This window comes from Dermacentor variabilis, unplaced genomic scaffold (assembly GCF_050947875.1).
Source record: "Dermacentor variabilis isolate Ectoservices unplaced genomic scaffold, ASM5094787v1 scaffold_13, whole genome shotgun sequence".
In the NCBI taxonomy this organism is placed as follows: Eukaryota; Metazoa; Arthropoda; class Arachnida; order Ixodida; family Ixodidae; genus Dermacentor; species Dermacentor variabilis.
The window spans coordinates 24,727,050-24,975,382 of NW_027460291.1; the positions used below are offsets into that span (position 1 = coordinate 24,727,050).

Consider the following 248,333-nt stretch of genomic DNA (forward strand, 5'->3'; position numbering starts at 1 on the left):
CCACGCCACAGGGATTCCTCAACCTCAGAAAACTGGCGCATTAGCAGGCTGTGCCACATATGCATGTGGAATGGGCCGGTCCTCAATGAACCTCTTTGATGCCAACACTTTAGCGAGCTACGCCATAAATGCATTGGGTATCCGATACTCTGTCGGTGCTGGTCTTCAATAAAGCACTTTGAGCCTTCTTAGGTCACTGGGTGTGTGCCAGTAGGTGAGTGCCTCTCTTCCATGTACGTCTTTCACGTCATCTTGGGTAACTAGGTATGTGCCACTGGGAGTCTCCCGATCCACGATGACTAAAAACGATACCTTAAACTTAACTTACGTTGGCTGGAATCGATCCCAAGCCACAAGGATTCCTCAACCTCAGAAAACTGGCGCATTAGTAGGCTGCGCCACATATGCTTGTGGAGTGTGCCGGTCCTCAATGAACCTCTTTGAGGCGAACACTTTAGCGAGTTTCGCCATAAATGCATTGGGTATCCGATACTCTGTCGGTGCTGGTCTTCAATAAAGCACTTTGAGCCTTCTTAGGTCACTGGGTATGTGCCAGTAGGTGAGTGCCTCTCTTCCATGTATGTCTTTCACGTCATCTTGGGTAACTAGGTATGTGCCATTGGGAGTCTCCCGATCCACGATGACTAAAACGATCCCTTGAACTTAACTTGTGTTGGCTGGAATCGATCCTAGGCCACAAGGATTCCTCAACCTCAGAAAACTGGCGCATGAGCAGGCTGTGCCACATATGCATGTGGAATGTGCCGGTCCTCAATGAACCTCTTTGATGCCAACACTTTAGCGAGCTACGCCATAAATGCATTGGGTATCCGACACTCTGTCGGTGCTGGTCTTAAATAAAGCACTTTGAGCCTACTTAGGTCACTGGGTGTGTGCCAGTAGGTGACTGCCTCTCTTCCATGTACGTCTTTCACGTCATCTTGGGTAACTAGGTATGTGCCACTGGGAGTCTCCCGATCCACGATGACTAAAACGATCCCTTAAACTTAACTTATGTTGGCTGGAATCGATCCTAGGCCACAAGGATTCCTCAACCTCAGAAAACTGGCGCATGAGCAGGCTGCGCCACATATGCATGTGGAATGTGCCGGTCCTCAATGAACCTCTTTGATGCCAACACTTTAGCGAGCTACGCCATAAATGCATTGGGTATCCGACACTCTGTCGGTGCTGGTGTTCAATAAAGCACTTTGAGCCTACTTAGGTCACTGGGTGTGTGCCAGTAGGTGACTGCCTCTCTTCCATGTACGTCTTTCACATCATCTTGGGTAACTAGGTATGTGCCACTGGGAGTGTGCCTATCCAAGATTACTAAAACGATCCCTTAAACTTAACTTATGCTGGCTGGAATCGATCCCACGCCACAAGGATTCCTCAACCTCAGAAAACTGGCGCATTAGCAGGCTGCGCCACATATGCATGTGGAATGTGCCGGTCCTCAATGAACCTCTTTGATGCCAACACTTTAGCGAGCTACGCCATAAATGCATTGGGTATCCGACACTCTGTCGGTGCTGGTCTTAAATAAAGCACTTTGAGCCTACTTAGGTCACTGGGTGTGTGCCAGTAGGTGACTGCCTCTCTTCCATGTACGTCTTTCACGTCATCTTGGGTAACTAGGTATGTGCCACTGGGAGTGTGCCGTTCCACAATGACTAAAACAATCCCTTAAACTTAACTTACACCGGCTGGAACCGATCCCACGCCACAAGGATTCCTCAACCTCAGAAAACTGGCGCATTAGCAGGCTGCGCCACATATGCATGTGGAATGTGCCGGTCCTCAATGAACCTCTTTGATGCCAACACTTTAGCAAGCTGCGCCATAAATGCATTGCGTATGTCATACTCTGTCGGTCTGGTCTTCAATAAAGCACTTTGACCCTACTTAGGTCACTTGGTTTGTGCCAGTAGGTGACTGCCTCTCTTCCATGTACTTCTTTCACGTCATCTTGGGTAACTAGGTATGTGCCACTGGGAGTGTGCCGATCCACGATCTAGAACGATCCCTTAAACTTAACTTATGCCGGCTGCAATCGATCCCACGCCACAAGGATTCCTCAACCTCAGAAAACTGGCGCATGAGCAGGCTGCGCCACTTATGCATGTGGAATGCGCCGGTCCTCAATGAACCTCTTTGATGTCAACACTTTAGCGAGCAACGCCATAAATGCATTGGGTATCCGATACTCTGTCGGTGCTGGTCTTCAATAAAGCACTTTGAGCCTTCTGAGGTCACTGGGTACGTGCCAGTAGGTGACTGCCTCTCTTCCATGTACGTCTTTCACGTCATCTTGGGTAACTAGGTATGTGCCACTGGGAGTGTGCCGATCCACGATTACTAAAACGATCCCTTAAACTTAACTTATGCCGGCTGGAATCGATCCCACGCCACAGGGATTCCTCAACCTCAGAAAACTGGCGCATTAGCAGGCTGCGCCACATATGCATGTGGAATGTGCCGGTCCTCAATGAACCTCTTTGATGCCAACACTTTAGCGAGCTACGCCATAAACGCATTGGGTATCCGACACTCTGTCGGTGCTGGTCTTCAATAAAGCACTTTGAGCCTACTTAGGTCACTGGGTGTGTGCCAGTAGGTGACTGCCTCTCTTCCATGTACGTCTTTCACGTCATCTTGGGTAACTAGGTATGTGCCACTGGGAGTGTGCCGATCCACGATGACTAAAACGATCCCTTAATTAAACTTAACTTATGCCGGCTGGAATCGATCCCACGCCACAAGGATTCTTCAACCTCAGAAGACTGGCGCATTAGAAGGCTGCGCCACATATGCTTGTGGCGTGTGCCGGTCCTGAATCAACCTCTTTGATGCGAACATATTAGCGAGCTACGCCATAAATGCATTGGGTATCCGATACTCTGTCGGTGCTGGTCTTCAATAAAGCGCTTTCAGCCTTCTTAGGTCACTGGGTATGTGCCAGTAGGTGACTGCCTCTCTTCCATGTACGTCTTTCACATCATCTTGGGTAACTAGGTATGTGCCACTGGGAGTGTGCCTATCCAAGATTACTAAAACGATCCCTTAAACTTAACTTATGCTGGCTGGAATCGATCCCACGCCACAACGATTCCTCAACCTCAGAAAACTGGCGCATGAGCAGGCTGCGCCACATATGCATGTGGAATGTGCCGGTCCTCAATGAACCTCTTTGATGCCAACACTTTAGCGAGCTACGACATAAATGCATTGGGTATCCGACACTCTGTCGGTACTGGTCTTCAAAAAAGCAATTTGAGCCTTCTTAGGTCACTGGGTATGTGCCAGTAGGTGACTGCCTCTCTTCCATGTACGTTTTTCACGTCATCTTGGGTAACTAGGTATGTGCCACTGGGAGTGTGCCGATCCACGATTACTAAAACGATCCCTTAAACTCAACTTATGCCGGCTGGAATCGATCCCACGCCACAGGGATTCCTCAACCTCAGAAAACTGGCGCATTAGCAGGCTGTGCCACATATGCATGTGGAATGGGCCGGTCCTCAATGAACCTCTTTGATGCCAACACTTTAGCGAGCTACGCCATAAATGCATTGGGTATCCGATACTCTGTCGGTGCTGGTCTTCAATAAAGCACTTTGAGCCTTCTTAGGTCACTGGGTGTGTGCCAGTAGGTGAGTGCCTCTCTTCCATGTACGTCTTTCACGTCATCTTGGGTAACTAGGTATGTGCCACTGGGAGTCTCCCGATCCACGATGACTAAAAACGATACCTTAAACTTAACTTACGTTGGCTGGAATCGATCCCAAGCCACAAGGATTCCTCAACCTCAGAAAACTGGCGCATTAGTAGGCTGCGCCACATATGCTTGTGGAGTGTGCCGGTCCTCAATGAACCTCTTTGAGGCGAACACTTTAGCGAGTTTCGCCATAAATGCATTGGGTATCCGATACTCTGTCGGTGCTGGTCTTCAATAAAGCACTTTGAGCCTTCTTAGGTCACTGGGTATGTGCCAGTAGGTGAGTGCCTCTCTTCCATGTATGTCTTTCACGTCATCTTGGGTAACTAGGTATGTGCCATTGGGAGTCTCCCGATCCACGATGACTAAAACGATCCCTTGAACTTAACTTGTGTTGGCTGGAATCGATCCTAGGCCACAAGGATTCCTCAACCTCAGAAAACTGGCGCATGAGCAGGCTGTGCCACATATGCATGTGGAATGTGCCGGTCCTCAATGAACCTCTTTGATGCCAACACTTTAGCGAGCTACGCCATAAATGCATTGGGTATCCGACACTCTGTCGGTGCTGGTCTTAAATAAAGCACTTTGAGCCTACTTAGGTCACTGGGTGTGTGCCAGTAGGTGACTGCCTCTCTTCCATGTACGTCTTTCACGTCATCTTGGGTAACTAGGTATGTGCCACTGGGAGTCTCCCGATCCACGATGACTAAAACGATCCCTTAAACTTAACTTATGTTGGCTGGAATCGATCCTAGGCCACAAGGATTCCTCAACCTCAGAAAACTGGCGCATGAGCAGGCTGCGCCACATATGCATGTGGAATGTGCCGGTCCTCAATGAACCTCTTTGATGCCAACACTTTAGCGAGCTACGCCATAAATGCATTGGGTATCCGACACTCTGTCGGTGCTGGTGTTCAATAAAGCACTTTGAGCCTACTTAGGTCACTGGGTGTGTGCCAGTAGGTGACTGCCTCTCTTCCATGTACGTCTTTCACATCATCTTGGGTAACTAGGTATGTGCCACTGGGAGTGTGCCTATCCAAGATTACTAAAACGATCCCTTAAACTTAACTTATGCTGGCTGGAATCGATCCCACGCCACAAGGATTCCTCAACCTCAGAAAACTGGCGCATTAGCAGGCTGCGCCACATATGCATGTGGAATGTGCCGGTCCTCAATGAACCTCTTTGATGCCAACATTTTAGCAAGCTACGCCGTAAATGCATTGGGTATGTGATACTCTGTCGGTGCTGCTCTTCAATAAAGCACTTTGAGCCTACTTAGGTCACTGGGTGTGTGCCAGTAGGTGACTGCCTCTCTTCCATGTACGTCTTTCACGTAATCTTGGGTAACTAGGTATGTGCCACTGGGAGTGTGCCGCTCCACGGTGACTAAAACGATCCCTTGAACTTAACTTATGCCGGCTGGAATCGATCCCACGCCACAAGGATTCCTCAACCTCAGAAAACTGGCGCATTAGCAGGCTGCGCCACATATGCATGTGGAATGTGCCGGTCCTCAATGAACCTCTTTGATGCCAACACTTTAGCGAGCTACGCCATAAATGCATTGGGTATCCGACACTCTGTCGGTGCTGGTGTTCAATAAAGCACTTTGAGCCTACTTAGGTCACTGGGTGTGTGCCAGTAGGTGACTGCCTCTCTTCCATGTACGTCTTTCACATCATCTTGGGTAACTAGGTATGTGCCACTGGGAGTGTGCCTATCCAAGATTACTAAAACGATCCCTTAAACTTAACTTATGCTGGCTGGAATCGATCCCACGCCACAAGGATTCCTCAACCTCAGAAAACTGGCGCATTAGCAGGCTGCGCCACATATGCATGTGGAATGTGCCGGTCCTCAATGAACCTCTTTGATGCCAACATTTTAGCAAGCTACGCCGTAAATGCATTGGGTATGTGATACTCTGTCGGTGCTGCTCTTCAATAAAGCACTTTGAGCCTACTTAGGTCACTGGGTGTGTGCCAGTAGGTGACTGCCTCTCTTCCATGTACGTCTTTCACGTCATCTTGGGTAACTAGGTATGTGCCACTGGGAGTGTGCCGATCCACGATGACTAAAACGATCCCTTAATTAAACTTAACTTATGCCGGCTGGAATCGATCCCACGCCACAAGGATTCTTCAACCTCAGAAGACTGGCGCATTAGAAGGCTGCGCCACATATGCTTGTGGCGTGTGCCGGTCCTGAATCAACCTCTTTGATGCGAACATATTAGCGAGCTACGCCATAAATGCATTGGGTATCCGATACTCTGTCGGTGCTGGTCTTCAATAAAGCGCTTTCAGCCTTCTTAGGTCACTGGGTATGTGCCAGTAGGTGACTGCCTCTCTTCCATGTACGTCTTTCACATCATCTTGGGTAACTAGGTATGTGCCACTGGGAGTGTGCCTATCCAAGATTACTAAAACGATCCCTTAAACTTAACTTATGCTGGCTGGAATCGATCCCACGCCACAACGATTCCTCAACCTCAGAAAACTGGCGCATGAGCAGGCTGCGCCACATATGCATGTGGAATGTGCCGGTCCTCAATGAACCTCTTTGATGCCAACACTTTAGCGAGCTACGACATAAATGCATTGGGTATCCGACACTCTGTCGGTACTGGTCTTCAAAAAAGCAATTTGAGCCTTCTTAGGTCACTGGGTATGTGCCAGTAGGTGACTGCCTCTCTTCCATGTACGTTTTTCACGTCATCTTGGGTAACTAGGTATGTGCCACTGGGAGTGTGCCGATCCACGATTACTAAAACGATCCCTTAAACTCAACTTATGCCGGCTGGAATCGATCCCACGCCACAGGGATTCCTCAACCTCAGAAAACTGGCGCATTAGCAGGCTGTGCCACATATGCATGTGGAATGGGCCGGTCCTCAATGAACCTCTTTGATGCCAACACTTTAGCGAGCTACGCCATAAATGCATTGGGTATCCGATACTCTGTCGGTGCTGGTCTTCAATAAAGCACTTTGAGCCTTCTTAGGTCACTGGGTGTGTGCCAGTAGGTGAGTGCCTCTCTTCCATGTACGTCTTTCACGTCATCTTGGGTAACTAGGTATGTGCCACTGGGAGTCTCCCGATCCACGATGACTAAAAACGATACCTTAAACTTAACTTACGTTGGCTGGAATCGATCCCAAGCCACAAGGATTCCTCAACCTCAGAAAACTGGCGCATTAGTAGGCTGCGCCACATATGCTTGTGGAGTGTGCCGGTCCTCAATGAACCTCTTTGAGGCGAACACTTTAGCGAGTTTCGCCATAAATGCATTGGGTATCCGATACTCTGTCGGTGCTGGTCTTCAATAAAGCACTTTGAGCCTTCTTAGGTCACTGGGTATGTGCCAGTAGGTGAGTGCCTCTCTTCCATGTATGTCTTTCACGTCATCTTGGGTAACTAGGTATGTGCCATTGGGAGTCTCCCGATCCACGATGACTAAAACGATCCCTTGAACTTAACTTGTGTTGGCTGGAATCGATCCTAGGCCACAAGGATTCCTCAACCTCAGAAAACTGGCGCATGAGCAGGCTGTGCCACATATGCATGTGGAATGTGCCGGTCCTCAATGAACCTCTTTGATGCCAACACTTTAGCGAGCTACGCCATAAATGCATTGGGTATCCGACACTCTGTCGGTGCTGGTCTTAAATAAAGCACTTTGAGCCTACTTAGGTCACTGGGTGTGTGCCAGTAGGTGACTGCCTCTCTTCCATGTACGTCTTTCACGTCATCTTGGGTAACTAGGTATGTGCCACTGGGAGTCTCCCGATCCACGATGACTAAAACGATCCCTTAAACTTAACTTATGTTGGCTGGAATCGATCCTAGGCCACAAGGATTCCTCAACCTCAGAAAACTGGCGCATGAGCAGGCTGCGCCACATATGCATGTGGAATGTGCCGGTCCTCAATGAACCTCTTTGATGCCAACACTTTAGCGAGCTACGCCATAAATGCATTGGGTATCCGACACTCTGTCGGTGCTGGTGTTCAATAAAGCACTTTGAGCCTACTTAGGTCACTGGGTGTGTGCCAGTAGGTGACTGCCTCTCTTCCATGTACGTCTTTCACATCATCTTGGGTAACTAGGTATGTGCCACTGGGAGTGTGCCTATCCAAGATTACTAAAACGATCCCTTAAACTTAACTTATGCTGGCTGGAATCGATCCCACGCCACAAGGATTCCTCAACCTCAGAAAACTGGCGCATTAGCAGGCTGCGCCACATATGCATGTGGAATGTGCCGGTCCTCAATGAACCTCTTTGATGCCAACATTTTAGCAAGCTACGCCGTAAATGCATTGGGTATGTGATACTCTGTCGGTGCTGCTCTTCAATAAAGCACTTTGAGCCTACTTAGGTCACTGGGTGTGTGCCAGTAGGTGACTGCCTCTCTTCCATGTACGTCTTTCACGTAATCTTGGGTAACTAGGTATGTGCCACTGGGAGTGTGCCGCTCCACGGTGACTAAAACGATCCCTTGAACTTAACTTATGCCGGCTGGAATCGATCCCACGCCACAAGGATTCCTCAACCTCAGAAAACTGGCGCATTAGCAGGCTGCGCCACATATGCATGTGGAATGTGCCGGTCCTCAATGAACCTCTTTGATGCCAACACTTTAGCAAGCTACGCCATAAATGCATTGGGTATCCGATACTCTGTCGGTGCTGGTCTTCAATAAAGCACTTTGAGCCTTCTTAGGTCACTGGGTATGTGCCAGTAGGTGAGTGCCTCTCTTCCATGTACGTCTTTCACGTCATCTTGGGTAACTAGGTATGTGCCACTGGGAGTCTCCCGATCCACGATGACTAAAACGATCCCTTAAACTTAACTTAAGTTGGCTGGAATCGATCCCAGGCCACAAGGATTCCTCAACCTCAGAAAACTGGCGCATGAGCAGGCTGCGCCAGATATGCATGTGGAATGTGCCGGTCCTCAATGAACCTCTTTGATGCCAACACTTTAGCGAGCTACGCCATAATTGCATTGGGTATCCGACACTCTGTCGGTGCTGGTCTTCAATAAAGCAGTTTGAGCCTGCTTAGGTCACTGGGTGTGTGCCAGTAGGTGACTGCCTCCCTTCCATGTACGTCTTTCACGTCATCTTGGGCAACTAGGTATGTGCCACTGGGAGTGTGCCGATCCACGATTACTAAAACGATCCCTTAAACTTAACTTATGCCGGCTGGAATCGATCCCACGCCACAGGGATTCCTCAACCTCAGAAAACTGGCGCATTACCAGGCTGTGCCACATATGCATGTGGAATGTGCCGGTCCTCAATGAACCTCTTTGATGCCAACACTTTAGCGAGCTACGCCATAAATGCATTGGATATCCGATACTATGTCGGTGCTGGTCTTCAATAAAGCACTTTGAGCCTACTTAGGTCACTGGGTGTGTGCCAGTAGGTGAGTGCCTCTCTTCCATGTACGTCTTTCACGTCATCTTGTGTAACTAGGTATATGCCACTGGGATTGTGCCGATCCACGATACTAAAACGATCCCTTAATTAAACTTAACTTATGCCGGCTGGAATCGATCCCACGCCACAGGGATTCCTCAACCTCAGAAAACTGGCGCATTAGCAGGCTGTGCCACATATGCATGTGGAATGGGCCGGTCCTCAATGAACCTCTTTGATGCCAACACTTTAGCGAGCTACGCCATAAATGCATTGGGTATCCGACACTCTGTCGGTGCTGGTCTTAAATAAAGCACTTTGAGCCTACTTAGGTCACTGGGTGTGTGCCAGTAGGTGACTGCCTCTCTTCCATGTACGTCTTTCACGTCATCTTGGGTAACTAGCTATGTGCCACTGGGAGTGTGCCGATCCACGATGACTAGAACGATCCCTTAAACTTAACTTATGCCGGCTGGAATCGATCCCACGCCACAAGGATTCCTCAACCTCAGAAAACTGGCGCATGAGCAGGCTGCGCCACTTATGCATGTGGAATGCGCCGGTCCTCAATGAACCTCTTTGATGTCAACACTTTAGCGAGCAACGCCATAAATGCATTGGGTATCCGATACTCTGTCGGTGCTGGTCTTCAGTAAAGCACTTTGAGCCTTCTTAGGTCACTGGGTATGTGCCAGTAGGTGACTGCCTCTCTTCCATGTACGTCTTTCACGTCATCTTGGGTAACTAGGTATGTGCCACTGGGAGTGTGCCGATCCACGATGACTAAAACGACCCCTTAATTAAACTTAACTTATGCCGGCTGGAATCGATCCCAAGCCACAAGGATTCCTCAACCTCAGAAAACTGGCGCATTAGTAGGCTGCGCCACATATGCTTGTGGAGTGTGCCGGTCCTCAATGAACCTCTTTGAGGCGAACACTTTAGAGAGTTTCGCCATAAATGCATTGGGTATCCGATACTCTGTCGGTGCTGGTCTTCAATAAAGCACTTTGAGCCTTCTTAGGTCACTGGGTATGTGCCAGTAGGTGAGTGCCTCTCTTCCATGTATGTCTTTCACGTCATCTTGGGTAACTAGGTATGTGCCACTGGGAGTGTGCCGATCCACGATTACTAAAACGATCCCTTAAACTTAACTTATGCCGGCTGGAATCGATCCCACGCCACAGGGATTCCTGAACCTCAGAAAACTGGCGCATTAGCAGGCTGCGCCACATATGCATGTGGAATGTGCCGGTCCTCAATTAAGCTCTTTGATGTCAACACTTTAGCGAGCTACGCCATCAATGCATTGGGTATCCGATACTCTGTCGGTGCTGGTCTTCAATAAAGCACTTTGAGCCTACTTAGGTCACTGGGTGTGTGCCAGTAGGTGAGTGTCTCTCTTCCATGTACGTCTTTCACGTCATCTTGGGTAACTAGGTATGTGCCACTGGGAGTGTGCCGATCCACGATGACTAAAACGATCCCTTAAACTTAACTTATGTTGGCTGGAATCGATCCTAGGCCACAAGGATTCCTCAACCTCAGAAAACTGGCGCATGAGCAGGCTGCGCCACATATGCATGTGGAATGTGCCGGTCCTCAATGAACCTCTTTGATGCCAACACTTTAGCGAGCTACACCATAAATGCATTGGGTATCCGACACTCTGTCGGTGCTGGTCTTCAATAAAGCACTTTGAGCCTACTTAGGTCACTGGGTGTGTGCCAGTAGGTGACTGCCTCTCTTCCATGTACGTCTTTCACATCATCTTGGGTAACTAGGTATGTGCCACTGGGAGTGTGCCTATCCAAGATTACTAAAACGATCCCTTAAACTTAACTTATGCTGGCTGGAATCGATCCCACGCCACAAGGATTCCTCAACCTCAGAAAACTGGCGCATTAGCAGGCTGTGCCACATATGCATGTGGAATGTGCCGGTCCTCAATGAACCTCTTTGATGCCAACACTTTAGCGAGCTACGCCATAAGTGCGTTGGATATCCGATACTATGTCGGTGCTGGTCTTCAATAAAGCACTTTGAGCCTACTTAGGTCACTGGGTGTGTGCCAGTAGGTGAGTGCCTCTCTTCCATGTACGTCTTTCACATCATCTTGGGTAACTAGGTATATGCCACTGGGATTGTGCCGATCCACGATACTAAAACGATCCCTTAATTAAACTTAACTTATGCCGGCTGGAATCGATCCCACGCCACAAGGATTCTTCAACCTCAGAAAACTGGCGCATTAGTAGGCTGCGCCACATATGCTTGTGGAGTGTGCCGGTCCTCAATGAACCTCTTTGATGCGAACACTTTAGCGAGTTTCGCCATAAATGCATTGGGTATCCGATACTCTGTCGGTGCTGGTCTTCAATAAAGCACTTTGAGCCTTCTTAGGTCACTGGGTATGTGCCAGTAGGTGAGTGCCTCTCTTCCATGTATGTCTTTCACGTCATCTTGGGTAACTAGGTATGTGCCACTGGGAGTCTCCCGATCCACGATGACTAAAACGATCCCTTAAACTTAACTTATGTTGGCTGGAATCGATCCTAGGCCACAAGGATTCCTCAACCTCAGAAAACTGGCGCATGAGCAGGCTGTGCCACATATGCATGTGGAATGTGCCGGTCCTCAATGAACCTCTTTGATGCCAACACTTTAGCGAGCTACGCCATAAATGCATTGGGTATCCGACACTCTGTCGGTGCTGGTCTTAAATAAAGCACTTTGAGCCTACTTAGGTCACTGGGTATGTGCCAGTAGGTGACTGCCTCTCTTCCATGTACGTCTTTCACGTCATCTTGGGTAACTAGGTATGTGCCACTGGGAGTGTGCCGATCCACGATGACTAGAACGATCCCTTAAACTTAACTTATGCCGGCTGGAATCGATCCCACGCCACAAGGATTCCTCAACCTCAGAAAGCTGGCGCATGAGCAGGCTGCGCCACTTATGCATGTGGAATGCGCCGGTCCTCAATGAACCTCTTTGATGCCAACACTTTAGCGAGCAACGCCATAAATGCATTGGGTATCCGATACTCTGTCGGTGCTGGTCTTCAATAAAGCACTTTGAGCCTTCTTAGGTCACTGGGTATGTGCCAGTAGGTGAGTGCCTCTCCTCCATGTACGTCTTTCACGTCATCTTGGGTAACTAGGTATGTGCCACATGGAGTCTGCCGATCCAGGATGACTAAAACGATCCCTTAAACTTAACCTATGCCGGCTGGAATCAATCCCACGCCACAAGGATTTCTCAACCTCAGAAAACTGGCGCATTAGCAGGCTGCGCCACATATGCATGTGGAATGTGCCGGTCCTCAATGAACCTCTTTGATGCCAACACTTTAGCAAGCTACGCCATAAATGCATTGGGTATCCGATACTCTGTCGGTGCTGGTCTTCAATAAAGCACTTTGAGCCTTCTTAGGTCACTGGGTATGTGCCAGTAGGTGAGTGCCTCTCTTCCATGTACGTCTTTCACGTCATCTTGGGTAACTAGGTATGTGCCACTGGGAGTCTCCCGATCCACGATGACTAAAACGATCCCTTAAACTTAACTTAAGTTGGCTGGAATCGATCCCAGGCCACAAGGATTCCTCAACCTCAGAAAACTGGCGCATGAGCAGGCTGCGCCAGATATGCATGTGGAATGTGCCGGTCCTCAATGAACCTCTTTGATGCCAACACTTTAGCGAGCTACGCCATAATTGCATTGGGTATCCGACACTCTGTCGGTGCTGGTCTTCAATAAAGCAGTTTGAGCCTGCTTAGGTCACTGGGTGTGTGCCAGTAGGTGACTGCCTCCCTTCCATGTACGTCTTTCACGTCATCTTGGGCAACTAGGTATGTGCCACTGGGAGTGTGCCGAACCACGATTACTAAAACGATCCCTTAAACTTAACTTATGCCGGCTGGAATCGATCCCACGCCACAGGGATTCCTCAACCTCAGAAAACTGGCGCATTACCAGGCTGTGCCACATATGCATGTGGAATGTGCCGGTCCTCAATGAACCTCTTTGATGCCAACACTTTAGCGAGCTACGCCATAAATGCATTGGATATCCGATACTATGTCGGTGCTGGTCTTCAATAAAGCACTTTGAGCCTACTTAGGTCACTGGGTGTGTGCCAGTAGGTGAGTGCCTCTCTTCCATGTACGTCTTTCACGTCATCTTGTGTAACTAGGTATATGCCACTGGGATTGTGCCGATCCACGATACTAAAACGATCCCTTAATTAAACTTAACTTATGCCGGCTGGAATCGATCCCACGCCACAGGGATTCCTCAACCTCAGAAAACTGGCGCATTAGCAGGCTGTGCCACATATGCATGTGGAATGGGCCGGTCCTCAATGAACCTCTTTGATGCCAACACTTTAGCGAGCTACGCCATAAATGCATTGGGTATCCGACACTCTGTCGGTGCTGGTCTTAAATAAAGCACTTTGAGCCTACTTAGGTCACTGGGTGTGTGCCAGTAGGTGACTGCCTCTCTTCCATGTACGTCTTTCACGTCATCTTGGGTAACTAGCTATGTGCCACTGGGAGTGTGCCGATCCACGATGACTAGAACGATCCCTTAAACTTAACTTATGCCGGCTGGAATCGATCCCACGCCACAAGGATTCCTCAACCTCAGAAAACTGGCGCATGAGCAGGCTGCGCCACTTATGCATGTGGAATGCGCCGGTCCTCAATGAACCTCTTTGATGTCAACACTTTAGCGAGCAACGCCATAAATGCATTGGGTATCCGATACTCTGTCGGTGCTGGTCTTCAATAAAGCACTTTGAGCCTTCTTAGGTCACTGGGTATGTGCCAGTAGGTGACTGCGTCTCTTCCATGTACGTCTTTCACGTCATCTTGGGTAACTAGGTATGTGCCACTGGGAGTGTGCCGATCCACGATGACTAAAACGACCCCTTAATTAAACTTAACTTATGCCGGCTGGAATCGATCCCAAGCCACAAGGATTCCTCAACCTCAGAAAACTGGCGCATTAGTAGGCTGCGCCACATATGCTTGTGGAGTGTGCCGGTCCTCAATGAACCTCTTTGATGCCAACATTTTAGCAAGCTACGCCGTAAATGCATTGGGTATGTGATACTCTGTCGGTGCTGCTCTTCAATAAAGCACTTTGAGCCTACTTAGGTCACTGGGTGTGTGCCAGTAGGTGACTGCCTCTCTTCCATGTACGTCTTTCACGTAATCTTGGGTAACTAGGTATGTGCCACTGGGAGTGTGCCGCTCCACGGTGACTAAAACGACCCCTTGAACTTAACTTATGCCGGCTGGAATCGATCCCACGCCACAAGGATTCCTCAACCTCAGAAAACTGGCGCATTAGCAGGCTGCGCCACATATGCATGTGGAATGTGCCGGTCCTCAATGAACCTCTTTGATGCCAACACTTTAGCAAGCTACGCCATAAATGCATTGGGTATCCGATACTCTGTCGGTGCTGGTCTTCAATAAAGCACTTTGAGCCTTCATAGGTCACTGGGTATGTGCCAGTAGGTGAGTGCCTCTCTTCCATGTACGTCTTTCACGTCATCTTGGGTAACTAGGTATGTGCCACTGGGAGTCTCCCGATCCACGATGACTAAAACGATCCCTTAAACTTAACTTAAGTTGGCTGGAATCGATCCCAGGCCACAAGGATTCTTCAACCTCAGAAAACTGGCGCATGAGCAGGCTGCGCCAGATATGCATGCGGAGTGTGCCGGTCCTCAATGAACCTCTTTGATGCGAACACTTTAGCGAGTTTCGCCATAAATGCATTGGGTATCCGATACTCTGTCGGTGCTGGTCTTCAATAAAGCACTTTGAGCCTTCTTAGGTCACTGGGTATGTGCCAGTAGGTGAGTGCCTCTCTTCCATGTATGTCTTTCACGTCATCTTGGGTAACTAGGTATGTGCCACTGGGAGTCTCCCGATCCACGATGACTAAAACGATCCCTTAAACTTAACTTATGTTGGCTGGAATCGATCCTAGGCCACAAGGATTCCTCAACCTCAGAAAACTGGCGCATGAGCAGGCTGTGCCACATATGCATGTGGAATGTGCCGGTCCTCAATGAACCTCTTTGATGCCAACACTTTAGCGAGCTACGCCATAAATGCATTGGGTATCCGACACTCTGTCGGTGCTGGTCTTAAATAAAGCACTTTGAGCCTACTTAGGTCACTGGGTATGTGCCAGTAGGTGACTGCCTCTCTTCCATGTACGTCTTTCACGTCATCTTGGGTAACTAGGTATGTGCCACTGGGAGTGTGCCGATCCACGATGACTAGAACGATCCCTTAAACTTAACTTATGCCGGCTGGAATCGATCCCACGCCACAAGGATTCCTCAACCTCAGAAAGCTGGCGCATGAGCAGGCTGCGCCACTTATGCATGTGGAATGCGCCGGTCCTCAATGAACCTCTTTGATGCCAACACTTTAGCGAGCAACGCCATAAATGCATTGGGTATCCGATACTCTGTCGGTGCTGGTCTTCAATAAAGCACTTTGAGCCTTCTTAGGTCACTGGGTATGTGCCAGTAGGTGAGTGCCTCTCCTCCATGTACGTCTTTCACGTCATCTTGGGTAACTAGGTATGTGCCACATGGAGTCTGCCGATCCAGGATGACTAAAACGATCCCTTAAACTTAACCTATGCCGGCTGGAATCAATCCCACGCCACAAGGATTTCTCAACCTCAGAAAACTGGCGCATTAGCAGGCTGCGCCACATATGCATGTGGAATGTGCCGGTCCTCAATGAACCTCTTTGATGCCAACACTTTAGCAAGCTACGCCATAAATGCATTGGGTATCCGATACTCTGTCGGTGCTGGTCTTCAATAAAGCACTTTGAGCCTTCTTAGGTCACTGGGTATGTGCCAGTAGGTGAGTGCCTCTCTTCCATGTACGTCTTTCACGTCATCTTGGGTAACTAGGTATGTGCCACTGGGAGTCTCCCGATCCACGATGACTAAAACGATCCCTTAAACTTAACTTAAGTTGGCTGGAATCGATCCCAGGCCACAAGGATTCCTCAACCTCAGAAAACTGGCGCATGAGCAGGCTGCGCCAGATATGCATGTGGAATGTGCCGGTCCTCAATGAACCTCTTTGATGCCAACACTTTAGCGAGCTACGCCATAATTGCATTGGGTATCCGACACTCTGTCGGTGCTGGTCTTCAATAAAGCAGTTTGAGCCTGCTTAGGTCACTGGGTGTGTGCCAGTAGGTGACTGCCTCCCTTCCATGTACGTCTTTCACGTCATCTTGGGCAACTAGGTATGTGCCACTGGGAGTGTGCCGATCCACGATTACTAAAACGATCCCTTAAACTTAACTTATGCCGGCTGGAATCGATCCCACGCCACAGGGATTCCTCAACCTCAGAAAACTGGCGCATTACCAGGCTGTGCCACATATGCATGTGGAATGTGCCGGTCCTCAATGAACCTCTTTGATGCCAACACTTTAGCGAGCTACGCCATAAATGCATTGGATATCCGATACTATGTCGGTGCTGGTCTTCAATAAAGCACTTTGAGCCTACTTAGGTCACTGGGTGTGTGCCAGTAGGTGAGTGCCTCTCTTCCATGTACGTCTTTCACGTCATCTTGTGTAACTAGGTATATGCCACTGGGATTGTGCCGATCCACGATACTAAAACGATCCCTTAATTAAACTTAACTTATGCCGGCTGGAATCGATCCCACGCCACAGGGATTCCTCAACCTCAGAAAACTGGCGCATTAGCAGGCTGTGCCACATATGCATGTGGAATGGGCCGGTCCTCAATGAACCTCTTTGATGCCAACACTTTAGCGAGCTACGCCATAAATGCATTGGGTATCCGACACTCTGTCGGTGCTGGTCTTAAATAAAGCACTTTGAGCCTACTTAGGTCACTGGGTGTGTGCCAGTAGGTGACTGCCTCTCTTCCATGTACGTCTTTCACGTCATCTTGGGTAACTAGCTATGTGCCACTGGGAGTGTGCCGATCCACGATGACTAGAACGATCCCTTAAACTTAACTTATGCCGGCTGGAATCGATCCCACGCCACAAGGATTCCTCAACCTCAGAAAACTGGCGCATGAGCAGGCTGCGCCACTTATGCATGTGGAATGCGCCGGTCCTCAATGAACCTCTTTGATGTCAACACTTTAGCGAGCAACGCCATAAATGCATTGGGTATCCGATACTCTGTCGGTGCTGGTCTTCAATAAAGCACTTTGAGCCTTCTTAGGTCACTGGGTATGTGCCAGTAGGTGACTGCGTCTCTTCCATGTACGTCTTTCACGTCATCTTGGGTAACTAGGTATGTGCCACTGGGAGTGTGCCGATCCACGATGACTAAAACGACCCCTTAATTAAACTTAACTTATGCCGGCTGGAATCGATCCCAAGCCACAAGGATTCCTCAACCTCAGAAAACTGGCGCATTAGTAGGCTGCGCCACATATGCTTGTGGAGTGTGCCGGTCCTCAATGAACCTCTTTGATGCCAACATTTTAGCAAGCTACGCCGTAAATGCATTGGGTATGTGATACTCTGTCGGTGCTGCTCTTCAATAAAGCACTTTGAGCCTACTTAGGTCACTGGGTGTGTGCCAGTAGGTGACTGCCTCTCTTCCATGTACGTCTTTCACGTAATCTTGGGTAACTAGGTATGTGCCACTGGGAGTGTGCCGCTCCACGGTGACTAAAACGACCCCTTGAACTTAACTTATGCCGGCTGGAATCGATCCCACGCCACAAGGATTCCTCAACCTCAGAAAACTGGCGCATTAGCAGGCTGCGCCACATATGCATGTGGAATGTGCCGGTCCTCAATGAACCTCTTTGATGCCAACACTTTAGCAAGCTACGCCATAAATGCATTGGGTATCCGATACTCTGTCGGTGCTGGTCTTCAATAAAGCACTTTGAGCCTTCATAGGTCACTGGGTATGTGCCAGTAGGTGAGTGCCTCTCTTCCATGTACGTCTTTCACGTCATCTTGGGTAACTAGGTATGTGCCACTGGGAGTCTCCCGATCCACGATGACTAAAACGATCCCTTAAACTTAACTTAAGTTGGCTGGAATCGATCCCAGGCCACAAGGATTCTTCAACCTCAGAAAACTGGCGCATGAGCAGGCTGCGCCAGATATGCATGCGGAATGTGCCGGTCCTCAATGAACCTCTTTGATGCCAACACTTTAGCGAGCTACGCCATAATTGCATTGGGTATCCGACACTCTGTCGGTGCTGGTCTTCAATAAAGCAGTTTGAGCCTGCTTAGGTCACTGGGTGTGTGCCAGTAGGTGACTGCCTCCCTTCCATGTACGTCTTTCACGTCATCTTGGGCAACTAGGTATGTGCCACTGGGAGTGTGCCGATCCACGATTACTAAAACGATCCCTTAAACTTAACTTATGCCGGCTGGAATCGATCCCACGCCACAGGGATTCCTCAACCTCAGAAAACTGGCGCATTACCAGGCTGTGCCACATATGCATGTGGAATGTGCCGGTCCTCAATGAACCTCTTTGATGCCAACACTTTAGCGAGCTACGCCATAAATGCATTGGATATCCGATACTATGTCGGTGCTGGTCTTCAATAAAGCACTTTGAGCCTACTTAGGTCACTGGGTGTGTGCCAGTAGGTGAGTGCCTCTCTTCCATGTACGTCTTTCACGTCATCTTGGGTAACTAGGTATATGCCACTGGGATTGTGCCGATCCACGATACTAAAACGATCCCTTAATTAAACTTAACTTATGCCGGCTGAAATCGATCCCACGCCACAGGGATTCCTCAACCTCAGAAAACTGGCGCATTAGCAGGCTGTGCCACATATGCATGTGGAATGGGCCGGTCCTCAATGAACCTCTTTGATGCCAACACTTTAGCGAGCTACGCCATAAATGCATTGGGTATCCGACACTCTGTCGGTGCTGGTCTTAAATAAAGCACTTTGAGCCTACTTAGGTCACTGGGTGTGTGCCAGTAGGTGACTGCCTCTCTTCCATGTACGTCTTTCACGTCATCTTGGGTAACTAGGTATGTGCCACTGGGAGTGTGCCGATCCACGATGACTAGAACGATCCCTTAAACTTAACTTATGCCGGCTGGAATCGATCCCAAGCCACAAGGATTCCTCAACCTCAGAAAACTGGCGCATGAGCAGGCTGCGCCACTTATGCATGTGGAATGCGCCGGTCCTCAATGAACCTCTTTGATGTCAACACTTTAGCGAGCAACGCCATAAATGCATTGGGTATCCGATACTCTGTCGGTGCTGGTCTTCAGTAAAGCACTTTGAGCCTTCTTAGGTCACTGGGTATGTGCCAGTAGGTGACTGCCTCTCTTCCATGTACGTCTTTCACGTCATCTTGGGTAACTAGGTATGTGCCACTGGGAGTGTGCCGATCCACGATGACTAAAACGACCCCTTAATTAAACTTAACTTATGCCGGCTGGAATCGATCCCAAGCCACAAGGATTCCTCAACCTCAGAAAACTGGCGCATTAGTAGGCTGCGCCACATATGCTTGTGGAGTGTGCCGGTCCTCAATGAACCTCTTTGAGGCGAACACTTTAGAGAGTTTCGCCATAAATGCATTGGGTATCCGATACTCTGTCGGTGCTGGTCTTCAATAAAGCACTTTGAGCCTTCTTAGGTCACTGGGTATGTGCCAGTAGGTGAGTGCCTCTCTTCCATGTATGTCTTTCACGTCATCTTGGGTAACTAGGTATGTGCCACTGGGAGTGTGCCGATCCACGATTACTAAAACGATCCCTTAAACTTAACTTATGCCGGCTGGAATCGATCCCACGCCACAGGGATTCCTGAACTTCAGAAAACTGGCGCATTAGCAGGCTGCGCCACATATGCATGTGGAATGTGCCGGTCCTCAATTAAGCTCTTTGATGTCAACACTTTAGCGAGCTACGCCATCAATGCATTGGGTATCCGATACTCTGTCGGTGCTGGTCTTCAATAAAGCACTTTGAGCCTACTTAGGTCACTGGGTGTGTGCCAGTAGGTGAGTGTCTCTCTTCCATGTACGTCTTTCACGTCATCTTGGGTAACTAGGTATGTGCCACTGGGAGTGTGCCGATCCACGATGACTAAAACGATCCCTTAAACTTAACTTATGTTGGCTGGAATCGATCCTAGGCCACAAGGATTCCTCAACCTCAGAAAACTGGCGCATGAGCAGGCTGCGCCACATATGCATGTGGAATGTGCCGGTCCTCAATGAACCTCTTTGATGCCAACACTTTAGCGAGCTACACCATAAATGCATTGGGTATCCGACACTCTGTCGGTGCTGGTCTTCAATAAAGCACTTTGAGCCTACTTAGGTCACTGGGTGTGTGCCAGTAGGTGACTGCCTCTCTTCCATGTACGTCTTTCACGTCATCTTGGGTAACTAGGTATGTGCCACTGGGAGTGTGCCGATCCACGATGACTAGAACGATCCCTTAAACTTAACTTATGCCGGCTGGAATCGATCCCACGCCACAAGGATTCCTCAACCTCAGAAAGCTGGCGCATGAGCAGGCTGCGCCACTTATGCATGTGGAATGCGCCGGTCCTCAATGAACCTCTTTGATGCCAACACTTTAGCGAGCAACGCCATAAATGCATTGGGTATCCGATACTCTGTCGGTGCTGGTCTTCAATAAAGCACTTTGAGCCTTCTTAGGTCACTGGGTATGTGCCAGTAGGTGAGTGCCTCTCCTCCATGTACGTCTTTCACGTCATCTTGGGTAACTAGGTATGTGCCACATGGAGTCTGCCGATCCAGGATGACTAAAACGATCCCTTAAACTTAACCTATGCCGGCTGGAATCAATCCCACGCCACAAGGATTTCTCAACCTCAGAAAACTGGCGCATTAGCAGGCTGCGCCACATATGCATGTGGAATGTGCCGGTCCTCAATGAACCTCTTTGATGCCAACACTTTAGCGAGCTACGCCATAAATGCATTGGGTATCCGATACTCTGTCGGTGCTGGTCTTCAATAAAGCACTTTGAGCCTTCTTAGGTCACTGGGTACGTGCCAGTAGGTGACTGCCTCTCTTCCATGTAGGTTTTTCACGTCATCTTGGGTAACTAGGTATGTGCCACTGGGAGTCTCCCGATCCACGATGACTAAAACGATCCCTTAAACTTAACGTAAGTTGGCTGGAATCGATCCCAGGCCACAAGGATTCCTCAACCTCAGTAAACTGGCGCATGAGCAGGCTGCGCCATATATGCATGTGGAATGTGCCGGTCCTCAATGAACCTCTTTGATGCCAACACTTTAGCGAGCTACGCCATAAATGCATTGGGTATCCGACACTCTGTCGGTGCTGGTCTTCAATAAAGCACTTTGAGCCTACTTAGGTCACTGGGTATGTGCCAGTAGGTGAGTGCCTCTCTTCCATGTATGTCTTTCACGTCATCTTGGGTAACTAGGTATGTGCCACTGGGAGTCTCCCGATCCACGATGACTAAAACGATCCCTTAAACTTAACTTATGTTGGCTGGAATCGATCCTAGGCCACAAGGATTCCTCAACCTCAGAAAACTGGCGCATGAGCAGGCTGTGCCACATATGCATGTGGAATGTGCCGGTCCTCAATGAACATCTTTGATGCCAACACTTTAGCGAGCTACGCCATAAATGCATTGGGTATCCGACACTCTGTCGGTGCTGGTCTTCAATAAAGCACTTTGAGCCTACTTAGGTCACTGGGTGTGTGCCAGTAGGTGACTGCCTCTCTTCCATGTACGTCTTTCACGTCATCTTGGGTAACTAGGTATGTGCCACTGGGAGTGTGCCGATCCACGATGACTAAAACGATCCCTTAATTAAACTTAACTTATGCCGGCTGGAATCGATCCCACGCCACAAGGATTCTTCAACCTCAGAAAACTGGCGCATTAGAAGGCTGCGCCACATATGCTTGTGGAGTGTGCCGGTCCTCAATGAACCTCTTTGATGCGAACATATTAGCGAGCTACGCCATAAATGCATTGGGTATCCGATACTCTGTCGGTGCTGGTCTTCAATAAAGCACTTTCAGCCTTCTTAGGTCACTGGGTATGTGCCAGTAGGTGACTGCCTCTCTTCCATGTACGTCTTTCACATCATCTTGGGTAACTAGGTATGTGCCACTGGGAGTGTGCCTATCCAAGATTACTAAAACGATCCCTTAAACTTAACTTATGCTGGCTGGAATCGATCCCACGCCACAACGATTCCTCAACCTCAGAAAACTGGCGCATGAGCAGGCTGCGCCACATATGCATGTGGAATGTGCCGGTCCTCAATGAACCTCTTTGATGCCAACACTTTAGCGAGCTACGCCATAAATGCATTGGGTATCCGACACTCTGTCGGTACTGGTCTTCAAAAAAGCAATTTGAGCCTTCTTAGGTCACTGGGTATGTGCCAGTAGGTGACTGCCTCTCTTCCATGTACGTTTTTCACGTCATCTTGGGTAACTAGGTATGTGCCACTGGGAGTGTGCCGTCCACGATTACTAAAACGATCCCTTAAACTCAACTTATGCCGGCTGGAATCGATCCCACGCCACAGGGATTCCTCAACCTCAGAAAACTGGCGCATTAGCAGGCTGTGCCACATATGCATGTGGAATGGGCCGGTCCTCAATGAACCTCTTTGATGCCAACACTTTAGCGAGCTACGCCATAAATGCATTGGGTATCCGATACTCTGTCGGTGCTGGTCTTCAATAAAGCACTTTGAGCCTTCTTAGGTCACTGGGTGTGTGCCAGTAGGTGAGTGCCTCTCTTCCATGTACGTCTTTCACGTCATCTTGGGTAACTAGGTATGTGCCACTGGGAGTCTCCCGATCCACGATGACTAAAAACGATACCTTAAACTTAACTTACGTTGGCTGGAATCGATCCCAAGCCACAAGGATTCCTCAACCTCAGAAAACTGGCGCATGAGCAGGCTGCGCCACATATGCATGTGGAATGTGCCGGTCGTCAATGAACCTCTTTGATGCCAACACTTTAGCGAGCTACGCCATAAATGAATTGGGTATCCGACACTCTGTCGGTGCTGGTCTTCAATAAAGCACTTTGAGCCTACTTAGGTCACTGGGTGTGTGCCAGTAGGTGACTGCCTCTCTTCCTTGTACGTCTTTCACGTCATCTTTGGTAACTAGGTATGTGCCACTGGGAGTGTGCCGCTCCACGATTACTAAAACGATCCCTTAAACTTAACTTATGCCGGCTGGAATCGATCCCACGCCACAGGGAATCCTCGACCTCAGAAAACTGGCGCATTAGCAGGCTGCGCCACATATGCATGTGGAATGTGCCGGTCTTCAATGAACCTCTTTGATGCCAACACTTTAGCGAGCTATGCCATAAATGCATTGGGTATGTGATACTCTGTCGGTGCTGGTCTTCAATAAAGCACTTTGAGCATTTTTAGGTTACTGGTTGTGTGCCAGTACGTGCTTTTTTTTCTGTGTACTTTTTTGACGTCATCTTGGGTAAAAAGATGTGTGCAAGTGAAAATATGCCGCTCTAAGATGACAAGAAAGATCCCTTAAATTTATTTTATGCTGGTTGGAAGCGAGCCCACATCACAATATGGCAATAAACTGGCGCTTTAGCAGGCTGCGCCACAAATGCACTTGGCTGGTGAGGCTTTCCAATGACCCTATTCACGCCAACACTTTGGCGTGAATATGGCACTGTGGCCTTTGGGAGGCCACAACAAAAAGGCAGTGAGTGCGATGAGAAGGGACGGAGCTTGAATAATTGGGAACTCGGCATCTGCAGCCTTTAGAGCAGCAGAATCGTTCACTGCTAAAAGGATAATTGTGGCCTCATAATCACATCAACCCCGGTATCCTGCACAACATATACGTTTACAGCAATTTTACACTAAGTGATAAGAAACAGGTGTCACGGCCTATAACCCCAGCTATAAATACTGGCAAGGTTGCTGAATGAGTAAGTAACCTTTTCTGTGAATATGTATTTGCCTCCACATTTCCAAAGGAAAAGAACAAACAAAATGCCATTTGAAAGAAATGGTCACTGATGAAAGGAAAGCAACTTTTTATTTGAAGGACAAAAATGTGTTCAGGAAGAAAAATAAAACAAGTTGAAAAAGTGGTAAAAAAACAAAAGTTGAAAATGCCTACAGCCATGCATACACTGTACATTACTGAAGAAACTACAATGATATGGCAGTATGACAAAGTATCACCCTGGCTCATGAGCAATCGACATGCCAGTGCTCCTTAGCCACATCCTTTTGACACTAAATAACATTCTGATGTTTAAACGAAAATCTTACTATGCACCTCCTAACACAGACGTTGCATACCATTTTAAGCTGTGCTTTCCATTTCTATTTAGAATAAGTAAAAATTGACTATTATAATGTAATTGAAGAGGGAGCCAACATTAGTTTATATCTATTACACTGCTGTAAACATTGCTCCCCCCCCTCCCACGGTCGCCCTGGGGAGAGTGTTGCTATGATTTACTTGTACTGGCAGAACCAATGAAAAACTTGCAGTGCACCGCTGAAGGTTTGGTTTCTGCAATTGGTTTCTGCTTTGTCTTTGGCGACCCAGACTACTGCTGTTTCTAATGTCGTCATCAACACTAATGCATATTCACAGCCGGTTTGCTGGATGCCAGGTAACCGGCAGCTTACAGGATTTTGTTTTGAACTGCTGCACCAGAGAAATTGCTAGCAGCATCACGTGCCACCACATTTCGGCCTAGTCGATGCGAAATAATCAGTAAATCTTCACTACGAACTAAACAAATGTTTGTTACCTCCATTTATGGGATATGTTTGCTTCAGTAAAATGACATTTTATTCTGTGGGTTTCTATTGAACTTTGTAAGGGAATTACAATTAGTTTGTTCTAACCCATTTCATTAGGATGAGGTTTGACTTGTGCATTATATAATTCATGCCTAACAGCATGTTTACTTGCTTGTTTGTGCACTAGAGCTGAGACAGGGGAGCTATTGTCAAATTATAATGGGCAAGCATTGCATGTAATGACACAGCATTGTTTCATGACTGACAGCTTCAGTAATACTTGCTGTGTCATGCACACTTGTGTTTGTCATAGGCACTGTTTCTCATTCTATTATGTAGAGGAGTGGCTGGCCAGAGCACCTCTTTTATTTTTTGCCGCAATTTCTTATCATGCCAGATTACGAAAGGCACCAGTACGAAAGCATGTGTGGCCATCACACCGTTCTATGCAGACAACCAGCTAAGTAGGAAAATAGAAATTGTGAAAGCAATAATGTAACCAGGCATGCTATCCTGGGCTCAATGACAACAGTGGCCAGTGTCACTACTGCTTTATGTGGACTGCTCATCAGAAAGCACATTTGCGCAACCTTGAGAAGCTAGACACCACACATATTCCACCTGTATCATCAAATTTTCTTCGACTGCATTGCTGGTTTACGAGTGCTTTACGCACCATGGCATTGGAATGGAGAGACAGTGGATGATGTTGGCCCTGAGTGGAGCAGACTTTTTGTACAAAAACCGGCAGAAAAAAAGGGGAAAAAAGATCTAATTTTGTGCCAGCTGGTGACTGACTGTGCACCGAGGTGAGGACGCAATGAGAAGCACAAATAAAGCCATGCACGGTGCAGTGATATGCTTGCTTTATTTTTGTCCTTTGCTCCACTCTTTTCTCTTGGCACAGTTAGCCACTTGAAACTAGCCAACAGACTGCCGTCATTCAACAGACTATCAGTTGCAGCAATGTCGTAGCAAGCAGTAGAAGCACAATACTTCAAGTCAGGACAGCACAGAAACCAGATTCCAAATACCCAGTGAAATAAAGATCATGAAATGAGAGCACTAATAATGAAGCAACACAAACAATGAGGGCATTTGTGGGTTTGGTTCCCACTAGCTTGACACAGCATTTTCCTGGCATGTGATAGCTGCATGATGTATATAAAAAATGCCTCTCACCTTTAGGCAAGGGACTCGAAATAAATGTGAAAAAATATGCCACTTAATGAGTCAATGGTGGCTTCACCCGAAATTTCACATCACAGGCTTATGAGGAAAAAAAAAAGATCATTTCAACTAAAAGCATAAGTACATATCATTTGTCAAACAGACAAAAGTGCACAGAATGACCACTGGTATGTTTTAAAGTAGCAAAAACACAAGCACTGGATAAGGGTTACACCTGTGACCACAATGGGTATTTTAACAACCTCGTAGGCAAGACAGGCTCTCTTTTTTTTTTTTTCGAGCATTGGTCCTGGGAATGCAGCGAATTAACGAAAATAAAGGACCACTTACTAACTTCTGTGATGTGTGCAAACTGCTATAGAGGCCACGTTTAGCAGCTGCTGCATAGTAAAGTACAATGCATCTTACACTCTTGTACAAGTGAAAGCCTGTCATTGTCATTAGCCTATTTACTAGGTCCACTACGAGACAAAGGCCTCTCCCGGTGATCGCCTGTTTGCATCATCAACTAAAACCTGTGGCTGCTAATCTCATCTCACTCGACTGTGTTTGCCTTTTGTTGACAGCCTGCACAGTTTTCACAACAAAGAACAGTCCACGAAAGGCAGCAAATGTCATTAGGCTTCCTTGGATTCCGCAGTCCCTGGACAGAATTGACGTGAACAGTGGTGACTTGTGAACGATGTGTCCTGCAAGAGCACAAAAAAATAAATGGATTGTACTTAGTATTCTCGACAAAGTTTCATTCTACCACTTCCCAAGACCGCTGTGCTATAGACCGTTTCACTGGGCAAGGAGGAAAGGACGTGCCACGAGCCTTTCCTCCTCTCTGGGTTGTGCGAGTCAGCATGGAACAGCTTGAATGTGCTGGCGTTGCTTGCCGTGGAACGATGGAGTTATTTTAGCTCGTTCTCAAGAAATTCACAAGATGTTAGTTCATACACTGTCCTCGAGGAACCACTGTGTATCCTTTTGATGCAGTAGTAACTACAGTATGCGGGAATATCTGTTCGCTGCATAAACAAGCAATGTGCATCATCAGCCGCGGTGTGTGTATGTGTTGTGAAATACTTTGGCTATACCGGTTTCCACTTGACAAACGGCAGCGGTGTCTGTGAATTGCCAGCGAGAATTGGAAAATCTTCTCACTATGTGATCGCTTGGCGTGGGAACTAAGACATAAGAGTACCCATGTACAGCCAACCCAACGCAACCCCGAAACATCAAAGCACCCCTCAGTATAAAATACTTGCGTCAGCCACTGGCATCGCTCTCAAGCATAAGCTATGTCTACATTAGTCTCCCGTATGAGGCCGATGGCATTGCTCAACACAGCAATCACTGCAGCTGGTAAACCAATACAATACATATAAGCTCTGTGCTTTGGCACTGCCTTTCTGCCCTGCAAAACAAAGGGGATTGCATAAAAAGAATCCAATAGTTATTTTTTGTGAAGACGCAATTTCCATAACATGGGTGAGTGCGTCTTAAAGGACAGAACAAACAAAACTGGAAAAAAAAAGCGGTTTTCATCCTCTTATGGTTTGTAGTCAGAGTAATGTACTCTTGTCTAAATTGACCAACTGGTCAATTTTGTAGCCTTCTCTAGCGAAAAAAAAAGCATAAACTCCACAATAGGGCTTCGTATAGTCATGCTGCATGCTCAGGCCATGCGCTAAACAGAACAAACAGATCAGTGGCCCAGCATCTACCCCTGCTTTGAACGCTAGCAGTTCCCAAACTGGCTGCATGACCACTCGACAAGTATGATTCACACTGAACGGTATGCTACATTTCTAACCAAAACTACTTTATTGGTGGGTGACAACCGCATCCACAAACGAGGTAGTCACACAATTAATGTATCTACAGATAATAATTTGAACACCTGAGGAAGCAAACAGTAGAACTTTATTCTGCAGCAGAATGGTACCCATGCTGTTACAATCGTCACATGTTTCTTAACTACTCATTGCTGCTAAGCCAGAGCTTTAATTAAAGTTACAATGAGAATGTAGCAGTGAGCTCATAACACTTCTGAAACTAATTTTTTTAGAAATGTACGCAACTGATCTTTGAGGCTACTTGTAGGCTTAAATATGCACACACACATTGTGCTGAGTGATCCATCCACCTGAACGCCAGCAGAAACTCCAGCCCTGCAGACCTCATTTTAGTACATCTCACCTGAATGCTTGTCATGTAGAAGGTGCCATGTCAATAGACTGTGCGAGTGCAAAAGCAATTACCAAAAACTGCCACTGACTGCCATTGAGTGTATGCCTCCTGGCTACACACAGCACTCGTCAAAGCCAGCAAGCCGACAGCTCTAAGATGGTGCCACTGCCTATGTAATACGGCAGCACCCATTGAAAATAGGGCTATAGAAACTAGCCTTGCCTACTGGCTACATGCAGTCTCCCCCCCCACTCAAGATGATTGATGCAAGGCCAAATGAACAAACAAATGCTGCACAAAACGGTGACCAGGAGGTACAAGTGGTATTCCTGTGTGAGCTTGCATGAGAGCACTGACGACCTTAAACTCCAGATGTCCTCAACTAGGGAATGTGCCTAATGGTTTCCAGATATATTGGCAGCCAAGATCGGGAAATGCCCAAGCAAAAGTGCCACATGTGAGCACAGCTGTTTTGGATCAGATATTAAAACAAGCAACAAGCCAATTCTAAGTGTAGCCAACAGCCACATTTCTGCCATCTTTGCTAGCAAAGCACTCCTTGAATGGCAGAAGGAAAGCCAAAAACTACATGGGAGAGCACAGAATTAAGAAAACAAGAAATTCACATGTAGGGAAAGATGCAAACATCAAAAGCAAGGAATTTGTTCAAAGATAAATGATGAGTGGAAATGTGCAAAAACAGTAGATTTGTTTTCTCACTGCTAGCAGGTTACAAAGCTAGCTAGCAAATGTGGTATATCAGCTCAAGCTTCTTACGACAAATGTGGACATAACAAAATACAGTCGACTCTCATTACAATGGACCCTGATAATTCAACAAAAAACATCCGTTTTATCCGAAGTCCTTAATACCTGAAACGCCTCACTTCTGAAACTTTCGTCACCACATCTAACAACATTATTTTGAAGAGTGAGTGAAGAACGTCCAAAGTAAAAAACAAACAAAAAAGCCGCAGTTTCGCCCCAAAGGCGAAGCATCGATTGCGATAGCAAATTAAGCAAATTAAGCGTGGTAGCAGCAGCGAGCATATTGACTTTTGTGCTGTCTCTCGCTTCAATGCGAACTAAACGTTGAAAGCACTGCGCATACAAAGCTACCAGCACTGGGCGCACTTTGTCCACATCACAGATCGCTAGATACGGTGACCGCACTGTAAGCAGCAGCCGCTGAAGTGAAACCCAGCTCTCTCTCGCCTCCCCCGTGCCTCGTATGCGAAAGAAGATGGCGCATTTCTGCCCCAACCTCGCGCGCGCGATATTGAGCCGCAATAGTCAGCTGACCCTCGCAAGTCAGTTGTCAGCCCGTGTCGACACGGCAAAAGTATGACATGGCAAAAATTGCCGCTAATTTCGTCCGCTGTAGCTGGTAGTCCGTTGTAGCGCAGTCCGTTAAAAGCGAACTTCTTTGCATTAATAAAATAGGTGGAACAAACTAATGCTTAAATATGGTACTTCTAATTTCAATGCTTTAACACAGTGGTTCTCAAATTGGGGCCCGCGATACCCATGCCCGCAAAATAGGGGCATGCAACTATTAGAAAAATAGGGAGAACAGGGGGAAGTCGGGAGATGGTAATCCAAAACGATGAGCAAAACAAGAACAAGGTGAAAGTGGGAGCCAACATTTTGACATGTGGACTTGTCTCCTTCAAGGCGACATATGCTTTCCTTGCCACAGTATATATAGGTGGGGTTCTTATAAAGGGGAGAGGGCGTAAGGTGGGTGGGTGTGGAAACAAACGAAGGTGTGTTAGCGGCGAGGGTGTAGAATTGAGAATAAAGGAGTGCTGTGCACAAGGCCAGTGACACGGCCATCTGTCAATCACGTGCCAACGGCCGTGTGTCAGCCGGCGTGTCAACAGTGTGCACAGCAGCCCTCTATTACCTGTTTCGCTGGTGGTCGTATGCTATCATGTCTCTGAAAGAAATAATAAAAGGAGCAGCAGAAACCGGTGCTCGTGAAAAAAAAATTTGAAGGGCCCCTGAAACGGTTCGGACAAATTTTGTAGACGTGTAGGGTACAGCTAAAGTTAATCATTCACACCACAATTTGTGTGAAACGTTTCATATTAAGAGAGCTATCGACGATTACAAGTTACCCTCCTCCACAGTCATGCATTTTCCCCTCAACTCGTTCGCCGAGTGATCGGGGCTGAGCTCCACCTTCACTGGCTCTGCGTCATGATGGCACGCCATGTCGTCGACTTCTGGTTCTCTAGGAGCGAGAGCGCAAAGCCTCTCCAAACTCTCCGCCAGCTTGCTTGGCAGTCGACCCCAAGCGAGAGCTATCAAAGCAGCATGTGTTGCAAGCATTCGGACGAAGCGCCAAACACGTCTGGTATTCCGGTAACCACAGGCAAGCTGGGCATTTCGGCAGATGGCTGGATGCATAAACTCAAACTGATGAAGGAACTTTAGCGTAGACATAACGTGAGCGGCCTGATAGGTCTGCACGGTCCAGCCACTTGTTGTCGCAGAGCTTAACCAGTCAAACAAAGCGCTAATATTGCTCTAACCAAGTGTAAAACATTTTAAACATTTACAAAAACAACGTTTTGATGATTACACTCCTGCAAAAAGTTTACAACAGCGGCAAAGAAGAATACATTTCGTTACTGCTTTAGTCCAGCTCTGTGCCACCAGGTGGGTGCACCGTGCAGACCATTCACATTTGCGCTTCTGCTAAATGGCAGTCAAGTGGCCAGGCCCTGTCCTCTTACACTTGTGTTTGCCCTAACACCGGACTCGCGAAACGCTATTGCATTAGTAATCTTCCGCAGTAAAGTGACGGCCGCAAACGCACAAATCCTAGTGCCGATCGGATAGCGGCATTCCGATGTACTGCAGCCAATTCGCTCGTCTGCTGCCTTGCAGAGGGACAAGATGTCACAGCTTGACATTTTGCCAGTCGCTACGGTTGCAGTTCACAACACAACAAAGTCGAATCATGGTGCTCGCGAAAAGACTGAGACCGACACTGATGGCGGAGCTCTCGTCAAAGACAGAGCACATTGTAATACAAGCAGACGACACTTGCTGTGTGCCGGAAGTGCTTAAGTTCACTGAAAAATTGTTCTTGTGCATTCTCTTTATGTCACTTTCTTTTTATAAAAACAAATTAACTAACATTCCAACTATTACGAGCATCATTTGTTTGCCATAAAGTTGGAAAAATTATCGATCATGCGCCCTGGCCAGCCAATTAGATAGGTCGTCCCACCGACAGCGTACGGGTGATTTATGTCATATGGGTAGGGGCGGCTTAAAATTCCGCTGACCAGTGTACTGTGATCTGGAACGATGTGCATTTTTAAAACCTTATAATAAATTACACGCTTTGGGCAGAGCACTCAGATGCATCAATTAATGATCAGAAGGACCTACTCTAACGACTCAGTACGTTTTAAGAAAATTGTCAAAATCATTTCAGGGTCCCTTTAAGAGAATACTGAAATGGAATAAATAAATAAGTAAGAAAAAAAATCTAAGCTACCAAACTAAGTGTTGCTGCGTATAGCTTAAAATTTAGCATGGCGAATAGATTCTAAAGCTATCTTTGAAACATTTATGCCTATTGGTTGCAATGTCTTGAACTTATGGATAAGGTATGATTCTCTGTATTTTCTTTCTCGTATAGAACACAAATTTGACTAAGATATAGAGTTTAAGTTCACCACAGTTATGACCTGTTTGGTTGAAATGCTCGGTGATGGCTTTGGGAAGCTGTTTAGTTGTGTCCACGCAGTGTCCATTTAATCTGACGTTCACTGATTGTCTCATTTTACCGATATATTGTTTCTTACAGAAGGAACATTCAAGCATATAAATCACATCCAAACTTGTACAAGTGAAGCTAGATTTAACTTTGTGTAGGTCATAACATTGATGAACTTACAGCATTACAGCATTCCCAACACCATTCTACTAAACCCTGTCACATGTCATGAAATAGAAGAAATTAACAAAATCAAGAACAACTGTGCTGCTGGATATGATAGAGTAAAACCTGCACCGATAAATTACATAGCCAACGTAATATCAGCTCCTCTTGCCCATATTATTAACCTATCCTTTACTACGGCCAGATAATTTGAAAATTGCTCGAGTATGTCCTATCTTTAGAGGAGGCAACCCAAAACAAATGTCGAATTATCATCCAATATCAGTTCTGCCTGTTTTGTTAAAAGTATATCAGAACGCAATAAATGTCTGGCTGCAGAATTTTTTTGATAAGCATAATGTTATAAATGATGTCTAATTTGGCTTTCAAAAAAACAAATCTGCCGAGCTCGCATTACTTAAAGTAAAGGAGCTGTAAGGGGGGTTTATTCGGCTTGTAGAGCAGCAGCGACAAACTCAGCACCAGCAAGTAGGGCGCAGCCAGAGAGCAAACTGGATACGAGCCACGCAATGGCAATGGGGCTTTTCAGCCTGCCGATCCTCTTCGTCACAATCACCCCCGGAATTGAAAAGTAGCCATCTTGGCGACCTAGAAAGAGGTGAGGCGATCGTAATACTGCTTCAGCCGGTCAATGTAAACAGTCTCTCGCCCCCAATAACGCAGATCGGGAGATGGCGATACGGGTTCGACCACATAATTAACCGGTGATGTTTGCACAACCACGCGGCACGGCCTGCGGTACTTCGGGAGGAGCTTGGACGAAAGGCCAGGAGCAGCAACAGGCGGGACCCAAAGCTACACGAGTGAGTCGATGGGGAAGAGGTGAGGGGGAGGGCTGAGGTCATGATGCTCTTTTTGGCGGCACTGTTGAGCAGACATCAACGAACAGGCCAGTTGTCGGCATTTCTTGGTTGTCTTTCTCGTCTGCTACGAACGGGTGGATGTACTTCTGTCCACTTTGCGAGTTTCTGCAGAACTATTACATCAAATGTTTGCAGATGCACTGATAGCAGAGAATCGGCAACAGAGTAGTGCGTGTTTTATGAAAAGTCTCTTGAAACAAACTTGTTTTATCTGACAGAACAACTTAAAGGGAAACTGAAAGGTATTCCAGAAAAAATGAGTGAAGAGCTGTACGCATGGTTTACAACCATCCGAATTCGAATATCGCATCGAAATTGAGCTAAAGAAAGCGCAAACAGCTTTTATTTCGACAAAAAGTGCAGAAGCACACTTGGGGCAGCTCGCACGTCTCGTTTCCGCCTGTGATTGGTCAGTTGCCTCATGACGTCAACAATGGTGTTCGTCAGGACCGGCCACTGCCGGTACACATGAAGCACGGTGCAAGGTAGTTTGGTGCTGTTTTGTATAGACGGTGATGGAAAATTTCGAGAGCTTGCATTTCTTTGAGGAGTTCAGCGTTAAGTCCAAACCCCATGAGAGCTATTTTGTGCGCGACAGCAACGAACGACGGCTTCGAGCGACGGATCAGGCAGTCGCTGGAACAGATCGCTCGGTCGTGTTGCTCGATCACTCGGTTCTGCAAATCTAGAATTTATCGCTCGTCGCCCAGAAGTGCTATGAGCGACTAACCAATAGCGCGAAGCCGGAACTGGATGTACTACATCACTCAAGTACTTCCGATTGTCACACGGAACAAGCAAACGCTTGAATTTTTATACGCGCAAGGATAAGAACCTACTGCAAGACCTTCAAAGATATTTTATGCTGCTTTTTACAGTAAAACACATCAAAACTTAAATTAATAAAGCAAGTGTCACACCAGTTGCGATGTGTATTAGCTGCCCTCATACTGGCAACACTGAGGAGACGTCGCTGTCGCTCGAAGTCGTCGCTCGCATGGGGTACAACTTGTAGGCGACGAGCAAACGCGACCGCAATCTCCATCATATCGCTTGTCGCTGTCGCGTGCCAGATTGCTTGCATGGGGTTTATACTTTATACTTTACTCCCTACATCTACGAGACAACTGCAAAAAGCTGGCCCCCCCAAGAAGCAAAAAACGCTGGTGCAAGCAATTCTTTCAACGCGAACGAAGGCGAAATGTTAGGACCTCTTTGTGTTGGAAATGTTCTTTGGTGAGTATGTTTTTATCTAAGCTGCAATCAGCGATCCAGTGAGTTCGTTTCTGGGTGAACAACTGTAGTGTTATGTTCCTGCATGCCTCCTCGTAGAACGTAAGCGGCAAGACAACATCGAACGTAAGACAACATCGTCGCGGACGTTGGTTTTCGTGCAACCGTAGGCTGCACAGAACGCTGGCATTGTCAGCCCACCACTTCAATTGATGGTGCGCATGTTAACTACCACTCTACATAGACACAAAGGAATGCAAGGTCGAGCGAAGCAGCTTATGACGGCATGCATGCAGAAACAAGCACGGCCAGGCACGGTCGCAGACACTGCAAAGGAATGGTACGCCAGTGTTGATGTCACTACACCGCGGTTTCCAGTCTCTGCTCACATCATCAGCATCAGCAGCAGCGCGTGGCGTTAGACGGAGGGCAGAGCGACAGCGCAATTTTAACCGACGATTACGTCGCTCCTAAGTGAAAAATTGCCCAAGAAGTTTTACCTGGATAGTTTATAAGGTTTCCGCATACGTATATGAGCGTCTTATAGAATTCGACAGACTCTTCAGCTTCCCTTTAACTCTTACCCTACCATGGGGAAAATGACTGTTTATTTGTAGGTTACACACATTTTCTTTTTCTGAAGAAAATATCGCACTAAAAATTTTATGCAATACATGAAGGTAAAGCAAAATGAATCTGTTTTTCAGGGATATGACATTTATTATAGACATATATGTCATAAAAAATATAAATTGTCAAAAACAAGATTGTAGAATAAAATGAACAAAAATTGTGAAGATATGCCTGCATCTAAAAGGAAAAAATCCTAAAAACTTCTGAAATACAGATGAGTCCACTTATAACTATCCCAGTTACAACAAATGCTCAGTTATTACAAACGAAGATAACGTGACGGCTATCATTTTCGTGCAGCCTATGGCAACCCGTCTCTGATAGAACAAACACTGTAACAGGAAGAAGAGTAGGCATAATTAAATAGCTTTTTAATGGTTTAACCAACGTGCGCCGAAGATTGTTGTTCGAAAATTTGACAAGAATGCAAGGCGTCTTATTCCAACATTACACACTGTTATATTACGCCCGGCGGAAGAAGTGCCTTATTGGTTGTGTGGCTCACTTGTTCCAGAAAGGTATGGTTTGATGCGGCTGACGTGGATGACGTCAGAAGAAGGTGAAAAGCACGGTTGTGTCGAGTGGCGTTACTTCATATGCAACAGGGGTCACCTGGTGAAGTATGCGGTAAGGGCCGGAGTATCGCAAGAGAAGGTTTTCCAAAAGAGGAACATGCTTAGATGGAGAGCACACTAAAACAAGGGCATCTTGTTAGTAGTTCATGTCGTGATGACATTGGTCGTAAAATAACTTCTGGCATGTCTGTGATGTGGAGAGATGAAAACAGGCAATCTGGCATGCCACTGTGGGCCACTGTAGCTATGGCGTCATGCGCATACCGTATTTACATGATTGTAAGTCGACTCGAATGTAAGTCAACTCCCCCATATCGCATGACAGAAAAAAAAAAGGAGAGCATACCCGAGGGAGCATTCGGTAACAAAAATTTATTACATAGTAGCTGACATGGTCACTGGACTACTTGTCTTCACTAGTGCTGCCACTGTCCCACAGCGCGTCGTCGCGAAATTCCACATTTGGCAAACGACCGCACCACAACATCTTGTGGAACAGCAGCTCATGCCGAATGTACCCAACCACACGCAGCCGTCAGGGAGGCTGTTTTGACAGGTACGGTTGGTGTAAGTTCGCGGTCTTCTGCCGCCAGCCACTCGTTGTGCTCACAGCGGAGCAGGTCCTCAAAAGGCGAAGATCCGGGCTTGTTTCATGACCATGTCGCACTTCAGTGGCAGAGACCAATCACGCATGTCAGTGACGTACGCCGAAAGCTTGGCCTACAGCTCCGGAAAGCCTCCAGACTTCAGCACATGGGAAATTCCTCACTTGCCGTCACAGGTGAAAATTTCGCTTCGCTGCAGTCGCCACTCTTGCACCACCCATTCAGAAACATCGAACCTATGGCCTGCTGCGCAATGATTTGTTTCTTCGGCATTAAAGGATGGCAGCCCACTTGAACGCTGCTGTGAACGAGTGCTGAATGATTAGTGGGAGCACTCATGATGACTGAGGAAGCATGGAAGTAGCACATAGCCGGCAGTCAAGTGAAATGCGTCAAGCCTATGTCTTTGGTCAAACTAAGCTAAGAGCTACAAGGAAAGAGAAACCCGCGAGCAGTGTCTACTCTTCCATGAACTGCCAATACTACCCGCAAGTGCCGCCGTTCTGATGGTGCCACTGCGAATGGAACAGCGGCGCTTCCATCAACTATCAACACCTTCCCCCCCCCCCCCCCCCCCATGAATGTTGTGTGCACTGTCAAACTCTCAAAAATGCTGAAAAACCCTTCTGAAAAGCGAACAAACACGCGGGATAGTGAAAAGCTACGGGTAGGGCCATAGAGCAAACATAAAATTTTAACTATGCTGTAGCTCCAATTGGTCTCGCTTTTTTGATGGTGCCATGTTTTGGTTTCCATTGTAAGTCGACTCCCCCTACTTCGGATTTTCAAATTTAGATAAAGTGGTTGACTTACAATCGTGTAAATATGGTACTCTGCCAATGAGTTGAGTGTGGTGGAAAGCAAAGTCCCAAAAGGTAAAGTTGCCTTGCCGCCAAATACAGTAATCTGTTGTTATAATGAAATCAATTTACTTGAAATTTCTTCTGGTCCCGACTCAAACGCACGTGTTTTAAGATGCATTACTCGAAGTGCACGAAGAGCTTGACCCACTTAGAGTGAAGTGCCTCCGCTAGGCGGAGACCCTCTTGTGCATGCAGTGTCAAATTAATACCGCCAACAAATTACTACTAGTCTCATGCAAGCACAAAACAGGGCACAAAAGAACCAAACCCACGACCGATGACCGCCTAGTAACGAGTATCAAGTGAGTGCCGAGTGCTCCCAGATGTTTACTGTGGAGATGTCAAATTTCATGATGCAGCACGCCTGAACTATTAATCTCAGTCTTAATTGCATAGCTGGTGTCCCCCGTGATAGAACCCACACAATAAATCTTTCCTGGTCATTTGCGATGCCAGCAAACCGCGGTCTCTCGGATGCCGAAAAGTGGCCAAAAGACTGTGGGCAGACTTGCGCCATAGCATTCCATGGGGTATGCTCGATGAACAATGTTTTACCACTCTAAAGAGCACTTCTGGCGCTGACATGTGACGAAAGGCACAAAGGAAGTGTCCCTCCGATTAGAAGTGCCATGTTTGATGCGAGAAGCAACATTAACAAATTGGGAAGACGACTTTGGGGAAACCAGTCTAGAAGTTTGCTCGCCGCTTGCCATAATTAGCCTGCATTGCAATAAAACACCGCCCCTTGCTTCGTTGCACTTTTTACAGTACAAATCTATCGATAACTTGCTGAAAACACGAAAAATTCAAACGTCGCCAGCGGCAAGTCAGGCTGTCAACATGGTGGGTCAACGCAAGCTGGTGTTTCCCCGGTGATTTTCTCAAGCCGGTCATGCTCGATTCATGCCATACGACTTTAGACAAAGTCTAAATGCGGGATAGGGTCACTGAATTTTGATCCTAGACATTTGTCAATGGCACGGACGTGACGGTGCGCAAACACCGACACTCGAACCCTAGAACTAGCACAGTGTCATTGACAATGGCGTGCCGAAAAACTCCTTTTTTGCAAACTTTACGGCTGTACACCTCAGGGAAAAATCGCCCAGTGATCATGCAAAGCCCCTACTGCAAAACTGTTCAGTTTTCATGATTTCATTGTGTACCCGCAATGAGCAGCTAATCGTTTTTTGTGCACAACAAACACAACCTCAGACTCGAGCCACAGCATCTGCGGTGCTTTCTAGCACGATACTCTCATAGCTTTCCATGACCTCCCCCCCCCCCTATAAAAGCAGCCCCCACTGCCTTCCCCTCCTCATTCGCTCTCCAGTCTGGAAACAGTTTGGACGTCAGCCACTCCTCTCACTCGCCTTCATGTCAACCCCTCGCCTCCTCGCTGCCAGTTTCGACGTCGCTGCTCCTCCAAAGCTGCCCTCTTGCGGCCTGCCCTCCCAAGCACAATCTTCCACCAACAGGTGCCCTTCCACGGTTCCTGCTTCTTGGTCTCCACAACTCCAATCACCTTTCTTCCGCTACACGTGAAGCCTATGCCAAGCCTGCTATTGCAACCGTCGCTATCACCAGCGCACACTGATGAGGAAAGCGAGATAACCTGACGACATTTTGAAGCTTCTGTCTTCTGCGTTGCACGCCACATTCAGTCACTTTGGCACTGACGGCGCGTGCATTTGGATCTGTGCTGCAGGCCATATGATTGTGTGTTATTCGGAGTGCTTCAATTGACTTGCCTAGCACATGCATTTGTGGTCTACAGTGATAAATGGCTCCGTCAGTCTTCGGGAGAAAGTGTCGGACTTTGGAGCAGAAAGTTCTGCAGATAAACAAAGTGTAAAAAGGCGGCGGGCAGAAAACTGACATCGCGAAGGAATTGGCATACAGTCGAACCCACTTATGACGATCCCAGTTTGAACCATATATTGGTTATAACAATGAGAACAATGCGAAGCTGCTGCACCATTGACTTTTGTATGTTTTCTATGGTGAAATAAACCGCTTACTACAATGCCCCAACGCCGCATTACCAGTTATAACGATAAAGTCTGGCTGCTGGGTGTCCAAGTCGAACAGTAGTGAAATGCAAAATCCTTGAAAAGAAAAAAAGAAAACGAGAAATTCTAGCTGCTGCACGATGGGCCACTGCTCCTACAGCCGCCGCACGCTCATTTTCCAGCCATCTCCGCACGGCTCTCTCCCGTCGCCCTTCCACCCCTCCGAACACGAATGGGCTGCGCCCATAGCTCCACGACGCCCTACCCTCCGAAACACAAATGCACCGCGCCAACTGCACCGCAAGCAGATTGCGCTGAGCCGTGCTCCCGTGCGAGACATTCATTTGGGGGATCGCCAGCTGTTTGTGCGCAGGCGCGAGTATGTGCGGGCGTGAGTGAGAAAATCTCGGGGCTTTTGCTCCGTGAATATATGAGTGTGCCTAGACACTACAGAGGAGGTTTCTTAGCGCATGTTGTATGCGTTTGTCCCCTAGACATGCCGGCATTGCGGAGTGCGGATGAGTTTACGCTCCGCCGCTGGCTGCCTGCGCGGTGAGCCAGTGGGCACGGACACCCCATTTGGTGATCGCTGTGTCTGAAGGGGCAAGGTTGTGACTGGTGTTGCATAAGTCACGAGTCGCCTTTTTCGTGGCAACAATAGATTGCATTTTTTACAAGCACTGCACCAGGAGGGCACATGTAACCGGCAAAAGGAGGCCTCAGGAGAGCACCTGAGGTCATAATAAAGCAGGCAGCGCAGGATCTCCAGGGCACCCAAGGGGTAGCAGGGGGATCAAAGCTGGAAGCAGGGCGGCCCGAGGTTTGGGGCTGCGGATAAGCGTGCCAGGCGGTGTTCGCATAAAAAATTGGCTGTCCACGATAGTGGGCAGCTGATTTTATACACCCGAGGCACGCTTCGGCCTTTGCATCCGGCACCTTTAACCAGCAAAGGCATAGCATTTAAGACCCGAAATTTAAGTATAGAGGGCTTCACTTGTGTAATTGGAGATTTCAAGGAGAGGCCTTCGTCCTGCAGTGGACACAAAAATAGGCTGATAATAATAATCTCACGACGAGTCGATTTCGTGGTGCTCATTTCATCTAAAAAAAAAATGGCTGTCCGCGATAGAGAATAGCCTATCTTATACATCCCTTGCATGCTTCATCCTCACCGAGCCCCAAACCGCGGACCAGTCCGGGTTCTAGCTTTGGTGTCGCCATTGCCGCTTTGGTGTCCTGGAGGCGCCGCCAATAATGCGAAATAATGACATGTTGCTACAGCTAGTAAAAAACACGATTGAATAAATATATTTACATTCAGCCACCAACCTGTGAGGCTAAGTTCAGCACTGCCGCACCCCGTGACTTCTGCAACACCAGTAAGAACTTTACATCTGAAGGTACGTCGGATAGACTTGCTAAGGCGCTCTGCCTTCTATATTTTCAATATATGCGGCACGAGCTCTACTACGATCGCGAACTATGATCTGCCACGACTGACTTAGAATGAGCGCCGCAGGTGCGAAACATTCTGTCTGACACAGTGGTTGCTAAATCGGGCGTCAGTGCCCGCTGCTTCACCTATTTTACCGCACCGGCAGCCAGCGTCCGAGCATAAACAAACTCAATCCCACTCCGCAATGCCGGAGCGCCTAGGCACAAATGCCCACAACCAACTCTAAAGAAACCTCCTCCGTAGTGCCCAGGCAGAATCATATGATGTGTGGGGGTTCCACTTTGCGTGCGGCTAGGGCTGAAGGCGAGCTCCGGATCTAGCCCCACGCAGTCGCTTCGTGGTACTCCCCAACCCGTTGCGTGGGAATCACGGCTACGTCGAGTTTAGAACGAATAAGGCAACCAGCGGCGTCAACTGTAAGAATGTTTATTGCTACCGGCAATGAAGAACACTGGCAGAGGGACATCCTCTCTGTAATAGTAATAAATAGGCTGGACCCGTTGCCCAGGATAGTCAGGCAAACGAGGTCACTCACGGGTTGCAGCAGGTACTCCAGTCCGGCAGGTTAGGAGTCCAGCGTCAGAGAGGGAAAGTGTCCCCCGGTCGTGCTTTTTGTACCTTTTTACCTAGGCGAGGGGAATGTCCTCCTCGCTCATCAGCTACCTGCCCGCTAGTCAGGGAGGAAGGGTGCAGGTGTGTTGCGAGAGCGAGGAAGAATCGGGAGAGGGCGTAGTGTGCCTCTCCCGTGTCTATGCCAGCTCGACCGGCTGTCAACGCGACGACGCAGGGGAAGATGGGCGTGAGTGCTCCCCACAGATGATAGTGATCTAAAGAAAGGAAAGATGCTTGATTTTGCAGAATCATATATCCAAGGAGCAAAAGCCCCAAGATATTTCTCTCTCACACCCGCCTTTACTCGCACCCGCCTTTACTCGCACCCGCCTTTACTCGCACCCGCCTTTACTCGCACCTGCGCAGAAACAGCTGGCAATCCCTCAAATGAACGTCTCGCGTGCTCCCGCAAGGGCTGCAGAAGATAGTGCAAGCCTTTCCTCCTGCCCCCCCCCCCCCCCGCGCAAGAACCACTTCTCTCGCATATTGTTCTCCCTCACGAGTTGCAGAATTAAGTCTTTCCTTTCTTTAGATCATCATCATCATCATCATCATCATGTTGCTCGCTGGCTCCTCATTCAGTGCAGTTCTGCGAACAGCTTAATCACTTGCATACGTTTTTGTTGGCTGTGCGGAAGTCGTTCCCAGCAACGCGGCTTCTCAACTTCTCTTGACTCGCCGCCGGAATGGAAGATGGCTGATCTGCCCACTGATCATTGGCAATGCACGCCATTGCTGGTGAAAAGAAAGTGCACAGCTATAGAGTTGGAAACTATGTGCTTCTAAGCGATGAGACGATCGTAGCGAACGTGCTTGCATCGGATAGCAACGGCGCCTACGACAGTGACGATGCGGTAGGGCAGGCTGCCTCAACCTTGTCCTCACAGGAGGCCCGGCATGATTCAGTCCCTCTGGGGCTTCGTTTTTGCGAGGAACCTTCCGCTGCCCTACGTCGAGCGCTTGGATGCCGCGGAGAAGGATGTCGGCAAGCTTCGCGTAAAGCATGCATGGCTGACGGGCATAGGCTTTTCTCATGCAAGCCAGTGAGAAGTACATGCTGAGATGCTTGTGGCGATCTCTCCTGAGCGTTTCTTCTGGATTTCTCAAGCTGACAGGCTGCTGTGGCAACCTTCTCGCAATTTCTAAAAGGCCCCTCTTGGGGCCACCAAAGTGATGCCTCGGCAGTGCTCGCATATCGCTTGCTGCCCATGACACCTCCTTGCAGTTGTTATAGCAGTGCCATTCTTTAACGCCGACAGCCGCGGCTTGTTACACGCGATCAGAGCGCCAGGAAGCACTTAAACGAGTGAACACAATCAGCAGCCGGGCGGAGGAAGGTGGTGGGGAGGGGCACTGGCCTCCCTGCCTACATAGTTTTCTGATATCACCTTCCATCCCCTATTTTGATTTTTTTCATGCAACCAGGTTATAACAATTATCGGTTATAACAATGGAATTTTCGGGGCACTTGAAGATTGTTATAAGTGGGTTCGACTGTACTGCTGTCTACTTGATCAACTATATTGAAAAACAAGGAAGCTGTGCTGGATGGCTTTGAACAGAGCTTCTCGGCGAAGAGAAATTGGAATTGCGATTCGAAATACCCCGAAGTGGAAGGTGCACTTCTACAGTGGCTGAAGAACGCCAGGAGTGCAAATCTCCCGGTACATGGACCTGCACTTTGCGCAAGAGCCGAAGCTCTCGCCCGCCAAATGGGTAACAAAGATTTCAAGTGCAGGAATGGCTGGCTTGAGTGGTTCAAGAAAAGACATGGCGTGACCTCAAAGTCGATCGTTGGCGAAAGCACAGCCGTGACTCAAGACACTGTAGATGTATGGTGCCAACATCGGCTCCAAGCTCTACTTGAAAAGTATGAAGACATCTACAACCTAGATGAGGCTGCATTTTTCTACAAGATACTACCAAATCACAGGTTCACTACCGCTGACGGATCCTCATCTGGAGGGAAACAGAGCAAGGAGCATGTCATGGTGCTGTTTGGTGCCAATGCAACAGCTTCCCTCGTTGATACTGGGCAAGGCGGAGAAGCTGCGGTGCTTCCGACATGCAGCTATTCCCCAAGGAATGCATCTACAGAAGTAACAAGCGAGCATGGATGACTGCTACTATTTTTGAAGACTATGTGCACATTCCGGATAAATGGTTTGACGTAAAGAACCAGCAAGTGTTTTTCATAATTGACAATTGTCTGAGCCATGGGAAGATTGAGAACCTCAAGGCGATCACTGTGGAATTTTTGCCTGCAAACACAACCGCAGTACTACAGCCAATATATCAGGGCATCATTGAGACCACCCAAAAGCTGTACCACAAGGCTCTTTTGCAATGCATGATCACAGCGTATGACACCAGCAAGAGGAACAACATTGATTTGCTTGGTGCGATCCATTTCCTGAACTTTTCATGGAAAGAACTCGCACCTTTGAAGGTCACCAAAATGCTTTGTGCATGCCAGCTTTTCCCACACCGTCGTCAGTGACCCTCACGATGACCGTACTTGCAGCGATCTGTATGAGGCTGTTCATAAAATTGCTGGCCAAAAGATAGAAGGCGATTTCGAGACATTCACGTTGGCTGACACTGCTGCTCCTGTGGTCGTCCCAATGACAGATGTGGGGGTACTAATTGACACTTGGTAGCCCCGACAAGGATGAACAGCCGACGGATGAAGAGCCACGTGAAGTGCCAACTATGGTGCCAATGCGGGAGTACCTACACCTGCTCCGAAATAAGGTTGAACGCAAGGGCGGCGACCAAGGCCTCATGCAATGCTTGGTTTAATTAAAGCAGGAGTTGCTCGCACCTGATAAGAACTTGAAACAGCCAAAGCTCACTGCCTTTTTTGCACCTGAATAAAGTTTTGCTTCATCGAACATGTAGTTTGATTTACAGTTGTGGGGCAATTAAAGCTCAACTGGTTTAACTTTTCTTGAGTGCTCGCTTATATCGAATTATTGCTTCTAACAAATTTTTTCACCATCCCGTTGACTTCGTTATTGTGAGGGATTACTGTATAAGGTAGTAGGGTGAGTAGCCAGCTGTGTAGTGGCGCAAGGAATTATAAGCAAATGTGACAAATGGTAGAGCAGTGTCGCAGTCGCGATGATCAGAGGAAACATGCATGGCGAGCATGTCAGTTATTGCCTGGTTCAGGCCTTTGGTAAGATTGTTAGGTTGAGGGTGGTAGGCTCTAGCAAGCTCGTGTTTAGCTGCACACAATCGAAGTAAGTCATCGATGACTTTGGCTAGGAAGTATTGTCCTCGATTGGTGAGAAGTTGACGAGGTGTGTCATGTTGTAATATAATGTCGTAAAGCAAGAAGCCAGTGACGTCTATAGCGCAGCTGGTGAGTAGGGCTCTTGTAATGGCATAGCATGTTGGATCTTCTGTAGCAATGGAAATCCACTTATTTCTGGCATTTGATATAGAAAATGGCCCCAGAAGATCAATGCCAACGTGAAAAAAAAAGGGATGGTAGCAGACTAGCAGGAGGCATAGCTAGTCTTTTTCTGGCGTTGACATGACTCACACGCGACATAGCAGCGGACGGAGTGGTTGAGACCAGGGGAGGTATTCTGTAGGAGTCCACTTGATGGACTGTCTATTTCGGCCACTGCTGATTGTCTGGGGCCGCTCATCTCCTCTTTGCTCGTACAGCTACATCCAATCAGCAGTGGCCAAAATGGACAGTCCACTAGGTGGACTCTTACAAAATAACCCCCCAGGACAGCAAAAACGTCGCCAAGTTGGTCATACGTCCGAGAGACACCAAGGTGCCCAGCGGTGTGAATGTCGTGCAGTTGCTGGAGCACAGTCTGTCAAAGATGAGACTGAATGACAGTTAGCAGCTCGGGCCCGTCAAGGTGCAAGTTGCGGCGATAGAGGGTGTCATTCTGGAGCACAAACATGCGAAGGGATGGGTTGGATGGATCATAAAGCAGGTATTGGATCAGCTGCCATAACGATTCATACACCTACATCGCGTTGTTGAGCGCCATAGTCTTTCAAGGCGGAGAGCGCGAGAATGCTGATCGAGGTGGCATCCACTAAAGCATCCAGTGCATAAATGGGATGTCGAGACAGGCAGTTGGAGTCCTGATATAAACAACCCGACTTGTGGACCACAGTGTATGCATATTCCTGGAGGTGTAAGGCCCAGCGAATGAGACAACCGGTGGGATCATTGAGTGAAGAAAGCCAACAGGGGGCATGGTGATAGGTGGTAACTGTAAATGATTGACCATATAAGCAAGGTCGGAACTTGCCCACTGCCAGAAGGAGCACGAGACACTCACGCTCAGTAGTTGAGTAACTGCACTCGGCCAGAGAGAGGTTGTGGCTGGCGTAGGCAGTAACATGGTCATGTCCACATTGGTGCTGGGCTAAAATTGTGCTGATTCCGTAACCACTGGCATAAGTGCGAATTTCTGGGGGAGCAGAGGTGTCAAAATCTGCGAGAACTTGAGCCGTTGCGAGTAGTGTGATGAGATCCAAGAAAGCAGTAGCTCGTTCAGAGTCTGAGCAGAAAGCAACATCTTTCTTGAGGAGGTCAGTCAGAGGACAGGAAACGTGCGCAAAATTTCTCACAAACCAGCAGAAGTAAGAGCATAGGCCAATAAACCTTAGAAAAACTTTGATACAGGTCAGCAAGGGGAAATTCCGCACTGTACTAACTTTAGCTAGGTCGGGATGAATGCCTGACGAATCGATGAGATGTCCAAGCGTGGTTATTTGGTGATGACCGAACTGGCAGTTGGGCAAGTTGAGCTGCAGGTGAGAGGTGCGGAAAACAGAAAGAATAGATCCCGTATTTACTTGCATAATGATCGCACTCACGTAATGATCACACCCTTGAAATTTGTTGTCAAAATTCGATTTTTTTGCTTTCCCGCACAATGATCACACCCCGAACTTGCCGCAACGACATGTGTGCAAAGTCTAGCTAATGCTGATTGCGCTTACCATCTGTCGAATGCTGTCGAATGCTACGTGAATGACTCTTCAAGACATACCATACAGTCTGCACACACCAAACAAATTCTTAAGCAAATGTCCCATTTCATTCCTTTCATCACTTTCCCCACTTCCATGAACAAAAAAAAAGATCTACAACCAAACTTGCCCTGGCTTTATTATTAGTAGGCTTTATAATGGTTGTGGTCAACAACAACAACAAAAAAGGCGCCTTTCGATTTCTCTCGTCTGCACTCGTGGGCATGCAACAAATCACGAGCGGCAACAATAGTAGCCACATTTACATTGATACGTTAGAAGTGTACCCTATTCATACGCTGACACTTGTAACACAGCTAAGATATCGACCCACCCTTAGCGGAAACGTGCTGTATTAGGATAGTAGTGAAGACAAATGCCGCAGTTTTCGCAGCATGCCTGCCATGTGTTTCTATGTCACTGGCAGGTAAGTGTGCTCATTTCTGTTTCTGTCCACTCAAAGTGGACATGGCTATGTTATTGCCCCACGCTTGCCGATATTAACTACATTATTTATTACTGATATGGAACAAACTTTCAATGCACGTAATGTACTCAGAAGAAAAAAAATTGGGTTCGACGCGTTCGGCTTGCTCTGCAGTTTGCTGGGGTGGGAGGTCCAGCACAAAATCATCCTTGCATATTCGTTGGGCAAAGCAGATGCAGAAGGCACAGAATGAGCACTGGGTGAAGACAGTTCATTACAAAATATGGCACTCGCAGGACGGTGACAATGTGGCAAGAGACATGCCTCGAGGAAGTACTCGAGGGCACAGTCCAAAATTGATGATGAGAAGACATGTCTCAATGGCCGCTATGGAAACGACAATGTGTGGGAAGGAGACATTGTGGAAAAGCAGGACTGAAGTTGCACGACTAAGCACATAGTCTCTGTCACGTACAGGTGGGCAAGCTAAAACAGTGACGCATGTTGCTGCTTGAGGTGGGAGATGAATAAAATCTGTAGCAAAGCTGAGTTGGGGCTTGAACAGGAGGGTCAATGAAAAGAGGTAGGTCAAGCTGTAAAACATGAGCAGAACAGTCTATCTAAGCTGAATGGGCAGCCAAAAAGCCAAGTCCCAGGATCACATCGTGAGGGCCGCGTTCGAGTACACTAAACAAAACGGCCGGACACAATGGGTAGCACACATTACAAGCACAGCCAGAGTTCTACCATCCACGACCTGTAGCACACGAGTCGGAGCTGGAGTAAGCACTTTCTGCAGGTGGGTTCGAAGCTCCACACGCGATAGAAATTTGTGCACCAGTGTCAAAGCGCCTCGTCCTGTCTACTCTCTTCGTTCTCATCTGTGTGCTTCTGCAATTTCAAGATGTCAATTAGTGCTTTAACTGGCAACCCATTCAAGTCCAGAAGGCTCCGATCAGTAGGCAGGGTCAACAGAAATTTCAGGCAGGGATGCTAAAGCAGCGTCACCTTCAGGAGGTGCCCCAGTTAGTTTCCCGTTGTAGAGTGGCGACGGTAAGCTCGGGACGGGGAGCAACGGAGCTGGAGTGAACGGGAGCAGCGACTGTATGACGACAGTGAACGGCTAATTTCAGTGGCTCAAGCATTGTAAGGTGCATCTTCGAAATCTGTATAGGGTGCATGCGGGCAAGGATTCAGTGGGGAGTGACGGTAGGTGGAAAAGGTTGGTCGAGAGTGCTCAGGCCACAAACTTTGACAGTGGCAAGAGATGTGGCCCACATGTCCACAATAGAAGCAGATGAGTTTATCATCGTGTGTTCGACATTCAGCCGGGTTGCCTCAGTTCGGGTAGGCACGGTACTGGCTTTGGTGAGTGGGGACACAGGCAGCACACGAAGCAGTCAGAATGGTTGGTGGAGCAGATGGACGGCAGACCCACAATGACTAACTCTTGGCGAATGACCCGTTGGATGAGACATGAGTGGTTGGGAGTCGTCAAAACACAGTGTTGCTGGAGCAACAGGAGATGATGCTTCCATTTCTCACCGGAATATACATACAACATTCCTGGAGGAGGAGGGCTCACACAGAACATGAAGGTCTTCGCACGTCAATGAAGCAACGGTATTCAGTAGACACGGAAACTGCTGTACCATGCGGCGGCGCTTTGCGTCTTCAAAGCCGTGACATTCAGTTATGATCTCACTGACCATCATTAAGTTCTTGGAAACCAGAAGGTTAAATGCGTCATCCACGAAGCCATTTTAGGACGTCGCTGACTTTGTCTGCCTTTGCCATGTTATCTACCTTGCAGAAAAGAGCAAGAACGTCCTGGTACAAGCCGTGTATGAATCAGTGTAAATCTTTGCACGGGTCACAAGGTCCTTCTTAGCAGCATGTTGGCAGCTGACGAGCTTGCCTAACAAATCTGCAAGCTTCTTCTTGCACTGGTCCCAACTCGTTATCTCTTCTTCATGAGTCTCAAACCCGACCCGTGCACTTTTCTTTAGATAGAATATTATGTTTGCGAGCATAAGCATGTTATCCCAGGTGACCCGTTCGTAATTCTGCAACCAGTCTTCAACGTCAATGTTGTCGATCCCACAAAACATCCCAGGGTCGTGGGGCTGGGACAGGATGACTGTCGGTGGCACTGACAGGTTCTCCTTTGGATGACATAGCGGCCAGGTTACCTTTACTGCGGAGCTCCGTCTTACACAGGTGACTACCCCACACTTCAACCAAAAATGTTGCAGGAAGAAGCACAGGTATATTTAAATAGATCTTTAATGGCTGAGCCAACACGCGCTGAAGAGCATTAATTTAAAATATTCTCTGTTCTTTCAAAGCAGAATCCAAATCCTCTTCTTCCACCATTACACAATGTTACAATATCGCAGCTCAGAGTTCATTTAGAGTGAATGTGGAAGACGCCACCCTCCTTGCATCCCCGCTGTGAAATATGCTTCTAAGCAGTAATGTTCAAGCCTACATCCCGTGCATTCCGTTGCACAAGAAGGCTGATGCTCCCATTGAAAACTGTGCTGAGCAAAAATGTTGATAATGACAAGCATTATCCCCACCCCTCTTTAAAGACACTGGCTATCAGCTTTCCAGTGCAACATCATATCATGTGACATGCAGGCATTAACCCAGACATGAACAGTTGGGAAGTGACAGTTCGGAAGGCAGTTTGGAAGTGAAGAGCATCAGATTCCTGGTTTTTCTCGTCGCTCTTTAAGGACCACATTAAGCCCACGCTCTCTTCAGTGTCAATGCTATTCACAAAATGCCACATCTAAAATGCAGCTGTTTAATATGGCAATCATTCCAGTGTTCAAAGTACAAAATCAGGTGAAATGGTAGCATCATCTGACTTGCTTCTGCCTAGAGCCGTCGATAAAACCAGCCACAGATGCAGCGAAATAGTGATATTTGCAATGTTTCGGAGCGCGCAAGCCACTTCGAACTCTGACAAATGCACATGTCTTTGGAGATCATTCCAAAACCTCCGCCAAGCCGGAAAAAAATTAACTCCATAAAACACAAAAGTTTAGTTCTCCTACTATGAGTCAGCTGGCGCAGTGTGTCCAGGAGCGGTGCGGAAGGTCTCGAAAACTGCATTTAAAACTATCGTTAGACAGCTAATGAAGCCTAATGGGCGCGGTAGGAAAAGAGTTAAAGGGATAAAGGGCACTTTGGGCTAACTGTGGCATGTCTTATACGAGCACAAAAATAATGGTGACAAGATTACACAATGTCGGAAACCATGACAAAACAGGCACTTCTTTAATGACCAGATTGATCAAAATGACAACAAAGATCACAGTGATAACGTGTCTGCACCAATGGCAATGTCAGAGGCCTCACGTTGTAAACAGAGCACTCATAAGGACCTGAAAACATTCATCGGTTTTCCTTCCTTGCTATTTTGACGAGTGCTCATTTTAAGTGACAATGTTTGCCTCTCTTCAAGTAATTTTTCTTTGAACGTCGGAATAAACATAATATCGTTTTTCTAATTTACGTGCAACTCTGGGTCAACTGTATTACATATATGCAGCAATTTCCAATCAGTAACTAGGGAATATTCAAAATGTCAAGTGCCATCCATCAACTTGCTGCAAAGTGCTATGCAACGTCTTGGTTAAGGCAAAGCAAGACGGAACTGCTCATTTGATAGCATAGCTACACACATAGCTGCTGCTTTCACCCTTGCTTTGGGGTGCCTTCCACTGTTAGATCCACAGCAACAACCTAGACCTGCTTTTTCCAGCAGCGGGCACAACACAACAAGAGAACAAAATCAATGTGCATGCTAAACACTGGCCAACACAGACAATGTTACGGACCGCGTGCTGTTGTTAACACCTTAACTGTAGCATTTAACTGACATCTCCTTCCCTCGCGTCTTAACTACGACTAGTTTGATGCCCCCCCCTCTCTCTCTCTCCTCCCCCAACACATGCAAAACAAAGTCTTTCTGCATAACGATATTGCTTCATTGGAAATATTTCATTCCCCAAAGATTATCATGGTACCGAACTCAGTGCATGCATTTTAGACCAGATTATTCGAAGTGAAGTGGCACTCGACTCCACTTAGTATGAAACGAAAAGCCGGAAGTTCACGTGACGGTGCAACATACCCGATAACCCTTTATGTTTATTCGCATTAACTTTGATAAGGAAAATAGCAGTACGAAGGCCACTCCAATGTGGTGGCAGCTTCTTGGGACTAACTGTGTTGCATGGTTGCATGTAACTGTGTTGCATGGTGACAACTGACAGACACGGCAGCTGCTCATGGGCGTTAGTAAAATTTCGGCACTGCTGCGTCACCGTTGTCATGCGCAGCTTTGTTTCAATATAGATTTCAAGAAGCGGTGTGTGAATATCAACATTTTCAAATACGAATTGATTACAAATACCTGGCTTCGAATACCTCATAATCAAAGACAGTTGCCTTTTTCACTAATGAACATTTGTTTTACCACATATTTATGTTGAAAACAATTCACTAGTAATCTATTAACACAAAATGTGTGACTGTATAAAAAATATCCCTATTGAGAACACAGTTATTGTCAAGATGACAGACTAGTCAGATCAGAAATTTATTGATGCACACAAGATGTCACAGCTTAAAACAAGTGGTAACAAGCATTAAAAGTTGTTGTGGTGAAACGCGAGTTACTTTATGTAGTCAGGCAGCAGGCGTTCCCTTCTGTTAGATGCAACACCACCCCACCCCCCACTTGCCCGCCCCCATGGAATATGGTTGTTCACTCGGGACCGAAGTAGCTGGCATTGCAAGGTATTTGGGGCAAAGCTTGACCAGACTGGGCTATCTGAAGGAGCCCACAATCTCCCACCAGCCACATTGATGACTGCCTTTTTTTAGCAATGCCTCCTAGGAATATGAAGCAATTTTCCATTCTGAAGAAGAAAATGCTCTAGCTCCTGCTAGGCTTTTTGTCAGATTGTCAAAAGCATTACAGACATCACAGGAGGGCTGTGCGCACTGTTTTGGGTCCTTTCTAGCTTCCAGGTTAGTCGCTTCCCTAGTAAGACATAAGGCCGGCTCCTGGAGCACGAGATCCTTTATTTGTTTGTTTGTTGGCTTTGAATATTGTGGACTTGAAATGTAGGTCCAAAAACATGGCCAAGCATGCTTCCTTATCCTCTGCATACAAAGAGAATCTTACTTTGATGGAGCAGGCCTGTTCGCTAGGGAATTTAGTTATTCCAATAAAATTGCTGAGACAATTAAGCACTCCAAAAATAATTGGTATTTGAACAGAATGTGACGGATATCTTTCTTCACTAGCAATAACAGTAGCATCATAGAATGGTTTCAGCGCTTCGACGTATTCAGACGCCTCCTTCCATTCTAGTGAGCCATGGCCATTAATGCTGCTGTCTGATATGGCTAGCTCAACAGTGACTGCCTCCTTTAAGTCTGTAGCAGTGCGACTATCGCCTCCAGAGTAGGTGAAGAAGAAGATGGCTTACGTGCATGTGGCACGAGGATAGAACACGCTAGCACGCTCGACCTGAGCGGCTCGCCTAAATAAACCGTTGCTACAGCGGCTACCTCTTTGCACTGCCTCCCGCAAATTGGTAACCCGGACGACAGAGCCCAGCCATGCCATCGCACCGACTCTACCAAGACATGAGTGATGTGGCATTTCGCGGTCCGGCAGACGTCCTGCGGTTGTAGGATGTCCAGGAATTCTACATCAACATGCTGGACATCTGGTTCATCCAGAGGGACAGCCACTTTCGTATCAACAAAGTTCCAGGCTCCCACTGTGTTCCAGGCTCCGCCTGCCACCCCCGGCCCCCTCTTCTACGAGGACTTGCAGGCAGCCGTCCTTGCTCACTACACCACCTCGAGCGCCCAATCACAACAGCTCTCGCCATTTCAACCATCAAATAATTCAGCATCTTGTTGTCCCACATCGCCTGCATCCACCCGTGCCTATCGTCAGCACACGCTGGCCCCACCATCAAACCCCTACTAGATCCGTGAGCCTCCTCCCGATTTCAAAGGCAGCTGTGCAACGACTCTTTCCAAGGAATTCACTGGGTAAACGTAAGTGCTTTCAGCTACTCTACAGCCTACCGCTCTCCTTCCTTGGACGTTCCCACAAGCTGTCCGCTTTCTGTTCGACGGCACATGACTTATCGCCGATTCAGAGCCTCTCCCACTGGCTCCACCAAGTGCAAATTTCACTATCGCAAGCACGGCGATGCCACAAGCACAACCTTCGCGATGCCTTCAGCGACCACCGCAATTCTGATGCTGTTAGCATTCGAGAGAGCAGCATTCCGGACAAGTTGGTAATCCATTGCTTAAATGATATTGCGCGACATAAAAAACGACACGGACGTGAAAGAAGACGACACACCAAGCGCAAACTTTCAACTAAGTTTATTGTGCCACTGCGTCATTTTATACATGGCAGGCAACGTAGATCGCGCATGCGCTTACACGGAAATGAAGTGCGAAGTCATGTAACATGGTTACGTGTCATGTGACACCGCGTTCAAGTAACGCGGAGTCACGCGGTAACGCGGCGCGGTAACGCGGCATCAGTAACGCGGCGTTTTTTTTTTTTATCCTGTTTAGACCGTGACATTTCTTTACAAGTGCAAGGCACTGCAGTTTTTAAAACATTTAGATACGTTGATGACTTTTTAATTTTCATTGAGTGCTCTTCTGATGCCTTCATTCTGGAAAGTAAGAAAGCATTAGAAACGTTTCAGAAGTGCTTAGTCCCCCTTCAAACTACTCATGAGATGCCGGTAGATAGGTCTCTTCGTTTTCTTGATCTTCGCCTGAACTTTCAGGACAGCCACACGTGTTGGTCGTATGAGCCGCGAGCCAACAAACCACTTCTGCCGTATACGTCCGCACATTCTAAGCTTGTTAAGCGGGCCATTATCAGCTTGTGCTTCAAGAATGCCCTTAGCAAGTCTTGCTGTCATGTTGTGGACGCAAGCTTAGCAGCGCAAACTTTACGGTTGTCCCTGGCTGGATACCCTAGGGTGGTGCTAGTGTCTGTCGCGGAACGCATCTTAAGAGAAACGCGATCCAGCACGCAGAAGTCAGTCGCCCATGCCCCTCCTGGCATACGCCCTAAAGTAAGTGTCATACCATACATGCACGGGATATCCCACAACTTGAAAAAGATTGCCCAAAGGGCGAACGTAAGAGTTGTTTTTTCTGCTCCCGACAAGCTCGGCAAGCTTTGCAGGCTGACTGATCCAAATGCCGTCCCTTCCGATAAGTGCAGAAAGCATCACCAAAGAAGTTTGTCGAGTGTGTACACCAGGTGGTGTACAACCTCCCGCTTTCATGTGGGAAGAAATATATCGGACAAACTGGGCGTTGCCTCAATGATCGGCTCCGCGAACACAGCAACAATGTAAAAAACGGCTCAGGTGGTTTCTTGGCAATCCACTGTCGCGATCATGGGTGCAAGCCTCTTGAGGATCAATGCACGATTGTTTCCCGTGGCAGAACGCAGCTCATCCGTGAGATATCTGAAGCGCAGATGATCGCGAAATTGGGTGATGCGTGTGTTAGCTTCCCGTCTCTGGCTCTCACAGAAAAAGAATTACGTTACTCGAATGCGGCGTCACATGACACGTAACCATGTTACATGACTTCGCACTTCATTTCCGTGTAAGCGCATGCGCGATCTACGTTGCCTGCCATGTATAAAATGACGCAGTGGCACAATAAACTTAGTTGAAAGTTTGCGCTTGGTGTGTCGTCTTCTTTCACGTCCGTGTCGTTTTTTATGTCGCGCAATATCATTTAAGCAAAGCATTCGAGAATTCACTGCATGCAGCAGCAGGCTCGCCTTCCAATGTTCTGTGCTCGCACCTTCCACGGATGCATGGCTTACTGAAGTTTTGCAGGAGCAGCTTTGCCATCTGGTTTTTTCAGCTCGAGAATCCCTTCTATGTCAACAATCTGAGCGACCAACACTTGCGCTATCTCCACGATAGTTGCAGGCTGCCAGATGATCTTCTTTCGAAGCTCCGACTTCTACAGGCCCGCGTAGCATCTACGAGAAGCTGCGGCAGGTCACAATTTCACATTATGGCATCACTGTGGCTGTGCCTTCCTCATAACCCACACTGCTGGTGCTGCCTGGTACATCGCTCTCGGATTGCGAAACCCAACGCTACCAACGACACTGCCAACACCACTACCATCGTTGCATGCCGTTCGACGACACCGTCCTCAGCGTTGTACCCCTCAATGATGATGTATGGGGTTTCATGGCGCAAGGGCCAGGAATGGCCAAAGAGCGCCATGTCTGTGGTAGTGGGTGTGCAGTGTAACTATGATTACTATGAATTGGTGTGTCGTGGCTGTAAAGGGGCCTTAAAATATACGCTCTAAAATGCGTAAAATCTGTGTAATAAAATTATGGCGATGACGTATGACTTGTACTATGAACATTTAGATGCATATAAAAAAAATGATATGATAGGTAAAATATATCAGATTATGAGAAATGCCAGAGCACTACTGCCTCCTTAGAGCCCTTGAAACACAAGGGTCTGGAGGCATGTGCTATACCGTACAACTATCCCAGCGGCATCCTCTAAAGAGAGGAAGCGCTAGGAATGCATGGGGCTAATAACATGTAGGACCACATCTCTCAGAAAACCTAGGACTGTGTCTGTGTTAAAAAGCGGTTCTGGGCCGAGGAACATTACTGGATGAAGAGGGATGTGCTGTCTGTAAGCTAAGGAAAAATGTTTCATTCTTTCAGATTCGGCTTCCCGACACTCCAGGAGGACGTGGAGTACGGTCAGCCTCTCCCCGCATCTACCACAAGTAGGAGGCTCACTTCCGGTGAGTAGAAAATTATGGGTGCCAAACGTGTGTCCTATTCTGAGACGACAGAATAGGACATCTGTTCGGCGCGATTTTATAGTAGAGGGCCAGAATCCTAACTGCGGTTTTATCAGGTGCAGCTTATTATTTGTTTCCGCGTCCCATATGTGTTGCCAGTGGGCTCGCAGCTTCCTTCGCAAGAAAGGCCTCAGATCTGTGACAGGCACCTCAGCGGTAGGATTAGCGGCTCGCGATGCGATGGACGTGGCCATCTCGTCCTCCAGAACGTTACCCTCAATGCTCCTGTGGCCAGGCACCCAGCATATAATGATACGCTGGTTAGATATGTACGCTGTACATATCTGTACGCTGTACGGTGTACGCTGTACGGTGTAGAGTTCACTAAGTACAGGATTTTTGTGTGTATAGACTGACATCAAGGCCTTCACGACGCTTAGAGAGTCTGTATAGATCGCTGCTTTTGGAAGTTTTGATTTTCTTATATGCTTCACAGCAGAAAGTAATGCGTAGGCCTCAGCCGTAAATATGCTTGTTTCCGGATGCAGTACGTCGGATTCCGAGAAGGATGGGCCGACGGCTGCATAGGATACCCAGGCATTTGACTTCGAAGCGTCTGTGTAGAACTCTGCACAGGAATGCTTGTGCTGGAGTTCTAGGAAATGCATTCTGATTTCGGCCTCAGGAGCGTGCTTTGTAACTTGAATGAAAGATGTGTCGCATTGTATCAGCTGCCACTCCCAAGGAGGTAGCAGCTTGGCTGGATGCATTAGGTGAAGCTCGGGGAGTGGGACATGTATCTCATCACTAAGCTCCCTCACTCGAAGCGAGAAAGGCTTTCTTACAGAAGGACGATTATGGAATAGTGTAGTGCAGGTCATATCGTTAACAGTGTTAAAACATGGATGTTGATGATTGCAGTGTATTTTTAGGAAATATGTAAGGCTGATGTAAGTTCTCTGTAGATGGAGCGACCATTCATTTGACTCCGCGTATAAGCTTTCAATCGGGCTTGTTCTGAAAGCACCAGTGGCTAAGCGGATACCTAGATGGTGGATAGGATCTAGGATCTTTAGTGCGCTCGGAGCGGCAGAGTTATATACGACGGCACCATAGTCCAATCGTGATCGAATTAGGCTCTTATAAACATTCATCAGACACTTCCTGTCGCTACCCCATGTTGAGTGGGATAGAACTTTAAGCAAGTTCATTGTCCTTAGGCATTTTTCTTTAAGATATTTAATGTGCTGTATAAAAGTGAGCTTGGAGTCAAGTATAATACCTAAAAATTTGTGTTCTTTGTTGATAGGTATTTGATGTCCACTCAGTTGAACACAAGGATCTGGAACCAGGCCTCTCTTTCTAGTAAAAAGAACACAAGAGCTTTTGTGGGGGTTGATCTTAAATCCGTTTTCGTCAGCCCACTTGCAAACCTTGTTCAGGCCCTGCTGTACCTGTCTCTCGCATACTGCGAGGTTGCAGGATTTAAAGCCTATTTGTATATCATCGACGTATACGGAATAAAAAATGGCCGGTGGCAGTGAAGCACGTAGTGTGTTCATCTTAACAATGAAAAGAGTGCAGCTGAGCACACCTCCCTGGGGTACACCAGTTTCCTGCGTAAAAGGACGTGACAGTGCATTACCGACTTTTACTCGGAAGGTACGGTTGGACAAATAGCTTTCTATTAGGGCGAGCATATTGCCACGGATGCCCATTCCCGACAAGTCTCTCAAGATTCCGTAGCGCCACGCTGTGTCGTACGCCTTCTCCATATCGAGGAATATGGATAGGAAATATTGCTTATGTAGAAAGGCGTCGCGAATGTTTCCCTCAATGCGCACAAGGTGATCAATTGTAGCCCGCCCTTCCCTGAAGCCACACTGAAAGGGATCAAGCATTTGGTTTAATTCCAGGAAATATATGAGTCACCGATTAACCATTTTCTCAAACAGCTTACAAATGCAACTTGTGAAGGCTATCGGGCGGTAACTTGACGCCAACGAAGGATCTTTACCTTGCTTCAGAATGGGAATCACAATCGCTTCTCTCCATGCAAGTGGAAGATATCCAGCAGCCCAAATAGTGTTAAAAAGTGCAAGTAAAGTCAATTGTGTATCAGTGTGTACGTTCTTAATTATGTCGTACATAATTCTGTCAGGTCCTGGTGCAGAGCTCTTGCATGTCATCAAGGCAGCTCTTAGCTCGGCAATGCTAAAGGGACGGTTGTAAGGCTCATTCTCTCGACCTTTTCTTGGTAATGGCTTACGTTCTTCTGTTTCTTTGTGTTTGAGAAAGGATTGTGTGTAATTTGTTGGACTTGACACGCTCTCAAAATATTCCCCAAGTGAGTCGGCCTGGTCTTGCAGTGTATCTCCCTGTGTGTTTACCAGGGGGAGTGAATGTGTTTGCCGCCCTCTAATCCTATTTACTCTGTTCCAGGCTTTGGCCTCATCTCTAAACGAGTTAATACTTGATAAAAACTTGTGCCAGCTTTCTCTTCTGGCCTGTCGGCGGGTTCGCCTGCCTTGGGACTTTATTTTTTTAAAGTTCATAAGATTCTCTGCAGTGGGAGAAGCGCGTAGCAACCCCCACGCCTTGTTCTGATTCTTACGGGCGATCCTACATTCGCTGTTCCACCACGGCACACGTCGTTTGCATGCCAGACCACTCACTTCGGATATGCATTTAGATGTGACATCTATTATGAATGCTGTAAAGAACTCGACTGCAGCATCAATTCCTAACGGAGACAAGTCAGCCCATGAGATACTAGACAGAGATCGAAATTTCTCCCAATCAGCTGTCTCAACCTTCCATCTAGGAGCGTGTGGTGGATATTCATTTTCTTTCGGTGATCTTAGCAGTATAGGGAAGTGGTCGCTGCCGTAAGGGTTGTCGGTAACTTCCCATTCAAGTTCAGGCAGTACAGACGGGGAGACTATGCTTAGGTCTATGGAAGAATAGGTTCTATTTGCAAGAGAGTAATATGTGTGTTCCTTTTTATTCAACAGACAAGCACCAGAAGAAAAGAGGAACTGTTCGAGAAGACGTCCTCGCGCATCTATACGAGGGTCGCCCCACAGGTAGTTATGTGCATTGAAATCGCCAAGAACAACGTAGGGTTCTGGCAATTCATCAATAAAGGACTGAAATTCATGTTTGCTTAGTTTATAATGTGGGGGTATATAAAGTGAGCAAATAGTGATAAGCTTGTTTAGCAGAATGACTCGAACCGCCACTGCCTCAAGGGCCGTTCGTAGCTGCAAACGTTGACAGGCTATGCTTTTTTGAATTATAATTGCAACACCGCCCGATGATGCGAGAGCATCATCGCGATCTTTGCGAATAGTAACGTGTTGTCGAAGAAAATTTGTGTGTTTTGGTTTTAAGTGTGTTTCCTGTAAACACAGCACTTTCGGATTGTGTTTATGGATAAGTTCTTGCACGTCATCGAGATTCCTAAGAAGACCTCTGACATTCCATTGAATGATTTGTGTATCCATATTTAAAGAAAAATTTGTGCTGTGTTTACGGAAATCGAGGTGATGCCGCTTAGGTTACAGAGCTCTTTCGAGGCCCTGTAACGGGGGTTCTGCCCTTTCTGGAGCGTTCGAGGGAGCCTCGCCGCTCCTTAGGCGCTTGGTGCGCCTTGAGAATAGGTGTAGTGTCCATTGCCTCTTGTGAGGCGCCGGACACCTGCTCTTGCAAGCGAGAAGTTTCCTGAGAGGGTCCCGCCTTGGAGGGCAAGACCCCTGCGCCCACCAGCCCGGAGGTCGATGGGGCACCCTGCGGGATTTGGCTGCGCCAGCTGTTGCCAGCGCTGGGAGGGGCCGGGGAGATTGGGGCACCCTCTGCTGCGCCCACCTTCGGGGTCGATGGTCCCCCCTGCTCTGTTGACGGAGCAGCGCTAGCTGCGACCGCCGCGGGGGCAGATGGCGTAACTGCCGACTCACTGCTTGTGGGTCGGACAGCCGCCGGAGGCCGTTGTGACGCTGCCCCCTTACGCGCCACATCGGCAAAGCTGCTCTTAGACAGGTATGACACCCGCCTCCGTGCCTCTTTGAAAGTGATATTTTCTTTTACTTTTATGGTCACAATTTCTTTTTCTTTTTTCCAGGACGGGCAGGCGCGCGAGTATGCGGCATGCTCGCCATCACAGTTGACACAGTGTGGGGTGTTCTGGCACGTTTCGGAGGAATGTTCATTGTCACTGCAATTGGCACAAGTCAGCCGGCCTCGACAGTTCTGTGAACTGTGGCCGAAACGTTGGCACTTAAAGCATCTGAGAGGATTGGGAACGTATGGTCGAACACGAAGTTTGATATAACCAGCCTCGATGGACTCGGGAAGGACACTAGAGCCAAAAGTGAGTATCAGGTGTTTCGTCTTGATCTCTTTTCCATCTCGCCTCATCTTAATTCGTTTAACATTTATAACATTCTGGTCACTGAAGCCCTCCAAGAGTTCAGCCTCAGTGAGCTCCATCAAGTCATCGTCAGAGACAACACCACGGGTGGTGTTCATCGTGCGGTGCGGGGTTATAATTATCTGGGTTTCCCCAAATGACACTAGTGTTGACAATTTTTCATATTGTTTTTGATCGCGGAGCTCCAAGAGGAGATCCCCGCTTGACATCCTCGACGCCTTATATCCAGGACCAAAGGCTTCAGTCAATGACTTCGAAACAAGGAAGGGTGAGATAGTTCTTACTGGTTTATCTGGTTTTGCAGAATGGATAACATGGAAACGCGGGAACGATTCTTTTTGGCGGCCAAAAAATTCAAAGACTTCATCGGTGCGCCCTCTTTTCTGAGGGTGATCAGGTAGTGAAGGGAAGGAAGTAGCCATGTGTGGACGTGTAGTTTTCGGCAGCAACGCCAGCCACCCACCATGGAGTCCAACAAGGGGACGCTGTAGGGCCTGAAAAACAGGGCCTGCAAACGCCAGCTGTACGTTGCCACTATAACCCAATATGACATAACCAAGGTTGGCTACTCACACAAGGTTAACCCTTGCTGCCAGGAAGGTCGGAAGTAATAAAGAAATGAGAAGGAGACAGGAAAGGCGGAAAGTAAGGGAAAGACGAAGGTAATAGGGAGAGAGAGACAGGAAAAGGCAACTACCGATTTCCCCCGGGTGGGTCAGTCCGGGGGTGCCGTCTACGTGAAGCAGAGGCCAAAGAGGTGTGTTGCCTCCGCCGGCGGCCTTAAAGGTCCAAACACCCGGCATCGGCTCAACCCCCAGGATCCCCCTTTCCCCGGACACGGCTAAGCCGCGCACGGCTACACGCGGGAGGGTCCAACCCTCGTGTGCTCGGGTACGTGGTGTCGCAACACACCAAACGCCTGCTTACGCAGACGCCCCTGCGGGGGTTGTACCCCTCAATGTCCTGAACTCAATGCCTTTTGCACATATTTCAATCGTGCTTCACACTAGGAGGGGGGCCCTGTAGTGGCACGACTATCGCCTCCAGAGTTGGTGAACAAGAAAAAGAAGATCGCTCACATGCATGTGGTGCGAGAATAGAACACGCTAGCGTGCTCGATCTGAGTGGCAGCCATCCTGCCGGTCAGACACCCCCCTGCCCAGCTGCCCACCTGTCTACACAGCATCCACCCTGCTTGGACATCCAGCCAGGTCGCTGCCCTCTGCAAAGAGCCACTTGCCCTGCACGAGCTCCAGGCAGCTCTGAGGTGAGGGAAATGCCGCAGCGCACCAGGAGCAGACGGTGTAACACCAGAGATGCTCCGCAACCTGGCCGCCAGCGAGCAACAGCGCCTGCTCGAGTGCTTCAATGAGATCTGGCAGTCAGGGCAGGTGCCAGAGGCATGGCGCACAGCCATTGTGGCACCCATCCTCAAGGCCAGAAAACTGGCTAGGGAACTGTCATCCTATCGACCGGTCTCCCTCCCCTCCGCTGCCTGCAAGGTGATGGAGGCCATGGCTCCAGCACGACTGGATTGGGTGGCCCGTGCTCGCGGATTCCTGGCAGACGAACAGACGGGCTTCCGGCGGCAGTGGTACTGCAGACTCCATCGCTGACATGGTGTCCACCCTGGAGGACGCCAAGGCCAGCGGGGACCTTGTGATGCTCTTGCTGATCAACGTACAGGGTGCCTTCGACAGCCTACCTCACACAGTTGTCCAGCAGGGCCTGGACCTCCTCGGCATCTGTGGCAACCTGCGGGGGTTCCTCTCATCGTTCCTGCACAATCGCACCCTCAGGGTTCGTGTGAGTCAATCGAAGAGCACACCCCATCCAGTCGCTGCAGGTCTACCACAGGGGTCAGTGGTGAGCCCCTTCCTTTTCAACCTGGCCATGGCACGGTTGCCTGCTGCCCTGCCTATCAACCCTCACTTCCCCATGCAGTCCTCAATCAACGCGGACGACATCGTTCCATGGGTGCGGGGACCACCGCAACCCATCCGCAAAGCACGTGCGACCCTACAGAGAGCCCTGGACACTGCGGCTGCCTACTTGTGCAGCATCGGCCTCACCATCTCGGCCAGGAAGACCGAGGCCTTGTTACAGCATCCCAGAGAATCAGCCCACCGCTCAGCTGCCCGGCTGCACTTGGAGGGCGGTCCAGATCCCATGGAGCAAGGCAGTCACCTACCTGGGGCTGCGAATTGACCATCGGCTGACCTGGCTGCCGGCTACCAAACCCCTGTGCACCCAGACGCTTCGGGTCCACAAGGCGATCTCACAGCTCCTTGCCCGTGGACAGGGCTGTACCACCAGGTGGGCGCTGCATCTGAAGCTGCAGCCACTTCACGGCTACTGTATGCCCTCCCTCTTGTGGCGCTGCCCCCACCCCGCCTGCGGAAACTGGAGCTGCAGCACCGGTCAGTAGTACGGCTCTGTCTTGGCATTCCCCAAACCTCACAAGTGGTCGCCACTTTGGCTCAGGCAGGTGCCTGGCCCCTGTCATTACTCTTCCTGCAACAGGGGCTACGACACATTGATTGCCTACACCATGGCGCAGATGGTCAAGCACTCCTGACCCGCCTACGCTCCCGGCCAGCGTCACACATGGGACGGCTGTGTGCCCTCTATAAGGAAGTCACAGGGGACATGCCTGCAAATGCTGTACAGCACTGCCCACCACATCGGCCACCAATCCCTATCTCGACAGAGCTGCCAGGTGTCTCGAAGAACCGTTCCCCAGCATGTGCCCTACAGCAGACGGCAGCCTCTCCTCCAAGAGGGACTTGGGGACCACCTTCACATCTTCGTCGATGGATCAGTGATACCGGATACGGGCTCATCTACAGCAGCCTGCGTTGCACCGGCCCTACAAAAGAGCAAGCTGTGCCGTCTACCGGGACATGCAAGCTCTACCGCAGCAGAGCTAGCAGGACTCCACCTTGCTGTGGACCTACTTGCAGAGGAACAGGCACGTACGCAGGATTTTTTTTCGGTGGGGGCCCAACCCGAGGTAACTTTTCTATGCAAATGAGTTGGAGGGTACTTTTACTAGTACAAATGTGAATAATTCCCACCATTTGCCATAAAGACGCGTAAAGCCGCAAAAGAGAATTGAAATAATGTGTACCTTACAGGTATGCCTGTGACATACACCTCTTCTTTACTTGGCAAACAAAGAACCACATCAAATGAACTCGCGCATGAAAGATGCGCAGGAAGAACCTCGCCGAGAACATGTTAAAGGGACACTAAAGGTTAATATTAAGCCAACGTGGGCTGTTGAAATACCATCCCAGAAACTTCGAAACGCCTGTTTCGTGTGAAGAAGAGACTTATTTTAGGAGAAAATGCGTTCTGAAGTGTCCGCGTACCTTTAGCGCAGTTCAAATCACCCGCCCTTCGATCGAGGAGTATTGATGTCAAGGTGTAATAGTGACGTTGCACCATTGGTGAGCAAAACGGCTCCCGCAGACGGCGCTACAGCTTTTCTGCACAAAACGCAAACGCACGGCCAGAAACAGAGCCAAGACAGAGCCGACAGCAGTGCGAAAGCGGAACTATGGTGGCTAGCGGAAGGGAAAGCGCACGACGATAAGCTGGTTCTTTATTTTATGATGCCAACTTCGACGCTCGTTGCAATGGATGACCCTGACAACAACACATTAACTCGCGATGCTGGGCTCGAGTTCAGCGATTTAAGCACTGATGAACGTGACCTGCTGTTGAGGGCTCGCGCTGCCGGCGTCGTTGCATACTACTACGACGACGGCCTGCTTTGAAAGGCACTTCAAGCGACTTCAGTAAGTCGGCATTAAACTCATAATCCTCTAGACGAAAGTGCAGCGAGCACACTATGCGATTTTTCGGCTCTTTGCTAACGCGCTGTGGCAGAGGTACGGCAATTAACCACTTCGAACGGACAGTTTCACTCGTTAGCACACAGTGATAACTAGCATTGGATTCACCGCTGCAACTGCCCTTGGCCAAGTTCCACGGACCGTTCGCACATCCCACGACATCACATGGACGTGACATCCTCGCTGCTTGTTCCAAATGCAAGTTTCACGAGCCAGCAGGACCACCGCAGCACGACGTGATAAAGAAACAACTGAAACTCCAAAGCGCGCGCGGCGCTAAGTCGAGCGTGCAGAGTCGAGCGAAAACGAAACCTTTCTATCACGCATGCTACTCAAGGGCAACGTCAAAATGTTATTTTTTCTTAGAATCGAATAGAAGTAGACAAGTAGCATTTTCTTCCGTCTTATAATCTAATGAAATTATCTTTTTAATATGAGTAGTTGAGTAGTAGTGACATAAATTATGATGAGGAGTGCTTTCGTCATCGGGCTAGTACCGGAATGTCGCTGGGGGTTCTCAAACTGTGTCGCGCATTTACCTCAATTTCTCGGTTACTAAAGCTCTGTTCATGATTATATTGACGCCTTAGACGTTCTAGAGCATTGCTTTATCAATTTAACTTGACTTTCTGGTAACCTTTACTGTCCCTTTAACAAACGAAAGTGCAAAATAAAGATTTCTAGTAACGGTTTTTTTACTTAGCTCTGGAAGAATTTCAGAGAAATGTATATTTGGGGAACAGTCACAGTTCTTTTGCATCCCTCATTTACTGCTCTGCCAAGTAGCAAAACCGACTCGTGTTGTTATATGTGAAGTTGCATAACGATGCGCGGTCACCAGTCCAGTACAACAGTGTAGAGCGCAGGACGCTGCAGTTCTAGACGTACAGCACACACCGCGGAAAGTTAGACCTCCCCCTCCCCCATTAGCACAGCAGGGAATTGGCTACGTCAGGCGGCTCAACTGATAACTGTAGAAGCGTCATTCAAAACACACGGAATTATTCTCCAGTTCTGGCGGCGTTTTCTCTACTTCTTTTTTATATAAAAAGATGTTGATCCATAAATATTTTCACAAACAATTTTCGCTTTTCCTCCCTGTTTGGCTGTTGCCTTGGCTTTCTCGCTTAGTAGGTCGCTTAATTTCTCATCTCCTTGCGACTCTTGTTTCCAGTTGCCAATTTTGCACGAAAAGTGCTGTACTTAAAACAATTAAAACAACAAACTACACCCTGCCTGCTGCAATAGATGGTGACAACTGAATTCATCTTGAGTTAATCGCGCGGGCACCAAATGGAAATCTGCGAGAGAATACACACTATGAATAGTAAGACAGCTACTTGCGTCAAGGTACACTGGATTCAAGGCCATTCAGCGAACCCTCACAACATTGCTGCTGACCAGCAGGCACGCTGCCCTCCTAATCCTGATCCTCCACCTATTCCCCTCCCACCCCAAACCCGTAACTCGCTGCGAGCCCGTAAAAATGTTCTCCGGCACGACACACGTGCTCTTATCCCACCGTGTGTCTGCTCCCTCCCCCTTCACCTTACTAGGGTGGAGGAAGTTGTGCTTAGGAGGCTTCGGGCCGGGGTGGCCCTTACACCGGCTGTTGTCTCAAGGTGGAACTGGTCGCATTTACCACTGGTGCTACGTGTCCATACTGCTCCGTTCCTGTGGTGGAATCAGATGCATACCACCTAATATGGACATGTACGGGTTTACAATCGGAACGCTCGCGTCTCCTACTGCAAGCTGGCCTCCGCTACAGTGTGACAACCAGCTATGACCGCTGGATACATGAAAATAGATTCCACAAAACACTGCTTCAATTCATACACAACACAGGCCTCACAGCACACATATAATACAGATATACGCTCCACGAATTATGCCTTAAGGGCAAGCCTTCATCGCAATAAAAAAAAAAATAAGCGAAAAACCAGACAAGGTAACAGGTGACAGTCATATTGCTTATGGGTTTAAGGGTTATTGCAGGGTCCGATGATTGACGCTGTTTCGCAATATTTTATTTTCCACCTTATCTAACCGATATCGCGGATCTGCCAGCGTCGCGGCGAGCTGTCACTCGAGGAAGTAATGAAACAAAAGGAAAAGTTAAACGCAACTGGCATTTTCTCCGGCCGCAACTCGTTCCACGAGCATACAGACCAGCTGACCACGAACCGAATCCCTTTCCGGGTCCCTGGATCAGTCTAAACAAAGAAGGTTGAATTAACGAAACAACAGTGATGCGCATGATCATTGAATAGATGGTGACATCAAAATTGTGTTGGGCATTATAAATAAAATAAAATATTATAATTAAAACAACAAACTACACCCTGCCTGCTGCAATAGATGGTGACAACTGAATTCATCTTGAGTTAATCGCGTGGGCACCGAATCGATGACAAAACTGGCCTCCACACCCCAAGAGATGCCAATAACTACCACCATCCAAAAGGAGTGAAAATATTGACAACTATTTTACTCCGTGAAGATGGAATGGAAGCGAAAGCTGATGACAGTCGAAGCTCTCAAACAAAAAGCAAAGAGTTTCACATCCGCTGCGGGTCGGTCTGAAGATAGTGCAATATCGGGCCAACCCACGACGGAGGTGAAGCAGGCGTTAAGCACCCCGCATACGTGGGCCAATCCCGAAAGTAGTGCAATGCCGGGCTGACCCGCGGTGGAGATGAAGCCGGCATTAACTCATCATACGTCGGCCGATCTCGAAGATATTGCAATGCCGGGCCCACCCGCGGCGGGGGTGGAGCAGGCAATAAGTGCTCCCCTCACGTGGGTCCATACCGAAGGTAGTGCAATGCCGGGCCGACCCGCAGTGGAGGTGAAGCAGGCATTAAGAACTCCCCATACGTAGGCCATACGTAGGATTCCAAGGGAAGTGAAGCGTAGCAGGGGGCGGCAGAAAGTTAGGTGGGCGGATGAGATTAAGAAGTTTGCAGGGACGACATGGCCACAATTAGTACATGACCGGGGTTGTTGGAGAAATATGGGAGAGGCCTTTGCCCTGCAGTGGGCATAACCAAGCTGCTGATGATGATGATGATGAGGATGATACGTATGCCGATCCCGAAGATATTCCAATACCGGGCCCACCCGCGGTGGGGGTGAAGCAGGCGTCAAGCACTCCCCATATCTGGGCCCATCCCGAAGATTCTGATAGGCACGTTATAGGTTCCAGAGTCCACAGGGGCATGTGCCATTGATCTGGTGCCCTTTTTGCACTATTACCAGGATAGGCCCATATGATGATTTTATCTGTTAACGGAAGATGAAAAAAACTACGGAAGTTAGTCATACACTGCTTTCGCTCTAAAAGACAGCAAAATGTTGGCCACCGAGTAGATTGATTTGTCGACGCTTTAGGAATGTGTGTGAGGAGTGATGCCTTGGTGCCCGCCCGGTCCCCCCCTTGGGTACGTGCCGGCAGAGGAGCTACCAGCGACCCCGGCAGCCATCTTCTGTGACTCCAAGGCGGCGCTGCTCTGCCTGCAGAACCCTGACAGGGCTAGCCTTGGGGTTGCGCTGCTCTCTTCAAGACTGACGACCCTTCAGGACGCAGGATGCTCACTATCCCTGCATTGGCTACCGGCACACGCGGGGATCCCGGGCAATGAAGAGGCGGACACTCTTGCAAAGAGTGCCCACCACTCAAGCGTCCCTCTCAGCCCTGCTGTAACGGCCGCAGACTTCTCGAGACACAGGCTGCGCCGGCACATCATCGCCTGCCACCCGGACAAACGGGTATCCCTGGGCCGGCCTCCACAGCCTCTACCACAGCACGGCCACCTACGAAGGAATGCCTCATTGCTGCTCTGACTGCGAATTAGCTACTACTGGACGGCAGCTCGCCGGCACTACCTTGGGAAAGCCACCTCGCCAGCCTGTGCCTCTTGTGGTGAACCAGAGACTCTGGAGCACCTCCTGCGGGCCTGCCCTGCTCACCTGCAGCACCGTGGCTGACTTCTGCAAGAGTTCCACCGCCTGGGGCTCCCATGTTCATGACAGGAAGGTATCCTCTTCCCCTGTCGTAATCAGCTACCAGCCTAAGTGTCGTCGAGTACCTCGACTCGTCGGGGCTCTCGGCGAGACTATAGGAAATTTCTACAAAGACGGATGGCGTAACGGCCATCCCACCACCTCGAGCTTCCTGATCCGCCACTACTTCACTTCTATTGGGCCACCTCCGATACGGTCTACCTCCAGCCTACTCCTCCGGTCGAACCGACTGGGCCCTCTCGGCCGGGCTGCTCTGATGCTGCTGAAACGACCCTCTACCTTTCTCCCTCCTACCCTCTTTTCCCTTTAAACCCATCTCCCCCACCCTGCTGGCGCTGAGCCGTGCTCCCGCATGGGTTGCAGAAGATAGTGCCAGCCTTTCCTCCTTTCCCACAAGAACCACTTCTCTCTGAGTGGTCATGGTAGCTGCCGCTCCATAGATCACGCAGCCCCATGGCTGGCCAACCTAAATAAACCATGGCTACGGCAGCTACCTCTACACGCCCCTACCACAAGTCCTAGACATGGGGCAGGATTACGTATTGGCTTTTCCACCTCGCTTCCACATCTTGCACCAGATGAAAGGGATCCTCGCCTGTTTTTTAAGACAAAATCCTTAAGCGCCTTGTTGCAATGGCTCATACCCCCTTATAGCTGTGTCTAGTCAAGTGCTACAAAAGTTATCAACAATGGCTCATACCCCCGTACACAAGCAAAAATGCAATGGCTCTTACATTCATTGAAATCATCCATACAACACACAGAACAGCATACGTTTCAATAAAGAACAAGTTCAAAACAAGCATCGGAACCATCAAAACAGCACTGCATACCTGCCTCGGAAGTACGCTACGACCGAGGATGCTCGCCAAGCAAGAAACGAGGTGCGACGTGCGAAGCAGCGGGAGCAAGGCATTTGACCGCGAGTGCTGCTTTCCCTTGCCGAGTGGTTGCAACATAAAGTCGAAGATAAACGTCGTTGGTGCGAGTCTGACCTTGCTATACGAGCACGCAAAACTGCAGCTAAGCGTCAAAAACGAGCCGAAGAAGCCAAAATGCAAAGGCAGTGATGCGATGATATAAGATGGCAACATAGAGAGGAGGCCAAAGGTTGCAGACAATGGCTTGCCACACGTGCACTACACACTGCATCTCGTTATGTCTTGCAAGACGTATGATCCCTCCAATCGTGTAACTTAATGCATTACCAAATGTGCAGCAGGCTTTCGCCTTCACGTGTTACAGGAGTGTAACAGGCTGCCTAACTTTTTTTTATATTCCTCTAGCCTTCTTTGTGCTGATGAATTGTGCTTATAATGACCAACAATGTGCCTAGCTTTCTTGCACAGACAATCGATGGACAGTGTACAGGGTATTGAATAATTTATAGCAAGCTGCAGGGTGTGGGCGAAGCACAAACGCTCAGTCCATGGGAGCATCCTGATAGTGGCACAGGTGTTACGTCTGTTATCTGTTATAATGCACTTTTGACAGTCAATGGGTATCTCCCATTCTGTGCACATCTCATCAAGCATTTCTGTTATGTTCTCAGCACAGTGGCTGACAGCCATGTGAGGAGTGTTAAGCGTGGACCATTTCATTTAAAAATTGAGAGTAAGAAGATGGCAAGTGCAGCTCACATAGCTTTTATTGGTGCGTGATTTCCATATGTCACTGGTAAAGGCAGTACATAGCTGTTCTTCCCCCTTTAAAAGCACTGCCACCCGCCGTGGTTGCTCAGTGGCTATGGTGTTGGGCTGCTCTGCACGAGGTCGCGGGATCGAATCCCGGCCACGGCGGCCGCATTTCGATGGGGGCGAAATGCGAAAACACCCGTGTGCTTAGATTTAGGTGCACGTTAAAGAACCCCAGGTGGTCAAAATTTCCGGAGTCCTCCACTACGGCGTGCCTCATAATCAGAAAGTGGTTTTGGCACGTAAAACCCCAAATATTATTATTATTATTAAAAGCACTGCTGAGTTCTGCCTTCACTTTCTTTCGTGTATCGATATACAAGCGCTGAACAAGTGCACGCAAAAGTATAGTGAATGTTGGTACATGATAAGTTGGAATAGCTTCTGCCATAAGTTCAATAAACCCGCGGTCTTCAACAACACTGTAGGGCTGCTAAGTGCTACCATGGCAGCCACCTTAATATTTAGTACTTGAGTATTCTTTGTAGACAATGACTCGGTACGGCATACAAAATCAATTATCGTCAACTGATCTTCTTCTGGCACACCTACAGCAATTTATTGGTACTCCTTGATCATGGCTGAATGCTGTTTCAGGTGGCTAGCAAGTAGCAAGTAGAGTTGTCAAGGCTGTTGGCGTATAAGTTGACGTCTTGCGATGCCAGCGTATTAGTCGATGACATCTTCCCAAAGTACTGCACAATACAGTCACCGACCGATTTTCCAGACCTCGCAGGGTCTGAAAAATAGTCCTAGGAATCAAACAGTCCGAAAAACTCATCAGCCAAAAAAAAAAATTAAATTTATTAGGATTGCTGATTGCCAAGTGTTTAGACAGGTGGCACCCCCACAGTGTGCAACAAAGGATTAATTCACTAGGTGATGTTTCGGCACATGCAATGGTAAATTTCTATTAATTACGAAGAAGTTGAACAAATGGCATATCTCAGACGTGTTTAGTTCATAATAAAGTGGTTCTTGAGCGTCCCAGATAAAATGGGTAGATTGCGCGGTGTTGACCACTGTCACTGTGTTCCGACGAGCTTGGCTCCTACGAATATGGAGTGTGGCTTCCCCTCACAACCTTGGTTCACAACCCCTCACAACCTCACAACCTCTGCATGCAAGATTGCAGACTTGCACGCAACTCTGCTTTCTGGAGTAACATATATACAGTAGCTCTGTACCTTACAATCAGTTCAGTATAATGCAACACACTGATGAAAGCAAGTAGGTAATTACACACAGAAACCTGGTGAAATAAGCACATTGCAGCAAAAGCACTGAATCAGCGTACTCTTTCTGGAGCACATGTGTGTCTGGACTGGTCAGCAAGTTTCACCTACTTTAAGCCAGCATAAACCTAATGGTGCCCACGCTCAGACAACAAGATTTGTTCGGCCACTGTGGTGACCACCAGCTTGGTAAATGTGCATCAGTTCTCTTTTGTGAGATTCCCTGTATAACAATGGCTATTGTGAAACAAATCACTGGCACCAAATCCAGAAAAGACAGCACAATTCATGCCTCATTCACATGTGTGAAGGATGCTAGTTCAGCATTTGTCCTATAAGTATCTTCTGGTGTCCTGTCTGAATTTGGTACCAGTAAATCCCATTTCGCAACACTCGTAACTCATAACTACCACAGCTTTGTTTTAGAACAGCAGCTCACAATCGGACGAACCTTTCTGCAGAGCTGCAACTCCCACCAAACGTGCTAGCATCGATCACAATTCCTGGTGAATGCGCTCACTGGCACTCATGCCTCCATCACCGGCCAACGGCTGGAAGGCCCAGAAGGAAGAGGGCAGGCCATTCACGTCACGGTGGCGCTTGACAAAGGCACTGAATGACGACACACAGTTACCCACGAAGTGGTTGGACAGGCCCAGAATGGCGAGGTCCACATGCGGATCACTGGGCTCGCGCTGTACGGCCACTGCCTGCAAACAACAGGTCATCCATCAAGCCCTCGAGCAGAAATCAGAGGGTTTGGCTATCAGAGGGTCTGACAGAGGGTCTGACAGGTCTTACAAGCCATTTGCAGGCCTCATCATCTCTCCAATCAGAATCGCAGTACTGCCTAAGCACACACATCATCACTCGCAATGGCTTCAGGGGAAGTGCTTTACCACCCTGCAGCAAGGGTTGTGTTCTATAACAAAGCGTCAGCATTCTTTTCACCCTTTGTCACTGGCTCGGATACTGCCATGCATTCATAATTGCCAGGATTGGCATTCAGCATGATGAGAAAAGAAGGACTCAAATCAATCATTACAAAATACAGCCCTGAGTATCAATTGCACTCACTGCCAGCGCAAACGGTCACAGCTACTGTCAATACAAACACTCCCATGATAACACGCTGCCCCCACGTCGGCCCGTCTGCTCTTTCTTTTTCGCAGGGCCCAAAAGTGTTTTCTGGTTTGAAATTGAGCAATCGCTAAACCAGCTGTTCCCAAAATTTGGCCTAGGAATGCTCAACAACAAACTTTAAAACAGGGTGCAATAATAACAGCTAAGCTACAGGTACTGGAAGCAAGTACCCATTTGCCATTGAGCCCTACGCTTGAAGCAAAGCTTGTTTGTTATTTTGAAGCAATGGGTGGTACCTATGGATGCGAACCTTTTAGTATGCTATACTGAGGATTTACAGTCTCTTCTGAGAAGCATTTAACATTATTTTTCTGTTTTAGAGCACAGCTCTTAGGCGCCCATTCCTGTAGCAAGCGTTGGCATCGGTGTAACAAAGCGAACAAGCACAGTGAAAGATGAAAGTGAATGTGGAGCACAGTGGGAGATAAAAGATGCGAGGAGGAAAGTGAAGAGGAGGGTGCAGTGGAACCACGAGGCCTGAGGAGCGTATGGTGAAAGTGCGAGAAGAAAAGCGTAGTGCGGCGATGATGGCTACGAGATGGTACCAGGGTAGTGCGCGTCGTCTCTGATGTTCAGCAGCGGCGGCTGCTGTGAATCGCGCCCACGTGTCACCCACAGGTTAGCGATTAGCGAGACAGTCATACCATACTTCCCTCCGTTTCCAATGTGCCGCACGAGACAGATTGTCCATGCCAGCCAATATATTCCGAAATAAAAACACGTATACAGCTGTGCTCAAATTTCACATTAGGGAGTATTGTAATCGGCGGTAAATTTTTTTGTCCCTTACAATCGCTTTCGGCTTTTAAGGCTCATGCAATGTCAACAGAGTTGGACCCAGAGGTTGTGAACACAAGTCACGAGTGAGCATGGGAAAATGCATAGCTAGTGAAGGCACCGAGTGACCTATTAGCACACTACGTAACACTGGACTTAGCTATTGACTGGCGATAATGCTATGATGTGGCGGTGGTGATGTGGCATGATGCTGCACCCCCTCCAGACAATGCTTGATCCTAGAGTTACTGTATAAGTTGTCATAGGGAGCCCGATTTGTACGTCTGTTTGCTATGTGCTGCTCGCGCAGCCATTTGTCAAGTGCAGTTACACAGAACTCCAAAGTTCAGCAAAGAAGCCAACTCTACAATCGCACTGCCCATGCTTTGGTGGCCTCAGCACCGATGAAAGCACCAACACTTGTAATACTGTTTGTTGTATTCCCTTATGCCATAAAATAATCTTGCCTTAGACCCAGCGTGGTGGCGCGGTGGCTTTGGCATTGTACTGCTAAGCTGGAGGGCGCAGGAACAGCTGTGGCGGCCGCATTTCAATGAGGGCGAAATGCAAAAAAAAAAAAACACTTGTGTACCGTGCACTGGGTGCATGCCAAAGAACCCAGAGTGCCCCACTATGGTGTGCCTTGTAATCATATCATAAACACATAAACCACAAATGTTTTAAAATCTTGCCTTAGAGTTCGCACTATTGTATACACATAAAATCATTGTCGGTGCTGTGCAATGCACCAGTTCATTGCGTCACTATCGGGAACATATATACAAATGTTCCTCGGTTGTACTCTGCCTCATTTCCAGTGTGATTTAGCATAGAGATGACAATCACAGGCATGCTTCCTCTAAATTATTTTACATTTAAAGGACCCTTCACCACCTTATGGCATTGAAAACCGACAAATGCAGCGCGTACATCATGCAGTGGCGATCACGTCTGCAAAGTATCAAGCAGCTGCATAACATGGAAACAGTTGAAATTCAAACAAAAGCCTGCACACCCTTCCTCTTGGAGAGTCAAGGTCACACGCACACATGCCTCGATCACACTACCTACAACGTCGCTGAATATGGCACGCAACTTCAGTGACTCTTCCAAAGCACAATGCGCAATACCGCCCCTGGAAATTCGCGGAACAGCGAAAGAGAAGAAAGAAGAGGCAGACTCGTGATGTAAATGTGATGTGTTCCTTTGGCTACGGTACAGGCTAAGGCAGGGAAGAAATGCGACTTGCAGACACTAGTGTCTCCACTAGCAGTGAAGCTTGCCCCTCCTGGCAGCACGTCAATGCAACGTTTCAATTCCTTGTATCTCCTCTAGTACTAAACAACTTTGAAAAAAAATTCTTGTGGTAAAACATTCCCTAGATGACACCTTATGACTAACATAGTCTAGCCAAAATTTGCAATGGGGCCTGGTGAGGGGCCCTTTAATTATGAAGTTTACTTGTTCTGTTCAACATAAACAAAAGTACAACCGCAAGAAAGTAGAACTCATGAAAACACCAGTGCAAAGTGTAGCCGCACCATCTATTGGCAAGGAAAGACACCACTGATACAGAGACATTTATTTGTATAGCATATATCATGCAGTTCGATATCATCAAACACGTTTTTTAAGGAAGTGAATTTTATGTGTGCAATCAGTAATTTTAATCTTATCTTCACTATAACAGTAGCGATAAAGCACCAAAGGCTGTTACGACACCCACTAGCCTGGCTCCTGCAAGCACTGAAGCGGCTTTCTCAAATAAACGAGTATTGCATGATGGCAAACTTTCGCACAACCCTGCTCCCTGTGGGAATGCTCATAGAGTGATAATTTTTAAGCTTTACAGAACTTTTTTAAGTCGCCTGCTGCAGATAACATAATTCTAGTCCTTGTGCTGAGTTACACAGAGAGGTGGACATTACTTGCATGATAAGCTGAAACACATATTCAACCAATTAAAACAAATTCACTAATTAACTTCTTAATTACTTAACGGCATGTATTGCAATTTACGAATTGTAGCCTGTCAGATAGCAAGGTGAACACATTTGGAATGAATTTCCAGAATGACACCACTTTGGAGATATGCGCCATCAAACTCTCCGTAAGAATGCACTGTTGTTCCACTTACTCTTCTGACAAACTGCTCTTTTACGCATTGAAGCACAAAAGTAACTGGAACATCCATGTATTTCGTGCCACATTTTTGGGAAATAATATCACGAAAATGGTGTAATCCTGGAAATTCATTTCAAGTGGATACGTCTTGCAAGCTCACAGGCTACAATTTGAAAATTGCAATATGTACCATTACATAATTAATTAAGCCAATGATTCACTTTTCATTAATTAGTTAAATATTTGTTTCAATTTCTCATGCTAGTGATGTCCACCTATTCAAATAATACAGTTCAAGGGCAAGAATTATGCTATCTGCTACAGGCAATTTTTAAAATTTTTATAAAACTTAAAAATGATCACCCCATATATACATTAACTCTACATGGTTCTATACTGACACACCTGATCTTAGTAGGCAATGTGTTCTTCTGGAAAGGTGAAATTTTCCAAATGTACGAGAGTGTATAGTGACTTTTTCCCTATGTGCCTGTTGCACAGCCAGACTTTGCACCATACATCATGTGAAGGGTTGTTACGCCTTCACTCCACCAGTACCACCCTTCATGCTACAAGACCATCTGTGCTGTGCATTTGTTGCCCGTTCTACACACTTGCAAAGGTATCCAATCTGTTCCCTTAAATTGGTCTGACCTACAAACTATTCCACATATTTCTTGTCTTTGAAAGGGGCTCAAAATAAAACCTGCCAATTTGTTGCTGTGAGTGGGCTTGTTTCCCTGTGCTCAAAGATACCAATGTATTAATGAAGTAGAGGAAGGAGATCACGAGGCAAGTTTCCGTGGCGTTTCACGTATAGTGCATATCGGTTATGCATGCATCAGCACTCTGTCAGTCCAATAAAATTCTGTCAATTCGACCCTGATGGGTACCACTGAAAGTGATCACATTATCTGGCCGGTCGAATTAAACAAGATGCATAAAAAATGACAAAACACATTGCCAATTCATTTGGCAGTATTTGCCAGAGTCATTCCCTACCCCCCAAATCATGGTTAGTGTTGAGCAGCGACGTCGAGCGTAATCCTGGTTCTGACCTGCAGGAATTGGTATTAATGATGAAGGAAGTGAACGAATGCTCCATTAAAATCGAATCAAGCCAACAACAAATGGCCAACGATATCAGTGTGTTAAAGAATTAGTGCTAGGCTTTGACATACCACATTGCTGACATTAAAAAATCGCCACGAAAGTGTGGAAACTAAAACATCGCAGAGAGACACATGGCAGCAGGATCTTGGTTCTGCTCGTGAGGTAATTGAACAATTGCAAAAAGAAACCGTTGTATTTTGCGCACATCTAGATGATGCCAAGGATCGATCTCAAAGAGATAATTTCGTTTTCTTTGGGATACTGTACCAGAAAATGCCTCTGAATAAAGGCCCGCAATCAGAACAACAAATTCTAAAGTTGCTGAATTCTTTACTCGAGATGTCGTTATCCACTGAAAGCATTGCTCATGCACACAGAATCGGAAGGTTTTTAGCAAACAAGACTCAGCCTATCGTAGTCAAGTTTGTTGCCTACAAGACTAGGGATTTATTTCTTTCCAAACAAAAAATGCTGAAAGATAGCCGGATCGTAATGCAGGGAGACTTCTCCGCAGGAATGCATCGATCCCAACAATGCTTAACAGAGGTCACCAGGGCCCTGATTTTGGCTTCAATTTACACCACAAGAGACTTGTTTGCTAATGGAAAATCCTACAGCTACGATGGCACTAATGACACTGTCTATGAAGTTGAAGTAGCAGCATCCACGGTTGCAAAAAAATTCACCAATGATTACGATACCCCCAATGCAAAATTTGGGCGCAGCTCTACATGTGTTCTTATTTTGCGATATACTGCCTAGTGCAGACAATCTGTCTTGTGCAGCACATTGCAAATAGAGCAAAGTGCGGCGCGAGTAACAACTAATTGGGAGATCGCGAGAGGCAACACGCGAGTGATGCATGGGCGCAATTCACAGCAGCCGCCATAGACAGACCTCCGTTCATGCAGCGCTTTGTTTCCATATATGGCATCAGTCAACGTGTTCACTGCATGCCATTGGTGAACAGACGATGGCACACTACTCTGGCACCATACTATAGTGGTCGTCACTGTAGAGCCCAACTTGCGTGGCACTACGCTTTTCTTCTTACGCTCTCGCCGTGCCTCCCTTTTACACTTTCTGTCTCATGGTTCCGCTGCGCCCTCTTCCTCTGCTTTCCTCCTCGCGCTCTCTTCGCTATCGCCATTTTTCATCCCCCTCTACACTCCGCGTTCGCTTTTATCCTTTGTTGTAGGAAGGACGCCGAGGGCCGGCGCCGACACGAAGCACAGGAACGGCTGCCTAAAAGCTGTGCTCTAACAAAATGTTGTAGGTTGTACCTAACGGAAACAGTCTGTCACCATGCCACTTTGATTCTGGTGCGAAAGAACCTAGAGAAGTGCGAGGGGTGGTGGCCTCCCCCATGTGCTCTCTAACCCAGTCGTATTATTTACTAACATTCACATCACGATGTCAAAAAGAGATTACTTATGTGCACTCATGAATGACTGCAATTCACATATTATTATATTAACCAAACATGGCTGTGTAGTACTGCTGATAACAATGAACTCTTCAACTGTGTAAAGAAATACAATATATTTTGTCATGACAAACCTGACCAAATTGGCGGTGTTCTGACAGCAGCCAATGATCAAATTTAGTGTTCTGCTGTCATCATTAGAACAGCGTTAGAAATATTGCTGTGCAGCATAAATGTGAACTTCAAGAAAATATTATTGGGAGTACACTATCAATCACCATCTAACTGCAGTAGATTCTGTCACGAATTTCATGACTGCCTCAACGAAATCACTGTCCTCTTCCCTAGCATGCCTGTTCTGCTATTTAGCAATTTTAACTTTCGAAATATTGTGTGGTAAAATTCGTTTCCAGTTCCTAACTCCTGTTCTGCTGAATCTGACCATTTCATTCGCATCTGTAACAACTTTGGACTGACACAAATTGTCAATTTTCCAGAACATGTGACGGCCCCCATATCATCACTTCTTGACCTTATCTTTAATACGTCCCCCAATACAATTTCTTCGATTATTCCCCTTCCATGCCTTAATGATCACACGGTAGTTCTTGCTATATTGTCGCTGCCAGTTTCCAGGGTGTGTAAATACTTAAAACAATCAAAAATCCAGAGCAATCCAATCAAGCTGGCAAGGCCAACCTTGATGCCATTAAAATAAACCCGTCATTTTTTAGATTAATTTTAGCATGAATATTCTAACCGAACAGCCAAAGAGAACTGTGTCCTGTTCAAAAAGGAGGCGTTAGAATTAACACAAATATATTCCCGCTAGACAAGTATACTCGAGCAAAAAATGCCCCATGATATAACATGCATTTCAACTGCATGCACATATGGGTCAGCTGAACGTTGCCTTAATTACAAAACTGCTAATGCCACTCATCATGCTGAATTAAAGCTGACTAACTTGAAATTTTTTAACCACATGCTACTGGACATGCTCAAAAATAACCAAAAGCAGTTTTGGAACACTATACGGGGCGACAAACATCAAGCAATGTCAGTTTTAGCTTGTGACGGAAATTCAGTTCCTGATCAGGAGTATGCTACAATATTAACCGAAACATTTATCAAAGTTTTCTCTGATCCATCAAGTAATAATGGATAACTTTCATTCATATCATTTACCATTGTGCCAATGGACTACATAGTCGTTACATCAGAGGGAGTTCGTGCTATTATTAAGGGACACTAAAACATATCGCCTAGTGGTACTGACAGAATAAAAAGTAAAATGTTCAAAATATGCTTGAATACTTCTCTCTCACTGAAAGTTGTGTTTTTTTTTTTCAATCACTAGAATCTGCAGTTCCGAGTGATTAGTTAAATGCTAAAATAACACCAGTGCTTAAATCCAGATTAACTCTCGATCCTGCTAGTTATATTCCGATTTCCCTCACATCTGTCCCATGCAAAATTCTAGAGCATATTATATTTTCACACTTAGCAAATTTTCTAGAAGATAATCAGTTTTTCACACCAGCCCAACATGGTTTCTGTGAGAACTTTTCCTAAAACTAAGCCACTAATTTTCACTAATGATTTGCATCAGGCACTAGATTCTGGAATTATAACAGGCTGTATTTTCCCTTAATTTCTCAAAGGCATTCAAAAATGTTAGTCATGCCTTACTACTTCTTTAACTTGACCATCTTATTCTCAACCCTAACATCTTTAAGTGGATTAAAGGTTTGCTTGCCAACTATACCCAGTTCGTCTCTGCTAACGATTTTGACTCGTCAATTGAACCTTTCTCAGCAGTTCTGCAGGGTTTGGTACTAGGACCGTTATTATTTCTGAACTTCATTATTAAGTTACCAACTAATATTTCCTCAAAAAGTTTGCTTATTTGCTGATGACTGCATACAAAAACTGCATATGCTACGTTTTTAAATTGCACTGCTTCTCTGGTCACCCTTATACTTGTTCCGTGTTTTGCCTGTTTATGAAACTAAGATATTCTCTCTATTTCTTTTTTTGCTGTATGTTGCATGTTATTGCAATTGCCGCTACTGACTGTTTTGTACAAAGGTAGCTGCAGGCCTTTGTCAAGCTGCCTCTATGAAGAGAAGCTTTAACCTATGGCTTCCTTCATCAGTGTGATGATGAAAAATTATTATTATTATTATTATTATTATTATTATTATTATTATTATTATTATTATTATTATTATATCAGAAAATAATTAATGATGATTTTGCTGCTCATCAGTGCAACTTGAATACAGTTCTGACTTCTTGTCATTCTTCGAAGATGGAATTAAATGTGACTAAATGTAAATCTATGTGCATTTCACACTGCTCATTAACCAGCCCCGAATACTTGTTGAATGACGCCCCACTAGAATCTGCTTCATCTTGCCAGTACCTCAGAGTTCACATTTCAAATAACCTTTCTTGGAGACAACATGTTCGAACAATCATGCCGAAAGCTAGTACAACACTTGGTTAATTTAGAACAAATTTTTTTATGGCTACAGTTCTTTAAAAAGGTTACTTCATATAACTTACATTCGGCCACAACTACAGTATGCAACAACAATATGGAATCCTGGAGAAGATACATTAATGAATGAACTTGAGGTAGTGCAGCACTGGGCATCAATTTTATCTCATCGAATTATCACTGCACTGCAAGTGTTACAAAACTAAAATCAAATGTTGATCTTGCCTTACTTCCTACCCATCGTGAAATAGCTCGAATTTGTCTTTTCCCCAAAATTTGTAATCTTAACCCTTTGAGGGTCAATGACATAAATATACGGCACCACGAACAAGTCCCAAAATGGTCGACGCGTATATTTACGGCGCCGTCTGTACGTCTAAAAAGCGCGTCAATTTCTTAACGTTTTCTGTTATGTGCTGCCACTATGTGGGAATACAGGGAATTTTTTTTCGCGCCTCCCTCTCTTTGTTTTCGTTGCATGGTTTGTTTTAGAGCTAGTTTGCTCCCGCGCCTCTATATACTACCGCTGGCGCATTAGTGCGCGAGCGGACGGGCGGGTGGCGGTTCGGGTTTTGTTCCGCAGGCGGTGTCGGTTTCTTTCGCTTGGAAAACTGATGGCTAACTCATTACTAAATGCTCAAAGGGTGGCCACCTCTTTCTCGCTCGTTTAGTGCTCACAGGGGTGCGCATAGGAAGGGTGCCGCCGTGCATGTGTTTAAGTTGCTTATTTTTTTTACATCCGTGAAAACTAATTGCCTCTGGTTGGCAATAAGATTAAGATTAGCGGAAGTTTGTCACACGTGCTTTTTGACGGGCACAGAACCACACAGATTTCTTGAGTGCACGCACCTATGCAGTTCGATTACGCTATTGATGTACATACTATTAGTGTAAGAGCAGGAACATTTGAGCCTTGCAAAATATTCTCGTGTGTGCATTTTTAAGGCCTTGAACTATGTGTATAAAAATGCATCAAATTTATAACCCTTATAAGTTTATTTCCTATTTTGTTGTTATTATTCATGAATGAAGAGTACATATATACCAATGCAAAATATTTTTTTTCTCACTTTACGGTCACCCTAGACAAACTGCAGTAAATTTTTTTCAAAATAAGTCCCTAAGAAGAATTGGAATCTGCAATAAAAGAAATCGACCCTGGGCGGTCACATAAGGCGAAAAAAATCGACCCTGAAAGGGTTAATAACCACCTTCGTCAGCATTTCATTCACCCATTACCATTTATCTCAAGTAGAATTGACCACAGACAAAAGGTTGATGTCCTTTGCTAGAATACAGTAATATACTCATGCGCTTTCTACCTGAGAACTTGCATAGGAAGGAATAACCTCCCACAGTCAGTCCCTTCTATCACAGATACACCCCCTTTCAAATCTGTTTTATGGAATATGTATGACAGTGCTTGACTCTTTGGTAATCTTGTATTGCTTTGACATGTGTTGCCTTATTAACTTTATGCTTTTGTATATTGTATATGTTGCATACCTTTTTGATGCATACTTTTGTGCTGGTTACCCCTCCCCTCTGTAATGGGTATACTCTAAGGGCACACATTACATACAGTGCTGTGTCTTGTCTCTTCTTGTGCCTTTGCTTTTGTCTTAGTAGTTCACGCTCTGAATTAGCCATGCCTGCAGGTACAATAAATAAATAAATAAATATGTGGACCCTCTTTCTATGTGTCCAAAGTAAAAAAAATAACGTAGAAATTACATTAAAGTCCCCATGCAAAGTAGAAATCTAATGCGCACCCAATTTTTAAGCAAGAAAAATATACGTTTCGCACAACGCCGATTTTCTAGTCAGCTTTGCCGCCAAATATTTTAAAGTTCACTACACCGCAGTACATTTTTTGTTATGCGGTAAAGCATACGAACGCTGCAAAGGCGATTATTTTCGTATCCGATTGCACCGCGCATGCAATTTTCGGCCCAATTTTCTCGAAAAAAAAAAGGCACGCAGCAGAATAGGATAAATACCGTATTTAGACATTGTGAGGTACAGTTATTGCTTGAAAATCTTCCTAGGACTGGCCGAAAATAGCCGTTTTGTTGGGGGTGATGTGTGTTAAGGCGTTCACCTCCCCTATGCTCTGCCGAGACAGATGCTGTCGGAGAGATCAGGTGCATGTGTGCTGACTGGTCAAGTTCTAATTATGCGGTGAAGGCCAACTTTAGGATCGAAGTAATCAAAGTTTGGGCCCATAGCGTGAGCTCCGGCTGATATCGCCAGCCTGGATCGAATTAACTGAAAAATCCAATAAACCGGAGTCGAATTATTGGAAGCAGTGATGGAAGCGGGATTTGTAGCAAAGTGGATGCCCAAGTGATGGATAGGATCTAACATATTCAAAGCAATACGCATAGCAGAATCATAAACTATGGCTCCGTAGTCAAAGCGTGATTGCATTAGAATTTTATACAAGCTTATGAAGCATCTCCCATCACTTCCCCAGGATGTGCTGGATAACAGTTTCAACCGGTTCATAATCTTGAGGCACTATTCGGGTATTTCAGGTGGGAGATAAAGGTTAGTTTACTGTCTAATATAATACCTAAGAATTGATGTTCGGCGCTCAAAGATAGTCATTCACCATGAAGGTCTGTAACGGGGTCTGGTAGTATACCTCTCTTGTTGGAGGAGGGGACGCACATAGTATAGTTTTTCGGGGGGTTTAGTTTCAAACGCTCGTCTGCACACTTGGACAACTTATTTAAGCAAATCTGTACTTGCTGCTCGCAGATATTAGCATAATACATGACTTCAAACCCATTTGGATATGCGAAATGCTCAACTGCAAGTCTGAGGAGTCCGTGCACAATGTGCTCGACCACACAGTCCGAGAGGTCGATGTATGAAATGCTGAGCCGTGGGTCTGAGAAGTCGGCGCGCACCGTGCGTGGCTGTAGAGTCCGAGAGGCCAATGTGTGAAATGCTTACTTTAGGTCTAAGGAGTCCGCATGTAATGTGTTCAATTGCTGAGTCCTAGAGGCGGATGTGCGAAATGCCGATCCGCATGTCTGAGGTACCCGCGCACAATGTGCCCTACCACCAAGTCCAAAGAACGACGTTCGAAATGCAGAGCCGCGGGTCTGAGGAGTGCGCGCACAATGTGCTCGATTGCCAAGTCTAATGTGTGAAATGCTGAGCCACAGGTATGAGGAGCCCGTGCAGAATATGCTCGACCACCGAGTCCGAACACCGACGTTCGAAATGCAGAGCCGCGGGTCTGAGGAGTGCGCGCACAATGTGCTCGATTGCCAAGTCTAATGTGTGAAATGCTGAGCCACAGGTATGAGGAGCCCGTGCAGAATATGCTCGACCACCGAGTCCGAACACCGACGTTCGAAATGCAGAGCCGCGGGTCTGAGGAGTGCGCGCACAATGTGCTCGATTGCCAAGTCTAATGTGTGAAATGCTGAGCCACAGGTATGAGGAGCCCGTGCAGAATATGCTCGACCACAGAGTCCGAACACCGACGTTCGAAATGCAGAGCCGCGGGTCTGAGGAGTGCGCGCACAATGTGCTCGATTGCCAAGTCTAATGTGTGAAATGCTGAGCCACAGGTATGAGGAGCCCGTGCAGAATATGCTCGACCACCGAGTCCGAACACCGACGTTCGAAATGCAGAGCCGCGGGTCTGAGGAGTGCGCGCACAATGTGCTCGATTGCCAAGTCTAATGTGTGAAATGCTGAGCCACAGGGATGAGGAGCCCGTGCAGAATATGCTCGACCACAGAGTCCGAACACCGACGTTCGAAATGCAGAGCCGCGGGTCTGAGGAGTGCGCGCACAATGTGCTCGATTGCCAAGTCTAATGTGTGAAATGCTGAGCCACAGGTATGAGGAGCCCCTGCAGAATATGCTCGACCACCGAGTCCGAACACCGACGTTCGAAATGCAGAGCCGCGGGTCTGAGGAGTGCGCGCACAATGTGCTCGATTGCCAAGTCTAATGTGTGAAATGCTGAGCCACAGGTATGAGGAGCCCGTGCAGAATATGCTCGACCACAGAGTCCGAACACCGACGTTCGAAATGCAGAGCCGCGGGTCTGAGGAGTGCGCGCACAATGTGCTCGATTGCCAAGTCTAATGTGTGAAATGCTGAGCCACAGGTATGAGGAGCCCGTGCAGAATATGCTCGACCACCGAGTCCGAACACCGACGTTCGAAATGCAGAGCCGCGGGTCTGAGGAGTGCGCGCACAATGTGCTCGATTGCCAAGTCTAATGTGTGAAATGCTGAGCCACAGGTATGAGGAGCCCGTGCAGAATATGCTCGACCACAGAGTCCGAACACCGACGTTCGAAATGCAGAGCCATGGGTCTGAGGAGTGCGCGCACAATGTGCTCGATTGCCAAGTCTAATGTGTGAAATGCTAAGCCTCAGGTATGAGGAGCCCGTGCAGAATATGCTCGACCACCGAGTCCGAACACCGACGTTCGAAATGCAGAGCCGCGGGTCTGAGGAGTGCGCGCACAATGTGCTCGATTGCCAAGTCTAATGTGTGAAATGCTGAGCCACAGGTATGAGGAGCCCGTGCAGAATATGCTCGACCACCGAGTCCGAACACTGACGTTCGAAATGCAGAGCCGCGGGTCTGAGGAGTGCGCGCACAATGTGCTCGATTGCCAAGTCTAATGTGTGAAATGCTGAGCCACAGGTATGAGGAGCCCGTGCAGAATATGCTCGACCACAGAGTCCGAACACCGACGTTCGAAATGCAGAGCCGTGGGTCTGAGGAGTGCGCGCACAATGTGCTCGATTGCCAAGTCTAATGTGTGAAATGCTAAGCCCCAGGTATGAGGAGCCCGTGCAGAATATGCTCGACCACCGAGTCCGAACACCGACGTTCGAAATGCAGAGCCGCGGGTCTGAGGAGTGCGCGCACAATGTGCTCGATTTCCAAGTCTAATGTGTGAAATGCTGAGCCACAGGTATGAGGAGCCCGTGCAGAATATGCTCGACCACAGAGTCCGAACACCGACGTTCGAAATGCAGAGCCGTGGGTCTGAGGAGTGCGCGCACAATGTGCTCGATTGCCAAGTCTAATGTGTGAAATGCTAAGCCTCAGGTATGAGGAGCCCGTGCAGAATATGCTCGACCACCGAGTCCGAACACCGACGTTCGAAATGCAGAGCCGCGGGTCTGAGGAGTGCGCGCACAATGTGCTCGATTGCCAAGTCTAATGTGTGAAATGCTGAGCCACAGGTATGAGGAGCCCGTGCAGAATATGCTCGACCACCGAGTCCGAACACCGACGTTCGAAATGCAGAGCCGCGGGTCTGAGGAGTGCGCGCACAATGTGCTCGATTGCCAAGTTTAATGTGTGAAATGCTGAGCCACAGGTATGAGGAGCCCGTGCAGAATATGCTCGACCACAGAGTCCGAACACCGACGTTCGAAATGCAGAGCCGTGGGTCTGAGGAGTGCGCGCACAATGTGCTCGATTGCCAAGTCTAATGTGTGAAATGCTAAGCCCCAGGTATGAGGAGCCCGTGCAGAATATGCTCGACCACAGAGTCCGAACACCGACGTTCGAAATGCAGAGCCGCGGGTCTGAGGAGTGCGCGCACAATGTGCTCGATTTCCAAGTCTAATGTGTGAAATGCTGAGCCACAGGTATGAGGAGCCCGTGCAGAATATGCTCGACCACAGAGTCCGAACACCGACGTTCGAAATGCAGAGCCGTGGGTCTGAGGAGTGCGCGCACAATGTGCTCGATTGCCAAGTCTAATGTGTGAAATGCTGAGCCACAGGTACGAGGAGCCCATGCACAATGTGCTCGACCACCGAGTCCGAACACCGACGTTCGAAATGCAGAGCCGCGAGTCTGAGGAGTGCGCGCACAATGTGCTCGATTGCCAAGTCTAATGTGTGAAATGCTGAGCCACAGGTATGAGGAGCCCGTGCAGAATATGCTCGACCACAGAGTCCGAACACCGACGTTCGAAATGCAGAGCTGTGGGTCTGAGGAGTGCACGCACAATGTGCTCGATTGCCAAGTCTAATGTGTGAAATGCTGAGCCACAGGTATGAGGAGCCCGTGCAGAATATGCTCGACCACCGAGTCCGAACACCGACGTTCGAAATGCAGAGCCGCGGGTCTGAGGAATGCGCGCACAATGTGCTCGATTGCCAAGTCTAATGTGTGAAATGCTGAGCCACAGGTATGAGGAGCCCGTGCAGAATATGCTCGACCACAGAGTCCGAACACCGACGTTCGAAATGCAGAGCCGTGGGTCTGAGGAGTGCGCGCACAATGTGCTCGATTGCCAAGTCTAATGTGTGAAATGCTGAGCCACAGGTATGAGGAGCCCGTGCAGAATATGCTCGACCACCGAGTCCGAACACCGACGTTCGAAATGCAGAGCCGCGAGTCTGAGGAGTGCGCGCACAATGTGCTCGATTGCCAAGTCTAATGTGTGAAATGCTGAGCCACAGGTACGAGGAGCCTGTGCACAATGTGCTCGACCACCGAGTCCGAACACCGACGTTCGAAATGCAAAACCGCGGGTCTGAGGAGTGCGCACACAATGTGCTCGATTGCCAAGTCTAATGTGTGAAATGCTGAGCCACAGGTATGAGGAGCCCGTGCAGAATATGCTCGACCACAGAGTCCGAACACCGACGTTCGAAATGCAGAGCCGTGGGTCTGAGGAGTGCGCGCACAATGTGCTCGATTGCCAAGTCTAATGTGTGAAATGCTGAGCCACAGGTATGAGGAGCCCGTGCAGAATATGCTCGACCACCGAGTCCGAACACCGACGTTCGAAATGCAGAGCCGCGAGTCTGAGGAGTGCGCGCACAATGTGCTCGATTGCCAAGTCTAATGTGTGAAATGCTGAGCCACAGGTACGAGGAGCCTGTGCACAATGTGCTCGACCACCGAGTCCGAACACCGACGTTCGAAATGCAAAACCGCGGGTCTGAGGAGTGCGCACACAATGTGCTCGATTGCCAAGTCTAATGTGTGAAATGCTGAGCCACAGGTATGAGGAGCCCGTGCAGAATATGCTCGACCACAGAGTCCGAACACCGACGTTCGAAATGCAGAGCCGTGGGTCTGAGGAGTGCGCGCACAATGTGCTCGATTGCCAAGTCTAATGTGTGAAATGCTGAGCCACAGGTATGAGGAGCCCGTGCAGAATATGCTCGACCACCGAGTCCGAACACCGACGTTCGAAATGCAGAGCCGCGAGTCTGAGGAGTGCGCGCACAATGTGCTCGATTGCCAAGTCTAATGTGTGAAATGCTGAGCCACAGGTATGAGGAGCCCGTGCAGAATATGCTCGACCACAGAGTCCGAACACCGACGTTCGAAATGCAGAGCCGTGGGTCTGAGGAGTGCGCGCACAATGTGCTCGATTGCCAAGTCTAATGTGTGAAATGCTGAGCCACAGGTATGAGGAGCCCATGCACAATGTGCTCGACCACCGAGTCCGAACACCGACGTTCGAAATGCAGAGCCGCGAGTCTGAGGAGTGCGCGCACAATGTGCTCGATTGCCAAGTCCAATGTGTGAAATGCTGAGCCACAGGTACGAGGAGCCTGTGCACAATGTGCTCGACCACCGAGTCCGAACACCGACGTTCGAAATGCAAAACCGCGGGTCTGAGGAGTGCGCACACAATGTGCTCTACCACTGAGTCCTAGAGGCCGTTGTGCGAAACGCTAAGCCGCGGGCTGAGGAGTCTGTGCACAATGTGCTCGATTGCCATGTCTGATGTGCGAAATGCTGAGACGCGGGTGTGAGGATCGAGCCTGCGCACAATGTGCTTGATTGCAGTGGCCGATGTCCGAAATTCTGAGCCGCGGGTGTGAGGAGTTCGCGCAAAATGTGCTCAACCACCGAGTCAGATGTGCAAAATGCTAAGCAACGGGTGTGAGGAGTCTGTGCACAATGTGTAGATTGCCGAGGCTTATGTTCAATATGCTGAGCAGGGGGTCTGGGGAGTGCGCACACAATGTGCTCAATTGCCAAGTCCAATGTGCGAAATGCTGACGCACAGGTCTGAGGAGCCTGCGCACAATGTGCTCTACCACCAAGTATTAGAGGCCGATGTGCGAAATGCTTACATTAGGTCTGAGGAATCCACATGTAATGTGCTCAATTACCGAGTCCTAGAGGCCGATGTGTGAAATGCTGAGTCACGGATCTGACGAGTGCACGCACAATGTGCTCAATTGAAGAGTCCTAGAGGCTGATGTGCGAAACGCTGAGCCACAGGTATGAGTCTGCGCACTATGTGCTCGACCACCAAGTCCGAAGGCCGGTGTGCAAATTGCTGAGCCATGGGTCTGAGGAGTGCGCACACAATACCTGTGCTCGATCGCCGTAGCCGATGTGTAAAATAGCAAGTAACAGGTGTGAGGAGTCCGCGCACAATGTGCTCTATCGCCAAGTCCGATGTGCGAAATGCTGCGCCACAGGTGTGAGAAGTCTGCACACAATGTGCTCGATCCTGCGGATCCGAGAGGTTGATGTGCGAAATTCTGAGCCGCAAGTCTCAGCAGTCCGCATGCAACGTGCTTCACCACCGAGTCCGAGAGGCCGATGTGCGAGGCCGCATTAACGTGCTCGATTGCCGAGTCCTAGAGGCCGATGTGCGAAATGCTGAGCCACCGGTCTGAGGAGTCTGCGCACAATGTGCTCACCCAGCGAGTCGGAGAGGCCGAGTGCGAAATGCTGAGCCGCATGCAACAAGCTTGACCACTGAGTCCTAGAGGTCAATGTGCGAAATGCTGAGTGCCACCAGAGTGAGGAGTCTGTGCACAATTTACTCGACCGCCCCACCTTGGTGACTGCGACCAACCGGTTGGTCACACATTGCACAGATCACTGCTATTTTTTGTTGAAGTTGTGCCAAGAGAGCTATTTCGTTGTTTGTTTTTGGAAATGGTGTGTGTCATTCAACAAGCACTGAACAGTGCAACTAATTTAGTGGAGCCGTGGATTGCACAAGTGGTATGTACCATCAGCACTGACACACGAAAAAGGCAGATAAAAACATGTAGGTCAGCTTCGGTTCTATGATTTCTATCCGTTTGTTGACATACTACGTTGCTAATCAAGCGACGTTTTTTGCCCATTGGCTTTGGGTTGTGATAATACAAGCTTTTGTGCACCTGTTGGGGATTTACATGCACTGCTAATTGTAAAAAACTACGAGCTGTCACTCATGAGAAGACAGGGCCTTTGGATGTCATCCTAACCATTTGGCACTGGCAAAGTGGAGGAACCCTTAAACGAAATTAGGGCACAAGTAACAACCAGAATGGTGATAATCTTCATTTGTGGCTGCCATCTTTTTTACATTGCTCATGCGTATCAGTCTGAAAAAGTTAGCAAGACCATTACTGTGTCTCAAATTTTGGTCGGCATTTTTTTTTTTTTCCAGATTCATGCGATGACCAACAGTACTCGGCTTTTAACCTTCGAATGCTCATAAACTTAAACAGAGTCAAACATCCCAGTGGCACATTTCGATTGACAGATACGCGTGGCTGCTTGGTCCATTTGTTTTTGAAAAATATTTCAGCCGTAGCACGATACTGTTTGCAATACGAAAATTGGCAACTCTGGCGACTTATAAGTAGGGGTCCGCGAATGCTGAATAGTTTATTTCTAATGGAATATCAAATCAAATCACCCGCCCGACCCCTCCCTTCCAGTCACACGTCTGGTGGTAAAATTGTTCCGGAAATTCGAAAATAATTTTAAACAAGCAGAAATGCGCAAAAACGAAACCTAAACCTGACCGAGCAGCCGAGCTACTATCTTTGTGTGACGTCACGAAAGGCACAACAGCGGGGAAAGCGCACAAGGCATGCCATCCCACAAGTGTGGAGAACAAAAGCAGTCAAGAGCAGACGCTCAGTTGATTAGTCACCGCGCCGGACCATTGGCTGTCTTAAGGTGACAATGTCAGCTGCACCAGCTCTTTGTAGCTGTCAAGCAGCAGCAGCTATGATTACGATGAATTCAATAGCCACGAATCGCCGTTCGCATACCACCCACCACCACGAGAGCCAGCACTCAGCCCAACACATCGCGCCGCAACATGAAGACCAAGGGTAGCCCTAACCATTGATACGATACATTCTATCTGAAGTGTTTTACCACTTTTCCGGGAAACGTTTCGCATGCTCTCTATAAGATGTTGTGGAGCACTGCTTTCCGCATCTGTTTGCCGATTGGCAGAGTGCATAAATTCCCGGAAGAACGCCGCTGAGCGTCCAAAGCACTGACCGGTGCATTTACATCGGCATGGTACAGCGACCGCTCATTATTCGCTTGAAACACATGCAAGCCATACATAAGTGACATCACATAATGTTAGAACATAGCAAAACATGCAGATTTTGCATAGGTAAGCTCTGTTGCATCACTCTGAGTCGTACTACCGTAGTGTGAACGACTGGACACCTTCAAAAAAAGCAAGCAGGAGACCGTTGTATAATAAGTTACGCTGCCTACGTATCATTCTTCATATTCCTTTTGTGCACACAATTCATGTGTTCCATAAAGTAGACAGACGATAAAGATTTTATGTGCATGATCATTCATTTAGAGACTACATAGCTTTCTTGCGGAAACACCGATGCCAGTACTGACTTCGTTGGCAGCTGAACGAGGCAGTTGTCTACGCTGCTGTATCGAAGGGACCTCCGCTTGCTGCCCATTTGGGATAAGAGGCAAACAGTGCATGACATAAGTTAAATAATGAGTTAACATAACAATATATAAAAATACATCAATGTGCGATAATCATTTAATTTAGGGAAATGCCGGTGAGTGTGACTGGCATGCTTTGAGAACGGCAACATACCAATGCTTACAGTGTGCACATCGCTTTCTGTGTGCACTGTACAAAATGAAGACTAGTTTATTTGAAATTTGTATCGTCAAAACTTAACTACACAAACAGCTTTTTTCATCCAAACGGCTTAATTAGCTTGAGGTCAGGTCAGTCGATCAGGGCCATCCCCACAAACTCTGCGACTGTAATAGGCCTAACCCCGGCTAAGCGCAATCGACATCAGCTCAAACTGTAAGTGTGGGTGGCGAGAGTGAAGTTCGTGCAACGAATAATGCAATACCAGTTGCCTGTCCACATAGAACACAACTTCTTGCAACTGCAACTTCTTGAGCCAAACACTAGCATGATCGCCAGTTCCTCTACACTCTCGTTTGCCATTTGTTCCAAGTATGCTCTGCAATGCTGCCCTTCACGTCTTAACACAATATGGCCAGTAGCTGAGGAGCGGGTAAGTGAGATGGTTTGAAGGAAATAACAAAATTTATTCGTAAGAAATTTTCACAACTATCAAACCTAATTTTTTTCAGCACATGACAGAAATGTGCAGAAGAATGTAGCCAAGGAATTTTATTGACATCTGTTGACATCTGTTGACATCAAAAAATTGCAGGAACACCAAATTAGTATGCCAGCACTGATAACAACTTCGTTTGTACACGAAGTTGTGGAAAAATTTTTGTGTGATAAGATGTCTGTCAAATAGAAGTAAGTCCTTTCTTTTTCCTCTGAAGCTGAATAAATAGTGAAGTTTTCCTAAATACCAATGGGACTTTCAGTTTAATAGTGGGCCATACTGTACATGCTTAATGGCAATTAAGTATTGCTTTCCAGTTTCCTTCCAGGAAAGGAGGGGTTTCCCATCTTTATGGCAGGTAGTTTCTGAAAGTTATCGCCTACTCGTTAAAGGGGCCCTGAACCACCCCTCGGGCTTGGTGAAAGAACAGTCCACGTATAGCATACGCTGCTGTGAACATCTCAGCCAAATTGGCAGTCATGTGCGGTGCGTGGATCTCTCAAGCAGAGTGCGAAGTCACCTTCTTTCATACCCGAGAAGGCATTGCTAAGAGGGACGAACAAGGATATTATAAAAAAATGTTAAATATACAGGTCAAAAAAGGGAAAGGAAAAGTATTGCACAGGGCTAGGACTAAAAAACAGCAACACACGTAAGTGCAAAGTACACAAAATTATCATTGAAGTATATAAATGCAACACAAATGTCACATACAGGACTATTATTTCGTAGTATAGCAGATTCCTATATGTGGCTGCTATTGGCCAATACCTTAAATCAATCAAGAAGGATGTTTACAGCGCTTCTTCCTACTGTTACTGTGTGTATTTATTGACGCAGTTTAATAAACGGGCTGAAGTAAGCAAAAACCTGCTTTTGAATTGATAATAATTACGTACTTACTGAAGAATCCAACTATCATCTGCTCACGCTCGGCCGTGACTGCCTGAGTAAGAATTCTTTGGCCACCCTGCTTATCGGTGTCGTAGCTGTCAAATCTCTCTGATTTTGATTAGTTTTGAGCACTCAAGTAACGTCAAACGATGCGAAACTTATGGACAGACCACACGCACACGGCACAACGAGCTATGGAAAGAAGAATGATAGGTGTAACGTTAAGGGATAAGAAAAGAGCAGATTGGGTGAGGGAACAAACGCGAGTTAATGACATCTTAGTTGAAATCAAGAAAAAGAAATGGGCATGGGCAGGACATGTAATGAGGAGGGAAGATAACCGATGGTCATTAAGGGTTACAGACTGGATCCCAAGCGAAGGGAAGCGTAGCAGGGGGCGGCAGAAAGTTAGGTGGGCGGATGAGATTAAGAAGTTTGCAGGCATGGCATGGCCACAATTAGTACATGACCGGGGTTGTTGGAGAAGTATGGGAGAGGCCTTTGCCCTGCAGTGGGCGTAACCAGGCTGATGATGATGATTATGATGATGATGATGACACGCACGCTTGTCAGCGCGCACTCAATCCTGGTCACTTCTGGTTAGACGTCATGGCAGGCTTCGCTTCGTAACGAGCGTTTCAAAATGTGCAATTTGGATGTGGCTACTATCCGTTGGTCAAGCAGGTGCAGGACAAAGCCAGTCTGTACCACATAGGACAGCCAGACAGGAGCATAAGAATGCAAACGCGCACTCTAGCCCTGTTTGCACAAAGCAAACGCTACAGTTGCATGTAGCTGTGGTCTCCTATGTAGCGTAGACAACGCGACTGCCGTGAGGTGCTGCGGAGAGTCCACAGGCTAAGCGCATGGAGCATGGCACTGAGGCTCACTGAGGACAACCACGTTTGGCGTGTCGTAGGCATCAAAATCGGAAATATTGGCGTCTACGTGAACATCCAAAATCGAATTTGAACTGCGTACCACGGTGACGTTCAGTAGGCGGAGCATTGTGGGCACACCCCGCTCCGCCATAGCCTTCACAGAGCAAATCACTGAAGAAGGAGCAGGAGCACCGCGAACATCATGTTTTATTTCAAACAACTCCGATTCTGCTGAATGCATTGAAGAACTTTTTGCGGCAAAGTATTTCTTAAATAGTCTAATTTAATTTCAAACGCATTTCTCGAATTTGATAAAAAGTGGTTCAGGGCCCTTTTAAGGATGATCTGCACGACAGACAAAAGCTGGGAATGCACATCACGTCCCTCAGCACCGCTCCACATGATCATCAGCGCCTATGATAAAGAGTTATATCAAATCAGGAGGCCCAGGGCAAGTTTGTGCGATATTACCCCCCTCCCCCCTTTTCTTTCTTGAGCTCGGCAAATAAATCCAAAGGTAGCCTTGCGACGGGTCACTCAAAGCTAAGCAAAGAGACTATTGTGCGCCTACGAACGGCGTTTGGAATGAGCTAGGGGCCACCGTACTGTATTTTGCAAAGATGGCAGTCGTGAACATGCAACAATCATTCCATGCACTCGCTTTCATTGGCGAGGCGATTTGTTGGCCTTCTGAGGGTAGTGCCACCACTGTGAATAGATCTGCATTGATTCAGTAACCGTAACTTTAGTCACTGACAATCAATGATGCAGCTCTGATTAGGCCTATTGAGCCTGACAGCGTAGCCAATGATGTGCCCATGATGAAAATTCACTGCCGGCAGATGTAATAACAGGCCGCAAACCTGTCGTGGAAAGGCTGTCACTCGTATGTTTTTACGAGTGGCTCAACAGCGATCAGTTGCAAGATCACACAAACAGGATAGATTGATGGCCGTTGAAGCGGCATACGGGTCCACAGTCAACCAACTGGCAACTACTGAGAGCACGTGTTTTAAGTTCCTCTGTGCTCACATGCGGGTAGAAAGTTCCAAACTGCATGAAACTGCGTGCCTGAACACGGAGCTCACGTATTCAATACGATCAGCGTGCCTTCCAGTGGCTAATTCCCCCAATCTGCACACATGCTTCTGTGCTTTCTACATGCACTGCTTTCGTTGTTCCGTCTGTTCGCATAGCATTAACTGTTTCAATCGGCCCAGTCGACTTGGTCGAACCTTGTATCGATAGAGATTGTGCACCGTGGGAACGCTGTGCATGTCATGACACCGACCATGGCCGGGTCATTCGGCGAAAGTACTGATATTAGAAAAATTGAATATTAAAAAAATCACATATTAGATAGCTGATTCACGAATCAAATTATTTGAATGTTCCCTGTTCAATATTATTCGCACATCCCTAGTTATAAGTATGTAAGCATGCTACACCATAATAGACAGCACAGCACCTATTGTCTCTGTGTTCTATCTGCAGCACCTAATACAGTCAAATTTCGATATAACGAATCATGTGGGACTGCCAAAAATAGTTCGTTATTCTGAAAGGTCACTATAGTGAAAGCCCTAAAATTAACCATTCTGCCCATCAACCCATCAGCTCATGAGTTGTCACCATTTGAGCTATCCATGAAAACGCTGCTGTTGGCTCTCGGCCCGCGCTGTTGGCATTTTTCCATAGATTCTGCCGCCATGCACCACCGAAGCACCGAAGCTCCAAGAGTGACGCGTGCAAAGGAGACACTGACGCTGAGAAATCTGAAGTTTCCAAATTGCAATGCTTCTTGTTTGTCTGTTTTCACATTTCTTGCCGTAGACACTGCAACTGTCTCACTTGAGGCAGACACCTGAACTACTCCAAAGCACAAGCACACGTAAACGACACCGTCAGGAAAGTACAAAGTGCGACTGCGTGGCATCCCTGCGAGTACGGAAGTTACATTTCACAGCATGCATAGTTAGTAGGGCTGCAAAGTAAGTGCTAAATAAAGAGACGCGTGCAGAACAAAGGGTAAAAGAAAGAAGAGATGCACTTTCGTTGCTAGGCGACACTTTTCTGTGTGGAGCATGCACTTGCAAAACATGACGCGCCGTCGCCCTCCACCCGCCCGCATTCTTTTTTTTTTCTTGGGCACCGTCTCAGGTTTTCCGAACCCATGCGCCACAACGTCCCCTCTCTATGCTTTGTTGTCTGCTAGCCTACCGTTTCGGCTGCCATGAAGGATACGCGGAAATCTAAGAACCCTCAGATTTTTTAAATATTTGTTTGTGGTACTGAAGCACTGTTAACATCACAGGGAAACTGAATAATGGTCGTTATTCTGAAAAGTTAGTTATTCTGAAGTTCATAGTACTGAAATATTTCACGTTGAAACTATAAGAAGTCAGCAGGATTTTTCTGAAAAGTTTGTTATTGTGGTGTTCGTAGTAACGAGATTTCACTCTATGGAAGCACACAATTCTTGCACAGGGCATATTCTTTGGACTTGATATTCAAAGGAAAATGTTGCATCTTTCGTGAAGATTTCTAAAGGGCATATTTGGTTAATGTTACATGCACCTCCTGAAATTTTGCAGCACGAGATCAATGCACAATGTCTAAGAACTGGTGCCATCTGCCAAAACTTTGCCTAAGTTCACAGGAAATTATAAATGAGGCCTAATGACACAAATGCCCCCTATGAATCCAATTAGAGGATCCAAAAGAGTTCAGCTGCTAACAAATGCCAATGTAAATGTTACCCACGAAAGCTAGGGAGCAAAATATAGAAATCAGAGAATGCTGCAACCATTCAAAACAGTTCTCATTGTGCTTCGAACCTTGGCTCCACAAGCCTAGTTAAAGGATCCTTGACACACACTCACCTGCAGAGGCTCGAGGGCGCGGTTTAACCGGTCAAGCATAGCGTCACTGTCTGTGGCCACAAAGACAGAGCGTGCCCGCAAAGCTCGAACAACGCGCACCACCTGCCCCAGGAAAAATGAGCACATTGTCCACACATTCTCACAGTGCTCCATTTAAAGAGCATGTCACGTCATGCGGACAAATGTGTATGCACTCCTATAGCAAATCTCTTCTGGCAACTAGACAAACATACTCTGACCTAGATGCTAAATGCACTTCTGCACAGATTCTAGAGGCTAACTGGCGATCATGAATTCTTGTTCCCTTGCCAGGCTACTGAATATTATGTGTCTTCTGCATATTAACCTTCAACCATACTCTTCAACTTTCTCAGTTGAGGTCTTCAATAATTATTGCAATTCAACCCCAGTATAGCTGAACAGGACCATCTCATTAGCAAACTGAAGGGTGTTGAGATATTTGCCGCTGATCCTCACTACTAAGCCTTACCAGACTAATAGCTTGGACACTCCTTGTAAGCATGCAGAGATTGTCTCCTTGCCTGACCCCCTTTTCTTGATAGGTAACATTCTACTTTTCTTGTAATCTAGGTACATTAATCAACTTTTCTACTAAAAACTGTCATGTAATGTAAAGAATGTATCGACATATCACATCAAAAACATGTCAGTGAACCAAAAACATGACAACCTGTAGTTTCTGGCTGATGGTTGGAATAAATATAAGACCTAGGTACTTGCATTCTACACACCATTTTGCATATGCATGCAAAATTTGGTTATGTATGGGCGCCCATTCGATGTCATCACAAACCATCATGCACTCTGTTGGCTCTCTTAAATGAAAGATCGCTCAGGCCGCCATGCTCACTGGGCGCTTCAGCTGCAAGACTTTGACATCTGTGTCATGTACTGAAACAGACGCCAGCATTCTGGCGCCAATTCCTTGTCATGCTCTCCCTAGCCCGACAACATTTCCTGTTCCTCAGCGTCTCAGTCTACCATTTCATCAACTGAGATTGGAACCACCACTTCTGAGCAGCGGAAGGAGCACTGGATTGCCTCGCTTATAGACTTTCTCCCTGATTCCTCAACACAACCGACAACTCGCACGCTGCACTGTCAAGCTCACCATTTCACTATTCACAGTGACCTGCTTCACCAATGTAATTATTCCTCAAACGGCCATCTGTAGTTCCTGGTGATACATCGAAGCCTGCATTCCAAAATCTGCACATCCTTCCATGATGATTCACAGTGTGCACACTCAGCCGTTTTCAAAACTTCCAAACGTCTTCGACAGTGTTACTACTGCTGAGGGATGTACAGGTATGTTCAAAAATTTGCCCACTCTTGCCCCAGTTGCGAATGCTGCAAATCCTCAGCTCCCCAGTTGCCAGGTGGTCTACAGCATCTACCTCGCCCAGCCCAGCCATTTGGGTGTGTCGGCATTGATTTGTATGGACCGCTTCCCCTGACAACTGCTGTCAACCGCTGGACCATCGTCGCAGTTGACCATCTCACGCGATACGCTGAAATTGCCGCCCTCCCAGCAGATACAGCACATGACGTTGCCTCGTTCTTCTTCACGGTTTTATCCTCTGTCACGGCCCATCCAAGAAACTGCTCAGCGATTGTGGTCACGTTTTTTTTGTCTGAAGCCATTGAGGCCACCCTTGATCAGAGCCAAGTTGTTCATCGGACAACTACTGCGTACCACCCTAAAACTAAAGGGTTTACTGAACACTTCAACTGTATGCTTGGCAACAGGCTTGCAATGTATGTCAACTCTGACCACACAAATTGGGACCTCATTGTGCCCTTCGTCACCTACACATACAACACCGCCACCCAGAGTACCACTGGCTTTTCTCTCTTTTCCTTATTGTACGGCTGCCACCTGTCGAACACTATCAACACAATTCACCTGTACCGGCTGGATTCATCTGCATGTGTTCCCGTTTCTGCTGCTGCAAGACATGCTGAGCAGTGCCGTGAACTCGCACGGGCCTTAGCTTCAACAGCAGTGTCAGAAGAGCAGCTGCACGGACAACACCGACAGGCCCACTTTCCTTCCTGGCACACTTGTGTGGCTGTCAGTTCTTGCCAATGCAACTAGTCTGTCTTTGAAACTACCAAGTACGAAGGCCCTTACCGCATCATCAAGCGCACACCTCCTGTGAACTACGTCATAAAAGCTGACATGCTGTCTTAGAAACTGCACCGTCAAGGATTAGATATTTTCCATGTGCAGTGCCTCAAGTCATACTATGACTTGCTCATCGGTGTGAGCTCTTAGGTCGCCAGGGTGGCTCCTTTTGGTTCCAGGGGGTAATTGTAGTGAAGATGACAAATGCTGGCAAATCATCATCACCAGCGCTAGGCACGCATTCGCCACTTGTGCTGGAACTATTGCTTCTGTTCTACCGCTACATTAGCTGCTCTAAATTCCCAGTCAATAAACCTCTTTACAGTTACAACTTTCAGCAATTTTGGTTATGTCCATTTTAGGAAACCACTCGACAATGTTCTCGAAATTAAAATTCTTTTTTAATAATAAAGAGAAAGAAATTTATTTTTTAGCTTTCTTGTAATCTGTGCTCTATGTAGAGCAATGTAGGCTATCTTAAAACGCTCTCTTACTCATGATATGAAGCATGAAATTTGCACAACAGATCATACTTTTCCAACTTTCAGGAGGCACAGGAAAAATAATTAAATATTATTTTGATAAACTAAAAATAATATTCAGAAATGGAGGATGAAACTCTGTACAATACATAAATTTTATCCAGTTAGCTTTATTAATGAAAATAGATTTCTGAGGCACATCTCCCCGTGGTCAGCCAATACATTGGCTCTATGTAAACTGGGTCAGTGATTCATCACAACTATGTGTTTGCATGTTCTAAGCATGTACACATTAATAAAGTTTTACCGGGTACCACCTCCCTTTCGTAGTTGTGTATAACTTAAATTTAGCACATCTTGCAACAAATGACTGCGGGTTCCACATGTAGTGTGCAGTGAACTCAAACTGGCACACATCTTTGAAGGTGAGTGCGCCAGTCCGTGTAATGCTGCATGATATGTGTTCCCTGCCCTGAAAAGCTTGCATTTCACTGAAAAGAGTGCCACTGGTGTCTGTGCTTGACCATCACAACAAAGCAGTTGGCTTAATTAGAATGTGTTCTTTAATGCTGCTGTAGCACCCACCGAGGCTGCAACACGAGGACAGTAAGGCTGGCACTCTCAGCCGGCGCCTTGGTGCCAGCTGTGAAACACGAGGAAAATAACGATGAGCGGTGCATGCTTGACGCGCAAGCACAGCACGAGAAGTTCTGTTCTAGAAGCATGGTACGCTGGTCCTTTTGTTCTGGCAGTCTGCTGCGACCCCTCAGTTCCTGACAGTGGTGACTCTGGCCTAAGAGATGACCGACCCCAGCAAACCACCACCCTCAGGCAACTTTCCACCTGACGCTACCTTGCGCCCACGGGACGTCGCAGCTCTCCAGCTCTGCCTGCTTACGTTCTGGTGCAAAAACCCAGATGTTTGGTTCGCCCAGGTTGAATCCATCTTCAATCTGCACATCACCTCAGAGACTTCTCAGTCTCCTGAGGTGGTTCAAGAGGTGGCGGACGTCATGACTGCACCTCTGGGCAATGCCCTGTACCAGCAACAACTGAATACTTAGAATGCACAATGGCATCTGATAGTGCGCACCTCCAGCGCCTGCTCCCTTTCAAGGAGCTTGGAGATTGTCGCCCCTCCCAGTTGCTCAACAGCGTGTGGCAGCTCCTAGGCACAAACAACATCAACTTGGATGGTGCACTGTTCAGGGAGCTATTCCTGCAGCGCTTGTCACAGTCCACCCGCCTTGTCTTGGTCGCTGCAGGGAACTTGACCTTTGACAGCCTTGCCCAGCTCGCTGATCGAGTCTACGACGCGACTTCTCCTTCAGTCGCCACCCTCTCTTCAGCACCAGAGTCCTCAGTCACTTCCTGCTTAGAGTCCCGGCTCTACCAGCTCACCATTTCCATTGACACCCTATGGACATCCTCTCATTATTTCTGGCCTGTGCTTCCTTGCAAACAGGTGTGCCGAGGTCAGCGTACTGCCGTCCACAAAGAGTGACCTCACTTCTAAGCCACCTGGATCTATGATTCATGTGGCAAACTCTACCTCTATCACCACGTATAGTCTGCGGTCCTTCACTATTGACCTTGGCCTGTGGCACATGTTCCATTGGGTCTTCATCGTAGCCGACATCAATCAGCCCATCCTCAGCTAAAACTTCCCGATCCATTTCAACCTCGACGTCAGCTTGCACTGCCATTGCCTGATTGACAGCAAGATGCGCCTCTTCATCCCTGGCGTTCTGCCGGCTGTTGCTCCCACTGGCGCCTGCACACTGATCCCACCGTGCCTGTAAGCTAGAATCCTCGAAGACGTTCCCGAGGTCACAAAGGCTTGCAATTTAAATCAGCCGCCGAAGCACAGCGTAACACACCACACTGTCACACGTAGTCCACCCATCGCAGCTTGTACGAGCCACCACTTCGGTAAGCATCTAGCGATTCCTAATGGAAATTCGATCACAAGCTCCAGCTGGGTATTATTTGTCCTTCGTTCAGCAGTTGGACTTCCCCACTCCATCTGGTACCCGAGAAAGAACCACATGACTGGTGTTTGTGCAGCGACCACCAGGCCACTCAACGCTCGCACGAACCACGACAGCTATTACATTCCACACATCCAAGATATCACAGGCCACTTGGAAGGATACAAGATGTTTAGCAAAGTGTACCTTGTCAAGGCATGTCACCAAATTTCCATTGAGCCTGCCGATATCACGAAGGTGGCCATTACTACACCCTTTGGCCGGTTTGAGTATGTGCGCATGCCCTTTGGGCTATGCAATGCAGCTCAAACGTTCCAAAGATTCATTGCCAAGGTAACACACGGCCTCCCTGCTATATTTGCTGACACCGTCAATGTCCTGGTCGCGAGTTCCACTCCACAAGATCATGACCTCCAGGAACTCTTTCAATGCCTTCAACAATATGGGCTGGTTGTCAACAGCCAGAAATGCATCTTCGGGTCTCCCGAGCTCGAATTCCTGGGCCATCACATCTCAGCACTGGGAATTCGTCTGTTGCCTTCTCACATCTAGGCTGTGAAAGACTTCCCAGCACCTACTACCCTATGCCAGCTGTGCGAGTTCCTGGGCCCAGTGAATTTTTCACTCCACTTTATTCCGCAGTGTGCTGAGCTTCTGCACCCACTGACTGACCTTCTTCCTGGTTTCCTGGTCTCCCGAACTTCAAGCTGCTTTCAGGGCTGCTAAACAAGCCGTCGCCGATTCAGTACTTCTCATCCACCCGAGAACTAACGTCCCTACTCGCATCATGGTGGATGCTTCCAGTGTGGCCATTGGCGCTGTTCTCGAACAGAAAATTTACTCCGAGTGGCAACCAATGGGTTTCTTCTCTCGGAAGCTCCAACCTGCCGAGGCCCACTGCAATGTTTTTGGCCGTGAGCTGCTCGCCACCTACTCAACCATCTAGCACTTCGGAGACTTCATGGGAGGCCAGCTGTTTTACATTCCAACTGATCACAAGCCTCTGGTGTACGTCTTCCAAACGAACTCTTCCGAGTACATTGCACGTGAACATCGTCAAATGGCCTATATATCAAACTTCACAATGCATATCCGACACACAAAAGGTGCCAACAACGAGGCAGCTGATGCACTTTCATGCATCACCTCCCTCGGCACTTCTACATTTGCTGTGGATTGGGAATGTTTAGTTCGTGCTCACATGAAAGACCCTAGGCTACAAGCACTGCGTGACCACCCCTATTCCCACCGTCTGCAACTCATTCCTCATATGTTTGAACCAGGCTCACTCTGGTGCGACACATTAGCAGCTGCACCTTACCCCTTCATTCTGGCTGCCTACCATCATGCGGTTTTCCAGTCACTTCACGACATTTGCCATCCCAGCAGCCGAACTACGCAGCGCCTCATTACACAGCGTTATGTCTGACTGAGCATTAACACTGATGTTGACAGTGGGCGTGCTTGTGCCTCACCTGCCAGACCACCAAAGTGACCCGCCACACGAAGACTCCTACGCAGTCTTTCTTGCTACCTGGCTGTCGCTTTGACCACGTCCATCTTGATTTAGTTGAACCGCTTCCCTATCACAACTGCCGATACATGCTCACAATGACTGACTGCTTTAGCTATTGGCCTAAAGCCGTGCCCATTCCAGATATCACTGCAGAAACAGTCACCAAAGCCTTCGTTTCAGCATGACTTTCCCGCTTCTGATGCCCCAACATTGTTACAACTGATTGTGGCCGGCAATTTGAATGTACTCTCTTCACTTTCCTCAACCTAAGCCCTAAGTACTACTGTACCCCAGCATACCATCACTATGCCATGCGACCCACCATGGTTTAGTGGCTATGGTGTTGGGCTACTAAGCACAAGGTCGCGGAATCAAATCCCGGCCATGGCAACTGCATTTTGGTGGGGGCGAAATGCAAAAACACCCGTGTCCATAGATTTAGATGCACGTTAAAGAACCCCAAGTGGTCCAAATTTCCACAATCCCCCACTACGGTGTGCCTCATAATCAGATCATGGTTTTGGCATGTAAAACCCCATAACCTAATTTTTTTTTAATCCCTGTACCAAAAGCATGGTTGAGCGGCTTCATCGTCAGCTCAAAACTGTCCTCACTGCCCGCCTGAATTGACCACCTTTCTACGATGCTTCTTGGCCTATGCATCGTCCTTCGTCACGACCTTGGCTGTGCAGCAGCCAAACTCATCTACGGTGCACCCCTGCGCCTTCTTGGAGACTTGTTCAATCCTTCGGCCCTCTCGCCCAAGCCGCTGCAGTACCTCCATTGCCTACAGGACTGCATTCAGGAACTGCGCCTCGTTCTGCCTTCATCTTCTGACCACAGCATCTTTGTGCATCCACACCTTGAATCTTCGACGCAGATTTTTCTTAGACGAGACACTGTAAAGGCTCTTACACTCTTCTACAATGGGCCGTACCCGGTCTTCCACGAGACACCAAAGTCTGCCACTATCCTTTTGAAGTCCGCATCGTGCAAACTATACAAATACTGCACAAACTGTGAAACACAAATGTTGTGCAATAGCTCAGTGGTCAGTACATCCATCTCCCAAGTGCACATTGCCATAGTGGCAAATTTAACGGACTAAAGCTGACTATTAAAGTAATTAGCACCTTAAAGGTTTCACAGACTTGTAAACTGGGCAGGTGTGGATCCCCCTTGAGATTTCTTTATTTATTTCACAATACTGCAGGCCAAGACAGGCCCAAGCAGGAGTGGGAAATCAAAACATAATTAGTATAAATCGGGATTACAAATGAATAAAGCCATTAACAATGAAACAGGGTTACATCACTACACACATAATACGTACTTGGTAAAAAAGAGAAAAAAAAACTAGAACAACAATTTTTCCAGTGCCATTTCAAAATCAGCCTCCTCAAAAATGGTTTTAGAAATAGCGTTCCAGTCTGAAAATGTCTGGGGAAAAAAACTGTGTTTAAATGCATTGGTCTTAGCAAATATCGGTTTCAGTGCATGGTCATGATTGTGTCGAGTCTTTCTGGTGTCTAAGGGTTTTACATATGAAGGTATGGACAAGTCAAATTTACCTTTCAACATGACCTCAAAAGAGGTCCAACATGACCTCAACAAAGAGGTCAATATGACCTCAACAGACTTCAAAAGATACCTCAAAGGAGATGTGGCCATGTGACAAAACTACAAATCTATCCTAGTAACATGACCACAACTCCTTAGAGATACAACACTACCTTCGGAAGTTATGACCGCAAGCCATTGGAGACAGAACTACTTTAGAAAATTTTATGCTCCCTTATCTCATAAGACGCTTATGGCTGCCCCTGTTAACAACATATTAGAGGTTGGATTGCGCAACATTTTGACGAGACACACAGAAGAGAAACACACACCACAGAGCGCTTACTTGCAACTATCATTTTATTCCCTTGTCAGTAGAGTAAATACAGGAAGATACTCATGAAGACGGCGGTAGCGACAAAAAAAAAAAAAAATTGTTTTTTACGAACAAGGCCATCTACCAATGCCAAGCTGGCTTTGTGATGTGATCGTTTTTGCTGCACTCAACATCGCAAAAAAAGGAACAGGATACGAAATTTCAGACTAGCGCGTGAGGAAACCTAATTCCTTTGCACTAAGGAAGACTGAGGGCGTGCTCACGCACAAACTTCCCAAACGCGCAATCTCAGCGGCTTCGATTATCTCTCGCGTTATTTGGCTGCCATCTTCGCTCACAATCTTACAATTCTTAAAGAATGGCCGACATCCGCAATCTCTACAATGTATCCCAAGGTGTCCGGCGACTGTTTTTGAAACGTTGTAATCATGTTCCTTAATCTTTCGTTTAAACATCGTCCAGTCTGTCCGATGTACTTTCTGCCGCACTGAAGTGGAATGGAATATACCACTCCCTCAGTGCAGTCGACGAACTTCTTTCTGTGTTGTGTTTCACAGCCTCGTTTCTGTGTGTGCACCTGGGTTTACCTTTGCACACCATGCTCAGCAATTTTTCCGGTGCGGAAAACACCACTTTTACCTCGCATCTTTTACCAATTTTCTTTACTCGGTACGCGATCGAATGAATGGACGGCATCACCACTATTTTTTCTCGTGTGCTTGGACCGCAAGGCTCCTTCCCAGATAATGGTGCCCTGGTTCCAATTTCCTTGAGCAAACATTGTGCCACAGATACTAATACATGGAAAGGATAACCTGCCTCCATGTTTGCTCCCGAAAGCTGTCAGCAATGCCATGATGGCACGATTTTTGCAACGCGTTTCTGTAACATGACTTAACTATGCCTCGTTTAACGATTTTCGAATGCGCAGATTCGAGGGGCAAGAAAGGCTTATTTGCACGCAGTTCGTATTGCCAACAACAATGACTGGAGCCCAGACTTAGTTTTAAGTCAAGAAACCTAATTGCTCCACTTTCTGGCTCTTCATTTGTGATCACCAATGGCTCTAGCCCCTCTCTGAAATTTCTTTCAAGGTGTGTCAACAGCGACTGATTATTGTTATCAACCTTGTCCACTAAAACTAAATAATCAACAACAAACCTGAACATACGAGCAACCCATGAATTAATGAGGCATGCCGCTAGGGTTCTGTCAATGTTGGCTAGAAACAGGTCACTAAGAATCGGTGCGATAGACGAACCTATACATATTCCTTGTTTTTGAAGGAAAATGTCTCCATTCCAAGACGCGTAGGTGGATTTTAAGTACATGGACAACAACTCTAAATAGACTTCAACATGCATCTGTGAATCATTTTGAAAGGCAACGTTTCCATATTTGTCAATACATTGTTCAATGCACAGCAAGAGCTCTTTGTGAGGAATAGAGTAAAATAAGTCTTTGACGTCAAAAGAGTACGCTAAATACTCCTTGTCACAATTTTCTCGTAGGAATGCAATAACTTGCTCAGAATTTTTTATTAAAACGGGGTCGTCAACTTCCAGTAATTTTAACCTGCTCTGCAGGAACGAGGCTACCGGCAACTGCCAGGTGTCTTTAGCAGTGACAATTACCCTAAGCGGGCAGTCCACTTTGTGGGTCTTTGCTGTGAAAAACATTTGTAAGCTTAATTTTCTATTTTTATCAAGAGACTTATTCAGATTATCCAGTTTCCATTTGGCGCACAACTTCCTAGCTTCATTTTTTACTTTAGACAAGCAGACACCCGTGCGGCAGCCAAAAGTCCCTCTGGTGGCTTCTGCTGCTTTAGATAAATACAATTCGTTAGGTAACACCAAGAAGCCTCCTTCTTTATCCGCGGGAACTAAAGCCAGCGAATGCTCCTTTAGGAAGGACACTGCTTTTTTAACAGGAACAACGTTCATAGGTGTCTTGCATCTCACCAAAACATCGATGCCTTCGGACAAACAGCGGTCAGTTTCACTTTCCGGAGCCAACTTGGAGCCGCGCTTGACGATACCCAAAAGAGCTGGCGGTGAGAGCTTAGGTTGAACGGCAAACTTTGGTCCCTTAGAGAGAACATCCTTGATGGGTTCCGGTAGCACCACGTCGCCTCGTAGGTGGATGGGACCCATTGAAGAGGCAGTCTTTCGCTTCATCGACGCTCGTAGCTGCGAAAGCGTCTGCATCCATATGAATTCAGCTGTCTCTTGAAAGAATTTTCAGAGAGGGGCTAGAGCCACTGGTGATCACAAGTGAAGAGCCAGACGGTGGAGCAATTAGGTTTCTTGACTTAAAACTAAGTCTGGGCTCCAGTCATTGTTGTTGGCAATACGAACCGCATGCAAATAAGCCTCTTTTGCCCTTCGAATCTGCGCATTCGAAAATCGTAAAACAAGGCATAGTTAAGTCATGTTACAGAAACGCGTTGCAAAAATCGTGCTATCATAGCATTGCTGACAGCTTTCGGGAGCAAACATGGAGGCAGGTTATCCTTTCCATGTATTAGTATCTGTGGCACAATGTTTGCTCAAGGAAATCGGAAGCAGGGCACCGTTATCTGGGAAGGAGCCTTGCGGTCCAAGCACACGAGAAAAAATAGTGGTGATGCCGTACATTCAATCGATCGCACACCGAGTAAAGAAAATTGGTAAAAGATGCGAAGTAAAAGTGGTGTTTTCCGCACCGGAAAAATTGCTGAGCATGGTGTGCAAAGGTAAACCCAGGTGCACACACAGAAATGAGGCTGTGAAACACAACACAGAAAGAAGTTCGTCGACTGCACTGAGGGAGTGGTATATTCCATTCCACTTCAGTGCGGCAGAAAGTACATTGGACAGACTGGACGATGTTTAAACGAAAGATTAAAGGAACATGATTATAACGTTTCAAAAACAGTCGCCGGACACCTGGGGATACATTGTAGAGATTGCGGATGTCGGCCATTCTTTAAGAATTGTAAGATTGTGAGCGAAGATGGCAGCCAAATAACGCGAGAGATAATCGAAGCCGCTGAGATTGCGCGTTTGGGAAGTTTGTGCGTGAGCACGCCCTCAGTCTTCCTTAGTGCAAAGGAATTAGATTTCCTCACGCGCTAGTCTGAAATTTCGTATCCTGTTCCTTTTTTTGCGATGTTGAGTGCAGCAAAAACGATCACATCACAAAGCCTGCTTGGCATTGGTAGATGGCCATGTTTGTAAAAAACAATTTTTGTTTTTTTTTTTTTTTTTTTTTGACGCTACCGCCCTCTTCCTGAGTATCTTCCTGTATTTACTCTACTGACAAGGGAATAAAATGATAGTTGCAAGTAAGCGCTCTGTGGTGTGTGTTTGTCTTCTGTGTGTCTCGTCAAAATGTTGCGCAATCCAACCTCTAATATGCTATACCAACACGCCCAGTCGTCAACCTTGGCATGTTAACAACAAGGGTCCAAGAAAAAGAGAGAAGCATGAATTATGAAGCAAGCGTGCATTGACACTCTAGCTGACTTACGGATCTGTAAAACTTCATTTGGGTCTAGTTGGTACATAATTCTGAACTTAAAATTACAGTTCAAGCACCTAAGACGGACCACAATAGGAAGATATGACATACCCTTCCTTTTGTGGTCCGTCTTAGGTGTTTGCGCTGTAATTTTATGTTCAGAATTATGGATCTGGCAGCACATATGATGCATGGAACAAATAACTGGCGGCTTATCAGAGCAAGCACCAAGGGAGTAAGACGGAGTGAAATGGGCCGGTTGGGTGCAGGACATGGGTCACCTCTGTGAGAGGTTGAATGGCGGTCATCATGCTAAGAACACAAGAGGCCGCATTCAAACTACTCTTACTACCTGCTGCGTGACGACCTCGGGTGTGGGAAGGCAGGCCAATGCAGGCAGTGGGCCTCGCTCGCCCATGTAGCCCACGCACTGAGGTGCCGAGAAGAGCAGTGGACTTGACTCCAAGTGTTCACAGGCACGCACCTGTGAAGCATGTGGGACAGAGAAACACAAGCAGCCATTGCGATGTCAACACTTCTCAGATGGCTGCAAAAGGTCAGCGCCGAAGTGAATGTGCTTCCTGCTTATCACCGCTGCTGTGAAAGCAAAGAATCAACATATCACACTGGTGATGCGACATGTTTTATCATGCATGACCATGTGCTTTGTGCCGCCCGTCAACCACCTGGGAGGTGGAGGATAAAGTGCACTGTGCTAAACTATGGTATTTAAACAAATATAATGAGCACCCTTTTTTCCAAGAAAATGGGTTAGAAAATTGCTTGAGCATTACAATCAAATACAAAACTAAAACCGCCTTTGCCGTATTGGCAACAACCTGCCGTCAGATGCAGCGTCATTGCCATTACAAAATGGAAGCAGACCCATTTACATTAAGGCTGCTGTAGGTTCAATTTATACTTGATTACAATCTGGAGCAGTATTCTCGATGAATAATATTCGGAGATGCTATCCCTTCTGCCTCAGCACCAGATGCATACACCATTGCCAGTGTTTATGGCGGTGTGCCAAGCTTGCCATCTGCAAACAGTGCCAGGAACACTGTCAGCCACATACTTCGATAAGTTTGATGCAGAGCCACGTAAAATCTTGAGAAAGCGATTGTTGTATCTCTTAAAATGATTGCTTGAAAATACTGGCCCATTGTGCTTGGGATCTGTCCAATGAAGCGTGAATGGCGATGATGATGCCCCATTTTCATTATGAAAGCTCATTTAAAAAATGTTCCCTTCTGTGAAGGTAAATTTTGCACATTTTGTTGTTCTGATTGCGCATGTGGAGGGCATGCCATAATTTTCATTTATAAATAACAGGAATGCTATGTTTAGGTGTACTTTTATTTTCTTACTTCCAACCTGCGAAATTTGGGTGTGCATTGGAATACAGTCGAACCCACTTATAACAATATTCAAGTGCCGCGAAAATTCTATTGTTATGACCGATAATTGTTATAACAGGGTTGCATGAAAAAATCAAAATAAGGGGATGGCAGAGCTGATATGAGAAAACTATATAGGCAGGGAGGCCAAGTGGCCCTCCCCACCACCTTCCTCCGCTTTGCTGCTTATTGTGTTCACTCATTTAACTGCTTCCTGGGCACTCCAATCACGTGTAACAAGCCACAGCTGTCGGTGTTAAAGAATGGCATTGCTATAACAACTGCAAAGAGGTGTCACGGGTGGCAAGCTATATGCGAGCACTGCAGAGGCATCACATTGGTGGCCCCAAAAGGGGCCTTTTAAAAATTGCGAGAAGGCTGCCGCGGCAGCCTGTCAGCTTGAGAAATCCAGAAGAAGCGCTGAGGAGGGATCACCACAAGCATCTCGCCATGTACTTCTCACTGGCTTGCACGAGAAAAGCCTATGTCCATCAGCCATGCATGCTTTACACCAAGCTTGCCGACATCCTTCTCCAAGGCATCCAAGCGCTCCACGTAGTGCAGGGGAAGGTTCCTTGTAAAAACGAAGCCCCGGAGGGACTGAATGATGCCGGGCCTCCTGTGATGACAACATTCAGGCAGCCTTCTCTACCATGTCATCGCTGCTGTCATCGCTGTCACTCTCCAATGCAAGCATGTTCGTGACGATAGTCTCATCAGTTAGAAGCACTTAGTTTCCAAATCTATAGCTGTGTGCTTTCTTTTCACCAGCAACGGCATGCCTTGCCCATGATTTGCGAGCTAATCAGCCATCTTCCATTTCAGCCGCAAGTCAAGCGAAGTTGAGAAACAGGGAGGCCAGGAACGACTTCGACACAACCAACAAAAACGAACGCAAGCGACTACACTACACTAAACTGCACTAAATGAGGAGCCAGTGAGCAACATGCGAGCAATCTGCTTGCAGCGCAGTTGGCGCAGTCCACTTGTTTCGGAAGGTGGGGTGGCATAGAGCTATGAGCGCAGCCCATTCATGATCAGAGGGGTGGAAGGGCGACGGGAGAGAGCTGCGTGGAGATGACTGGAAAATGAGCACACGGCGGCTGTTGGAGCAGCGGCCCATTGAGCAGCGGCTCGAATTTTTTGTTTTCTTTTTTTCTTTCCAAGGATTTCGCATTTCACTACCTTTTGGCTCGGACACCCAGCAGCCAGACTTCATCGTTATAACCGATAATGCGGCATCAGGGCATTGTAGTAAACAGGTTATTTCACCATGGAAAACATACAAAAGTCGATGGTGCAGCAGCTTCTCATTGTTATAACTAACATATTATTAAAACCGGTATTGTCATAAGTGGCTTCGACAGTGTAAGTATGGCAGTTCACGAACCACTATTTTCTATTTCTCCAAACCAGAATGAGCATTCAATCAGAGTATGATGAACCTGAACTGAAAAAATATCTCTGTCAGTGCGACACCCTGACTTACATTTCCAACTTACAAAAATAAAAAATAAAACCAAGTAATACTTCGCTCACGTCAGGCATGGCTTAACGAGGTTCCACTGTCCATTCAACAGAAATACCAGCATGAGCTACACCACCTGGCAATTCACTGCAGTCATTCTCTCCCAAGTTGTCTGTCATTTACTGAGTAGATGTGCATAGACTTTTCATTGGACAACGAGGAAAGTTCCAGCAACCAGCATTTTGCGAGTACTTTCCTCCTTTCTGGTTTTTGCAAGCCAACGCAGTACTGCTTGAATGTGTTGGCATCATGTGGCGTGGAACCATTTTCAGATGCCTAGCTGATTCTGTGAAGTAGTTACACTATGTCAGCCCATAAATCTCATCATGAGTATGGTAGTGCAAGACAAGACAAGAACAAAGAAGGAAACAGAACGGGCATTAACTCGCAACTGTGCCCAGTAACACACAACGCAGCTGTAACCTTACAATATGCATGCATGCATGAGGAGCTGAAATACACAAAAGGAAAAGCGGAAGACTGCAATCGATGGCCACCCAAAGCTTATGCAGAGGACCCCTGTTGATATGTTCCTCGCTGTTGCATTTTCTCAGCTCCTTCATCGCATTTTCACAGTCCTGACCTAAAGCCCATTGATTGCTATGCATTATGTTCCCATTTAATACATCGCCATTCTGTAATGTTCACGCACTTTATGCTGCATTTGAATGCAGCAGACACGGACCTTTCGTGGTGCAGAAGCAAATTCGCCCTTGCACGTTGCTACAAATACAATAAATGTATACTCGCAGTTAAGAATGTCAAGCCCCTCCCATGGCCCCACTCCAAAATACCAGAAGTACGCAATCAACAGTCCTGATAAGCATGTCTCGGCTTGGTTCTTGTGGGTTCCCTAAAATCGTTTTGCCTCAGTACAGCTGTGTTATGCGGTGAAGCACAATAAGTGTAAAAAGGGACCACTGTCACGGAACATAGTATGTGTACCTTAATTATACACATACAGTTTCTGGTCACGGTATGAGTGCCGAGACGTCTAATTACTCTACTGACAATCATTCAGAGTTGTTTCTGACATTGCTTTGGTAATTTGGGGCCTTCTTCCCTGTTACTTTTACATGGTCCCTTGAAAAACGTATCAATGAGGTTGTAGTAGTTGTCACACACCACCCTGCAAAAGCAGATAATCTGACCACTATACTCTACCCTCTGCACATACTTAACTAGCATTAGCTCTCATGTGTACATCACACAAAAGCAAATCTTTCCCTGATTAGGCTTGCTCTAGCATTTTAAATATTTTTGTTTTTTCGTTTGCGGGCGCGACCTAATTCATGTGGCAGGGGTGACATATTACATCACCCCAGCCACATTTACGAGGTGATTTTGATGAGTACTACTAGCTTTGGGTGGCTACTGATCGCATATTTCCTTTCCCTTTTGTGCTTTTCTGCTCTTCATGTGCGCACGCGGATGTTATGGTTACAGTTGCGTTGTAACTGGGCACAGTTGTGAGTTAGCGCCCGTCCTGTTTCCTTCTTTATCTCTGCCTTGTCTTGTGCTACCGTGCTTATAATAAATGATTACAAACTAGCACAGTTGTCAGTTCTATTCTCTGCAAGCTTACACTAGATTGTCAGGGTACCATTGTGTAGTCTTTGACAGCAGCAATTAGAAAAAGTAAGAACTGTTTGCTGCACAAAAATGTAACGTGTACCACTAGCTATGGCATGTGCATAGTTGTGAACTACTTCAGCTGCATCAGTCCCCACTCAATGAGCAGCAGCACATGCAGATTGCCAGCGTGAAAAAATAGAATGTCCGATTGCTTGGTTAATTATCTGGAACATAACATGGCACATTTATAGTCAAGTGAATGCAGTCTGGAGGAAGAGCCTGCATGGACAAAACATCTAAGTGCTAGTGGTGAGCATACTGGCGTTGGCCACCAATCTCGTTCTCACATGCTTCAAACCTATGTTGCTAGGTCTACAACGGGCCTCTTTCAGCGTTCTTTCCAAATTTTTTAGGGGCAGACAATGTGCAAACAAAAGAGTTTGGGGAGGGGGTGTACACACACAAATAACCTTTTAATGCAAACAAAAATTAAATTCTGGGGTTTTACATGCAACAATAACGATGTGATTATGGGGTATGCCACAGTGGGGGGGGGACTCCGTACTAACTTTGAACCCCTGGGGTTCTTTATCTGCACCCAATGCATGGCAGACGGGCATTTTTTAATTTAGCCCTCATCGAAACGTGGCCACCACGGCCAGGATTTCTCTGGCTTAGCAGCAAAACGTCAAAGCCACTACACCACCACTGCAGGTTTTTAACACGAATAGCATCCTCGGCGTTGCCAGACCAGCTTCCTTTACAGCTATCCCGCCAGAAATGCGGCCCCATCCCAAAGGTAATGCAGCCTGAAATGTGGGTTGTTCCCGTGAGTGTGTGCCACTGGGCATGTGCAGCTCTTCAATGAACCTCTTTGAACTTGGGTTATTGTGCATGCGCCACTGGGTATGCGCAAACTTAATGGCGGCACCATCAGAATGTGCAGCATGTTTAGAGGGAAGTGTGAGAGAGGAACCAGGCTGCAGTACACGACTCATACATGACTCGTTTAGGCTATTTGCATATACTTGGACAGTTATCATAGATGAGTTCTGTCCAAATTTTTTTCATGCAATTAGCATTCTTAGGATACTTCACAGACTTTTCAGCAGCCGGATGTCTGTCTATGTCTCTAGACATTTTTACGTCGACTTGGTTCGCTGGGTATGTGCAGCTTTTCAATGAACCTCTTTGAAGGGGCCCTGAAACAACCCTTGGGCTTGGAGAAAGAACACATTCCACAAATAGCATGCGCTGCTGTGAACATCTCTGCCAAATTTTGCAGTTGTGAGCTGGCGTGGAGCTCAGAAGGGAAGTGAGAAGTCACTTTTTTCTCAAACACTCGTTTCAACAGAGGCTTTCTCCTCATCCGTCTTGAGGCGGTCAGCGGCTTCCCCTTGACATCAGCAGGCAGATTTCCATACAGGGCTGCCTTTGGCAATGGTTGACATCAATCAAGAAATGTGTTTGGATCAGTATGCTTCTTCCTGCAGTTACTGTGTGTATTTATTGAAGGACTTTACTAAATCGGCTGAAGCAAGCGAAAACCTGCATGCCGAATTCCGATAAGAATTATGTACTTCCGGAAGAAGCCGACTATGGTCTGCTCATGCTCAGCCGCGCACACTTACGTAGGAATGAAACTTTGGCCACACTGATTATCGGTAGGGATGTGTGAATACCAAATAGTAGATTTCAAATCAAGAAACAAAAGCCAAATATTGAATCGAACATCAGTAAACTTTTCACAAAATTTATTGCTTACAATTTTTGGGCAAGAAAACGCGGTGCTTCACATGCTCAGCAGTCTCCTAGCACTGCATAACAAGAATGTAGCAAGCTATTAGTAACATACGTACATAGAAATCAAATTACACAGTAAGGTCCACTCTTATTAAAGGGAACACCAACTTAGTATACACCAGCACTGATTGAAGCTCAGTTCTAGTACTGTATATGAAGATCTGGAAAATGTGTTTTTATCTATAGAACTTCTGTTGAACAAAATCAATCGCTTCTCTTTTTCTCTGAAATTAATGAATTAGTGACATTCATTTGTACTGAATACCAATGACGTTCTGCAGTTTAATGGCAGACCTGTGTTTTGCAGCAACCTTTTATTTATTGAATAATATGTTTTGCTTCCCAGTTTTTCTCCAAAATACACAAAGACGGGCCCACCTTTCCGGCAGGTGGGTTATCGTAAGGCCGATCTGTGTGACAGACGAAATGACCGCGCATCATGTGAATCGATCACCACTCCGCGTGTAGCAGTACCGACAGCAAAGAACAGATGCCACCTGTGCAATTTCACTGTCAGATTCAGCGTGCAATTTGCCACCTGTAAAAGAATCTGAAATCGAGAGGATCACAGTAATAGGAACGGTCGCTTAATTTTTTTGTTTAATTCATTGTCATTGTAGCTTTTTATTGAGTAACCACTTTCGATGCAGGGTTTTTTCATTGATTAATTGATTAAACGAAATTTTTTCCGGGCACTTTTAAAAAAGCTTGAAACAGTTACCTACTTTTGCAAGACCCTTTTACAATGTTTGAGAGGTGGAACCAAGTTTGAAATACAGGTGTATAAAGTTTGATAAAGAATAATCTTCAATTTGTTAAAGACTAAATAGAGTTGGCAGTAACGGCCTTTGAAAAGATAAACAATATATGTTATAAAATGGCACTTAGAGCAGAATTAAACAAGATACATGGCACTAGTGAATCCCTGTACAGTAAAACAAGTACACTTAAACAAGAAATAAGAAAAATGGCAAAAGTGAAAGGTGAAGTCATACTGAAATATGCAATAAATTTCAATATACACAGGGAAAAAGAAAATCACTGGTTTAGGATTTTAAACCACATGTTCTTTTCTACAGGGCCAAGGAATGCCAAGTGGCTGGGATGTTTGGTGAAACCGACACCTTCTTTGAATGGCCACACAACCAGCATGCAAGAATAAATGCTTGAAGGCTACAGACTTGCTGGAAACTATCTGAACTCCACTGCTATGTCAAATACATGCTCCAAACCAGCGCGCATGCTGTGCCACCTCTTTAGTGGACTGGGAATGGCACAACGATCAACAACTGGGTTGCTACCATATGCCTTGAACTGCAAGGGCATTTCAAGCCTCCGGCTTTGCGCGAAGTGGTGGCGTAGGCGATGAGGGGAAGCGCTCGGCAAAGCATCACTCGGGACTCAGAAAAACAGCCAAAAGTCGTTCTACCACAGCCACACAGTCACTGCTCATGCACTGCCATTCCAGTACGATTTCCAAATTTTTGTGCCCCTCCTGTCAAACTCTCAAAAACGATTAATCAAACAAGCCTGATCAAATAAATCAATTAAATGAAAGGTTGACATTAATGAAGATTAATTGTGTTGTGGGATACATTTCATTGATTAACTGCTTGATCATACGTCGATCTGTTACGGGTATGTTGGGAGTGTAGAAGGTTATATTTACAATATATATATATTGTCACGTGGTGGTGATGTTGAAGAACACAGACAAAACTAACTTTTATTGGGCGAACCTATGCCCACAAAACAGGCTACACATATAGCACAACGATAGCGGCGAACACAGTCAGCGATCGGCGAAAATCTGATCATTGGGTCAAGCGCGTCGGCTTTTATACAGCAGTCGTCAAATGTTCCAGACTAATCGTTCGGACCCGCGTGCCTTCCACAAAGTTCTACACCATTCGCCTCACGCGATGAAATCAGATAACACAAGGTTCGGCAACAACAGACAGCCGGGTAGAAGCATCGATAACTTTCCAGAAACTTCGGATACATGCAGGCGTGTCGCGCGCTGTGTGATTACATTTGTTAGGCGGCGAAACGTGGTCGCCCGATAAAGATAAGTACACGTGTCAATATACAAAATGAGTCTGAGTAGTTAAGATGGCTGACCAACAACAACCCGCAGCAGCCAGCGTCTCGCGATCTTTTTCTTCCTCTCTTCGTTCATACTTCCGTAACAGGACCCCCGGGTGGTGAAGTGCCGTCTCGGCGCATGGTAGGTGAAGAACTGCGAGCGAAGTATGGCTTCAGCCGCAAAATGTGGACAACGTCAAGAGGCGGCGGACTTGAGGATGGATCAAACTGTAACAGCGCGCTCTCATAATTGACATTGTTAACTTGACGTAGGACTTCATAAGGCTCTATGTAGCGAGAGAGAAGCCTCTGGGAGAGGCCGACCCGACGATATGGTGACCAAAGCAGCATCCAAGCCCTTGGGGCGAACTGAACATCGCGATGGCACCGGCCGTAACGCTCTTTTTGCAGATTCTGCGAGGCTAATAAGCGAGGTCAGGCGACCTGACGCGCCATGTGAGCGCGATCGATGACTCCACAAGCGTACTCAGTAGCAACACAGGGCACAGAAGGTAGGATGGCGTTAAAGGGCAATGTGGGGTCGCGACCGTACAAAAGATAAAAGGGTGAATATCCTGCGGTGTCATGTCGGGACGAGTTATACACAAATGTCACGTAGGCCAGCGTGGCGTCCCAGTCGCAGTGATCATTGGAAACGTACATCGACAGCATTTCTGTGAGTGTTTGGTTGAAACGTTCCGTAAGACCGTTTGTTTGTGGGTGGTAGGCAGTGAACAGCTTGTGCTCAGTGGCACAAGAGCGGAGGAGGTCGTCCACAACTCAAGACAAGAACGAGCACCCGCGATCTGTAAGTAATTGTCGAGGTGCACCATGCTGGAGAATGACGTCATGAAGAAGAAAATCAGCGACGTCTGTTGCACAACTAGTCGGCAATGCTTTTGTTATCGCGTAGCGTGTCGCGTAGTCAATAGCGACGGCGATCCACTTATTCCCTCTAGTCGTCAAGGGCCAAGCAGGTCAAGGCCTACGCAAAAGAACGGTTCAGAGGGAACTTCAATTGGATGGAGTCGGCCGACAGGTGGCAGGGGAGGTTTCTTCCGGCGCTGACACAATTCGCAAGTTGCGACATAACGACACACAGAGCGGTAGAGACCTGGCCAGAAGGAGCGGCGTCGTACGCGGTCGTACGTATGCAAAACTCCAAGGTGTCCCGCCATGGTGCATCGTGAAGCTGTTCGAAAACGACGAATCGCAGATGACGAGGGAGGACAAGGAGCAACTCGGGGCCGCACCTCCACCAATATGTTACGGGCATGTTGGGAGTATAAAAGATTATATTTACAATATATATACAAAATGAGTCTGAGTAGTTAAGACGGCTGACCACCAACAACCCGCAGCAGCCAGCGTCTCGCAATCTTCTTCTTGCTCTTTTCGTTCATACTTCCGTACCAATATTATCAACCCTGCATGGCATGTTCGCACAACGCCACCTCCTCTCCCCCCCCCCCCATCGCTCTGTCGGAGGAGGGTGGAGGAAGGCCTATACTCCTCCGTTCATTGGCTGTCCGGGCAATGCATGCAACCAGGTCACGACACTTTCGCGCCTACTGTGTAAATTCAAAGCTAGTCCTGAGATGGATTGTTCGGAGCTACAACAAGACACTGATGTCCGTCTCCGAACGGCACCGGGAACGAGAGGCCGCTGTACGGTACATCGCAAAGATGGCGACCATGAACTTCCGTACGCTTGCTTTCGCTTGCGAGGCAGTTTGTCGGCTTTCCCAGTGTTGCACGGCTGCTGCGAATACACCTGAGTCGATTTGGCAACAAACTAACTTTAGTTGCAGACGCCCGATGAAACAGTGCTGTTTAGGCCTAATAGCCTAGGCAGTGTTCACCGCAAATTCGCAACTGGCCAATCTGGTAATGGGCTGCAAGCTGTGGCGGAACACTTGCCGCTAGTATATTCGTACAGGTGGCTCATCCGCTGTGCTTGGTCCCGAGATCACACGTGCAGGTTAGATTGATGGCTGTTAAAACGGCGTGAAGTTCACCATCGCGTATTCAACACGATCCGCGTGCCTATCGGCAGCCAATCCGCCCGATCTTCGCACATGCTTTCACATTTTTACAATATACGAGCTGCTATTGTTGCTGTTCCCTCTGACCGTGTTGCGTTATCATGTCAATCAGTACTGTCAACCCGGACAAACGTTGTACCAACAGACTGCCCCGGCCGACGCACTGTGTGTGCAATCCCGCATCAGGCTGATGTCGCTGAGCGCTCGCAGTAGCCCTGTATGCTACCACGTCAGCAGGGGCGACCCATCCACAGCGTGCTCGGCGGTCCTTTTGTGTTTAAAACGAAGTGAAATGCCCGCTTGGATGGTATCGAGCACGAGGGGCTCCGTGGCGCACACAATATATGGCACTGCAAGGGTCTCCATTTTGAATGTTTGAAAAATCGAATAGTAGATATTCAATTCATGAATCGAATTATTCCTACGTTCACGATTCGATAGGATTCAGTGATAGTCTACATTCGCACACCCCTACTTATCGGTGTAGTAGTAGTCGCTTCTCACTAATTTCTATTAGTTTTGAGCACTCAAATAACTTCAAACCATGTGAAACTTTGTCAGACCACACAAACGCTTGCCAGCCCCCGCTCACTCGTGACCGGTCCTGGTTAGACAGCTAGGCAAATATCGCTTCGTAGTGCACTATTGATAGCGCATCAAAATGCGCAATTTGGATGCGGCTACTATCTGTCGGTCAAGCTGATACAGGACAAAGCTGGTCCACACCACGCAGCAAGGCCAGACTGGAGCACATGAGCGCAAGCGCACATTCCAGCCCTGTCGTACACACTATAGCTGGACACTACAGTTACATGTAGCTGAGTATGCTGCATAGCATAGATACCCTGGCCGCCACAGGGTGCCGTGATAAGCCCGCTCGCTGTAAAGTCCCTAGATAAAAAAAAGGTTTCTTTGTTTTATCTAGGACGTACCTTAGCTTGCGGCGGCTCACCAAGGCAAACCGGGTACTCTGTGGGTAAAGTGTGTCCAGGCACATGGCAAGCTGACCCAAGTGCAAACATCCGACTCAAACAGGTTGTCTGCTTCCCGAGTAGCAACCTCTGAGGTGTATCGTCATCTCGCCATCATGGTCGAAGCTTGTAATGTTAGGAATTCCTTTAAAGGGACACTAAAAGCAAATGTTAAGTCAAGCTAAAGTGATAGATTAGTGTTCGAGAATCTCTAAGGCATCGATATTATTGCAAACAGCACCTTAATAATCGAGAAATTGAGGTAAATGCAGGACATGATTAGAGACTCCCCCGGGACATTCAAGTACTTGTCTCATGACAAGAGCACTCCTCAGTTAAACTCTGTCACTAGTACTCAACCACTCATTGCAAGAACATCCTTGTATTGTATTATAGGACGAAATAAAATGCCACTTGTCCTGTTCTATTTTATTTCTAGAAAAAAGAACTCAAAATTACCCTTGACAGCGATGCGAGCAGTCGAAAAGTTTCGGTTTCACTCGACTCCATGCCGCCCACGTTTTCATGTTTCAGTAGTTTCGTTATTGCGTAGTGCTGCACTGGTTTTGCTGGCTCGGGAAGCTCGCACAAACTGCAAGTAGCAGAGAATACAACTTCCATGTGATGCCGCAGGATGCTCAAACGGTCTACGCCACTTGACCAGCTGCAGCGATGAATCCACCGCTCTGTCTTGGCTCGGTACCGCCGTCTGTCGGGCACTATTTTACTCATCGATGCAAGCAAAGAGTGGTGATGGCATATGCAATGTCACCACTTCCCCAATTGGGTGGTGGGAGATTTGAATTTCGAAAAAGGTATCCGGACCCTTTAGATGCACTCTTCTTGTAAGCTAAGTCTTTTCTTGGCACCAAACAAGCATTGCGAGGTTTCTGGAATGGTATTCAAACAGTCCACGTCGACTTAGTATTAGCGTCCCTTTAACACGAGTCCGGAGTGCGACATCCATCGCTTAAAAATCGTGGATATGGGGGCAAGGAGTTACGGAGTCGCCATCTGTCGGAAGCACCTCCCTTGCGTAGTATGAGGGATCAAGCGGAGCGCTCCTCATAGGTTTCGCTTATGGTGCTCGATAAAAACACCACGCGGCAGCCCTCCTGGACATTTACGTAAGTACGCTCAAAACGAGGAAAGTTTTTTTACTGTCTATATAATAATCTTGGGCAAACTGAAAGCACAGAATCGTTTACAGACACTATCTCTTTACCGAATACGTACAGTGAACACCACTGCGCGTGTTCGCCGTGATGGAGTCTCCCGAACCGGCTTCTTGTGTGAAAGGTAGGCAAACGCTGAGAGTAAACTATGTGAAATATGTTCTTATAGTGGGCTGTCTGTATAACCAAATGGGGCATAACAGAATGAAGCCTCAATGCAGCAATTGCACGGGTTCGCAGCGACCGACTGCGCGTTTGCATGCATGTCCACGCACAATGTTTTGCTTTTGCTGTGAGCGCGTTTTCGCACCGTGCCATGAGCTTTAGGCCGCAGCCTATGAGCATTTGACAGCACACTAGCTAGCAACCATTGTTGCAGGGATGTTATCAGAATTGTTCAAAAATAATTTCGTTATAGAGACTTCGACGCCTACGGCGACTGTGATGTGCCGTCGCGACAATTCAATCTTTTTTTCTTCTAAATTCTTGGACATTTCAATATTATTCTTTAAGTTGCATTGCACTGTATGTTTATCGGTTTTCCCAGCGTGCGATTTCCCTCTGCTTCTTTTTCGTAATCCAGTGCATTAATTCATAACACAAACATGACCATATGCCATGCCTTTTTTTAATGTGCGTCTTACCGCTCCCTTTCCGTTCCAGTGAACTTACCAGTATCTAGCATCAACAAGTTCATAGACGAAACCATCATGACATTAGCCGGGCAGCGGGCACGGCTGAGCATCTCAGTGCACGTTTTCTGCTACTCACCAAACATCGCGCAGTCCCAGCGCCGTAGCATAAATCTTCATCACCTCTGTGCTTGCTGCATACCCAAGTTGAAGCCAATGGCTGTCTGCCGGTTCTAACCCCCGTATTCAGAAATGCATCTTAACTTGAAGCCCATGCTTGACTTGATTTAAATGTCGCCTGTCGTGAACGCACCAAAAGGAACTCAATGAGCGTCTTGGGTGCATTTGCACCAGGAGTCATTTATATCAAGTTGAGCATGAGCTTCAAGTTAAGATGCATTTCTGAATACGGCGGTAAGCTTTGCCAGCCAAGCTTCACGCAGCTCCTTGCCCTGCGGCTACGTGTGAATAAGGCTGACACCGGGCTCCATTGCATACGTCCGGCACTGCGGCACCGAGCAGTAGCCTACCATGCTGTACACCTCCAAAGCCAGCCACTACCTATTATAGTACTTTCAAATGTTGTCAAGCAGACACCTAAGGCGGTAAAGCCTCCCCACTTCTTAATCAGAACCGCGGCGCAGGTGGGACTTTAAACTTTCGTTTTCAGCTCGCTTCAGCGCTTCCAAAGCAGCTGACGCGGCTGCTGTGTCCACGTGATCCCTCATGCCACGTCACGCCGACGGTGGTGCTAGCTTTTCCAGTGGTGGAGCTCGCCCCCAATAGTCTGGCGTTCTCATCATGCCTGCAGGCAGCAGCCGGCGAAGTCTGTTACATCATGCCGGCGATGTCAGGATCACCTAAAATTTGCCCCGTGTAGTTCGGTGTGTTGAACATGGCCCACTGCAGCATGGCAATCCAACTTTTATAGTTACTTTTTCAGTTTGCCCATCTCCTTCTGTCAAGCCGGGCATGACCTGTTCCTAAGGACTGTGATGGTGCTGCAGTCGAGCTTTGTGCCAAGTGAGCAGTGCTGCTCTGCTGACATGCATATGCTGCTTGCGGTTTTTCATGCTGCGTCTTGTGCTGGTAGCTGACTTTATTTTCTCAGTGTGTGCCTCGTCACTGTCCGCATGCACGCGCACAGTGGCAAGGCTTTTTGCATTCAGTTTAAGTTCTGCACTGACGGAGACACAAGTACCTGCGATGTGTGAGTCACCAAATGTTGATTCGGCGCACACTTTGGTCTGTAGACCCACTTTTTATTTTTTGCCTCCCGGGATAAAACTTACTCCTGGTGCCATATTCTACATCATGTTATAGAACTTCAAGACAACATACTGACGTGTTTCATGTCTGTTTCTACCAGCAGGTACAGGAAAGGTTCTACAGATGGCACATAGTTTCCCCTACCATCAGACTCGCATTGTTGCATTATAAGTGGCAAAGAGCCATTTCCTGCATGGAGAAATGTTTGAGGGGAATCATGCAAGATTTTTGATGCACAGTCCCAGGAAGGTGACATGATCAAGTCACATGTTGCACGTCACATGCCATAAGCGGCGAGGTCCTCGAAAGTCAGCATGGTGCATGGGCATGCATAAAGAAGTGCAGGGTTCTTTGCTTCCATTCGTTCCAGTCTGCTTTTATTCCCATCGAAAAAATCAAACGTAATCAAAATAAAGGGAACTTGCACATAAGCAAGCAGTAGAATCACGTTGCAGCCTATCTGGAATATCTCCACACCCTTTCATTCGGGCATATGCCTTCAGCTTAAAAAAAACTACTGTTTAGTGATAAAGAAAAGGATCAAGCCCAGTGCTGGGCTCGTTACCCTGAAATTCAAAGTCGGCAAGTGGGAAATTTTTTCTGTTTTGTAATGCACATGCACATTTCACAAGAATGAAATACCAATAAAATCTGAGCAATTCAAGCGCAGCAGGAGCATGAAAAGGCCAAGCGCTAATGATATACTTGGGGAGAACCACTGACTGTAGTGTCATTGCTCATGACGAGTGCTTTGTTCTAATAAAGGTGACATATTTTCCAATCTAAGTACTCCTTAACTTGTACGCAAATGGTAAAGGTGGGATGCATTCCTTTTCAGCGTGAATTTGAAACACTGTTGAACTAAAAGATATTGGCTATTAGCGGCGAGAAGTTGGAGTGGCACCCTCTTGCGAGTAATGTCATGGCCAGCACGCCATTTGTCTACAAACAGCTTTGTCTTTGTCTTTTATCTGCACCAAGGTTGCCCTTATGTGCGTGATATTGTTACAGGAAGGAAGAAGCGTGCGTCTATTTACAGATGGCTTTTAATGGCTGAGCCAGCAAGTGTAGAGCAGCGATAATGCTACACTCTTCTTCGTCGTCTCCAAGGCCACCATCATCGTCCTCCTTTTCCCACATTACCGACCGTGACATCACCCCCGTCGGAAAAAGCACCTTACTGGTGCGGCTCATCGGTCTGAGAAAGGTAGGGTTTGAGGCGGCTGACGTGGATGATGTCAGAGAGAGGTGAAGGCACCGTGGCATCCAGCGGAGACACTGCATATGTGACAGGGGTCACCTGGCGAAGGATGCGGTAAGGGCCACAGTACCGCGAGAGGAATTTCTCCGAAAGACCAACACACCGAGTTGGGTACCAAACTAGCACAAGAGCACCTGGTTCGTAGTGCACGTCGTGATGGCGCTGGTCATAACGGCACTTCTGGCATGTCTGTGAAGCAGAAAGACGAATGCGGGCAATCTGGCGTGCTTGGGTCGCTGTGGCTATGACATCCCGAGTGTACTATGTTGGCGAGTCGAGTGTGGTCGAAAGGAGAGTCTCGAAAGGCAAAGTCGGCTCACGGCCGAAGAGGAGATAGAAGAGTGAATATCCAGCTGTGTCGTGGCGTGAGGAATTGTAGGCGAACGTGACAAATGGTAGAGCAATGTCCCAGTCGCGATGATCGGAGGAAACATACATTGCTAACAGGTCAGTTAATGTGCGGTTAAGGCGTTTGGTAAGACCGTTAGTTTAAGGATGGTAAGCGGTAGTAAGTTTGTGTTTAGTAGCACATGATCGAAGTAGGTCGTCTATGACTTTGGCAAGAAAGTATCTGCCACGATCGGTGAGAAGTTGACGAGGTGCACCGTGATGCAAGATAACGTCGCGAAGCAAGAAATCAGCGACGTCTGTGGCACAGCTGGTCGGTAGGGCTCTAGTAATGGCATAGCGAGTTGTATAGTCCGTAGTCATGGCAATCCACCTATTTCCGTCATTCGATATACGGAATGGTCCGAGAAGATCAACGCCAACGCGAAAAAAAGGGTCGGCCGGTATGTCCAAAGGCTGCAGCAGTCCGGGCGGGAGGCACAGCTGGTCTTTTCCGGCGTTGACACGACTCACACGCGGCAACATAGCACCGGACAGAGCAGTTGAGACGGGGCCAGAAAAACCGTCGCCGAATTCGGTCATAGGTCCGCGTGACGCCAAGGAGTCCAGCGGTGGGAATGTCGTGCAGTTGCTGCAGTACAATCTGTCGCAGATGAGACGGAATGACAGTTAGGAGCTCGGGCCCGTCAAGGTGCATGTTGCGGCGATACAGGATGCCATTTTGTAGCACGAATATGTGAAGGGATGGTCCGACGGATCAGAGAGGAGGTGTTCGATAATGGGGCGTAACGACTCATCGCGTCGTTGTTCAGCGCCAATGTCTTGCAAGGCAGAGAGTGAAAGAACGCAGATCGGTGCGACATCCACTAAACCGTCCGGTACATCGACGGGATGACAAGACAGGCAGTCGGCGTCCTGATGTAGACGACCCGACTTGTAGACCACAGTGTATGTGTATTCCTGTAGCCGTAGGGCCTAGCGACCAAGGCGTCCGGTGGGATCCTTGAGGGAGGAAAGCCAACAAAGGGCGTGGTGGTCGGCTGTAACTGTAAATGGTCGACCATATATGTAGGGTCGGAACTTGCCCACCGCCCAAATGAGAGCGAGACACTCGCGCTCAGTAATCGAGTAATTGCGCTCTGCGGGAGAGAGGAGGCGGCTGGCGTAGGCGATGACGCGGTCGTGCCCACATTGGCGTTGAGCTAAAAATGCGCCGATGCCATAGCCACTGGCGTCAGTGCAGATTTCTGTCGGAGCGGAGGCGTCAAAATGGGCGAGAACAGGAGGTGTGGTGAGCAGCGTGATGAGCTGCGAGAAAGCAGACGCCTGTTCAGAGCCCCAACAGAAAGGAACGTCTTTCTTCAGGAGGTCAGTCAGGGGACGGGCAACATGGGCGAAATATTCCACAAACCTGCGGAAGTACGAGCAAAGGTCAATAAAGCTGCGAACAGCTTTGGCACAAGATGGTACGGGGAAATTCTGCACAGCATGAACTTTAGCGGGGTCGGGGCGAATGCCTGACGAATCGACGAGGTGTCCGAGCATGGTTATTTGGCGGTGGCCGAAGTGGCACTTGGACGAGTTGAGCTGTAAGCCAGCGGTGCGAAAAACGGAAAGAACAGATGAAAGTCTTTTAAGATGCGTGGAAAAAGTTGAAGAGAATACGATGATGTCATCCAAGTAGCACAAACAGATGGACCATTTCAAACCACGTAAGAGCATGTCCATCATCCGTTCAAAGGTCGCCGGTGCATTGCACAAGCCAAAAGGCATTACCCGGAACCGATATAGGCCGTCTGGTGTGAAGAATGCGGTCTTTTCATGGTCCATTTCATCCACGGCAATTTGCCAATATCCAGAGCGAAGGTCTATAGATGAAAAATAAGTGGCACTGTGGAGACAATCCAGAGCATCGTCAATGTGGGGAAGTGGATATACATCTTTCTTGGTGATCGTGTTTAGATGACGATAGTCAACGCAGAATCGCCAGCTGTTATCCTTCTTTTTGACGAGAACAACAGGGGACGCCCACGGGCTGGAAGAGTGTTCAATAATCCCTTTGGCAAGCATCTTGTCAACCTCGCTCTGGATAACTTGTCACTCAGAAGGCGACACCCGGTATGGGCGTCGGCGAACAGGTGCTGCATCACCGGTATTTATGCGATGCTTCACGACCGTAGTTTGACACAAAGGGTGATCGTTCAAGTCGAAAATGTCGGAGTAGGACTCGAGGAGGCCACGGAGCTCTGCGGCTTGTTGGGTTGAGAGGTCCGGTGCAATCATCTTTGTAAAGTCGTCGGTCGGGACTGATGCAGCAGGCGCAGAATGAGCATTGGTGGAAGACGGCGCAACAGATAGAGCGGAAATGTGTCACTCATGCGTCGGTGACAACGTGGCTAGAGACATGCCTCGAGGAAGTACTTGTGGGCACTGTCCGAAATTTAGGATGGGAAGACATGTCTGATTGTCCGCAACAGAAATGATAGTGTGCGGGAAGGAGACATTGTGAGAAAGCAGGACTGAAGTTGCGGGAGTAAGGAGATAGTCTCCGTCAGGTACAGGTGGGCAGGCTAAGACAGGGATGCAGGTTGCTGCACGAGATGGCAGGCGTATAAAATCCGCGGAACAAAGCTGAGTTGGAGCATGAGCAGGAAGGTCAACGGGGACAGGTAGTGGTAGGTCAAGTTGTACAACGCCGGCGGAACAGTCAATCAGAGTAGAATGGGCTGCCAAAAAGTCGAGTCCGAGGATAATATTGTGAGGGCAATGTTCGAGCACGCTAAACAAAACGGACGTGTGGCAACCGGCAACACTGACACTAGCAGTACACATTCCAAGTACAGCCGGAGTTCCACCGTCAGCGACCTTGAGCAGTCGAGTCGGAGCAGGAGTCAGTACTTTCTTCAAGCGCGTTCGAAGCTCCGCACTCATGATGGAAATTTGGGTTCCAGTGTCGATGAGTGCTGTAACGGGCAAACCATCCACGTCCACGTCCAGAAGGTTCCGATTAGTAGGCAGGGTCAGCAGAGGAATTTCAGGCCGGGGTTCTAGAGCAGCGTCACCTCCAGGAGCTGCCCCAGTTAGTTTCCTGTCGGAGAGCAGCGACGGTAAGCTGGGGATGGAGAGCGACGCAGCTGGGGCGTACGGGAGCGGCGACTATGTGGTGATGGTGAGCGGCTGGTCGCGGTGGCTGGAGCGTTGTCAGGAGCGTCTTCAACCTCGGTGGAGAGTGATGGCGGGCGAGGATTCAGTGGGGAGCGGCGGTAGGCGGGAAAGCTTGGTCGAGAGTCGGATGGCCAGGAACTTCGACAGTGGCGAGAGATGTGGCCCACACATCCACAGTAAAAGCAGATGGGTCTATCGTCATGTGTGCGCCATTCGGCCGGGTTGCGATAGCTCGGATATGGACCATATTGGCTCCGGTGAACAGGGGCAGAGGCAGCAGACGAAGCAAAGTCAGGACAGCTGGCAGAGCAGATGGACGGAAGGCCCACATTGGCAAGTTCTTGGCAAATTACCGACTGAATGAGAGACACAAGCGGCCGGGAATCGTCAAAGCACTGCGTCACTGGCGTGGCAGGAGACACTGCTTCGATTTCTCGCCAAACGATACGTACGACGTTCTCGCAGGAGGTGGGCTCACGCGGTGGACAAACGTCTTCGCACGTCGATGAAGCTGCAGTATTAGGTAGACGAGTAAACTGTTGAACTATGCGGCGACTCTTCGCATCTTCAAAGCGGCGACATTCGTTAATGATTTCATTGACCGTTGTTACGTTCTTGTAAACAATCAGGTTAAATGCGTCATCCGCGATGCCTTTTAAAACGCAGCTGACCTTGTCTGCCTCTGCCATATTGTTATCCACTTTGCGGCAAAGGGCGAGGGCATCCTGGATATACGCCACGTAAGATTCAGTGGACGTCTGTACACGGGTACCAAGGTCCTTCTTCACAGCACGTTGGCGGCCAACGGGCTTGCCGAACACATCTCTAAGCTTCTGCTTGCACTGGTCCCAACTCGTAATCTCTTCTTCATGTGTTTCGAACCAGACCCGTGCCGTTTTCTTGAGGTAGAATATTATATAGGCCAGCATAAGCGTGTTATCCCACCTGTTGTGTGCGCTGACCTGTTCGTAATTCTGCAACCAGTCATCGACATCAACGTTGTCGATCCCGGAAAACGCGGCAGGGTCGCGAGGCTGGGCCAGGATGACCTTCGGTGGCGACGACGGGGCCGTGGTTGAACTCTCTCCTTCGGATGACATGGCGGCCAGGTTATGTCTGCTGCGGAGCTCCGTCTTGCGCAAGTGATTACCCCACACGTCCACCAAAGATGTTACGGGAAGGAAGAAGCGTGCGTCTATTTACAGATGGCTTTTAATGGCTGAGCCAGCAAGCGTAGAGCAGCGATAACGCTACACTCTTCTTCGTCGTCTCCAAGGCCACCATCATCGTCCTCCTTTTCCCACGTTACCGACTGTGACAATATTGTTACGTAGGAAGACACCGACGAAAAGCTATTTACAAGTATATTTACAAGGCTACAAGGCAATACGCTGCGCTTGGCCAAGAGGCAACAGCCCGCGCTAGCTTCTAATCGTCGTCGTCGTCTTCACACTGCTCGCCTTTCGTGATCGCACATACTGTGCCGTAGCACTACCCCCGGCGGCAAAAGCGCCGCCCCGGAGCGACTAAAGATCGGACTCGGAAGCAGTGTAGTAGGCCTTGAGCCTACTGACGTGTACGACATCACTAGATGCCAGAGGAGTGGACGAGGTTGAACCCACAGGAGCAATTTCGTAAGTCACAGGCGTCACCTGGCGCAGCACGCGGTAGGGCCCTGTGTATCGCGAAAGGAGCTTCTCTGAAAGTCCGACGTGACGAGTGGGCGACCACAGGAGCACAAGCGCACCAGGCGAAAACTGTACGTCACGATGGCGGGCGTTGTACTGGCACTGCTGAGTGGTTTGTGAGGCCGTCAGGCGAGCACGGGCAAGCTGGCGTGCATGGTCGGCGAGGGCGATGGTGTCGCGCGCATACTCGCTTGTTGAGACCGAAGCAGGAGGAAGTGCCGTGTCTAAGGGCAAGGTAGGTTCGCGACCGTACAGTAGATAAAAGGGAGAAAATCCAGCGGTGTCGTGCCGGGAAGAATTGTACGCAAATGTTACGTAAGGAAGGGCAATGTCCCAGTCGTGGTGGTCCTTGGAAACGTACTTGGCCAGCATATCGGTAAGAGTACGGTTTAACCGCTCTGTCAGGCCATTGGTTTGAGGATGGTATGAGGTAGTCAGTTTGTGTTGAATGGAGCAGGAACGCACAATGTCAGCGATAACTTTCGAGAGAAAGTTTCGACCACGGTCAGTAAGGAGCTGTCGCGGGGCGCCATGAAGCAAGATAATGTCACGCAAGAGAAAGTCCGCGACGTCAGTGGCGCAACTGGTAGGGAGAGCCCGAGTGATAGCGTATCGGGTGGCGTAATCAGTCGCGACGGCTACCCATTTGTTCCCAGAGGATGACGTGGGAAAGGGACCGAGCAGGTCTAATCCAACACGAAAGAACGGTTCCACAGGGATGGTGATCGGCTGGAGACGACCAGCAGGTAGCACCTGAGGTGTTTTCCGACGCTGGCAGGGATCACAGGCAGCAACATAGCGTCGAACGGAGCGAGCGAGACCAGGCCAATAGAAGCGGCGGCGGACGCGGTCGTACGTGCGGGTTACCCCAAGATGTCCTGCAGTGGGTGCGTCATGCATCTCAAAGAGCACAGTCTGTCGTAGTTGTTTTGGCACGACAAGAAGAAGGTCAGAGCCGTCAGGGAGGAAGTTCCTCCGATACAGAATGCCGCCCTGGAGGACATATCGGCGAACGGATGCGTCGGAAGGTGTAGAACGCAGACGCTCGATAAGTGCTCGCAGCGATAGGTCTCGGTACTGCTCATCGGCAATGTTAGCGAAGGCAGACACAGAGAAAATGCCGTTGGCGCTACTACTGTCGGCGTCGTCAGGCTCGTCGACCGGGTAGCGAGACAGGCAGTCAGCGTCCTTGTGTAGTCGGCCAGATTTATAGGTGACAGTATACGAATATTCTTGGAGGCGTAAGGCCCAGCGACCAAGTCTGCCTGTAGGATCTTTCAGTGAGCATAACCAGCAAAGCGCGTGATGGTCTGTGACAACGGAAAAGGATCGGCCATATAAGTATGGGCGGAATTTCGTAACCGCCCAAACTAGGGCCAGACACTCACGCTCAGTGATGGAATAGATGCGCTCCGCGGGTGAGAGGAGCCTGCTGGCGTAAGCGATAACCCGGTCGTGGCCACGCTGACGTTGTGCCAGTACCGCGCCAATTCCGTGACCGCTGGCATCAGTACGGACTTCGGTAGGCGCAGAAGGATCGAAATGGGCCAGAACGGGAGGCGTTGTGAGAATGTCGATTAGATGTGAGAATGCAGAGGCCTCGTTATCGCCCCACTGGAAAGGGGCGTCTTTTCTCAAAAGCTCGGTTAGTGGTCGTGCTATGGCGGCGAAATTTCTCACGAAACGGCGGAAGTACGAACAAAGGCCGATGAAGCTGCGCACATCCTTGACACACTTCGGAACAGGGAAGTGCGCAACAGCATGGATCTTGCCTGGGTCCGGTTGCACTCCGTTCGCGTCAACGAGATGTCCAAGAACGGTAATCTGGCGACGGCCGAATTGGCACTTGGATGCGTTGAGTTGCAGACCGGCTCGACGAAAAACGTCCAGGACTGCTGAGAGGCGCTCGAGGTGCGTAGCGAACGTTGGGGAGAATACGATAACGTCGTCCAGGTAGCACAGGCACGTGGACCATTTGAATCCGTGAAGAAGGGAGTCCATCATGCGTTCAAAAGTGGCAGGGGCGTTACATAGACCGAACGGCATCACTTTGAATTGATAAAGACCGTCGGGTGTGACAAAAGCAGTCTTCTCGCGGTCGAGATCGTCCACGGCAATCTGCCAGTAGCCGGAGCGAAGGTCAATAGAGGAGAAATAGCGAGCACCGTGGAGGCAGTCAAGGGCGTCATCAATCCGAGGTAGGGGATACACGTCCTTTTTGGTAACCCTATTAAGGTGCCGATAATCCACGCAAAAGCGCCATGAGCCATCCTTCTTTTTGACCAGAACTACAGGTGACGCCCATGGACTATGTGATGGTTCAATAATGTTATTGGCAAGCATTTTGCGAACTTCTGCGTGAATAACTTGATGCTCAGCTGGTGACACTCGATACGGGCGGCGATGAATAGGAGGGGCATCGCCGGTATTAATGCGATGTTTGACAGCTGTAGTTTGGGCCAAAGGACGATCGTTAAAGTCAAAAATATCGTGGTAGGAAAACAGAACGCGGTAGAGTTCACGAGCGTGCTCGGACGGCAAGTCGGGGGCAATCATTTTCTGGAAGTCAGCGATGGTACAATTTGCCGACTGCGATGGTAGAGGAGTATCGGATGAAGTGTCGTCAACTGCAATGGATGCTACTGAGTGAACCTCGAATGAGCAAAGGTGGGCCAGAGACATCCCACGTGGCAGCACTTGTGTTGTCAAGCCAAAGTTGACCACTGGCAGGCAGACGCAATTCGCCGTAATAGATAAAACTGTATGAGGTACTGTGATCCCGTGTGTAAGGAGGACGTCTTGCATAGGAGCCGCGATGTAGTGACCGTCGGGGACTGGTGGGGATGACACTAGGTCAACGTAGGTCAGTGCCGAAGGTGGCAAGCGAACGAAGGCGGCGGAACTGAGGCGACTGGGGTGTGGTTCAGCAGGATCGAGAACAGGCAGGTCAAGGCGGAGAGTACTGGCGGAACAATCGATGAGAGCAGAATGTGCGGAGAGGAAGTCTAAGCCGAGGATGATGTCGTGGGGACAGTGGGCGATGACTGTGAATAGCACGATTGTTGAGCGATCGGCGAAGGAGACGCGGGCGGTACACATACCAATAACGGGGGCTGTTCCGCCATCGGCGACACGGACAACAGGCGTCGTGGCGGGCGTGATAATTTTCTTGAGCCGGTTACGAAGGTCAGCGCTCATTACGGACAAATGCGCCCCAGTGTCTATGAGTGCAGACACAGAAACACCGTCGACTTGCACGTCAAGAAGGTTCAGATGAGTGGGCAAGGTCAGTAGAGGATTTGGCGGCGTAGGGAGCAATGCAGCGTCACCTCGAGGCGCTGCATCGTCTAGTTTTCCGGCTGGGAGCGGCGTCCGAAGGGAGTTGGCGAATAGGAGCGACGGGGCTGGGGAGAGCGAGATTGTCGTCGTTGGGGCGAAGGCGAACGAGAATAGGGGCGGTTCGTTGCAGGAGAATCAGTGGCGGCATTATCGGAAGGTGCGGCATAGGGACGAGAAGGGCCACCTGGGGAGCGAGAGTAGGCAGTGTAAGTAGATCGGATCGGGGAACTCCAGCGACTGCGACAGTGCCGAGAAATGTGCCCGATTCGATGGCAGTAGAAACAAATGGGCTTGTCGTCAGCAGTGCGCCATTCAGATGGGTTGCGGAAACGTGGTGGGTAAGAAGATGCGGGACGGGGCGGAATGGAAGAAGCCGGGCGGGTATCAGGGCGATGGGCCGAGCAGATGGTGTGAAGACCCATGTTTTCGAACTCCTGGCGTACAACTGCCTGGATCAGTGAGACCGTGACTGCAGATGTGTTGGTGGGACTGGAGTCGAAGGCAGCCGGATAGGCGGCCTCGATCTCACGCCGGACGATCCTGGTAACATCAGCAGTGTTGTTGGGACGAGGAGCGTCGGCACAGGAAGATGTCGCTGGGGTGTTGGGCAGACGGGCAAACTTCGGGTCAATACGTCGGCTTTTGGCGAGTTCCAGGCGGCGGCACTCTTTTATAACAGCATCCACCGTCGCTACGTTGTTGCACACGAGCAAGTTGAAGGCGTCATCGGCAATGCCTTTGAGGATGTGGGAAACCTTGTCTGACTCAGTCATGTGGGTGTCAACTTTGCGGCACAGAGCCAAGACGTCCTGAATGTACGTGACATAGGGCTCTGTTGACGTCTGCACACGGCCGGAGAGGGCCTTCTGCGCGGCAAGTTGGTGACCGTAGGGGTTGCCGAACAAGTCTCGAAGCTGTGTCTTAAGTGAATCCCAACTGGTGAGCTCATCTTCGTGCGTGCGATACCAAACTCGAGGTGTGCCACCGAGGTAAAAGACTACGTTGGCGAGCATAATAGTAGGGTCCCACCGGTTATTGCGGCTGACGTGTTCATACAGGCTGATCCAGTCATCGACGTCTTCCCCATCTTTGCCGGAGAATACGCCAGGATCACGGGGAGCGGGGAGAGTGATGTAGGTCGTCGAAGTGGCAGCAGGTGTCGGAGCCGGCGGAGTCGGGTTGTCGTCGCCGGGAGCCATGAAGGAAGGCACGACGTACCGTCCACTGCGAAGCTCCGTGACGAGGTACAGGGAACGTCCACCTCCACCAGATATGTTACGTAGGAAGACACCGACGAAAAGCTATTTACAAGTATATTTACAAGGCTACAAGGCAATACGCTGCGCTTGGCCAAGAGGCAACAGCCCGCGCTAGCTTCTAATCGTCGTCGTCGTCTTCACACTGCTCGCCTTTCGTGATCGCACATACTGTGCCGTAGCAATATCTTCACAAGAACCTGTCTTGACAGTGTGAAAGGAAATGTGTTACTCATTCCAGTTGGCGCGAGGAAACACAGCCATGCATAGCTATCCACTACACTGTAGCACAGCTAAGGGATGAGGCACCTGTGAATTTATTGTGGACTCAACTAAAAGTTGAGGGATAGCCACAGAGTTTGGCACTGCATAGGCGCCAAAATCGGAAGTAGTTTCATCTACGTGAATATCCAAAATCAAATTTGAACTATGTGCCATGGTGACATTCAGGAGGCAGAGCATTGTCGGCACCACCCAGCTCCGCCGTAGCCTTCACAGTGCAAGGTATGAAAGAAGGAGCAGGAGCACCGCAAAGGGGATCACATGCAACCTTAAAATAGTCTGTTTTAATGTCAAATGCATTTCTAGACCACGATAAAAAATGGTTCAGGGCTCCTTAACGACAACTTGTGTCAATGGGTATGTGCCACTCTTTATTGACAAAAATAATTGTACAAAATTTCTCTGGTGCAGGTCGGAATCGAACTCGTGTCTTATATATTTAGGCAACCTTGTTTAAATACATCTTCACACGTGCCATGCACAACCTTCGCAACGGTGCCACTAGATGGCGCAGCATGTACTGAGGGAAGCATGAAAGTGGAGCTCAGCTGCATACACACCTCATATATGACTCGTTGCTGTGGTGGGGTGACACTACATTGCTTCAATGCTAATCACGTTGGCGCCGACATTCATCTAGAGATGGGTACTGCCAGAATTATTATTTAGATACGATTACTTTGCCATTTTTAATGGCAAATTCAACAATTTTGCATTCTGAACAAGTTAACAAAACTAATGCTAGATAGTGATGCAGCCTACCACGATCGCCAAACGTCACTGGAATAAAGACAGGCCCAGTTCACCACTGTTAAAATGCACGCAAAATGTACGCCAGTGATTGAAATCTGCGTCAGACATTAAGAGCACTTCCTTTGCACACGTGGCAGCAGTAACGAATTGCAACGGCAGTAGTATGTCCTTTTTCTGATTCCTTCTTGAGCTTTAGTTTTGAAAGGTGAAAGCCAGTGCTGTGGCTATGTGAAGGTCCAATCTCTCCTCTTTACAATGGTACCAAGATGTTGGCATTGCATTAATGGAAAGTTGTGCAATCCGGAGCACCATAATGCATTCAAAAGCCTGATTTTGTCTACAGCATGTCAGAAAAGTGTGATTTTTCTCAACTTGAGATTTCTTTTACTATAACCCCACATGATAAAGGAAAATCTGAGAATTCTAGAAAAAAAAATTAAAATAAAGAATTGCGAACGTTGACCAAATCAACTATTCTAATTGCCGTGTCTCCCCCCTTCAAAGTGGTGGGCGGTCAACAGGAGTAGTCGGCAGCATTTGCACCGCCGCCCACCATAGGGAGAACCCTGGCCTCTTGTACAAGGCTGATGGCATGAATCAACACAACGATCACTCCTGTTGGCAAACCAACAGACACGAAAACTTAGCGCACAGCTCTTTGCCTTGTGAAGGAGTAATATCTAGTGGGCACAGCACAAAAAGAATGTGACAGGTCTTTGCAAGGACATTATTTCCATGCAACAAGTGGGTGCATCAAAGAGGACAAGCTGAAGAAGATCGAATAGAAAATTCCGCTTTATCATCTTGTGGCTTGTAAGGTGTGCTGTTATTACTAAACAAAACTATTTTATTTGGGCACAATAACTAACCACGTTTAACTAACAAACTAGTTGCACAGCGTATTTACACAAATTAGCAGCACGTCCATTCTTTGCTTCATATGTTATGATGATTATTGTATCCTCATGCCATCCATGAATCACAAAACCTTATGGGCACATCAGCAGACACACAACTGGCAATCTGGCTGCCAACCACAAAAATTAATTTCTGGGGTTCTACGTGCCAAAACCACGATATGATTATGAAGTACACCACAGTGGGGGATTCAGGATAAATTCTGACCACCAGGGGTTCTTTAACGTGCACCCAATGCACGGTATGTGGGGGTTTTTGCATTTCACCCCCATTGAAATCCACAATGCTAACCACAATGCCAAATGATAACACGACACAGGATATCTTCTTGCAATGACTGCATTTAAACCCCATAGCAACCCCCATTATTCCTAGTGTCCTGGCTGTAGCTTCATTGCAATAGATATCCATCAAGCAGCCGCACTCGACACAGAGATGTCTGTTGTGGATGGGTGACCAACGTCTGCTCGGCAAGGCAGCTGCCAGCACACACCTGGCGGCCCAAGCTATAGCAGACAACTGGGGTCAAATTCCCAAGGAATGCCAATCACATTAATACCATTTTGCAGTAAGGCAGAGGTAGTAAGGTACTAATACTATATTTACTTGTGCAAGGTCCACTTTCATGTACGTTCTGCAACCACGCTTTGGAGTGCATTAATTTGGAAAAACAGTTTCACTAAGTGCCACATGCATACCAGTCTGCTAGTTAGTATCTACAAGCCACTAATACATGGTACTAGTTGTCCAGACAACGATGGCATTTGCATCACTGTAATGCACACTTGGCACTAAACGTACGAAACCCTACTTTTAAGCACCTACCTGGATGAAGCGGCCCTGGTTAGGCCTAACCGGCATGTGTGGTGCACAGCAAGTCGTTGCAAGCATTTACTTAAAATGTTTGTACCAGTAGACCACATCGGCAATTGGGTGCGAGATCCCGTGCACGCACTGAACTGATGACCACATGCAGGAAGAGGAGTTTGGATCTGTGGGCAAGCAGCTGGCAACTACCAAGTTGGTGTGTGCTCGTTCAGGATGGAATTCCATAGACTCGCCGTGCAGGCATAAAGCCAATAAAGCTCCACATTGATTTTGCGCAGCACAGCCTAAACTAACAGTGTAACGAAGTCAAGATTTTGTGTGTGGCATTTGCATTTCATGATATATGACATACATTGGGCTGCGCCATGGGCAAACGCAAAGTGCACCCACAGCTATCACAATATCTTAATTAAACTTAATTTTAAATCAGCGCAACAGTGAGCCAAAGTGTGCAGCCAAATATTCTGTTGTGAAGGTGCTCTAAAAACAACAAAATCAATTTTGTGACTGCAATCAGCTTTTTAGACTGCCTGATTACTTATACATTTTCGCGGCTTTGTCTATGTCTGACAAATCAGTTGGCAATTGCAAATGTGTTCATACTTGGCCGCCACTTCGTATGCCTCAGAGAATCATTTCCAACTTTGAAGACTTCATGTCATGCTAATTAGACGATGGCAGCCCAATAACCGCAGTGTGTATGCCTTGTACACAACACACAGCATTCGTCCAAGCCAGAAAGAAAGCGGAATCAGCCAGCTCATTGATGGTGCCGCTAAAGAGGCAACACAGTGGTGTGCACTGTTCTATAAATAAATAGCCAGGACTGACTGACCCAATCGATGCCATTGCGCAGGTGAATGCCAACAAAGGGCACACGCAGGCTAGTGCGGATGAAGTGGCGTGCCTTGTTGAGGACTGTGTCACTCCAGACAAGGTACGACTGCAGTGCCAGGTTCTCCTTCTGCACGGGGAAGGTGGCTGGTGCACCCACAAACGCCAACACCAGGTACTTGTCGGCCGGATATCTGGGGGCACCAGAGGAGAGCAGTTACAACTAGCACTCATGCAGGGCAGGCTGGGCCCTACAATGAAGCTTTAACCTATTTTTCCATTCAAATATAAGTGCCCTCACTAGACCAATATGAATGAAGATTTGCTGCATTTAATAAAGCAATTTAATATCTCCAAGCGACGGCGAACAACATTACCTTGGTTCAGTCCAGCTACGTAGCATTCGCATATTTTTAAACTCTGGCTTAAAGTTAGCACAGACACCCTGCATATACACTCTCAGCACTTCATTTCGGGATGAAAAAAAAATGAAGCTAGCACTATTTTTTTCATCACAGCACCACATTCACAAATGCAATGTTAAAACCTATGTGGGCTTTGCTCGCTTGCGAGCAGACTTGCACATTCTAGGCAGGTTCTCACTGCAGGAATGGAGCATAAATATTCATTTGCGTCACCAAATAAAATTGGATGATACGGGCCGTAAACTCGCCAGAATGCACACGGCATTGAAAACGCACAATAGTGTCGCAAGAAGCAGTCAGACTACAGCAACACACACATGTATACAAACTGCCAAAACACGTGAAAAACCGCAGACAATGCTTCACTGCCTCATCCACCCCGTGCCTACCGAGCAAAGTGCGACAACAGCGCCACGAGATGCAAGGATCAGTGGTGGGCCCAAGCAGTCACAGGAGTTTGAAAAGTGAACCTAGTCTAGTAACGTTGTGCTCAAACACAATGGCTGCTGGAAGAAGAATTTTGGTTTAGGACACCAAAACTATCACAAAAAGACATTTTTCCTAAAACTTCCAGATAGAATAAGGCACAAAGCTTACAATCCTTTAAAGGGCCCCTTCTCAGGTCAGCCATTTCGAACTGACAAGCGCAGTGCATACAATACACACTAACGATTGTGCCTGCAAAGTATCACACTGCTACATGCTGCAATAAGAGCTGCAATTTCAAACCAAGTGCCCTGCACCCTTCTTCTCGCAGGTGGCACACTCCCAGCCGGAGAGTCAATGTCAATCACACAAGTGTGCCTATGTAGTTCATGGTGCTGGGATGTCACTCACAGAGACACGGGACTTCGAGAATTGTTCAAGGCAACATAAGCTATTTGCTTAATCTGTTGCTTCAATAGATGAATTACAGTTTAGAGAAATAATAAAAGAAACCGAATGTCGGCATGTTTTTGTTTTACTTTGCTCCGTAGCAAGAGAGATGCACTTTCATTTCATCTGCTTGTTCCCATGTTGTGCAGTCGTGCGCGCAGAGAACAAAACGATGTCATTTTCTACCGTGTTCCAGCACCGCGGTCATGCTCTTTCATCCTCTTGTGCCTGCCTCAGTGCACATGACTGTGGCACCAACTTATACTGCTAATCAAGTGCTCTCGTGTAGAGCACGCAAAATCGTACACTCCGCGAAACGAGACTAATGCAACAGCTCACATGTGAGACCATCAGCAAAAGTAGACTGCGCAAAAAAAGCAAGAGAAAAAAATAGAAGGTGGAGCCGATGATGTATATGTCATGTGATGCTCCGGTTCTGGTATGGGAGATTGCAGGGAAGGAATTTCGCTTGCGTAGGCTAGATGCGGGCAAGTGGAGAGAGTGTCTATGCTGCCAGTGACGCTCACCTTCTGAAATCGTGGGTTTGTGGCAATAAAATATTTCTATCTCAGCCATTAATGAACCCATTTGAAAAGTTCTTGCAGTATACCGCTCCCAAAAGGGCACGCAACAACTCCCAGTGTATAACCAAAATTTCCTATGTGGCCTGATGCGGGGCTGTTTAAGAGTGCTGTTTCTTGTGCAAGCTGGCATTGCATACTGTGGTGTGGGGTGCGCTTTTAAGACAGGACAGAGTAAGGTACACAGATAAACAAACGAGAGTACTTCTAACTGTCGCCTACTGAAACATTGCCTGTGTTCAAACACATATACAGCATCACACGACTATGTGACATGTCCTATCTATCTGATTGATAAGTCAAGAAGCAAATCTCCTTCTCTGTCAACAAAATAGATAGTGTGCTGGCCACACCTGGCCTTTTTCCTCATTATGGCTTTTGCCTCTATAATTTCATTTTTGTATTTATCTTTCTGGTAGCTATTACGTAGCAGTTTGAAAACAGTGGTGAGCAAGCAGTCATTGCAATGCACTGACAGGCGCCCATCTCTGTAACATGCAACATTTTGTTTCTGCTCTTTCAGCCGGACTTTACACAGCGGCCCATCTGGCTGATGTAGTTTCCGCCACATGACAGTGGTACACTGTAAACCTGGGCACAAATATGTTCTAGTGCTTCTTTTGGCACGCTCTCACCTTTTCATAGCAAAACAAAACATTGCGCATGACAAAGATGTGCACCTGTCAGGTCATTGCAATAACTGTGGTTGCTCTCCACCATTTTCAAACTGCCGCATAATCAGCTACTATAAAGATAAATGCACGCGGGAAATTAGAGATGTGAAACCCATAATCACCGAAGGGGCCAAATGTATCAGTACACCATCCATTTTGTTGACGGAAAGAGATTTGCTTCTTCATGCATCAGTAAAATAGCTAGAAAATGTCATGCGGCTGTGCAATGATGTAAAGTGAAACCTCGATATAACAAAGCATATAAAATTAGCAATCTGCTTCATCATGTGCTCATCATATGCTTCATCATATTCCACCTTTTATACAAATATAACTACACTCACCGATAAATTTCTCTTGTGCAAATAAGGCCGCCAAATTTTCTGAATTATCAGGCAATCAGAAAAACAAATTTGAATTAGAAGTTAATTTTGTTGAATTTGAGTGTCTCCTTCATGCAGTGTCGACGATATCTTCACATCGGCAGAACAATGTGAAGCCACTACGCTTGCACGTCCACTCCGCCCCTGTGGCTGGAGAACACTATCATGAAAAGCGCACGCGAGCAGCAGGGAGCAAATGCTTCGCCTGCCTCTTGCTTCAACACCTCTCTGAAACTCGAGATCCCGCAACCTTCAGTACCAAATATGGGCGAAGGCAGTGCACATGATGCCATGCTGCCTCAACACACCCATTCTTTACCCATGTGGCAGATTACCTCTAAACAGGGCGCGCGGGCTGCGTGTGCATTCAGCTGTGCTGACAGCCATGCCCAGCCACAGCCACGCTAGAAAAGGAGATGCACAACAACCTGCCCTCCACTCCCTCGCCACCACAACACGTGTTTCAATGCATTACCACAAGTTCGCTCCCCTTACCCCTTGCTCGTGTGGGAAGATGGCGCTCAACAGCTCATCAAGACACCATCCTCCTCGGCTCACATTGCAAGCTTTCACTCATACCCAAAGCACACAGTGTGCGGGGTGCGATAGGATCCTATTGCACTTATGTTCCATGGTGGTACACTTAGACAAGTGAAATAAGATCCTATCGCTTTGGGTGTCACAATCCACCCGGGTTCGTGAACAAGGGAGGGCATGAGGCATGCTCCGTCAGAGTGACATTCCGCAGCGTGGTGGTGGTGACCGATTACTGACCGCTGAGCAGCTGTGCTTGTCAGTGTTTATTTTGTGTGGTGACCAACGTTGCCTACCAAGCCTGGCGGGCCAACGAAGATTATGCCCGAGGGGGCATCACATGCTCGTTACACCCCTTACCCCGTTTGTTTGTTCTATACAAATGAAATACATCCAGGCTCGATATATAAAATAAGTTCACGCCTGGTTGAGGCTCTGCCGCTCTCCCAGCCTGCTTGATGGTGCCTGTTATCCAGGAGAGTAACGGTCTGGCGGCCTCCACGATCGAGTACTCCGCCTGGGCACCGGTGTTGACGGGCTGGGTGTGGCAACGCCGGATGCTGCCTGAGCCAGCCTCGCTCCGTCTGGAGGGTCTGCAGTGACCGGCCTTGAGAGTGGTGCTGGACTTGGCAGCAGCTCAACGGGCACCACACCACTGGCAATGCTTGCCGCCTCTGAGGTGGGCGGTGCTTCGCTGGAAATGACTGGTGTTGCCGCTGGTCCTCCTGTGGGCTGGACACCTGAAGTGGCAGTCGAGGGTGCTAGCGAGGTCCCAAGGTGAGGCATAACATGGTCGGTGTGCCGGTGCCATGTGGTCTCGTCCGGCAGGCAGACGAGCAACAATGAGGCGCTGGCAGGAGATACAACCTGTCCGGCGGACCAGGGTGGGACAGGACAGAAGTTCCTGGCGAAGACTGCAGCTCCTGACTCCGGCAGAGGCCCGGGACAGCACCCCCGGTCAGCAGCCAGCTTCTGCTTCAACTGCTTCTGGAGCGCTGTGGATTGGAGGTCCGGATGCATGACGTCCAAGGGTGTCTTGACCATCCGGCCCACCAGGAGCCCACAGGGGGCATGCCCAGTGACATCGTGGGGCATGGTCTGGTACTGGAACAGTACCCGGGCAACCTGCGTCTGGAAATCCCTAGCCTGGCTCTTATTGAGTTTGTCCTTGAAGGTCTGCACCACCAGCTCGGCTGAACTGTTTGAAGCAGGGTGGTACGGCAGAAACATCATCCAGCGGATTCCATTTTTCGTCAGCCAGGCCAGGTACTCTGTGCTGATAAAACAGGACCATTGTCGGACACGATGACGTCTGGCAACCCCTGGGCAGCGAAGACTTGTTGCAGCGCCATAATGGTCGCGCCTGCTTATGGAGTGGTGACAGGTAGAACCTCCACCCACTTCAGAAAGGCATCCATCACTGCCAGGAAGTAATGGCCCTTGAAGGGCCCCCCAAAATTCACATGCAGGTGGGACCAGGGTCTCTGTGGGAACAGCCAGGGGTGATTTCCACATGATGAGTACATAGCCCTTTCGACAAACTCATGCAGGCCACTCTGATGCGACATAGGGAACCGCCTCAGCTTTACAAAAACTGGTAGGACAATATTGGCTCGACTCAATATCCCAGCATACCCCATTTATCTCACATAACAGGCCATACTTCTCCCTCCTTCGGTGAGATCGAAAATTACAATAGCTCTGATTCCCAAGAACATGCATCACAAGTACGAGGAAAAGCGCAAGAAACACGCACAACATATTCAATCGATAGACTCTAATAAACCTAGGTACAATACGTAATACACGGACGCAGCTGTGTATGCAGAAGTTACTGGGTAGCACTACCAAAGGAAGTACGCCCTGGCAGTCGTGAACTCGACCTGCCAGCATCAATCAACTGTGTCAGCCACGGCGGGATCCCCCACCTCGGCCTAAATGTTAGCAGTGGTGCTCACGCAGAGCATCTGCAAAGGGACTTTGTCATGGTCACGGACTCCCGGGAGATGTGTCACCTGTTTCTCAAGGTGCACGTGACTGAGGCTAGCCTCGCTCCCCAAATTGTTTAACCACCGTCATCACCTACTCTGGTGCCCGGGACATGCGGGGGTACAAGGGAACGAACAGACTAACACATTAGCTCGAGGGTCTCCTAACCAAGCAATGGCGTCCTCTTCGAACCTCAAACCCTAACACTATCCCTCACAAAATCCCATCAATTTATATGCCACAGATATCCTTGCTCATCAGCATGGAGTCCGCAAGAAATACCCGCCGCCTCACCCACAACTTAGCAGGGAAGAGGCTGCCAATTGGCACAATATACAGATTGGGGAATTTCCCTATCTAAAAATGCTAAACACCATGTATCCCACTCGCTATGGGGCCAACTGCCCTCGATGCAGTGTCATATCCACTCTAATACAGGTAACCTGGGAGTGCACTAAGCGCCCAGGCACAGCTCGCCCATTTTCACTTGACAGGGCAAAAGTCCTTAATTAGCCAGGTAAGGCAGGCGGCAGAGACCAGTGGGGCCCTGGAGTGAGCCCCTCCTTAAAATCTTTTCCTGCCAAATAAAGTTTATATATAAACATACATATATATATATATATATATTGCACTTGTATTTTTGCAAGGAAAATGACACTGCTCTGCTTTGTTGGTCACTCATGGTCATACAACACGTGATTAGAGAAAATGCATTCACAAGCAGTCTCTTCTAATTCAACCACTTGACCTTTACGTCCGTGGAAGTTTCCATTTATTATTTCGGTATTCCTCGGCAGAGGCAGTGAAATTTTGTTATATTGAAATTGTGCATAAACACACTTCATTATACTGAGGTTGTAAATGCACTTTGAAGCGGTTTGGAACAGGCCAATATGAATTTTGGTGGAATAATAGAATATAAAATATGGCAATGCACTTCGAAACAAGAAGTTTAAAATTTAACACGGAATGTTTCAGTATATTTCAATGTTAGAAGTGCTCCCGTTCGCTTATCTGTGTGCCTTACTCTGTCCTTGTTTTCAAAATGCATTATACCACAGCTTACAACACTGTAACTATGCACCAGGAACAGATATCGCAATTCTGTAAACTGTATGGAATAATTCAAAGAGCGCTAAAAAAGCACCGAGAAGACATAACAGCACAGGCGCCCACTAATAGCTGATGTATTTCAGGAAATGGTGAAAGGAGAGTTCATAGAATGCACATGTGCGAAAACACAGGCAACAAGGGGTGCTCAAAAGAAAAATAAAAGGAAAAACTCAGCTGGTTGTTTATTATGACAAAAGAACTAATCAATTTAGCCTTCTGAGCAACCTACAGGGGTGGGACTGCCCACTCAAAATGAAACAGTAGTTTCGTGTTGACTCGATGCGCGCGTTGGCCATACGCCTTTAGAACTGCAAGGTCACTGTCCATTATCACGTCAATAGCAGTCGTGGTGTCTTCTGCAGCGGTTGCGGCAAGCACCAGTTTCATTTTGACTCAGTGTGCATTAGCAACGTGCCTTCAAAACTGCAAGGAGGCCATCCATGATCACGTCGATAGTGGTCATGGTTTCTTCCGCAGTGCTTGCGGCAAGCAGTAGTTCCGTTTTGACTGGGTGCGCATTTGCCGCACGCCTTCAGAAGTGCAAGGTCGCCGTCCATGATCCCGTTGATAGTGGTCGCGGGTGGGGGCAAGTGAGCACACAGTAACGTGATCAAGCGCGTGCTAGGAGCGAGGGAGCAGGTGAGCGTGCAGTAACATAAACAGGCGCCCGCTAGAAGGGGAGCAAAGGGAGGGTGCAGGTGAATGCACAGTAACGTGATCAAGCATGTGCTAGGAGAGAGGGGGCAAGTGAGCGTGCATTAACATGATCAAGTGCCCGCTATAAGAAAAGGGGACAAGGGGAGGGGGCAGTGAGCACACAGTAACATCATCAAGCACGCACTAGGAGGGGGCAGATGAGCGCGCAGTAACATGATCAAATGTGTGATAGGAGAGAGGGGGCAGGCGCAGTAACATGATCAAGTGACCGCTAGGAGGAAGGGGGGCAAGGGGAGAGGGCAGGTGAGCATGCAGTAACGTGAACAAGTGCTTGCTAGGAGGGAGGCAAAGAAACAAGTGAGGGCGTGCGCAGTAGGGGCCCCTTCCTCCTCCTTTTAAGCTGGATGAGAAAGACGGGCACACGCTGCTGCGCTTTCCTCATCACACAGTAGTTAGTACCGCGTCAAACCGTCGACTTTGGCTTGGGTTTGTTCAAAGAGTGGCAGATAGGAGTGAGAGATTTTGTTCGAAATAATCCTTGCAAGGTTTTGGGAGCTCAAATTTGTAAGAGTTTTACAGCGAAGCTGTATACCTCTACCGTCCAAGGAAATTTTCGTGTCGTTGGCGTGGTAAGCAAAAAAATCCCCATACCTGGGCCGATCCCGAAGATAGCGCAATGCCAGGCCGACCCGCGGCGGAGGTGAAGCAGGCGTTAAGCACTCCCCTTACGTGGGCCGATCCCAAAGATAGTGCAATGCCAGGCCGACTGGCATACATACATACAACTTTGCCGGAACCAACACAGCAGTTTGAATTATCGGGATTTCACTGTACCCTACCACGGATGTTTCAAAGATGTGTCACATATTTGCCTTCTTTCTTAAAGAAAGGCCTCTAGTAGCTCATGCAATATAGTAACCCTTTCACAAAATTCACAGCTCGCGAAGCCATGGTTCATATCGCATGCAGGACAAGCGTGCTTAAATATGTGCACCATCATTAATGCAACACCTCGTCTACCTGACGTAGCTTCTGAAACATATCAAAGGCATCTCGTATATTATGCACATGGCACATCGAACGTAGGGCCTGCATGCCTTTTCTGGCAGCCTCTTACACTTTAATCATCACACGCGAAGAATTGCGGGAACATTGCGAACAGATTTTTCGGATACAGGCAGGGCTATGAAATTGTCTAAATAATCAGATTTTAACAGTAAGATCAATTTAGTTCATTTTTACAACTGCAACCCTTCAGATTTTGTTTGCAGAATTTCGCTTTATGTTCTGCTTCGCTGAAAGAACACCTTGTGGTGGTCAAGGCTGCGGGTTCGTTTAATGTTCGCTCTTGGCACAGCTTGATGTGCGCTGTCACGAAGTTAAAATATCACTCGGGACCTTGCCTCCGCAATGCTGTCAGTATAGGCTGTGTTGAGCAAAATCACTTTGGAACTTTATGCCCACACACGAGCTTAGGCCTTTCCGTCCAGTAAGCTCACTTACAAACTTGGTAGGCATTCGCAGTACAGTAGAACCTCGTCGATATGATCCGATTTTGTACTATTTTCCGGTGCCAACATCGCAATTGAGAGTACAAAGAATGACTCAATGTAGTTATGCTTCATTTTTACTGGTTAATATATTCCCGAAAAGCACGATTTTTAGCCAACAATGTTCAGTACATCGATAAACTGTGGTCGTATGATATGCTTTCCGGCAGCTAGATTCCATGTGAATAGGCACGAGGTGCACGCAAAATGCCGGCATGTGCTCTAGAAGGTTGATGCAAATGGGCCGCAAAGCTTCGGGCAAAAAGTGTTCCAGAACCAATTGTCACCGGCATCAGCAAGGGAAATTATGGGGACCTCTTATTCTTTTCTTCTTTTTTTTTTCAAGCCGATCCAATTCGCCTACATGACCAATCAGGTCACGTGACCACTGTTGCCGGAGTTTTTGCTTTCCGTTCGAGATCAAGTCAACATGAGCCGCACACAAAGCGTTGTTTGTGCATGGAGGGTACCGTAACTTGGGTTGTGATAGGATTGTGATGTGGTTTTTTTCTTGTGTCGACACCGCCATTAACCCCGCATTCGTGCATTCAAACATTGGTAGGAAGGCAGAAAAGCTGGTACGAATGCGTAATGTGCTGTTTTTTTTTATTGTGCTGCAGCTATGATGGAACCCACCAGTGGCGTTATGCACCGTGCCAACACTTGCTTTAATTTTTTTTTTTTCACTACGTGCACCCAATGCAAATGAAGGCTGCTGTATCGGCAGCGTGCAGCAGTATGGTTGCTGCTGAGCCAGTTTATTTTTTTTTTATGCAAAACTCTACAAGTGAGGCCCCGGATTACAGAACATGGTTCTATGTCGTTCGCTTGCTTGATTATGTCATCTTTGGTAGCAGAGGAGCAGAAAACTTAGCCATGGAAGAGGCTACCACCACCATCTCAATATATACGAGCTATCTGCAATAATAGAGCCTTTAATAGAGCTAATAAATGAGCAAAGTTGTAGCATCCCATGACATTTGAGTGCTACTGAACGAGCGACCCCCCCCCCCCCCCCCAGCTAACTGCCTTGTATTACTCTACCATGCACAAGGACAGCATGCCAGAAAAATGCGTAGAAGTACTGTAACCTGCAGAAAAGGCTTGGCTTGCCTAAGTGCGGCAACTTTCATATCACTAATGTCACAGTTTATATAAGGTGCATTTGTAATAGCCCTCATTAGTGACTGCCTTTTCTTGCTAAGGTCAAGTAGGCATGTTAGCAGATACACATTTCATGATGCGAACACTACTGTAACAAATTTGATATTGGCAAGTGAAGATCATTTTCATGGTAGTCTGAATCGGCAGCTTTCATAGTGTCAGTGTGCTAGTAGCGATACCATGTACGGCCACACTCAGCACAGGTTCATATCTTAACTGCATACCTCATACATGCAACAGTGGCAGCATGCAAATTAGGCACAAATTCCCAGCACAGTAAAAATGTTCACTGTGAGACATGACGTGGGCCTGCGATCTTGCTGAAGGCAGGTTGCCTAATACAATGCACTCACTTTGTAGCTCTTATTTATGCAGTTCTCAGATAAAAACTTATAGCATATACACATGCAAGCAAAATGCATGTATGGCTGAAACACAAGCAAAGATTGTCAAGCTGTCTAGTTGTACAAAAAGAGCAAACATTGTGGTTTTATTTCACTAAACACAAATACAGAACATGGTTTTGAATCAATGCCATACTGCCAGGCAGCATCCATAAAGACACATAGAGAGGTATCTCGTGCAAAGCAGAAATACTGCTTACCAAAATAATTAAGAAAGCAAAAGCACAAACAGCCATTACCTGTAGATATGGTTAGATATATATTACCTTACATATGGTTTATTTATGTGCCTGCCAAGAGGCCTCCACGACAATATGCAATGTCCTGTTCAAAACATTATAGTGCACAATAAGGTAGGTGTTTGACAGCACTTTAGGACACAGTGAAATAGGAAAAAGTACTGGTGTTATATAATATATGTAATAAACTAAGTTCACTACTATACTGTGAGGAGTTCGTGAAGAATAAATAAAAGCATAGGTAAGCAGACTCAAATGAAATGTCATTGTGTACAAACACTTCCATAAGTTTGTAGCAAATGCGTCAGAAGTCAGGCAGCTAAAACATCTGTGGAAAATGCATGCAAACACTCACATAGGCAGTGCATACATGATTATTTCGAAAACTGTTTAACAATCAATTAAAAGGAACACTGGCTGAAAGTTGTTGACCTAGCAAAGATTTCCAGACTTAACCTGCATATCTCGCACACAGATAAGCTTATGGGGAAAAAAATCTAACTAAAGGTTTTCATAAAATTGAGAAATTCATACAAATAAGAAGGAAAAAGGCAGGCCATGTAATGCATAGGGCAGATAACCAGTGGACCATTAGAGTTGCAGGATGATGGGAAGTGCAGATGAGGATGGCAGAAAATTAGGTGGGGCGATGAAATTAGGAAACTTGCAGGCACAAGTTGTAATCAACTAGCGCAAGACAGGGATAATTGGAGATCGCTGGGAGATACCTTTGTCCTGCAGTAGACATAAAAATAGGCCAATGATGATCATGCAAATAGACTAAAAGCTGTAGCAAAAGCAAAGATCACAGCAAAACTTCTGTACTCAAACACACATAGTGTGTGATGAGCAGTGATCAAATCCATGTCTGTTAAGACTACTACTCATCAAGGCTTCTATTGAAACAAAACTAAGCAGCAAGCCCTGACTAGCAGTACTTCAGCCTTACTCTATTCTCTGCTCAATAATGAATTTCTGCTTACACATGTTGGGTCTACTAGATAAAATGCTAAATGACTGAAAGTTGTGTGTATATGAAAGGCGCTTTAGAATGAACCATACCTTCTCACATTCCTTGTGCTTTACAGCCCCCTCTGCCTTGCGATTTCCAGTGCTCAAATGCAGTGCTTTTTGCCTTCTTTATGGCAGACAGGCGAAATGATGATAGCCTTGGCAGCTTCCTTTTTTCTCCTGAGCAGCCCTCGGTCAGGGAGCCGGCCACTATAAAGCCATCAGAGGTAGGTGCACCCTCGGCCAAGAGCTTCCAGGCCTCAAGGATGAGCAACTGGGCCTTCTCTAACTTGTCCCTATTTGTACTAACTTGTCCCTATACAAAGAAATTACTTGGGAGGATGGGTATACGAGCTGTGTCTCGTGGACGTCTGAATAAAAGCGGTGAGTCCTGAAAGCGCCCTCCTTCTTATTAAAATGAGAGCAGTTTCCTGGAGAGATCTTGGACACTCCATGCATGAACCGTGTGATGCAGATAAACACATATTGCCGTGACATGAGGCAGCTAAAATTGCGCCTTTGAAGTCACGTAGTTACACATAGCTATCTTCAATTGCCACATAATTGGTGGTGCACCAGAAGTGTTGCATCATCAATATCCACTGGCAAAATGGCTTGAGTGCAGTTCAAAAGATTCAAGCTCACATATTTTTCACATACTTCTATTTACAAGTTTTCTTGGTGAACTCAGCATTTTGCCAACTTACATGCACGCTTATAAGCAGCTATTTTATGCTCAAAACACAACATTCAGTTAAAAGGAAGGATGCCTACTCGCGCTGTACTGTTGCACTGTTCAGACATCAGCCAGCTATACCCAAGCACTGCAAGAAGCACTGGAGTTCTGCTTTTTATTGTCAAAATTTGAAGGCTGGTAGATGTGCCAGCCTTCAATTGGTGCACTCACCTATAGTAAAATACTGTCAAAGCTAACCCTCCGATCCGAATGTGCTTCAGATCTTTTAAAAGTCACGCAGATACCCTTTTTGTGCAAGCTGCACGCCTATGGCTAGTTCTTTGTTCAACAGCATTCCGAAGTTCATGTTGAAAAAATATGCATCCCACCTTTCCCATTCGCGTACAAGTTAAGGAGTACTCTAAAAGAAAAATATGTCACCTTTATTAAATCAAGGCGCGCGTCACTAGCACGCAACAGTCAGTGGTTCTCCCCAAGTATATCATTAAAGTTTGTCCCTTTCACACAAATGAAATACCAGTAAAATTACCATGCAATTAATTAATTAGATTCGTGTGAAAAGTGAATGCACATTACAAAAATGAAAAAAGTCACCCATTCACCAACTTTGAATTTCAGAGAAGCCGGGGCTCAACATTTGGCTTGACCCCTCTTCTGTTTCCTTCTTTAAGCTGAAGGCATACGTCCGGAGAATGGGCCTGGATGACTCTAGCGGAGACTTTCCAGACAGGCCGCAACATGGTTCTAGTGCTCGCCCATGTGCGAGTTCCCTTTATTTTGACATGATTCGATTTTTTTCAGCAGGTATAAAAGCAGACTGGATCGACAGGAAGCAAAGAACTCTGCACTTCTTTATGTATGCTCATGCACCATGCTCACTTATGGCATGTGACGTGCAACATGTGACTTGATCATGTCACCTTCCTGTAACTGTACATCAAAAACCTTGCATGATTTCCCCCCAAACATCTCTCCATGCACTAAATGGCTCTTTGTCACTTCTAAAGTAACTACATGGATCTGATGGAAGGGAAATTATGTACCATTTGTAGGACCTTTTCTCTATCTGCTGGTGAAAAGAGACATGACATATGTTGGTATGTTGTTATGTAGTTCTATAGAACTTCATGACAAGAGGTAGAATATGGACCCAGGAATAAGGTTTATCTCAGGAGGCGAAAAAAGTGGGCCTACAAATCAAAGCAAGCGTGCAATATCATTAGCACGTGGTCATCCGCACAGTGCAGGTACTCGTATCGGAGACACGACTGTCACTGAAATGCCTTGGCAGTCGGCCACGCGGACAGTGGCGAGGCACACACAGTGAGAAAATGGTTACCAGCACAAGATGCAGTGAGAACAACCGCAACCACGTCAGCAGAACAGTGCTGCTCATTTGGCACGGATGGATGGAGGGATAAGGCCTTTAAACCGGGTGGCAGCACACGCCACCTAGCCATGAGTAATAATATATTTTGTACTTAGTGGCAGGTGAGATTTAACTCTTGCCTCGATTTTAGCCACCAATGAGATAACCTTCGTTCGGTTATTTCTAGTTATTTCCACCCGCTTAAAGACTATTTTTCCTCCACTTTCCCTAAACCCCAAGCTTTAAAAAAGTCCGCCCCATTGCTTTGAACTGTAAGGAGAAGCCCTTTACAGAAAAGTATCAGGTGTTCAGCCATTTCCTCCTCCTCTCCTCACGCACTCCTCGCCCTTGGTACTTGACTCGGTACATATTAGTCTGCAGTACTCCTGTCCTGGCGTCAAACAACAAAGTGCTTCCCCTAGAATTAGCATACATATTTTCTTTGGCAATTTCCTGCTTGAAAGTTTTGCATGTTCCCAGTGCTGATTTCGTCTGCATCCCTATTTTCCACAGACCCTGTATCGTGCTGGGTCATGCCAACCATGCCACATGATGTGCACTCTGTTGCGCATTGACCAATGACGGCCTATATAAACGACAACAATAAATCCCACAGCCACACTTGCTACTCTCGAATTCCTCAGCGACTGTTTTAGTCTCTTCAGCGTGTCTGTGGCTGATACATGGTGTCAAAAGTGGGGCCCATGGCGGAAGCAGCTACAACGCTTCGTCCGCACTGAGAATCGTGGAACTGCTGAAGCTACCGGACCATCTTCGTATAACAGGAAAGGTTCAGAAGAAGTGGGAGCTATTCAAGCAAAAGTTCGAACTGTATGTACAAGCAATAGAGCCAGCAAAACTGCTGACAGAAGCTGCTAAAACTGCCAGGCTCCTGATTGCTGCCGGGGATGATGCACTGGAAGTCTTCAATAAATTTATGTTCGTTGAAGGCAAAAACAGGCAAGACTACAAAACTGTGGGGAAAAAAATCAAGGAATACTGCGCAGAGCAGCAAAACAAAGTCTATGAAAGATACATCTTCAGAACAAGGACGCAAGGCGAAGGTGAACCGGTGGAACACTTCATACAAGACCTACGGAAGCAAGCAAGGTACTGCAACTTTGGTCTACTTTTTGACTCAATGATTCGCGACCAAATAGTGTTTGGTACCAGGAACAGTAAACTAAGGGAGAAAATGCTGAGAGAGGAGGATTTGATGCTCCAAAAGGCAGAACAAATCTGCAAGGCCACAGAGGTTGCGAGAAAACAAAACAAAGCATGGCAAAGTAACGAGGCAAAAGTGGACGCTGTCGAAAAAGGCTACCCACACCAGAGCCAAAGCCTGAGAAACACGTCCCAGTGCTCCACATGGAATAGAAGACGTGAGCCAAGGAAGCAGCCCGCCTTTGGCAAAATTTGCCATGCTTGTGGAGGCCGAAATTCTTTCACAGTGTGCTACAGAAAGCGTGAGGTCGGCGAAGTGCAACATGAAAATGAGGATTTCAAAATCTTGGACATCACTGTATGCAAAATCCAGAAAACGGACTGGATTTTTAAGGCCCAAGTTGGAAAACAACAGGTTGCATTCAAAGTGGACACTGGTTCCCAAGCCAATCTGTTATCATTGGTGGTGTACAATAGATTCCAAACGAAGCCATGCCCAAGGTCAAGTAATTCCGTTTTACAGTCCTATAGCGGAAATGCGATCAGGCACTGCGGAGTGACAACTCAGGTGGTCTCTACCAATGATCGTAGGTGCCCCGTGGACTTCTTCATTGTGAAACGGAGCCCGCCCATCTTAGGTCTGGAACTGGCTGAATCCCTAGCAATACTGTCCCGGGCTGTCGATTCCATGACCACAGAAAAGGTTGCCCCGGCCATACAGGAATTTCACCACCTCTTCGAAGGCACTGGTTGTGTGAAGCGAGAGTACCGGATGGTGCTTTCGTGACAATACAGTTCCAGTGATCCATGCAGCGCGTCGTGTCCCCTTGGCATTACGGGAACCCCTGCGGAAAGAAATCTTGCGCATGGAAAAGGCGAATATCATCTGCAAAGTGGATGAACCAATTGACTGGGTAAGTGCGCTGGTTATTGTGAGAAAAAAAAGACAGTAGCCTCAGGGTGTGCATGGATCCAACGTAAACGCATGCTTTAAATGCGAGCACTACCAGATGCCACAACACTAAGATATTGAGGCGGAGCTGACAGACGCAAAATTGTTTAGTCGCCTAGACGCGAAGACGGGTTGGTTTTCACCAAATTCCACTCGACGAGACCACTTCAAAGATATGCATGTTCGCCATGCCTTTTGGTCGCTACCGCTTCCTTAGACTTCCATTTGGAATCGCATCTGCACCCAAAGTCTTCCAGAAAATGCTCAGCAAGATTTTCTACCCTTTACCAGGAGTAAGGGTGTACATTGATGACATTCTGGTGTGGGGATCTTCGAAGCAGGAGCATGATGATCACCTTAAAGCCGCTCTCTGTGCAGCATAACGAGCAGGGCTAACATTCAACTTGGCTAAGTGCAAGTTCGGGGTACAGTCGCCGACCGATTTTCAGACTCCAAAAATTCAGACATGCTCGATTATTCGATCTGCTTCGCAGCACCACCATTCTCCCCATAGACCATAATGTATAACAACTGCCGAAAGTTCGGACACCTTGCAACCTCTTGTCGGATTTTTTGGACACTCCTTGAGCCAACTCGATTGAGAACACCATGCACAGACTCTGACCGGCGCACGGTTCAACTTGCTGAACGCCATTTTTGTTTTAAACGGAGCCTCCTTGCTACCCCACAAAGTGGCGCTACTGCAAATGCCCGCTCATCATCATCGTTTCTGCCTGGTTCGATAGAGTGGCTACAGCAGTTCCGGTCTCAGCTTAGGCAGCCATGCCAATACAATCCAGCAGCTGATTTGTTTCTTAGTGCACGACGCTGTGAGTAGGCCACGTTTTTCGTTTGTGCGACTGATGTAGGCATGATGGCATGGTGTTGTTTGCTTTGTGTGCTGTGTCGAGGTTGCGGTGATCCAACACGGCATACGGAAACATCGCGTCAAGTGTCTAATGGCGCCGACAGTGCCCGTGCAGACTGCGCTGGGGAATGCCAGCAAGCGGGTGCCGGGAGGCCTAGGATTTGTCGCCTTCTGATGTGCTCCCTACTGATGCCGAAAATGTTCTGCTGAGACCTGCGCAGTGGTTGCATTGCGATTCCGGACACCGTCCCATTTGACAGTTTCACAGGTGCTGACACTGCTGTACTGACATGCGCTGAACTCGACAACGGCAAGATCATTTGTCAGGTTTCTGCTGCACCGCCGGACAATGACTCTGAGTCGGAAGATGACGTACCATGTGCTACGCTGCCGTCGCATGTGGAGCACGTACAAGCAGTGACTGTGCTTTCAGCCGCCTATAGTGACTGTACGGTCCTCTCCGAGATTCAGGCTTATCTGATTGCAGGTAAACAGAACAGCGTGCAACGGCACATTCACGATTTCTTCAAGCCTACTACCGAGCCCGAATAAGTGCGTAGAAATAAAGTACTTCATTTTTTTTCTTAATCTGCTTTTTCAAGACACCTGTTTATTCGGACATTTCTGCAGTCCCCGTGAGGTCCGAATAAACGATCGGCAACTGTACATGAAATAGCTTTCTTGGGCAATATGATCAGTGAAGCGGGAAATCGTCCAAATCCAGCACCAGTACACTGTCCAAGCCAAATTCCCATACCAAACGATAAACTTGTCGTTCAGCGTATGCTAGGTGTAATAATCTATTTTGGCAAATATCTGGCAACACTAGCTGACAAAACAAAGCTTCTTTGAAGTCTGATATGGAAGGACACCGTGTTCAATTGTACAGAAAAGCATGCGCAAGAATGGGATACAATCTGCATAGCACTGCCCCACTGCTTGCTATATTCGACCCTGCAAAAGAAACTAAGATAACGTCAAACGCTTCTAAGAATGGTGTAGGGGCTGCACTGCTTCAGCGACACACCAGTGGCTGGCGTCCTGTCGCCTACATGTCACGAGCAATAACCGAAGTCGAAAAACTTTATTCTCAGATCGAGAAAGAGGCGATGGGAATAGCATATGGTTGCGAGAAGTTCCACCAGTCTGTCTATGACAGCAAAATTGTAATAGACACCGATGACAAGCCATTAATAGCCATTGCGTCCAAAGACATCGAGAACATGCCCCCAAGGCGTCAACTTTTTTTTCTTCGTCTGCAAATATACGAGTATGTTCTGCAGTTTAAGCCAGGCAAAGAATTGGAGCTTGCGGACATGCTTTCAAGAACCACACCAGCAAAGTCTGGAGACATTACTGATTTCGGCGACATTCAAGTACACGCAGTTGCCGTTCTGTCGTCCTTAGTAAGTGAAAGAACGAAACAGCGCTTGGCACAGGAGACCTATAACGACCCGGAGCTGAGTGCGGCTGCAGAAAGCCTGTCCTCAAGCAAAGACAACGAAGGAACAATCAAACCATTTGCCTCGGAACTTTCAGTGTTTGATGGAATTCTGCTGAAAGAAAGCAAAGTAGTTATTCCAAAAAGCTGCGACTAGAAACGCTCAGGCGCATTCACGAGAGCCATCTGGGTATAAATAAGTGCAAAGCTAGGGCAAGGTGCTTAGTATTCTGGCCTGGTTTGGACTCTGCCATTGCAGACATGGTAGAGAAATGTGCAGTCTGCAAAACCCATGCACCATGCATACAAACAGCCAAACGAGCCTCTCTTGCTACGACCTCCGCCTGATCAACCCTGGTAGCGAGTTGGCGTACATCTGTTCTATCATAGTGGATCCATGTACCTTGCAATCTTTGACACTCATTTGAATTTTCCAGAAGTCGACAAACAGGAGGATGCATCTGCAACTGCGTTCATCAACAAGTTGGCAGCCATCTTTGCAAGGTACGGAATCCCAGTGAAAGTCTGCACGGACAACAAGCCCCAGTTTTCAAGCCACCAATTCACTGCCTTTGCCAGATGGTACGATTTCAAACATGTGACTTCGAGCCCAGAGTTTCCCCGTTCCAACAGGCTTGCGGATCGGTCGATGCACAACAGAGTGCACATCGACCTATGATGGCCTACATAAACAATGACAATAAATCCCACAGCCACACTTGCTCAGTCTCTTCAGCCTGTCTGTGGCTGATACAGACCACACTGTTTCTTTAACCTTTTTCTTAACCGATGATTCTTGGTTTGCCAACCCCCCCTTCTGCTGTCTAAATATTTGCCTGACAATGTTCTGGTTCGCTTCCTCCATTTTGTGTCAACATGCCTCATGTACAAGTAACTAAAAATTTTCCTAGCCCACCGGTTTCCCACCATTTCTCTCAATCGCTCCTCAAAATCTATCTTGCTGCTAGCTTTCCTGCCCTCGAATGATGTCCATCCCATGGCACCCTGCACCCCCCGATTTGGAGTATTTCTGTGTGCCCCCAAAGCAAGCCTACCTACCTCACTTGACAACCCCGACTGCAGCGCTCTCACAGTCCCTAGAAACAGGTCACACCCGGCTCGAATGGAGGAGTTGCGAAACTAAAATGGTACTGACAAACATTGGTTATGGGAGCAGCAACTGAAGCATGACTATGTGAGGAGGGAACAAACACAAACAAGAACCATCTTTTCGTTAAAACAAGACACAGTTTGATTTCATTCAATGGAAATAATATTTTTAAAGAAGGTTACATCTATGTAGCGAGAAAAATAAGAAACAACTCTTTTACTTTATCGTTAGCAATAAAAAATTTTGAGGATGCTTAGGCTTCGCCTTTAAGAGTGAAACATGATATCGTTCAAAGATCCCTGGCTGCTTGTCATGCTTCCCGACAAGTGCAGCTTATGTAACTGTAATCTTTACTGGGAAACGCTGGTGGTGAATACAATGCACACTGCTGTTTTACGTGTTCAGTCAAAAGTAGTTAGTTATGACTACCAGGTAAGTTAACTTCAGTTGTCTTCGTGCGGCTGAGTTGGCCGATGTGCTTCACATCTGACGATGCGACCAGCATTGAACACCCAAAGCTTCCAAACTCACCCAAGCACAGAAGCTTGGGTGAGTTTTTAAGACATGATGAAATAAAGCTTTCTTTGGCCTACAAAGAACCAATGTTCTGTGTATCACACGGCTGACGTTTTGCCACTGGGTGAACAGCTGAGTTAGTCACGGTAGCTGGCAAATAGCGTCGCTGTGTTTCTGGTGGCCAATGGAAAATTAAATACACTTTGCATATTTGGCTATACCTTTGGAATCTACGAATAATTGAAGTAAAATCACGGAATTATGTAGAGAAGAAAAATGTGTTCCCTCATATTTTCTTTTTTTCTTTTGTGTAGTATTTTGTACTTGGTAGCTTTCATTGCCCCGACAGGCGGTGCTATTGAGCTTATTGCTTCAGCAGCCATTCCATTAGTCTGCTCCTGGCGCTCTCTGTGCACGTGCAAGCAGGTGCCATCTACTGCGTGCTGCAAGATTTTGTTTCTGCATCAGCCAATGTTCCAGATAAGTGAGGAAAAGAGATGTTGACTGCTACAACGCGGGTGCATTTTAAGTTACGAAGTGAAATTTCTTGTGTGTTGCTAAAAAACAGCCTGCTTGTCTTGTTCTTTATTGAATATTCATCTGCAATGTGCAATGTTTGCAGTTGTTAACAGAGCTATGCAGCCGAGCAGATTTTGCTGAGAACAAGTGAATTTACCGTTGCGGCAAGTTACCCTGCAATGCATTGCTTACGAAGGTGCTTACATTGGCGCTTAGCGAGCCGTGCGCTTCGGCGTTGCTGCAACGTTTTGTTCCTCCTGTGCAGCACAAATTCTTCTAGAGCGGGAAAGGTTCACGCACAGATGATCAGCGGCTTCCAACTTTTGGAATTTGGCTGTTTCCTGTAATAGGCATCCTGCAGAACTAGGAAAACAGGGAGTAAATAAAAGGTTGAAGGAACTAACTAATCAGTCAGTGCCTTATATATAGTTACAAGTGAATAAGAAATTCGTGGATCAAGATAGTTTATCTGTCTGAAACTGATCAGTGTTTTCAGACAGTTGTTGAGAAAGCAGCATGACCAAACCTGTTGCATCAACATAGTATAAGTTAAAAGAAGAATTTGCCTTGTTAAATTTTTGTGCAATATTTTTAGTATAAATCCCACAACAAAATATAATGAGAGTTGACCTACTTGAATTTAAAGCACTGTTTTGCAGAACCAGTTCTGAAATTTGTTCCAGCAATTGTGTTGTATGTAAGCATATAACTTACCATATTTACTTGAATCTAACGTGCACTTTTTTTCCAATAAAACGGATCCGAAAATTGCGTGCACTTGCACTTCGTAAGCACTTCGAGCCTGGCACTTGCCAGGCTCGAAGCACTTGCACATTGTAAGCACTTCGAGCCTGGCTGCTGTGGCGTTCTCCATGTGCCTAGGCAATGCTTCCTTTGGCTTAGGTTGGTGCACCGTCTGTCTCCCCGTTTTCTGTGTTCGCTCTATCAGCATGGAAGTGCCGACTGCAAATTAAAAGGAAAGTGATCATGTGTGCAAGAGACGGAGGGAAATCGGGCCACATCATGGACATTCTTAGTTCCCGAAACTTGCGTGCGGGACTGGTGCAAACAGGAGAGGCGTTCTACACCAGCAGCTGCTACATACAGCGCGGCCACGCGGCCCCTATCTTCAAAGCGATCCGCTGCAAGATAAGAGTCTACGCGTCTAGGCATATCGCACTGTGTTCTCGTCGCTTAGTTCGCATCAAAGCGAGAGGCCGCAGAAAGGTCAGTTCCCTCGCTCCTGCTACCGCACTTCCTCACTCCAGCATTTAAAGAGTTTCCGCGGTCATTGAGTGAGACGCGTTCATGCTTGTGTGCGTGTGACACCATGCTTGTTAATTTAGTTAGTAAGCGAATATTGAAAAGTTTATACGGCTGATAAAACTACTATCCTTACTGTTCGTATAGCTGTCTCCTAATTTGCTGTCAAAATCAATGCTTCACCTTTCGCGCAAAACTTTGACTTTTTTTTATTTATCGCAATTTTAGTGCACTGGGTGTAAATAATTATTTTTTGCAATTGAGAGAAAGTTGTATTTCTGAATGAAAGAATGAGGTGCGCAGTACTGTAAAGGACTTTTCTTTCTTTAGGTCACAGCAAACGGGTATGCGTTACAATCAAGGGTGTTTCTTTTTTTTTCCTTTTTCTTGGTCAAGAAAAACGGGTATGCATTACAATCGAGGGCACGTTAGGATCGAGTAAATATGGTATTAGCTTCTTTCTTCCCACACCAAAGATCTAGCACAGACAACTCCACCTCCCCTGAATCTCTCTCAGCTGTGTCTGCATATTCGAAATGTGCTGTCTTCAGCCTTTCAACAGGTTCTGCTTACTGATAATTTTTTGCATAAGTAATCACAAGTAACTGTTGCGACAAAAGATTCACTTGTGTAAGATTGTCAGATGCAAAGGAAAAGAAAATAACTTTTGCTATTCAGGTATTGTAAGAAGCTTTGTTACATACTGATGCGCCTATAGAATGTGCAGTTTGTACTGTAGATACAAGATACTCAGCTCTGTAATATTGTTTTGTGTACTGTATCTCTTGATGGGGAAAATTTGCTAATAAAAATGCGAAATGAAACACATGTCTCTGTGTTAATTTCACTTGTGTAAGATTGTCAGATGCAAAGGAAAAGAAAATAACTTTTGCTATTCAGGTATTGTAAGAAGCTTTGTTACGTACTGATGTGCCTATAGAATGTGCAGTTTGTACTGTAGATACAAGATACTCAGCTCTGTAATATTGTTTTGTGTACTGTATCTCTTGATGGGGAAAATTTGCTAATAAAAATGCGAAATGAAACACATGTCTCTGTGTGTTAATTTCCTGTCAAAATGCAATAGCTGCACGCTAGGGCATGCTGGATCTCATATTTTCAACGGAATAGGGCAAATTTTTACGAAGCATGGTTGCGCTTCTGGCAGTTAATATGTGAACAACCACACAAACATAAAAAATGCCATTACAAGAAGAAAGACAGAACAAAACAGACTGCAACAGCAAACACAACTCACGCTTGTTTTGTCTTATGTCTGCCGAGAAAATTGTACACTCATTGAGCACATAGCAGATGACAAGCAGGATGGCGTTTCCCCCTCGAGCATTGACAAAACCAATGCCATGACAGCAGGCTTGATTTTTTTAAACATGAAAGCGTTTTATGCCGGGGTCCATGGCCAACTTCCTGCAATGGATGTGACGTTGGAGCAAACGCATAAAATATGTTCTCTTGACAGGGATGGTGCTACCATCTAGGAGTGGTGAGGTGAAGCATTACATCATGACACTGACCAGTGCCGACAGTGAGCATACTACGGTAGTCTCAGCGGAGCGAAGGCTCCAACACGGTGTAGCCTAGTGTAGGCAGTGTAGGCCTTCTGCTGAGGTGAGGACGCAGTTTGCGCACATGGTTTGTCTTTCGCGTCGCGTTAGCCTGTGACGCCTCGTCGCCTACAGTGTGCAGCTTCAACATGCATCAGCAGGGCTTACACGCTGCCTGTTTCGCTTGCGATGGCACCAACTAAGAAAACTGCTCCACTAAGCGGCACAGAAAGCCAACAACGTCGACAGGTGAATCTCGCTTTGGTCTGGCGAGAAACACACCAGCGCGAAGTAGAACGCCTTTGCGCATTCACAGCACACTCTGCAAACTCTGCCACTCACATTCCTGACGCTGAGCGCGTTGCAACTCCACTGGTTGCCCAAGACATTACAAAGCTGGATCAAAATGCTCACACCTCCCCCGAAGCTGCTCGCCAACAGGACGCCATGCGCCAAGCAAACCTGCAACACAGTCGGTGACCCCCAAATAGTGCACCTTTCACTGTAACGGACTGCAAGTTCAAGAAGCGATTTATTAACAACTTGTTTGGTTTGCAAACGGCTGTGGTTTATGGCAGATTTGTGCAATGCTCCCGCGCGTGCAATGCAGTGTCTCCGGGGGATGTTTCCAGTCGTGAGTCGTTCGTCAACTTTCGCTTGTGTGGCAAATGTCGAGGATCCCTGTGCAGTGGTAGGGTGCCGGATGGCTACTTGTCGTAACTTTTTCACATACAATAAACATGAAACAGCTTCTGTGAAGACATGTTTGACTTTCGTGTTCTACCAATTCCTATGAAAGTTGGATCAACCATATTTTCTTATTTATTTTTTTTCTCAGAAGCATAGCCTACCAGGCACTATGAGATAAAGTGGCACTCATAAGGCAATTCCTGTTTACCTGGAAGGTATACCAGCTGACATCACCATGGTTTTTCTGCATAGCCATACATGCTAAATGCTCGAAACGATTATTGAGTCGAAATGTGCGGCATACGAAAATACACTTCTAATGGCAGGCCCCAAAAACAAGTTTCGCGTCTTCGACACAGAAAATCATGTCACTTCTGTTTTTAACAGATATGACCTCACAATATTTTTTCTTCCACCAGAAGTGTTCCTTTGTCACATAGATGATGTTGAGCCCCCTAAACTGACGATAAACCACCATGTTACATGGTGGTTTATCCCCATGTTTTTCACATTACATGGCACCTGTGACGTTTATTGGCGCTCGCAGTACCAAAAAGCATAGCCTTTGAGATTCATGGCTGTTACTCAAAGGAAAGCATCATTGGGATACGTGTTTGGAAGATGCCTACACATATTGTGGAACTCGGCAGCATGCAGCTGGTGCAGCTATGAGAGTACAATGGAAACCAAAGTTGCAGCAGGTTGCGGTGCATTTTGCGAGTGCATTTTAAGGCGCCCGCTCCTGAGGCGAGTGTGGGTGGCCTAAAGGTGTATTTATAGTCCGATGTTCTCGGCACATGGGTAAGCGTCGCTTGCGGCCAGTTGCACTACACTGCTTGCGTTGCGCCAGCCAAAGTGTCATCCCCTTCGACGAGCATGCCGTCAGCTGCTCTCTTTGGAGCATGCGCAGAACGATTCCCACCCTGTGTGTTGCTTTTAACAGCTCTCTGCAACCATTGGCGAAGCAGCATGGGCACCCTTTTTCTTCACACAATGCATTGTGAGTCGCTGCAGTCGGAGTGACGAAAGCAACGGATGGAGCAAGAGCCATCTCGACGTCGGGCACATCAGCCCACGTTGGCCATGTCCGGTTTCATTGGCTGAACCAGTGCATTGAACTTGTTGTTCTTACCAATGTGACATAGCATGTGCACGCATGCTCATTAGCATTAGGGAGTATCGTAATCGTCAGTGAATTTTTTCTGACCTAAATTAGTTCGAATTTTGTGTAATTCAAACTTTCGTAGCGTCCCCCCAGAATTAGAATTAACGAGCTTTTTTACTGTAGTAGATTTCGAATCAAATCAAGCAAAAGAAAGCCGAATATCAAATCAAATATCGAACAGCACAAAAATTTTACACGAACCTTTTTGCTTACACATTTTGTGCAAAAGACACAGTTATGCACATGCTCAAGAGGCTACTCACATTACGTAACAAGAATATAGCTAGCTAACAGTAACTAAGGTACTTAAGAATCGAAATGTATAGTATGCTCGACTCTTATTAAAGGGAACACTAAATTAATACGCCAGCACTGATAACTCAGTTTGTGTGTGGTCTGGAAAATATTTTTCTCGACAGAATTTCAGACAAAAAGAAAAGAGTGCTTTTTTTCCCTCTGAAGCTGAAGAAATAGCAAATCTGTCCTAAATACCAATGGGATATTCAGTTTAATAGTGGGCCATACTTTGCTTAATGACAATCTTCTATTGCTTGGAAAGTATTGCTTTCCAGTTTTCTTCCAGAACACAGGAGGGTTTACCATCTTTATGGCAGGTGGTTTCTGTGGGTTATCAGCTTAGGTCTGTTCAATTCAGAAAGGGTACACGGCACCACAAACCACAGTTAAAGGTGTCCCGGGCTGCACACACTCACTGCAAGGTTCAAGGGTGCACTGCAGCACGGCGGCACGTTGCCTTGCACTCCGTTCAATCGAGCATGGACGACCTGTGCAACGGACGATTGGCACTGCTTCAACGATTGGCACTGCTTCGTGCAGTCATCGGTGCCAACTGCAAGGAGTTCTCAAATCAGGAAGCCCATGGCAAGTTTGTGCAACACCCCGCCTCCCCTTCTTTTTCATCTGCGTCCATCTGTCGTCCGTGTAAATGCACCTTGCAGCTGGGGTAGAGTGGTTAGAATGGGGAGGAGTGAAAAGCATGTCATGTTTTGCTTGCCAAACAGGGTCCCTTGGCGCACTGATGGCAATAGAAGCACTGCTGCAGGGGCGCTGTGCCGTGCCGCCGTCATAGATTCCTCGTAAGATAACACAGCGTCATCACAGGGGTGCTGCTGTGTCGTTTGTGCGGGCATGTACTTGTGAGCTCTGGTAAAGATGCCCTCTAAAATAAAGAGGAAAATTGAACGCTGGTGCTTCGTTCCTGGCTCTGGGCACAGGTTGTCCACCAAAAAAGTACCATTGTTCCAAGCACCGGTGTGCAAAGACATGTTTCAAAAGTGGGCTCGTGCAATACCGAGCACTGACAGGCAACTCCAAGAGAATTCAGCGGTATGCGAGAAGCATTTCAATGCAGGGTACATACGTGCTCAAACATGTGGTTGACCCTGCACACTTAGAAATTCCATTTAAGTGCCACTGCAGCACACGAACACAGGAAAACTGAACTCAGCCTTCATATTAGCATTTCCTTTTTGCAAGAGCTGGCAGCGTTAGTTCGTGTGGCATATCGGACTAAGTTGCACCGAATTGTTTTCTTTCGACAGGTTCATACTGCGAGACTTCAAACATAGTACAAATTGGAGTGTTGTCATTGTGCTACACGATGTCCCTACACTTGCAAAAGACGCAGTGCCGACCGTCTTCCCAAACCTGCCAAAGTACTTGAGCAAGAAACTGCTGAAAGAATGCAAAAGGTGAGGAACAGCTGCAGAAGCCACCATTTCATTCAATAAAAGTGGTGCAATACTCCAGAGGTCGGAAGTAAGCCTGCAGGTGGAAGAAACAGTAGATGCTTGTCAAGTGGAAACATCACCCAGTTCCTGTTTTTTCAGATCCTTCAACACAACGCTTCATTGTCCAACCATGCTCCGGTCTTTGCAAGCATTCGAAAATCAGAATGTCCATGCTTATAAAACGGCGGAGTTGGTCTATGAGGCAATGCCCCCTCTTCTTTACAACAAGATAGTCGTCTTTGAAATGGGGGAAGGCAAGACATTTCCCAGTTGCAGCATTTTCCTTGCTGGACTTCTGCCCAAGAGATGCAATTTCCAATCACAGCAGGAAGCGCAGGACCTTCTAGCATATGCAGAGAGCCTTGCAGCATGCTGTAGAATTGGAAAAGTATGCTACTTTGAAGCATTACAGCTGGCCAACATCACCAAGACATCTCAGCCTCGCTTGTTCTCCAGTGCTTGCAATGGATCCTTGTCACCTTCACCACGAGGTATTTGCCTCTTCACCCATATTTTACTAGGTGTTTTACAAGTACGCATTCCAAATAAATGCCCCACTCAGATGATACCCTCGGATAGAACATAAATGCCCAAGTCGTGGTTTCCTTTCACACATTTTTTTTTTCAGACACCTCCAATTATCCAAATCAGCGATGCTTTGCTTATAGGAAAAGAAGCCTTCTTGTGGCTCGCCTGCTGCGTTTGAAGAAATAGGCTCGGCAGCCACTAGCAAGAACTGCTGCTCAACCGCTAAACGCACTTCACGCACCTTGAGAAAGAAGAACAAGAAACTTCTGTCTCTGCATGATGCACTAGAAAGGCTACAAGAGGCTAATTGCAAGATCAAGGCATCTGTATTTGAGCAAAAAATTTGCCCGCCACTGTCCACTTTAACTAGAGCACCCTTCACAGCACACTGATTCAACAAAGCATGTGAACACTATTTTTCAGCTGATTGGGCTCCCAGAAAGCAACAAGCTGCTGTGAGAGCCGATATTTTTTACAGGGATTTAAAGCTTCCTTTGGCTTTGTGCACCCGCTACCGGTGGGCCTGAACTTAAATATAAGCTGTTAGGACAAAGGAAACTGCTTTTATAGTTCAGTTTAGACCTTGGCGATTTGAAATCAACTACTCTTCACTTCACATGGCGCGTACACAATAAGCGGCAAGTGGTAACACAGCACTGTGCCAACATCTAAGTCACCTTTCCCAAAGGCTGCTGGTCGCATTCGCTATGGGTCTGTACGTGTTGTTATACTGACACATTTCTTAATTCCTGGGATGCACTGTGTATCCCTGTGTCAAACAAGAGATGGTGGATTCAGTGCAGCAGCTGAACAAACAACCGCCTCGCTCAGTTACTAACGGTGTCAGCGACGGCGTCCGTGTTTTTGCAAGAGAACTACACGCATCCTATGAATGAGTGCTTATGCCGAGGACAGGTTCTATAATAATACTTTATGGAACGTGCAAACTTTAAGTATGATGAAGTTAAACAAAGAAAAGCGAGAAACAGTAATAACAGCCAATTATATATGCGTCTGGATCACAGTTGCCGTTGTTTAAGTGGCTCCACTCATATTGACATGTCTCAGGGTGGAACAACATGGCTCACATATGAGCAGATATGTATGTTTTGTTACGTTTTGACATTACTTATATCAGCGATGTGCCTTTTCCACAATAGTTGAAGCTAATAATCTGTGGTTGTACATATTGATGCAAATAAATGCTCCACTTTGGTAAATCCAATGAGGAAGGCTGCAGTTGAAGACTTTTTGAATATGAGAAATGTCTAAATAATGTGTAAAAGGAAAAAAAAAGCAAGATTCAAGTGCCAGAAATCGGTGAAAACAAATTCCAAGGCAGCCACATCGGCAGATGGAAGTCAGCGTGCCTTTATCAGCCACACTGTTACTCAGGCCTGCTCACCCAGTAGTCGGTGAGTGCTACATGGCTTCCAGGAACGACAGGCTGTCCCAGAGAAGCCATTCACAATTAATCATGCTCCATGAAACGCACAACTGACGCACACTCAACATGGGCGCAGGTAAACAAATCAACCGGCAAAAGTACCGGCACCCTTCCAAAACATTTCCAGTGGCATGCGGCAGAGGGCAGCACAAGAAATGAAAAAGGTGGATTGACCTCGCATCTGGCATGTCATTGGTTTGTTGCTAGGTAAATCAAGAAAAATAAGTAGCAAAGTATAACTTGATTTATATGCAAAACTTTTTTCGTTTTAGTGGGACAGAATAAAAGAAGATAAAAGATTGCCTGTTAACTTCATTTCACATACTTTTCTTTCGGATGCTTGGGTTAGCTAGCGCGTCAGCTAGTGCGTCGTCGCGACGCACTAGGTGCGACACATTACCTGTTGCCAATTTTCACCAAGTGTCCGCTCTTGTTTCTCTATGGTACAGCCGCAACGCAAATTCACCGCCACCAAACATGGTGTCAGAAGATGGATATGGTTAACACGGCAGTTATGGATGTGGCAGTCAGTGTGGACTCCGGCGATTCCAAGGTCAACATGCTGCGTGTCGGAATGCCTGGACCTCAGCCTTCACCCCCGTTTACCTTCACAAGCCCGGGGAAGTGGCCAACATGGATAGCGACATCCAAAGACTACGCCTTTGCCACCAGTCTGAACGTGGCCACTGAGGAGTTGCAGGTGTGCACACTTTTGTATTGTATGGGGCCTCAAGCACACGGCATCTTGTCACTGGGAGCATCAACTCCTGAAATCCTCTCATTTTCGGATATCTAGGGTAAGTAGTGCCACATTTCGTCCACCCAGTCAATGAAATTTACGAAAGCCCCTGATTTCATGGTCAAATACAGCAGCAAGGGGAGCCAGTCTATTAATTTTTTACGGCGCTTTATCATCTTGTCAAATGTTGCGAGTACGAAATCTCAAAGTGGAAGAGCACCTTGTTTGTGACAAGTTCGTTGTGGGATTGCGAGATGCAAAGCTATCTGACCAGTTGTGCCGATGCACAAAACTTTCAGCGGAAGGAACACCATGCCAAGCATGCGTGCACAAGTAAGCCGAGAAAGAGTGTCTCTCCCGCGCAAGCTTCCACAACAGTGCAGCTTTTGGCAGCTTAAACGTCGACGCAGTGAGACACAAGAAGATAGCGCCACGTGCACTGTCACGCTGCAGCAAGTTAGCACAGCCAACTCGGTGAACTTGGGATTACTGCGGCCGTTACCTACACCCATAGAAAGAATGCCCCGCACATAAGGCTACATGCCATTCCTGTAAGGTGCAAGGTCACCTCACTGACGTTTGCAAGGGCAAGCAGCAAAAAGAGCTGTTGCGTTCTGTTAAACTTTAGGTGCTCAGTACGCATTGGGCAAGGTACACCAACGCCCGCGTGAATGGCCGCCTTGCACCCAGTTCAAAATGGATTCTGAAGAAAAAGTAACTGCAGTTTCGCCTCCTTTCCCGGGATTGCCTTGCAGGTTGCATGAAGTGAAATCCGAGGTATCTGGTCCCGGAAATCTAAGGTTGCGCGTACTCGGAACATTTATTTGCACTTCAAAGTGGCCTAGCAGGGTGACTGTGCAGATGCTGTATGTTATGAAGAGTCAGATGACACACCTTCTGGGACTACCAACAATTGAAGAGTTGGGTGTCGTTCAATTCTTGGACTCGATCAAGAGCATGCCACCAAACCAGGCCAAAATCTTTTGTGGACTGGGGGAAGTGCAGGAGGAATACAGCTTCCACCTTTCTCCTGATGCTTGTCCCATTTCACTGAGTGTTTCAAGGGGAATACCCCTCCCTCTGCTCGAGCACGAGAAAAGGAACTAGATGACATGGAAACCGAAGGTGTCATCCCACAAGTCGACACGCCAACACACTTTTGTTTTTTACGTTGTAGGAACCACCAGACTCACTCACTTCTCCTTCCACTTGCGCGCCATGTCATGGTGGTGGATATCGTACTGGAGAGGCATGTAGAACTCAGACTTGTCAAATTCCACGCCAAACGTGTCCCAGAAGGGTCCAAACGGATTGCCCTCCTTGGCCTGGCAGCCCTGGCCCAATGCACGGGCTTGGTAGCAGAACACTGCACCAGAGAGAACCACCATGTTGAGTGTTCGCACACACATGCACCCACATAAACAACTTGAAGGACCCATAGCACAACTATTATTCATGAAAGAGCAATATGCTCCATTAGTCTGGTGTCCACCTACAGCACAGCTCTTATCGATCGCCATTCAAAACTGATATGCACATTCAATTGTATCAAATTATTCCCACACTGTAAGCACATCGAAATCAAAGCTTACCTTTATGGACTGTACTGGTTAACAAAAAGAATAATAATCTGTTTCTTTATAAGAAAGTTTACTTCCCACACCCGTGAATAAAACATTACCCGATTTTTATAGCCATTTTACACCTCACCACAAGTGCATACTTGCCAATTTGTGAACCTTAAAATTAGAAAAAATTCCATGGAAATGACTCCGAGAAGGAGTGGCGGGGGGGGGGGGATATCTTTTTCTATTTGCCCTCGCGAGACATTACGCGAGGCGCACACACACTTTATTAACAATTATTTACATTTAGACCCAGCACACAAGCAGCCACAAACTCGGGAACAGCAGAGACTGACAAACAAAATAATTTCACATTGTTAGTAGATCATGGTGACTGTCACGAGGATCCCATCCTCGTCTCCAGTGTCACGATCCACCCCGGGTCGTGAACAAGGGAGGGCTTGTGGCACCCTCCGATAGATGGACGCTCCACAGCGTGGTGGTGCTGAACGTGCTTGATGTTGAGTAGCTCGGCAAAATGGTGGCATGGGCCTGCAGACCCAATGCTTCCGTAGATTTTGAGCAAGAGTAGCTTGATCTGAAAGCAGGAAGGACTGTTGAGCAGGGCTTTCTCCAATGCGACCAGAAGACGCAGCAGCAGACTGCAGTCACCTGATTCTTGCCAGTACTCCAGCAGGAGGCAGCCAGCTAGGATGGCATAGTTATCCGCCGGCTGGAAGTCTGTCGCCAGCAGCTCCGCTCCAAACTGTAGACCGTGCTGGTAGCTGGCAAAAAGCTCCCTCACCACATGGAGAGGAATTGTTGCAGCGAGAGGGCATCCTGGTGCCCGTAAGGACATCTGAATGGGCCACTCCCATCGTGCCAGTCCTCAAGCGAGATGGCAGTGTCAGGATCTGTGGGGATTTCAAAGTTGCGGATAACCTGGTCCCTCTAGTCAAAAGTGTGATTTCCAAGGTCAGTCATCGTTCAGCACCACCACGCTGCGGAGCGTCCGTCTATCGGAGGGTGCCACAAGCCCTCCCTTGTTCACGACCCAGGGTGGATCGTGACACTGGCGACGAGGATGGCGATGAGTACCCGCAGATTGTCCCACGCCACCGCGAGCGGCGAAACACCACCCCCCATTGCTGTCGCCATGCCGCTGTACGGAAGGCTCGAGCCGTTCGAGGGAGATGGGTCCGCCTGGCAAATTTACGAGGAGCAAGTCCACGTGTTCTTCCGGGCAAATGACACACCCGAGGCGAAACAGCGGGACATTTTTCTGGCCAGCTGCGGGTCCCGCGTCTTCAGCCTCTTGCTCGACCTTCTCAAGCCAGCCACGCCACATGTTAAGACGCTGGGTGAGCTGCTTGCCATACTGCAGTCGCATTTTAACCCAGCACCGTCCACCCTAACGGAGCGTTTCTGCTTCAACAACTGGAGCCGCCAGAAAGGAGAGACCCTCGGGCAATTCGTTGCTGCGCTACGAGGGTTAGCGAGTGCCTGCGCCTTCGGGGACCAACTGGACTCGCTGCTCCGGGACCGTTTCGTCTGCGGCATCAACAACCCCGCCATGCAGACGCGACTCCTGGAGCTTCCCGACCCCTTACTTGACGACGCCGTGAAGGCAGCGCTGGCAATGGAAGCTGCCGCCAAGGATGCCGGCGAGATTTCCCATGCGACTGGCTCACCGTCGGCAGATGCGGCGGTCAACGAGTTGGCGACAAAGGGTCACTACCTGCGGTCACTGTGGTGGTGCCCACTCCCCCTCACAGTGCCAGTTCTCTCAAGCACAATGCTTTACGTGCGGGAAAACTGGGCACCTCGCACGTGTATGCCGAAGGGGGAGGACTAACAGCAAACAGCAGCAGCAGCCTGATTCAAGCCCAGGTACAACACAAGCCCGCGGCCAGGGTAGCCGTTGCAAGCGTATGCGGCGGAGGCATGCGGCAACAGGCTCAAGTTCTTCCGCGGCCAGGCTCCACGTCGTGGTCGAGGACCCGCCGATTTTTGACATGTGGCACACAGGTTTTGTACTGTCGTCTGTGCCGCCGTACATGCTGACCGTCAAAATCTGCGGGCACCCCATTTCCATGGAGCTGGACACGGGCCAGCGTGTCAGTAATGGCCGGGAAACTCTTCAAGCGTGCTTTCCCCGGCGTGTCCGTCGAGGCTTCGGGCGTGATGCTGCACAGCTACTCCGGGCAACTCTCCCAGGTCCAGGGTCAGGCACAGGTCAGCGTTCGCTTTGGCGACAGGGAGGCAACCCTTCCTCTTTACTTAATGAAGGGGTCGTCGGTTGCCTGGTGGCCTCCACCGTCCAGTACTCCGCGTGGTCACCGGTGTTGATGGGTCGGGTGTGGCAACGCCGGGTGCTGCCTGAGCCAGCCTTGCTCCATCCGGAGGGTTTGTAGTAGTCGGCCTTGCGAGTAGTGCCAGGCTCGACACCGGTCCAACGGGTGCCGCACCACTGGCTACGGTTGCCGCCTCTGAGGTAGGTGGTGCTCTGCTGGGAGCGACTGGTGCTCTTGTGCGGTTGTAGCGATTGGATGAGGCCCTGTCAGTGCTCAAAGAGCTACAGACTGAGGCCCCCACCGACAATGCCACCTTGCAGGCTATGACCCTCTGCTACCGGGAACTCGAGTGACCGGAGCTGGTGGTGGAGGCATATGAGCATGCCACCCAGAAGGAGCCACAGAACGAGAAACTCCTGTCACACCTATTCATGGGCTATGTACGGGTGGGGCGGCCCCAAGAGCAATGGCGGACTGCCTTGGCACTGCACCGGCTGCGCCACAAGAACCCGTACTACTTCTGGGCTGTCATGAGCCTCATGTTGGAGGCGGACCAGCCTGCAACCTCGCCTGCTGAGCGCAACACCCTTCTCCTCCTCGCGCAGCGCATGGTTGACAAGTTCATCAAGGAAAGGCGCATCAAGGCCGAGGCTGAAGTGCAACTCTACCTGTTGGTCTTAGAGATGCAAGAGAAATATCAGGAGGCCTTGGATGTCCTTCATGGGCCACTGGGAGAGAGCCTGACCTCGTACCTGGACTTCGTGCACCAGCGCAAGGTAGAGCTGCTGTCCAAGCTGGGGCGCTGGCCCGATGTCAACTCTGCCTGCAAGTCACTGCTGCTCAGCAACCCTGACAACTGGCAGTACTACAAGCAGTACCTGGACAGTGTGGACAAGCTGCAGGCTTCCGGCTGGGCGCCCGAGGAAACCAGCACCGATGACAGTGATGGCGAGGAGCTGTACCTGGCAGCTGACCACACGTACGCACTAGCCTTGGCCTTCATAGAGTCTCTCAAGGAGAGCTGCAAGAAACGCGGACTGCTCCGAGGTTCTTGCATGGCTCACGTTGTGGTCATGATCAGGGAGAAGGCCAGTCCGGAAGTACTCGCGGACTTGCTGATGGACTTCTTCAAGAGAACAAGCCACAAGCCATCCTGCCTACTAGACCTGTCCTATCTGATCGGCTTATGTTCCTTCATCAACGAAGATATTGTCAAGCTGGTTGACAGGATGGAAGCATCGCTGAAAGTGGCACTGCCCGACAGTTGGCAAAGGTCTCCCGACGTCAATGCTATGCAGAGGCATCTGACCATTTGCCAGCTGCAGCACTACTCAAACGATGGCAGCCATCTTTCTCTAGAGGACCGATTACATGTGGTGAGGGAGCTTTTTGCCAGCTACCAGCACGGTCTACAGTTTGGAGCGGAGCTGATGGTGACAGACTTCCAGCCGGCGGATAACTATGCCGTCCTAGCTGGCTGCCTCCTGCTGGAGTACTGGCAAGAATCAGGTGACTGCAGTCTGCTGCTGCGTCTTCTGGTCGCATTGGAGAAAGCCCTGCTCAACAGTCCTTCCTGCTTTCAGATCAAGCTACTCTTGCTCAAAATCTACGGCTGCATTGGGTCTGCAGGCCGATGCCACCATTTTGCCGAGCTACTCGACATCAAGCATGTTCAGCATGACACGCTGGGCTACTTGGTCACACCTGTGTACCTGAAGGCAGGCCACTTCCAGGCAGCCAACACCAACATGAACCTTTCACTGAAGCTCTTCACTAGAAACTACAAGGACACAACAGACTACCTCATTGCTTGCTATAAGTACGGCTCCTTCACAAAGATTCAGGAGATGATGAGGTTTCGTGAGCGGCTGAACAACTCTCTTCACTTAGCACTTCTGACTGTTGACAAGATGATCTTAGAGCTGTTGCTTGAAGCTAAGAGCCAGGAGACCCTGAAGCAGATGCTGATGAGCATGGAAATCGGCCCTGTCAATGACGAGATGGAGTGGAGTGCCCTGACGGACAATCGGGACGTGAGGATTTTCCGGGAATGGAGTGCCACTCGGAGAAAACTGCTGGACGAGTACCTGGAGAGGACACGACAGGAAGAGGTGGTGTGGCTGCGCATTCGGAATCTGCTGCTCCGCTTGCTGGCCGCCTGCCACCAGCTGTGCTCCCAGCAGTTGCTGTCCCAGCCACAGCAGCAGAGCCCGTTGGCACCGGCAGGCGGCGACTACGTGGGAAACGACAGCGAGCGGCCCCTGGCCAATGGGGAGAGGGCACCCAGTGCCGGTGGGACGGGTGGCCCGCTGGCCGTGGCCACCTCTCTCCTGGACTCGTTGTACGAGGTGGCACTGGAGGCAGATGTCCTACCGCCACACCCCCAGCCCTACCCAGTGCTCTGCCCTCAGCCTGGCCGCTTAGGTGCATTTGTCTCTGGTGGCTGCCTGCGGGCCCTGCTGGCTGCTTTCCAGTGGATCGTCGATCTCTACAAGGTCAATGAAGAGCTCAGCATGGAGGTGCCGGCCAGTGCCGAAATCAAAAGTTGGGGATAACCTGGTCCCTCTAGTCAAAAGTGTGATTTTCAAGGTCAGTCATCGTTCAGCACCACCACGCTGCGGAGCGTCCGTCTATCGGAGAGTGCCACAAGCCCTCCCTTGTTCACGACCCAGGGTGGATCGTGACAGTAACTTTTTCAGTGACACTACTATTACCGATTCTGCCTGCTTAAGGAATCTGACTGAATGAACTTACTCGAAGCAAGTTCCCTTCTTATACACCATCAGAAAAGACCATCAGAACTACTATTGTGATAGGAACATAAGGTGTCTGAACTTCGTGGTGGAGTGTGCATGAGTGTTGGTGTGGTGTAAGTGAAAGAATTTGACGAGTCCCTCTCTGGCACTGGATGAGTGGCCACGACACCGGTTTGCGCTGCCTGACCTGGCCTCGTGATCTTGGGCAAGCCAAGCAGCCGTCTACAAGCAGGCCTGTGTTCCTGAAACTTGAGAACAGGACGGTCTGTGCCGTGCGAGGTCTTGGAACCAGCTTATTTGCGTGCCGGTCTGTTGCTGTGGCCGGCAGTACTATGCCCCTTTCCAGTGTTATGCATCCACCTTGGCCTCTGCTAACTGCTGCTACGGTCCTCACACCGGCGCGGCCTGACAAGCCAAGAGTGTGCTAGCATCATGTCTCCGTAGGACTTACATGCTAACAAAGCCATGCAGGACTATAGCTTCTTTGCAGACTTCACATGCAAGCATCAGATATATGCCCAGTCCTGTCTTGCCATTGTATGAAATGTTTCTTTGTTCATTGAGCCTTCATGTGTCTCTCGAGACCTGAGATTTATAAACTTCACAAAAGATTTGGGAGAGTTTGCATGTATACAAATTAAACACCACCTCAAGGTACAGGTACTACATTGCTGAACCTAATGTTGAATTCCAATGGCGGAGTCGGAGCAGCCGACGGACTCTGCGAGCGAGCACTCGGCTCTGGCATAGGACAACGGCTCCAAATCCGCGAGTGGAACACAACCTGCACCGCCGGAGCAAGGCGGAAGCGGAACTTCTATCGCCGAGTTACCCAGGATGCCTTGCGTGTTGTCATTTCCTTCCACTGTTTGCACCCAGCACCGCCGCACCAGTCACTTGTCTCTTCAGCACCGTTCACCTGTTGTATTTTTAAAAGTGCGGAATGGATATCTTGCCAAGCGTGCAGCAGCTTTTGCTTCCTCGCGAGTCGTGACCAGTGGCGCCTGCCAGCAGACAAACGTGGTAAAGGAAATACGTCACACACAGTTCCGGTCCACTCCGCCGATTTTGGTGGAGCATCTTATTCTGCTCCACGGAATGACTCCCGCACTGAATCCACTCCGACTCTCTCATTGGAACACCTTACTCCCGCCCTCACTCTGCCATTGGAACAGACTTGCTCCGAAACGAGCAGAAAAACTTGCTCTGACTCCGCCATTGGAATTCAACATAACTTTACTTCTACATTCATTGTTTCCAAGGACAGCCTCCATTGTTAACAATCCAGATTTTTTCCTAACTTTCATACAGTCGTTTCATACAGATTAATATGGATGAGATAGTTCAAGTGGCTGAGGAGTTCTATAGAGATTTATACAGTACCAGTGGCACCCACGACGATAATGGAAGAGAGAATAGTCTAGAGGAATTTGAAACCCCACAAGTAACGCTGGAAGAAGTAAAGAAAGCCTTGGGAGCTATGCAAAGGGGGAAAGCAGCTGGGGAGGATCAGGTAACAGCAGATTTGTTGAAGGATGGTGGCAGATTGTTCTAGAAAAACTGGCCACCCTGTATACGCAATACCTTATGACCTCGAGCGTACCGGAATCTTGGGAGAACGCTAACATAATCCTAATCCATAAGAAAGGGGACGCCAAAGACTTGAAAAATTATAGACCGATCAGCTTACTGTCCGTTGCCTACAAAATATTTATTAAGGCAATCGCAAATAGAATCAGGAACACCTTAGACTTCTGTCAACCAAAGGACCAGGCAGGATTCTGTAAAGGCTACTCAACAATAGACCATATTCACACTATCAATCAGGTGATAGAGAAATGTGCGGAATATAACCAACCCTTATATATAGCTTTCATTGATTACGAGAAAGCGTTTGATTCTGTCGAAACCTCAGCAGTCATGGAGGCATTACGGAATCAGGGTGTAGACGAGCCGTATGTAAAAATACTGAAAGATATCTATACCGGCTCCACAGCCACCGTAGTCCTCCATAATGAAAGCATCAAAATCCCTATAAAGAAAGGCGTCAGGCAGGGAGATACGATCTCTCCAATGCTATTCACAGCGTGTTTACAGGAGGTATTCAGAGACCTGGATTGGGAAGAATTGGGGATAAAAGTTAATGGCGAATACATTAGTAACTTGCGATTCGCTTATGATATTGCCTTGCTTAGTAACTCAGGGGACCAACTGCTATGCATGCTCACTGACCTGGAGAGGCAAAGCAGAAGAGTGGGTCTAAAAATTAATCTGCAGAAAACTAAAGTAATGTTTAACAGTCTCGGAAGAGAACAGCAATTTACAATAGGCAGCGAGGCACTGGAAGTCGTAAGGGAATACATCTACTTAGGGCAGGTAGTGACAGCGGATCCAGATCATGAGTCGGAAATAATCAGAAGAATAAGAATGGGCTGGGGTGCGTTTGGCAGGCATTCTCATATCATGAACAGCAGGTTGCCATTATCCCTCAAGAGAAAAGTGTATAATAGCTGTGTCTTACCAGTACTCACCTACGGGGCAGAAACCTGGAGGCTTACAAAAAGGGTTCTACTCAAATTGAGGACGACGCAACGAGCTATGGAAAGAAGAATGATAGGTGTAACGTTAAGGGATAAGAAAAGAGCAGATTGGGTGAGGGAACAAACGAGAGTTAATGACATCTTAGTTGAAATCAAGAAAAAGAAATGGGCATGGGCAGGACATGTAATGAGGAGGGAAGATAACCGATGGTCATTAAGGGTTACGGACTGGATTCCAAGGGAAGGGAAGCGTAGCAGGGGGCAGCAGAAAGTTAGGTGGGCGGATGAGATTAAGAAGTTTGCAGGGACGGCATGGCCCCAATTAGTACATGACCGGGGTTGTTGGAGAAGTATGGGAGAGGCCTTTGCCCTGCAGTGGGCGTAACCAGGCATGATGATGATGATGATACAGTCGAACCTTGCTATAGCAAATTTGAAGCTGCCACAAAAAATACTTTGTTATATCTAATATTCCTTATAAAAGTACATACTAATACAGACGACAAAAAATTCAAGGTTGCGTCTATTTGACAGAAACACAAGCGTTATGCCATGCATCAGTATTGCAAGTCAGCCAGCAAGGGTAGTATCCTCGGTCATTCCCTTTCAGAGATAAAATTGCTTCCCAACATTTCGCGCAACTAGCAATTGTCTTGTCGGTGTCAATGGCTGGTGACAGTATTCTCCTGGCCTTGTGCCAAGCATGCTGTCCAATATGACCGGGAAGCCGCTGCACCCACGTTATTGCCAAGACTGGCCACTCAATGCTGGGTGACCGATTCCAGCGATACCGGTTATGTGGTGGCCATTTTTGTAAGATGGGCATTTTGTCTTCAAGAATAAATATTTTACGTTTCTTCTTCGAGGTACTCATCCTTGGAATGATACACCAAAGTGACTGGATGAGTAGAAACAGGAGCCGACTAGCAAGCGCGCAAGGCATCCAAAACGAAGAGACAAAGAGTGACCCCAACTCCATGACACATGAAAAGCAGTCCTTGTCTTAGTAGCGTCACCGGGTGTCAGGTTAATGAAGTGAAGTGCAGAGACCTCTGCAGCTACTAAAGAGTGGCCCTGCCGACGTGCCACCGGTAGCCACCGGCAACCTGCAAGCAGCAGCAACGTTACTTAAACGAGCGGCGGGATGTTTGAAGAAAGGAGGAAATAAGTACACGACTGCGGCAACGCTTCGCTGTGCTCCCTCATGGGTTGCAGAATCAAGCATCTTTCCCTTCTTTAGATCACTATCATCAAGAATCGCATTGCCGGCCTGCTCAATGGACTCGGGGGATGCCTCAATGCACGTGTGGCGTCTAGCGCCTCTTCCTCTTCACAATCACACTCTCTCTCGACCGGCTCAAGGGACCCAGGGGATGCATCAATGCACGCTTAGACACACGTGGACAAGCATCGTCCCTCCCTACTCTCTGTGCCAACGGCACTCTGTGCAAACCTTGCTGTCGCCGGGGCGTGTTGCGCCGTGCTTATCTGCATGTTGCGGCGGCAGCACTCTACGGAAACCTCACTGTTGCCGGGGCTACTACGTGCGCGCCAAGCACAATGACACCGCTTCATGCTCTGTCGTCTGTGGGGCATCCGTACGAGATGGATACAACTGCTGATCACGCTAGAATAACAAAATTTGGGGCAAAAATCCAATAGGTGGTCGGCGAAGGGATTTCGTTATTTCCAGGGTGTCTCCCGCTGCCACTTTGTTACATAGAGGTCACAAACACATGTGCTTCTATGGAGTGATGGTGGGGAATATAAAAACTGGAATATCGAGGAATTAATTGTATGGAGATTTGTTATAGGCAGGTTTAACTGTAGGTATATAAATATATATATTCAGTATTTCAAGCCTCTGAACAAGCATAGTAATGATAAAGAAGCTGTCATTTCATCTTAGCAGGATATTTGCACCATACTGGCCCTCAGCACTTTAGCCTGTGTACAATACGTATGATGCCATATATATTAAATAATTAAACTGCTTGCAAACTTAGCAAAATAAGCCACCGTAATCGCGCTTAGGTAGGTGGTACATATACTGCTGCTGTTGACATGTATATAAGTGCTTTAAACGATTCTTTGTGTATTTGGAATGCAGAGTTTACGAGGAAAACAAGTAAGGGTTTAGCCTTATCGAAACTTTGTCGTTTCCAGCGTAAGGAAGAGGATTCGTTTTTAATATAACAAAGTCTACGTCAACCTCTAGCATATAACACATGTGCAGGCTGTCAGCTTATATAGAGTACATTGTTCCCTTCATAAACATTTAGGCAACAACAGTACTAAGCGCTGTCCAAGCTTTAAAAAAAGCTCGCTAATGTACACTTGTTTCCGAACTTATCCGGTGCACTGTAAGCGGTAGTGCATTTCGCATGCTACCCAGCTGTGACGGGTGATGTAATGGCGGCCGTCATAGCAGACAACACGGATGTCCTCACCCTCAGCGGCGCACATGGGCATCAAGGCACCCTAACGCGGACATGTATGGCAGCGACTGCATGTTTACAATAACACCTTTTTGAACTAACAGTGGCCTAGCATCACCTTGAAGGTGCTATCTCAGTCAGTTCTAAAAAAAAATTATTGTGCTGGCACTTTTTTCTTTCCCTACAGAACAAATACCTTTTGTTTCGCACTACAGTGGCTAGTAGTACAAAAAAGTTAGAGGACGCTTAAGCTTCACCTCTAAGAGTGGAACACAATAGCATTCAAAGACCCGTGACTTCTTTTCATGCTTCCTGGCAACTGCAGCTTATTTAACCATAATGTTTACCAGAAAACGCTGGCGGCGAACGCTATGCACGAAGGCAAACTTTCTGGTAGAAACACGGGCTTTTGCATGGGTCAATCTCCTGTTATTGTTTCGAACTTTTAATATTTCAGTCTGAGAAGAGCCAACATTAAAAGATATGCACTGTTGGTATTTTTTTTTTCCCATTACACTTGTTTGTAGGCTGCCGTTCTCAAAATTCCGAGGAATAACTTTGTAAAGAATGAAAGACAAGGTATGAGCAACTTTCGTGGTAGAAGAGTGATTGGGTATGCGTGGTTTGGAATTTGGTTCGAAATTCTTTTTTGCCGAAGCTGGATGCTGGGCACCAGACCCTTATTGCTCTCGCGTTAATATCTGCGACAATCACAATTTAGCTCACTTACTGCCATATGCTCAAATTCGCACCAGTGCTTTAGACTTGGTGTTGTGCATTATGGAGTTCCCAACTACATGAGTCATAAAGATCGATTTCTATCTAGCTTCTAATTCTAATCTTTCAAAGTGTTGCCATGGTATGCTCAGCCGCATAGTTCTCTTACAGGCATATGTTTACTTTGTTTACTTGTAGCCTCTTGCAAATAGACAATAATGGAATATGTGCACATCTTATCTTATACCCCATCACACTGGATGTTTTAATGTCATCAGATTCAAATGACATTCGGCGCAACGAATGCCATTCAACCTGTGGTGGTGCTACACAGGAAAAGTTGATGTCATTCGATCATGATATCAATGGCGATCACAAAAAATTTGGCAAGAAAAGTAGAGCAAGGTATGTGTATAGCGTCTTAAAATTCAACCTATTTATTTTAAAATAAATGTGAGGCATCACTTCACCAGAATAATACTCGCATAAACCTTCAATTTCAGAATGTCTGGCCACCATAAGCCAAGATAAGCCTTAGCCAGCCTAGTAGTCATAGCCGATAAATTGAACACTAACCATATGACTGACATGGCAGCGCTGAATGACGGTGCTCAGTTGAAGCAGGCAAAGCAGTAAGTTGCTGTGTACTTTGCATTGCAAGCAAAGTACACTAATCTGAGGAAGAAGCTTGATAATATGCAGCAGCAAGATGCAGTAATGAAATTCAGCAGCGCATCTCCTGTCACAGTACGAGCACCAATGTGCCTAATAAGTGAACTGGCAGGTTTTCAGAGCTATTTCAGACGTGCCTGAGGTGATTTGAGCCCTTGGGGGCAGTAGAAGGCATGCATTCATTTTTTCAGACTTCCCAATTTTCCGGACGTTTTCGCAGCCCCTAGGGGGTCTAAAAAATTGGATGCTGACTGTATGCACTTTTTTTATGTGCAGGCTGGCCAAAAAACCTGCAGTGAAAATAAGACGATGTTGACCAATTATCTGGACATTTTTCACTCATAATGGGTACACAAGTGAGAAACCAAGCAAGTTGCAAAATTCCAAGGTGAAGGACAATTTTCTGAAATAATATATTGCTATGTATCTGACTACTACCTACATAATGCTACAATCAGCTGAATGAGAACCTTTTCTTTCACATGCAAAAATCACAAAATCATCTTTTGGCAGCAACGGAATGTGTGGATTGCGCTTTGCCGCAGTTTGGCATGAAAGATGAAGCAGTCCTAGCTCTTTATTTGGCACTACCACACACCATGTGGCTTGCTGAAATTTCCACCTTATTCTCACACAGACACTCTACTGTCACGAGGTAAGCGATGGTACACAGGCACACACACTGGTACAAATGACGAACAGAAAGAATCTAAGTCTTCAATCGACAACCTTGCGCCTAAAAGCAACTCCGGTAATTTCTATAGATGTACTGTTCTGTGTTGTACACTCTCCTAGGCATATTGTTGAACATGATGAGACAACAGATATATGAACGAGACAGATGCATTGAAAGTCCAGGTCTGTTTAAAGTGATACACAATTGTGAACCTTACTAGTGGCATATCGTTCACAGTCATGTCGAGTTACTCTGAGCATTTGCGTAATGAGAATTAGTTTGCTAATTAGGTTCACCTATGTGAAATTTTTAATTATTCCCCTAAGGTCATAAGTCCTCTCTAGAAAAAGTGAGTGTGTTAAAACACCAGCTGAAGTTGTTTCAACAATGTTATCTTTAACATGGTTTTTCTTTGTGAAGAAAGTGTGTGGGGATAAAAAAAAATGGCATCAAATGCACTTGCGCTCTAAAAGAACAAAGCTTGCATCTCCGTAAAAAAAAAAAAAGAAATCAGTCCATGGATTCAGGCAGTCTTTCTTGTCAAGATGGAACACCACCATGGTCGCAGAAGATTAACGATAGGCAGGCACTCAAAGTCGATGGAAACACTGTGGTTCCCTTTTATTTGCAGGGCAACATTCCAGGTGTGAAAACAAGCAGTCATGCAGCTATGTTTTCATATATCACATGCTTTCTTCAAAGACCACGAGAGTGCCACATAAGAGATAACCTCGCAGACATCATTGGCTGTTGCTGAACATGACCTACAACTTTTCCTACAAAATTTTCCAAACCATAACATTGAAGCTGTGTAAAACAGAAGTTTTTGCTTGAGCAAGTAGGCCAGCAGCCATTATTTTTGCACTGTCAGCCAGCAGGCAATAGAAGTTGAGTCAGGGATTACAAGTGTATGCTCAGCTGGTTGTGGCTCAATTGGACTGTGACATAACAAGTATAGAAGCAAATACACCTACTGTGCTTCCAAAGCCTTATCAATAAACCTCACAAATCATCACAACCTTCTGACTGAATTATTGCAGTAGCAGTGATGCATCCGTGCAGCTGCATTTGCAACTTGTACACTTGCCACATCCCTAGATGAGTCAGTTTCTGCATCGGGGAAATGCAAAATAAGTTCGTAAGACAAAAATTCAAGCAGATATTGCCACCCTGGAGTAAAAGCCAAGAAATGGCTGCTAGCAGAGCAGTGTAATGATGCCTATCCATAAATTCATTTTTTCGGACTGTTAAACTTTTTAGACATACCAATGACCTCATTTGAAACCGAAAAATCAGCCCTCTAATTTCATAATTCAGAATCACATGCAAGTTCACCATATTTAGGTAATGCAGGGATTAAAATGCTTTTTACATAATAAGAATATTAGAGATTATTCAATAACTTCCAAAGCCCTGACAAAGCCTGCTCAAGGACTACAGCCATATCATGCTGAACAGTTGAAAACATTCTTCAGCAATGCACATACGTTTATAACTGTTCAAAAGCAAAACAAAGACAAATAAAAAGACTTAGTGTACCAACCACGAATAACCTCCCTGACCAGCATCAACCCCCAAAATTTGATAACTAGATTTTAGTAACTTGCAGAATGCACCAACCAAAGATGAAACTCAAGGATTTTATGCACTTCACTACATTTAAGAGAATTTAAAGCCTAGAAGAAAATTGCACTTTAACATTCAGGGGTCATCAACAGCCACTTACAAATCCAGGGCAGCAGCACTACTCACCAGTGCGGTTTCCTGGAGGCCAAATGGAGGGTGCCAGATCTTTCATGAACCGCTCCATGATGATCACCCGGTGGTACTTCGCGAGCGGTTCCACCTTGAAGTATGTGTCAAAGGGCACCTGCACCTGGAAGGTCACCAAGGCACACAAAGACCCCAAGGTACACGTCAGCAGGAAACATGCATTCTGTTCACATGGCACTTCCTCTATCCACATGTCCTCCTACAGTGGCATCACGAAGTTGACCAGGGGGGTATTCTGTAAGAGTCCACCTAGTGGACTGTCCATCTCAACTGCCACTGATTGGCTGGGGCCGCTCGTCTCCTCCTCACTCATACAGCTCCATCCAATCAGCAGATCAGCAGCGGCCGAAATGGACAGTCCCCTAGGTGGACTCTTACAGAATACCCCTGTAGGAATAAGTACAATGTAACAATACACTAACAACGCAGTAGCAATGCTTAACGAAGAGAGAGATTGAGCTAGTTGGTATTCCATGAGCAAACTTTTTTAGTGCACAGGAACAATGTAGAAAAAAATGGAAAAGACAAACATAAGGATAAGGTGTTTGTCTTTCCCACTTTGTGTTCGTGGTTTCTGCACACTAAAAAAGTTTGGACATTTGGAAGTGCTTGTAAAGAGATGTTCACTGCATCTACATAGGCTTCTCAAAAAAATTTATAGCGATAAATTTGTACTTCTGGGAAAACGTTGAACTCACTGTTTTTGCATTAACTGCCTTCTGGTTGGTTTGTTGTTGTATTTTGTGGGGATGCGTGACTGTCACGCGTCCCCTGATATGTTGTTTTCCCGCATAGCTCCCGTCTCCTGTAATCCGGCTTCGCCACGTGGCCTGGTGCCCGCGGCGGTCGGTGTGGTTGCAGCGCAGTACGAAAGATGGCGCGAGTGCTGCGCTGCTAACGCCATCTAACGGCGGGGTTACTTGGGTGCGGAAAGGAAAAGGCGCTTTCTCCTTGGCTTGAGGTCGGCAAGCAGCGCGGACGTGCCACGCGTGCGCCGATCCATATTTCTGCGAGGCCGTCTCGCGTGGCCGCCTTCGAGCGCGCCACCGTTCGCGTGACCGTACGCGCGAACGACCAGGCGTTGGGATCCAACACGGGGCGAACACGTTCGCTCCCTATCCGGTTGCGGTGAATCCGACTTCCGCGATTTGTCGCGCGCCCATCGGCATGTTTTGGGGATAGCAACTCGGCTAGCAGGCATTGATCTATGAAAGGTGCAATAAATGCCCTTGTGATTGTTTGCACTACTGTGTTGTCGTTCCTTTGTCCCAAGAGCACGGGTGAGAACCCCACAATTTATGTGAGGCACTGTCCTTATTTCTTGTAATATTTGTGCAGTGGAAGTGATTGCTTTTCTTTAATTCCCCCTTTCATTATTGTTTCACGAAGGTCCTTTAAAAATTATATTCTTTGGTTTTAAGTGCCAAAATCACAATATGATTTGTCTTCTTATGATATGACTAATAAAAATCGGGCCCTCAGTTTCCTTTCTTCTCATTCAATATGAATATGAGACGCCATAGTGGGGGACTCCAGAAATTTCGACCATCCCGGGATCTTTAACATGCCCCCAATGCACTGGACATGGGCATTTTTGCATTTCATCCCCATCGAAATGCAATTGCTGCAGCCAGCATTTAATCACGCAACCTCGTGCTTAGCAGCGCATCACTTTAGCTGCTAAGCCACCGCGACAAGCCTAAAGGGGAGGCGTGGGCCACAATGGGTTGCACGGTTCAGTGTGGGTTTGTAAACACTGCTGCTTATATGAACGCTTGTAAAAACAAACAGCGTTAAACAACAGGGCTCAACAAGAAGAAACAAGACGATGCACTGTCTTTTTATTTTGTACTGTTTTTAGCGCTGTTTGTTTTTTCAAGTCACGCACCACACTCTTATATCGAAATGCAGCCTTGGCTGGGGATTCAATCCTACGATCTCGTGCTTAGCAGTGCAACACCATAGCCGCTGAGCCATCACAGTGGGTACGAAGGTCCTTTAAGAACCTGTATAAGTAATAAATAAACAAATATAAAATTATGTTTAGTCAGCTGCCCTTTGACAATTACAGTTGAACCCACTTATAACAATGTTCAAGTGCCGCGAAAATTCCGTTGTTATAACTGGGTTGCATGAAAAAATCAAAATAGGGGGACGGCAGAGCTGATGTGAGAAAACTATACAGGCGGGGAGGCCACTGCCCCTACCCACTACCTTCCTCCGCCCAGCTGCTGATTGTGTTCAGTCGTTTAACTGCTTCCTGGGCGCTCCAATCGCGTGTAACAAACCACAGCTGTTAGTGTTAAACAATGGCACTGCTACAACAACTGCAAACTGTAACTGCATGGGTGGCAAGCGATATGTGAACGCCACTGAAGCATTGCTTTGGTGGCCCCAAAAGGGGCCTTTTAAAAATTGTGAGAAGGCTGCCGTAGCAGCCTGTCAGCTCGAGAAATCCAGAAGAAACGCCGAGGAGAGATCGTCACAAGCATCTCACCACATACTTTTCAGTGGCTTGCACGAGAAAAGCCTATGTCCCTCAGCCATGCATGCTTTACGCGAAGCTTGCTGACATCATTCTCCAAGGCATCCAAGTGCTCCACGTAGTGCAGTGGAAGGTTCCTTGTGAAAACTAAGCCCCGGAGGGACTGAATGATGCCGGGCCTCCTGTGATGACAACATTCAGACAGCCTTCTCTACCGTGTCATCGCTGCTGTCATCGCTGTCGCTATCTGATGCAAGCACGTTTGCAACCATCGTCTCATCGGTTAGGAGCACTTAGTATACAAATCTATAGCCGTGCACTTTCTTTCCACCAGCAACGTCGTGCATTGCCGATGATCAGCAGGCAGATCAGCCATCTTCTGTTTCGGTGGTGAGTCAAGCGAAGCTGAGAAACCATGTGGCCAGGAACGACTTCGACGCAACCAACAAGGACAAACACGAGCGATTAAGCTGTTCGCAGAACTGCGCTGAATGAGGAGCCAGCAAGCAACATGCAAGCAATCTGCTTGCGGTGCAGTTGGCACGGTCCATTTGTGTTTTGGAGGCTGGGACAGTGTAGACCTATGGGTGCAGCCCATTCGTGTTCGGAGGGGTGGAAGGGCGACTGGAGAGAGCCGCACGGAGATGGCTGGAAAATGTGTGCGTGGCGGCTGTTGGACCATTGTGCAGCGACTCGAATTTCTCATTTTCTTTTTCTATTTTCAAGGATTTTGCATTTACTACCTTTCGGCTCGGATACCCAGCAGCCAGGATTCATCATTATAAGCGATAATGCGGCATCAGGGCATTGCAGTAAGTGGATTATTTCAAGCATATTTAGTGCCAGCGAACAAGGATGGAAGGGAGACGACAACACAATGCGCTCCCTTCCGTCCTTGCTCGCTGGTGCTAACTATGCTTTCAGTTTACCAACACGCCCAACAAATGGCAAGGGTTATTTCAACATGGAAAACACACAAAAGTCAACAGTGCAGCAGCTTCTCATTGTTATAACCGATACATTGTTAAAACCGGTATCGTTATAAGTGAGTTCGACTGTAAAGGGACTGACAACCAATCTTTATGGTACCCATTTTTTTTTAGTGCAGTTGAAAGCTTACCAGTCAGAGTTTCGAATCATGCAGTGGAACATTTTTTATTAAAATTTTCCTATCTGCAGTGAGGATGTAGTCATTCACTGTAGGCATGCTTCAAATAGTGATAGAAGAATGCGATAGCGATTAAATGCCGACAATTATGGGAGGCAGACGACAAGCACGGATGTAGCTGAGAAAGTATCACTTTTTTTGTTTTTAATCCGACCAATTTTCCCGAGCTTCATGTTATCAAAAGTGTAAATTATTTCTACAATAATAGCTATGTGCTTTCCTGATCTCCTGTCCAACAGCTTTGGCCTAACAAGCCAAGAGTGTTTTTTAGGCAAGCCAAGTTAAGTTCTCTAAAGTGAAATAATGCTTTTATACATGTGATACGCAACTCAGCATGTTGCAGGAGCCATTCATGCATTTTTGATTTCCGAAGCATGTCGTCTCTCAAAGACCTGACAATGCTGGAACAAATGATTTTAGGCCACATGCATGCTCACAATCTCGCGCGCGTACAACAGAAATCATGTGCGCCGCCATGCATGAGGGATGCGAGCATCGCTCGTTAGGGTGGAATCTTTTTACTTCGTAATTCATACAGAATAAAGTGCAAAAGCCTAATAAATATACAAACTGTCATTTTAAGCAATAAGTGTGGGGTACTTAATAACAGCCAATTTACATACAGTAATCTTATATACTGTATCAGAAGAACCAAGGCCAGTTCACACCACTTACTGGTTTTTGAGATTTTATTCACCAATTTAAAACTATAATGCCTGCTTAAATTGCAAACAGCACAGTCGATTCTGTCACTCTAAACTGTGGTCATTTCATTTCTCCCAACATCTTGCAACACATATCGGCCAGTTGTGAGCCCCTTTAAAGACAGTGCAAGCTTGTGCTGGTTTATATGTTAAATGTACAGAGTCGTCCACTCATAGGGGAAACACACGAGCATGTGCCTGCCAAGAGAAAAATTTGCGCAGGCATGTCGAGAGCCAGAGGCAGCGCCTACGGCTTGTCATCTTCTACTCTGGCGGTGTGCGCAAAGCCTCACCTGATACAGGCGCAGTAGCTTTGCTTGCATTGTGGTGCACAAACGCCCGTTTTAGAGCGCAGCTTTTACGCACCCGTTCCTGCGGCAAACGCCAGCGTAACCAAGCAAATGAGCACAGCAAAGAATGAAAGAGTGAACACTGGACACAGCAGGGGATAAAATATGCAAGGAGGAATGCGGAGGAGAAGGGTGCAGTGGAACCATGAGGCAGAAAGCGGAGGAGGAGGGCGGGGCGAAAGCATGAGAAGAAAAGCGTAGTGTGGCGACGATGGCAACGAGATGGTGCCAGAGTAGCACACCAGCGTGAGAGGTCTGCTGTGAATCGCACCCACGTGTCACCATGCACTGCCTATTGCAATCTCCAGATTAGCGATGCAGTCACGCCACACTTCACACCGTTTGCAACATGCCGCACGAGACAGATCATCTACACCCCCCAATATATTGCGAAATAAAAAAACGTATACAGATGGACTCAAATTTCTCATTAGGGAGTATCGTAATCATAGGTGAATTTTCGAGGCCACCTTCATAAAGCGCCGAGTGTTTCAGGGTATGCGGCACAAAAAACTGCTTGAAATGGTAAACAAGTAGTCCGAGAATAAAATTTTTTAATGCATAAGCTTTACAGGGCTATTTCCTTCGGAAATCTATCTATCCATCCGCCTGCGACACAATGTGCTCCATAGGTATACCTGGGGTACTATGGGGGTATATATGAGAATGCCTTATGGATATGTACAACTGCTGAGATTTATGATTGTGGCTATAGTGAGTAGAGAAGAGGTAGTAGTAATAATTAAGGTTAAAGACTAATAAGAGTAATAATGAGAGGTTAATTAAGCCTAATAAGACTGTAAGACTAACGAAGGGCAAGGAAGCCTAAGGAGATTAATTACTAATTAGTAATCAAACTATGAGGCTAACTAAAATTAATTTAGGTTTGTGATGAAGAAGACAAACACCACGAAGTGAAGATGATGCACTGTCACGGTGTGGCATAATTAGATTCGGCGAAGCACTGATCAATGATCGCCAAAAGGTCGTGGAAATAGGGACCGGCGAGCAAGACAGTTATTGCCGGCCACTCGGGCAAGCGGCCAAAAGAACTTGAAGGCAGGTTTAGAGATTATTGTCTTTTTGTCGTCGGTGCGACTGTGACGCCCCAACAGCTTTTTGTAGGAACCCGAGTATTCTGTGCCCCGCGCGTGCGTTGAGAAGCTTACTAAGAAGGCGGGGGTGCGAATACTCCGAAATATGTCGTGTGTCTGTGTAATCCTGTGTCCATGAAGTACTGGCAGTGTATGTGGTGCCTCTGGGCAATCCCGTGTCCCCGAATTGCTGACAGTGTATGTGTGCCGACAACACCGTATGGCCGGCCACCGTCGTTTCTCCTATGTTTGTAAAGGAACAATAAAGGCTGACCATGGACTCAAGGGTGTGCGTGTGTGGTGCAATACGAGTGCGCGACCTCTAAAGCAGGGGGTAATCACCGGTTCCCTCGACCCTAATTAAAGGGGGCGAGGCCAAGACCTTGGGAGGAGCCGGGATGCAATTCAGTGATCTTGATTGGATCGTCACCAATATCTGCCGTTCTCCAACACAGGGAACTAGGAAAAGGAGAATAACGCAGGTTTTAGACTGAGCTAAGCAGTCTAGAAGCTGAGCCTACAATCTGCTGAAAAGCATCAAGGAGCTAGTGCCGTCCAGTATCTTCTGGGCCGCCTAGCCGCATCTGAACTGCGAGTTACTAGTTGACGTAAGAGACGACAAACCAACGTCTGCAACGAAGCTCACGGTAGTTCCCCTCAAGTTAGCTCAACCTGCTCGGGGGAAGACGTCAGACCTAGACTCCCGGGAAACCCAGCCCAGCAATCACCTCCACTGCAACGAGATCGGCTTGCCAGCATTCTTCGGGAAAGCTCTGCCGTAGACTCTGCGCTTTATGGACTTGCTGCTGCTGCTGCCCGGCCATGCGTATGCCATCATTTGTTTTCTTTTGAACTCTGTTTAGTTGATCACCGTTAAGTGTGTTTTGTGTAGTGTTAATTTCTATATTTACTGTTAACTGTTCACTGTATTCTTTTTTTTTTTTTGTCATCATTGATCTAGATTGAGTGCATGTCTGTTATACCCCTGTCACACTGGACATTTTAATCAACGAGAAGAAAGGGGGTTAACCAAGGGGCCTGATTTTTATTAGTCATATCATAAGAAGCCAACAAACACTGACACCAAGGACAACATAGGGGAAATTACTTGTGCTTAAAAAATGAAATAAAGAAGCGAAGTAATTTCTATTTAAGCACAACTAACTTCCCCTATGTTGTCTTTGGTGTCAGTGTTTGTTGGCTTCTTATGATATGGACATTTTAATGTCATTCGAATTGAATGGCATTAGCATCAAATGACATTATTCAGCTGCTACACAGCAATATTTAATGCCATTAGAATCGAATGACTTCTTCAATCGAATGAGTTCAAGAAACACATTCGGCTTTGCAGTCGAAGCGAATTTATACTCTCCACCCCAGAGACAAGGCAAAATATGACATTGAGCCTTTGTCATGTCAGAAGCACTCGTGTAAAGAGGCAATTATTTTGCATGGTTTAAGGAATCTATAATTTTAACTAGACAAAGACTGTACGGCAGGCAGTCAAAAAACGTTTTCACTCTCTACCTCAGTGGCGTGGCGGCCGTCGCTTTACTAATCGGCCATACTGTAAACAATTGGGCACCTTTGTGCGTGTGTTTTTGGCATCTCGAATGGCATCCGCATCTATTTGATGATCGAGCCTCTGTTTATTATGCAATGCTCGCATGGAAAGCGCACATCAACTAAATGCTTCACCTACTGCAACTGAGCATCATTTTTCAGCGCTGCCATGTCAGTCATATTGTTCGTCTGCAATTTATCGGCTATGGCTATTCAGCTGGTTAAGCCTTGTTTTGTCTTATAGTGGCCAGAGATTCTGGAATTAGAAGTTTTATATATTTGTTTCTTCAGTGAAGCGACGCCTCAATATTTATATTAAAGTAAATAGATTGACTTTTCAGACATTCTACACAATGCTTGGTCTACTTTTCTCACTTTTTTTGCAATGATCGCCATTGATATCATGACCGAATGACATTAACTTTTCCTGTGTAGCACCACCATGGGTCGAATGGCATTTGTTGCATCGAATGTCATTCACTCATCTCAGCATTACTGCAGAGATTCAGGCTAACTGCAGAAGGATTCCATGGGAAATTCCGGAATAGTAAACCAGAACAATCAGAGACTGGTACACAGTTTGCTTGCCGTTTGACAAATTATTTTGATAGATGGATGGAAATGGCAAACACAGAGAAGACGTATGAAAGAGTCAGGGAGCGCATTGTGATTGAGCAGTTCTTGACTTTTTGTAGCCCAAAACTCAATGTTTTTCTTAAAGAACATTCACTAAAACGTCTAGATGACTTTGCTGAATCTGCTGACCAATTTCTGGAAGCGCAAGGCTTGAGGAATTTAGGTAAAAATGAAGAAGAAACTCATAAAAAAGACGATGATGTAATCCAAGTTAGGCAAGGTGCGGTACCTAAGATACTCAGATGTTTCTCGTGCAACCGCGTCGGTCATCGTGCCGTAGATTGTCGTGTAGGAGGGAACCGACCACAGGCGCATATCATGTGTCAGCACTGCAAGAGATGAGGACACCGCACAGAAGACTGCAGACTACAGAACCGAGAAAAGGCAGCAGGCGTGGTTTCCCTAAATGGTGGAAAGGCAGCATCATCGCAAGAATCGACCAAGGATACCCAGGAGACACATGATGTGTCAAAAACCATGGTATCGGACAACAAGGATGCGTTCAAGACGAGACTATCACTGGGTCTTCCTGTAGCTGACGGAGAGATCAATGGAATACAAGTCTCGGTTCTTCGATATAGTGGAACTAACACGGCCTTGGTGAGACGGAGTTTGGTTCGGGAGCAAGAACTAACAGGAGAAACAGCGGTGGTTATCATGGTCGATAGCACGGTTAGGCATTGACCTGAGGCCAGAATTCAAGTTTCTACTCCCTACTACTCCGGATGGCTGATAGTGAAGTGCGTAGATAAGCCGCTATATGATTTAATATTGGGCAATCTACCAGGGGCAAAAAGCATGGATGACCCTGATATCAAGTGGAAGAGCAGCTACACCGAAACGGGAAAAGCAAAAGAAAAATAGCAAGAGCACAATCCTAACATAGCGACACAAAAGATTAAGACTACGGAGGATAGTTCAGCAGTTTCGTCGGCGGTAGCTACAAGATCAAGTACGGAGCGAACGTTGAGGGCATTGAAAGTACCTACAACCGAAGTACTTGCGGTGACGCCAACAGAATTTGCGGAAATGCAAAGAAAGAATGACTCCCTACAAGCCTGCTTTGAGAAGCAAGGAGAGTCAACGACAAATAAGAGGAAGAACCATTTTTGATTTCCAGAGGAAAAATGGATTGTTGTACAGGAGATGCAAGTTTACCTCAGGCAGAGAAGTGATGCAGTTGGTGGTTCCTAAATCACTATGACGGACGGTCTTGAATTTGGGATACGACAGCATCATGGCCAGGCACCAAGGCATAAAAAGAATGGTGGCTAGGATCACAGAAGAATTTTTCTGGCCAGGACTACAAAGCGAAATAAAGAGATATATAAAATCCTGTGACATTTGCCAGCAGACGATACCAAAAGGATGAGTGAATCGAGTTCCACTTGGGAATATGCCAACCACTGATATCCCATTTGAGAGAGTAGCGATAGACATCGTAGGTCCAATAAAGCCGGTATCAGCAAAAGGAAACTGCTATGTTCTCACGATGGTCAATATGGTGACAAGATATCCAGAAGCCATTGCCTTAAAAGGCATAGATTCAATTCAGGTTGCCGAGGCTCTAATAGAAATGTTCTCTAGGTGTTGTCTTCCCCGAGAAATTCTTAGTGACCGGGGATCCAACTTCACATCTGACCTAATGAAGGAGTGCAACAGGTTACTCTCGATAAAGCAGTTGCCTTAAAAGGCATAGATTCAATTCAGGTTGCCGAGGCTCTAATAGAGATGTTCTCTAGGTGTCGTCTTCCCCGAGAAATTCTTAGTGACCGGGGATCCAACTTCACATCTGACCTAATGAAGGAGTGCAACAGGTTACTCTCGATAAAGCAGTTGCTCACAACGCCGTATCATCCTATGGTGAACGGCCTGGTAGAAAGATTTAATGGCACATTAAAGAACATGATAAAGAAGATGTGTCAAGAAAGACGTACGGATTGGGACCGTTACCTACCAGCATTATTGTTTGCTTACAGAGAAGTGCCACAAGCAAGCCAAAATTTTTCACCGTTCGAGATGCTATATGGACACACGGTTAGAGGTCCGTTAACTATCCTCGAGGAGATATGGGCAAATGAAGGACTCGACACTAAAGTCGAAATGACATACACCTTCGTGTTGGAACTTCGAGAGAAGCTGGAAGAAACGTGCAAGTTAGCACGTTGGAGTTTGGAGGAAGCCAAAGAACAATATAAAACCTATTATAATAAGAAGGCAGTGACAAGACGCCTCAATCCAGAAGACAAAGCACTTATCCTTCAACCCAATGATGGAAACAAACTGTTGATGCAATGGAAGGGGCCATTTGAGGTAAACCAGAAAAGGAACGAGATGGATTACAAGCTCCTGGTGAACAATTCTAAAAAAGTATTTCACATCAACATGTGAAAGAAATATGAAGAGAGGCATAATTCCCAAGAATCTAAAGTTGTCAACATTGTAGTCCCAGAAGAGAAAGACGACTTGGAAGCACACCTACCACTACAAGAAAACCATGGGGTTAGAAAAAGCAGCCATTAATCCATGTCTGGATAGAGAAGAAGTAGCAGAGTTAAAATCATTATTACACAAGTATGACGAATTATTCTCGGACCTCCCAGGAAGAACAAATGTTAGTGAGTGCCAGTTAGAATGCACCACAGACACACCAGTGTACGTCAAACAATACCCATTGCCACTAGTGGTTCAAGAGTCTATTGAGAAGGAAGCTGACGAGATGTTACGTCAAGGCATCATTGAAAGGTCTACATCAGCTTACAACACACCTTTGGTCGTTGTAAAGAAACCAGATGTGCAAGGACAGTCCCCTTTGTTGCTCCTTTTGAAGCAAACACTGCTACAGGTTGTAAATAACTGACAGCAAAAGGTGTGAAGGTGGACACTAGACCGTGGTCTGCCAGTTAATTACTTTGCCCACCTTGGTCTCCATAGTCAACAAGACCAGCATACGTCATGGTCTTCAAGTTTACAGTCATCTCCTTCCTGACCTGTATCTCATCTGAAATCAGCATCCCTCTACGCTGAAAGGGTGCCTTGCTTGCTAGTTTAATCTTGAGAGCTTTAAAAATATTGTCATCAAAACCACATTTCAGCCCAACCATGTTTATGTACTTTCTTATAGTGGATGTGCATGGCATGGGCAATATATTATTACTTCGCAAGAATGAGTAAGCAGTGGGGCTCCTGATGTTTAGCAAGAGGCATAGGAGTAGCCAGTCATCTGTATAGCACCTATTATTTTTTGCTATGCACTTCGCTGCGGATATACATTCCTGCACAAGGAGGAGCTGCATCGGTGGAATGTTAAGAGCTTGCAGTTTCTTTTTGACATCCTCCTCCTGCAATTTCATTGTTTCATCTTTGTTCTGTTCAAGTTGTTTAGTTATCAATCGGTTGCGCTTCAGTAGCTGTGCCCATGACTTTTGCAAGACAGCCCTTGCGTGACGCAAGGTGTCAACCTTCTTTTTTTTGGCAGGTGACACAGACAGCCTGATACACCTCAGTGGTTGCCGCTGTTTCGCACGAGCAGCTTGCCAGTTGGCATGGATTCTGAGAGCATCAGATAGGCTACTGCCATGCACGACATATATCTCCTGCAGATAACAGCAGTGGGCGGCTTTTATGCCTTCATTTACTTTGGCAGTCAACAAAAGCACATTCAGGAGCCACAGAAGAAAAGTCCTTCATATTAGGTCCCCCGCTGCAAATGTGTAAGTTGTGAACGGTTTTCAGAACATCCTCAACTAGGGAAGTTGACACAGCAAAATCATTTATGCCTAGCGTACTGCATTCAACCGGTTTGCCGAATATGTACGCTTGCACAGCCATGTCACTTTTCACATGCACATACTTTCAGTTAAAAAGCACACATGCACCGTCACTTGTGCGTAGCAGAGAGGCATCGTGGAACACGGGGTCACGGAACCCTTCCGCATCGATGTGATGCATCGCCCAGGACGGTGTCGGAAGGCACAGAGCTGATGCTGCGCAGAACATTTCTTCGAATGGTGACGAAGTGCAGAGGTCACTTGTCCCGACGACATCGCTGCTCTCGTTGACTTGGCCGTCGGCGTTCTGAGCTGCTGGTGCTTCTCGCAGGGTTTGTATGGCAAGTCTGCCACCTTGAATGCTTGTGAGGACTCTTAATCTTCTTTGACAGGTAACTTGGCGCTCCTTCAAAGATAGTTGGCAGAGCATCCTTGGCAAGCCCCGCTCTCCTGTTGCCCGACATCAGAACGCGGCCATCAATAGCTGCGGAACACGTTTTCAATATAAAGTGAGGAGCGAAATGTTTTTCACAAACACGGCCTGTGTGTTGCAGTACCCGGTCTTTGTGAGGGATTGCAGTCTCCATGCATCAAGCCTGGTTTGGTCATGCGGCAGTGTAAAAAGCGATAACTTTTCTTTACAGGACTTATACCCGTGTTGCTGCACGGTACAAAGTACTTTCCCATCGTGTAGCCCACCAGTACGTTAAACAATGAAGCAGATCAAAGCGCTAACACACGCGTGCATATTCACAAGAGCAGGTGCAGCGAGCGGCATGGATGGAGGGGCTTTAGGCTGGCACTAGTTTAGCACAACACCTCTTGGGGGGTCTCCTAAACAGAACCTAATTCGCCTCTCTGAACGAAACGTCGCCTCCGCGCCATTCTCTCACCTAACCTATTCTTACACCATGGTTTACATGCTCTGGCCTCACATGCTTTTACATCATTGTGTCATCATAATCTTTTCGGGTGATGTTGAGCTAAATTGTTCACAGCAGCAGCTCACTGCTGCTGTGGACTTCGAGATCATCGCAGAGGCACAACATTCTGACGAGCTGTGTGACCTGCGTGCAGGGTCCACATCTCATTTTCTGAGGTGCCACTGCCATCCTCCTCTGGTACGATTGTCTACAACATGTCAACAGGCTGTGCCCGTCCATTTGTGCCTTCCTTGCACCGTCAAGTTTTTGGCAAGCTACAAGACTCGAGCCATCCTAGTGTTTGTACCACTCAGCGCCTCATCACCTCCTGTTACGTGTGGCCCGAAATCAACGCGGATGTCTGCCGCTGGGCTCGAGAATGTCAGCGCTACCAATGTGCAAAATCGACCCACCACACCAAGTCACCACTTCAACCCTTCCGGCCGCCTGACTCTCGCTTTGACCCGTTCACATCGACACTGTTGGTCCACTGCCTTCATCGCGTGGTAAATGCTACATCCTCACCTGCACTGACCGCCACACACGCTGGCCTGAAGCATTTCCTGTACACAATATTATGGTGTCCACCATGGCGTTTGTTTTCATAGCCGGTTGGATATCTCATTTCAGCTGCCACAGCATGGTAACCGACCGCAGACGACACTTTGAAAGTGAGCGCTTCGAAGTGTAAACATGCATCCTCAGTATCTGCCACATCCACACAACTGCACACCATCTGTCAGTAAATGGAATGGTTGAAAGGCTTCACCGCCACTTGAAAGCCACCTTCATCGCCCGTGACACTCAAACTTCATGGGTCATCGACCTGCCGCTAGTTCTACTAGGTATTTAGTCGGCGCTAAAGGAGGACCTCAGGTGTACTGCTGCCGAAATGGTCTACGGGATGACACTATGTCTACCTGGTGAATTCTTCGCACTACCTGCAGTCCCCAGCCGCTCGCCTCCTGCCTACGTTGAGCGACTTCGGTCACTCTTTGAGCACTTGCGACCAACATCAGCTCGACAGCCCTCCACTTACGACGTTTTCGTAAGCAAAGACCTAGCTGCCTCAACTCACATTTTTGTGCACCGCGAAGACATCCGGACAGCCCTCACTGCACCGTACGACGGCCCGTTCGAAGTGCTACAGCGCAGAGAAAAGGCTTTTACTGTTTCTGTGAACGGCCATGAAAACATGATTGCAATCAATTATGTGAAACCCACGTACATGGCAAACTTGTGTGTTTTTCTTGTACTCCCCACTCGTTCCCCACCCGATTCTCCCCCATTCGTACCCTGCCCTGTGAGTAAACACGTGTCCTGAGCATCAGCGCGACAACAGCGACCTTTGCATCTACGGGGGGGAGCCCTGTAGAGGATCCGATTTCGGCACCGCTGCCGTGAATGTCTGCACAACGAGAGGATCTTTATGTTTGCAGCACTGGCCTCCTCGGCGTGAGTTAAGTTTTGAATGTTCTTTTCTCCTTGAAGTCAACCAAAGTCTCTTCAAGGTGATTATCGGCGTTGATGAAGCAGGAGGCAGGTTGGAGGTAACAAAACTTGAAGATATATTGCAACGGAAATATTTACACAGTCAAATACAGAGTTAGCAAAAGAACACTGATACAAAACACACAAGTAAACAGCGCCTTACTCTTCTACTTTTATTTAAGTTAGAGCCTAGGACAACTGTCACTACATAAGTTAAGTTTTGATTGTTCTTTTCTCCTTGAAGTCGACCAAAGTCTCTTCAAGGTGATTATCGGCGTTGATGAAGCAGGAGGCAGGTTGGAGGTAACAAAACTTGAAGATATATTGCAACGGAAATATTTACACAGTCAAATACAGAGTTAACAAAAGAACACTGATACAAAACACACAAGTAAACAGCGCCTTACTCTTCTACTTTTCTTTAAGTTAGAGCCTAGGACAACTGTCACTACGTACGACCAACCGGGTCTCACTGTTCTACCACTAAGTGGTTACGGCCCAGACTAGCGTTGCATCGTACGGAGTCTTACTGTTCTATCAGGTTTAGTGATTACAGCCTAGACTGAGGAACAAGCACCTCATCTCGATTGTTATAGGGGAAAGAGACAAAGAAAAAGGGCGGTAGGGTCGTCAGCCCATCCCACGGAAGCAATTGCCAATGAGAGTTGACAGTTTCTTAAGCCACAACCCCAAAGGGATGGGCTTACTCTCAAAAGGGAATCTATTGGAAAACCACCCTGTTTTCCCTCTTCCCACATCTTCGTCTCCCCCTCCTATTTCCACGTGGTCAGTGACGGCCTCGGCAAACACGCCAGGCACGCACGATTTATTGAGGCCATCTCGCACCTCAGCGGCGTTTCTAGCCAGCAAGGGGGCTCGGGCGCTGGTGTCCCAACACCGCGTACCGTAGTCCCCCTCAAGGTTTTTCCTGGTAGAAAAATAATGACCGCTGGCGGCATCCGGACTCGGGTGCTCTTAAAACGACATTCTCCGAACGCGGCCTCTGCATGCGCACCGCGCCCCTCTCTACGGCTCGCACTGCATGTTGCAACACGACACAAAGCGGGCTCTCCCCAGCGCTCAAAACAAGATGCACGTGGCTGCCGCCCGAATGCGTAGGGGCGTGAACCCCCCGCTCCGTACGCGCCAGACGTGGTCAAAATTGCTAGCAGCTGCGTCTCTAATTAGCAGGGGACTCAAGAGCCGGCGCCACAACGTCGCGTATACAACCGTCCCAGTCGAGGTTTGTCCGCGTGGCCCTATTATGACCATCGGCGGAATGTCAACAGAGCGCGCGTAAAAGCATGTTCTCCGAATCCGTTTTCCGCCTCTGCACCGCGCCCTCCGCGGCGGCGCGCGCCTCGGCTCGTCACCCGACACCACGCGGGCCGTCCGACCCCTCAAAAACAGAAACGGTTGCTGCCCGACGCGCTGGGGGGTGGACGCTTCCCCATTCACAAAACGCATGGGCAACTCGCGGCACTGCAAAAATATATACAAAACAATCATGCAGCCCTACGCCGTCCAAAGTCTCTTCAAGGTGATTATCGGCGTTGATGAAGCAGGAGGCAGGTTGGAGGTAACAAAACTTGAAGATATATTGCAACGGAAATATTTACACAGTCAAATACAGAGTTAGCAAAAGAACACTGATACAAAACACACAAGTAAACAGCGCCTTACTCTTCTACTTTTATTTAAGTTAGAGCCTAGGACAACTGTCACTACATAAGTTAAGTTTTGATTGTTCTTTTCTCCTTGAAGTCGACCAAAGTCTCTTCAAGGTGATTATCGGCGTTGATGAAGCAGGAGGCAGGTTGGAGGTAACAAAACTTGAAGATATATTGCAACGGAAATATTTACACAGTCAAATACAGAGTTAACAAAAGAACACTGATACAAAACACACAAGTAAACAGCGCCTTACTCTTCTACTTTTCTTTAAGTTAGAGCCTAGGACAACTGTCACTACGTACGACCAACCGGGTCTCACTGTTCTACCACTAAGTGGTTACGGCCCAGACTAGCGTTGCATCGTACGGAGTCTTACTGTTCTATCAGGTTTAGTGATTACAGCCTAGACTGAGGAACAAGCACCTCGTCTCGATTGTTATAGGGGAAAGAGACAAAGAAAAAGGGCGGTAGGGTCGTCAGCCCATCCCACGGAAGCAATTGCCAATGAGAGTTGACAGTTTCTTAAGCCACAACCCCAAAGGGATGGGCTTACTCTCAAAAGGGAATCTATTGGAAAACCACCCTGTTTTCCCTCTTCCCACATCTTCGTCTCCCCCTCCTATTTCCACGTGGTCAGTGACGGCCTCGGCAAACACGCCAGGCACGCACGATTTATTGAGGCCATCTCGCACCTCAGCGGCGTTTCTAGCCAGCAAGGGGGCTCGGGCGCTGGTGTCCCAACACCGCGTACCGTAGTCCCCCTCAAGGTTTTTCCTGGTAGAAAAATAATGACCGCTGGCGGCATCCGGACTCGGGTGCTCTTAAAACGACATTCTCCGAACGCGGCCTCTGCATGCGCACCGCGCCCCTCTCTACGGCTCGCACTGCATGTTGCAACACGACACAAAGCGGGCTCTCCCCAGCGCTCAAAACAAGATGCACGTGGCTGCCGCCCGAATGCGTAGGGGCGTGAACCCCCCGCTCCGTACGCGCCAGACGTGGTCAACATTGCTAGCAGCTGCGTCTCCAATTAGCAGGGGACTCAAGAGCCGGCGCCACAACGTCGCGTATACAACCGTCCCAGTCGAGGTTTGTCCGCGTGGCCCTATTATGACCATCGGCAGAATGTCAACAGAGCGCGCGTAAAAGCATGTTCTCCGAATCCGTTTTCCGCCTCTGCACCGCGCCCTCCGCGGCGGCGCGCGCCTCGGCTCGTCACCCGACACCACGCGGGCCGTCCGACCCCTCAAAAACAGAAACGGTTGCTGCCCGACGCGCTGGGGGGTGGACGCTTCCCCATTCACAAAACGCATGGGCAACTCACGGCACTGCAAAAATATATACAAAACAATCATGCAGCCCTACGCCGTCCATTCTGCCTGTTCGAGAGATGAGCGGCCTAACACGTTCCCCCTAAAGAGTATACTGGGCTGATTTTCACTCAGTGATACGATAAATCACTGCCGCGATTACGTAATGAACTTTCTAACCACACCCTGGCCTAATTGTATCACAACAACAAACACCTTCAAATAACAAAGCAAAAAGAGAGTAAAAAGAAATACACGATACATGTCATCAAACAATTAAGCACACGATTGCAGTTCCAAACTATAAGAGCACTCTAGTGTCTCTGTGTCTTGAATCGACACTCACAAAGTCCACAATATACAGCGCCAAGTGAGCAGGAACATTCACGCCCATCCAGTTGGCATGGCACTATAGTATTACATTGGCTTCCATGAGCTGTTATGAAGCCTGGATAAAGCATCCGCGTTACCATTACTGACACCCTTCCGATGTCGCACCGACACGTGATATCGCTGTAAAGCCAGCGCCCATCTTGTCAATTTTGCCCCGTGTGGAGTCGAAGTTGTAAGGTACGACAGTGGATTGTGGTCCGAAACAACGTTTATCTCGGCACCAAAAAGCCAGTAGTCAAACTTCTTTAAGGCCCATATTATAGCAAACGCTTCCCTCTCAATTGTCGACCATCGCGTCTGAGTCGGCGTGAAGCGGTGGCTGGCAAAGGCAATAGGCCTCTCCTTTCCCTCGGCTGTCATTTGCGCCAAACAAGCGCCCGCCGCCGTAGCTGATGCGTCTGTGAAAAGCCAGTAGGGCTCAGATGGGTCCGGAGTGCTGAGCGCCACGGCCTCGCACAGGGACTGTTTCAGTGTCTCAAATGCCGTCTGAGCTTCCTCCGGCCAGGGTATGCTATTGGTTACCGCTTTCTTTGTTAACCGCGTGAGCGGGCTCGCCACCTCTGCATATTCTCTGACGTACTCGCGATAGTAGCCGCACAGTCCTAGCAGGCTGCGTAGCTCCTTTTTAGTGCGTGGTGGCACCAGATTCTTAATTGCAGCTATTTTCTCTGGATCTGGTGCGTGCGTCCCTGAACCGACAATATGCCCGAGGTAATGGATGTGGGATTGTGCAACCTGACACTTTTCCGGACTGGCTTTCAGCCCAGCCTTTTCTAGGACCTGAAGGATAATGTCGAGATGCTTTAAGTGCTCCTTCCACGTGTTAGAGAAAATGGCAATATCATCTAGGTATGCCGTGGCGTATGTCTGATGTTGCGATAAGAGCTTGTTCACCATTCTCTGAAAGGTCGCGGCTGAATTTTTTAGCCCGAACGGCATCACCTTCCAAGCATATTGACCTTCATGCGTTACAAACGCGGTGAAATTCTGACTCTTCTTTTCCATCGGCACCTGCCAGTACCCGCGCCTAAGGTCTATCACCGTAATGAACTGTGCTCTTCCCACTCTGAAAATCAATTCTTGAGGATTCATCATAGGGAACGCATCCACTTTGGTGACGGCATTTAGCGCGCGGTAATCTACACACATGCGGATTGTCCCATCCTTTTTCCCTACGCATACTACCGGATGCGCAAATTCGCTTTCCGTAGGATAGATCAGTTTCCAAGCCAAAAGTTCACCAACTTGCCGGCTGACTTCTTTCTTTAACAGCTCAGGTATCCGATAAGGGAACGTCTTCCTTGGCTGGCACCCTGGTTCTAATTCTATCCTATGTTGACCCACATTTGCCATGCCCGGAATGCCGTCAAAGAGTGCACGATGCCTTTGAAATACAGCCTGTATTTCCGTCTGGGAATCAGCATCTAGATGAGCAACCTTTTCGCTTGTCACCGCCAACTCATCGCGCCTTATAGTTGTAGGTTGCGGAGCATATTCTACCTCCCCAAAGTCATGGTCCTGATCGAAAATGACCCCAATATGGCTGACTCTTGCATAGTATGGTCGAATGTAGTTGGCGTGAATACTTTTCACTTTACCCTCTACTGTTTCAACCCGATAAGAATGCCGTCGCTCACATCCAACCACTGTGAACGGGCCCAGCCACTTAGGTGCCATCTTACCATTCCGATCGTTGTCGAATACCAGCACTTTGTCGCCAACCTTAAAAGCTTTGTGCCTGGTGCTGCGATTATACGCACCAACATAGCTGTCCTGACGTGTTGCACTAGTTAGCTCAGCGATATTAGCAGCGGTCTCGAGTTGCTCCCGAAGTTGCTGTAAATACTTAGCGGGGTTCTCTCTTAAAGTTGCAGGTACCGTCAGTTCTCCCGTCCACGTCCGCTGTAGTATTAGAAGCGGTCCCGTGGGGTTTCTTCCATACAACAAACGGAACGGAGCCACTCCGGTAACCTCATGGGGAACTTCCCGATAAGCCCATAATACAAGCGGGATCAATTTGTCCCAATTCTTCGAGTCTCTTTGAATGACATGGAACAACATGTTTTTCAAGACCCTGTTCCATCTTTCTACGACTCCATTACTCTCTGGGTGTTCTGGGGTTGAGAACCTTGGTGCGCAACCTAATTTCTCGAGCATCGTCTGCGTGAGCTGTGATTTGAAATTAGTGCCCTGGTCGGAACAGATCATTTCCGGAACGCCAGTGCGACTGAAAATTTCAATCAACGCGTCGCAAGTCGCCTTAGCTGTCAAAGAGCGCAGTGGAACAACCTCTGGCCACCTCGTGCAAATGTCCACCAAGCATAGCGCGTACCTATGGCCTCTCGCTGACGGTGTGTCTAAGGGTCCAATGATATCCATGTTGACAATTTGAAAAGGGTGCTCTGGCCTAGTGAGAGGAGTTATAGGTACTCTGTCCGTGCGACGCCTGTCAGAGCGAATTTGACAATCATGGCATGAGCGACAATGCTCTAATACCTCCTTCTCCATGCCAGGCCAAAAAAAATTATACCTAATGCGCGCTTTAGTTTTCTTTAGGCCTAGGTGCCCTCCGCATAGTGACTCGTGAGCCAAATGCATCACCTCACTGCGCTTGTCTTTCGGAACAACTAGTTGTCTCACTCGGGTGCCTACTATTGAGTCCCAGTGGTATAAGAGTCCATCAGAGACGAACATGCCGGATTTCCCACTCCGAGCATCTTCCCACCCTTTCTTTAAGGTAGCGTCAGCTAGCTGCAATCTGCGGAACTCTTCTCTCTGGCTTATTGACGCATCCCTCTCTGCATCAATTAGCTCAACTTCTCCAGAAACACCTTCCTCCTCCAAAGTAACATTGCAGGCCACTGCCTCGGCTTTCTTATTGGATCGCTCTATCCTCTGAGCAGGCTCGGCCGGTGCTACAATGGATTCCAGAGAGCTGCTGGCCCTCAACAAATGTTCCCAATCTTCCTTGGTCAACAAACAATCTGTGCCCTCGACGAGCTCATTAGTCAACGCGCAGAGTAGGTCAACGTTCTGAGGTTCCGCTGCCATTTGCGGGCTATTTAACTTTACCGGCAACATTGCTAGCTTTGCCTCAATAATTTTACCAAATGCAGACACCAATCGTATCGTGCCTGAAGGCTCCACAATACTTTGCGGGAGCAGACTCTCGCGTATGACAGTTATTTCACTCCCCGTATCTAGAATCGCATCTGTGGATACGTTTCCGCATGAGATCGGGATCAACTGCAGGTTAGTCATGCCTTCACCTTTGTGTTTCAAGGCCTCTACCTTTGCAGTAAGGACTCCATCAGGTATCCCATTTCCCGTTTCGTCGGCTATCGCCACCCTTTGCGCCCTCTGCCTTGGCTCGGTAGCCTTCTTTGGCTGGTTTCCCTTGTCACTAGACTTCGGGCAATCCTTTGCGAAATGGCCTGAGCTGTGGCATACGTGGCACTTGAGGGCGCTTTTCGCCACTCGCGTCGGCTTTTGCCCCATCTCTGCCGCTGATGGCTTTGAGGCGTATCCTTTGCCTTTCGCTTGTTCCAAAGTTTGCAGTACTTTGGCAATCTCAGGTGGCTTAAGCCATTCCTCGCCTTCTCGTAGCCTCACGTACTCAAGACCCTCTATACTAAGGCCCGCTTTTATACAATCCGCAACCATGAGTTCTGCCATCACTTCTACAGTGTCGGCTCCTCTTACTTGAAGGTAGTAGGAGAAATACGTTTTCACTCGCGACGCGAACTGTGACCACGTTTCCTCCTTCCGCTTCACTGCTCTCTCGAACCTCTGCAGATACTCCGCCGGAGAAAGCTTCAGTTCCATCAACACTGCCTGTTTAACTGACTCGTAATCTGTACTCTCTTCCTGGTTGAGGTTACGCAGTAGGTAGCGAACGCGCTCAGTTAGAGCTGGCATGACTAAATGCACGCGACTCTCATACGGTACCCCGTAAGTAGCAAAAAGCCTTTCTACCTCCTCAAACCATAAGGGTACATCCGCGTCACACGGCAGGCGGAACCCTTTCAGCACTTTTGCGCATTGCTCGACGGAGTCGAAGCCCATTCGCCTCCGATCGCCCCGCTCCGACTCAGCGCTGGATGACGTGCCATTGAGACGTTCAGCATTCGTCCTTGCCTGCAACAGCCTTTCATACTCAATCTGAAGTTGTATACAGGTAGTCTGAGCATTGAGCCTTTGAATTTCAAGTTCAAGCGTTCTTGTATCATTCGGAATTTGCAAAGGCTGAGATGCCTGCTGCGAAAATTCCTGGCTCTGACTGGGTTCTCTCATTTCATTTGACTTATCGGAATTTAGCCTATCGTCATTTGATAACTCCCGATTCCGATCCATTTCCGCCACAGTCGCACCCTCAACTCCATTAGACTCCATTGTCTCTGCGCCCCTGCGTGTCCTCACCATCTGCTCTACACCTCAACTGCCATGCCAACTTGAGAAAGACGCAAGAAATCCTGCTCACCCTTTGCTGAATGCACTGTCGTTTCCGGATCTCCTCCACGGTGCCGGGCTTGGCTGCTGTGGGATCTTCTCGAAGGTGCAGGAGGTAGTCGTTGGATGACTTGATCTTCTCACCACTGGTTCAGCATTCGATGTTGTAGAGCTCGCCGATCCTGTCGACTGCGCCAGTTAAGTTTTGATTGTTCTTTTCTCCTTGAAGTCGACCAAAGTCTCTTCAAGGTGATTATCGGCGTTGATGAAGCAGGAGGCAGGTTGGAGGTAACAAAACTTGAAGATATATTGCAACGGAAATATTTACACAGTCAAATAGAGTTAACAAAAGAACACTGATACAAAACACACAAGTAAACAGCGCCTTACTCTTCTACTTTTCTTTAAGTTAGAGCCTAGGACAACTGTCACTACGTACGACCAACCGGGTCTCACTGTTCTACCACTAAGTGGTTACGGCCCAGACTAGCGTTGCATCGTACGGAGTCTTACTGTTCTATCAGGTTTAGTGATTACAGCCTAGACTGAGGAACAAGCACCTCGTCTCGATTGTTATAGGGGAAAGAGACAAAGAAAAAGGGCGGTAGGGTCGTCAGCCCATCCCACGGAAGCAATTGCCAATGAGAGTTGACAGTTTCTTAAGCCACAACCCCAAAGGGATGGGCTTACTCTCAAAAGGGAATCTATTGGAAAACCACCCTGTTTTCCCTCTTCCCACATCTTCGTCTCCCCCTCCTATTTCCACGTGGTCAGTGACGGCCTCGGCAAACACGCCAGGCACGCACGATTTATTGAGGCCATCTCGCACCTCAGCGGCGTTTCTAGCCAGCAAGGGGGCTCGGGCGCTGGTGTCCCAACACCGCGTACCGTAGTCCCCCTCAAGGTTTTTCCTGGTAGAAAAATAATGACCGCTGGCGGCATCCGGACTCGGGTGCTCTTAAAACGACATTCTCCGAACGCGGCCTCTGCATGCGCACCGCGCCCCTCTCTACGGCTCGCACTGCATGTTGCAACACGACACAAAGCGGGCTCTCCCCAGCGCTCAAAACAAGATGCACGTGGCTGCCGCCCGAATGCGTAGGGGCGTGAACCCCCCGCTCCGTACGCGCCAGACGTGGTCAACATTGCTAGCAGCTGCGTCTCTAATTAGCAGGGGACTCAAGAGCCGGCGCCACAACGTCGCGTATACAACCGTCGCAGTCGAGGTTTGTCCGCGTGGCCCTATTATGACCATCGGCGGAATGTCAACAGAGCGCGCGTAAAAGCATGTTCTCCGAATCCGTTTTCCGCCTCTGCACCGCGCCCTCCGCGGCGGCGCGCGCCTCGGCTCGTCACCCGACACCACGCGGGCCGTCCGACCCCTCAAAAACAGAAACGGTTGCTGCCCGACGCGCTGGGGGGTGGACGCTTCCCCATTCACAAAACGCATGGGCAACTCGCGGCACTGCAAAAATATATACAAAACAATCATGCAGCCCTACGCCGTCCATTCTGCCTGTTCGAGAGATGAGCGGCCTAACAGCGTGGAAGGCACATACAATAAAGGCTCAGTTTCACCGCCTTTCAGCTGCTCATCGGTCGCACTCAAAGTTCATTCTCTCTGCACGCGTCTGTCTGTAGCGGACGAATTTTGCGCCCCTATACCACAAGACTTCATTAGGCACCAGTGGTGGGGCACTCCACGGAGTAATGCCACAGGCTTCCACATTCCACATTCCAGCAGCCTAACAACATAGCCACTGAGCAACCATGGCGGGTTCTTATCAGCACATTTGTCATTGAAGTGTGGTTATTTATTCTTCACTCATCACTGTGGCACGTTTCCCTTATTATGCATTATATGTCCGGCAGGAACAGCCAACCAGAATCAGAAGCAGTATAAGTAGACAGTGAAATGCACTCACGGACTTGGGTTCCCCTGGGCGATATTCCACCCATGGCGGAAGGACTAGGGTGCGGTCAAGTGCTCGGCTGAAGGCCAGTGCGCCAAGAAAGTGGTCAGCCTGGTTCCCAAAGCGCCCTGTCATCCAAGGAATAAAAGTTGCATACAAAGCACAACACAATAAGTGGCAAGAATTTTAAAAGTGCAGCTCCTGCTACAAGAACTCCTCCCAAGCCAACACCTTGATGCACTGTCTCAGCATATGTGACCTGGTATAAACAGTCCAGCAGACTTTCTAATGGTAGGGGAGTGCAAGAAAATACACCACACAAGTGCCACTACCAACACAGTTGATAGCAGTGACTATGTGCGTTATTTGTTCTCTTGTGTATGTCCCCGTCATGCCATATGCCAAAGAATGTACAGCAAACCATATCAACTTGCACAACAAGTTTAAGAAGCAGCCATGCAGTTACAGCCATACACATGGTACAGTGGCACAACCTCCACAGCAACAGTAGGAACAACGAAAAAAAGAGGGGTAAGGTTAGAAAGGTATGGTGACTCAGCTAAAGATTGCCAACTTTGTAAGGTGAACTCAAAAACATTTTGCTTGAAAGATTCACAAGATGATGACCTCTATTACGTAACATATTTTACACATTCCTTAAAAAAGTATTAAAGGGCTTTTAAGCATGAAATGCTTTTAGCTCCCATTGTCGGCGACCTTCAAGTGACCTTGAGCCAAAAGCCAGAGTCGTTATCTGGGCACTCAAACGGAAATGTCCGGGCAAGTTTGCAAGAACAAAACAAGATCACCCGGGCAACCAATCAAAACATAAAATAATGCAGTCTCTGGCCCAAAACCCTCTATGCAGGAATGCATTACATAGGCTAGTTACTGCCCAAACAAGTTTTTTTTTTAAATACTGCTTCCAAGTGAAAGTTTGTTCACAATAATGTTTATTCACAATATCACTCAAGCTGCAACTTCTAGTACGCTGAAGTTTTATTTGTCATTTCCAATAGCGATGCTCAAAAGGCAGATACAGGGCAGATACATACATTTCATTGTCATTTTTAGGTGCTGAGTGCCGAATGCCAGTGGCCCGTGAGTTTTGCAGCGTGGGTTTTGTGTCATCTTAAGACAGCGCCATGCTGCATGGCGTCTGCTTCAGGTGCTTCTACTCACTGCGATGGCTTAGTGGTTATGGTGTTGCACTGCTAAGCACGATATCGCGGGATCAAATCTCAGCCACGCCGGCTGCTTTTCGATGGAGGCGAAACGCAAAAACGCCCGTGTCCTGTGCATAGGGGGATGTTAAAGATCCCCTGGTGGTCAAAATTAATACCGAGTCCCCCACTATGGCACACCTCATAATCAAGTAGTGGTTTTGGCATGTAAAACCACAGAATTCATTCTTCTTTTAGCTAGGCAGCGTGCTCTGTCTCCCTAGCATTTTTCGCTGCCTGTCGTGCCTCCTTCAGCCGCTCTTCTTCTAGCTATGCAGCGTGCATATGGACCAAAGCACAGTATGGTGTGGTGCGATGTGGTGTGGTGTGAAGGGTTATGCTGTTGCGAACATGCACTACACCCATATTAAGATTGCGGCTTGTATCGTCTCCAACCAGTCTCCTTTGCTAGTTGCCATTTCATGCTTACATTTACTCTAGATTACGGGAGAGCCAGCAATTTTTTTTCTCGCTTCTCTTATCCCACAAATATTACAATATGCAAACTTCAGGATAAACTTAATGGTACCATGTCATAATGCAAAAAAAAAAACAGTCTGTGTCATACATGCTACAAGTCATCCCTCTCTTTGTTGTCACATCTTCTCCCCTATACCTTGACAGCCAATTGCATGAAAAGGCCACGTATATCCCTCCACTGCTATGCACTCTTAGGATAAAGAGAGTAAGCCTAGCAACATTATGACCACTCCAATGCACACTATTTCGAAGGGGGTTTAAAAAACAGAACATGTTGTAGCTAAGAAAGTCAGAGATTCTAACCATAAGTCTCAATAATTACCCCATTAAAGTGATCCTTGTCAATTTTTGGGGCTTCTTGATTCTAGCCTGAAGTAAATCCATTTCTCATCTCTCACATCTAAAGCAAAAAAAAAAAAAACTGCATATGGCAGCCGGATACATAAGCCCGCCCGTACTTCAGCCTAAAACCCTTGCTTTCTCTCTATCATGCGTTCATTCACGTCACTTCATCTACTGCATTAAGTCATGGGGCAACACATTTCATCTAGCTCCTTCCCAATTTGTTTTTGTAAACTTTGTACAGAAGGTCCCCTAAAAGCTACAGTTGCCAACACTCCCAACTTTTAAGTAAATGTCCTGAGTGGCGACTTGACCCAGTCGGGACAGCCAAATGTCCTGTCTTTTGCTTTTTTTGTGCTGAATAACAATCAATAAATTAGATTTTTCTTATAATGCCGACAGCTTGGATACACATTTTTTTTCTTCTGTCTTCTGTTGCATTGTCATAAACATAAAGATGGTTTAGTTTGTCATTGATTTTGTTCTGATGTAAGCCCTAACTTTTCACAGTAATTTTTTCTGTATTGGTAGCCGTGTTAACCAGGCAACTTCAGCAAGTTTCTTGTTGTAAATGACAACATGCTGGTGCTAAAAAAATTTCTGAAATTTCATTGCATTTACAGACAGGGTAATGACAGGGTCGGTCATTGCCCCCCCCCCTCCCCAGGCCCCATTCCGTCTATTCGAGAGTTTGCAACCCTACTTACAGCCCAGATCTTTGGGACCTTCTGCTCAATATTTAGTTGGTTTTCTTTATTTATATGATTATTTATTACATACTGCCAATTCCAATGGGGACTTTTACAGGAGGCCAAGAAACATGAAAGCAATTACAGATAGAGAAAGTGTCAATACACAGTTACAGATTTTATACAATATTATCTGGGGTTGAGTGAGCAACAGTCACATGGCAAAAACATTACAAACAGACACACAGCACATAATGATTCCATGAAAGACTTCCCTAGTACATAAGAAAAGTACACAAGATTTTAACTGTGGGACGGAGGTAAGTGATTTTCAAGTAATGTTAAACATTTATTCAAATTGTTACTAGTTATACATTCAGATAATCTATTCCATTCTCTAATTACCTGTGGGAAGAAAGTATATTTGAGACAGCTTGTGTTGAAACAGTATTCTTGTAAGGTTAGTGGATGTTTGTGGCATGATTGTCTAGTTTCAGACTTAGATATAAACACTGAACTGAACCTAGATCTTAAACTGTTTATGAAGGAGCTGGAACAGCATTTCTTGGCATGCAAATTTAGCATGATTACTTAATGTTAAGAGCCCAGATCTTTTAATAAATTCTGAGGGTGAATCGAATAAACCATATTTGTTGTAGACAAGCTTAACAGTCTTTCTTTGCATACCTTCCAGCTTGTTCACTAAACTGTTTGTGGCAGGGAACCAAACTACATTAGAATATTAGAGTATAGGTCGAATAAAGGTACTGTAGGCCAAGAGCTTTGTTTTAGGTTTTAATACTTCCTTTTAAGGAAGAATTATTTTTTTAAGGCAGATGACGCGACATAGTTTACGTGTACCTCCCACCTAAAGTCACTTGACATCATCAATCCAAGGTACTTGTGCTCCTTGGCTGTAGTTAGCTGCATGCAACCAATGGTGTAGGAAATTTTTGATGTTTTGGTTATGTGCTATTCTTAGCAAGGCTGATTTTCTTACATTTAAAGTAATCTGCCATTTCACTCACCATTCTGACACTGATATTAAGGCATTGTTGAGGACACTATGATCTAGAGAACAGCTAATTTCGTTATAAACGATGCAATCATCATTCACTCATGTTTATTTACATGAGTGAATGAATGAAATGCTTTTTCTTCTAGAACTTGAAGTTTATTTTGGTTCATTAACTAAAGAAAAGAAACCATAAAGAGCAAGTCTAAAGGTGTTATTCACACCTGACTAAGGCCTGCTCTTGTGTAACTTGTGTAATACGGAAGGAGGGAAAACTGGGCTGGTTAGAATATTGAAATTGAACAGCGTGAAACGAAGCACAAAGACAAAGAAGGAAATGGGATGAGTGCTGAACTCAAAATTTATTTGAAACAGCATCAGATTATACACACACACACTGCATAAAACATAATGAGAAAAAATATGACCTCCTCCTGCACACTCCTTCCAAACAAGTATTAAAGAAAACAGTGAGTTTGAAGAGCTAGAGAGATGACACAGTTGTTTCCTGAAAAAGCAATATCAATGGCCGATTTGTACCATTGACATCTGCATCTGCGAACAGCAGTATCATGTGCCCAGACAAGAGGAATACTGAAGTGAGGCTAAGGAAGCACGCCTTATCACAGAGTACAGCTAAACCTCGATATAACAAACTTCAATATCATGAAATTCTCGATGTAATGAAGTATTTAGCTTTTCATAACCTCTTGTCCATAGAACACCATGTATCTATAACCTCAATATAATGTAGTGTCTTTGTATGCGATTTCAATATAATGAAATTTCACTGCCACGGCAAAGGAATGCCGAGACAAATGGAAACTTTCACGAACGCAGATGATCAAATGATCGAATTACAAGTGGCTGCTTGCAAATGCACTTCTCAAATCGCGCACCGTGCAACAAGAGCAATGGCCGCAGTGGAGCCCCATCATGTTCTGTATGAAGTTCAAGTGCGACAAGATCCTATCGCACCCCTGGCACTGTGTGCTTTACATGCAAGTGAAAGTGAGCGAGGGTAAGCCAAGAAAGATGGCGACTTTATGCGCAAGCAAAAGGAAAGAGGGGGAGGGGTGCAAGCTCGCGGTAATGTGGTCAAGCGCGCACGAGGGGGCGGGGGAAAGGGGGAGCGGAGAGCGGCGTAAGTTGACGAGTATCAATTTCTGGCGCGTATCTCGGCCGTAGCTGCACATGGCTGTAAGCGCGGCTGAGCGCATATGCAGCTGCTGCCAAATGGGCACGCCGAAACAGCATGGCATCATGTAAGCTGTCTTCCCGTGCGTTTCATATTGCAGGTTGCATAATCTCCAGTTTTGGTGACCCGTTGAGGCGCAAGGCAAACGAAGCATTCGCAACCCGCTGCCGGCACTTTTCCTGATAGCGTCATCCCAGTGTGGGCGACACTATCAGCTGTGGGATGGGAGTGCACACAAAAGGGTGGTTGGCTTCGCTTAATTCGTACAGCTAATGTGAAGACATTGTCGGCGTACGTGGCACGAAACTATAACATTTGTCGCTGACTGCCAAATTCATTAAACTGGATTGTTTTCTCACTCAAATTTGGTTTTTTCAATTTCCCAATAATTTGGAAAATCCTGCGGCCCCTTTCCATGTAAGAAACATCGATTGGCATCTGTACTTATTGTCATAAAAGGTCGAATTTCAATACAACGAAATTTTGATATAACGAAGAAAATTACCGACTTTACCAACTTCGTTATATTGAGGTTTAACTGTAATAACTATAATAAACAATATTCGATGAATTTACACATGTGCAGCTGTCTTTGTTTAGGCTCAATGAAAGTGAAGCACTACATAGCAATTGCAAATAGGGTTGGAAGTGTGACTTTGTTGGCTTTATGGAAGCCCATTGTATTTTTGTCTTGACTTTCTCGATTGTGTCGTGAAGCGTACAGTCATTACAAGTGCCATGCAGTCAAGCGAATTTCGCTCAAACCTTCAGAGACCTGGAAACTGACACTAGAGCCTCCTCCTACCCTAGCATATCCGTGACATGATAATCAAGAGCTAGTCAACTTTCCAGAGTTTAGTGGATCATAAATTTCAAGGGGTCATAAAAGAACTTGCAGTGGGCGTGTGAAGTCCTATCGGGTAGCAGAAGATTATGCTTGCACTTCTGCAGGAACTTATTTATGGCCACTTACCCTGTGCTGCAGTAAGTAACCTTAAACACTTTCGGCAGGCCTTTCACATATTTTTAGTGACTTTGACATTTGCCTGGGGTTCAGTAAAGAAATGAATGAATAAGCAATTTTCCTTACCTCACATTCTGAAAGGAAATAGACTTTTTTCTCTGTCTGCATCATTTGAGAAGCCATTCAGCTGAGTGCCCAACTTCCCTTTTTCTTTTTTAAAATGTTCCGTCGTTGTTGCAATCTTCTGTGCCCACCCTTCAAATATCATTGTGTCCAACCATTACCATATTTTGCACTCACAGCTTGCTTATAAGGCGATCACAATCACTTGCATCTAATAACACAAGTGGTTTGTCAATCTGCAATTCTATGAGGAAAGGCAGAAAAATCGAAGCAATAGCAAAAGCCACATAGACTTTCAATAGAACTACACTTTCAAAGTGTCGGTGTTAGTGGCACCAAGGTTTAGGAAAGAAAGAAAAGAAATGGAGAGAAAGAGTGCCAAACTCACAACTGACTTCATTTCATGAAAATGCACACATATATACAATGCTTCAATGCACAGATCCAAAGAGCACAAGAACAAATTTAAATACACGCGCACGACCCAAGATGCTATCGCACAGCCATATCAAGCAGCTGAAGCTCCCTCTTGTAAAGAATGAATTTCAGTTGCTTGAGTTTCTCTTTACAAGGGTTAGTTTCAGTTGCTCGATAAGGGTGTGCAATAGCATCCTGGGTCACACACATGTATTTGAATTTCTTCTTGCACTCCTTTGGATTTGCATGTCGAAGCATTGTATACCATGCGTTCCAGTTAACGTTAGCCAAGCTGCTTAACAAAAAGTACTATTTAGAAAACACAATAAGATACAATTATAAAATGCGGCGTTCAGTTGGCAAAGATCTAAAGACCAAATAACATAGGTCTTACGATTGTATTTTGCACTGCATTTGGCTAACAGCTTGGCTAACGTTAGCTGGGATACCCTATATATGCATGCATTTTCACAACATAAAGTTAGTTACGAGTTTGGTGCACTTTCTATTTGTTTTTTTTTTTTTTACTTTTGTGCCATAAACATCAACAGCCATGCATCAACTAGCCCAACATCGTACTTTGCTAAGAGACATTTCCTTGTGCCTCGCAAATTGGATGTGCTTCTTTATGTCAGAGATGCAGGGCCCAACTGATCATGGCAAAATTGACAACCCACAACTAGCTTGAGGCAGACAGCCAAGAAGTCCTCCTCTTTCTATGCAGGGGCTGACCAAATCTAAACACTTCACTGACAATTCTGCTGTTGGGGTTGTTCAGATTTCAGAAAGCCTCCAGGTTCACACTGGTCCCATGGTATGAAAATTGTGTTGCGGTCTCCTACAGCAAAACCTACCTGGCAGTTTCTCTTTAATGGGTTCTAATGTGGATGTGAGGCAGTGAGCAGCTATCATATGTGGCAAATCACAGCACCTCGCATGCATGTCTAACAGATCAACTACACTTCTCAGCGACCTTAGTGGGAAAAAATGAAAATATAAGAAAGGAAAAGACCCAAGAATGTGACGAGCAACATGCAGAAGAAACAGTACTTTTGAGCATAACAAGAAACAACAGACAAGCAACGTGCTCGTCCTTTTATCCTGTTCAAAAGCATTGTTTCTTCACCAATGTATAGACACCAAACAATGCAAAATGGAACACCATTAGCTCATGGCTGCTTTCATAACATCACCTCCAGGCACAGGCACCAATTAATTCTGTTGGTTCAATAAATAGACTTAACCAGTCTCTAACAAAAACAAGAAAAGGAAAGAAAAAAAAAGAGAAGCCTTGTTTGGGTTGAAGGCGATTCACTTTCATGCCAGTTCAGGGAAATAAACTAACAATTCATTAATCAGTTGACAGCGTCAAAATGGTTTGTGAACTGGTTTAGTGCAGTACACTTGATTATCAGCCTTCCACATTGTCACATGATGCAATACACAGAGGCCACTGGTCTGTGCGAGCATGCTTTATCTTTTTTTTATTATTTAGTTTCTTTGTACGTCTGCTATCCCCTATCCCACTTAGGCTAATGAGCTATTCTGTCAATAAATGGCCTATTCATTCATTTATTCATTCATTCATTCATTCATTCATTGGAAAGCACACAAGATGGCTGCACTGGCACATAGGTGACAAGACAATGTTTTAAGTGATTTCAAGCATATTGTTACGGGGAGAAAAGACGCTTGACGATATATTTACAAGATATATACAACGGGAAGAAGACAGGCATACAAGATGGAGCCCGTGCGCACGACTCTTGGTGATCGTCGTCTTCGTCAGTCCTCTCATCATTGCTCGCTACTGCAGCGCCTCATAGCAATATAAATCCAATGATACATAGCTACAGCAAGCACAGCGAGTCCTCAAGCTGCCCATGAAAAGCCAGGCTTCATGAACACATGTGAATGACTACTGCAACTAAGACAGAAAACATGTGATAATGCACCCGATGACAGTGCTCTGCGACGAGGCACGCATCATTTAACGCTTTGTGTCAGATGCATCACAACTTAATAATATGTTTGTCCTAACATTATTATTAAGTTTAACAAGTGTGTAAAGCACAATATTTATGTTGTAAACATGAAAAATGCAGTGGTGCTGAATAAACATATGACTAATCTTGATTTTGCACAAATTACAATTTGACGAAAAAATGTTGTAAGTGGTAATCTTGTACCTTTATGGTACATATTTCAGAAATTAGAGGATGAGATTGAGAAATTAAAGGGTGAACTAAGAGAACTCATGCCAGTTATATTATGTGCCACAGGATGACAAGCAATTATGTACTCAAGAAAAATCATATGAACGATAATCCAACACAGCCGAAATTTTGTCATAGTTTTGGAAGAAAAAAAAACCGCACAATGCAAATTTTAGGCATCATTTACTGCGGCATTGCATTTATTTATTTCTTAGCGGCGGCGCACGTCAAGAGAAGCAAATTTGTACATGGCGGCGTTGCGCCAGGTACGTATTAATGAGCTGTCACTGAATAATTGTGAACAGTGACCCATCTAGTTTCATATGCACAATCATCATGCAGCACAATCACCATAGGCAAATATGAATCGCACTTCACTAAAGAATATCTCCACGAATAGCTAAATGAACAACATTGCATATTTTATGCCTTGTGCACTTAGGACAATGTGCATTATGTGAATGCACAAAAATTCTGCCTTGTGTAAACAATACTGGGTGCTACTTCAAAACACAAAGAGCCTTGAATAACATGATCACACTTTCTACTTGCGACTAATGATAGCACTGCTGAATTTCAATATAGTTATGGCAAGCAGTTATGTGAATGACAACATTTGTCGTCCAATGAAACAAGTCACAGTTTCGCCCGAATCCACTACAATAGCAAATTAGTTTATAGTTATACAAAGTAAGGATACTAGTAGTTTTATCGGCCATATAAACTTTTAAACATCCACTTACTAACTAAATTGATGATGATGATGTGTGTGGTTTAGTGGTGCAAGGGCCAGATATGGCCAAAGAGCGCCATGTCCGTGTTAATTTGTTTGCAGTGAAATCATGAGTACTATGAAGTTGGTGTGCTGTGGCTGTAGAGGGGCCTTAAATATGGTAGCGCTAAAGTGCGTAAAATCTGTATAATAAGATTATGGCGATGACTTATGAAGTGTACTATGAACAATAAGAAAATTAAAAAGAATGATATGATGTCTAAGGATATATCAGGTTATATAAGATATGCTAGAGCACTAATGCCTCCTTAGAGCCCTTGAAACACAAGGGCCTGGAGGCATGTGCTATTTAAAACAGTTATCGCAGCGGCATCCTCTGGAGCGAGGATGCTCTACGAATTTAATGGGCTTATGACGTGTAGAACTACATCTTTTAAGAAGTCGAGGACTGCCTTGGTGTTAAAAAGCGGTTCATGACCAAGAAACATAGCCGGGTGCAGAGGGATGTAATAACAGTATGCTAGCGGAAAATGTTTCTTTCTTTCAGGTTCGGCTTTCCGACACTCCAAGAGGACATGGAGGACGGTCAGCCTCTCCCCGCATCTACCACAGGTTGGAGGATCGTTTCCTGTGAGTAAAAAGTTGTGGGTCCCAAATGTGTGTCCTATTCTGAGGCGACAGAATAGGACTTCTGTTCGCCGAGATTTTGTTGGGGAGGGCCAAAAACCTAACCGGGGCTTTATAACGTGCAGTTTGTTATTTGTTTGCGCGTCCCACGTGCACTGCCAGTGACTTCGCAGTTTATTTCGTACGAAAGGCCTCAGGTCTGTGACAGGCACATCTCATCCGCGAGAACGTTACCTTCGATTCCCCTATGGCCAGGGACCCAGCATATTATGATATTCTGGTTAGATGAGCACGCTTTACATAATGCCGAATACAGTTCATTGAATACGGGATTTTTATGTTTGTAGAGTGACTTTAAGGCCTTCACGACGCTTAGAGAGTCTGTATAGATCGCTGCTTTTGAAAGTTTTGATCTTCTTATATGCTTCCCGGCAGAGAGTAATGCGTAGGCCTCGGCCGTAAAGATGCTTGTTTCGGGATGCAGTACATCGGATTCCGAGAAGGATGGGCCGACTGCTGCATAGGATACCCCGGCATTTGACTTCGAAGCGTCTGTGTAGAAATCAGCGCAGGAGTGTTTGTACTGAAGTTCCCGGAAATGCATTCTGATTTCGGCCTCAGGAGCGTGCTTTGTAACTTTTATAAAGGATATGTCACATTGTATCACCTGCCACTCCCAGGGAGGTAAGAGCTTGATTGTGTGCATTAAGCGATGCTCGAGGAGTGGGACATGCATTTTCATTGCTAAGCTCCTTCACATGCAGCGAAAAAGGCTGTCTTATGGAGGGACGGTTGCTGAAAAGTGTAGCGCACATCATATCGGTAACGGTATCAAAACATGGATGTTCAGGATTGGAGCGTACTTTAAGGAAATATGTAACGCTGATGTATGATCTCTGTAGGTGGAGAGACCATTCATTGGATTCGGCATATAAGCTTTCAATTGGGCTTGTTCTGAAAGCGCCCGTGGCTAAGCGGATACCTAGATGGTGAACAGCGTCTAGTATCTTTAGCGCGCTCGGGGCGGCAGAGTTATATACCACGGCACCATAATCTAATCGTGACCGGATGAGGCTCTTATACAGATTCATTAGGCACTTCCTGTCACTACCCCACGTAGTCTGGGATAGAAGTTTCATTAAGTTCATTGTTTTCAGACACTTTTCTTTGAGTTGTTTAATGTGTGGGACGAAAGTGAGTCTACTGTCAAGTATAACACCTAGAAATTTGTGCTCTTTGTTTACAGGTATCTGTTGTCCACACATTTGTAAGCAAGGATCCGGAACAAGGCCTCTCTTCCTTGTAAACAGCACACAAGAACTCTTTTGAGGATTGATTTTAAAACCATTTTTCTCTGCCCACCGTGACACCTTGTTCAAACCATGCTGTACCTGTCTCTCGCATACTGTGAGGTTACAGGATTTGAAGCCTATTTGAATGTCGTCCACATAGACGGAATACAAAATGGCTGGTGGTAAGGAAGCACGAAGCGTTGTCATTTTAACAATAAAAAGTGTGCAACTGAGCACGCCTCCCTGGGGTACACCAGTTTCTTGTGTAAAAGGACGTGACAGCACATTGCCGACTTTCACCCGGAAGGTACGATTGGACAAGTAGTTTTTTATTATGTTTAGCATATTACCATGAATGCCCATTTCCGATAAGTCTCGCAAGATCCCGTATCGCCACGTTGTGTCATACGCCTTTTCCATATCGAGAAATATCGAGAGGAAGAACTGTTTATGTATAAATGCGTCCCGGATATTTCCTTCAATACGTACAAGATGGTCGGTTGTGGAGCGCCCTTCTCGGAAGCCACACTGATAGGGATCAAGCATTTTGTTCTGTTCAAGGAAATGGATCAGTCGCTGATTTATCATTTTTTCAAATACCTTATACATGCAGCTTGTGAGGGCTATCGGGCGGTAGCTTGCCACTGAGGAAGGATCTTTCCCTTGTTTTAAAACAGGGACCACAATGGCTTCTTTCCATGCGGTCGGAAGGTACCCTGCGTCCCAGATAGTGTTGAAAAGTGTAAGTAGTGTCAGTTGCGTGTCATTGTGTAAGTTTTTCAGCATTTCATACATGATTCTGTCAGATCCCGGTGCAGAGCTCTTGCATGCGCTCAAGGCAGCTCTCAACTCTGCAATACTAAAGGGGCAGTTGTACGGTTCATTCTGCCGACACTTTCTTATGAGTGGCTTGCGTTCTTCTATTTGTTTATATTTGAGAAAGGGTTTTGAATAATTGTTGGAACTTGACACGCTCTGAAAGTGCTCCCCAAGTGAGTCTGCTTGTTCAAGCAGGGTATCGCCTTGAGTGTTTACCAGGGGGAGTGAATAAGTTTGTCGTCCTTTTATCCTGTTAACCCTGTTCCAGACTTTCCCCTCCTCTGTATAAGAGTTGATACCCGATAAAAACTTCTGCCAACTCTCTCTTCTGGCCTGTCGGCGCGTTCTCCTTCCTTCGGATTTTGCTTTTTTAAAATTAATAAGATTCTCCGCAGTGGGAGAAGCGCGTAGCAACCCCCACGCTTTGTTTTGTTTCTTACGGGCGGTCCTACATTCGTCGTTCCACCACGGGACGTGCCGTTTGCATGCGAAACCGCTCACTTCAGATATGCATTTAGATGCGGCATCTATAATGAAGGCTGTAAGATACTGAACGGCAGCATCAATTTCTAAAGAGGACATGTCATTCCATGAGATCCTGGTGAGAGTTCGGAATTTCTCCCAGTCGGCTGTATCAATTTTCCACCTGGGAGCCTGCGGTAGACATTCGTTTTCTTTATATGTTCTTAGTAGTATAGGGAAGTGGTCGCTCCCGTAAGGATTGTCGTTAACTTCCCATTCAACTTCAGACAGTAGTGACGGGGAGATTAGGCTAAGATCTATTGAAGAAAATGTTCTGTTTGCAAGAGAATAGTATGTCGCTTCCTTCTTATTCAGAAGACAAGCACCAGAAGAGAAAAGAAGCTGTTCAATAAGACGACCTCGCGCATCTATACGAGGGTCGCCCCACAGGTCGTTGTGTGCATTGAAGTCGCCAAGAACAACATAGGGTTCTGGCAATTCATCTATAAAGGACTGAAATTCATGTTTAGTTAATTTGTAATGTGGGGGTATATAAAGCGAGCAAATAGTGATGAGTTTGTTTAGCAGAACAACTCGCACCGCCACTGCTTCAAGGGGCGTTCGAAGCTGTAAAGGTTGACATGCTATACTTTTATGAGTGAGAATCGCAACACCACCCGATGATGCGACGGCATCATCGCGATCTTTACGAAACGTAACATAAGTACAGAGAAAGTTTGTGTGTTTGTGTTTTAAATGTGTTTCCTGTAAACACAGCACTTTTGGATTGTGTTGGTGGATGATTTCCTGCACATCATCAAGGTTTCTAAGGAGACCTCTGACGTTCCATTGTATGATTTGTGTATCCATATTTAATGTAAATTGGTGCTGTGTATACGGAAACAGAAATGTTGAATTAGATTACAGAGCTCTTGCGAGGCCCTGTAACCGGGGTTTTGCCTTTTTTGGAGCGCTCGAGGGAGCCCCGCCGCTCCTTAGGCGCTTGGTGCGCCGTGGGGATAGGTGTTTTGTCCATTGCCTCTTGTGAGGCGCCGGACACGTGCTCTTGCGAGCGGGAAATTACCAGTGAGGGTCCCGCCTTGGAGGGCAAGACCCCTGCGCCCACCAGCCCGGAGGTCGATGGGGCTCCCTGTGGAATTTGGCTGCGCCGGCTGTTGCCAGCGCTGGGAGGGGCCGGAGAGGTCGCGGCAGCCTCGGCTGCGCCTACCTTCGTGGCCGCTATCGGTCCTGCGGGATCGCTGCGTGTAGCGCAGGTTGCCGCAGATGACTCTTGTGGGGCCGGCAACCCAAGGGTAGCCTGGCCTGGTTGCTGGTTGGATGGAGTAGGCTCACCTACTTTCACCCTGGGGGCAGGAGCCAAAGGTACCTGCTCGCTGCACGCGGGCTGGGTACTTGGCATTGGCCGCTGCGACGCTGCCCCCCGACGCGCCGCATCAGCATAAGGTGTGCTGTGAAAAGGTGAGCACCGTTTACGAGCTTCCTTAAACGAAATGTTTTCCTTGACTTTAAGGGTGATTGTATCTTTTTCTTTCTTCCAGTTCGGACAGGAGCGTGAGTAAGCTGCATGGTCACCACTGCAGTTCACACAGTGAGGTGTGCCACTGCAGTTGTCTGAGGGGTGGCCCTGGACTCCACACTTTGCACAAGTTATTTGACCACGGCAGCTCTGCGAGCCATGGCCGAACCTCTGACATTTGAAACATCGTCTAGGGTTGGGGATAAATGGTCGTACATTTAACCTGATGTATCCTGTTTCAATGGTGTCTGTCAGCACGCTGGATGAAAATGTTAGGATAAGATGTTTAGTGGGGATGTCCTTGTTCTCTCGTCTAATTGTAATACGTTTTACGTCAGTAACATTTTGTTCTTTCCACCCTTCCAGGAGTTCAGTTTCTGTCAAGTCTAGGAGGTCTGCCTCTGACACGACTCCCCGTGAGCTATTCATTGTTCGGTGTTGTGTAACAGAAATAGGAATGTTACCAAATGTCACGAGACTGCCAAGCTTCTCGTACTGATGTTTGTGAGGGATCTCAAGGAGAAGGTCCCCGCTAGCCATTTTCGTTACCTTATAACCTGACCCTAAGGCTTCGGTCAAAGATTTTGCTACGTTGAGTGGCGAAACGCATCTGGCTTGCTTTTCAGGATTTTCACTATGGACAACATGGTACTTCGGGTAGTTCTCTTTTATGCGGGTCAAACATGTGCTGAAGTCTTCGGTGCGTCCCCTCTTCTGAGGGTGACGATCAAGTAGGCGGGGAAATACGGGTTTTCCCATGGTATTTCGGTTCGTTTTCGGCAGCAATGGCGGCCACCCACCACGGAGCCCAACATGGGGACGCTGCAGGTCTTAACGCGTAAGGCTGCAAGCGCCAACCGTACATTGCCACTATAACCTAATATATTTTACCCAAGGGAGGGCAGATACACAAGGTTAACCCTTGCCGCCATGAAGAAAGGAAGTAATGAGAAGTGAGGAGAAGACAGGAAAGATGTAAAAGTGGGAGAGAAAGACGAAGATTGGAGAGGAGGACAGGAAAAGGCGACTGCCGATTTCCTCCAGGTGGGTCAGTCTGGAGGTGCCGTCTATGTGAAGCCGAGGCCGAAGAGGCGTGTTGCCTCCGCCGGGGGGCCTTAAAGGTCCAAACGCCCGGCATCGGCTCAACCTCCAGGATCCCCTTTTCCCCAGACACGGCTAAGCCGCGCACGGCTACACGCGGGAGGGTCCAATCCTCGTGTGCTCGGGTACGTGGTGGCGCAACACACCAAATGCCTGCTGACGCAGACGCCCCTGCGGGGTACTAACTAAATTGACAAGCATGGTATCATACATACATGCAAACACGAATACACCTCACTCTATGAGCACGGACACTTGCTGTCAAAAGCAGCAGCAATTGACCTTCGTGCTGCCTCTCGCTTCAACAGAACTAGCAGCACTCGGTGTACTCTGTCCTCATCACAGATCGCTTTCAAGATAGAGCCAGCACTGTGCCATTGTTGAAGGTGCTACAGATGTCCCTTCTTGTTTGGGTTAAGTCGGGCAGCAACTGCATATGTGGACTGGTGGCATGACTTCTGAATGTTTTTTAACACATTTATGAATATTCAAGTATATTTTCCGTGAATGATGCGAGTCAAAGTGCTGATAGAAAATCATTTAGCAGTAACTCATCTCCATCTGAGTGAACAGTTATATAAGAAGCGAAACTTAGGTACTGGAACTGAGGACAAAGCATGCCCTAGGGTGCGTCACTTACGCTGATGATATCACGTTGTGGGAAAATTTGGGATCTTACGGGGATAAGCAGGAGCTTCTGCAGTGAGCAATCAAACAGGTCGAGACCTTCACGTAAGGGATTGGCATGACATGCATCCCAGAGAAGTCCAAATTTATTCGTATAAGAGCGAAGTACACGAGACAAGAAAAATCACCTGTGTTTCAAACTGTTCTTGAATGGGGAACGTGTAAGACAGGTGGATAAACTGCGCGTCCTGGTATTATGGATCCAACAGACAGCCAGAGTAGCACAAACGCGCTATCTCCTCAAATGTACTACCCAGAACATACCCATGATGATCTGCACGGTTACGCAAACCCGCGAGGGCTTCTGGGAAGGGGAAACAATCCAAGTGGTATGCACCTTTGTCATCAGGATTGCATACGGACTCCCCTTCCAAAGCACTACCAATCAGGAGCTCAAACAGCTTGAAGTAATCATTCAGTGGGCCTTTAAAGCTGCTCTAAGGCTCCCGAAACATACCAGGTCAGAACATTTTGAGAATTTGGGAATCCATAATACCTTCGAGGAGTGTGCGGTGGCCACCCTCAGCTACAAACGGAATGGCTGTGCCCAACAACGCAGCGTCAGGCCGCACTAACCAAACTCAGCTTTGCACTCCGGCCACAGTTCACTGCAGAAGAGACAGTGAACTCGACACAGGAAGTCAGGCAGCACATAATGGTGTCCCCAATTCCAAAATATATGAGTCTGAGATATCATGCAGGGCACCAAAAGGCCCAAGCAAAAGCCTTGCAGTGGAATTTCAGAGCGCAACCAGACGTGCACTACACAGACGCAAATCAGACAGGCAAGGACAAGGCAAGTGTATGGTGATAGCCACGAATCAAAATTGCATGATAGCGGCATCGGTCAGGGCGAAACCTGCCAGCACGGTGTAAGCCGAAGCGATTGCACTTGCAATTATGGATGCGAAGAATAGGGACATATCTTCAGCCATACCCATGGACTCACAAACCGCCTATCACCTGTACCTCTCCGGGACAGTGCCATGATTAGTACTCAAAATTCTAGGGAATCAAATTACTGGATTCCACAACCTCACTTGTTTCCCCCCACACATGGAGGGCGACACAAGGGCAGACCGGCTAGCTGGCGTACTAACCCTTTGAGGGTCAATGGCGTAAATATATGGCGCCGCGAACAAGTCCAAAAATGGTCGATGCCGTATATTTACAGTGCCATCTGTACGTTTAAAAAGCGCGCCAATTTCCTAAAGTTTTCTTTTCTGTCATGTGCTGCCACTATGTGGAAATACAGGGAATTTTTTTCGTGCGCCTCCCTCTCTCAGTTTTCGTTGCGTGGTTTGTTGTATGTAGTGCAAGTTCACTCCCGCGCGTCTATATATTACAGCTCGCACATTGGCGCGCACGCGTAGGTGGCGGTTTGGGTTTTGTTTTTTGGGACGGTTTTGGCTTCTTGCGCTTGCAAAACTGATGGCTATCTCGTTACTAATTGCTCAAAGGGAGACCGCTTGTTTCTCGCTCGTTTAGTGCTCACAGGAGTGGGCATTGTAAGGATGCCACCATGCATGCGTTTCTGTTGCTTTTTCTTTTTGGACACTCACAAAAACTAATTGCCTCTGGTTGGCAATAAGATTGATTAGCGGAAGTTTGTTGCATGTTTTGCTTTTTTGATGGGCACACAACCGCACAGTTTTCTTGAGTGCATGCACCTATGCAGTTCAATTACACTATGGATGTGCATATTAGTGTAAGAGCAGGAACATTTGAGTCTTGCGAAATATTCTCGTGTGCTCATTTTCAAAGCCTTGAACTATAACAATGCATTAATTTTTTAAATTTTAGCAGTTGATTTTCTTTTTTGTTGTTGTTGTTACTCACGAATGAAGAGTACATAAATACCAATGCAAAATTTTTTTTTTCTCGCTTTACGATCACCCTAGAAAAATTACAGTAAGTTTTTTTAGAAATAAGTCCCTAAGAAGAATTGGAATCTGTAATAAAAAAATCGACCCTGGGCGGTTGCATATGGCGAAAAAAATCGACCCTCAAAGGGCTAAGCATCCGAACTGCAGACCGAGTGACGGCCCACACTCTACACTGCACGACATCCTCAAACACCAAAGAGAAGACAGAAGGCAATATGGACATGCGCACCAAAAGTTAGTCAACAGGCGATGAGTTGGTGCGAACTTCAAACACACATGCACCCAAACTTACACAGCCATATTCACCACACACAATACACTGACGAATCCCCGTGGTGCAGGGACAGGCCAACATTACTGCACATCACGTGGACGTACCATAACAGACCGATACATATAAATTCCACGCAACTAAATAAAAAAACTCGCAGTCTCACCCAAAAGGTGAAGCATTGATTGCGATAGCGAATTAGTGGACAGCTATACAAAGTAAGGATAGTAGTTTTATACGCCGTATAACCTTGTAAACATAGACATACTAAATTAACAAGCAAACATGAACACATCTCCTTTTTTGACTGAAAATTCACTGTCGAAATGCTGGAGACTAAGCACGGCAGCAGCAGTGAGCGAATTGACCTTCATGCTGCATCTCGTATCAATGCGAAATAAGCCACAGAAACACAGCGCAGCGGACTCTGCCCCATTGCAGATGGCTTTCAAGATACAGCGGCCAGGGCCGCCCCCCACCTTTTCCTTTCCCAGAAGCCTTGTGTGCAACGGAAAATAGCACACTGCCTCTCCGCTTTCCTCTCTTGCGTGTGAAAAATTGTGCCGCGATCACTGGCTCACCCTCGCATACTTCCACTCGCACATACAGCATACGGCACACGGCAACAATTCAATCACCTTTGGACTTTATACGGAACCTCACAGCGATGGCAGAAATGCGCCTGGAGTATCCATATAACGCTTGTAGGCGTCGTTCGCCCAGCCCTAAAAACCCGGAAAACTGAGTCAAATGACCTCTGGAGGTGAGGCCACTGACGCCGAGCGCATCAAATATCCTCCATCACGACAACGACAATGAGCCGACGTTCCCGCGCGTTCCAGTGATCAACGATAAGTTGTAACATCAGGCATACGGCTACCATAGACGACGAAGAATTCACCACCTTAATTGACGCTGGTGCGGACAGCTCGGTTATGAGCAGAGAGCTTGCATTAAAGTTAAAGCTTTCACACAGTGGACTAGGTCGCAGATCCATACTAATGGAGGTCATCTACTAATTCCCGTGGGCAGATGCACTGCTCTAGTAAATATTCACGGATTTACGTACGTCGGGGTCTTTATCATTCTGCCCAGTTGCTTGTGGAACTTGATAGTCATGGATTTTCTAAAGGCGAATGGAGCCATAATTAACCTGGAAAGATTGAGTGTTATGTTCTCTGGGGCAAAAGCCATAGCAAGCAATTCTGGCAATGAGAACCAAACCGAAAACTCCTTGCGCATCGTCAATGACAGCATAATGGTACCACCAAGAAGCAGCCTACTGACCATGGTAACGTGCCACACATTCGACCGCTATGAGGGCATCGCCAAGGCAAACGATACATTAAAGCTTGAACGGAACATCTGCATTGCACGAGGTCTCACACAGCTTCAGAACGGACACTCATTAGTCCTGCTGACCAACTTAAGCAACGAATATCGGCACTTACCGCACGGCACAGCTGTTGCTTTCCTCCATAAAATTGCTGCCCTCACGGATGTCGCCTCGCTCAGAACTACTCCGCCTAATTCATTGGAAGCGGTCAACCTGAGCAATCGCATTCAGATTAACTCCGGCTTATTGAAAGGACAGAAACAGCAACTACTTGACCTTGTCAATGACTTCTCTGCTGCTTATCTACAGAGTCTAAAGTATGGCACACCTCTGTGACAAAACACTGCATTCCTATGAACGAGTCAGCACGCCCCATTCATCGACATCCTTATCGCATTTCACTTACGAAAAGGGAGGTAACAAAGCACCAGGTGCAAGACATGATCAATGATGACGTGATTCAGCCGTCCGTAAGTCCATGGGCGTCCCCCATCGTGTTAATTAAAAAGAAGGACAATACACTACGCTTCTGTGTAGACTATTGATGGCTTAACCATGTCACCAAATGCAACTTTTATCCTCTGCCACAGATCGACGACGCTCTGGGACCGTCTACGCCACAGAAATTTTTCACCTCTTCGGATCTTAAGTCAGGGTACTGGCAGATCGAAGCAGACGAGCACGACCGCGAAAAAACAGCATTTGTGACGCCTGATGGATTATATGAATTCAAAGTGCTCCCATTAGGCCTGTGTTCCACACCAACCACATTTCAGTGGATGATGGACACGGTTCTCTCTGGACTGAAATGGCAGACGTGCTTAGTCTACTTCAATGACGTTGTGGTGTTTTCAAGAATGTTTGATGAACATCTAGAATGCCTCAAGCACGTACTCATCACAATCAGCAAAGCCAATTTTTTTTTGGCTTTCAGGAGCTCAAGTTTCTCGGACACGTAGTCAGCCCCCGCAGTGTTCGGCCAGACCCCGAGAAGCTGGCTACCGTCGCAAAGTTCCAGCGTCCAACTGACAAGAAGGCAGTTCAATGCTTCTTAGGTGTCTGCACTTACTACTGTCATTTTGTCGAAGGATTTTCAAGGAGCGCCGAACCATTAATGAGGTTAACACGCCAAGATGTACCCTTCAAGTGGACGGACGAGCAACAAGTAGCCTTTACAGAATTGCGAAAGCAACTGCAAACGGCCCCCGCACTCGTGCATTTCGACAGCAAGGCTGACACAGAAATCCACACAGACACCAGCAACGTGGGGCTCGGTGCCATACTTGTCCAGTGGCAAGACTGCGCCAAACGGGAGGTAGCCTATGCGAGCCACAGTCTGACAAAGGCGGAGGTCAACTATTCCAAAACTGAAAAGGAGTGTCTCGCCGTCGTTTGGGCCATCGGCAAGTTCGACCCCTACCTGTACAGCCAACTGTACAGCCGACTGTGCTGCCTTGCAAGTCTTAGTGACCCTTTAGGCCGCCTCATTTGTTGGAGCTTCCGCCTTCAGAAGTACGACGTCACAGTGGTTTAACGATCTGGACAAAAGCACCGCGATGCCGACTGCCTCTCACATGCACCTATACCTTTGAAGCCAGTGACATAGAGCAAGACTTCCCATTTCTTAGTGTAGTAGACACTGTCGAGATGGCTGACCTCCAACCTGCAGACAGTGCACTGCTTCCCCTCATCCTATACCTCCAGGGAGCCAACATTGTTGTCCCACAACTGACGTCACAAGGTATGACGCCTTACTGCCTCTGCAACAACATTCTCTACAAAAAGAACTTTGAAAACAGCCAAGAAACGTTCCTTCTAATTGTCCCAGTTTCACTGAGCTGAGTGTTGCAAGCGTGTCATGACGACCTGTGTGCCGGACACTTAGGCTTCGCCAGGACGTTAGCGCACATACGCCAGAAGTATTACTGGCCACAGCTGTTCTAGTCTGTTCAGCGCTACGTGAGAAGCTGCCATGATTGTCAGCGACGCAAGATTCCACCTTTGAAACCTGCTGGTCTTCTGCAATGCCTGGACCCTCCTCCAGCACCGTTTCAACAAGTTCGAATGGGTCTTCTCAGTCCATTCCCTAAGTCGTCCCCAGACAACGAATGGATAGTCACAATGGACTACTTAACGCAATACGCAGAAACAAAAGCTGTACCCCGCAGAACCTCTACAGAAGTCGCCATGTTCTTTGTCCACGACATCATATTATGTCACGGGACCCCTTCAATCTTTATAACCGATTGAGGGACTGCTTTTAGTGCCGAATTAATCCAGGAGATCATCACGCTGACCCACACCAATCATCGGAAAACTATGACCTATCACCCACAAACTAATGGACTTGCAGAGCACCTCAATAGAACTATCGCCGATATGATCTCGATGTACATTGACTTGGAGCACAAGTTATGGGACCAAATTCTACGATACGTGTCATTCACATATAATACGGCTGTTCAGGAAGCCACCCGATTCACTCCATTTGAACTGGTTTATGGGCACTGCGTAACACCTTTAGACACCATGCTCCCGGTAGACAACAAAACAAGAAGCAACAATGCTGATGAAATCATCCAGAAGGCCGAAGAAGCTCGACAGCTTGCTTGCAACCGCATCCGCCTCCAGCAGAGTACTGATGCCCGCCATTACAACAGTGGCCAAAGGAACATCCAGTATGAGCCCGGCGACTACGTTTGGGTGTCATCGGGGGCTGTCGGAAAAATTACTGTGCAGATACTCTGGCCCGTACAAACTCATCGACTTGAACTACGAGGTCGTCCCTCAGAGTACTACTATGAGTTAGAGCCAACGACGACCATGAGCCGAGATTGTCCACATAGTACGGATCAAATCATACTACGCCTGCGAAGAAGCATCCATCTGATAAACTTTCTCCCGCGCCCTTTGTCACCCTTTACTCCCTCCAATGATCAACTGGGACGGTCGCTTTTCATGTGGGAGTAATGACGCGAAGTAAGCGCACCGATCGCCAGAGAGAAGACGACGAAGGGCACAGTTGTGCATGGGGTTTTTTGGGTGTGAGCCATCATTAAAGGCTGTTCTGTTTCGGCAAGCCCATCTTAGTTATCTTCGTGACAACATAAAACAAGCGACGCAATTCAACAGTCGTTATCACAGTTCTTTTGAATTCTTTTAAAACTGTATCCTGATGGGTTCTCATCTTCACTGTGAATCACATTTTGTGTCCAAAAATGATTACTGTAGCTGTTACAAAGTATAGAGCGTCCATTTTGGATGCTAGTTCACACATTTCGGAATTATAGGCAGTGCAGAGCCACATATATAGAGCCAAATTACCACCGCATTGTTAGTGTCACATCAATGAAAGCTCGCCTTTACCGCTCTTTCATATCACAACAAAATATCTTGACTGTGCCTGTTTCACAAGAAATGCTGTCACAGTTCCCATCTAGAAAGACTACTACAGATGCCATAATACATTCCAGCATGCATTGCCCAACCTATAGTATAACGCACGTACTCCTTCTGCTAACACAAATGCTTTCAAGATTCTGTAGTACAACGCACCTTTGTTGGTTGGAACGATTTGCCATGCAGCATTGTTGATGAAGACAACTTTAGAACTGCTTTTATCTAACCTGCCTTCTACATAGCATTATACTCATATTTGCACTGCTCTATAATTATGGCTCGATTTATAATTGCACTGCTGCTGTTTGTTGCATTTGTCATACATGCACCAAGTCCCCTATGTAATGTACTCTTTGCCTTTACAATAATATAAATAAATAAACAAGGCTCTAGCCTCCTTAATGTTTTGTTCTGGACGACGGTCGCATGAACAGCCCAACCCAACTAGAATTTCAATATTTTCACTGGTTTTAGATGGCTTTTGAAACACACGACACAGGAATTGTCAGTGCCACTCAAATGGTTCACACTGGGTGAACACTCCTAGTGCTCAGATCTAGCTGTTAAACATGTAGTTGGATGTGTATATTCCCCAAAAGTGGACTTAACTCTTTTCTTCTTGAAGAAAGCAGAAATACATATGAAATGCCACCTTGGTTGCCAATATATGCTTTTTCCAACCATCCCCAAGACAATGTACAAGGGAGTGGTTGGGAAAGCCATGAACTCATATGTTTACTGTTTGTGAAGAGAATGGTTTGATCGGCCTTTAACACAGCGCTTGTTACTTGCACATCTACCAAGTTCAAAAAGCTAGCTAAAGAGAACCTGCCTGGTTCATTGAGCATGAAACGTTAAGTGTCTTCCAGGACATCTCTAGCAGTCAGTATGGTAGTTGTTGGGTTGGTGCTATTTTGTTCAACAGTGAATAAGGCACAGTACAACTTTGTTCTCCCATGGTGATAATTCTTTACCACATTTACTAAGAGGTGGTCCTCACAGTTATAGGAAAAACAAGCTGTTTTGGTGTTGCTTGACAGGCCTGCAAGATGTGCTGTGGATGGCAACTGTCCATGTTGCGATGCAGACTCTGGAAGCCTTTGGTTGACTTGTTACTTGACCTCGTATTTCTTGCACTTACTCTTTGCCTGTGAGCCTCTGACGGGCTGTAAGAAAAATATATCTTCCGTGGTTTCGAAACAACCGTGCATTTTCAAGCCGAGCAGTCTCCTTATTATGCCACGACTGCTTTTGAGCAAGAGAATGGAAAATACTTGCACTAGGTGCTCACAATTAACAGGAACAGTTCTCCATTGAGGTCACATTTAGTGCACCGTATCTGAGCGCCTGGACATACACAACACTGACACAGCATGGTGCATGCAACACTTAATGGGGGAGGGGGGGGGGGGAATTGAGAAAGAAGTTGATCTTGGGAAACCACTCATTTCCATATCTGTAAGCTACTCTGTATCAAAACTATTTAGCTAAAAATGCACCCCAAATGCATAAAAAATAACTTTGTTCATGCCAATGGCAAGAAAAGATGTGACAATTTCGCAAGAACACCGAAGTTCACGGAGTCATCATTTGTCTTGGTCTTGCCTGCTGCCAAACACTGCAACCTTGGCATTGTTCGAAAACTTACTTTCACATTTTCATTTCTGCTGCATAGAGTAAGTATAACTAATAGTTGGTTGTATTAATGTTCTGCCCTCCTTGCATACGATGGCCACATCATGGAGGCCACCACTTTTGCGATACCATAGGAACACGGTGTCGCAAAGGACAGTGCAACACCATAAATTACCACAAAATGGCCCTTTTTCAGCAAGGTGGTTGTCACGGCAAGTTGGTACTGCATGCATGCCAGCACAAAAGAGAACGGGACAAGTTACATCCCTTTCTCTTCCGCACTAACATGCATTCATCAGGCCTTTTTTTACCTGCATCCTGCATGCTTCCTTGGCAAGGCAGTCGTGGCAGGAGGTGACAAGGTGCCAACTGCCTTGACTGCTGCTAGACACAATGTCAATGTCGGTCCTTTCAGCCAAGACTAAGCTTTGTAAAAGCACCTGAGCAGCAAGAGGCACTGAGCCTCTTCCATTTGTCGTCTTGGACTGTCCAGGACTGCTTAAGATGCTGCATACTCAATACTCATGGGTTGAAAGAACCGTCTTGGGCAGTCTGGGACTGCCGGGGATGGATAACTGAAGTGGCCCACTGCTCTACTAAGCATGGAACGAAATTTGTTTCCTGAAAATGTGGGGTGATCCACGATATCCCATTCATCTGCAGCAGGCTTTGGGAGCACCACAGCTCACTCATGGGGATCACCTGTGACCAGTGATGCCAACTCTGGAAAGTTATCCCTAGATCTAGGGATCTTGGAACCAACTTAGGAATTTGGCATCTTTATGACAATATCTAGGGATTTTTAAAAGGTACTAATATGTTTTTCCCATGCTTTGTATGACGAATTCATACAATTGGGACTGTGTTTTGTGATCAATAATTGATTTCAATTCGTACTATTGCTGCCCTTTGTCGATGGCTGGTATGCTGCTGCTATCACTGGGATTGAACACTTGCCTTGCCTATATCATAGACATGAAAAAGGGATCATCAGAAAATGTAGCTTCAGCGACTTGATCTATGTTAATGCCAGCTACATAGAGAAACGAAAATGTGGAGATTAGTTCCAATATTTGCTTTCGTATCTTGTCAAACACCGCTGTCGGTAAACAACATACGTACAATTTTCTCTGTAGAAAAGGAATATCAATACTTATTTTTGTCACTACCATTCTCCAGAAGCTCGGCAGCTATACAAACTAATAATGATGCCAATGGACTGGAATACTACGTGCCTCTCATAAATTTCAGGTCTTTTCGTGTAGGATACTGCCATGAAAACTGTTTTGTCAAGCTGAAAAAAAATTATCTTGGGCAAAAGCACAAGGCCACAGAAGTGCTACAGCTGGACATCTACTATGCAAGCTTTACATAAGGTAAAATGTGTTCATATTGTAGGCAGCCTTTTTAGCATTACAAAATACATGCTGCAGTCAAAATGGCAAACAAGAAAAAAGCTGTGCTACTCTGTTGTGTGCCCGCACACACTGCACTCATGCCTTCCTACTCGGCAGGAGTGAATGAAGCACAATACGCTCTGCTGTAAGTAACCAGTTCACACTCTCTGCTGCAGCCCAGAAGTATAGCCAGTCCTTCACCTCAAGAAATTACATCCTGACATTGCCTGTGGGTAAAATGTGGCCACCTGAAAGGCTTGCACACAGCAGCGATGTGTAGGCACGAGCACTCCCTCTGTCCAAAGTGAATTTAGCTACAGAAGCTTATTGAAAGGACTGTTGCTGTGAGGGCCTCGAGTGGCCATTCACACGACAATTTCGTGTGTGTTCGTGGGCTTCTTTCTCGCTCGAAAAAAAACTTTTACGTAGCACGTATCAATCAACAGAAGGCTGTATGAGGAGCTTTTCATGTTGCTCTACAATATTCAGTTATTTTTCATCTAATTACAATATTTGAGAAGTCAATTAATTAATTAAAAGTAATTATCTAACTAGGCGGAATAAAAAAAATAATCCGAGTATCTCCAAGCGACAGGAAACATTACTTGGTTCTATCAAGCTATGTGGCATTTGAATATTTTTAATGTTTGGCTGAAGTTACAATGGAACACCCTGTATAGTGCTGTTTACAAATTCCAGCATCTAACCAAAATACCTGCTAGGGCCTGGTGAGGGAAGCAAGCATCCCAATGACATGTCAGCAACTCATGTACCGAGCGTGCTACCAAATTGAGTGTACAGGGCAGCTGTCAAGATGACTTTGCAGCAGCAAAAACGCACTAGTAGTTTAACCATGTATATATGGCTGTCCTCCCTTATCACTCCATGTGTTAGAGGGGCTGTGCAACACTTCTTGAACATGGTAAGGAAATGTTTGCAATCTGTCGACAATGCTGTCACGCGAGCCAAATATTATTCCACTGCATACAACAAGGAGCCCACATTCTCGCACAAAAGACTGCCAGCTCTTATCTGCCGCTTTCAAGGCCCCCTCTATTTTCCCATGGTCTATGACACCACAGAGGCAGCCCAGACACCACCTCCTGTTTATTCAAAATTAATGAAGGCGCACTCCTCCTATCTTCCAGCAAATGGGGAAGTGGTGGTCATCCTGCCCGTACTGCTCCTTGGTCCCTCTCGGGCACTTTTGTCAGACGCCAACCATAAGTGCACCACAGAAGGCAAGAGAGGAGTCGCAGAGGCAGGGCATCGCTATCCACGCTGTTTTGAGGATGAAAACAAGCATTGCGCTCCTTATACCTCCATTCATATTAAGTCCTCTTCAAAACTTTCTTCGGGAATATATTCATTAAGAAGCATCTCCCTCACTCCCATGTGTTCTCAGTGTTCAAGGAAAGGTGCTGTAGTCGTAACCTTTTAAGGCTTTTAAAATGGCAGCTTTCAGTCCAACAATACAAATATAAATACCTTCATTTCAACATCGGGGATGTTAGGGGTGCACCCAAAAAGCCTATGACTGGCTTGACAGAGGGGCGCATAAAATATGTACTGCTCCTGCTGAGCACAATAACTGGAAGGCTGTTGCCTCTTTAAATGCGTTTTTTTTTAGGTTGAAAATGAGCCACTGGGTCGGTATAGTGCAGTGATCCACTCCGCTCATTTCTATACCACTCTTATCATCCATCATTCAAGGCCAGCTGATCCCAGTGATAATGTGGGCGGAACACCACTATGACCACTGACGAAGCGCAACAGGCACTGGAACAGAATCATCACATTGTCCCATCCCTGGATTCCAGTAGCACCACCTCCACTCTGAGGCAAACTGAAAGCTAAAGATGGCAATTTCGCAGCAGCTCCATGCATTCAGTTTGCAGAATTGTTGCAATGAAGGAAACCAGCTTGGTGATGACGAAAAAAACGATTATGTCAAAGGAAAATTTTGTTCTTTGGTTTAAGGGATGAAGCACCTTCAGGAGTAAAGTGTATCCTCGTTCTTTTTAGACCATAAGTTACACCCCGACAAAAAGAACTGACAACAACAAATGGCTCTGTGAAAGCAGTAATAAACGAAGTGTGCGGTCCTGCAACAAAATCCTCCATGAATGTCATGGTTTCTGTGCATACCAACAACAATGAAATCAATTGGAATTTGCTATGTCCTTGTGTTTGCCCTTGTCCGTCCTCATCTTCCACACTGTGCTACTGTTACCATACCACACCACTAAAGGAATGTTATTCTCCACAAGCACATTTCAGCACTGTTTAGTAGTGCCCTGGATACAAGAGGAGACAGAATGCTTCCCACCTGGCAACATCAGCGTCCAGATCACCCCAAACTTGCAGCTCCTTTACCGTTAACATTTAAATGTACTAAACTGTGTGGCATCATTACTGATGAATATTCATGCCATACGGATAGCCACACAAACATCTGCGCACATGGCCGCATCGAGTCAGACGTTTAAGCTCAAGGCTTTTCTTTTCTTTTTTTCACATTGAAAGTTTTAATGCACGTAGCTTTCGCAGAAATGCCTCTCCGGTGGATATCGCTGCGCTTTCAAACATGCCGCGCATCCGGAACGGGCCTGCGGAAATCACTTGTGAACGGAGGAAGACCCACGTACGTAAATAGGGAACGTGGTGCTTTCAAACGCCCCCCACAGCAGAACGACACTTGAGACCACCCAGCCGAAGCGGCGACGGAACACCCGAACGACGATCGCGTCAATGCACCACCGTTAGCTGCAGGGAAGCATGCTCCGATTCCCAATGCCGTCTTCCATCGAAGCAAACATCTGCCGTGGTCAAAATCAGATCCGGTGCCCTCGACGCGAGGTTAGTGGCTAATTCGCTAAACGGGAGTTTGAAAGCTGCCTCACTTTTTCATCTTTGTAGCATCCCGGTGCGAACAAAGCAAGGCCCGCAGCCTCGCGCTTTTCGGGCCCGATAACAGACGCCTCAGCGCCGAATATCAAACGGACAACGTACCCATGCAGGGACAATAGAGAATGTATCCTCTCCTGTCGGCACAGACCGCTGTCAACGACAGCCACAAAGTCAGCACTCCAAGCGTACCGCCCGGCGTCATTGCTCAAACTTGCCGTTCGTGGACGCGGCTGCTGCGTGTTGGCACTGGTGACGAGTTGCCTCACCTGCTTGCGACACGAGCCGTGCGAGCACGGGTGTAGTACGTACTACATACACGCGTAGACTTAACGGCGCATTCCGAGAGTAGCCGTCAACAAACTGAGCGGGTCTGCTGCCCTGTCTTATTCACTGACCAGATTCTAGTCAACAAACATATCTGTAGTGGCGATTTTCTGATAGTCCATCAGTTCATGTTTGTGTGTGTGTGTTTTTTTTTTACTTTTACAAAGATTGGCACGGAAAGCGGAGATCTCAGAGGCCATGTTTATATTCGCTGCTCATAGATAGCACTGCCGTTAGCCCCGCAAAGGAAAGTACACCCAGAATAAAAACTGGTAGAAACACCCATAAAACAACTTATTGAAACGATGGGGCAGACATGGGTAGAGTGCAAGCCCGATGTGTAAGTAGGGACACGTTGTGATGTGTCACGTAGGGGCCACCGAGTGAGAAGTTCGAACAGGAGTCGCCCTAGTTTTACGGTTTTACTTGCCGCAAACTCATAGCTTGTAGCGATACACTGTGAAAAAAGCTGTTGTGTTACAAGGAGACCACATTTTCTTCCACCTTGATGGTGACAATATATTCACCGTACTCAATCAGTCGATCACCTGCTCGGGTTACAAAACAAAACAACCGTGACTAACTGGCACATGAGATGGACTTGACAGTGTTTCAGTGTTAAATGAAGTTAACCATTACCGTTCGCCTTTAAGCGAGCAAATACCCAAGCGCACAAATGGGGCCTGTGTCAAGCAAGCATTGTCGACCATGGCCTGACTCGGCAAGCTCACATGAAGGGCATCAATCGTATCGCATATCAAAACTGCGGCAGACAGTCAACAAACCTAAGCTGGCAAATGTCGTCGCTCCTTGCGTCATTCACGGTGCGAGGAAGTCACTATTCGCGTAAGTGCACCTCGCAAGATTCGCCTCAAGTAGCGCTACAGCGGTCTCCGTCACGCTGTCATTACATGTTCCACACAAACAGCAGATGACAGTCATGCATCTGTCATCAGTCCCAGTGAGCAGTGCGCGGCGCTTTTAATTCGCGGCTACCGACCGCCCCCTCCTTTTCTTAAGAAACAGTACAAACCAAAAGGAAAAAAACGCGCGACAAGGCACAACAATCGCGTCCAAGGCACCGGTCGGCTCCGGTCACTGACGCGCACGGGGCGAACGAGCACGCGCTGCTCTAACGTCGCGCCGCCGACGGCCCTTTTCTTGCTTTTTTGTCGATCATCCGTGCTTTCGCCTTCGCTACCTCTGCCCGCCGCAAGTTCTTTCCCCCTGCGAACGAAAAATACACAGCAAAAAAAAAAAAAAAAAACGCGCTCGTCACCGCCGAGCACTGACGTCACGCGGTCGCCATTGGAGAGAAAAACCCGGCACGGTTCCTGGAGGTCACACACGATGCATGCCATTGGCCAGTTTGCTTAATCGTCGACGTCACTTCCTCCAGCTTGGCCGTGGAAGCATAGTGGAAGGCTGCCGCGCCACTTCCCCTAACGGTTAGTCTCTTGTTTGTCTCCGGGGGGTACGGCTGCGTTCTTATCGTGCTCCCCCTCGTCGTACTTTACATCGGCGCGTAAAAATCGCTGGTGAATCTCAAGACCAGAGTCGCCCGCGGCCATCCGACATCGTCCGCTCGGGGAACATGGTTATGGACAACGACGCCCAGAAGGTTATCGCGATTTCTCTCGGGAAAATAGCGACGTCTCGAGTTCAGCGTGGTGGACCCAGCCTGCATCGTAGCCTGCTCGTGGCCAGTGTGCTGTACAAGGCGCGTACAACCTACTTCGACGATGCTCTCCAGACGAACGGTGCGTCATTTTCACCCGTGATGTGCGCGCCGTACCGAAACGACGACGAGGAAGCTGATTGTGAGCCCGAGCAAATCGACGCCGAAGAGGACTCGTCGCCTCTCGCTAAGCCTAACCGGACGGTGACGTCGCCCGTGACGTCAGCGTACGAGGATTGCGCCAGCACGGACGGCGGCGACGACAAGGAGAATGTGGAACCGCCGAACGGGTCCGAACCCTCAACGACCCCTGCCCGCTGTCTCAAGCGGCGCCGCACTCACTCGGATGACGAGGACAGTGGTGCGAAGCGCAGCCGGCTCTGGAGACGGTCATCCTCCTGCGATTCTGACGAATCTGAGCAGGATTGTGCCCCTGCGCCGACCGACCTACCGCAGGAAGTGAGCTCGGACGCGATGGAAGTCGAGTCTATATCGAACTTGGTTTTGGCCTTCAACTCTGGTTTGAAGGGCCTCTCTTCATCGTGGGATAACTGCCAGCCGTCCATGGAGGAGCCCCAGCTGCGACGGGGCTCCTCATTGCCCGACCTGTGTTCGGCACAGTCCGATGTGCTCAGGACCGCGTTTTCACCTCCCGTGTTGGCGCTCACAGTCTGAGGTTTGCCGAGTCTCTCATCGCTCGCCTGTAAATAGAGGACTCATACACGAATGCATCGCGGATCCCGCGCTATGCCTTGTACAGATACCCCCGTTTCTGTAACATATTTTTATACGCACACATTGTGGTCATTATTGTGTCTGTAATAAATGTTTGTCAGCAGTGCATGTGCCTTTGGCTTGTTGTACTCAGCCGCAAAGCTTGTGTGGTTAACCACAAGCTTTGCAGCATCGATTTCGAGAGCTGGCGTGCTCAAAGCCAACCTTCCTTGATGTGTTTTGTAGCAGATATTAGCGCCATTTTGTTTCCGAAGCTGCTGACTAGCGAGTAGCACGCAGGTGTCATTAGAAATGTCGAGGTTAGTACAGCGCTTCTCTTCGACAGTTCAAAGCCCACTCTATAGGTTTTTGGTCTAATCCGGGTCGTGAGTGCATCTGCATGTCGTGGACAATGACTGCGCAACTTGGCCGAGTTACAACAGCTGCTCTACGAATGGCGGTCAACCAGAAAGGGGGAGGAAGAGAGGAGGGTTGGCTTGATCTCGAAAGGTAGTGGGTATCAAAAAAAGAAAACATCGTTTGCAAAAGCATGATGATGATGGCAATTGTTGCATACCGCCGCTGCGCACAATCATCGCTACCGTCACCTTGCCACATAATCTATATGACCGCTCTCATATGCAGTTAAAAAACATGCTAAAAAAATGTACGTACTTTTTTATTGCACTAACGCCATGTGCCGTATCATCATTATCGCAATAACTTTGGCTGTGCTATGGACACCATACTATGGATACCTGTGCCATAGTATAGTGAACTCATGGAGGAATGAAACTGAGGAGAGGCCCTACCCCCTCCGCGCGCTAGGAGAAAGGTGTGGAGGAAATGACGTAGTAGGTTCTCCTTTGTTTTGCTGTTTTTTTATTTCTTTGCTGTAGTGGCCACGCCTTTCGGGCTACAATGGCGGCTTTGTTTTGGTTCTGTGCTCTCACACGTGTTGCTCCGTAGGTTTCGTACCGTGGCAAAGGCGCCGTGCGGGCAGGTTTGCGTTGGTCTTCGTGTTTTGTTGCGCTGCGTTATCTGGGCCGTGCTCTGCCGGATGTTGCTGTGGCCAGGTGGGACAGGAGGAAATAAAATTCGTGAAATGAACGCGCCTGCAACGCTGTACGCAATGTACCGCGCCACGGCAATGGCTACGGACAAAGGAATATCCGCGGGTAATTTTGCCCTTTTTCGCGGAATCATGCTAACGTGCTAACGATTGCTTAGTATTACTGCGGAGCGCGCGGGTCTGAGCAGTAAGCACGGAGGAAGGAAACTAAGGAGAGGCCGTGACGTCACTCTTTGCGAAGCTAAAGTGAAGCCGGAAGTTGGCGTTGCTCCGCCTATCGGGCCAGCTCTCCTCTCTTGTTTGCACTTCTCGCGAAACGACGCCGCGCTGCGCGCAACCGGGCTGCCCGGACCCGCGCGCTCCGCAGCAATACTAAGCAATCGTTAGCACGTTAACATGATTCCGCGAAAGAGGGCAACATTTTCCGCGGATATTCCTTCGTCCGTAGCTATTGCCGTGGCGCGGTACATTGCGTACAGCGTTGCAGACGCGTTCATTTCACGAATTTTAGTTCCTCCTGTCCCACCTGGCCACAGCAACATCCGGCAGAGCACGGTCCAGATAACGCAGCGCAACAAAACACGAAGACCAACGCAAACCTGCCCGCACGGCGCCTTTGCCACGGTACGAAACCTACGGAGCAACACGTGTGAGAGCACAGAACCAAAACAAAGCCGCCATTGTAGCCCGAAAGGCGTGGCCACTACAGCAAAGAAATAAAAAAAACAGCAAAACAAAGGAGAACCTACTACGTCATTTCTTCCACACCTTTCTCCTAGCGCGCGGAGGGGGTAGCGCCTCTCCTCAGTTTCCTTCCTCCATGGCAGTAAGGTTGCGCGCAGCGCGGTGTGTTTTCGCGAGAAATGTAAAGAGAGGAGAGCTGGCCCGATAGGCGGAGTAACGCCATGAGCAAAGCCAACTTCTGGCTTCACTTTAGCTTCACAAAGAGTGACGTCAGGGCCTCTCCTTAGTTTCCTCCCTCCGTGCGTGAACTAGAAGGGGGTAGTGGGCTCAGGGAGAGCCCGCGGGTGTGGCACCTCACGTCGACGCCGCAAGATGGCGCCACTAGAGCATGGGCTGTACGCTGTACGGAACGCGAAACTGAGCATTTGCAACTCTGGTAGAGAAAGCCGACGCCGCCACGAGCACATCATAAATTGTTTTCTCCGCTCTTTCTGCGCACGCGCGAAGAGAGAAATGTGGGGACTTTCGGTCCTCGAGATTTCTCTTCGCCTAGGTACGACGCAGAAGAAAGTTAGCTCCGTTCGTCCCTAGCCAAGCTGGCAACGCAATCGACAGAATGCGTGGCCGGCAAGGCGAAGAAGCCTTGTCAAAGGCGAGTTTGTTGCTATTTTGTTGCGACGGTAGCATATTAAATTTTTATAGTCGCAGCGGGATACGTTTGGAAGTGAGGTGTCTTCTCGGATGACTTTAGTGGCAAAGCATTACATCGTGCCGATGCATTGTTCATTAGTGTCGTTGAGCAAAGTCAGCATACCACACACTTCAGGAGATCCGCGGGCACGGAAACAGTTTATTAATTCGACTGCCGTGCCGATGCGAGTTTAATTGCTGCCCCCCCCCACTTTTTTTTTTTTTTTTTTTTTTGCGGCGGTTTCATATTAAATTCTGATCGTCGCAGGGGAATACGTTTGGACGTGAGGCGTTTTCTCAGATGACTTTAATGGCAAAGCATTTCGTCGCGCCGATACATTGTTCATTAGTGTCGTTGAGCATACCACACACTTCAAGGGAATCGCGGGAACGGAAACAGTTTATGAATTCAACTGCCGTGCCGATGCATTAGTTCTTAATGTAACTGAGCATACAACACACTTGGAGATTTGTGGGAATGGAACATATTGTACTCTGTATGTGAAAGTACTAAAACTTGCGTCGCCGTGCAATCTGAGCCGTAAATCGTTGTGAAAGCTGTACAGCCACACTGGCAAAACACTAAGCCCTGCGGATGAATACGGAACAAATGTATGCTAAAGAAAAATGGTCGAAATGCAATTTCATAGCAGTAGACCCTTGTGAAAGCTGTACAGTAACACTCATATTGGCTACGTGGTGCAGATTCGTAGCGATTCTGAGGTGCTTGTGCGCAAGGGTAATTAATGAAGGATCGCGTATTACGAATCCCGGCTGTTACGATAGCTCATATACGGGGAGCTCTATGTGGGCGAAACAAGGGCTCAGATGGCTACAACGCGTGCGAAATAGCTCTGAAGGCCTGCCAGTACACTTGTTCGGCGTCTACGTGCTTGTACTGCGACAGGAGATGTGACGGCAGGTGCGCACGTATATCACACTATATCCTCCAACAGTGGCCGCTTTCCACTCTTGGTATACTTCGCCGCAATACACTGCGCATGCTTGATTGCGCGACACTGGTGCTTTACGACGAAGCTGACTTTAGGCAAACGGCATTGTGCAACGCTCGAGCCATCTTGTCTGTCACTGCGGATAGAAAACGCATACACGTTCAAGCTATTTGAGCTGCATCGTTTTGTCGATGTTTATCCCTCTTTACTAAATGAAGAGGATAACGTACACCTGTGTGGGTGATTTAAAAGATTGGTAGAAAGCCTGGTAACCTATGTGCAGTCAGTCAAAAAGCACTATTTATGCAGGTGTCCACGCTCCTGTAAAAAAAAAAAGAAAAAAAGAAAATGCAATTCAGTGATGACCCTTTGGAGGTGGATCCGCACTTATGTAAGCACAGGCGGCTCATCAGTCGCAAAGTAGGAACCGAAGAGAACTTTTTAATGCTAATCATACGACATTGATAGCGATTCGATTTGTGGTCAGCCGACAAACGCATTACACTAAACAGTGAGACTTCACCTTAATCCGCAGTGCTTATGTGGAGAACAGGAGAGCAAACGGTGAAAACAATGTTTTCATACAAGGCAAGTCATCCATGTAGTGGAATTGCGTTTATCGTTGGTGTAATGTTGACGCATTTACTTTCTGAAGTCCAACTTTTACTGCAACTTAGTTTCCATTGGTGCAGGTGCTTCTATTGGAAACATCCAAACTATGACTTATCAAATCAGAATGCCGTCTTGTAGTTTGAGAAATTTTCCTCCGGTCTTAAGTCTTTTCTGAATCTGGAAGAGCTGGCTGATTGCACAAACCACGTAGCCAATATATACCACGTAGCCAATGTGTTATTGTACAGCTTTCACAAGGGTCTACTGCTATGAAATTGCATTTCGACCATTTTTCTTTAGCATACATTTGTTCCGTATTCATCCGCAGGGCTTAGTGTTTTGCCAGTGTGGCTGTACAGCTTTCACAACGATTTACGGCTCAGATTGCACGGCGACGCAAGTTTTAGTACTTTCACATACAGAGTACAATATGTTCCATTCCCACAAATCTCCAAGTGTGTTGTATGCTCAGTTACATTAAGAACTAATGCATCGGCACGGCAGTTGAATTCATAAACTGTTTCCGTTCCCGCGATTCCCTTGAAGTGTGTGGTATGCTCAACGACACTAATGAACGATGTATCGGCGCGACGTAATGCTTTGCCATTAAAGTCATCTGAGAAAACGCCTCACGTCCAAACGTATTCCCCTGCGACCATCAGAATTTAATATGAAACCGCCGCAAAAAAAAAGGGGGGGGGGCAACAAACTCGCATCGGCACGGCAGTCGAATTCATAAACTGTTTCCGTTCCCGCGGATCTCCTGGAGTGTGCGGTATGCTGACTTTGCTCAACGATAATGAACAATGCATCGGCAAAATGTAACGCTTTGCCACTAAAGTCATCCGAGAAGACACCTCACTTCCAAACGTATCCCCCTGCGACTATAAAAATTTAATATGCTACCGTCGCAACAAAATAGCAATAAACTCCCTTGGACACGGCTTCTTCGCCTAGCCGGCCACGCATTCTGTCGATTGCGTTGCCAGCTTGGCTAGGGACGAACGGAGCTAACAACTTTCTTCTCCGTAGTACCTAGGCGAAGATGAATCTCAAGGCCCGAAAGTCCCCACAATTCTCTCTCGCGATCACTGCTCCTGGCGCATGCGTCGAAAGAGCGGAGAAATCCATTGATGATGTGCTCGTAGAAAGACGTGTGCGCTTGGTGTCGCGCCGAAAAAAGAAAGCGCGCAGCTCCGTAGCATGTTTTTTGAAAACTTCCTCTGAAATTAAGACAAGGCGCAGAGAAAGGTGGAAAGGCGGACGTTCTTCAAGCTTGCGTGAAAATAAAGCCGACCCAACGAGTGCAGACTAACGGCCGCACGACGATGCGACTGATTTCTAAACTAAAAGCTCGCGAACACCGTAGAAGAGGTAAATATGTGAATGGGTCAATTGCTTAATTCATTTGCCATTAACAATTTTTATACAGGTCGGGACCCAATCGCATTCACAAGTTCAAGTGAGTCAAACAATTGCGGCGCGTGTACTAGCACATTCGGAACAGAGGCCAGATATGATGAGGTTTTATTCTTTTAAGTGTGATTTTGTTTACGAAAGCATATATCCACTGAAAGCTAGGGAGTTAATTAATTCTATGGCGATGCCACTATTATGCGGCCGTAGTGGTTACCAGGGATAGCGAAATTTCGTAACACAGCAAAATAAAGAGAACTCGTGGTGGCCAAAACAACTCTTTATTGGTACAAAAGATGGGCAGCTACTCCTTTCTCAAAGTGCATGGCTGCTACGAGAGAGGCACTATGAGGAACGGCTTATCTTCGCGTGTAATTTCTTTTTACGCCGTTCCTGTCACGATTGATTGATCCCTTTTACATAGAAGTGCTGCCTGGTCAGCACACAGAACTTCGTCAACTCTGTTGTGAACGCATCTGAGTGCTGGCTGCAGCCTAAGGCATAGCCGAAGTTCTCCTTCACTAGCAACATTACATCCACTATGCTGTCACCGCAGAGTTTCTCTCGGCTGAAGAACACAGTGAAGATGACCTCCAACTTCTTCACTGCCCTGAAAAGCTCCAGCGAAGGATATAACAAACCTCCCTTGTCGCATGTCACAGCTGAACTCAGAGTTTCTGCTTCCCGTATTGTGGGTTTCCAAGAGAAAGGCCTTGCAAGGCATGCAGTCATAACGCTTCAGAAACTTTCGAGCAACATACCCTGCCATGTAATGTACTAGACCGGTCATCACTCTTCTGCTCCACCAACTCTCTGTGCTCAGCAGGAATACTACGAAGCATGCGCTCGGCTGAAGCGAGGTTTCCTTCCTCAATGAGATGGTCGATTGCAGCAGCCCTGGCTTATTGAGCTGGAGCATCTTGCGCAGTCAGGAGAGAACTCATTTCTCCACTAGCTCCATTAAGGTCAGCATTGCCTGAGCGTACTACTTTCGCAAGGTTATAAAAGGATAGGCAATTAACAACAATTAGAAACTGCGTTTGTGTTGGTGGTCATTAGACCAACGTGATTGCCTGACTATACCGGAAAAGTTTTCCAGCGAATCCTGGCTTAACCTGGATGTCATAACATACCTAAATCCATGGCTGACAAGATAATCCAGCAGTGATAATGTGCTGGATATCTTCACCCTTAGGCCATCTGCAGTTGAATTGCTTAAAAATCCACCTACTCCTTTAACATGTTTCGCACACAAACCGCACATGTTTCGTCGAGTTTTTTGTCTTGGCGGTGCAAGTTGTGTTCCCAACTTCGCCGTCTTTCTTCATCTTTCGGCGCGGTGAACAACGACGGCTGCTTTCCTTTTTTCCCACTTATATCCTGTTTCACAGCCGGGAGCGAAGCAGTGTCGTTGTCGTTTCGACATTCATACTTCTCACGTGTTCGGCCGACTCCGCGCGAAACAAACTCGAACGGTAGGTTGAAACACCAAAAAACAGTCAACGTCGCGAATCAAGCCCGCACGAACAAGCGCGCGAAGCCCTTTTGGCGGCGAGGAGTTACGGAGTCGCCCTCTATCGGAAGCGCCTCGCTGGCGTAGTATGAGGGATCACGTGGAGCGCTCCTCATAGGTTTTGCTGTCAGCGCTCCCTGAAGACGCCGCGCGCGAGCTCTCCCGGACATTTCTGTAAGTACTTTCGAAACGAGAGAAGTTTCTTACTGTCTAAATAATAATCTTGGGCAAACTGAAAGCACACAATCGTTTACAGCCGCTATCTCTTTACCGAATACGTACAGTGAACGCCACTGCGCACGGTCGCCGCGGTGGAGTCTCCCGAACCGGCCTCTTGCGTGAAAGGTAGGTAAACGCTGAGAGCGAACTATGTGAAATGTGTTCTTATAGTGTTTGTATAACTAAATGGAGCGTAATAGAATGAAGCCTCAATGCAGCGATCGCGCAGATTCGCAGCGACCGACTGCGCGTCTGCATGCTTGTCCGCGCACTGTTTCGCTTTCTCCGCGCGCGCGTTTTCGCACCGTGCCATGAGCTTTAGGCCGCAGAATATGAGCATTTGACAGTATAAAAGCAACCATTGTTGCGTTGGCGCTATCAGAGCTGTTCAAAAATAATTTCTTTGTAGAGACTTCGACGCCTTCGATGTGCCGTCGCGACGATTCAATCTTTTTCTTTTCTTCTAAATTCTTTGACCGTTCAATACTATTTCTCGAGTTGCGTCGCACTGTATGTTTATCGGTGTTCTCAGCGTGCAATTTCCCGCTGCTCCTTTTTTTGTAATCCAGTGCATTAATTCACAACACAAACATGACCATATACCACGCCTCTTTTTTTTTATGGGTTTCTTACCGCTCCCTTTCCACTCCAGTGAACTTGCCAGTATCTATAGCATCGACAAGTTCATAGACCAAACCGTCATGACATTAGTCGGGCAGCGGACCCGGGCGAGCGTCTCAGTGCGCGTTTTCAGAACATCGCAGACCGGGCGCCGTAGCAGAAATCTTCCTCGCGTCTGTGCTTGCTGCATACCCGAGTTGTAGCCGATGACTGTTTGCCGGTTTTATGTTCCGCGAGCCAAGCTTCACACAGCTTCTTGTCCTGCGGCTACGTGTGAATAAGGCTGACACCGGCCTCCGTTACGTGCGTCCGGCCCTGCGGCACCGAGCAGTAGCCTACCATGTCGCGCGCCTTCAAAGGCAGCCACTACCTATTGTAGTGCTTTCAAGCGTTGTAAAGGAGACACTCGAAGCGGGAAAATTTCGCCACTAAATGAAAACCGCAGCGTACGAGGGAATTTAAACTCGTTTTCAGCTCGCTTCGGCCTCCGTGGCTTCGGCGCGCCCGAAGCAGCCGACGCGGCCGCTATGTCCACGTGATCCCTCCTAGCACGTCACGCCGACGGTGGCGCCAGCTTTTCCAGTGGTGGAGCTCGAGGCCATTATTCTATGACGAAACAGCGGAGGGAGCCAGCCCACGCGACTACAGCGCCGCCACCAAAATCCACGTCCCGTCCGCACTCGCCGCCTCGCCGCAATGCATAGGGCGCTCCGGTTCCCGAGCCCACTGCCCCCTTCTAGAACACCACAGCCATAGGAAGAAAAAAAAGTTTTCCTTCCTCCATGGGCTGTGTACCAGACTGTTGTCGAGTGGGCCGAACGGCGTTCTCTAGCTGAGGCGCCGCGTGTGGAAAAATTTTGCGAGGGCGCTGTAAGCGAACTGAATTGGGGCGGAGACGCGCTTCGCGGCATATTCAACAAAATTTCGCTGCAGGCCTATGGCGCGCGTACGCTATTATAATAGTGTTTTATTTCCACTGCAAATTTATATTGACACCTTTTATTGCGAAAGCAATACTGCTCGCACTTTCGGCCCATCGGTGGTCGTGGCGCCTCCTTACACAGCTGCGCGTCACGTGACCATGTGACGTCACGCCAGACCGAGAGACGGGGCCCCAGCTCGCGGCATCGATGGTGGAGGCGAAGCCTTGCGCGCCGCTGCTGCGGCGCTACCGAGAGAGGGCGCTCGCTGGTGTGACGTCACGCTAGGAGGATAAATGGGGCTACAGCTCGGCTCCTCGCAGTGGGTCGGCGCGCTGCCTTGCACTATGTCGGATGATGTATAGCCATAAGTTTAACAAAGGGCAACCATGTCCACACCATCAGCCGAACCAAGGTGCAGCCGAGGGTATTGCTTTCGCAATCTTCCAGGCTTAACCAAGCTAAGCCTTCAGCCATATTTTTTGCTACGTATCGTATCTGAAGCATGGGTTATCTAGTGCGCCCTCGCTAGCGAGCGCGCGTTCGTTGCCCGGACGCTGGCGGACGACCAGTTTTTCTCGCCAAAAGTCTGAGCAGTGAAATTTTTTTATGGTTTTACTTTGATGCGCCCGCGACTCTTGTCGGCCGGTATCAATTGTAGTTTTATCCAGGTAAGCTGCTATTTTGAACACTGTTTTCTAAACGGAACTCGTTCTTTTTGCCACAAAAGGCGCCTATCTGCAACATGAATTTACTAGGCAAGAAAATTTTATTCATATCGTGTCATTTTACGCGCACTTGTTAGTGGAATATTGATCAGTGACAATGATCAAAGTAAACAATATTATAGTGAAATAAATGAGGTTCATTAACTGCGTGGCGCGAAGAGATGCAGATAACCAAAGTACTTGTAGATAAGTCTAAGGGCCGGTACATAGACATATATCTCCAGGACATATATATGCAAGAGAAAAATTATCAGATATTCTAAATGCACTGATTGAAAAAGTGAGAACTCCCGAACGGAATAAGCGTGTTTCTTTTAAAAGCTGCTCCAGCCCCTCAGGTGAACCAATAGACTTTCCGAGAAAAGTAATCAAGGCAATTATTGGACGTTAATATGAACAACAGCGTTAGGGACAAGATATTTGCCCATGTACTCGGACTCAATTGGGGAGACCGGGATCGATGGAAATCTTTATTTGGTCCTGCAAGTAGTGATAATTAACCACTAACCGGGCCGCTCCCGGACCGGAAGGCCAAGCCTCACGGCCACGTCGTGAGCCTGCTGGACAGCCCAGAATTGTTCATCCGGGTCCGGGCTGCGAAGTGCAGCCTCCCACATGGACGCGTCCTTTATCGCCGAGTCTTCAATTCTTTCGCAAGACCAGAGCATGTGTTCGAGCGTGGCTAAAGCACCACAATCCTGGCAATAAGGCTCTGTATTGGCCTCGAGCTCCACCACTGGAAAAGCTGGCGCCACCGTCGGCGTGAAGTTCTGTTAGGGATCACGTGGACATAGCGGCTGCGTCGGCTGCTTCGGCAGCGCCGAAGCGAGCTGAAAACGAGTTTAAATTCCCTCGTACGCTGCGGTCCTCATTTAGTGGCGAGATATTCCCGCTTCGAGTGTCTCCTTTACAATGCTTGAAAGCACTACAATAGGTAGTGGCTGCCTTTGAAGGCGCGCAACATGGTAGGCTACTACTCGGTGCCGCAGTGCCGGACGTACGCAACGGAGCGCAGTGTCAGCCTTATTCACAAGTAGCCGCAGGACAAGAAGCTGCGTGAAGCTGGGCTCGCGAATCCTAAAACGGGCAAACAGTCATCGGCTACAGCTCGGGTATGCAGCAAGCACAGACGCAAGAAAGATTTCTGCTACGGCGCCGGGTCTGCAATGTTCGGAAAACGTGCACTGAGACGCTCGCCCGAGTCCGCTGCCCGACTAATGTCATGACGGTTTGGTCTATGAACTTGTCGATGCTACAGATATTGGCAAGTTCACTGGAGTGAAAAGGGAGCGGTATGAAGCACATTAAAAAAAGCATGGCATATGGTCATGTTTGTGTTATGAATTATTGCACTGGATTAAAAAAAAGAAGCAGCGGGAAACCGCACGCTGAGAACACCGATAAACATACAGTGCGACGCAACTCGAGAAATAATATTCAAACGTCCAAGAATTTAGAAGAAAAAAAAGATTGAATCGTCACGACGGCACATCACAGTCCCCGTAGGCGTCGAAGTCTCTACAATGAAATTCTTTTTAACAGCTCTGATAGCGCCCACGCAACAATGGTTGCTTGTATACTGTCAAATGCTCATATTCTGCGGCCTAAAGCTCATGGCACGGTGCGAAAACACGCACGCGGCGAAAGCGAAACAGTGCGCGGACAAACGTGCGTGCAGACGCGCAGTCGGTCGCTGCGAATCTGTGCGGTCGCTGTATTAAGGCTTCATTCTATTACGCTCCATTTAGTTATACAAAGACTATAAAAAACATATTTCATATAGTTTGCTCTCAACGTATACCTACCTTTCACGCAAGAAGCCGGTTCGGGAGACTCCATCGCGGCAACCGCGCGCAGTGGCGTTCACTATACGTATTCGGTAAAGTGATAGCGTCTGTAAACGATTCTGTGCTTTCAGTTTGCCCAAGATTATTATTTAGACAGTAAAAAACTTATCTCGTTTCGAAAGTACTTACAGAAATTTCTGGGAGAGCTCGCGCGTGGTGTTTTCAGTGAGCGCTGACAGCAAAACCTATGAGGAGCGCGCCGCGTGATCCCTCATACTACGCCAGCAAGGCGCTTCCAATAGATGGCGACTCCGTAACTCCTCGCCGCCAATACGTCTAAGGATAAAACATGTTCAGCCTCCGTAGGCAAGGATAAGTACCAGTCTGTAGTAAGCGTAATGTACAAGTGCC

The 248,333-nt window shown here is 47.3% G+C and overlaps 2 protein-coding genes and 1 pseudogene across 5 annotated transcripts; 2 read left to right on the forward strand and 1 right to left on the reverse strand.

The window, feature by feature from the left end:
- Positions 1-24,245: 24,245 nt before the first annotated feature.
- On the reverse strand, positions 24,246-235,489 carry O-fut1 (O-fucosyltransferase 1). Of its 4 annotated transcripts, none has more exons than XM_075677794.1 (9): positions 235,101-235,489; positions 205,245-205,360; positions 181,286-181,409; positions 167,073-167,241; positions 136,492-136,684; positions 107,688-107,819; positions 95,797-95,898; positions 71,145-71,403; positions 24,246-26,866 (listed from the first exon to the last, which is right to left on the reverse strand). In XM_075677794.1, the coding sequence occupies exons 1-8, from the start codon at positions 235,132-235,134 to the stop codon at positions 71,188-71,190; spliced, it is 1,086 nt and encodes a 361-aa protein (XP_075533909.1). In that variant the 5' UTR covers positions 235,135-235,489; the 3' UTR covers positions 24,246-26,866; positions 71,145-71,187. The 4 variants fall into 4 exon arrangements, with proteins under 4 accessions (XP_075533909.1, XP_075533910.1, XP_075533908.1 ...); XM_075677795.1 differs by lacking the exon at positions 235,101-235,489 and adding an exon at positions 234,094-234,435 and having other exon boundaries at positions 136,564-136,684; XM_075677793.1 differs by lacking the exon at positions 235,101-235,489 and adding an exon at positions 234,094-234,426.
- On the forward strand, positions 168,077-176,423 carry LOC142566768 (N-alpha-acetyltransferase 25, NatB auxiliary subunit-like; annotated as a pseudogene).
- A 266-nt stretch (positions 235,490-235,755) lies between the features above and the next one.
- On the forward strand, positions 235,756-236,834 carry LOC142566867 (uncharacterized). The gene has a single exon (XM_075677797.1). It carries the CDS (start codon positions 235,910-235,912, stop codon positions 236,666-236,668), a length of 759 nt encoding a protein of 252 aa, XP_075533912.1. The 5' UTR covers positions 235,756-235,909; the 3' UTR covers positions 236,669-236,834.
- The last annotated feature ends 11,499 nt before the right edge of the window (positions 236,835-248,333 follow it).

Coding starts and splice junctions, on each gene's coding strand:
- LOC142566867 (XM_075677797.1), top strand. CDS start 235,910: ATGGTTATGGACAACGACGCCCAGAAGGTTATCGCGATTTCTCTCGGG.
- O-fut1 (XM_075677793.1), bottom strand. CDS start 234,193: ATGACGCCGGGCGGTACGCTTGGAGTGCTGACTTTGTGGCTGTCGTTG. Junction 205,361..234,093: donor TCTCTATTGTCCCTGCATGG/GTACGTTGTCCG, acceptor CTTGGATGACAG/GGCGCTTTGGGAACCAGGCT. Junction 167,242..181,285: donor GCCTCCAGGAAACCGCACTG/GTGAGTAGTGCT, acceptor TCTCTGGTGCAG/TGTTCTGCTACCAAGCCCGT.